Source organism: Ceratotherium simum, chromosome 6, assembly GCF_057802395.1.
Source record: "Ceratotherium simum simum isolate JZ-2026a chromosome 6, ASM5780239v1, whole genome shotgun sequence".
Taxonomy (NCBI): Eukaryota; Metazoa; Chordata; class Mammalia; order Perissodactyla; family Rhinocerotidae; genus Ceratotherium; species Ceratotherium simum.
The window spans coordinates 56,990,159-57,231,924 of record NC_141905.1 but is presented as its reverse complement, the minus strand read 5'-3'; the positions used below and the strand labels follow the sequence as shown (position 1 = coordinate 57,231,924).

At 37.3% G+C, this 241,766-nt stretch overlaps 3 protein-coding genes and 1 long non-coding RNA gene across 24 annotated transcripts; 1 reads left to right on the top strand and 3 right to left on the bottom strand.

Moving 5' to 3' along the window:
* Positions 1 to 18,218: 18,218 nt before the first annotated feature.
* On the bottom strand, positions 18,219 to 83,184 carry ZNF518A (zinc finger protein 518A). 11 transcript variants are annotated; one of them, XM_087432336.1, is made up of 4 exons: positions 44,093 to 44,190; positions 41,239 to 41,321; positions 28,242 to 28,394; positions 18,219 to 24,943 (listed from the first exon to the last, which is right to left on the bottom strand). In XM_087432336.1, exon 4 carries the CDS (start codon positions 24,815 to 24,817, stop codon positions 20,354 to 20,356), a length of 4,464 nt encoding a protein of 1,487 aa, XP_087288462.1. In that variant the 5' UTR covers positions 24,818 to 24,943; positions 28,242 to 28,394; positions 41,239 to 41,321; positions 44,093 to 44,190; the 3' UTR covers positions 18,219 to 20,353. The 11 variants fall into 11 exon arrangements, 9 of the variants coding, with proteins under 9 accessions (XP_087288462.1, XP_087288461.1, XP_087288460.1 ...); XM_087432335.1 differs by lacking the exon at positions 44,093 to 44,190 and adding an exon at positions 43,829 to 43,908; XM_087432334.1 differs by lacking the exon at positions 44,093 to 44,190 and adding an exon at positions 43,318 to 43,820.
* A 21-nt stretch (positions 83,185 to 83,205) lies between these two features.
* Positions 83,206 to 105,216, top strand: LOC106801502 (uncharacterized). 4 transcript variants are annotated; one of them, XR_015552502.1, is made up of 4 exons: positions 83,209 to 83,297; positions 84,139 to 84,180; positions 84,884 to 84,941; positions 102,349 to 105,216. It is a non-coding gene; the product is annotated as an uncharacterized LOC106801502 (long non-coding RNA). The 4 variants fall into 4 exon arrangements; XR_015552504.1 differs by lacking the exon at positions 102,349 to 105,216 and adding an exon at positions 102,189 to 102,342; XR_015552503.1 differs by lacking the exon at positions 102,349 to 105,216 and adding an exon at positions 85,235 to 89,302.
* Positions 105,217 to 112,786: 7,570 nt separating this feature from the next.
* Positions 112,787 to 130,114, bottom strand: CCNJ (cyclin J). Of its 6 annotated transcripts, none has more exons than XM_087432345.1 (6): positions 130,090 to 130,114; positions 128,938 to 129,047; positions 121,164 to 121,374; positions 114,533 to 114,832; positions 114,286 to 114,445; positions 112,787 to 113,666 (listed from the first exon to the last, which is right to left on the bottom strand). In XM_087432345.1, the coding sequence occupies exons 2-6, from the start codon at positions 129,004 to 129,006 to the stop codon at positions 113,255 to 113,257; spliced, it is 1,152 nt and encodes a 383-aa protein (XP_087288471.1). In that variant the 5' UTR covers positions 129,007 to 129,047; positions 130,090 to 130,114; the 3' UTR covers positions 112,787 to 113,254. The 6 variants fall into 6 exon arrangements, with proteins under 6 accessions (XP_087288471.1, XP_004427945.1, XP_004427944.1 ...); XM_004427888.2 differs by lacking the exon at positions 130,090 to 130,114 and adding an exon at positions 129,704 to 129,867 and having other exon boundaries at positions 114,286 to 114,409; XM_004427887.2 differs by lacking the exon at positions 130,090 to 130,114 and adding an exon at positions 129,704 to 129,864.
* Positions 130,115 to 140,477: 10,363 nt separating this feature from the next.
* Positions 140,478 to 239,646, bottom strand: CC2D2B (coiled-coil and C2 domain containing 2B). Of its 3 annotated transcripts, XM_087432342.1 has the most exons (35): positions 239,586 to 239,646; positions 237,845 to 237,905; positions 236,466 to 236,542; positions 236,055 to 236,117; positions 233,050 to 233,133; positions 228,915 to 228,941; positions 228,223 to 228,397; positions 227,778 to 227,914; positions 227,559 to 227,687; positions 223,767 to 223,976; positions 219,005 to 219,102; positions 212,912 to 213,052; positions 208,761 to 208,866; positions 208,440 to 208,558; positions 205,596 to 205,773; positions 195,922 to 196,072; positions 194,325 to 194,472; positions 189,317 to 189,455; positions 187,956 to 188,159; positions 182,283 to 182,375; positions 179,054 to 179,145; positions 177,795 to 177,965; positions 176,550 to 176,646; positions 175,648 to 175,757; positions 170,527 to 170,623; positions 162,534 to 162,632; positions 160,188 to 160,370; positions 159,826 to 160,023; positions 157,957 to 158,046; positions 155,219 to 155,332; positions 152,685 to 152,819; positions 152,180 to 152,302; positions 146,175 to 146,233; positions 144,342 to 144,519; positions 140,478 to 142,442 (listed from the first exon to the last, which is right to left on the bottom strand). In XM_087432342.1, exons 1-35 carry the CDS (start codon positions 239,625 to 239,627, stop codon positions 142,254 to 142,256), a joined length of 4,317 nt encoding a protein of 1,438 aa, XP_087288468.1. In that variant the 5' UTR covers positions 239,628 to 239,646; the 3' UTR covers positions 140,478 to 142,253. The 3 variants fall into 3 exon arrangements, with proteins under 3 accessions (XP_087288468.1, XP_087288469.1, XP_004427943.1); XM_087432343.1 differs by lacking the exons at positions 227,778 to 227,914; positions 228,223 to 228,397; positions 228,915 to 228,941; ... (3 more) ...; positions 237,845 to 237,905; positions 239,586 to 239,646 and having other exon boundaries at positions 146,175 to 146,248; positions 227,559 to 227,683; XM_004427886.2 differs by lacking the exons at positions 144,342 to 144,519; positions 146,175 to 146,233; positions 160,188 to 160,370; ... (22 more) ...; positions 237,845 to 237,905; positions 239,586 to 239,646 and having other exon boundaries at positions 170,527 to 170,547.
* Between the last annotated feature and the right edge of the window lie 2,120 nt (positions 239,647 to 241,766).

Below are 241,766 nucleotides of genomic sequence, written 5' to 3'. Positions count from 1 at the left end.
TGTAGTACTTTGTTATCGTAGCCCTAGGAAACTAATACAATCCATATACATTTTTCACAAATCAGCTATAAATGAGTTTTGGAAATTTTGTATGGAAAGTCATTTTTCCTTTTAGGAAAACAATGGAATCTTTTAGAATGTACTAGAATAGATAATTCACAAATCAAAGAAAACTGGCTTTATCTTTTGTAAAGCAAAGTATCCATTTGTAGCGTGAAGTATGAGTTTTCTAGTATGAGTTTTCCTCAGTGTTATATGGAATTGTTTTCTACTTAAGTAAATCCTCACTAATTCCTTCTGCTACCACAGAGATCCTGGCTCCATAACAACCTCTTATGCCCCATCTCCTCCCCCAAGTGGCCTAGGTGGAGGAGCATAGCCATGAGATTGTACTAATCCTTGGTTGGTTGACACTCAGCACTGCTGGGGTGGATTTCTTGGAGCAGAGGCTGGGACAACTTCTGGGAGATAAGCCAATTTCTGCTGAGGAATCCACTCCTTCCCAAAGGTGGGAGAAACATCCAATCCAAGACAGCAGTCTTTTCTCCCACCTCATACAAAAGTCCACTAGAGGGTGGCCCTACCTACTTCTCTAACACCCTCCTCTGCAAGTGGTATGGGATTCTCTATGAGACTGGAAAAGCTTTCAAGAGATCTCAAAGGCCTTGTCTGTGATTTTCAATGCTTGACAAACAAATGGTTTTGCGTAGGGAGATTTTCAGGCAAGCTAGGTGGTGAAATAGGAGTCAGTAGTCAAGGAGAAGTACGTTGTGTAACTGCTGAAGGAAAAAAACGACTCCAGTTCCTGTTTTCTGTTTCAAGGGCATTGCAAATTAGATTGCAGCTGCAGTAATAGGAAGGCTGCTCAAGTTTGCTCAAATGGACAGTGGAGATGGGAAGACTAAGCCTGTGGCCAGCAGAAGCCTGAATTGAGCTATAAGGAGTTAGCCAGGGCAACAGTTCAGAGACCCTGCACTTTGGGAGCTAGCTGTGACAGACTTGCCTAAAAGGGAGTCCCAGAGAACAGAATGCAGACCTGTGAAGACAAGATGTGAAGCAGCACATGAGACATGATCTTAAAGCAGGACTGAATGCCTGTTCTTCAAAATGGCCTTCAGATGCCATACAACTGGGCCTCTATTTCTAGGCAGCGTTGCCGTGGAAACCACTCAAGACCTGCCTCCCAGCATAGTTGCACTGAATGCCCTTGGCACTTAGCGGCTGTGTCTAACCACAAGGTGAGACAGTACTGGCTTCAGAGTTGTGTCTGGGTACCCTAGAGCTACCACTTATCAGTATGTTATCGGGCATGCTTCTGAACACTCTAAGCTTCGGTTTCTATATTTGTAAAATAATATCTTCCTGGTAATGATACAAGAGTTAAAATAAGCTAGTATATGTTAAGTGCCTGGCATTTAGTTGTGCCTAACAAACATTAATTCCTAGTCCCTTAACCAAAATCTCCTTTGCAGAGATAAAAAGTAGTCTGTGGACAATTCTTCAAACAAACCCACCTTTAAGTATTTTTGAACATTTAATAATTTTATTTTTTATTTTTTTATTTTATTTTTGTGAGGAAGATCAGCCCTGAGCTAACATCCATGCTAATCCTCCTCTTTTTGCTGAGGAAGATCGGCTCTGAGCCAACGTCTATTGCCAATCCTCCTCCTTTTTTTTCCCCAAAGCCCCAGTAGATAGTTGTACGTCATAGTTGCACATCGCTCTAGTTGCTGTACGTGGGACGCGGCCTCAGCATGGCCGGACAAGCCGTACGTCGGTGCACGCCCGGGATCCGAACCCGGGCCGCCAGTAGCAGAGCGCACGCACTCAACCACTAAGCCACGGGGCCGGCCCCTGAACGTTTAATAATTTTAATTGTGTCTCAAGAAAATCCCAAATTTCTCTCCATCCATGATTATTATCTTTAAGAAACTAATGAGAGTTGTGAGCCTTTGCCCCAAGAGAAAAATGCACTTATGCATACACACAAAATCTCATCAAATCTCATGAAGTACATGGGCTCCTAGGGCCCAGGTCCAAAGATCCAAGGCTAAGGACCCTTGACCTACATCTTAAATTTTGAAGCATCAAGATGGACATACTAGTCTACTAAATACCTGAATGATCCTAAAAGTAACTCCTCCATTAGCTGAGAAGCAGGATACTTCTGTGGTTTAGTGCAAGGGCTTGAAAGTGAGTTGTCTCAATCTCTGCTTCTAATCCGAGGTCCACCAAAAACAGATTGTATGAACTTGGGCAAGTTATTTGTTTTGGTTTCATTTGTAAAATGGAGATGATAATGGAACCTACCTTATGGGGTTGTTCAATGAGTGTATTAAATACTGTAAAAGTTCAAAGTGTTAGTTATTTTTCTTTCATTCAACCATCCAACATTTATTGAGCCTGCTGTATGTCTGTCAGTATGTATGTCAGGCACATGAAATGCATAAATAATGTCAAGTCCTTCAATGTATCTAAATAGCCACTCAAAAATCTTTTAAAATCAGAGTTATCATTTTATAAAAATATCAAACAGAACTTTTATCCAGGATGATTACTGTACTTAAAATAATGGCATACAATTAGAATAACCTTTGAAGAAACAAAATAAGTAGAATAAAAGTCCCTATCAAAAGCACTTACCTGTTATCTCAAGTGCAATGTCTCATCCTTTTTCTCCCCAGACAAATGTAGAACTTTTTATCTTATTTGTTATCTTTTTCTTACCTATAAATGGGCCATTTAGGCCTAGGATTTATTCCTGCTGACTCTGTCCCTTACTAGCTGTATAATCTTGGAGAACGTACTCAATGAACTCGTTCTCTCATTTACCTTGCAGAGTTTTTATGAGAATAATATATACAAATACCTAGAACATAGTAGGTCTCAACAAATGGTATTGCCATAGCTGAAGCCTCAAATACCCTACTTGTAAGTCTAGAGGTAAAGGATGCTATTTGAGTATTATTGCAGTAAATCTGTTGTGAGAAGATATGGGCCTAAATTGTGGTAGTGACCAGGGCCTTGTAAAGAAACATATATAAGGGAAATGTCTAAGGATTAACACAGCAAAGTTAACTGACTGTATATGGGGGATAGAGGAGAAATATGAGTCCACACTGACTCCATTGTTTCAAGCTTGGATAACTGGAAGAATGGAAGTGCCTCTTACCAAGGGACAAAAGTCTGAAGAGAGAGACTTTGTTACGTTCTTGACCATGTAGTTCTAAGAGTCTCAGGGCAATTCATTGAATTGGATATCAGAACAAGTCAGAAGACTTTTATGCACGTATAGACTCACTAATAGGAGGAAAAGTTACTGTATTGGTCTGGTAAGAAATTTTAGAAGGTATTCTCCTGGAGGCTGGGGCATTAGAAGAACTGGACTAACTGTTAACACAATACTGATTGTTTTACATTTTTGTTTGGTTTTCATGATGACATAAAGTAGTGTTTTATGAAGATTGTTCTGACAGTAAAGGAGTGCAGTTGAAAATGGAGAGGCTGGAGGCAGAGTGGCCATTGGGTTAACCTAGGCCTAAAGTGCTGAGGCTCCAGACTAGTATGATGGCATCAAGAAGGGAAAGAAAGGGAAATCTAGACAAGGACTCTCTGGGACTTGGAGGCCAGCATAGTGTTTTTGAGATTTATCCATATTGTTATGTGTATCACTAGTTCTTTTTCAAGGCTGAGTATTATTCCATTATATGGATACACATCAGTTTGTTTTTCCCTTCACTCATTGATAGGAATTTGATTGTTTCTAGTTTGGAGTTGTATGATTGAAGTTGCTATGAACATTTATGTGGAAGTTTTTGTGTGGACATGTTTTTATTCCTCTTGGGTAAACACCTAGAAGTGGTAATCCTAGGTCACGTGGAAAGTGCACATTTAACTTTGTAAGAAACTGCCAAAATGTTTCTGAAGTGGATGTACCTTTTTACAGTGACATCAGCAATGTATGAAAGTTCAGTTGGTTCACACTCTAATCAGCACTTAATATTGTCAGTGTTTTAATTTTAGTCCTTCTAGTAGGTTTGTAGTAGTATCCTGTTGTGGTTTTAATTTGCATTTTCTTGATGACTAATGATATTGAACATCTTTTCAAGTGCATATGTCTTCTTTTTTGAAGTGCTGTTCAAATCTTTTGCCCATTTTAAAAATTGGGTTGTCTTCTGTTTATTAAATTTTAAGAATATTCTATATATTCTGGATACAAGTCCCTTGACAAATGTATGTATCATGAATATTTTATTTTGCCTTCCTGGAGTAAATCCTACTTGATCATGATATATCATCCATTTTATATATTGCTGGATTTGATTTGCTAATATAGTATTAAGGATTTTTGCAAATACATTTATAAAGGACATTGGTTTGTGGTGTTCTTTTCTTAAAGTGTCTTTGTCAGGTTTTAGTATCAGGGTAATGCTAGACTCATAAAATGACATGAAAAATGTTCCCTTCTCTAGTTTCTGAAAGAACTTATATAGCATTGACACTATTTCTTCCTAATATGTTTGATAGAATTCACTAATGAGGCCATCTGGGCTGGCATTTTCTTTATGTGAAGGTTTTTAATTATGAATTCAATTTCTGTAACAGATATAGGCTATTGAGACTTTCTATTTTTTCTGTTTTTTTATTTTATTTTTTTAAATTTTATTTATTTTATTTTTTCCCCCAAAGCCCCAGTAGATAGTTGTATGTCATAGCTGCACATCCTTCTAGTTGCTATATGTGGCACACGGCCTCAACATGGCCGGAGAAGCGGTGCGTTGGTGCGCGCCCAGGATCCGAACCCGGGCCGCCAGCAGCGGAGCGCGCACACTTAACCACTAAGCCACTGGGCCGGCCCTGATGTTTTTTTAATTTGCATCTTTCAAGGAATTTGTGTAATTCAACTAGAATACCAAATTTACTGGCATACAGTTGATAATAATATTCTCATATAATCCTTTTAAGGTCTATGGGATTTGTACTAATATCCTTCTTTCACTCCTGATGTTGGTAATATATATATACCTTCTCTCTTTTATTCTTGATCAGTCTAGCTAAAGGTTTATCAATTTTATGATCTTTCCAAAGAACCAGGTTTGGGTTTCATTCATGTTCTCAGTTGTTTTTTTTTTAAAGATTTTATTTATTTATTTTTTTCCCCTTAAAGCCCCAGTGGATAGTTGTATGTCACAGCTGCACATCCTTCTAGTTGCTGTATGTGGGACGCGGCCTCAGCATGGCCGGAGAAGCGGTGCGTCGGTGCACGCCCGGGGATCCGAACCCGGGCTGCCAGCAGCGGAGCGCACACGCTTAACCGCTAAGCCACTGGGCCGGCCCGTGTTTTCTATTTATTGATTTCCATAGATATCTTTATTATTTCCTTTCTTCTACTTATTTTGGGTTTAATTTGCTCTTCTTTACATACTTTCTTAAGATGGGAGCTTACATAATTGAATTATAAACCTGTATTATTTTCTAATATAAGTATTTGAAGCTGAAAATTTCCCTCCAGCACAGCTTCAGAACATCCCACAAATTATAATATAGTTTTCTCATTTTCATTCAGTTCAAAATATTTTCAAATTCCCTGTGATTTTTTTCTCTAGCCCATTGGTCAGTCAGGAGAATGCTGTTTAATTTCTGAATATTTGGGGACTTTCCAAATCTTTTTCTGAGATGGATTTCCAATTGAATTCTGTTGCAGACAGAAAATATAGTCTGCATGAATTCAATCCTTTGCATTTATTGAAAATTGTAACGATCCAGTGGATGTCCCATATGTACTTGTAAAGAAGGTGCAGGCTGGAGTGTTCTGTAACATCATCTGGTTCATGGTGAATGATTGTGCTATTCGTGTTCTCTGTCCTTACCAATTTTTTTGGTCTTCTTGTTCTATCAATTACTGAGAGAGGGGTATTGAAATGCCTAATTATAATTGTGGATTTGTGGATTTCTCTTTTTAATTCTGTCAGTTTTGCTTCATATATTTTGAAGCTTTGGTGTTACGTGCACAGACCTTTAGGATTGTTATATTTTCTTAGTGAGTGAATCTCTTTATCATTAAGAATTGTTCCTCTTTATCCCTAGTATGATTTTTTTGTTCTGAAGCCTACATTATTTTATCCTCTCCAACAATTTGACTTATAATGCGAGTGTTTATACCATTTACATTTATGTAATTATTGATATGATTGGGTTTAAATCTACTATGCCTCTATTTGTTTTCTATATTATCCCACCTGTTTTTCCTGTTTTCTTTTCCCTTTTTCCTGCCTTCTGGTGGGTTGGGTTTTTTTAAAACTCTATTCTATCTTCACTGTTGACTTATTAGCTACATTCCTTTTTTTGTTCTTTTTAATGGTTGCTCTAGATTTTACAATATACATCTTTTACTTATCACAGTCTATCTTCAAGTACAAGCCTATACCTCCATTCCCCCTGCCCCGCCTTTGTGCTACTGCTATACATTTTTACTTATATATGTTATAAACCCTATAATGTTATTTTTTGCTTTAAATGTTTAACTGTCCATAAAAGAAATTAAACAAAGAGGAAAAAGTCTTTTATATTTAACTGTTTATTCACCATTTCCAGTGCTCTTAATTCTTTTGTATAGATCAAATATCCATCTAGTATCCTTTTCCTTCCACCTGAAGAATTTCTCTTAACGTTTCAGACAGTGCAATTTTGCTGGTGATGACTTATCTTAGATATCGCTTATGCAAAACTATCTTTGTTTTATCTTCATTTTGGAAGGAAAATTTCACTAGATAAAGAATTCTAGGATGACTTCTTTTTCCTTCAGTACCTTAAAAATATCATTCTGCTGTCTTCTGGCTTGTGTCGTTTCTGATGACAAGTCTGCAATAATTCTTATATTTGATTTTCAGTACACAGTGTGTGCTTTTTTCCTCTGCTACTGTTAACATTTTTTCTTTATCACTTGTGATTATGAGAATGTGATTATGATGTGTCTTGGTATGGTTTTCTTTGCACTTTTCCTGCTTGAGCTTCTTGTTGCTTCACGGATATTTGGATTTATAGTTTTCATCAAATTTAGAAAAAAATTTCAATCATTATTCCTTCAAATATTTTTTCTATCCTTCTTCTCCTCCCCTTTTGGAACTCTAGTTACAGGAATGGTGCACTACTAGATAGTGCCCCATGTTGTGGTAGCCATGGAGGTGCACTGCTTGGATCGCCCATCAATAACAATCTTGGCATTCAGCTGTGAGGAGTGCAATTAGCTGAAGCCTTAGCTGTTAGTGCCTTCAGTATCTGCCTTGGGTTTTAAGCTTTTCCCTAGGCTCTTCCCAGGCAGCCCTCAGTCTGTCCATTTCTTCCCAACATGGAACTCCTCTCAAGGACAGTTTTTGAGCTGAAGTACCTATTGGATTGGCTGACTTTACCAGTGATGCATGGCCATCTGAGGCTCTCTACACACAATCCTGCTTCCATTCACCAACCTTTTTCTTTCACCAGTGTCAGATCTATATTGCGGTCTGAAGGCTTTTCTTACTCATCTTGGTCCCTCCTTTTTAATCTTTCCCAGGCATTACTGCCCAATAAACCTCTTGCACTCTAAGCTCCATCTCAGCATCTTCTCTCCGGAAAACCCAACTGACAGAGTTAGTACAAGGAGTAGTCCAAGAAAGCAGGCAGTGAGATGGGGCCTTTGGACCAGATTACTTATCACGCAGCTGACAATGAGACCCTATTTTGAGGGTATTTGAGGCATGGACCATCCCTGGTACAAAGTGGTGACCCAGTTGCTAATCTCCGGCACTGGAAGAGAAGAAAAAGCTGAAGACCAAACTCAGGATTTCATAGAGTTGCTGAGCTGCAAAGATAATTTAATGCTAAACCAAGACAGGTCTGTTATGCCAAGGTCAGGGTCCTAGTTCAGGAAAACCTGAGATGGAATTCAGATGGGATGAGTGTATCTGGTGATGAATGGTGATGAATCCATCATTGGTGGTGAATGCCACCAATTATTTGGCTTCCCAGACTCCTCTGAACCCTCAGAGTCTACACAGGTGCCTGCTCTCATTAAGAACTAGCACTCTGCCTGTGTAAGAAGACACTGCAGAGGCCTCTCCCCAGCAAGGCAACAGAAATCTCTCCCAGAAAATGCCACCACTTCCTGTCCTGGCTGCTAGACCAATAACTAAAGATAAATTGCAGCATGAACCACCTATGGATGTGCTAGGTCTGCTAAGGGAGGAAAAGAATAAATCCTGAAGGAGATCGAAGAATTAGGCACCATGTACTGACAGGAGCTGAGGGAGTACCGTGGGACTAGATTTTGGGAATGCTTGAGCAAAAGAGCCAGAATATAAGACTAGATAAGGAAGAATTTATTAACTTAAGGGCACTTCACAGGATAAAAGATTTAACACTCTGGCAAGGACCCTAGAATATAGTGCAAACTCATTAGGTGGAAGACTAGAGAAAGTGATGACCTTCAGTGATGGAGGCTGAAATGCCTGAATTGCTATAGCTGATAGTGGAAGAAAGAATTAAAAGACTCAGGGAAGTGAGCATGCTGGAGTGGATATATTATGTGAGGGCAGAAGACTCACCAGAGAATTACATTCCAGAGGGCAAGAGTGTTCACCAAGGCCATCAGAAATTCACTAGTAAGAGGGGAACAAGCATCACTAAGAAGTTCACTGGTGGTCCTGCTCTGCTGGTCAGGGCTAATGGTAGCTAGGGCTAATGCTCATAAACCCTGGCACACCGATAGCAGTGCTTAAGTATCAGAAGCCAGGGGAGTCTTTATTATCATAACAATTGGCAAGATCAAGGTGCCAGTCAAGGGAGCTTGACTCACAGAGTTATGGATAAGGTTAACAGAACATGGCATCCAAGGAGGCAGAACATGGGCAGCCAATAAGGGTGCTGCTTATATCTATATATATCCCTTCCCGGTTCCAGTGTGGCTTTTTTCCTATCAGTGGATTGGGGAAGTCCAGTGACAATCACTTTCCAGTGAGTTTCTAGCCACCTAGTAAGTCACTTTTTGCAGACTAGTTGTGGCCTGTGGCATCCTCCACTGAGCTTTTCTGCCACACTCTAGGCCAGTTTCTGCTAACAGGCTCTAGCCCATCAGTGCTCATCAGTGAATTTTTCTCAACCGCCCAGTAGGCTTCAGCTTGGCCATACTCTCTAGAGAGTTTCTCTGCCATTCAATGAGGCAACTTCCTGTGGACCAGCTCAAGGCTGCTAGCACCTTCCAGTGAGTTTCTTTAACACTCAGCAGGCAGTTTACAGCAGAGCAGCTCTAGCAGACCAGCACCCTCCAATGATTTTCACAGCCATTGAATTGACTACTCCTACAGACTAGCTTGGGCCTGCACCCTCTGGCAAATTTCTTCACTATTAGCAGGCTGAATGTACTTGTGGCAGCTACAACCTCATCAATAAGGTCTGAATCTCAGACCAGGGGTTGGGGAGCCCTATTCCAAGTGCCTAGTTTCTTGTTTTCTGTCAGTCCTAGAAATAGTAGCTGATTCCTGCATTTGCCATTTCTTATTCCTTAGCATCCAATTTTCCCCTTCTAATAGTTAACCAACTTACTAGTTGATAATTTTAAAGGCATTATTGAGATATACTTCACATACTATAAAATACATCCACTTAAAACTATACAATTCAGTGAATTTTACTATATTCAGAGTTGTGCAAGCATCACCACAATCTGTTTAGAACATTCTCACCTCAAAAAGAAACTCCATACTGATAAGCAGACACTCTCTATTCTCCACCAATCCCCATCCTAGTCAACCACTAATATATTTTGTCTCTATAGACTTTCATACTCGACATTTCATATGAATGGAATCATACAATATGTAGTCCTTTGTGAGTGGCTTCTTTCACTTAGCGTAATGTTTTCAAGGTTCATCCATGGTATAGCCTTGTATCAGTACTCCATTTCCTTTTTTTTTTTTCTGGTGAGGAAGATTGGCCCTGAGTTAACATCTGTGCCCATCTTCCTCTATTTTGTATGTGGGACACTGCCACAGCATGGCTGGATGAGTGGTGTGTAGGTCCGCACCCAGGATCTGAATTCGTGAACCGCAGGCCGCCGAAGCAGAGCACGTGAACTTAACCACTATGCCACTGGGTTGGCCCCTCCATTTCTTTTTATTGCTGAACAATGTATTATACAGATGTACTATATTTTGTTTATCCATTCATCAGTTGATGGACATCTGAGTTGTTTCCACTTTTTGGCTATTATAGATAATACTGCTATAAACACTTGTGTACAAATTTTTGAGTGGATGTATGTTTTTCATTTCTTTTGGGTATATATCTAGAAGTGGGATTGTTGTGCCATATGGTAACAATGTTTAACAGTTTGAGGAATGCCCAACTGTGACTTTTTCCAAAGTGACTGCACCTTTTTAGATTCCAACCAAAAATGTATGAGAGTTTCAGTTTCTCCACATACCCACCAACACTTGCTATTGTCTGTCTTTTTGATTATACCCATCCTAAAGGGTGCAACGTATTATCTCCTTGTGGTTTTGATTTGCATTTCCCTAACAACTAAAGATGTTAAGCATCTTTTCATGTAGTTATTAGCTATTTGTTTATCTTCTTTGGAGAAATGTCTATTCAAATCCTTTGACCATTTTTTAATTGTCTTTTTACTATTGATTTATAACAAAAATTTATATCTAATCATTTTTATATATTTTAGGTACAATTCCCATATCAGATACATGACTTGAAAATATTTTCTCCCAATCTGTGGGTTGTCTTTTCACACTCTTGAGTTCTTTGAAACACAGAAGTTTTCGTATTAATGAATTTCATTTTACTTTTTCTTTGATTGCTTGTGCTCTCTGTCTTATTTAAAAAATTGTTCTCTAATCCAAGGTCACAAAAATATACACCTATTTTTCTAATATTTTTATAGTGTTATCCCTATCATTTAGGTCTTTGATCCATGTTGAGTTAACTTTTATGCATGGTGCAAGCTAGGTGTCCAAATGCATTCTTTCGTGTGTGGATATCCAGTTGTTACAGCAGCATTTGTTAAAAGACAATTCTTTCCACATTGAATTGTCTTGACATTTGGGTCAAAAATCAATTGACCATAAATGTGTGGGTATATTTCTGGACTCCAAATTCTTTTTTTTTTTTTGTGAGGAAGGTCGGCCCTCAGCTAACATCTGCCAATCCTCCTCTTTTTGCTGAGGAAGACCGGCTCTGGGCTAACATCCGTGTCCATCTTCCTCCACTTTATATGGGACGCCGCCACAGCATGGCCTGACAAGCGGTGCATAAGTGAGGGCCCGGGATATGAACCGGTGAACCCTGGGCCACCGCAGCGGAGCACGCGCACTTAACTGCTTGCACCACCAGGCCAGCCCCAGGACTCCCAATTCTATTCAATTGATCTAGATGTCTATTCCTATGTCAGAACTACCTGTCTTGATTACAGTGGCTTTGTAGTAAGTTTTAAAATGGGGAAATGTGAGTTTTACAGCTTTATTCTTCAAGATTGTTTTCACTATTTTGGATCCCTTGCATCTCCATATGAATTTTGGAATCAGCTTGTCAATTTCTGCAAAAAAGGCAGCTGGAATTTTGACAGGGATTACATTAAATCTGTGAATCAGTTTGGGGAGTATTGCCATCTTCACAACGTTAAGTCTTCTGATCCATGAACATGGGATGTCTCTACATTTATTTAGGTCTTTTTAAACTTCTTTCAACAATGATTTGTAGTTTCAGTGTAAAATTCTTCCATTTCTTTTGTTAAATTCATTCCTAAGTATTTTATTCCTTTAGATACACCATCATAATGGAATTTTTTTTCTTAATTTCATTTTAGGATTGTTTATCGCTAATGTATAAAAGTAGAATTGATTTTTCTATTGATCTTGTATTCTGTACCCTTGCTGATCTCATTTATTAGTTATAAGAGTTTTTTAGTGGGTTACTTAATATTTTCCATATACAAGATCAAGTCATGTAAAAATAGAGATATTTTTAATTCTTAATTTTCCATCTGGATACTTTTTGTTCCTTTTATTTGCTTAATTGCCCTGACTAGAACCACCAGTGCAATGTCTAATAAAAGCAGTAAGAGTGGACGTCCTTTCTTGTTCCTGATTTTCAGGGGAAAGTTTTCAGTCTTTCACCTTTAAGTTTGATGTTAGCAGTGGCCTTGAAAACAGAAGCCTCCATTCCTGGTAACAGAAGCAACAGAACAGACTTCATTCACAAAGAATTGTAATTATTTGTTTTGACCAGTCAGGTGACTTCCTGGAAGACTGGCTTTTACCTGACTTGAAGCTGGCCCAGAGTTAATGCTGCTACCTAGGGGCAATGTTGAGAACATTAGCAGGCAAATGTTTTAGTCACTGCTGCCTGAGGTGACAGACAACATCTGAGGCAAGCAACAGACTAACCAAAAAGCTGTGGAGGAAAGGCTGGGAAATGAGATGTCCATAAGGGCTTTGTAAAGCTCCAATATGTTCCTGGGAATCTAGAAGGGCACATGCACACCCAGGTCCATGTGTGTGATAAGGAAAGACCTGAGAAGGCCCTAAGCTGTCATCTGTGGCTGACCTGGAGGCTCTGCTGAAGTAGGAAGTGAAGGCTAAGGCAAAGTTGTCAACTGCCTGACTGAGTGTTGAAGGTGCATCACAAAAACATACAGTGTCCCTTGGCAAACACTGGGAGATTTTTTCATTCTGGGTGTTTAAGGAAATCTCTGTCCAATCATTAGCTGACCATTAAGCTAATATAACAGAGACTTTAGTTGTCACACATGACAAAGAATACTTTACAAAAGAAGACTTTACAAAATTAGTTCATAAAAGTTACTAGACAAACAAACAACAACTATAACAAGCAGCAACAAAAATAAACCCTGGGGTGGGGGGGTGGGGAGGTGGAGAATCTGATTTCTAGTTACCACATTATAATATTTTAAATGTCTTGTTTTCAATAAAAAATTACAAAGAATGCAAAGAAACAGGAAAGTATTTGCCATACACAGGGAAAAAAAGCAATCAATAAAAATCCTGAGAAAGCCAAGGCATCGGAATTTCTAAACAAAGACTTTAATTTAGCTATTTTAAATATGTTCAAAGAGCTAAAGGAAACCATGTTTAAAGAATGAAAGGAAAGCAAGAGAATGATGTCTCAACCAAATAGAGAATATAAATAAACAGATAAGACATTATGAAAAGAACTTTTATTTCTAGAACTTACAATTACAGAGTTGAAAAGTATGATAAGTGAAATGAAATACTCACTAGAGGGGCTCAGCAACAGATTTGAGCAGGCAGAAGAAAGAGTCCATGAGCTTAAAGATAGGTCAATTGACACAGTCCAGTTTGAAAAACAGAAAGAACAAAAAAAAAAAGAAGAGAAATGAACAGAGCCTCACAGACCTGTAGGACACCATCAAGCATAACAGCATATACATAATATGAGTCTCAGAAAGAAGAAAAATAAAGCATCAGAAAGAATATTTGAAGAAATAATAACCAAAAACTTCCCAAATTTGATGAAAAATATTAATCTATCAACCCACAAAGCTCCAGGAACTTCAAGTAAGATAAACTCAAAGATATCCACACCAGACATATCATAATCAAACTGTTGAAAGACAAAGAGAATCTTTAAAGCAGCAAGAGAGAAGTGACTCATCACATACAAGGGGTCCTCAACAAGATTAACAGCTGATTTCTCAGAAACCATGGAGGCCAGAAGGCAATGAGATGACATAGTCAAAGTACTGAATGCAAAAAACTGAATGGAAAAAAACTACACCAGCATAGGTAAATATAAAAGACAGAATAAATGTATTTTTTATTTGTAACTTTTTCTTCCCTTCTAATTTAAAAGACAAATGCATAAAGCAATGATTTTAAATCTATGTTGATGGGCACACAATTTATAAAGATATAATTTGTGACAATAACAGCATGAGGCTGTTATATAGAGCAAAGTTTTTATTATTGAGATTAAGTTTATATTAATCCAAACTAGATGAAATAGATCAGCTCTACAATCTCTTCTAATAAAAATTCAATATATCTTTAAAAAATTATTTCTTATTTTTTTCATGTGCGATTTTGGTGTCATATCTAAGGCTTTGCCCACACAAAGGTCACAAATATTTACTTCCAAATCTTCTTCTACAAATTTTATAGTTCTCGCTTACATTTCAGTTTATGATCCATTTTGAGTTAATTTTTGTGTATGTAGTGAGAAAGACTGTTTTTCTTCATTCTTTTTTTCTGTCCATGCTTCAGATTTCATAATCTCTATCAATCTATCTTCAGGTTTGCTGATTCTTCTGGTAGTTCAAATCTACTGTTGAGCCTTTCTAGTCAATTTTTCACTTTGGTCATTTTACTTTTCAACTTCAGAATTTTCATTTGATTCTTTTTTTATAATTGTTTTTATTTATATTTTCTATTTGATGAGACATGGTCAGCATACCTTCCTTTAATTCTTTAAATCTGGTTTTCTTTGAACATATTTATAATAGCTGCTTAATATTTATCCTACATCTCATACCCCTCAAAGGAAGTTTCCATTGCCTACATTTTCCCCTAAGTATGTGTCACTTCCCTGTTTCTTTGAAAGCCTCATAATTTTGTGTTAAAACTGGACATTTTAGGTAATATGTTGCAGGATCTCTGCATACTGGTCCTCCCCCACACACACTCTGGACTTTTTATTTAGTGACTCCGCTGGACTAATTCAACAAGTGTATTCCCTCACAGCATGCAGCCTCTGATGTTACTGCTCCACTTGCTTCCCCCTCATTTGTATCTTTACGCCTGATTTTCTAGGGGTTGCTTCTGAGTCAGCACCATTTAGTGATGAGCCACTGATTGATCAGAGATTGTTTAAGCCCCCTGAATCGGTGAGATTTACAACCTTTACCATTGGAGCTGTGTGGCTTGGAGACTGCTTTCACTATCTAGGGAATTTACAAGCTTTGCCCTACATTCAGCCAGGGACTCGTAGCTCAGAAGTTCCCTATGGTTGATCCTATGTGGCTGCAGCCTTGAGCACGCACATATTGTTTCTGATCACAAGGGATGTCTGTGGTTTTATCAATTGTCTCTCTCCCTGATCTTGTCCTTAAGCTTCCGGTAGGTATCTATTGGTATCGCCAGCAACTGTTTCTCTCCACTAATTGCTAGGTGATTGCTCTATTGTTTCCAACAATACTCTGGGGTATAAATTGCTCTCTGTTCCAGATAAAGTCAGGCACCTTGTAATGGGCAGTGTATTGTCAAGTCTTGAAGCTCACTCTAACTCTTCAGAGAACCTCTGTGCATCTGTGCTATGGAGCAGGTTGGGGCGGGGGGCCGGAGGGGACCGTTGATAAACTGGCTCTTCATTGAATGTAACCCCAGAGCAGCTGTATTGGTGGTTTCGGGAGGGCACAGGGGAGAATCTGCTGCCACCTCCCAGTATGGATCTTCCATAGGCCAGAACCAGGGAAGATGAGACCTGCCAATTTTCATCAGCTGCTGAATGTACATAGCTCTTCTGCCCCTAGAAAGCTGGGAGAGATATAAGCTGCCACTTGGCTGCCAAGCTCACCAGAACAGGTCTCTCGCAACACAGAGCTGTGTGAGAAAGCGTTGACTGCACTATTTAGTAGCTGCCCTGCCCTGATTCTCCTTTTATTGCAGGAGCTGGGAGTGGGGCAAGGGGCACCACTAACCAGCTGCCACTACCCACTTGATATAAGCCTTCTGTGGGACAGAGGTGTGAAAAATAGAATCTACAAAACAGGGGTTTATCTCCCAGTTAGGTTTTGTGGTTTATCTTTTGGCAGCTTCACACAACTTTTAAGGTTATTATTTTGTCGCTCTTATTATAAATGTGTCTTCTTTTATTGTAAGGATTACTGTTAAGTGTTCAGGAAAGCTAATTTTCAGTGTACTCCTTGGGACTTTCAAAATACTGAAATCAAGTCATTTGCACATAGTACTTTGGTTTTTCTCCAAATTTTTCATTTTACTTTTCTATCTTTTTACATTAGCAATAACTTATGAAACAACTGATGATAGCAGGCATCTCTTCCACTCAATTGAAAGAAGCAATCGGAAATGCAACCTGAACATAATCTTCACATTTGGTGAAGGACTCTAAAGTATTAAGGAAGAATTCTTCTTTTTAACATATTAAAAATGTCTTCACTAGGAATGAGTATTTTTTAGTAAGTACATTCTTGGCACTGACTAAAATCATGATTTTCAAAATTGATGTACATTATATTAACCTTCTTCCTACACTATTTACTCAAAAGTTTACACTGTCATAATAATGATATTCACTTTTTAAAGAAAGAAGATTCTTAAATTTGGGGCATTAATTAATAGAAACCCTTTTAGACAGAGAACTAGTCAAAAAATAAATCAAAGAAGTCTTCTTCCAAGATACTACTGAATTGTATAGTTATTAAGGAAAGCACGCCAAAATCAACCAAGCTGATCCAATTTCAACTATCCATTAAAGGGAAAATTTTTTGCTATTGCAACACTCCTATGTAGCAACAAATAATGCCCTGAAAATTTCCCCAGCCAGTTTTGCCAGATGAGATCCCCAATGGAGTCAAGGCACTTTGCTAAAAACAAGGATCCTAACGGATTGCTAAAGCAAGGAAGTGGCAAAACCCACCACAAATGGAACATATCCCAAGTTAAGCAAGCAGATGTCAATGGTGAAAAGGAATCACTTATTTACAAAATAAAAAATCAAGAGTTAGCCATATGGCATTAATACAATATTATGTTTTCAGCTCGCTTCCATTCCCTTATCTCAAGATTTTCTATTACTGTTTCTTAACGGTTATTTCAAATCACTAAAAGAACTGGTATTCATTTCTCATCTAACCTGGACATAAATTCTCACAGCAATTCTGTTTGATCTCATTTTTAATCCTCCCATAAGTTACATTACTCTTAGCACACAAATGACCTATCTACTTTACCCACTAATCGTTTTCATGATATTTACATTTTCTTCACTTTTAAACAAACACATCAAGATTGGTAACTTTATATACACACATTTTAGTTCAGTAACTTATATAGCTGGTGTATATCACAAAAATTATCAAACTTCTGTTTTTAATAAAAATCTCACTCAAAGAACAGATCTTTGAGAGATAGGAAGGGTTGGTAAACTTTTTGGTAAGCCATATCTGGCCCACTGCCTACTTTTTTAATGAAGTGTTATTAAAAACACAGGCATACTCCTTCATTTATGTATTGTCTATGGCTGCTTCTGCATTATGACTGAGTATGACTGAGTTAAGACAGACTAAATGGCCTACAAAGCCTAAGTTATTTACTATTTGACCCTTTACACAGAGATCTTGCTTACCCCTTAATGAAAACAAAATTTTTTATAACACAACTATTATATTTCAATCTGTGCTACTGAAATGCTTAGTAAGATAGAAACGTAAACTCTTTGGAAATTAAACTAATTTTTAAGTGAATGCCAAATAGCGAGGCCCATTTCAATGGAAATGTATAAATGGGAAAAAAATGAAACAAATTCCCGACCCAGAAGTTGCATTGCAAAAATAACACTAACTCTTCCAGGTGTAATAAGAACCTCAAACTACAGAATATCATATTTTGGAAAGCCATCTTTAGCTCAGTTTAACCTGGAATTGTAATAAGAACCTCAAACTACTGAATATCATATTTGGAACGCCATCTTTAGCTCAGTTTAACCTGGAGGAAAGAAAGGATAGAGGGTTTTGTTTTCCCATTTTCTGCTCTGGCAATAAACAAGGTCCAAGCAGGTTTGTCTCTTTCAGAACAATCTAAGTTAACAAAATCAGAAATGATACTAACTAGAGTATCCGGGGCATGAAGCTTTTTTAAATGGCTTTTAAAACTTTAAGGCAAAAAGTATACACATCGACATTAGATATTTTTTTCCTAGCATGGCTATTCTGAAATGTATTTTTACAGTGCTGCAAACATTGGCAAGATAGTTTGTTCTCTCTCTTCTCTATTCATATAAAGTGATGCATGATAGATCTATCCATAACAACAGAGCATTTCAATGTTATTGCTGTTAGGGTACTGAAGAGCATAAGCCTCTGTGTGGCTTTCCTTACCAAAATAAGCATAGTAAAATTATAGTAAATGTTATCCTTCTCAAACAAAATTTCAGAATGTCACCTAAGATTTTGGGAAAAAAAATCCCACACTTTATTTTGCATAGTTCACTAGCATAAAAAAAAAATCTTTGAAATCTAAATATTTCCCATTAGAATGAAATTCCCATTCGATTTTTGCACAGTAAAAAAACTATTGTGTGAACACAAACTTAAGACAAATTTAATTGAAGAAAACATTCATTACAGAAATTAACAATGCTTACCATTCTTTAAACACCATATACATCATTAATATATACTGTATATTTCCAATCAACTCCATTCTTAGGCTCAATTTAAGAAACACAATTGTAACAGGTTTTATACAAAAAATACTTCACTAAGAAAGTAGACAAACTACACAAAAACAGTACATGTATAATGTGCATAGCAAGATAGCTTGAAGCATCTATGTATGGCTTTCTTCAAAATAAACCTATTAGGGGAATGGGCCCATTTGGGACCTACTGTTACAGTTGACATATGTAAACTGTTTCACATCTTTTAGGCACTTGCTAACAATAGTGTTCAATCCCTGAAAAATGAATTTACCCAAAAGAAAAAATCTACATCTGAAACAAAAATCAAGAAAATAACATGGGTAAAGTCTTACATATTCCTTTTAAATTAAACAATCAGTTTTATTAGTGCATGCACAGAACTAAATTGAAAAAAAAATAAACTTTTTATGTCAAAAACTTTCTGTGCAAAATTTACATAACAAACTGAAAGGTACAAAAATATGTACAGGTTTAAATTCTTTGTTATATACAGAAAAGAAGCCCTGAAGTTTTCATTCAATTGATGAAAATGTCATAACACTTGTAGTAACAATGTAACAAAAAATTATATAGTATGCAATTTTGTAATACAAGAACTCCATTATCCAATGATCCAACAAAATTTGATCCAAACTTACAAGGTGAAAACTTTAAATCGATGATTTTGTTGTTGTCATGAAAATACCCATTTTAAAACTCTACCTGTTTGGACATGTCCCTTAGGAATCTGTCCTTAGGTTTCATGCACTGCCACTGAGTCCACTATTAATGTTTCTTCATTTTCAACTGCCAAAAATCAGTAAATAACCTGCTTTGGGTTGTCAGTCATACTGAAAAGTTGCTAACAAAAATGGTTTGTCCCAATGTGGACATCTTCAGACACTAGTAATAATTAAACACAGACAAAAATATGAGTTGCTTTGCTAATCTTGCTTCAAAATATTGTTTTTCTAAGGTAATTTATAGTTTTCGAGAAAAGTCATTCCCTTGGAAGTGCTTCTATGTTTCACTCTTTTTAAAGGGATGGCAACCAAGAAAAAAAATTGCCATTTGGTTTACGGGGGATAATCAATTTAAATCAAATAAGCATAGTCCTGGGCAAGGGGATCACTAAAGACTACAATCAAATTCAGAAAAATGTTCCAAGTTCTTTAACTGGACTTCAAACTAGATGGAGAGTTTAACTCTTCCCTCAAGGCTTCCCATCTTCTGCAATGCTTGACATAGCCATTTAGAAAAAGAAAATCACTTTGGAGGGTGTTCCAATCTCTATCATGGGACACAGCTTATGAGGAAAAAAGATATACTTGTCAAAAACTCTTTTCAAGCATCATATGAGGTGTAGTGAGTTAAATGTACTCTCAATAGAGCCTAATACCCTTCAAAAGAACTATATTTAGCAGACGTAGAGTAAGTTCTTTACCCAAGCTTTCTTAGTATATCTTCACAAATGATGAGCAACTCCTTCAGTTTCATGGTGAAAGAGCTCTCCATCTTCAGAGGAGCTGTATTTATCAGATTCATAAGGCTGGTGGAAGAGAGGGATTGGGGCCGTCAGCCATTACCCTCTAAGAGTCACAAAAGAACTAAATTGGGAAAACTGTTTTATCAAAAATTTTTTTAGCCCTAACTTCCCAAGAACACATTTTTAAACATTAAATCAAGGTCCATCTGTGCTGTGATTAGTTTCTTTCAAAGCTTACGTGTGCAGTGACAGCATTTTCAAACACCACACATAACACTTCTGCTCTTCCACAGAAATAGAGCCAACTTTTCACTGTTCAATTTCAGGTACTACACGGAAGTAGACAATGTCTGCATTAAGGTAACGCAACCCAGTGTTTTCTTCTAAGATAATTTTACTTTTCTTTCCCTGGGTACTTACATTAAATTATTCTAACATATTCCAATCACGAGTAGCTTCCATTAAATGTCTCTGCCCATGACCAGCCCAAGCATCCTGATTGTCAAACACACGACCACAAAACCAACAGTTAAATTTAGCCTTCAGAACATTTTCAGAGGTAGTTTTCACAATCTGATAATTGTTTTTGCTTGTCTTTTTGAGTGTTAATTTTAGCACAAATCTTTCTTTCACAGAACTAACAGGTTTAAATGTTTTGTGCCTCTTGGAAAAATCATCATAAGTTGTTTCAGAGGAATTACAACAAACTGGTTTCAGTAAAGCATTGATAGTTCTTTTTGACAATGCAACCTTAAGTACACGTCCATTAAATTTAGCAATAGTTTTCATTACATTTACTACTTCTGGTGCATCTGCATCAGGGTGATTCAAAACTACAACTGGTTGGTTTCTCCTAGGACATTTCACAAGCTGTTTGGAACTAAAGGGGAAAAGCCGCAAAGTTCTGACTGAATCTTTTGAAAGCCTAGGTCTGCTAAAATCAAATGATTCACGGACATCTTCAGGTTTAGTCTTTTCTTTACACTTTCTATGTAATGTTGCTTTTTTTCTTGGAGGTTCTTGGTAACTACATTTTCGTTTACAGTTTCTGTTTCTAGATACAAAGGCAGTATCAGAATCTTTACTGCTTACATGAGTTTTTATTCTAGAAAAATTTTTTTTGGAAGTCTTTTTTCTACTGAAGCTTCTCTCAATTGTACAATTTGTTTTACACCTTAATACCCTGGCATCTGAATGGTCAGTGATACATACTGGTTCCTCAGAAGATTCCGGGCATGTTGCAGTAGAAGTTATCACAATTTCATTTGCTGGCATCATATCATCTAGTAAGAAGGGTAAGGCCTCTCTAGAAGATTCTGGCTCTTTTTGCTCTCCTCCTGTAGTCTGATTAGATGGTACCTTGTCTTTCTGCAGTGAGGTTGCAGAGTTGCTTACTGACAGATTATTAGCAGCAGTCACATTTAAAACAGGGTTAAAAATTTTCAGCAATATTTTTTGTGGTGTTCCTTCAGGTTTCTTTGGCTGTATATGCTGATAATAAGTACTATTTTGGACTAATTTAGACCTAAGCAGTTCTGTCTTATTTGGCATCACACACTTTAAAAAAACAGGCTGTTTGCCATCAGGCAAGAGCGTATAAAGAGGTGGTTTTGGAAAAATCTCATTCTGCTGTTTTACTGAATCCAAGATATTCAACTTAGTGCCCTGCTGCTCAGATATATTAGGAGTAGGAACAGCTTTCACTGAAGAACTTGCTGATGTTTTAATAACATAAGGGCCTTTTAATGGTAAGGTATTTTCTGAGCTACTTTTCACGCTCAAACAACTGCCAATGCTGGAACAAAGTGCAGGTGTCAGACAGTTATTGTTTGGTTCCACCTTTAAAAAAGGTGTTCTGCAAGGCTCCTTCGCTGTAGTTCCACAAGCTTGAGCACTCTCAGCTTTGACAGTGGAAACACCTTCAAATTTCCCACTATTAAAGGTTAAAATCATCCCAGGTTTCTTATTTAAAAGAAGAGAAGCAGGTACGCCTTGTGTATTAACTAACGGAAGTGGTCTTCCTGAAACAACATGTATTCCAGGCTTGTTAGCAATGTGCAATGGTACAAAAAAGCCTTTCGGAGTCTGAACAAATATAGCTTTTTTTGGTTCTGAATTTAGAAGTGGCCTCTGCATATATAAAGAACCTAAATTTTGTGTAGTGGCTCGTAGTTTGTCTTTTACGAGCTGCTGTGTTATTATTGCATCTGACTGAGTCTTAAGTAATGTGCCAATACCTGAAATTCTAGGTGTCTTCTCTGAATCTCTCGCATCTTGTGGCACTGACAGCAGTGGTTTTTCTTTTCCACTACATTTTAAATTCAGATCATTTGTAGGCCCATTAATCCCCACACTACCAGATGGAATTGAGAAGGTGCCTTGTACTCTGAAGTCTTTTGAAGATTCAACTATTTTGTCTTCTCCCTCAGGTTTCTGAAATGACTGGTCACAATGAAGGGGCAGGCCTTTATTTGGAGTGTTATTAGAATCTTGTTTTACATCAGATTTTGTTTTTAATACATCTTGAAGTAACTGGTTTATTTCAGGAGGCAAAAATTCTGATGCCTGTTGGCTCTGGAGAGAGAAAACAGATGTGATTCTAGGCATCAGAGGTGACTCAACACTAGAAATGTCCTTCCATGTAGCTTTTTCAGTCATGCTCTCAAAATTTTGATTTTCATTAGTGTATAGGTTCTGCCCATCAATGTTTTGTCCTTTTTCTAAAACACACTGTTCTTCAATTTCAGCTTGTGTTTTTAAAGTTCCATCTTTAGTATTTAAAAGGCTAATAGATGCTAATAGGCTATCTGGGTTTGAGCTCTCCTTCCTTACTAGCGATAAAACTGATTCACTTATTGGTTGTTGAACAAGTGTCTTGTTTGATGAAGATTCTCTTTGAGGGTTTTCAAACACTGCTGTTCCTGAAAGCCTACGACGTTTATTAGAATTATTCACTTTTGAATAATTATGAAAAGGTAATGATCCTTGGTTGGAAGATTCAACAGGTAACTCAGAGTTGACATAATTAATGCAATAGTTATGCATATCTCCACTGCTGTATGCATTTGGTTTGGTAGTATAGTTGACTTTATCTGGACTTTTAATGGCAGTACCTGACACATCAGGGTGACTCTGAGTAAAATGACCTCCCCATAAGTCAACATTATCTGTTTCAATTTTTGTGGTCAAATTCACTGATGCTGTAACCAATTCTGATGTTGTTGGCAAAGAAGATACACTTTTTTCATCATCCATTGTTTGAAGCATATCACTCGTTTGAGAGAGTAAAGCCATCTCTTTTTCCGAAGTTATTTTCCCTGAAAGTCTAGGAGATGAACATGAAAATGGAGGAGTTGCTTTCATGTAAACTGTGTCACTTAACTCAGTTGTTATTCCTGTTAAAAATCCAGTGGTGTCCAAAGTCTGGGGCTGCAAGTTAGCAGTACTGTCCTTTGCAGCATCTGACTGTGAGCCTGGTGAATATAAATTCTGTTTATTGGTAGGCAACAATTTTATTACAATATGTTGTTTTCCATCCACCATCTTGAAGCCCATAAACTTAGCACTGTAGTTAGCAGGAATTGTTATTCTATTATTTTTCACCATTAACACTGTAGGTCCTTGTACAGCAGTCTTCAGAGCACCTGAAGTAGAATTTGATCCCTCTTCAGCTCTATTACATTGCCCAGTGGACAGAAGAACTGGCTTTTCTGACTCTGACTCAGCAGGTTTATCATTATTCTCACAGTGTAGTCGTTCATCCTTTTCTTCATTTAAATGTTCTTGAACAAGATGGCTCTGGTCTTCAGATTTAGCCTGTATTTTGTTCACTTTTTTAAGCACTTGAGTGTTTTTTTCTATACTTCTGTCAATTCCATTGTTGATTTTCTTACGTTTCCAGAACGTCTTCCTTGATGCACCTATTTTGTATCTTTTCAATATTAACTTAAGTCCTGCTGAAGTCTTTGCGATCCTTTTTTCATATTTGTCTTTTTCCAGTTTTTCTTTCGCATATAAATGTTCTTTGTGCAAAGTTATAACATGTCTTACAAGGTGCTCTCTTCTGGTGGCACCATAGCTACAATATTGACAAGTAAAGGGAAATGTACCAGAATGAACATGAAGGTGCTTCTGGAATTCTCCTTTGGTAAAACATACATGATGGCATTTACCACATTTATAATGGATTTCATTGTGTCTATGAATGTGCTGAACAAATGTGCCAACATCCTGGGTGGAGAATTTGCACTTTTCACATTGAAAATTACCATTTACACAATGTGTGGATGCAAAATGCTTTGTCAAGTCTAATAAAGTATATACACTCTCATTGTTACAAATGTCACATTTTACTAAAGTGCTTCTATGGGTTCGTCTGTGTTGTTTAAATACCTGGAAGTCATTTGCTGAAAAACTGCACATTTCACAAGGATATGAAGGTAATTCACCATGGTGCCACATTTGAAAGTGTTTCTGCAAATCATTCGGGCTATATCGAGTGCTATCTCGGCATTTTAAACAGTTGAAATTGAGTATTTTTGCAGACATTTTTATACTCTCTTCTTCAACTCTCTCAGACTTATGGAGCAACACACACTCCTCTACACAGCTTACAGCCTTTATACTGACAGATTTTCTTGCAGTCTGTGGTTTATGCTGAAATAATTTTCTGTATTTGTCAACTTCATGTTTCAATAGGACTTCATTTGGAATATTTATCTTCGGCAAAACAATTTTCACATTTTTTAGTTCATAATGAAAACTATTTTCTGAAATTTTTGGTTTAAGTACTGATCTGATAGTATCAACTCTCTCATTTTTCACACCATAATCTTTTTTTAAAGTAGTTTGTTTTTCATCCAAAAGTAACTGTTTCTGTTCAGATGGCATGATTTAACAAAAAAATCTCAATTTCTTTTTGTCTGAAAACTCTTGAAGTTACTTGCAATTTAAACAGGAAACAATACTGAGCCGAGACATCTTCAAAATACCAGGATTTTTCCCACATTAACTCACCTAAAACCAAAGAATTAAAATTTTCATCACAAACATATCAGAAAATTTCATATTTTTAAGTTCATTTTGACACAAAGTCGGAATATTGGTCAAATATATAAATAAAAGATATAAAAGACCTGTTAAGTATTTTAAGAACAGCTTACCAAGAAGTACTAACTTAAAGTAGAAATAATACTAATCTGGAAGTCAGGAAATACAAGCTCTACTTCCAGCTCTGCTCTGCGATACTGGGCAAGCTTCAACCTCTGCACCTCAGTTTCCTCATCTAAAGAAAACCACAATTGGATAGACACCCTTAAGCTCTAAAATTTTTATATTAAGTTGATACTACAGTTTTGAAACAAGATTTTAAAAATCTTAACAAGAGAGTCCTAAAAACTTAAGTTCTAATTACATACATGTGGTTCCAATTACATACAGGTACCACTCACTTTCTCACTTGCTTAGCTGACCCTATAGCTACTACCTTGTGAGAATTTCAACAGACTTCTCTCCAGATTTTCTACTTCCTTAGTGCCTCAGTGATAACATGTTTAACACAAAAATTTCATTTATGTAACAACAAAAACATTATCTGCTTTCTCAAATTATCATTACTAACTGGTTAAAAAAAAAAAAAAAAAGGAAGAAAAAGAAATTAAAAGGTACATTTCTCTGGGTACTCTTAAAGTCTACCTACTACCTTTCTGGTTCCCTACCATTTTGGCTATTTTGCTTTTTGTCCCTAGAACTCAGGCAGATGGCAGCAAGGAAAGCCCTTGGCAGATTAGAATGTACCCATTACTATCTGCCTCCATTAATTAAAACACTTACTGGTTTGTGTTACTCTAGACAAGTCTCTATCTCTGTGTCTTAGTCTCTTCATCTATAAAATGGAAAAAAAATTAGTAATTCCTCTACCTCTTTCATAGAGTTGTGAAGATTAGATGAGAAAACATACGGAACAGTATCCTGTAAAGTGCTATGGGAACTGTAGCTATCATGACTATTGCATGTGATTACTATGTATGTGACATTATGATTCAAATTGCAGAGGAATAGAAAATACTAAAGTAATCAGATATGACAATATATTGCTGAGGTTGGAATCCGAGTATTGAGGGTTCAGTAGTAAAGATATCAAACTGTATATCAGAAGAATTACATTTTCTTACTTTCATGGTCTTTAATATGTATATGAACAATAGATAAAATTACATAAGCAAAAGATAATAAAGTGTAAATCACATTAAGCTTCATCCATAATGTCTATTCATAAGTCTCAGCTTTAAATTTCAATTAACCTAAATAACTAATAACTAGAAATTTCACTGTTTTAGAAATCCTTTGTTGAGGGATAATAATAAACAGTTAATTACTTCACACATTAAGAGGTGCTTTTAATATTTCTCAAGCTTAACACTTTTGGTTACGTCTAAAAACCACATTTTTTCAATCTTCTTCAAATATACATATGCTAAACTGATAATGAATTCATTAGAAGAGTACTAGTCTACTGAATTTTTTAACATACTATGCCTAATACAGTAAAATATTAAGATTTTTACTTTAAATTTTTTACTATATTATTCAAAGCTAAATGTAAAAACTTTTTCTTCAAAAGCAAGAAAAATAATAAATAGCTAGAAAAAAGTTCAATGGTACCTTGTGGATACTCCACACCAACTGAGAAGATTCTCTACAGAGTGTCACACTCTCAACAGTGACAAGCATTATAATCTCCTATGGAGCTTTCACCATACCAAAATCTAAGGGTGGGGATCAAATATGTGAAACTTTCTAAGCACACCTAGTAATGGTTCTTGTCCACTTGCCAGAATACCATACTGTGATCATTCTGGATTATCCATACCCAAGCTTTTCTATCACTTCATATAGTTAAGAGGAGACTGTGTCATAGGTTTCATTACAAAAGGCAAATTGCTTCTTACAGTAATATTACACAAATCAAAAAAAAAATATGTAATGCTCAAAAATTAGATTCTCATATTTCTAAATACCATCATTTCCATTTCAAAATATCTACACAACTTTAAATTTTTCTTATAAGAAAACACATATCCCGAAGTCTGACAGCCAGGATAAAAATATAATTTTAAATAACTCAATCAACTAACACTTACTAATAAATACCTACTATGAATATGAGGCATTTTCATGGGTGCTATGGAGAGATTCAAAAACATGGTCCTTACCCTACTGCAGCTTACAATCTAGACGAGGAGGCACGACATGTACACTAACACATTGCTTATTCAGAGTTGACCACCCAGCAACCTCGCCCTCCCAGTACATAAAGAACAGAAAATAATTAAGTAGGATGCATGGCAGCCAAAAGAGATGCCACAAAGTTCATCCATTAAAGTACATGCCCTTTCTTCACAGGTAAAACAATGATAATAAAAGGGACCACCTTATTAAGAAATCCACTTAGCTTTTACTTAAGTTTGATAACTGCTAAATAACTAATGTTGAATGTCAATATTCTTTATATTTAATGTGTAGCATAAACAATACAGCATTAGGGGAGTTTGTGTATTTTAGGTAGTTTGGGGTTTGTCATTGGCCCACAAATTTTAAGTCTGAAGAATCTATTTTGTCTTCAACTATATTCAACCTGTAGTATGTGGAAGGAATCAAAGATGAAACCTGGTAGCAAATTATACTAGGGTTGCCACCTATGGGAAAAAAATCTATTGCATGTTGTGAGCATCTCAGATAACATAAAAAAAGGAAAGAGAAATTTGACTATAATTTTAATCTTCTAGCCTATTAGCTAATGCTCTTTTCCCTACAGTCCACTCTCTACCCCACCAACAATGATTATAGATTTTAAATCTCTTATTTAAACTACTGCCTTCTATATAGGTATTATTACCTCATAAGACTTGACCAACATCTCATCAAGCCTTGAAATAATACTATTTGTATAAAGTATGACTGGCCCTTTAAAGTAACCTAGAGAGCTTCCTGCATCAAGGTGGTAACTTAAGCCATTTGATTTCCTCTCTCTCCCAACTGCCCTCTGAAACAACAAACCAAAAACATAGTAAAGAAAATCCTACAAAATGGCTAGAAACTAGAAAAACATTCCACACACATACTGTAAGGTGTCTGGTAGGAAACGGTCCAGAGAGAGAAGAGTGAAAACAACTGCTGACCGACTGCCAAGCACCACTTTTGAAGAGGAGGCCCACCAGGGGACATTCATTCAACCAATATTTAAGGAATATCTATCCTTATGCCCTAAGTAAGGAAGTAACATAATTCCACCCACTCCATCCCCTAAACATACCTCGGGAGAGAAAGTGAGGATTTGAGAGGAAGATTGTGTGGCGCCCTTTGGGGTGACAGAAGGCTCCGGCTGAGGTATGGGGAGGAAGAGAATGAATCCAGAGCTTTGAGCCAGGTCCAGAGGCCAGACAGAGTTGGGGTTTGCTAGCACCAGCTGTCAGGAGAGATGTAAACAAATTATTTCTAAACAAAGATACATCTTCCTATATCCATGGCTATCTTCTTCTGCTTAAGAGTTCTGTCCTTTCTCTACATAAGTAAATTATCATCTCTAAGCTGTCAGAAAAAAATTACATTAACTTTCCCCTCCTCTGTCTAACTAAAAACACTGAGAAAATCTCAGTTTATTCTCTAAGAATTCATCTCAACTATCAATGCCATCAAAAAAGATAAGCAGGCAGAAACACCACTGGATGCAATAGCCCAAAAAAGGGAAAATAGTCGGAACACTCAGAGAAACCTCTCCCCTGTTCTCCCATCCAGCAGTGAAAAACAGTAACTACAATGAAAGTTACTAGAAAAAAGGAAAAAGCTTAAAAAAAAAAGTACTAATTGGAAACCTCAGTAAGACCTGAAATATTATACCGAAAAAAACAAGAACATACTGCCATGAAAGAGAGAACAAAGTAGACGGGAGAGAAATGATTTTGAAAATAAGAGAGAAAAATTACATTGAGGGTTTTTTTTTTAAGACTTGAATTTTCAAAATCAAAGGCTCCCCAAATGCTTGGCAAGATTACTAGTGGGAGAAGAATATAAAACTCAGTATCTACAACTTATCCTAGTAAAATATTTTAGTTTAAAAGATGAAAATGAGATGCTACCAAAAAAAAAGATGGAGAGGAAGAGTTACCTAAAAAGGTATTCAATTTTTCATCAGCAATGCCAACTTTAATCAGACATCAATATTAATCAGACATTTTACTCACAATTCTTAATACTAGAAGACAGTGGAATAACAGTTATCGAGTTCTGAGGGAAAAGAATTAACCCAAGAATTAATTCTATATCCAGGAAAACTCTCACATATGGGGGGAAAACACAATTTTAGATATGCAAAGATTCAGAGAATACACTACAGATGTACTTTCTGGAAAAAAGTTTTAAGTAAATACTTCAGTAAATTCAAATTTCAATCAGAAAAGAACTAAAAAAAGGAAATAATGTGATATAGAAGAAATATGTCAACAATAAAATCCACAAAATAGAAATAAATGTAAATATTTTGTTAATACAGCTAAGAAAGCAGAAAAGACTGGAGAAGAGGAACATCTGCAATATGACAAATATAAAAGAAGCCCTTAAAGAAAAATTAACAATGGGAAACAGGAGAGGTGACAACAGCAACAAAATTCTACAATGCTGGAAAGTAGATAAATTAGTAGTAAATGACCCTGCAGACTCAAGAAAACATCCCAGGCAGACAGTGGGGAAAGCTAAGGATTAACCCATTTTACACTCTGAATCTTCAAAAGGCTTAGGAACTGGCAGCACCAAGTAACTCTGAAATAGGAAGAAGAGAGGAAGAAGCTAAAAGAGAAATTTGGAGAAAGCTGCTTGAGTTTCCGTTAGATGCAAGATTCCCTTCCCCGCTCCATCATGCTAGGTAATTGCTGTTCCCCGACTACAGCAAAAGTCTGGAGGTTTATTCTCTGCAGAAAGTAAAACAGAATCTCTGAAATAGGGGCTACCAGACACAGCTCAGACAGTGGCTACCACAGCAAAAGCAAGAGGATTAGAAGACCATATTCATTTGAGACACAAATCCCACCCATGCCCCTATTTTCCCCTTCTAGCTTGGCCCCTGGGTTAAAAAAGTGTTACTAAAAATATGGTCTGCTGATGGTTCATGAACCATTTGTCACCAGGCCAGGATAAGATATGTACAGAAACTAGAGTAAGCATTTAGAAACTATTACAGCAATTTTACAGAGTTAAGTTTATGTCTGTTGAATCTAACAACAGAAATTTGGACTTGTGTTTTGTATGCCTTCGCTTTTAAAATTTCATTTTCTAATAACAGAGGCACTATGATATACGAATAATGGAAATATAAGCTGGCACAACCATTATAAAGAACAGTTTGCAAAATATATATATTTATTTATATTTATTATAAATATAATTTATAATATATATGGTAATTTATAACATAAATATAAACATATATATACTACACATACGCTTGGGGAGAAAATACATAACTTCTGATTCACTTCTAGAATTACATCCTAAAGGGAATAATCAGAGATGTTCACTGCAGCGCTGTTTACAAAATCACAAAATTAAAAATAACTAAATGTCCACCAATAAATAAATTATAATATTTTTCGTTGAATGGAATATTACTCAATTTTAAACACAATATTGTAAATGCACATTTATTAATAAGAAGATATCGAAGATGCATTAAGTGAAAAAACAGAAAAACAGCAGACATATTAGGATTTAATTTGTTCAACTATCAATCAACGGCTAGAGAATGGACGGATAAACAGACACATGGACCCATACAAACTCACAGTAAAAAGTCAAGAATACACACATAAAAATGTTCATTATTGGTTATCCTTAGGTCAGGGTTCTGTAAAATGTTGTCCTTGGATCACTATGGCCTCCACTCTGGCATACTTCCTTATCATAGCACAAGCAAATAGCTTACATTTGGATGTAACGAGAATGACAATCTCTTTGCCTTTATGAAACTTTATCAAAAAGTAGTATGAAGCCATGAAAACTGTGAAATTCTCAAACAAAGCAAGTGACTGCTGTGGTAAACCAACTGAGTTTTTCCTGAACAAAGTTAAAATAGTAAACTTGATGCCAGTACAAAATTGATGTATGTTGACACTAAAGGTGGGGAAGAAATAAAAACAAAATAAGTATCATTCAACCTTGCACTCCTCATATCAACACACAGGTACCCAATCACACTACTGCAGAAAAGACTGTAATAACAGTCACAAATGAATGACAAATATAACACTCAGAGAATGAAGAATTATGCTATTAAGATGTCATTCATGCTTTATAAATTCATGCTATAAGTAAGTTTTTGTTTATTTAACAATTAATTTGTGAGCCATGAGGTTATCCAAAAGGTAAGTAAAGGGAGTTGACACCACCAGAAAGCAGTTATGTATGCAATGTTGTTAAACAATAAAAAGTCGCATGTATTTTAGACAGAAAACAAATTGTATACAACTAATAATATGCTTCATGATCGTGGTACATTGTTAAAAGAAAAAGAAATAGTGAAAATTGTAACATCAATCTAAATTTGACCTTTTTTTTCTTGAGGAAGAGTAGCCCTGAGCTAACATCCGATGCCAATCCTCCTCTTTTTGCTGAGGAAGACTGGCCCTGGGCTAAAGTCCGTACCCATCTTCCTCTATTTTATATGGGACACCACCAAAGCACGGCTTGACAAGCAGTGCGTCGGTGCACACCCAGGAGTGGAACCTGTGAACCCTGGGCCACTAAAGCAGAGCGCACGCACTTAACCGCTACGCCACCAGGCTGGCCCCTAAATTTGACTATTTTTTTCTATATACTATACAAAGAAATGAACAGTAAGTATAACGTTGAACTATCTTTGCATTAGTTAAGTATATTATTCTTTTAAAAAGTGCTAATTTTAATCTGACTAAATTTTATTTAGAATTTTCTTTTTCAATGCTATCTTTAACAGCTTTGGTTACTGGTATCATGGAGACTTTATAAAATCAATCAGAGTACTTTCCACCATTTCATCTAATAGTTCACTAAACATGAGAACTGCCCGCTCCTTAAAATTACATAGACTGCACCAACAGCACCATACAGGCCCGGTACCTCTAGATTTTAGGCCTTACAACCTTTGCAAGTTCTTCTATGGTTCTGGGTTCTCAGGTTTTCTACCGCTTGAATCACTTTTGGCAATTTATATTTTCCTTGAAAATAATCAATTTCCTTCACATTTTCTAAGTATACTTCCATAAATCTCACTTTTAACACTCTATCCTACCTACGGAAATAAAGGTACAACATATAGATATATATCAGCATCACTTAAATGTCCATGAATAGGAAGATGATTAAGTAAATTACAGAACATCCATATGAAAACATTATAAAGAAAGAGATGTATGTATTGAATTGACTTAGAAAGATATTTATTGTGAATTGTTTTTTAGTTTTTAAAAAAGGAAGTTGCAGATTAAGGCATGTAATACCTCTTTAAATTAGGAGGAAAGATCCTCATTTTTATATCAGGAGGAAAGATCCTATGAGTATACATTTGTACGAGCATAGACAAATCTACAGAAAGATACTCTCCAAACTATTGACAGCAGGTTCATTTTTTAAAGGAATGACGGCATGGCACAGCAAAAAACAACAAACCAAAACAATAACAGGGAGAGAATCATCAGCTCTCCTAGGTAGCCTGAATGAAACCAAGAGGCAATGTCACTACCACAAGTCTTTACTGACGCCTGCCTAAATATTCCTGCCCTTGAATTCTAAGAAATCCTGTATCCTTAAAAAAATTCCCCGTTTTCACGTTACACTAGCTTAAACTAACTCAAGCTGGTTCTATTATTTGTAACAAAAGGCTCTTACTTAAGACATTAAGTTGACAGATCAATGTTGACTGTGTTTAATTCTCAGAAAGGTAGATGATCTTTTAAAGAGTAGGGGGACTTAAATGTGTAAGAGAGGAGTAAAAGCCTAGACCAGAAAAACAGAATAAATGTTGGAAGAAAAGCATTTTCAAATGTTGGAAGAAAAGCACCGCAGATCTAGACCAAAGAGAACATAATGGGGAGGTTAAGTGAGAACAGACTATGGAGACTGAAATGAAAGGTAACCAGGAAGCACTGTTAGTTCATGAGCAGAGAGAAGTTATAAAAGCAGTATTTTAGAAATACTATTAGAATGGTACTAGAAACAAGATATATTGGAGAAAGAGAGTAAAAATAGAAGTGAGAAGATTAGAGGACTAAGTGACAATCCAAATAAAAAGTGAGGAACCAGAGAAGAGGCAGTGTTAGCAAAGGTCAGGAATCACACAGTAGGTACACAAAAATTTTAAAAAGACGACTCCCAAAGTAAAATGGCAAAAATCAAGGAAGACTTCAACAGAGGGAATCAAAAAGTACCATTTCTAGAGTTTTGTTCGCTTTCTACAATAATTAAAAAGCAAAGACATTTTACAGTCTTTAGCTTTAGCGAAATGGTATAAAAAGGAAGAATCTACTCACTACATTCTAGCTGCTTAACCATTAAACAAAGAACTAAAAAACTCTGATTTTAGCTTAGGCCTATTTGTGATTTAGCATGTAACTCTGTAACTTAACTTATCACATTACACAAATAGGAAAACTAATATAATTAGTCATTACTATTTATACATATTGCATTTCTTGAGTCATCGAATTTTTTCTGCAGAGATAATTGAATGCAAAATAATCATATGAATATATAACTGGAGACAGCACAAAAGCAGCATGCAGCAGACAGAGATTACCGAAAAATATAAGGTTCTGCCTAAAAGGAATCTAGAACACAAAAAGACCTAAAACACTTATTTTCAAAGCAGAATCTATTTCAGTGCCCTCAAAATAACTACTGTATTATTTTTTTCATGACCTGCAACAAACATTTTGGGCTTACCTTTTTTGTAGCTGTTTTAAGTTTTTAAAAAGTTTACCTCAGAGGCCAATGCCTATCATAATTTAAACAAGTGAAAGAATAATTTTTGTAGAATTTATATATATAATACAAACCAGCCACCTTCAAATCATTGTGGCCTAATGAGCAACTTAAACACAGGAAAGAGAAATGAAGAGTTAATACGCAAATGTAATTAAGTACAGATCTAGAAATGCTCAAAATGCTAGTGTATATATGAGCCACATACCATTCAGGTAGGCTGGTGACACTGGTATACAACTATGAAGGAGTTTAAAATTAAAATATAGAAGCAGTTCCTGGTTCAGATGAATCTTATTTCTTATTATTCTCTGAAACTATGACTGCTCACTATATGCATATTTATAATGCCCCATATATAAGATGTCCTCCGCTCCCCTACACAGACACTTTTATTTACCTTTGTTCATAGTGTTTCCTTTCACCAGGCCTGTCAGCCCCTTCTCTCCATCTTAATTCAATACTGGTCAAACTTCCTTTCTAATTCTACCTACTATATGACATGAAACCTTCTGCAATACACATTCATCTCTCTCTTCTCTGAATATCCACTGAAAGAATAGCCATTGCTTACCACTTTATTACAAACTGTTTTAGAGTTATATCATTTCATTTTTTAAGTTTTACCTCCCAAGATAACTTATAAGCTTCTTAAAGACAAGTTCTATTTCACATTTCTAATTTATCCCTCACAAAAACCAAGAAGACTGGGTACACAGGGACCTAACACATTCTTAACCCGTTTATTCTTTTATTTTCAACTCAAATATCTGACCTCCTGTGATTTCAGATTAAATCACTTTATAGCAAACGCTACAGAACATGAAAACTTTTTTGCTACAATGGAATTTGATTTAAAACACACACACACAGACACACACACACAGGGCAGAGTCAGAAACCACATTTCTAATATGTAGGAATTGGGAGAAGAATCAGAAGTAATCTGTTCAAAATGAAGCGAAGACCACTGAATTTAGTATGGGAAGGAAAAAGATTATTTTCATCTCTCCTTCCTTTCTTCTTCTGTTTGTCGTTTTGCTGTCGCAGTGATTTAGGAGAACAGGCAGATTTTACTTAAGATTTTGGGACACACTGGGGACAGGGAAGAATGAAAAGGTTTATTGCTACGTGATTGGAAGAACATGCATCAACATGTAATCCATTTCCCCTCAGCTTCCCAAGATGATATAAATTGCTCAATTTTTCTCTGGCTCTATAAAGCACCTGTCTATGGATAGAAAACAAATTCCACTCCCCGGGCTTCCCCATCTTAGTATATGGCACCACAATCCACCCAGTTACTAAACCCAGAAATCAAGGAATCATTCTTGATTTCTCTTTCCCTTACTCCTCACATTAATCCATATGCAAGTCCCGTCAATTCTATCTCCAAAATACATCTTGAGTTCTTCTCTCCATCTCCACTGTCATCACCTTAGTCCACTGTCATCTCCAACCTGCATTAAAATGATAGTCTTCCTAAGTGGCATTCGCGCTTCCCTCTTGCCCACCATCCTCCTCTAAATCCATTCTCACACAGGAGCGAAAGTGATCTTCTTAATATAAAATAGATCACAGTGTTCCCTGCTTAAACTCCTTAGTGGTTTCTCAAGGCACTTAAAATAAAATTTAATCTCTTTGCCAAGGCCTGCAAGGAAGAGTGACATCTGGTCCTGGACCTCTCTCTTCAACTTCATCTCACACCACTCTCCCCATCTGTAAAAATACTCCTGCAAGCTACCATAGATAGTCTCTCGGTTCCTCAAATACTCCTTTCCTATCTTTTCTATCTCAGGCCTTTGCACCTGCTGTTCTCTGCTTGAAATGTTCTTCCTCCCATTCTTCAAATGGTTAGATCCTTCTCATCTTTTAGGTCTCAGCTCAAATGTCACCACCTCCAAAAGGCCTTCCTCAACCTATAAAAAATGTTCTCTATTTTAGCCCCTTGTATTGCTTTCTGGTAATACTTTTTTCTCTGGCAAATTTTATTTGCCAATTTATTTTCTATCTGTCTCTACCACTGGAATAAAAGCTGCATGAGTATAAAGACCACATCTGTCATGTTCTTTGCTGTATTACCAACATCTGGCAGTGCTGGGCTAGTAGCTAGCACCAAATCTGTGCCAGTCTTCGTTCTAAGCACTGGGAATATGCAGTGAACAAAGACAAAAATCCCTCCCCTTGTGGAGCTAGCACTCTACTGGTTATTTAGATAATAAAGTAAGTAAATTATATAATATATTCAAAGGTGATAAGTGCTGCGGAGAAAAATCAAGTAGGAAAGGAGAGACAGAAGCAGAGAGTTGCAATCTTAAATATGAAGTCAGGGAGACCTCACTTAAAAGGGTCTTATTTGAGCCAAGATCTTAAGCAGTTGAAGCAGACAGCATTCCAAGAAAAGATACAGTAAGTGCTAACACCCTGAGTGTGGAGTGTGCCTAACATGTTGGGGAACAGCAAGGTCAGTATGACTGGAACAGAAAGCACTAGAGGGAAAGCAATAAGACATGAGGTCAAAGAAGTAACGAGGGGACTGAAACAAGGCCTGATGGACACTGTAGGGACTTTGGTTTTACTATGAAGGAGATGGGAAGCTACTGGAGCATTTTGGGTAGACAAGTAACATAAGCTGAATTATTTTTAAAGAGATCACTTTGGCTGCTATGTTAAGAACAGAGTATTTGAGAGCAAGGTAAGAGTGGCAGCTATGAGAGCAGATTGGAGATCATACTACAACTATCCAGGTAAGAGATGATGGCCGCCTGGTGGAGACAATGAGGTACAGTCAAACTCTGGACATATTTTGAAGATAGAGCCTATAGGATTTGCTGACAGACTTAATTTGGTCTATGAGAGTAAGAGACAATGTTAAGGATAATTCTAAAAGTTCTGACCTCAGCAACTGGAAGAAACAAGTTGCTATCTACCATTAAGACAGAACAGACTGTATGGGAGTAGCAGGTTTGGAAAGTATATCATGAGTCTAGTTATAGCCTTGCAGAATTTGACATATCTACTTAACACCCAAGAGGAAATGTGGAATGTGTAGCTGAATATAGAATACAGAGGTCTAGGTGTAAGATAAAATTTTGGGAGTCATTGGTGTGTGCATAGATATGTGTGTACGTATACAGAACGGAATGAAATCACCAAGGAGTAAGTAAATAAAAAGAGAAGTCCAAGGCCTGAGCCTCAAGATACTACATTTAGAGGTAAAAGATGGGAAAGAATCAGCTAATGAGACTGAAAGGAATGACCAGTGAGACTGAAGGTAAATCAGGAGAGCAGTACCGTGAAAGCAAAGTGAAGAAAGTGTTTCCAGGATCAAGGATTGATCAACTCCGTCAAGTAAGGTGAGGACTAGGGCTGACCACTGGACTTAATGTCAAGACCACTAGTGACACTGATTAGAACAGTTTCAGTGGAGTAATAAAAGAGACAGGCTGACTAGCATGGATTTAAGAGAAAATGGGAAGAGAAGTAGAGATGCAGTATGGACAACTCCTTCAAGAAGTTTTACGATAAAGGACCAAGACATAGAGGAGTTGAAGTGGAGTTACTTTTTTGTTTTGTTTGTTTTTTAAAGGTAGGAGAAATTACAGTATGATTGCATGCTTATGAAAATGATCCAGTAAAAAAGGAAAAATGAGAGGAGAGAATGGAAAGAAAGGCAGTAGCAATGTCCTTCAGTAGGTGAGAAGAGATGGGATCTAGTGAACAAGCAGAAGAATTGAACTTAGAAAAGAACAAAGATAATTCATCTATAGTTACCAGAGTGGAGAATAAAGATCTTAGCAGGTGGGTAGATACGACTGCGAGAGGCTGTGGAATGAAATGCCTCATTAAGTCTACGACAGGCGTTGGCAAACTACAGCCAACAGCCTGTGGGCCAAATCTGGCCTGCTGCCTATTTTTGTAAATTAAGTTTCATCGGAACATAGCCATATTCATTCATTTACATATTCTCTATGGCTGCTTTCATGCTAAAATAACAGCTGATAGGTGCAATAGGTGCAACAGAAACCGTATGGCCCACAAAGCCTATATACATTATGTGGCCATTTACAGCAAAAGTTGGCCAACCCTAGTATATTGGAATACTCTGACTGTTATCTCTCTGAGTTGAGGATCAGATAACTGTCTACGAAGAAAGAAGGTAAGCAAAGACCTAGGACACAACAGTATTTTATGAAAGAAGAATACATTAACCTATACATCATTCCTAGTATCTGAAGCCCAAAATGAATATTCTATCAGTAATCAAACATTAATTGCACTCCTTATCTCTTTTAAAATGTATTTATAGATACTGCTACATTAGTTTTTAACTGGCTGTATCTCCAGGGAAGGGGTATGGTTTTGCCACTGTCACTAAGGAATCTCTCAAAAAGGGGGAGGTAAGAAGAAATAAACTAATTATGTATAAAACATAGAACAGCACTGCAGGTTAATTACTACTTTTTCTAAAATTTTCAAGGCAGATGGATATAACAAGAAGATCTTTTCCACAATAAATAAATTTACACCACTTAACTATACTTATTTTACATTTTAGCATCACAAAAATGGCATCACAATGAAATATAAACATTTTAGTCAAAGAAATCTCCATCTTAGTAGAAAGAAGCAAAATTTCTGCTTGGCTTTCCAAATGCCTCACACGTGGATTTACTTAAAATAGCCAACCTTATTTGCCACTACCTCTTATTCCCCAAAAATACAAATTGTTAGTCAAACCAATCTCCTCCCCATCTTGGATCAGCCCATAATCATTTTCAACTCTATCTTTTCTTTCTTTAATTATTCTCTCTGCCTATCAAAATCCAATTCACAAGTCAAAACCCATTTGCAGTTATATCTTCTTCAAGAAACCTTCCTAGATGGAAACAGCCCTCACTAACTTTCTTCCTATCAGAACCCAGACTTAAAATCTACACAATTGTGCATTCATTTATCTGTTTCAGCTGTTTGTGTTGTGTTTCATGTACATTAATCTGGACTCCCTAACTAAACTATAAGGACTTTGAAGGCAAAGAACTCCTCTTATTCTCACATACTACTAAAATGCTAAGCATAGCACTGATTATTCTCAACACGTGCTTGTTGATCCGTGTAACCTAACTACATAAAAAATGTGCTATATTAGAGAAAGTCTACCATCCACTCATCTAGTATGTATAATCCTTGACTCTCCAGGCTGTTGCACATACTTGTACACAGTAGACACTCAATAAATGTTTGTAGGTTGAATGAAGGAAGGACTGAATGCATGCATGAATGATGAATGAATAAAGGACATCTTTTATAAGGTGGAGGAAAAGGGCAAATTGTAGATGGAAGTGAATGATCAACTCTAAGTTAGAGATCTTAAATTCATGAGAGCCACATATTCATCAGAACATTTTCTGTTACAATCCAATTCAAACTAATTTATATACAGAATTTTGGCCCAACAGACTGGGAAAGACACCAGGATAGTTGACGGAATCAAAAGAAAACCACAGATACCTCATACCACAGTCTGTGGGAATGAAACTGGCACTCTGTCTTCCTCCATCTCCCATCTCTATGTGGCTTCACTTTCTCTTACTATAGATTGGATTCTCATATGTGTGGGAAAAAATGTCACCAGCACTCTCTCAGATTAACAACTTTAGAGAAAAGGCAGCATCTTTCTTCTAGCATTCATACATCAATTTCAAAGGATTTTGATTGGCTCTACTTGAGTAACAGGCAATCACTGTTGTAAAAGGGATGACTAGGCTTGAGTTATAAGACTATAAGACCGACTGACAGCTCACCAACCATTCATAATAGGGGAGGGATGGTTCCCCAAATGAAGAGATACTGAGTTGACAAAAACTATACACACACCACCCACCCTCTACCAGCCACAACCTCCAACAACCCAATTTTAATTAGGAATTGGTGATGATTTTACCACATTTTGAAATTACTTTCTATAAAGCCAATATTTGTTTTCAGCTATTAAGCACTTCTTGAAATGAGACCCATGTGAAACCCACTTAATTTTCCTAAGCTTCAAGTCATGCACCTTCATTCTAATATTCTGACACTTGTTTCATGCAGTCATACCAATCATGATTTTAAATTTTAGTCAGACTTTGCTCACAGTTTTTCAAGATTAAATAATCCACATCATTCTTGGTCAGTCATCACCTGGCAGCCTCTTGTTTACTTCATTATGTTTGAAGCTTTCATTCTTCATTGTATTACTTTAGTTGAGTAGTTTGGATCAAACACAGTAAAGAATACTCTTAGCATTCAGCATTTACTTTCTCTACTTGGGAACAACATGGTACCCATGTGATCTCACATGGTAAGAAGTCAAATAAATGTTATGTAGGAAGAAATTATGCAGATAAATGATAACCTGATATCTCAACTCAGCTTTGTAGCTCTCTACTCACTGTAGCTGTTAGACATTAACTCCTAATAAAATTAAAAATTCATCGCTTTGTGAAAATCGGCCCTGAAAAAACAGCCATCTGCTGGTCAAGTCCACAGAAGAACATGACTATGATTACCAAAGCAATAATTAAAGTTGGTGTTGTCTACTACAGCTATTTTAGTAGTTACATACATAATCATATTCCTAATTTAAAGTTTTACTTATGGATATACTTATTGCCTTTGTTAAGGAGAATTATATGATACTGTGGTATCCCAGGACCTATCCAACACAAACAGCAAGAGACACTTATGTTTCAAGACACTTGTGTTTCATGTTTCTGCACAAGTGCACAACATTTTCCACTGAGTTTGCAAAGTTTTCCTCACAATACCATGGATTTGTTGGCAGATTTTTCTCCTCCTTTTTTCCACACCAGGATATTCAGATGATCGTCTCCACAAAACCAGTCATAACTCTATAGAGATTCCCAAGTCCCTTTTCTGATTCATAATACAGATGCCATTAATCATAATATAAACACATATAAGACAATTCTTCTTTAGCTGCATTACTTTGAGCTTACTAGAGTAAAACACAACACTCTTCTGGCCATTTGTACAGCTTCAAAACATCTTCCTACCATATTTATTTCCATCATTCATTACCCAGAAGCCCTTAATGCCATCTTTATATTTAGAAGGATACAGTTAAAATCATCTTTAGATCTCTACTGAAATGTTAAATAATAAACTATGAAATCAAAAACTACTTTCTATAACTTATGAAAACTCACATATACGTAACTATTTTATTTTGTCCAATATTAAAACGTATTAACTTACTACTTAATAGACTATATACTGTAGTACTTCAATCTTTACCATACCTCTTTCTTCAAGGAACAAAAGGCACACAATTTAATGCTTGGACAAAGCCACAATCAGGAACAGTGATCAAAAGAGATGATATCTGGAAATGAAGACCAAAATTTTAAAACTTTGACTGCAAAAACTGTTAGTAAAATGTTTTTATACTCTCGATTCAACTAGGCTTCATATGCAACTTATGTGCATAAATTTAGAAGGAAAAATAAAACCTCTCTGCACTTAGGCAAATAACCTATCGTTGATACCCAGTGATACCACCATAAATTTACAAGAGTCACAAAACTTAAAGCTTAGAAGGGCAATCTAATTCAATATCTTCATTTATTACAAGATAGGAAAAACGAGTCTTGCTCAAAGCCACAAAACTAGAACTAGAATCTAGAACTGATTCCAAGCCAAATACCCTACCACCACAATGCTACCTCTTAATACTTACTTCCGATATCTAACATCCCATGAAAATTGCTCACCATATGAAGTCAATACCCCACACAGAACTGAAATACTCATAGCCTACACACCTGGGATCAAATAATTAATAAAAATTTCAACTTTACTAAAACTCTTCTTCTGCTTATAGTGCTTGGACCAAAAACTTTTAGTAGAGTACCTGAAGAAAACTGGAAAAGATTCAAGTCTTTAGTCATTAAAAAAAAAGTTGTATTACATGGTCTAAAGCACACAATGCTTCAACAAGAACAATTACAAACAATTACTAACAGAAAAGTAAACAATAAAAGTACATTAAAAGGGCATGTTTAAAGTATATTTTAAAGTCAAACTGGAAATTTATGCTAAACTATATCCCTTCTGGAATGTTTCAAGCTATAAAAACTTTTGGGATCACAGTATACTACTACCAAAGACAGGATAGAATTTGAAGTGTGATAATGATAAAAATCTCCAGAATTTAAAAGCTCATACATTATCAATGCGCACAGTAGGTATTCATTGTGGTTGCTGTCCTTTTATCCTTCCATAAAACCAGAGACAAAACGTTCTGAATTGCTATTTATACTTACTTTCACCACAACAATAAGGAAAAATTTGGATGTGCAAAATACGTTGTTAGATACAGGTATTTTCCCCCTCCCTCCTCTTTTGTTAACAATTTTCCAGATTTGGGGCTCACCTTATTTATGGAATTTTAACAAAAATCAATATGGTCTACTATGCTTACCATACCCATGAAATGCTAACACTATGAAAACGTTAAGACAATGCAATGTCTCTATGAATTTCAAAAAAAAAAAGTTTCACTTAAAGATAATGAATCCATTTCTATTGCTTTGCAGTTAAACTGAAAAATGTTAGGGTATTTCACTGAATCAATTTAAATGGTTTCTATCTGTTCCACCTGAGAATATTAACTTTAGAGTACACTCAAATCAGATCCCTTGCTACATAAAAAAAAAAAATTCAATAATATCTGTAAACTAGGCCTAACACACAGACGCTCAAGTTAATAAAATTCCTGTCCTGATGTATAGTTTGGTGTCTTCATGTTCATCATTGTGACAACCGTACAAAGTTCAACATTCTTATGAATTTCTTAAATAGTGACTTATTAATTCATTTTTCTAGGGTTTTTCAGACTTTTCATATCCAAACATACCCAACTAATGTTCTCGCTAAAATAGCTCACTAACGCTAAACGGCCCCAAATTTAAACCTAAAAAGAAAACTGAACCTTAACTTTTTTGCATTCTGAATCTTAAAACTACCATATTTGTTTCGTTGGTCTACCTAAGAGTTACAACACTTTACCTCACACACATTCACCCTACGTATTTCCAATAACCATAGCCATCTAGGAAGAGACTGTCTACTTGACAATGAGGACACCATGTTAACAACAGACTCAAAATGGACCCTACAAGTGAGAAAGCCAGTTACAAAAAAATCCATCTGCCACTGGGTGTGGTTGGGGTCTGCACGGAAGAGCGCCTTTGGCCAACTCTGGAGCAGGGAGCGCCCGCCAGAGAGCTGAGCAAATCTGCAAAAAAAGACCTCCAATGACCACAGACTGGACCCATAATGGGGACGCCGTCGAGTCGGGCTGCCGTGGGACTGCGAACCTACAGCTCGAGGGGTGCGGTCTGAGGCGTGCCCATGCTGTCTCCACCGGCCCAGGAACGCGCCGAGTGGGTGCTTCGAGCGCCGCGCGCCCCGCTCCGTCCCAAACACCGCGCCCGATCCGCCCCTTCCTCCGGGGTTCGGCTGCCCCGCGGGCGCGCGGAGGCACACTGTCACGGCGCTCCCGCTCCAGCTCCTAGACTGTGGAAGAGTGCGAGTTCAAAAAGCCCGGACGTAAAGCAAGCCCAGGCTAAGACGCGGAAGCTTAGCTCGAGCAGCCTGCAAGAGCAACGAGTAAAAGGACCGACTTCTCCAGAAAAACTTTGCGGCAAGTTAGGCGGAAGCGCTGAATGGCCGGGACTATTTAACAGGCGTTTCCTATCACAAGAGGCGGATCCCTCAGCTGGTTCGGGGGACCCTGACGCCCCACAAACTCGCCCTTTGCTCCCTGGCCGGCCTTCTAGAAGTCTCGGCATCCTAACAGATCTGGGCGGCCCCGCTCACAGGGAATACCTGGCGTGGTCCCCATTGCCTGCGAGTCCCTGATGGCGGCCATTACGCTTCCATCCGGGTATTGCCGAAAAGCCGATCGCAGCGCTACCGGGAGCGCTCGCTGCGGCGGAGGGATCCGGGCTGCACCTGAGGAAAGCGGAAGCGGACGGAGGCCGGTAGGGTCCGCGTCTCAGCCTGCGAGACTAGGCCATTGAGCTGGGCTCGCTGCTGACCTCTCAAATTAGCGCCCTTACCCTGTGCCCGCCACGCCCGTGACTCACTCACCCCGTTTGCTCAGCAGCAGCGGGGGAGATCCTACTGCCAATGGAATGGTAGACAAACCTCCACTCTGTGCTCTTCAGAGTAGACACCAGAAGCAGAAACTGTGCTCTTGGCAAGCCCTTGCTGACTGGGAATGGTCTCAACCCTGAGATTTTAATCATTTCCGGCTTTGCAAACGGCATCTCCCCACCCCTTGATTTCACCACGCAAGTTTTAGCAGCCATTGTCCCCCACGTCAATGAAGGAAGCTGCCACAAGCAGCTCTGGAAGACACTGAATTCCAAACGTGTACATAATTAATAATTGATCTGCAAACTATCGTTACAACAAAAGAGTCTCTCATCCTCATCAAAGGAATCCTTCCTCCACATCACACAAGCTGGACAAAGAGATCAATTAATATCGTATTATGATCGGGTTTCCCCCAAAGGGCCAGTATGGCTCCTCTTCTCTCCTTTAGAGCATTTGTGAAATCCGAACCTATTAATTGATACACTTTTTACGTAAATTACCTTCAAAAAAAAAGTTAGTGGAAACTTCAACCAACCAACCAACCACTGGGGTGGAGGGATACACCAAAATATCAAAAGTGGTACTATGATGGAAGTTTTGTCGTGTATTTTTTACGTTCCATATTTTCTTAGGAAGTATGTATGGCGTTTATGATTTAAAAAAAACTTTAAAAAACATTTTTCATTGCCTTAGAGTATGCTTTTGAAAATGTCAGCTTGTGGCCATACACTAGATTTTCTCCATCCTTTAATAAAAAGCATGGCTGAGGAATCCTCGCTTTGTCTTTAGGGAGCTTTCTTATCACTGTGTTTACTGATCTACAGGATTCCTCCTGAAAAAGGCAAATGAGGGATAATCCACATTAGATTTGCTCATATATCTTGTATTCGTATGCCTGTATAAAACTCACAAGGAGAAATCTAATGTAAATACCGAAAGGAACGCCATTATAGAAAGAGGAACGTATTTACAAAATGGATTTTTATTTTGCATTAAACATCATCCCCCTTTCTCCGGTCTTCACTTCCACACAAGTCATACACATGCACACGTATCGTAGAGGAAAGAGAGAGGATAGGATTTTTTTTTTTAATAGCAAAAAAATAACATGGACAGAGTTGCTTGTTTTGTTTTGATGTACTTTTTGCTTTTTGTTTTTCAGGTCAAGAAACTGCACCCCTCTGCTCTGGAGTATTTACATTGTAACTTCATTCTTACTTATACATTCGCCTACAAAATTTTGCAAACTTGCATATATGTTATAAAAGAATTGGAGTGTGTGTGTTTTTTAAGTAAAGTATTATTCAGCCCCAACCTTATCTCTTCCCCCTTTTCTTCCTCATCTATATCACGCAACCTCCACCCACTCTCTTGCCCTCTTTTTAGGTTTTGAACATTGAAGTTAGCACAGAAAAAGGGAGAGAAACAGAAAGGAAGGAAACAAGGAGTTTAAAAGCGAGAGGAAGAAAGAATACAAAGAGGAGAAAGTTGAATCACATCTTAAGAAAGGATTCTGAAATATTTTGTACTTGAGAAGAACAGTTAGTAGGGATAGAGCATCTAAACTAATGATTTAAATAGTAGATTCCTCCGAAGACGTGACTCTGCTATTTACTAGCTGAGGCATTTAACCTCTGAGCTTCACATAGATATGTAATGCATAACTAACAGTTGATAGATTGAAGAGTTACCAACTCCACTGCACCCTCAGTCTAAATTGTAGAAGTGATGATGGTGGTGACAGTCACAAAGTGCCATCTTGATTACAAACGTTCTTTCTGCTTTTCAGTATATAATTCATGGACCTTGTGTCATAAAGCGATCACTTCAAGTCAGTGAAATTTTCTCCTAAAAATAGTATATAAGTGGGAATTACATTTCACTCTAGGGATTCACACCTCTGAATCACAGACAACACCATACCATAATAAACTTACAAGCTTATATATGTATTTACAAAAATGTAAGCATGCTTTTAGCCATAGATAGTTTGGTATATTATAGCTGTATATAAATGATAACTGTTACAATCATAGTTAAAGAATTAAATGTTAATTTGGAGAGCAAGAGTGTCTTAAAAATAGCTCTCTCCTTTTTGCTGATCTCTCAAGTCCAGACTCCCTACCATCAAAAATATAATCAAGTGCTACCAGAATTAGAAAAACAGAGATACCAAGAGCCTAAGTGATCTAGCTTAAAGTGGTCACACTCCTTGGTCAAGAATATTATAGGTTGATTATTCTCTTCAATCTATCAAACAAGTGTTAGTTGAACATGAGCATCAAGTGTTATCCTTCCCAATGACCTCTGCAATGTGTATTATTTAATATTTATTCAGCAGACATTTTCTTGAACACTTATTATGTGCCAGACACTGTGCTAGTACTAAGAAAGACATGATCCCTCAAAGAGTCATCAGTTCAATGGGAGACTCTTGAATGTCTAAAAGATTTCCTGATTCAACAGAACAATTTCAAAGGTGGGATTTCAGACGCTATAACAGGTGATAAGAAAGATTTTTTTAGGGTAGGCATCCCTGCCATTTTCCTCTCAACTCACACTTCCTAGACAACCAAGACTTTGGATGCACTGCTATTTTTATTGAGTTTTTTTAACGATGTAGTCCCTCCTTCTTAGTTCTTTCAGTGGATACTATACTTTCAACTGTGAAGAACGTTAAACTATATAAACAATACTGGCCTTACCTAAATAGTTTAGGGTACCTCTCCTGTGACCAATCACATTAAATTCTTTCTAAGAATCTCTGTATCCTGAGGGCAGATGGCACAGAAAATTCGAGTCTTTAGAAAAATAAAAAGAGGAAATTGAATGCTTGTTAATTATATATCTTTTAAGAACAAACCTGGTACACATATCTGTTATATATACTCCTTTGTACTCTTTTATATGTATAGTACATTTCATTAAAGTTTTAAAAGAATAAAAAGTATAGGATTTTTCTTTCTTTTTTGTTTTTTTGACTAGTGGAGATTGAATACTACCTAAATTAATTTGATTTTTTTGTGGAAAATTTTTTTAAAAGGGTAAATCTAACTTCTGTGAGACCAGTGACATTGGACCATATTAATATCAAAAAATTACACTCAACTTGTAAGAGTAGACTATTTTGGTTCATTACTCTAAAATTTTCAAGTTATATCCACCTGCAAATTTTTCTAACTCCTTCCTCGAGAAAAAAAACAAACAAACCCAAACTCAGATTGTTTTCTTGTTTTAAATAAGAACATGCCTGAGATACTGATATATATAATGCCTCAGAAGTTTGAAGTTGTGTTGCTATTGATGTTTTGTTTTGTTACTGTTGTTAGTTGGGGAAGTGGGGGGTGGGGAGAGACAAGTCCTTGCAATATATACTGGAATGCCTGATGGAATAAATGAGAAACAATTATTAAATGAAAAGAACAAATAACTCATTTAGTTTTATGTCCCTTGTTCCTGTTGATATTAGGAAACTTTGAGGTGGTAAGACAAACCTGGAGAGCTAGGATAGAACAGGATTTAAGAGTAAAATACAGGAATAGGAAGAGCAAAATTTGTTCAAGAGGGAAGAATTAAATGCAAGGAAGGAGGAAAAGCTCTATTCTAAAACTTTATACATATATATAAAAAGGTATCAACTGGAGGCTGAAAACAGAGGAAAGCATGTGGGTGAATATAAAGGTACACAAAAGCACAGCTAGGATTGATATGAGAATGGATTCAGAATGCCTCAAACAGATGGAGGAGATAGATGATACTATCACAATATAAATTACAAGAGTGGCCCAGAATTCAATAAACATTTTGAAATGCCTGCTAAGTGTCAGGGGATGCAAAGACCTGCCCTTGCCCTCAGACCCGAGGTATATCAGTGTTGAATAGAGGGGCAGTACAACTCCGTTTGCCCGGGAAAGCTCTGGTTTATACCTACTTTCCCTAGCTCTCCCTCTCAGTCAAAAGTGTCCCAGTTTGGATGATAATTGTATGCTCACTGTAATGAGAAAGGAAAACTGCTGGAAATCTGTCTATTAAGAGCAAATAATCTCAGAAATGTTCAACCAGCTTTGCTCTTGCTCTTGTTTATTAAACTAAACAATTCTTTAATAGGAAGAAAGGAAGTCAGGAACAAGAATTATTATGGTGAACTTAAGGCTAATCAACAAAAAGGAAATAGTTACTCATGATGTGATGGGGTGAGTGGATTGGCAGCAGTGATCAGCAGTGGCTTTTTTTTTTCTTTTGAGGAAGATTGGCCCTGAGCTAACATCTGTTGCCAAACTTCCTCCATTTTTCCTTTTTTCTCCCAAAGCCCCAGTAGATAGTCATATGTCATAATTGTACATCCTTCTAGTTGCTCTATATGGGATGCCACCTCAGCACGGCTTGATGAGTGGTACGTAGGTCTGCACCCAGGATCCGAACCAGTGAACCCTGGGCCACCCAAGCAGAGCGCACGAGCTTAACTACTATACCACCGGGCCAGCCCCAGCAGTGGCTTTGTGTTACCTGATCTCTCTGCTCTGGGGTTCTTTCATTCCTCTGTCCCTAGACCCACACACCAAGGGACACACACTAATGGACACACACCAACTGGGGCCTGGTTTTCAAACTAACCCAAATACACATCACCTGAAAGAGGAGCACAAGTTCCAAAGACACCTGAGAAGAAAAATTAACAGAAAGATAGATGTCAAAGCAAACAACATGTACTATCTGAAGAAGCATTATTAGAACAGACTAAGAATTTAAAATAAACATGCTAAATATACTTAAAGAGATGAGGGAAGATAGTATATAAAGGAAGAACAAGACATTATTGAAAAAAATGTAGAAATATTAAAAGACAGAAGCAAAGAAATTTCTGTCTTCTGTTATCAGAAGAAAAATCTATTCCAATAGCCTTCTCCTTATATTTCATTGGCCAAGACTGAGTAACATACTCTCCTCTAGAACAAAAGAAATGGCAAAGGAAAATAGGATTGCTGTGACTGACTTAAACCAGTCATGATTTATACCCTGGCATTGGGCAAATTGCCACCTGACTAAAAAATAGCAAGGAGGAAGGATGAATACCTTTTGGTTGGCAATTAAAGATGTTTGGCATCTGCTAATGTCAGAAAAAAGAGAGAAAACCAGGCATCATGGAAGAACAAAAGAGTGCCTATGAAGTAGTCTTAGTGATTCACAGGAAATACAGAGGAATATATTAAACTACACCATGGGGACAAAATCAGCTATGAGCTTTGGGAAACTGCACAAGACTAATGACTTGGTTTCCCAACCAAACAAAAAATTGCAAGGAAAAAAAGAGACGGAAGGGAAACCTATAGATTAAAAGAGACCTAAAATACATATTAATCAATCACTTCATGTAAAAGTAAGTTACTTGGACCCTGACTCGAGCACACAGACAAAAACACACTTAAGACCTGTATGATGGGCCGGCCCTATGGCTTAGTGGTTGGGTGCACGCGCTCCACTGCTGGCGGCCCGGGTTCGGATCCTGGGTGCGCGCCAACGGGCCGCTACTCCGGCCATGCTGAAGCTGCATCCCACATACAGCAACTAGAAGGATGTGCAGCTATGACATAAAACTATCTACTGGAGCTTTGGGGGGAAAAAAAGGAGGTGTATTGGCAATAGATGTTAGCTCAGAGCCGGTCTTCCTCAGCAAAAAAAGAGGAGGATTAGCATGGATGTTAGCTCAGGACTGATCTTCCTCACACACACACACAAAAAAGACCTGTATGAGATCATTGGAAATTTGAAGACTGAGGATATTTGATGATATTAAGAATTTTGCTAATTTTTAGGTGGAATGTATATATTATGTTTTAGAAGTTTATCATTTAGAGATACATGCTGAAATATTTACAGATGAAATTGATAATGTGTCCAAAATTTACTTCAAAATGAAGAGGTAGAGGGTGTAGGTGAGGATAGGATGAAATAAGATTGGCTTTGAGTTCATATTTATTGACTCTGGAAGATGGATATAGAAGGAACCATTATAAAATTCTGTCTACTTTTTGTATATGCATTACATTTTTACATTTTCCATAGTAAAATATTTTTTAAAGTTGGCATAAAGGGAAGAAAGGGAAGCTGAAGGAGACCCCATAATCAAGCCATTTTTTATTTCATTGATTTCCCAACAGGGGAGAAACCTGGAGGGAAGACTAGACCATAGCAGAAAAGGGAGACATTATCCTGAGAGTCAATTTTGCATCTACTGAATAAATCAACTGAGAGTGAGAAGTATCTCCATAGACTATAGGTCCTCACTTTAACTGATCCTACCACCAAGATGCCAATGTTCCTCAAAACCAAGAAACTGAGGATATGCGAAAGGAACTGGCCCTTGGGACAAGGGGCAGAGATCCAACAGATTTAAATGAAAAATGCCCATATGTAGACTGAAATTACACCACTGCTTTTTTCCCCTCTAGTGAAATGAGAAGAATCCAAGAAAAATACTCATAGAAATTGACATTTAGGGGTCAGTCTTTCAATAAAACTCAAAGACCCCACAATAAAGCCCACCAGTAAATAAGCAATCCAATCAATGTTTAACTGCCTCACTTTTAAATACAGATTTAGGGAGCCAAGAATAGTCAGAGATTCAAGAAAAGCCTCTAAAAAATATAGATTGTTTTTTGTAAAAGCAAAGACAGAAAAAATAACCAAAGAAAGAGAGTCGCAGCAAGCAGAAGAAAGCAAAACAAAACAAAACCAACTATAATATCCCCAGATGGATAAGTAAAGGTATTGTATCTATGAAAGAAGAGCATAAATACTATGAAAAATGAATATCCTGAGGCCAAGAAAGCACTCTTGAAAATTAAAGCTATGCTCTAAAATATTCAATAAATTGTTTTGAAGATAAAATTGTAAAAAATGTTCCCCCCAAATAGAAAAAAATTCCTAATTAAAATAAAGAAAACATTAAAAATTAAAATGTAACATTCAATTAATGGGAGTTCTAGAAAATGAGAAAAGAGAAATGAGAAGTAATTATTAAATAAATAATGCAAGAAAATGTCCCAGAACTGAAGAGCATGAATTTCCATATTGTATTTACTCACTGAAGGGCCACCAAAAGGCCAAACGAAGATACATCCTTGTAAAATTCAGAACATCAGGATATAAAAAGCCTAAAATCTCTCAGAGAGAAAAAGCAGGTCACATGCAAAAGATTGTGAATAAAAATAGAATTAGATTTCTCAATGATAACACAAAAGGCTAGATGGAGAAATACCTTCAAATTCTAAATTCCTTCCCAATTTTTTTCCAACGTAGGGTTCTATAACCAAACTATCAGTTAAACGTGAGAGTAGAATCAAGACATTTTCAGAAAAGGAAATTCTCCAAAATTTACCTCTCTTGCACTCTTTCCCAAAAAGGTAATGCTTTACTAGAATAAGGGAGTAAACCAAGAAAGAGGAAGACATAGAAACCAGGAAATAGGAGAAATCAGGAAAAAGAACAAGAAAAGCTCAAGATACAGTGAAAGGAAGTCCCAGGAACAAAACAAATCATCCACTGGCTCTATAAGGAATTGTGATAGCCTCAGTTTACTCTGGAACAGAAGGCCTGCAATCTATAATATAAACTCTTGTTCTACCCCGTGGGGTTGGGATAGACTGAGAAAAACAGCTTCAAAATAACTAGTTAAGTAAACCTAGAGGGAAAGTATGAGATTTAACAAAAATGGTGAGTTCTGAAACTTAGAAAATATGTTCATAAATTAATGAACTCTTCAAAAAAAATTTTATCTTTGAAAGAAGTTGAAGCTGAAACTCTATGCAACAGTTATAAGATTTGGAGTTGGGCTTGGTGTTCATTGGATAAAAGTCACGTTGTGTTCAGAAGAAAGATAGAAATACTCAGTAATTACAGACATTGTTAGAAATAATTTTTATATTTGTATGTACATTAAAAATTAAGGGTTACTATTAAAAGAACAGGCATACATTCTATAGTTTCCAAATCAGGAGAGGAATCAAAAGGCAGCAAATTTTTTAAAATCCAACATAAGGAAGGAAAAAATAAAGATACAATGATAAAAAGTGGTAAATAGAAAATGCAAGTACTATGATAAAAATAAGTCCAAATATAGTAATAATCATTTCAACAGATTAAGCTTACATATTGAAAGACAGATTCTCAGAATATATCACAAAAATAAATTCCATCTCTGTGCTGCTTACAAGAGAAAATCTAAAACAAAAACTATACAGAAAGTTTGAAAGTAAAGGGTAGAAAGCTACACCAAGAAAACACTAAACTAAAGGAAAGATAGGTTTAAAGTATCATTATGAGTCCAAAATATATTTTAAGGACAGAAGCTGTAATAGGGATTTAAAAGAGTTACTACATAGGAATAATAAAAGGAACAATCAACCTAGACAGTATCACAATCCTGAACTTATACATAACAACATAAGATTGGAATTTATAAAGCAAAAACTAACAATGAAAAGAAAAAAATTTGAGAAATCCACAATCATAGAGGGAGATTTTAATACACCTCTATCACAAACTGATAGGACAAGCAGAAAAACAATTACTAAGGATATAGATTTGAACAATAAAATCAGTAAGTTTGATCTAATTCATATATTCCTGCACTTAAAAAACTAAGAATAGACAAGAGGAATATTTACAAAACTTGAACACAATTTAAGATATAAAGTCTTAACACATTTCCTAGAATCAATACCAAACAACCCAATGATTCCAAAACCAGGACAAAAGGACAATATAGATGGGGTTGCATTTCACTTCACATAGTATTGAAATATAAGTATTAGGATTGCTTTTTTCTTTAAAATTTTCAGGATTAGTGAAATTTTTAAAATAGGAAAACTAAATATTAAACACATTTCAAATACCATAACCTACAAGCATATGTTATAAAATAGCATATTTTATATGAGACTATATTTTTTATTATCAGTGAACTACTATAGTCTTGTTTCACGGAAAACATTTCCGGTAAGTTTTAATATTCTTTATTTCATCTCATGTAAATGAGATTCCACAGGAAGTCATCAATATCCATTTCAGTGCTGCCCTGTTCATATTCCAGTTGTTTGGAAAGTCTTTGACCTGGAGTAATAAATAATCTTAAAATAGAAACTTTGCTTTGTTGATTGCCATTTTCTTCCTCCTCTTGAGGAAAATGGAGATTTCACGAACATTTATTTGATTCAACATTTTAATGAAGCGTATATATATACCTGGAAAGAGATGATATTTGCAGAGCCAGTGTTTGCACTGTAAACTTCATAGTCACATTTGTATTAAGCTAGAGTTGTATTTTGATAGAATCGTGTTTCAATGGCCAACTTTTCTGGAAATGTTTTCATAAAAGTAATATTGAATCTGACTTCCGAGAAAATACATTTCTGAATTTAAAGCCATCTGAAATTGAAAAAATGCTGCCTACAGTTAGAAAACATGATCCAACAGGAATAAGCAAGTACCAGAGCCAGCAATTGTCATTGATGCATCTGCCATAACATGGCTGCCAAGAACTGCTGTTTTTATGTAGTTGCTGTCCTAGGGAGAGTGAGTAGTTCATTTAGAACGTTTTAATGAAAATTTTAAAAAATATATAAAGAAGTGGGCAAATGACAAATGCATAGTGCAATGAATTTTCTCAAAGCTAATATACCCATGTAATTACCCAGAGGTAAAAAAAATTACCAGCACCCCAGAAACCCCTTCATGCCTCCTCCCAATCACTATACACTCTCCCCTCCCCAGAGGTAATCACTTTCCTGACTTCTATTCACAATAAATCAGTTCAGTCTATTTTTTTAACCTTACATTAATGAAATCATACAGTATGATTGTGTGCTTGTGTGTATTTATTCATTCAACATTGTGTCATCCATTTTCTTGAGTAACAGTAGATAATTATTTTTATTTATTTACTTATTTATTTTTTGGTGAGGAAGATTGGCCCTGAGCTAGCATCTGTTGCCAATCTTCCTCTTTTTGCTCGAGGAAGACTATCGTTAAGCTAACACCTGTGTCAATCTTCTATTTTGTATGTGGGATGCCACCACAGCATGGCTTGATGAGCAGTGTGTAGGTCTGCGCCTGGGATCCGAACCGATGAACCCTGGGCCGCCAAAGTGGAGCACACGAAGTTAACCACTACGCCACCAGGCTGGCCCTAGATAATTATTTTTAAATTGCTGTGAACTGTTACATTGTGTGAATATAACATGTATATTCATGTATTTATCCTTCGTATTTTTGATGGGCAATTGGACACCTTCCAATCTGGGGTAATCACAAATAATGTTGCTATGAACATTCTTATATATATCTTTTGTTGCACATGTTGCACAAATTATTTTGTATATATACCTATAAATAGATCTGGTAGATCATACAATTGTGTATATTTATTTTTAGCATATATTGCCAAATCGTCTCTAAAGTGATTATACTAACATGCATTCTGACCACCATATGAGAGTACTAGTGGTTCCACATGCACACCAATTCTTAACATTTTGGTTGAGTTTGTATTCTATTATTTAGTAATGAGGTTGAGTATCTTTCTATACACTTATTGGCTAATTGGATTCTCTTTTGTGCAGTGTCTAAGTCTTTTGCTCATTTTTCTGTTTGGTTGTATATCTTACTGATTTACAGAAGTTCTTTTGATACAGTATTCTGAATATGAGTCTTTTGTAAATTAAATGTGTTGTAAATATAGTCTCCCTTTTTATGGCTTGCTTTTTCAATCTCTTTTTTTCCAGATTTATTCAGGTATAATTGGTATACAACAACACTGCACATAATTAATGTATACAGTTTGGTGAGTTTGGACATATGTATACATTCATGTTACCATCACCACAATCAAGGTAATAAACATGTCCCTCGCCTCCAAAGATTTCCTGGTGTCCCTTTGTGGTTTGTTTTGTTTTGTGATAAGAACACTTATCATGAGATCTATTCTTTTAACAAATTTGTAAGTGTACAATACCATACTGTTAACTATGGGCACTATGTTGTACAGCAAATTTACTCATCTTGTATAACTGTAACTTTATACCCATTGAACACAACTCCCATGTCTTTCTCTCCCCATCCCGATTACCAACATTCTACTGTCTGCTTCCCTATATGTTTGACTATTTTAGTTGCCTCATATAAGAGAATCATGTAGTATTTGTCACTTAGCATAATGTCTTCCAGGTCCATCCACGTTGTCACAAATGGTGGGATTTCCTTTAATGGTATCTTTTGATGAACAGAACTTTTAAATTTTGATGTAGTCCAATTTATTGATATTTTCCTTTAGAGTTAGTGCCTTTTTATATTGTTTAAGAATTATGTCCCCACACCAAGAAGGAAGATTTTTTCATATATTACCTTCTAGAAACGTTATCGCCTACTTTTCACATTTAGATGTAGGAGTTGCTTCATTTGTTTGCCGTAGAGATATCCAATTTTCCCAACATGATTTATTGAAAAGACAGTCCTTCCATTACTATTCTACAGAACCACCCTTCTCGTAAATCAGATGTCCACATGAATGTGGTCTATTTCCAGACTTTGTCTTCTGGCTAATTTTTCTGTTTTTCTATACTTGCATCAATAGAACACTGTCCTAATTACTGTAACTTTATGTCTTGATATATGATGAGAAACTCTTCCCACTTTTACCTTCTTATTCTGTCCAATTGTTGTAGATACTCTTGGCCATTTGTGAACTTAAATCTACCAACTTACTATTTGTTTTTTGTTTGTCCTACCTTTTCTGGGGTTCTTTTTCTCCCTTTCTTTTATTCTTTTGGATTGATTGGGTGTTTTATTATTCCTTTCTGTCTTTTATCAGCTTGGTAGTTATTTATTCTTTACTCCTCTGAAAGTGCTTTACCTATAGCCTATTTATTCACCCTTGACTTATTAATGTCTAATATATATTAGTACTTCATCTTTTTCTTGGACAATGAAAAGAGAACACTTTAACTCATTTTAATCCCATCTCTCCTGACTTATGTGCCACTATTCTTCACGTATTTTATTTCTCTGTGTATTCTAAACCACAAAAGATATTGTTATTACTGTTTTATACAAACATAATTAATTCATATTTACTTGCTTTCATAATGTCCTGCAACTCCAAGCTTCCATCTGGGATCCTTTCTCGTCTGCCTAAAAGAAATACCCTTTATTATGTCCTTTAGTGTGGGTTTGCTGGTGATAAAATTTTTTCAGTTTTTGTTTGACTGAAGATGTATTTATTTCACCTTCAATATGGAAGGATATTTTGTTTAGTAAGGAATTCTACATTGGCAGTTATTTTCTTACACCACGTTGAAGATATCTTTATGTTGTCTCTGGCTTCCATTGTTTCTTTTGAGAAGTCACAGCTATCTATCCAATTTTTGTTCCATTGAAGATAATATGTCTTTTAAAATCTTTGTAAGGAGATAATCTTGCTTTTAAAATTTTCCCTTTATTTTGGACTTCAGCAGTTTGGTTCTTATGGATTCATTATGATTTTCTTTTTTTTTTAAGATTTTATTTATTTATTTCCCCCCCCCCCAAGCCCCAGTAGATAGTTGTATGTCATAGTTGCACATCCTTCTAGTTGCTGTATGTGGGACACGGCCTCAGCATGGCTGGAGAAGCGGTGCGTCGGTGCGCGCCCGGGATCCGAACCCGAGCCGCCAGCAGCGGAGCGCGTGCACTTAACCACTAAGCCACGGGGCCGGCCCCATTATGATTTTCTTATATTTATTCTGCTAGTGTTTTTTAATGAAAAAAAAAGCCCTCAGTTTTGGAAAATTTTCATGTATTAGCTACTTATAGATGCCTTAAAAATTACCCAAAGCTTAGCAGATAAAGCTAATAAATATTTATTATCTCATACGATTTGTGTGGGTGAGGGATCCAGGAGCAGCTTAGCTAGAGTTTTCTGACATAGAGTCTCACATGAGATAGCAGTTACGATGCTTGCCAGTACTGCAGTCATTTGAAGGCTTCACTAGGGTTAAAGATCTATTTCCAAGGTATCTTTCTCACATGCCTGGTGAGTAAATAGGGCTGATTAGCAGGTGGTCTCAATGCTATGTCACATGGACCTATCCATAGGGCTGGTTGAGTGCCCTCCTGGCATGGCAACTAGCTTCCACCAAAACAAGTGATCCAAAAGAACACAAGATGGAACCCACATTCTCTCTTATGACATAGTCTCAGAAGTCACACTCCTTCATTTCCACAATATCTTATTGGTTACAGAGGCCAACTCTATTCAGTGTGGGATGGGACTACACAAATATGTTAACACCAAGGGACAAGAACCACTGGAGGCCATCTTGGTGGCTGGCTACCACATTCCACCCTCTATTCCTCTCATATGCAAAATATGCTCACTCTCAAAAGATTCATCTCATTACAGCATGAGTTCAAAGCCCAAAATTTTATATCTAGATCAGGTCCAGGTTGTGCATGTGTCTCCTTGAGTGTGAGTCCTTAATAAAATCTCCTTGAATATTGTTCCTCATAATCTGAAGGCCTGTAAACTAAAGAGACAAATTATCTGCCCCTTCCATGCCAAACATAGAATGGTTAGTACAGGCATAGGATAACTGTTACAGAGGTTTTTGTTCAAAAAGGGGAAAATGGGTACCACACATGTTCCACAGCAATTCTGAAATCTGACTGGGCAAAGTTTAGAAGTTCCTTGATTAGAACTCATTCCTATGCTTGTACAGGAAAGATTCTCCATATTTCTTGGCTCTACCATCTGAGCTCTTGGTTCTTCTCTTTGAGTTATCCTTCCTTTTCCATAAAAAACATAGCCATTGTTTTTGTTTGCATGATTTTCTCAAGTTGCTGCTAGTGCTGTTTCTGCCATTACAAACATCTTTAAAACTCTTTGGATAACCTGTGAATGTTATTGGAGTTTACTCCATTAGACAAAAGCCACACCACAAATCTGTTTGAGATAAGCTCTTCTCTACCTTGGGTTTCTGCTGATAACGGCTGAGGGGAAAGACACTTAAGCTTCATATAACGCCTCTTCTCTGACTGAATATCACTAAGACCTTGGATCTTTCTGAGATCTTTAAAAAGGATTTTACAGTCACGTTCTCAGCTTCATCTCTAGATCATATTTTTTGAAAGTGCCTTGAATTTGATCTTTTCCTGGAAGCAATTTCTTTTTTTTTTTTTAAAGATTTTATTTATTTATTTTTCCCCCAAAGCCCCAGTACATAGTTGTCTGTCATAGCTGCACATCCTTCTAGTTGCTGTATGTGGGATGCGGCCTCAGCATGGCTGGAGGAGTGGTGCCTCGGTGCGCACCCGGGATCCGAACCCGGGCCGCCGGCAGCGGAGAGCACGCACTCAACCGCTAAGCCACGGGGCCGGCCCAGCAATTTCTTAATTTTAGCATCATGTGTCATTTGGAGAGGCCAGGAATTTTCAAACCCAATGATTTCTAACTCCTCTTCCCTAACTTTTTAAAACAGTTCTACTTTAGCTTATGTCTCCTCTCTCACATTTTACTATAAGAAAAAAGAAGAAACAAGGCATTCCCAACATTTTGCCTGAAAATTCTCCATAGGTATATCACATAGCTCATCTGGTATGTTTTCTAATTTCCATGTTACTGTAGGCAGTTGTTTTGATAAACTTTGTTTCTATACAACTAGGATCCATTTTCCTTTAACATTCAGGAGACTTTCCCTCACTTTCATTTAAATCCTCACCTGCAGTCTCCTCAAAGGCTATCAGGCTTCTACTAACAAATACATAAAGACTCTTTAGGCTTTCCCTAACCCAGGTACCACTGACTGCGTAATTCCAAAGCCACTCCATATTTTAGGTTTTTGTTACAGCAGCACTCCCCTTCCAGGCCTCAAAAATCTATGTTTGTTGTTTGTCACTGCACAGAAAATTACCCCAAACTTAGTGGCAGAAGATAATCAACATTTATTATCTCATACAGTTCACGTGGGTAAGAAATCTGGAAGTAACCTAGCCTGGTGGTTCTGACTTGGGGTCTCTCCTGAGGATGAAAACAAGATTTTATCCAGGATGTAGTTACCTGAAAGTTTAACTAGGCCTGGAAGATCTGCTTCCAAGGTAGTTTACTCATGCCTGCCAAGTAACTACTGCTTGTTGGCAGTGGATCCCAGTTTCTTGCCAACTGGGTTTCTCCATAGGGCTGCTTGAGTGTCTTCATGACATGGCAGTTAGCTTCCCCAAGAAAGCGATCTGAGAGAGCAAAAGAGAAGGTACAATGTCTTTTATGGCCTTGTCTTGGAAGTTACACTCCATCATTTCCATAATCTTCTATTGTTTACACAGATCAACCCTATACAAACAAAGGGCTTTTTTTATTGGGGGGGGGCATCTTTGACTGTGATGATCCTAGGTGTGATATTTTTTGTAATTATTCTACCTAGGATTCTTAGAGCTTCTCAAATCTGTGATTTCATATCTTATGTCAGTTTTGAAATAATCTCAACCAGTATGTTCTCAAATACTGCTACTATTCTATTCTCTCCTCCCCTTCTAAGATTCATACACATTAGAATATTTCGCCATGTTCCATATATACGGACCCTTGTTATGTATTTTTCATCCTTTTATCTCTGTGCTTTAATCTTGATACTCTCTACTTACATGTCTTCTAGTTAACTTATCCTCTGTTTTGATGTGTTCAATCTCTTATTAAACCTATCAACTTATTTCTTAATTTTAGTTATAAATTTTTTCAGTTCTACTTCACCATTTGATTTTTTTATTAGGCTCCAAGTGTCAGCTGAAATTCTCCATATTTTCCTCCATTTTCTTGACTATATTAGTCATCTTTATTTTAAATTCTCTGTCTGATAACTCCACTGTATGAATCACCTGTGGGGATATTTCTACCATCTGGTTTTTGGTTATTTAGACCCTTTTATAGCATGCCTAATAATCTTTCGTGGATGCCAGACATTGTATATTAAAAACGTAAAGTTTTTGAATGACACTACCTCTTTCCTGAGCCACTTAATTTTTCTTCCAGCAGACAGGAATGGTACAAGTAGATCATCTTAATCCTGTCTAGGCTTGGTCTTAGGCTTTGTTAAAGATGATTTACATTTTTGTCTCTATTCCTAGGATATGGTTTTTCTATGGTCTCTTCTAAAAGTCCACAGTATTTAGATAGTTCCTCCACCTTTGCTAATCTTTAAATCCATCCCCTGTCTCCCAAGCACCCTGCAGCTGCTGAATCTCTGTTCAGCTCTTTAGTCTCAAAGATACTGCTTTATAGTGAGTTTATTGGAATTTCATCCAGTGCACATAAAGATTTGCAATTGGCAAATGTCTTGAGGGAATACAGCATGCAGGATTTTGGATGCACTTTCCTTTGATTCTCTCTGCGTGGAATTTTATCCTTCAAATTCCAGTTGTTTGTCTCCTCAGTCCAGTGAGACTGAGTCTTTCTGTTATAAATATGTTCATCTATGCTAAAACTTGGCAAATTCCCTTGGGGAGAAAAGCCAAGAGTCTATCAAAACTGACCAGAGAAATTTACAAAGTAGCAAGCAGAATTTCCAGAAAAAAATATAGTAATTTAACATTAAAACTCAAATATTGTATTAAACTACATATTGGAAACTTATAAAGAAGTGAGTGGTGAAATGAAAGACAGGTTTGAAGATATTTCCTGAATGAAGCATTGTTCTTATCAGAGAGATAAGAACAATGAAAAGAACTAAGATACAAGGAAGAGTGGGAATTCCAGCACGTGTCTAATCAGAGTTCCAGAGGAAAAGAATGAGGAAAATGCTGGAGAAGCAATATTTGAAGAAATAACCTGTAAAAATGGCTATAACTGATGAAAAGACACCAATCTTCAAAATCAGGAAGTCCAGCAAATCCAAAAATAAGATATATAGAAAGAAATCTATACCTGGAGATGGTATGGCAAAACTGAAGAACACACATACGTGAAAAAGAGGAAGAAGGAGGAGGAGGAGGAGGAGAAATAGAAAACCTAAATATAGCCAGAAAAAAAGATGCATTATATTAAAAAGAGCAATAATTAGGCTGAGTGTTGACTTCTCAAGGGCACATTACCCATAAAGGACTGAAAGTCTATACTGATAATCTATAATTGTATATCCTGCAAAAATATCTTTCAACATCAAGAGCAAAGTAAAGACATTTTAAGACAAAATCTGAAAAAGTTCACAACCAATCAACTTGATTTCAAGAAACTTTTAAAACATAGTTTAGAAAGAAAGACAAGGATTCCAAGACTAATGACATCCGAGAGTGGTCAGGAATGGCAAGTAAAAAAAAAAACGTAAACATGTAGGTAAATCTAAGGAAACATTGGCTGTATAAAACAATAACAACAATGTCTAACATTTAAGAGTCAAAATTAATATATTCCCAGACCCTGGATGACAATAGCATATATATCAGAGAGGACTGATTTGAATTAAAGGGTCCTATGGGCTTTTCATTCCTTACAAATAGCGTAAAGATACTGATAACATATAGATTCTGTTGACTTAAATATGCTTGATAAAATTTAAAGGGTAATTATTAAAAATAAAAGAAGAAAAGAAAGAATGTAAAATTTCCAAACTAGTAGGAGAAGGGGGGAAGCCCAAACACAACAGGAGAAACTAAAAATAAGCATGCCAGAGGAAAGTGAAGGCTCAGACATATGCAGCTACAGTAAACAGTAAACACAGCATAATTTCTGGCCAGATAAACATAACCATCATACTAAAGGCCTATTTACCAGACTTCCTATTACACAATACTCCTGTGCAACTTTCAACAAAAAATTATGAGGCATGCTAAAAGGCAAGAAAAAAAGACAATCTGAAGAGAAAAAGCAATCAAAAAACTAGACTCAAATGTAGATATAGCAGAGATTTGGGAATTTAAAATAATATTTAAAATAATCATGATTAATATGCTAAGGGATTTAATTGAAAAGGTTAATAACATTCAAGAACAGATGAGTAATATAAGGAGAGAGATTGAAACTCTAAGAAAGAATCAAGTGAAAATGTCAAAAATAAAAATCACTGTAATAGAATTGATGAAGGCTTTTGATAGGCTTACCAGTAGAAAGATTACGACTGAGGAAAGAGTCAGTGAGCTTGAAGATATGTCAATAGAAACTTCCCAAAGTAAAATGCAAAGAGAAAAAAATATGAAGTAGAATATCTAAGAACTGTGGGATAATGACAAATGGTGTAGCATATATATAATGGGAATACCAGAACAAGAAGAAACATAGAAAAGAGTAAAAGAAAGATTTAAAGTAATAACTGCTGAGAATTTTCCAAACTTCATGATAAACACCAAATTACAGATACAGGAAGCTCAAAGAACACCAAGCAGGATAAATACCAAAAAATTTACACCTATGCATATCATACTCAGACTGCAGAAAACAAAGACAAAGAGAAAATCTTAAAAGAAGCTAGAGGACAAAACACCTTACCTACAGAAGAATAAGAATTACATGGGACTGCTCTGCATAAATCATAAAGCAAGAAAAAGTGAAACAAAATACTTAGTATTGAAAGAAAAACAACCCACTAAACTAGAATTCTGTATCTTGGGAAATTATTCTCCAAAAGTGAAGGAAAAATAAAGGCTTTCTCAGGCAAACAAAAACTAAGAGAATTTATTGCCAGTAGATTTGCCTTACAAGAAGTGTTAAAAGCAATTCTTCAGAGATAAGGAAAATTATATAGGTCAGAGACTCAGATCTACATAAAGAAAGGAAGAATGTTAAAGAACTAATAAATGAAGTAAAATAAAACCTTCTATTTTTCTTATTTTTAATTGATCTAATAGAATAACAACAATGTATTGGGTAATTTATAGCTTATGGATAAGCGAAATGAACATCAGTAACATCATCAGGGATTGGAGGGAGGTATTAGGAATACTCTGTAATAAGGTACTTGCACTAATCATGAAGTGGTATAGACTTATTTGAAAGTGGATTTGGATTAGTTGTAAATGAGTACTGAAAACTCTGGGGCAATCACTAAACATGTTTTGGAAAGGTGTATAATTGATATGCTAAGAGTGGAAAAAAATGGAATCATAAGATGCTCAATTAAAATCATAGAAGGCAGAAAAAGAGGAAAGAGGGGAAGATTTAAAAAAGAAACAAACAAGTTCAAAAAATAGAAAAAAATGACAAATATGGTAGATATTAATCCATCTATATCAATAATCACTTTAAGTGTGAATGTTCCAAATACATCAATTAAAAGAGAGAGACTGACAGGGCCTGCCCCGTGGCTTAGTGGTTAAGTGTGCTTGCTCCGCTGCTGGCGGCCCGGGATTCGGAACCCCGGGCACGCACCGATGCACCGCTTCTCCGGCCATGCTGAGGCCATGTCCCGCATACAGCAACTAGAATGATGTGCAGCTACGACATACAACTATCTACTGGGGCTTTGGGGGTAAAGTAAATAAATAAATAAAATCTTTAAAAAAAAAAGAGAGAGAGAGACTGACAGAGTGGATAAAACAAAAAACAAGACCCAACTATATATTGTCTACAAGAAATCCACTTCAGGTATAAGGGCACAGATAGATCAGAAGTAAAAGGAAAGAAAAAGATACACCGTGCTAACACAAATCAAAAGAAAGCTGGAGTAGCTATATTAATATCAGACAAATCAGACTTCAAAACAAAGAAAATTATCACTGATAAAGTGGGGCATGGCACAAAGATAAAGGCATCAATTCTCCAAAAAGACATAACATTCTTTAATCTGTATGCACCTAACAATGGAACATCAAAATATATGAAGAAGAAATAGACAATCCATTATTAGACTTGGAGACTTCAACACACCTATATAAGTAATTGACAGATCCAGCAGGCAGAAAATCAGTAAAAATAGAGTTGAATTGAACAGCACCAACAATCAGCTGGATTTAATTGACATTTATAGAAAATGTAATCCAACAATCACAGAATATACACTCTTCTTTTCAAATTCACAGGAAACATTCACCAAGATAAACAATATTCTGGGCCATAAAACACATCTGAATCAATTTAAAATAATAGAAATCATACAAAGTGTGCTCTCAAACCACAACAGAATTAAACTAGAAATCAATAACAGAAAGATAGCTAGAAAATCTCAACATATTTGGAGATTAAACAATACACTTCTAAATAACACATGGATCAAAGAAAAAGTTAGAAGTGAAATTTAAAAACATTTTTGATTAAACTAAAATGAAAATATAACATTTAAATTTGTGGCATGTAGCAAAAGCAGTGCTTAGGAGGAAATTTTTAGCATTGCATGCACAGATTAGAAAAGAAGAAAGATCTAGAATCAATAATTCACCTTAAGAAACTAGAGAAAGAAGAACAATATAAACCTAAGTGGAAGAAAAGAAATGAGAAATATTAGAGCAGAAATCAGTGAAATTGAAAACAAGAAAACAATAGAGAAAATCAACAAAACCAGAAGTTAGTTCTTTGAAAAGATCAATAAAATTGATAAACCTCTAGCCAGGCTAACCAAGAAATAAAGAGAAAAGAAACAACCTGTTGATATCAGAAATCAAAAAGAAGCCATCACTACTGGTCCCATAGACATTAAAAAGATAATAAAGGAATATTATGAAGAACTCTATGCCCACAAATTTGATAACTTAGATGAATGGACCAATCCTTGAAACATACAATCTACAAAACCCACACTAGTAGAAATGGATAATCTAAATAGGTTCATATATATTAAAAAAATTAAATCAATAATGAATAAACAAAAGTCAAGATGGTTTCAATGTTGAACTCTACAAAACATTTAAGAAAGAAATGATACTAACTCTCTACAATTTCCTTCAGAAAATAGAAGCAGAAGGAACATTTCCCAACTCATCCTATAAGGCCAGAATTATCCTGGTACCAAAACCAGATAAAGACATTACAAGGCTGGAACACCACAGAACAATATCTCTCATGAACACGTATGTGAAAATCCTCAACAAAATATTAGCAAATTGAATCCAACAATGTATAAAAAGAATTATACACTATGACCAAGTGGGATTAATGCCATGTAGGCAAGGCTGGTTCAATATTCAAAAATTAATTAATGTTATCCATCACATCAACAAGCTAAAAAAGAAAAATCATATGATCATATCAATGGATGCATAAAAAGCATTTGACAAAATACAACATCCATTCATGATAAAGACTCTCAGCAAACTAGGAATAGAGGGGAACTTCCTAAACCTGATAAAGAACATCTACAAAATACCTGTAGCTAACATCATACTTAATGTTGAGAAACTAGATGCTTTCTGCTAAGATCGAGAATAAGGCAAGGATGTCCCTTCATCCCTGGAAGTCCTAGCTAATGCAATAAGACAAGAAAAGGAAATAAAAAGTATACAGATTGGGAAGAAAGTAATAAAATTTTCTTTGTTTGCAGATGACGTGATTATCTATGTAGAAAATCCCAAAGAATTAACCAAAAAACTCCTGGAACTAATAAGTGATTATAGCAAAGTTACATTGATATACAAAAGTAAATTGCTTTCCTATATTCTAGCAATGAACAATTGAAATTTGAAATTAAAAACACAATACTATTTACATTAGCACTAAAAAATGAAGTACTTAGGAATAAATCTAACAAAATATATACAATACCTACATGAGGAAAACTACAAAATCTGATGAAAGAAACCAAAGAAGATCTAAATAAATGGATAGATAGCCCACTCCATAGATAAGAAGAATCAATATTGTTAAGATGTTTGGTCTTCCCAACCAAATATCTTAACATCTTCACAGCCAAGCATTCCCAACCCGATCTATAGATTCAATGCAATTCCAGTCAAAATCCCAGTACGTTATTTTATGGACATCAACAAACTCCAGTTTACATGGAAAGTCAAAAGACTCAAAATATTCAACAAAATACTGAAGAGGAAAAATACAGTAGGAGAATTGACACAACCTGACTTCAAGACTTACTATAAAGGCACAGTAATTGAGACAGAGTAGTATTGGTAAAAGAACAGACGAATTGATCAATGGAACAGAATAGAGAGCCAGGAATAGATACACACAGATACATTCGACTGATTGCTAAAAAAGGAGCAAAGGCACTTCAATGGAGAAAGGCCAGTCTTTCAACAAATGATGCTGGAACAGCTGGACATCCACATGCAAAAAAAAGAGAAGAAGAAAGAATCTAGACATAGACCTTATACCTTTCACAACTTATAACTCAAAATATATCATAGATCAAAATGTAAAGTGCAAAACTATAAAAATTCTAGAAGATAATACAGGAGAAAATCTAGGTGACATTGGGTTTGGAAATGACTTTTTAGATAGGACACCAAAAGCATGATCCATGAAATAAAAAATTGGTACGTTGGACTTCATTAAAATTTAAAACAACTGCTCTGTGAAATACACTGTTAAGAGAATGAAAAAACAAGTCACTGTCTGGGAGAAAATATTTGCAAAAACATATACCTAATAAACGACTTTTATTCAAACATACAAATAAATCTTAAAACTCAACTGTAAGAAAACCAACTCGGGCCAGCCCCGTGGCTTAGCGGTTAAGTGCGCACGCTCCGCTGCTGGCGGCCCGGGTTCAGATCCCGGACGCGCACTGACGCACCGCTTCTCCGGCCATGCTGAGGCCACGTTCCACATACAGCAACTAGAAGGATGTGCAACTATGACATACAACTGTCTACTGGGGCTTTGGGGGGGAAAACAATAAATAAATAAAATCTTTAAAAAAAAAAAAAAAGAAAACCAACTCATTTAAAAAATGAGGTGGGCTGGCCCCGTGGCATAGCAGTTAAGTGCGCGCGCTCCACTGCGGGTTCAGATCTGCTTGTCAGGCCATGCTGTGGTGGCGTCCCATATAAAGTGGAGGAAGATTGGCACAGATGTTAGCCCAGGAACAGCAAAAAGAGGAGGATTGGCGTGGATGTTAGCTCAGGGCTGATCTTCCTCACAAAAAAAAACTAAAAAATGCTAAAAATCTGAACAGATATCTCACAGGAGAAGATATACAGATGGCAAACAGCATATGAGAAGATTCTCAACATCGTGTTTCATTAGGGAAATGCAAATTAAAATAACGAGATACCAATTAGAATGACTATTAGTATGGCTCAAATCCAAAAACTGACAATACCAAATACAGGGGAGGATGTGGAGCAACAGGAACTCGCATTTATTGCTGGTGGGAATGCAAATGTTACTGCCACTTTGGAAGACCATTTGGCAGTTTTTTACAACGCTAAATATAGTCTTACCATATGGTCCAAGAATTGCCCTCCTAAGTATTTACCTAAATGAACTGAAAAGTTATGTCCACACAAAATCTACACATGAAATGTTTATAGCAGCTTTATTCATAATTGTCAAAAACTAGAAGCAATCAAGATGTCCTTCAAAAGGTGAATAAACTGATGAACAAACTGTAGTACATTTACGCATAGAATATTATTCACCTATGAAAGGAAAAGAGCTACCAAGCCAGAAAGACCTGGAAGAATCTTAAATGCATGTGAAGCCAATCTGAACATGGCTAAGGTCTCCAGTAAAATCTTGAGTAGTAGTGGTGATAGAAAATATCCATACATCCATATCATGTCCTAACATTGATGAAAATGCTTCTAAATTTAACCATTAATATGTCTTTATGATTTTGCATTGATATCAGTTCTGACATTAAGGAGTTTCTTTCTTATCCTAGTTTACTAAAGGGTTGTTTTTTTTTTTTTTATCAGGAATAGATTTTGAATATCATCAAACAGTTTTTCCTTATTCGTTGACCATTGAAATGGTCATATTTGTAATTTGATTTGTTAATATGGTGATTTACATTGATAGAATTTTAGTCATTGAACTACTCTTGAATTTCTGATATAAACCTGGTCGTGATGTATTTCTTAATATGTTGCTTGATTCAATTTGTTGATATAGTGTGTTTACACCTATATTCAAAAGTGAAATTTGACTATAATTTTTTTCATTGATCTTGTATGACCTCATAAGAGTATTGGGTCATGTTTCCTCTTCTTTTTTCAATCTATTCAACAGTTTATATAAGATAGGGATTAGTTGTTCTTTGAAAATCTGTTAGAACTAACTATAAACCTATCTAGGGAGGGCATCTTTATTGAAAAGGTAGAAATTTTAATACTGATTATGATTTTTGAATGGTTATTTGTTTGCTCAGATTTTCTAAGCTTGTTTGATTTATATTTTCCTAGAAAATATTCTATTTCATCTAGGTTTTACAAATTTATTGAATATAGCCGTTCAAATTATTCTCCTAGGACTTTTAGCTCTATTATAACTATTTTTTCCTGTTTGACACTTTATGTTTGCCTTCTTTCTCTTTCTCTATCTTTTTATTGATCTATTTATTGTTCTTTTAAAATGAAATAAAAAATTTCTGGTGGTATTATTTTTTTCTTGTTGTTTTGTTCATTAAATAATTAAATTCCACATTCATGTTTATTATTTTCTTCCATATTCTCTGGGTTTACTCTATATTATTTTTAGCTTTGTGAATTAAGTGCTCAGCTTATTTGTTTTTCATATTTCTTATGTTCTAACATGTAAAGACTAAAAATTTCTAAGCCCCACTTTAGCTGCATCTCTTTAATTATTTATAAGTAGTAATTGCATTGTCTTTCATTTCTAAAAATTTCATAATTTCCATGTAGTTTCTTATTTGGACCTTGGGTTGTTTAGAAGTTAGGATTTTGTTTTCCAAACTAATTTTTAAACTACCTTGTTGCATTGATTTCTAATTTTATTTCATGTTGGTCAGAGAACATTGTTTCTACATGATGTTTTTAAAGTGTTGAAGATTCTTTTGTGTCTCAATATATAATCAATCTTTAAAAATATTTTGTGTATGCTTGAAAAGAATATATTTTCTATGTTGGATGCAAAGTATTATATATATTTAAATTTATAGATTTAGATATACAATTTTACACCTTTTCTTCTGCTTGAGCAATCAGTTTCTGAAAGAGAATATGTTAAATCTTCATCTGTGGTTTGAAATTGCCTATTTCTCCCCTTAATTACATGTTTTTCTACATGCATGTTGAGTCATGAAGTTAGACCGAGCAAAGTTCATGATTTTGACGATGGGTTTTTATTTTTATCATTATGAAATGGTCTCTTTTGTTGTTCTTCATAATTTCACATTAAACTCGATTTTGTCTGATATTATCTTTGCTAGACTAAATCTCCTGGTATATTTATTTCTCTTTGAACTTTTCATTCTGGTATTATTTATGTCTCTTATAAACAGAATAAAGTTTATTTTTAAAATTTAATCTGCACCATTTCACTTAATAATTATCCTTAAGTAATTATCATATGCTTTTTAAAACTTACTCTTTTTCTATCATGTCTAGAGTTAATCAATATTTATTTCATTCCTCAAACATGACAAAAATCTTGTGCTTTTATTTCCCTTCAATCTTCTCCTGTATATACTACCTACTGTACTGAAAACTGTTTTAGTTGCTATGACTGTGAAAAAAATTACCCCAGAACTTGATGTTACAAAACAACCAATTTTTATGCTTATGGATTCTGTGGGTCAGAAAATCAGACAGGTCACAGAGTGGATGGCTTATCTCTGCTCTACAATGTCTGGCACTTCAGTTGGAAGACTCTAAGGCTGGCACTGGAATCATCTGACAACTCACTCAGTCAGAAGTGTAGTGGTGGATGCTGGCTGGGAGGTGCATTTCCTCTCCACATGGGTCTCTCCATATGGCCTCTCTTTGTAAACTAGTTTGGGCTTCCTCACAGCGTGGTGGCTGACTTCCCCAGAGCAAACTTCCCAACAAGAGAGAGCCAGGCTGAAGCTGTATCCTTATGACTTATCCTCCGATGTCACATAGCATCACTTCTGTGCACTCTGTTGGTCAGAGCTGTCATAACCCAGACCAGCTTCAAAGGGAAGAGAAATAGATTACACCTTTTGATGCGGAGTGACAAGTTTCTGGAAAAGCATGTTCATTTTTGGAAAACACAATCTGACATCAGTATCATTTAGAATATATATTCCAGACTTAAGAAGTACTTTATAAACAACATTTACTGGGCTGGCCAGGTGGCTTAGCGGTTAAGTGCGCGAGCTCCACTGTTGGCGGCCTGGGTTCGGTCCCAGGCACGCACCGACGCACTGCTTCTCTGGCCATGCTGAGGCCGCATCCCACATACAGCAACTAGAAGGATGTGCAGCTATGACATACAACTATCTACTGGGGCTTTGGGGGAAAAAAAAGGAGGAGGATTGGCAATAGATGTTAGCTCAGAGCCGGTCTTCCTCAGCAAAAAAGAGGAGGATTAGCACGGATGTTAGCTCAGGGCTGATCTTCCTCACAAAAAATAAATAAATAAATAAAAAATAAATAAACAATATTTACTTAATAATAAATTTTACTGATTACATGTCCACTGTTTTTTCTTGTATTTCACTGCTTATTGTTTCCAGTACTCCTTTGACAGTTTGCTCAGAAATAAGCTGTGGATGATAAATTTTTGAGTCTTTGAGATGTCTTAAAATATTCTTTTTCACCATTTAATTTGAAAGATGCTTTGGCTAACTATAGAAGTCTGGATTCAAAATTTTTTTCTTAACATTTTGAAGACATTGCTGCATTTTTTTTTCTTGCATCCAGTATTGCTCATGAGAATCTGACTTCAATGATTCTTATTCCTCTTGTAGGTTGTCTCTGATAACTTTTTGGATTGCGTCTTTTTTTTCCAGCTTTATTGAAGTATAATTAACAAATAAAAATTGTATATATTTAAGGTGTACAATGTAATGTTTTGATATACGTACACATTGTGAAATGTTTACCACAATCAAGCTCATGAACAAATCCATCACCTCACATAGTTCCTTTTTTTTTCCCTCTGGCGAGATCAATTAAAATCTACTCTCTTAGGACTGTCTCTTCAGCTTCAGTTTTCTAAAACTGCACTACAATATGCCCAAACTTCACTATAATATGTTCAATATGTCTTATTTATCCTACTAGGAAGGGTACTTTCAATGTAAGAATTCATGTCTTTCATGTGTTCTGGGAAATTATCAGTTGTTCTCCCCCTCTCCCCCCCGCCACCCATTCTCTGTAGTCTCTCCTCCTGGAATTCACCATGGATCCTAATGCTTTTGGATCGATCCTTTATGTTTCTCAATATTTCATTTAAACATTGTATCATTTCAGTATAGCCTGGTGTTCAAAAATGGACTCTAGAACCAGATGCTGGATTCAAATCCTGGCTCTCCTATTTACTAGATGTCTGACCTTGGGTGAGTTATTAATCCTTTCTGTGCTTTATGTTTCTTATCAGTACAATAGGAGTAATAATAGCACATTCCTGACGAGCTATAACAAGCTTGATTCATATCATTCTCTGTGATGAGAATCAAATGAGTTCTAAATCTGTAAAGAGCTTAGAACAATGCCTTGAATATAGTAAGCACTATATAAGGTTAGCTATTCTTCTTATCTTTCTCATTGTTCCCTTTCTGCTGCTCAACGTAGCAATTTACCACACCAATCTTCAGTTATGTCTACTCTGTTGTTCAGCCCATGTACTGAGGTTTTATTTTCAATTACATTTTTCAGTTCTAAAATCTTTAATTATTTTTGAAAAATCATGTGTTCTTGCTTTATATATCAAATATTCTTATCAAGGTTATTAATTTTACTTATTAGTTATTAGTTGTCTCATTGAATGTGAGTTTTCCTATTTCAGAGTATACAATCCTTAAATGGCCAGTGCTAATTGACTGTGAACTCATCTTTGCAGTTGTAATTTCCTGCTAGTCCTCAGTGCAGCCTTCTTGGTAGGAGAGAAAAGCATATTACCCACGTTAAGGTCTGTGTTATAAAGAGGGTGGTGGGGTAGAGATAGGCTGCCAACCTGGGCGCCTGAGTTTCTTATCTTCTGAGCTGCTCATCACCCCTACCCAGTAACATCAGACATATTCCTCCATCTCAAGACCAGCTCCTGGAGAGTAATCACCTGCACTGTAGCACCTGGATTTTCATTGTGAGAATTTTATTACTGTATATTATTGTATCTGTTCCCCATTCTGTACCTGTGGTCAAGCACAGCAGTTGGCACATAGTAGATGCTCAAGGAGTGTTTATTGAATTCACAAAGAAAGGGGAAAAATTGAATTAAATTTTAAAATCTGCCGCGGCTTATTTTGAGACTTTAAGGCAAGTTACTTCAGCACACATTTATTACATACCTCTGCTAGGTACTTTACATACATTATCTCATTTAATATTCACCACAATTCAATGAAGCGGGTTATATTCATTAAGGTATAAGTTCAGTTACTGTTACAGAGACCCAAAAATACAGTGGCCTATAATTAATAGAAATTCACTTCTTTCTCATGTAACAATCTAGGTTTAAGCAATCTAGGATTAGTACAGTGACTTACAGTGTCAGGGAACCAAATTTCTTCCGTCTCATTGCTCAATCATTTCTAGTTTGCTTCCCTTCGTTTATGACCCAAGGTGACTCACCACTACATCTTGATTCCAATCAGCAAGGAAAGGAGAGGGATAAGGAAAGGGCATAACTTTTCCTCTCAGGACATGACTTGGGATTTGCACACATCTCTTCTACTCATATTTCATTGGCCAGAGCTGTCACATGACATAATTACAAGGGAGGCTGAATCTTTATTTTTGGCAGCCCTATGCCCCACTAAATTTCAGAGTTCTATTACTATAGAAGAAGGCAAGAATGAATATTTGAGACCATTACTGTTTATTTTTTAATTGAATCTAAGAATATTTAAAAAACACTTCCAATTAAATTGGGACAATGCTTTCCTATCACTTAGAATTTTAGTGTGTACTTATTGAAATAGAACTTTTTAATTGACTTAGGCATGGACACAATTATATATCACTTTCGTGCATATATGAAAAGGAATATGTAAGCAAAATAAAACATTTAGGGTATTTTAAAAATTTCTTCATCTTCAGGATCAGAATGTGAAGTGTTTTCAATCACTTTAACTCAGAGGCATAAATATCTGAATTTTCCTATTCAGTGTCATCCTCTGTACCATAAATAATGTTTGTGATGCAGCATTTCTTTAAAAAGTGCTTTACTGTTGCCTCCAGGATTTTCTTACAAATGACTGACACCCATTCTGCAGGTTTTCATGCTGGCTATGACCAAGAGAAACTGGTAAATTAGAATTGATTCTGGACAGCTATGCATCTAACTAAAAATTGGTGTTCTATGAGTATAGAAGAAGGGGAGAATGGTTATTAGGGGACAACTAGCAGTCTCAGAAACATGGTTATCATTTCTATATCGTAACTACAACGTAAATGAAACCCAGAGAATGGACTAATTTGCTCAATAACACACAATTACTAAATCACAGAGCCAAAATCAAGTCCAGATGTGTCCAGCTTTACAAAACTACTCTAAAACACAAATCTAGAATTAACAAGGCTTTGAAGAAATTGGCATACTCATATACTGTTTGTAGGGAGTGTAAATCACTACAACATTTTAGGAGATGACAATTCAGTAATACTTGTCAAAAATTTAGATGAGCTTCTCTTTAAACCTAAAAGTTCTTCTAGGAATTCAGTCTATAGAAATATTAGTACAAACGTGCTAAGATACAGATGTAGCATGTACAGGAGTAAATCACTTCTACAGCCTTTAAATTAGAAACTGGTGTTGCAAATAAGGGTGGGGGGATGGTGGTAGGTACACTGAAATTTCAGAGCCAGCAGTGGCAATATTGTCATTGGTGCAAGCCACAGTGTCTTTAACCAGCAGTCATAGCAGTGATGGCCCCGCTAGACCAGTTCTGTAGTGGGATTTTGGGAGCTTGCCTTGGCCAGCCAGTCTCCAAGATGGGTTCTCTGGCCATCCCAAAGATTCTGTGAGCTGCCAAGTATTTTTCAGTAAAGTCCTTTTCTCCTTGAACTGTTACATTGGTTTCTACTGATTGTAACTGAGAACTGTAACTGATACATTGGCCTCACTTTTTTCCCTCTAAACTGCCTAGTTGTTACTGCCTTAAGACCTTTGCTCTTAGTGTTCCCTCTGCCATGATCTCACAGGGATGCTTCCTTTGTATCATTTAGGATTTAGTCAAATGTCACCTTGTGGAAACGGCCCAGATACTCCAATCTAAAAAAGTTCTAAACCCATACTTTTCACTCTTTATCAAATCTCCATGATTTATTGTCTTCATAAAACTTATCACTAGGTGAAATTATTTAGTTCACAATTATTTGTTTTCTTGTTTACTTCTTCCCCTCCCCACAAATAGAAACTCCAGAAATTATCTTGCCTAGAAAAGTGCCTGGCACATAGCATGGGCACAATAATTTTTGCTGAATTAATAAATGAATGAAAGAATTTTATATATTTGTTTTGTAATACCATGAAATTAGAAACATCCTTTGAATACCCATCAATAGGAAATTAATTAAATAAATTGGGCATGACTATGTAATAGAATATGATGCACCTATTAAAAGATGAGGTACATTTTATATATCTCTCAATACAGAAAGTATTCCACAACATATTGCTGAGTAAAACAGTGAAAATAAGTTATAAAGTGGTATGATTTCATATGTGTAATATGCCTAGAAATAATATAGAAAGACATTAAGCAAATTGTTAAAAGTAGTTAACTCACTAGAATGGGAATACTAAGGTGGAAAGAGAAACCCCCTACTTCTGGCTTAATATTTTTTGTTTCTTTTTTGTAACAGTCACATATGCATTGAGTCTTTCTTTTGGTTTCAAATAAACAAACAAACAAACTACACTGAAAAGATAAATTTATTGGAAAAATACTAAGGTATGATATTCTTTCTAATGAAAAGAAGGGTTGAACACACAACTACTGAAAGGGCAGGAATGATACTGGGTCTCAGAAACTCCCAGAAACCGAGATAAAAAATGTTCAGATCTCTTTCCATCAGTCTCTCATCTTGGCTTCTCTTTGCATGTCTGCTTCACTGTTTCACTGCTATGCTTCTGCTACCCAAGTCTAGAGCTGGATATGGAGGCTAAACAGTAGTGAAAGCTGCCCCCTTCAGCTTCATCGAAGACTTCTTAGAACCATCCATAGAGCCTGTGCACCTACCTGGAGCTTGTCGTAGGTGAAGGAGGAAGTAGTAAGGCAGATGGTTTGTAAAGAACCACACACGTGGCATTCAGATTGGTACTCTGAGTTCTCTTGCCTCAACAGAATACATTTAGAATAATGTAAATGATGCAAGATTCCAGTGGTGGATATACATGGTGAAAACTTCTACATTGCTATCAGGGTAAATGACTCTTGTCTTCTAGATCATCCATGTCTTTACGTTCATACAATCTGTAGGTAACAGATCATCTTTAAGCATTGCTGAGAAGCCTCCCACAAACTGGATTTGGGAACTGGTACGTAACTCTGAATGGGGACTGCCAACAGCTGTAGTACGCTATTACTTCTCATAAGCCTTGGTTAACTCTTAATCACAGTTATTTAGATGGTTGATATTTTTACACAATCTTTTTGCCCAAATAAATCAGTCTCATCAAAATTCATGAGAGTGTTTTAAAGCTGTTGATGTATTAGTCAGAGTAGACTACCTGCTGGTTGGTATATTTTATTTCAGTGTCTTAAGAGAATAAAGGATTATTGCTTTTTCATGTCTAATATGAGTTAACAGACAGGGTGAGGGTGTTTTGTTCCATGCAGTCATTCAGGGATCTAGATTTCTTACATCTAGTGGCTCCACCTACCCCAAGGGGCTCAGAGTTCTCTGAATTCGCCACATCCGGCCTTCAGAAAAAGAAAAGTAGAAAGAATCAAGAAGCCAGCAGCTACTCTTAATCATCTCAACCTGTCAAATGACACACATCACTTCTTATATTCCACTGGTGACGTCTAGTCATATGACCCCATCTAGAAACGAGGGGAGCTGGGAAATGTAGTCTAGCTGCATGCCCAGGAAAAAGAGGAGAAAATGGATATTGGCAGTCACTATTCATTTCTATAACAGTTGATAATAAATAGCTTATTGTATTTTTCAGATGCTTATTTCTAACAGCTACCTTCTTTTAGCATGAATAATACCATGACGGCACATCTGTTTTAGCAGGTTCACATTCTGTATTAGGTGAAGCTCCTCTGGTTGCAAATATCAAAAATCCAGTGCAATATAGCTCAAATAAAAACGATTTCTTTGCTCACATAAGTAAACCTCAGATAGTGGAGCCAACCTTGGGGACAACTGGAATAACAACAGGGTTTTCTCTCTTTGTTGCTGATCTGGTTTTTGTATGGTTTTCTTCTTTAAAACTATATTTCCTTGTGTTAGGAGATGTACTCAGATCCAAACAGCTCTCTTATCAGCTCTAGTTCTAGAAAGGACAGGAATGGACTAAAATAAACCCGGGAGCCATTCCCAATATTCAATGTAATCCTCTTAACCTTGAGCTTGGACTTACCAAGTGTTGTCTTGTGTCCATATGAATAGAGGTAAGCAGAAATGATAATGTGCTACCCTGGTAGTAATTAACTTGTCAGTTCATCACCTTAAAGAGGGTCCCAGTTCTCTCCCTGCTGTTATCATGGTAAAGACAATGATTCTATCAATACTCAAGAAGATTAAAAGTTCTGGCAGAATAGTGAAGCTATATAAGATCTCCAGTTTCTGTAGTGTTTGGCACTCTTTTAACAGCTATGAGGCAAAAACAGGACTTTTTATTAGAAGGTGAAAAGACATACCTGAAACACATTTAGCACATTACTGTACCAGAATGCTTTAGAAGTCTTTACACAGTCAAAATATATTCCTGCTAGCAGTCTCCCAATATACCCATTCCCCTCTACTTCTGGAACAGGGGTTGGCAAATTTTTTCTTAAAGGACCAGATAGTAAATATTTTACGCTTGCCATATGGTCATATAACTCTACAAGTCTCTGTCATAACTACTCAACGCTGCTATTGTAGCACAAAAGCAGTCACAGACAATATCAAAAGCATAAGCAACAAAAGAAATAATAGACAAACTGGTCATCATCAAAATTTAAAAATTCTGTGATTCAAAAGGTACCAAAAAGAAAGTAAAAAAACAACCTATGGAATGGAAGAAAATATTCACAAATTATATTTGTGATAAGGGACTTATATCTATGATATATAAAGAACTATAACAATTCAATAATAAAAAGACAAATAACCCAATTTTAAAATGAGGAAAGGATCTGTATAGACATTTCTCCAAAGAAGATATACAAATGGCCAATAAGCTCATAAAAAGATGCTTAATATCTTTCGTTGTTAGGGAAATGCAAAAAAGCCACAGTGAGATATCACTTCACAACCACTAGAATGGCTACAGTAACAAAGATAGATAATGACAAGTATTGACAAGGATGTGCATAAATCAGAACATTCATATACTGCTGGTGGGAATGTAAAGTGGTAGAACCACTTTGGAATATAGTCTAGTAGGTCCTCAAATGGTTATACATAGTGTTTAACCATAAGACCCAGCAATTTTACTCCTAGGTATACAACCTAAGAGAAATAAAAACATACATCAACACAAAAACTTGTAGATAAATGTTTATAGAAGGATTATTCACAATAGTCAAAAGGTGGAACCAACCCAAATGTCGATCAACTGATGAATGGATAAACAATATGTGGTATATCCACACGATGGAATATTACTTGGATATAAAAAGAAATGAAGTACTAATACATGCCACAACTAGGAAGAATCTTGAAAACATGCTAAGTGAAAGAAGCCAGTCACAAGGGACTACATACTGTATGATTCCACTTATATGAAAAGTCTAGAATAGGCAAATTTATAGAGACAGAAAGTAGAATAGTGGTTGCCTAGGTTTTGGGGAGGCGGGAGATGAGGGACTTGGGGACAACAACTAAGGGGTGCGGGATTTCATTTCATGGCAATGAAAATGCCCTAAAGTGATTGTGGTGCTACATGTGTGATTCTGTGAATACACTAAAAGCCACTAAATTGTACACTTTAAATGAGTGATTTGTATGGCACGTGAATTATATGCCAATAAAGCTGTTTAAAAAAACATGTAGCCAAAGACAATAAGTAAAATGGACAGAGCTGTATTCCAATAAAATTTTATTTATAAAAACAGGTGGCTGGCCCACGGGCCATAGTTTGCTGACCTCAGTTCTAGAGTAATAGAATCTCAAATTTTACAGCTGGTCACTGGCTTACTATAAAAAAATATACTACCTTTTCCAGCCTTTCTTGCAGAAGCTTGTGTACAACTTTTGGGAATAGTCTTTAAACGGAAGAGGTGTGCTTTTCGTTGAATCCCTTCATCCTTCCTGTTCCCTGGAATGGTCAGATCTCCAGCAGCCATTGTGGACCATGAAGTGACTTTGGAAAATGGAAGCCACACATAGTAGGGCAACAACATAGCAGGAGCCTAGAATCCTCACTCCATGAATCACCATACTAACCCCAAACTGATTTCATCCAGATTTCCTGAAAAAAAAAATTAATTTATGTCACGGTTAAGTAACTTTTATTTTGGAGCTGTTACTCTCTGCTCAAAGCTGAACCTAGTTGAACCTAGGTCCAACTACTAAAGCCCTCAAGGAATTGAAAAACAGCTCTGCCTCCTGGAGGGGCTCAAGTGGATGTTAGAGACATCCAACATCCAATTCTATGGACACAGACATCCAGTTCTGTGTCTTTTTTATTTTTTTTAAAGCATTTCACTCTTACACTTGATCTTAGCCAAAAGGATGATAAGCGATTACAGTATTCCATTTTTAACATACTGGCCTTTTGATCTAGTGTCTTACAACTACTTGAGTTCATATATATAAGAAAGATATAGGAAGATATATAATGCCAAATTTCATAAATATAAGCAGCACCAGATAGAACAGTTCCATTGTGTACTAAATCCCTATTTAGTCCAAGTCCTGATCACTGGGTACACAGTTTGCTGTGGGTTTCTCTACGGGTACAACAGTAGGAGCATTAGCTTGTGAATTTCTCTGCTCTGCAGGATAGAAGAAAACAGTCCTCTGGGCGGGTCCAACTTTACCTTGATAAGATTAAAATAATGTCTGAAGAGCTCTAAAAGTGTCACAAATGATCTCTATATATAATTTTTACTTTTGTTCATAAAAAGATATGGGGCTGCAAAGTCGCTATAGCACATCTTCTCCATAAGGGTGAAAAGCATGAAACAGACCTAATATTCTCACGATCCTGCCTAAAAAAGATATTTCTGTGTTCCACAGTCACACTCTGTTATTAACTGAATGTTCGTGTCCCTCTAAAATGCATATGTTGAAGCCCTAATCCCCAGTGTGGCTGTATTTGGAGATGAGGCCTCTGAGAAGAAATTAAGGTTAAATAAGGTCAGAAGGATGGGACCCTGATCCAACAGGATTAGTGTTCTTATAAGAAGAGACACCAGAGACCTCTCTGCGTCCCCCCCAACCCCTGCCTTTTCCCCCTTTCCTCACACATGGATAGAGGAAAGGCCATGTGAGGACAAAGCAAGAAGGTGGCCATCTGCAAGCCAGGAACAGAGTTCTTACCGGAAACTGAATTGGCCAAAACCTTGATCTTGAACTTCTAGGCTCCAGAACTATGAGAAAACAAGTTTTTGAGGTTTAAGCCACCCAGTCTGTGGTATTTTGTTATGTCAGTCCAAGCCAACCAATATATACTCCAAAAGGAAAGTGTGGAGAAGATCCTGCTTCACTGTCATTTTCCAATTATCCTCTGATAAAATCCACTTTAACACTGACATCATCATAAGCTGGCTTCACATATTCTGGACCTGCTTGATACTCCAACTTGATTCTCACTCTCAAGTATGATTTTTTGGGTTCTTGAAGGCTCCCTGCTTGGGCGCCTTCTGACTGCAACTCCTGTGACACATAGAATGATCAACCATCCTGAACCGCCTGGGACTGAGGGGTTCCTGGGACTCAGGCCTTTTGATAGTAAAACAGGGAGAGTTCCAGGCAAACTTGGACAAGTTGGTCACCCTAGATGGGCAATGTATTCTATTCCCCCAGTTACCGCTCCAACTATAGCTCTAGATTTTCTAATAATCCACACCACACAGATTCTTTTTGTTGGAGTCTCACCTCCCTTCCAGGCAGTCCTCTTGGGCAAGAGTCAAAAAGACTTCATGCCAGCTTTCTCTTTCTCTCATGTGGCCCACATCTGGTGCCCGACAAACACTCAAACATCATTTGCCCTGACAAACTATGGAAGTGACAGCTGATCCCGATACAGCCACTCTCCTTTTCTCCTCTGCCAAAACTTCTCACTGGCTGTTTCTCCTACCCTTGGGAGTTCCAAGATGTGAGTCAAATGCTACTGTACTTCTCAAAACCCAGGGGACACATATCAAGCTCGCTGAGTAGTGCCACTGAAGCTCCACTCATTAGACTCAAACAGGAGAGGGGAAGCATAACAATGGCTCTCTCCAAAACTCCTCCTCATGAAATCATCTCTTTCAAAATCTTCTTAAGCCTTGAAACTGGTAAAAAGTTCCAATAATTGAAAAACACTTCTTGGATTGTGGTTACCAAACACCGGGAGCAAAACTGACCAAGGGCCCCAGAAGCTGCACTCTGAAATCCTTTGCCACATTTGCACCAAGGCTCAAGTATCCCATGGGCTCCTCCAGTCAATGACTGAGTGCAGCACAGATAATAAAACAGGCTCTTTCCTAGGAACACTCCTCTGAATTTTTGCTTGAGGGTTCCCAACAGCCTTGTTGAATCTTCCTTAGACTGTACAGTAGTTTAGGACAATCCCTCCCACCCCAGTCCCGATTTCCTTCACTCTGTTTCAGACTTGCATCACAGTCTGATAGCGCTTCCAGCATCCCCTGGCTCCCTCTCCATTCTCTCTCACAGGTGTTTCCTCTAATAAAATTCTTGCACATTTAATCTCATCTTAACAACTGCTTCTCAGAGGACCCAGACTAACATATAGATATTTCCTTTGAAAATATGCATCTTGTCAGGACCTCACTTGGTTGTTTCATAGTTGTTGCGCTGTAATGCTGATGGCAAACTTCCAGTTCAATATCCAGTTATGGGATTAATGAATGACATGGTAAGAGGGAAAACTATGGGATTTGACTTTATATTTCTTATTATTCAATCACTCCAAGTTTTGTTAAAATGTATGTCTGATTTGTAGGAGTATAAACGTGAATTTCGGTAAGAGTTGTAGTGGGTGCTGAGTATATGAGTGGAAATATTGTATATGTAAATCTACCTTTGAGTGGGCAACTGGTCTTGTGCCATGACTTGGATGAGAAGGTTGCTACATGCTAGCTTGGAATTCCAAAGTAACCTCAACCCCAATATCAGCATCTTCCTTTATTCCTCTACATTTTCTTCTTCCCCTGATCTCTTCTCATTTTTCTCTTCTACCTTTTCAGTGTATTTCTTGCTGTGCCACTGCTTGAGAGGTCACTGAAAAGCAATAATGTGAAATGGAATATAGGGGTAGAATAGAGAATGAAGCCTTTATTTTACAGAGTCTGAAATAAATTGCTTAAAGCTGTACCCCAAAGAAAGAATAAAAATAGCTTTCTATATTTGTTCTCCATAATTTCAAGTGCCCCAAATTTCCCTCCCATCTTTTTTAAGACGAAAAACCTTTGATTGTAGTATATTTTTAAACAAAAGTGTGTGAAAAACATCAATTTTTTACTCATATGCTTCATTTTTCCCATGACAATTGTTGACCCCAAATTGTAACACCCTTACAAAAACCCAACACTTTTCCAAGCAAACAGGATTCCTCTAAGTGATTCGTATCAAGGACTGTCATTTGTCAAAATGTGACAACATGCCATGTTGTACCATGGTCAATTTATTTTTCTGTAGCAGATATGGAAAATAGAAAGTAGAAGGAAAAGAAAATAAAAGAAATGAAAGCATTAAATGGCCACTCTTCAAATATTATCAGTTAATTTTGATGTATTTGTTAGTGTTTTTTCCTATGCATAATTTGTTTTTACAAAAATATGACCTTAGTGGTTATTCACACTTTGTTATGTGAGGGCTGGTTACCGTAGACATAAAATCAAAGGCTTGGTTCTCAGTTGTAATCTAAAGAAATGGAAACCAGAGGAAACATAATTGGTTTGGTAGAAAGTCCAAGATAATAATTGTCAGTCCTTTGTTAAGGCCAGAGACTGTATTGCTGACGGTGTCAGGCCTCGAGTTTTCTCAACAGTCCTGAATTTACAGGCGCCTGACAGTTTTAAACGTTTCCCAGAGCCCAACAAAGTAAGCGCCAATTTCAGTTTCCTCAGTTAACCTGCGCTGTGACAGAAAAAAGAACTCTGCCTGTGCAGAGTCAAGGAGTAGGAAACCAAGTGAAATTCCGGGTCATCGGGTTAGCGAAGGTGACCCGTGCACACAGTTCGGCCTTGTGTCCACCATAATAAGCACAGTGGCTGTGACTTGGCCTCACTCCCTGGGCAACAGGATGCTGAGCTGAAAGCAAACATAAGCACCAGGGGTTTGGACTTTTCTAAACGGAAGCACCACGGAGGAGGTTTAAAGCACAGGTTTTGCATCCAAACTAACGGGATCAGACGAGCTCCACTAAATACTGGCTCTATTATCTTTGATCAATCACTGGCCCTCTCTTAGCCTTAGTTCCCCCGTATATAAAATGGAACTGATATTTCTTTCTCCTGCGGCTGTTGTGAAGAAAGGATTAAATGGCATGGCAATGCTGGCGTTAAGCACAATTTCTGACCGGTTAAAAGTGTTACAAGGACTTGGTTCTTGTAAGGTCCCCAACCTCGCCCCGCCACCGCCATCGTGCCTACCGGACCCGCTTCCGGGAGCCCCTTCACCTCAGTCTCCCTCAGCCGAACGCGGATCCCTCCGCCCTCGCGTCACTTCCGGGAGATTCTGGCCGACGCTCCTCGAAATACCCGGATGTAAATATCATGGCTGCCACCAGTCAGGGACCGTAATGGAGATCGAGTCAAGAGTTGCCCGGAAAGCGCTCAGAGCTTGGGGCTTCGAGGAGGCCTGTCAAAGGACAAAGGTTGAGACTGCTGGGCGGCAGGGTACTGCAAACGATCCTAGGAACTGCGCCGCCTCTGCCCTTCCTGTTAACTTGCCTCCAAGTTTTTCTGGAGGAAGCGCTCCTCTTGGCAGGGTGGGGCTGGCTTCCTCCCCGGGCCTTTTTTGTATGCCGGGTTTTTGTTCCCGTCACTCCTCTCAGTCCTGGAGCTGGGCGGGCAGTGCGGTGGCTGGCCTGGGAGAAAGGGGCGGGCCAGAGGCTAGGACAGAGAAAGGTGGGGCGAGCTGGTGGCAACCGGGCGGCCGAGGATCGGGGGCGCCTCGTTAAGTGCAGCGTCGAGCTGCCGCCCCACTGGAACCTGGTCCCTGGTCATTTCCGCCGAGATGCTCCTCACACTGGGGCGCTCAGAGTTGGCCATAGAGCTCTTCCCTGCCGACCCAACCATACTCACTGGTAGACTTTGATCTTCGAAAATATCTAGGATGTGTATAGTGCAATATGTGATGGTTTATTTAAAATCCCAAACGAGCAAACTAATAGTGTTAGTTTTAAGTTTCAGAATTAATAGGGAAAGTTTGCATGTTGAGTCGTGTGGTGGTTTTCTTTTAAGGTTTAAATTTGGATAACATGTTGTGCTTGTGAGATTTTAACAAAACATTCTTTTAAAATAATTGGTATGAGAAAATAGGCTAATACTTAAAATATTCAGAAAATTGTACTTTGCTACTGCGCACTTGTCATGATGAAACATGAAGACATCAGAATTGTACCTCCTGATAAGGCTTTAATTGCCGGAAGCTAATAAAAATACAGTAATTCTAGGTATAGAATTATTAATTTGAATTAGTTCTCTTTTCTGCAGGGTGTCCTGTAGGTTTTGACATCGAGTGAAACCGGAACAAATGTGAGTTGATTCATTAACATTTCCTAGTAGTTAAAATTATAAGTGCTTGACTGTATATCTGTTGGATTCAGTATCACAGTTGAAACCATTTTTATTTGCCTGAAATATGTTACTATTTTTATAAAACAATATGGAAACTAATATTTAAAATAGGTTGACTCTACATAATATAGGCTTGTTATAATTTGAATTTTCACTTAAACTCTCAAAATTAGAAGAGCTGACTTAGAAAGGCTTAAAAAAGAAAAAAAGAAATGTAGATATTTGTCCATTCTCTGAACATTCTATTGTTTGAACAGAAAATAAAATGACATTAGAAAGCACCTGGGATTTGTTTATATAATTACGTATTATGTGTAAAGCACTGAATTGGTAATGGATGAGAAAGTGCTTTGCGATATATAAAGTAATATATAAATCATAAACAGTTATCACTCTTACTCTTCTGGCCAAATCATGTCTCCCTGTGGTACGTTTTAACCTCCAAAACTTGTGGTTCTTGTACTAGTATTAATATATACAGTTGTGATAGTATTTGAAAGAAAACAAAAATAAATGATCTGTCTATACATTTTAAATACTTTTCCTTGTTTATGTGTTATTTGAGATTGTGTTTATAAAGGCATTTGTACACATTAGGGTACTTAGTAACTTGATGGTTATAGATGGCCTCAATTCTTACTTTTTGTGTGGTTTCTTGCAGGTAGGTCTGTTGGGTTCTTGGCACAGTACCATTTGGTCCTGGACAAAGTATTGTTAAGGTGGAAATTTTTATTGTATTAATCATTTCAAACCTTTGGCCAGTCTATTTAGTTTTCTACTGTTTTAGTCAAATAACTAGATGTGGGCTTCATATAATGAGCAATATTTGTGGGATAATTGATGATCACTTTGAATAATTTCCTACCAAGTGTAAAGTTTGATATCAAATAGTTCACTTTTACAGAGCACTTACAATATGCCAATCTCTATGTTAAGTCCTATACATTCATTATCTCACATAATACTTAGAGTAACATCATGAGTTAGGTCTATAAAACTTGCTGTTTTACAGATGGAGAAACTGAGGCAAAGAGAGATTAAGTTCCTTGCCCATGGTCCCCAAACTAGAGCCACGTTCTAGAGCCTTTCCTTCCATATAACTGAAGACTTTGGTAGAAGAAGAATGAGAATGGAACTCAAATGTGGCCTGTAGTCCTACCTACCCTGCTTTGTGAATTAGGGCAAGTCATTTAACCTCTCTGAATTTCATTTTCCTCTCCTGTAAGAACACTTTGAACGATTATATTTTATTGAATCTTGAATTATCAAGAATCCTTAAAAGGGCACCTTTCACCATTGTCTCCCAGATTTTCTTCCAAGCCCCTGACACTCGTTCTGTAAGTTTTAATGCACAAGTGCAGCGGTAACAACTCCATCTCGATTGCTGCCTGGTATGACCACATTGTAAGATGTGGCTGACTTCGGAGATGTCAAAATGTAAAATAATGTGCAACTTGGAATTGATGACATACAGCAGATAATCTCTGAACTCCTTTTCAACCCCTATTCTATGACACCTATGATTTTATAACATTTTATTGCTGGGGTCTGTATTTTTTAATGTAAATGATTCAAGATGAAACATAAGTCTCTTGGTAGTGGAAAAATAGGAACCATGTCTGTCTTTTTCACCTCTGAATCTCAATACCCAAAACAATGCCTGGCATGCAGTAAATACTCAGTACATATTTGCTGAATGAATTAAGCAAATCTTTCATATTATATTACAAATACAACTTTTTAAAAAAATTGTTTGACTTGAATTTGACAGTGCAAAAATATCATGCTAACATTTTTTGCATTCAGAAGAGAACCGTTATAAAACTGGTCTTTCTTTCCAAACATCTTTTCTGCTCACTGTTGTTGATTGTCATCAAGTGTGGGGTACATTTTGTTCTTTGAAGAGGGCTGGTAAAATTGGAAATGCTGCGGATGCCAGCCCCATGGCCGAGTGATTAAAGTTCCGCGCGTTCTGCTTCAGTGACCTGGGTTCGCGGGTTCGGATGCTGGGCAGGGACCTGCATCACTCACCAATCATGCTGTGGCGGTGTCACACATACAAAGTAGAGGAAGATTGGCACAGATGTTAGCTCAGGGCTAATTTTCCTTAAGCAAAAAAAAAAAAAAAAAAAGTAGAAGATTGGCAATGGATGTTAACGCAGAGTGAATCTTCCTCAGGAAAAAAAGAATTGGAAATGCTGGCATATAGACTTTTTAACAAGGAATCGAACTGGTTGTAGTTTTTAAACCGGCTAAAGCGTAGGAACACAGTTTCATATGTAAAGATTTTCATTTTAACAAAAGTTGGGAAAATGTTATTTGCTGTCTTCATTGAATTTTTATTAGTATCTTAGAGGTGATTAAGCATACCATCCTTCCAAATGTACAAATAGTATTAAATGTGTCTGAGTTATGAATGATGAAAATAAACTATAATTGAAAGATATTTTAAAACTGTGTGAATGGGCAGAAAAGTGTTGAAGTTTTGGGGTGGGCAAGTGTAAGATAATGTAACTAAAGAAATTATCTCAACTATATTTATAGTATGTCTGATGAGGTCTATACTTTCAGTTAGCACAGGAAGGGGGCACAGGAATTGTTTTAGGGCTGAAGACTGTTCTGTGGCCATAATCAGCTAAGTGTTCTGCTGTGGCCAGAAAAGCCAACAATGTGTGAGGTTATCATCAGAAAAGGATTTTAGAAAATCAACAAAAGATATCTTAACGTCAAACAACACGATGGTCTATCTAAACTTGAGATACAGGCAATTATTTTATATTCATGATGGATAGATCCAGAATGTTCAAAATCCTTTTGATTTTTTTTAAATATGACTATAGCTAGAATTTTCCCTGCAGAATTCTGGAAAGCCTATGTGCCTGTATACCCAACTTTTAAAGACTAAGTACAGGAGTAAAGTAATTTGCATAGCTACTAAAATTTCTGCCACTAAAATAAAACTCTGTACCACATTACAGCACGTTTTTACTGAATGAACATAAACCACTAGCTTCTCTGAATTTCCACTATCAGTTTACTTTTCTCAGGGCCCTTTTTCACAGAAAACATAGTTTTTATTCCCATATAAGTTACTGCCTATGCAATAATGAGAAGGGAATAGTGTTCACTTCTCTGAGTACTTATTTTCCTGCACAGACTGTATAAATGTATACTTTCCTGAATCCTCAAACCCAAAGGAGAATAAGGGCCTACAGGAAATTATTTTATGAGTCCAAATAAAATAATTCATCTTATGAGGTTTTCACAGAAGTTTATGCTTATTGATTAAAGGCTTATTCCTTTAAAGGTGTGCAGAACTGAAGGAGAAGTGATATTTATTATTAAGTTTGGAGCAAAAAGGTTCTTTGAGTTCAATAACTAAAGAATTTTTTTGTTTCTAATGGTGGTGCTTTGCATTACCTCAAAATTGTTTTTCTTTAAAGTTTCTACTATTTCTATACCTTTTTCCTCCATCTTTCTCTTTCCCTATAAATAAACCACAGTAAACCTCTCCCCTGCACCCTGCCGACTGTGAATTCATCTAGGCTGAAATGCTAAGATATATTCACTTTTTTTTGTGTACTTTTTCCACGTATTTAAGAATTTATATCAGATACAGGTGTTGGAAAATTTGACATTTGGAGAGAATCTCAAAATAATAAAAGCAGAAAGGCATGGGACACTTGAAAGGAAGACCAGAAACAAAATTTTAAAACCCTTTCATATTATTATTTACCTACAGCAAAAGTGAATTTATAAGCATCTCATTTAAACTCTAGGGCAAGTAAATCTTTGAAAAGTTTTTGGAGAACAGGGAATACAAACGGAATGTTGCTAATCCATTGTTATTTTTAGTTCAGTATATAGAAGGTAAAGGATATTCCAAGTTCACTAACAACTTTATTCTTCAAATCTTGATTTTTTTCTTTTGAGATCTCAGCCTTGTCTTCCTTTAATATGAGGTATTCAGAAATGTTATCCTACAAGTTGGTGAAGAAATATTGCATTTTCTTTCTAATATTTATTAGAAAATCATTCTTTTTTTATAGTCAAAAGCTTAAAGGCTTGATGGCTCATTTTCATAGGTGGAATATTCTTTTTATGCTCTGCCTCCTAATTTGGTGGCTGTGAGAAGTCTCTTGTTTAACAAATAACGTTTCTTAAGTGCCTACATAGGGTTACATAGACATGAAAAGATGACTACACCTTGCCACAGCCCTGGAAGTACCTATGTGAGAGTGACATTTAAACGTATAAATGTGATGAAGAATGGACTGTACTGTGATGAAAGTATGTGCAGGGTGGAGAGAGACATAAGTGATCCTTCCCAAGGTCTGGAGAGCATGTTAAAATGGGAAGAGGGGCTTCATAGAACTGTTATACCTTGGATAGCCAGGCTCCTTTGAAGAAGCACTCTAAATAATTTGGTGGCTGCGTTTCTCAACAGGGACAGAATTAACATAGGATAGGACAGTTCATCACTGTACTAGACTTTCCTAAGCATTGCAAGGTATTTAGCAGCCTTGGCTCTGTGGTCTTTTCCCACCAAGTAGCTTCAGTTGGGATCAGGAGGAGCGGTCGGCTTCCACATTCCCCAGTTCTGATCTGTATACATGCTCATACAATCTGATTGTATCACTTTCTGGTCCTTCCTGTCCATATATGTCCTTCTCAATCATTTCCTTTCATTCACCGAAGACTTTGGTACCTGACTTAGATTTTCTCTCCCTTCCCTAAGTCCCACCTTTAAGCCTGGTGAGTTAAAATTCCATGTGGATAATCCAGCCAATATCCTGGCCTCTCAGCTGCTTGATCTTAATTCAGTGGCTTTTACCTTTCTGCAAAGCCACCCACTCGCTGGACCTTGTCATCGTTTATGTCAGCTTCACCTTTAAAAGCTGAAAATAGGGCCGGCCACGTGGCTTAGCGGTTAAGTGCGCGCGCTCCGCTGCTGGCGGCCTGGGCCCGGATCCCGGGCGCGCACCGACGCACCGCTTCTCCGGCCATGCTGAGGCCGCGTCCCACATACAGCAGCTAGAAGGATGTGCAGCTATGACATACAACTATCTACTGGGGCTTTGGGGGGGGGGGGGAATAAATAAATAAAATCTTTAAAAGCTGAAAATAAACTCTTCTACGTTCTGCCCATTTTTCCAGCTTCCTAACTGAATGACTTCCAGTGCATCTATGCTTCAGCTTTAAGCCAAGCCTTTGACTGTGCTACTCTTTCCCTATCAGTTTCTTCTACTTTTCACTTCCCATCACTTCATAACCACTACACTCCTGTACTCTTGTCCTTCTGTTGTACCTACCCAATAAAACCCAACCCTAGGTCAGAAATGATAATAATAGCTAACATATACTGTATGCTTACTGTATTCCAAACACTTTTCTAAGTTTACCTGGATTGTTTCCTTTAATCTTCGTAAAAGCCCTATGAGATAGGCATTATTATTATTTCCGTTTTGCTGATGAGGAAACTAAAGCCAGGTTTCTACTACTAAGTGGTGTCCCTAGAATATGAACCCAAGTAGTTTGCCCCTAGAAACCATGCTCTTAACTACTACTTTAGACTACCTTCCAAACCAGCTGTCTTCTCTGCTTCCATACTTGGACTGCTGAGCTCTTTTAGGGACAGAGTAGGTTTGGAGGTCTAGATGGAGAATGTTTAAAGTACTCTTCTTAGCCCTTGGTTCAGTAACTAACCCTCCTGATAGGTTTCCAGGCAAGCCAGGAAACATAGAGGGAAGTAACAATGATTAGGTATTTAATGCCACCAGCTGCTTCTGGGTGTCTCTAGCCAGAGGGAGAAGAAAAACTCAAGAGAGAATATGCATCAATTTGGGGGTTGAACATGACGTATCACCTCTGCCTGATGACCAGGTAACTACTGAAAAGAGACTGAATTTGGCTTTATCAGCAAGGGAGTAGACAAGAGAGAGTCTTTCATCTCTTGAGAACAGTCACTCTAATCAGTTTTTCCTCTGGATTTCTTTCTAAATGTCCCTCTTTTTGCCATGGATTTGTTGACCCTGACGTCATCACTTGAAGTGATAAAGCTTTTGAGAGCTCTTGAGAGCTGATTGCTCCAGTTCATGGGCCTACCTGTGGGGCTCTTCAAGTGGTTATTTTAGGGCATTGTTTTGATGATGTTTTTTGTTTCCCTGTACAAAAATCTTTCCCATTGCCATTCTTAGGTACTTAAAAAGGCAAACTTTTATTTTTTAGTATTTAAAATAACACTAATAACTTCTTACCTTTAATATCAGATCCACCATAGTTTCTGTATATAATACTCACCTAAATGATATTTCCACCGCAATTCTGAACCTGAATTTAAGTTACTCAATTTCAAGAGAGAAGGTAACCTCTGGTGAGTAGGGATTTTTCTTAGAAACCCCTTTCTGCTTAAAAGACTTCCTGGAGAAAAATCACACTTTGGAGAAAACTAGTAACACAACAGATTTATGTTTGTGACTTTGCCTGGCAATTCTTCCCTGTTTCTCATTCTCCACAGGAGCTATTTTAAACTCCTGCTTACATAAGACCTTTCCCGTTATGTCCACCAACCCCTACACTCCTTCATTCTCAGCAGATCATTTTACCTCCCATTTTCTCAGAGAAAATAGAAACCATAAGATAGAATCTTTCTTAAATTAGTGCCACCAAATCTTCAAACGTACTTCATTGGTATCCGTCCTTCCTTCCCTCCTTTCACAATGGAAAAGGTGACCCTCTTCTGGTCCAAGGCTCTGGATCCCTTCCCAATCCTGCTCCTTAGGACCTTGGCTTCTTTACTTATCTCTGGCTCCTTCGTGTTGGCATTTAGGTATTCTCAGGTCTTTTCTATATTAGAAGAAAAAAATAAAACCTTCCTGCAGCAACTTGTTCTTTTCCATTCTGTTTCTTGCTTCCCTTTCACAGACGTAGTTCATGAAAATTTGTCTCTACACACTGTTCCTTACTTTGTACTCCTATTTGTTCTTCAACAAACTGCAATATTTTTTACCCTAACTGAAACCACCAGTTTTAAAAGTCTCCAGCTATCACTTTATTTCTAAATCCACTGAGCACTTTTCAGGCCTTATCTGACTTGACCTTTCTTTAACACATGATAGTTTAACCATTCTCTTTTCTTGAAGTCTTTTCTTTCTTGGCTTCTCTGACACCATTGTTTCCTGGTGTCAGATAACTTACTACTCTGGGCATTCTCAGTGTTTCTAAGGGCGTCTCATTCATTCATTCTCTCATTCTCTTATTCATATATTTATTAAGCATCTATTACATGCCAGGCACTGTGCAGGTACTAGAGACTGAGGATCTGACATAATATCTGAAGTCTTTCTCCAGAAACATGCACTCCCAAACATACAGTCAAAATTTAGCATACATTTTCAAGGGTTTCACAACTGCTAATGCTTTTTTATCACTCTAGATTAAGAGGCCTTGCGTCAGAGCCTCCAATCTACCTCAGTAGAAGCTTTTACAAAAGCATTAAAAAAAACCCAAAAAACAAAAACCTGCCTCAAGAGGCTTAAAGGCCCACAGAAAGGAAAATGAAGACAGTTTTTTCTAGAAGGAAGATTTTTGCAACCATTGGCAACTTTCTCTAAGATGTTAAGATTAAACCAGTTCTTCCAACCTAACATTTGTGGACAAAATGCTGTTTCCCTCCCTCCCAACCTGCAATCCCATATGCCTTGGTTGGTGTCACAAGAATAAAATTCAGGAAAGAAACTTTACCCATCCTTAAAAAGGAAAAAATGAAGTGATAGAGCTGATACCATGACTTTGAGATTAGATTGAATAGGATTCTAGCTTTTACTAGTGTTCAAATGATGGACAGGATATCAAATTCAGAGAAGAGGAACAGACAGGAGGCTGAGTAATTCCTCACTTGATGAAGTTGCTTCTAGTGACAAGAGAAGGAAATGGTCCCGATGTTGATATCTTGTGGTCACAAGTAATAGAATATTTGGGCCGGCCCTGTGGCTTGGCGGTTAAGTGCGCGCGCTGCGATGCTGGCGGCCCGGATTCGGATCCCGGGTGCGCATCGAGGCACCACTTCTCCGTTCATCCTGAGGCCGAGTCCCACATACAGCAACTAGAAGGATGTGCAGCTACGACACACAACTATCCACTGGGGCTTTGGGGGGAAAAAATAAAACAAATAAAATCTTTAAAAAAAAAAAAAAAAAAAGTAATAGAATATTTGCATTCTGGATACTGTCTCTTTATGCTATCCATATTCTGCCACCAGCCTCCAAAATGGATGAGTGCTAAGAAGGTCCAGCTCTATCTTGTCATTACATATTTTTAAAGGAATAGTCTTTTAGCCAAAGATTCCATGTTTAGTTTCCTTTGATAACTGGAAACAACCAGGGAAAAGAAAATGGTAAGATTCACATTTCTTTTGGGGTTGTTGTGTATAAGATAAAATGTTTGCCAATTTTTTTTTCATCCAACAAATGTATATTGAGCATCCACTGTTGTGCTCAACTGTGGGCATGTAATGGTGAGTAAAACCAGATAAAACCTCTGCTCCTAAAGCTTATAGTTTAATGTAATAATCACCATTAGCCAGATAATCACAAACAAATATAAAAATGCAAATTTAATTGATAATAGGAAAAAGTACAAGGTTCTATGAGAATCTATAACAAGAGAATTTGACTATGTTAGGGAAGTCTTCTTAAAATGATGCTCAAGCAGTAATCTGAAGACTGACTAAATGTTATCTAGGTGAAGAGGGAAGGAAAGTGTTCCCCAGATAAAAGGACTAGAATGTGCAAAGGATCTGAGATAGGAGAGAACATTCAAGTAAGAGGTACTAGAAGAAAGGTTGGGTGGCTGCAGGTGAGAGACTGAGGAGGAGATGAGGCTTGAGGTGGGAGGGGGGTTTTGAGGTCTCCTTGGCTGGCATTGAAGAAAGGATTAGAGTGGGGCAGAGTGGAGATGAGAAGACCAGCCATCCAAGTGTGAGATAATGGTAGCTCAGTTCAAGGTAGTAGTGATGGGAATTTAAGAGAATTTGATTGTACTTGGTAATTGGTTTTGAATATGAAGATATAGAATTAGGATATAATTTTTGCTAATAGTTTATGAATTTTGATTGTTCCTTTTGTAGTGAAATAAGAATTACTGGTTAAAAAAATAAATATATGCTGTAAAAAAGTTATGGAAGACTATGCACTGGGGCACAGTCTTGAAGCCTATGAATATGAATATGAACAATTAAAGCCTCAAGTTTGAGATAATTGAGTCTTGAACTTTCAAGAATCAGCCTCCAAATTGAAAAATATCTCTATAGTTTTAAGAGTAAAACTAATTTTTATAACCAAACTTGAGATTATTTAGCTTGTTTGGGTGGGCTAATGGAACATTCTTTTGTTGTTATTCTAAGTCATTCCTTTACCCTCACCCCTTCTCTAACTGTACTCAGGTCTAATCCAAATGCAAATTTAGACATGATTCCTAAAAGACAAATAACTCTGGTACAACTGCAGGGAGAGGGTGTTTATCTTCCCCAGCACATTTCCGGTGATAGTGAAGGCTGTTGAGTTTCTCGCTTGAGTGCCACCACCAAGCTTTGAATAACAGGGGCACTTACTATACCTATATGTCTGACTGAGTTTGCGGGATGTACAGTTGCTTCATATTAATTGGTTTAGGACATTCGTAAATTACTGTACCACTTAGGTTGGTATAATTAGCTGAAATTTTATTTTTGTTTCAAAAATTATGGTTCAGTAACATTCATAAACTTAACAGCACTAGCAGCTATAGGAGTAGGAATTGTGTCTCTTCCAAAAGATATGGGAAGTATAAACCTCTTAACCTTTAGAAAAATGAATAGGGAGTGTGTGTGTATGTGTGTGCGTATTTATTAAGTGTGTAAAAAATATTTTACTGAGATTGTTCAGCAGTTTAAAAGATAGTTTATTGAGGAGGATGCAATGAAATGTATAAATATCTGGCCATATGAAAGAGGATACAGGAAATGGTATCAAGAAATCTGTATCGGTTACAATGTTTCTGACTGCAAGTGACAGAAATCCAGACTCAAAGGAGATTAAACAATAAAATTAACTCATATAACAGGAACTCCAACTCTAGGGCAGGCTTCAGGGTTAGTTGCCTCTGTTCATTGGTACAGTGATGTCATCAAGGACACAGGTTCTTTCCAACTCTTCTCTGCCATCTTTTGTGTTGTAATTTTGGGAGAAAAGTGTGTATTTATGACTTCAACATCAAACTGTAGCAAGATGGCTGCTGCAGTTCCAGGCATCACATCCAGAGCTGGCAACATTTGCTCCACCTTGTTAAAAAACTTCTCCTGGAAGTCTCCCAGCAGAGTTCCCTCTTATGTCTTATTGGCCAGATTCTAATCATATGCCCATTTCTGAACCAAGCACTGGCAAAGAGAATGCATTACTCTTAGACCTCTAGGTCCCATCTCTGGCCAGCTTCCAATGGTTTGTGGAGGGGTGGGGCACATGACAAATCAAGTTTCTGTTAGGAAGAAAGGGGAAATGCATGGTAGGATAGGCAAAAACAGAATTCACTACAGAGTCTCTAGCAATCCTTTGATCAGAGCAGTGGACACCAAAAGTAGGGGGAGATTATGGAGAAAACTTCTACATTTTCTACAAATGGACTACACATTTAAAAAGCTCCTGATGTAATATGTTCATTAAAAATTCATGCTTTTGTCAGCACTTTTGGAAATATTTGAGTGCCTTCAATTCAAACGAAGGTTAAAGGAACATAGATAAATTGGCTACTAATAGAATAAATTTCAGCTGTTGGGGAGTTGAAATAAATTAATCTTCTACTGGGTAACTGGAAAATGGGAGTAAGAATGGAAAGAATGAGTAGTGAAGTTCTAGAGAAATCAGATGTTTAAAAAAATATAGGGAGGAGGGGCCGGCCCGGTGGCGCAAGCGGTTAAGTGCGCGTGCTCCGCTGCGGCGGCCCGGGGTTCGCTGGTTCGGATCCCGGGCGCGCACCGACGCACTGCTTGTCAGGCCATGCTGTGACGGCATCCCATATCAAGTGAAGGAAGATGGGCACGGATGTTAGCCCAGGGCCAGTCTTCCTCAGCAAAAAGAGGAGGATTGGCATGAATGTTAGCTCAGGGCTGATCTTCCTCACACACACACAAAAAAAAAAAATGTAGGGAGAGACTATCACTGTAATTGAAATTATAGAATACCTCCAGCCTCAAAAGAGATTAGCAGAGTATTTAAAAACTAGTTGTCCATAGGAAGAAATTGAGATTTTTTCAGTAGTAAATAAAGTGTTTAGTCTCTATAGCAATGGTTCACAAGGTATGGACCTTCTACAACCTGAATCAAGTGTGCAGCTTACATTTAACCAGTGGCTGACACATTGCCTGATACATAAAAGGCACAAAAAAGATTTGTTGAATAAAGGAAAAATGGATGATCAAAAAGATGGGTAAGTGAATACAGGCACTAATGAACCCAAATACCATTTATCATTAATTCCTAATATGATGTTTCATGATTCTTCAAACAAGGAAATAGCATCCGTTATGGCAAGAATATTTCTTCGTGATAGTGGAATAGTATTGCCCCCTACCCAGCCTATGAGATGCTAGTTGTTACCAATACTAATAGATACTGTTTATTAAGCATTTAACATGTACCAGGCACAATGCTAAATGCTTTATCTGCGTCAATACATTTAGTCCTTATAACAACCTTGTAATGTAGGTATTATCTCCCCTTTATAGAAAAGGAAATCAAAGCTCAAGGGGTTAATTAACTTGCCCAAAGTTAGACAGCTGATAAATAATGGAGTTTGGGTTAGAACCCAGTTTTAAATCACTTTAAAACCTGTGCTCTCAATTGTTACAGCACTGCTACTTCCCTAATTTGCAGCATTCTGCAAATTTATTTGACTTCTTACGAGCATTGCACTTTGTCCTTTGAAAAGACCTCCAGGGCCGGCCCCGTGGCTTGGTGGTTAAGTGCGCGCGCTCCGCTGCTGGTGGCCCGGGTTCGGATCCCAGGCGCGCACCGACGCACCGCTTCTCCAGCCATGCTGAGGCCGCGTCCCACATACAGCAACTGGAAGGATGTGCAGCTGTGACATGCAACTATCTACTGGGGCTTTGGGGGGAAAATAAATAAATAAATAAAATCTTTAAAAGAAAAAAAAAAAGAAAGAAAAGACCTCCAACACAACTTTTGAGCTTCCTGGCAGTTGCTTATTGCCAGGGGTCTTCATAACCTCTTTTGTTTATGAACTCATTCTTCATTCTTTGTTGGCTTCTTTTGAGGACTTGTCCCAGGACCTGAAACCCTCACTCAGTTGAATTCTAGATTGAATATATTTAATTTATAGCTTTATAAATTCCATTCTCTTCTGCAGTTGCATGAGTCTCCTGAGGGGCCTTAACATTAAGCCCCTTTTCCTCTTTCCTACCGCCTGCCACGGATCACTGATCAGGGTCCCAACCTTGATCCTGGAATTGCACAATTGGCGCAAAGAACCCAGAGCTTACATAAATTTCTCTGTTGTTCCCATTATCCCAGTTACCTTTCTTTGAAGGTGTTTTCCTTGCCTGTCTTATTGTTTTAGGATTAGAGTCACCATATTCTGTTATAATTTCTTTCAGAGATTTATCTCGGTAGTATTTGGAACTGGTATTTTAAAAAAAACAATTTTTTTAATTCTGACCTAATCGAGAGGCAAAATAAAGTGGCCATCCCTCTCTCTGCTCCAGAAAGGCTTGCAAATACTTTGTTATCTAAATCCCTCCTTGGCTTGCTTGACAATCCTCATCTCCTTGGTGTTGCTCCAGGCTTCTGCTGGGAGGAGCCTCAGGGAAGCTTTTCTGTTATTTCTCAGGCACTATCTGCTCCATCTGGCCATCCCCAGGTAAGACCTTTCTTCCTCCATCTCTCCATACCTTCAGTGGCTGGGGCACAACCTTCCCCATCAGTCCAAATTTTACCCAAAAGGGGAGTTCAGATACAACTTGCTGATTGGTGCCTGCAGTGGAACTGAATTAGAGAATATTAGTAATTTTTATTCAGTTTAAAGAAAATCAAGGGTCCAAGTATTAAAGGCCTCACTTCCAGGAGCTTTGTAACCCTTGATATAGGACAAAAGTTGGGCCTTCCCTGGCTCAAATATATAGGCCCCATGGCAAGGAGCCTATAAAGACAACTTTGTCTGAGGCCACTTCCTTGTGGACTCAGAAAAATCTCTGTCTAGCAGGGAACAATTTCATCTCTGTTCTCCTGTCCTATGTGGATTTCTTATGCTGCATGGATTCACAGCCATACTCAGCATTTGTGCTCCTCCCCATTATTGGGTCCTGAAGAAGTAGGCCCCTTTTTTAATATCAAATTTATTAAAGTATAATTTACGTACAATAAAATGCACACATTCAATAAATTTAGACCAATATATACACCTGTGTAACCACTGCCATAATCCAGATATAGAACATTAATATTACCCTAGGTTTCCTTGTGCTCCTTCCCATTCAATCCTCCCCACATCCAAGTCCCTGGCCCAAGCAACCATTGGGAGTAACATCTGTGACGAGGATCTATCAATGTGGAATAAACTTGTCTTTCCTAGAGTTTCAAACAAATAGAATCATACAGTATGTTCTCTTTTGGGTCTGGCTTCTTTCATTTGGCATCATATTTTTGAGGTTCATCCATATTGTTTATGTATCTGTAGTTTGTTCATTTTTATTGCCAAGTATTATTCCATTATATGGATATACCACAATTTGTCTATCCGTTCACCTATTGATGGACCTTTGGGTTGTTTCCAGTTTTTGGCTAGCCTTTGTTTGGATATGTGTTTTCATTTCTCTTGGGTAGATACCTAGAAGTGGAATGGCTGAGTCATGTGGTAAGTGAATGCTTAATAAGAAACTGCCAAAATGTTTTCACAGCATGTTGTACCATTTTACATTTTCATCAGCAACGTCTGAGAGTTCTTATTGCTGCACCTTCTCATCAACAGCTAGTCATTTTAATTATGTCCATTCTAGTGGGTGTGTAGTAGTATCTCATTGTGGTTTTAATTTGCATTTGATGACTGCTGATGCTGAGGATCTTTTATGTGCTTATTCGCCTTACTTACATCTTCTTTTGTGAAGTGAGCAAATATTTTTGAGCACTGATATTTGCTAAGGAGTGTACACTTCATCCGCTGGCCCTCTTGGACTTCTGGAATGGCCACCAGAGTCGCACTATCCCTACCCGAAGCCGCACACCCTGCTTGCGTCATACCTCTTCTCTTTCTCTAGGTGAGGGATCTTTTTTTGTAAAGGTAACTTTTTTAATAAAGGGTCAGGTAATAAATATTTTAGGCTTTGCCAGCCATAGAAACTTTGTCACAGCTATCCAACTCTGTCATTGTCAAAGCAGCCATAGACAACCTGTGAACGAATGAGTGTGGCTGTGTTCCAATGAAACTGTGCTTAGGGACACTGAAATTGCTACAAAATAGTCTTCTTTAGATTTTTTTCCCAATCATTTAAAAAGGTGAAAGTTGTTTTTAGCTTTGTAGGCCTACGCTTGCCCGATTCTGCTCTAGATGGCTGACAAGATTTCACTAGACCCTTAGGGTGCAGTGGAGTCACGCAGTTAGGAGTTTGAATCCCAGCTCCACCACTTACTGGTTGTGTGGCCTTGGGCATATTTCTCCCCATCCCTTTTAAAGGATACTTTCTAGAAGTCTCCAACCATGCTTCCACTTATATTTCATTGGCTGAAACTTAGTCACATGGCTATACCTAACTGAAAGAGAGGCTGGGAAAGTCATTTTACCTAGGTGACCATGTGCACCCAGCCGAAAATTTGGGTTCTGTTGCTGAGACTGAATGAGAGCACAGGTAGGTAACACAGTCTGTGCCATACACTTCTTGTCCACAGCCCTGTCCAGATATTCTCTGAGCCCTAGAATAGGCTCTTGAATTAAACTAGACACTAAGCTTAGTCACCTGCCTGGGAGGTGCCTTAGGGAGCAATGATGTTTGTTAAGTTATGATGAGAGAAACTACTTTTTAAAGTCTAAGGACTATCAGTACAATCAGCGAAAACTCCTGTTAGTATTGACAGAAAGTGGCATCCCAAAAATCTTTAGAATGTTGCCATGTCAGATCTCTTTTGTGATGTTCTGTTTTCTGTACTCTTCCAAAGTTCTGGATCAAATTCTGAGGTTAATTCTATTTCTGATGATGACAATGCTTTAATGAAGAAAATGTCAGCATGGATTTCTTCTATCCTGCTACTCAGTAAAAACTCAAAATAAATGAGTATGATTATTTTAAATATTTTGCTTTAGGTTTTTTTTTTTTTTTCGTTTTTATTTTTTTTGTGAGGAAGATCAGCCCTGTGCTAACATCTGCCAATCCTCCTCTTTTTTTTTTTTTTTTTTTTTGCTGAGGAAGACTGGCCCTGGGCTAACATCCGTGCCCATCTTCCTCCACTTTATATGGGACGCCGCCACAGCATGGCCTGCCAAGCAGTGCATCAGTGCACACCCGGGATCTGAACCGGCGAACCCCGGGCCACCGCAGAGGAGCACAGGCACTTAACCACTTGCACCATGGGGCTGGCCCCAGGTTTTTTCTCCCCTAAATGTTTGTCTCCACAGCACCTGGGTTTTTAAAAAATTGATAGTGGTGACATTTGAGTAGATGGAGCCTTGGTTGACCATCTTCAAAGAATTTCATGATAGACCTAACTTTATCCCAAATCTTTGACTTAGTGTCTATTATCAGAGTACTTCTCCAGATACATGGGAAACTCTTCAAAAGTCATGGAAATAGTCATGCAGGAATGACTTCCACAGAGCACATTGTTCTTCAAATGCCCACAGAAAAGGGCATCCCAAAAGCTTAGGCATGCCACATAGAAAATATTAGGGTGGGAATGGAGGCCTTAAATTATTTGGGTTTAGAGAAGTAAGCCTTTCTATTTGGATGAAAATAACATGATTTTATACTGTTATGGAACAAATAGAACATGTTTTGTTTACACAACTTATATACTATGATTTTATCATGTTTCTGACAGCAAAAACTATTTTGCTTTTGTGGAAATAGTGAGAACACGTGTCTGACGGTTGGCCTCCCCTCCTCCAAGCTGTTTTATGCTGAAAATGTGTCCTCTCCAAAATGGAAAAACATCACCATCTTCTTGAGGGCTTTATTTGAAGATGTTATTGTGATGTTAGCCAGAGACCTCTGGGTTTTAATGTAGGTGTTTTGGGTCACCTAGAGTGTCTATAGCTATAGAATGAATTGATTTATTGTGAAGTTGATATATTACAGTTTTTGAAGCAATAATGACCTTTCTTGAAAGCCTACTGGTCATTTATTTGTTTGCTGCTAAGTAATACAACATCTTTGAGCATTGAGAATGAGATCCTATTAAAAAGAAACCTGCAGAAATACTTACTAAGGCTTTCATCTAGAACCTCCTGGAGGCGTAATGAAGAAGTCAGTCTACTTGATCTGAGAAGCTTTTTATTCTCTCTAAAAAGATAAATAAACAAAATGTATTTTTCCCAATTGGAAAAGTAATCCATATTTACTGTAGAAAAAGTTAGAACACAGACCAAGTTACAAAGGAAAAAATGAAAATCATCTACAGGCCTACTACCCAGCAATAACTATGTTAAACCCTTTAACAAACATCTTTTGAGATGATCAAATTAAATTAGTTGTCTTTGAACACTGGTATGTTTAACTACGTACCGGTGGGCTAACCTAAAGTGATTTGTGAATAAGGGAGGGCTTTGAGCCTCTCTATAGTTCAGAATGCTTTCACTTAGCACCTCACTGGGAGGAATATCTGTGAAACGTGACTCTTCCTAAATGTACGAATTGCTAATACTGCAGCACGTACCCAAACAGTCCTTTCAGTATGTATTTCTTAATACTTGTTAGAGACCACAGTTTCTAGGATGACATAAAATTTTGTGATGCCTTGGTATTGGACCAGTAGAGGCCATATTGCCTTAAAGACGTGAACAATATTTCCCTTGGGTGTATGGAAGAAGGAAGACAGGTATGAATTTGGAAGATATGATCCCATCATCTCAGATTATAACAAGCCACCTCCCTGGTATCTGAAGTCCATGAGGCACCTCTACCAAAAGCAAAGACACAAAATATTTGCTGAGCCACTTTATTGCCTTCAGTGTGTTGGGATGGAGAGTAGTGATGGTGTCTATGAAGACTTCTGGGGCAGTCATCTTTATATTCCCTCTAATGCCAAACACAGTGCCTAAAGGCTAGTAGTTTAGTAGTATTTAATAAAAAGGTGTTAACAATTGTGTTAAGAATAATCAAGATCAAAGAGCACTTGAGGATGTATATTGACACCAGCTCATTTCTGATGCCACTTGACTATGTAAAAGATCCAGACCTTAGCCATTGTTGTCACCCTTCTAGGACATGTTGCTAGCCCGGTAACCTAGTATCTAGGAGTGGAGGTAGATACAGGAATAATCTGCAGACTGGCACAAAGAGAAGGCTGCAGTCTGCAGGCACATGCCACCTAGCCCTGCACTTCTGTACTGAGATGGCTTTCTATGGCAAAAGGATGTCACCTGCTGTCTCGGGAACCTTCTGGAGAAGACATGCATGTAGAGTAAAAGTGCTTTGTTTCTGCATTATATAAGGCATAGTTTTTCAGAGTACAGCCTCAAGACTGTCTGCGTCAGAATCACCTGCATTTTAAAAATGTGGATTCTTGATTCCTGTTTGAGATTTACTGAATCAGAATCTTTTGGTCCTGAAGTCCAGATGATTCTTATGCACCCTCTTGTTTGAGAGCCTAGGATTAAATAGTGTTTTCAAGCTTTTTTTGACCATGACCTAGAGTTAGAAACAAGTTAATAAAACAATACTTATACCTCCTAGGGCAATGCACTCATATATTCTATTCTTTTCTATTCAGTTTGCTGGCTGTGACCCACTACGTTGGTTTCATGATCTACTAATGCTGAATTAGAAGATTGGATTAGATGACTTTTAATGTTTCAACATTAAGATTCTACAACTAGGAAAAATTGAACAACATAAAGAAAAGAATTTTATCCTTTTTTCTCTCCTTTCAGATTGTTGCCAGTATGAAGGTTGTGAAGTACAATGGATGACATATCTGGGTTTACTCTCATCTCTGCCGCTAACTAGCTAATGTGACTTTGAACAACCAAAATCTTTGACCTTTAGTTTTCATCATCTATAACCTGAAGCTAAGACTTCCCCTTTGTATTTCATAAAATTTCTCAAATGAGATTGAAACTATGAGAAAGCTCTGTGAACTCTAAATGCATACATTATTGTAAGATTATGTCCTTTTACACTAATTGTATTTGAAAATGTTTGGACATTAAGGCACCTCTCTTGCAACACTTGTTGCTTTCTGGTCATAACTTCCACTCTCCTTGATCCCTGGTGGATGGGCTTTAGAGAAAAAAGTACTACAGAAATCGTGTTAATGTTTATGCAAATATTTGGTTCTTACTCTTACATTATATCTTAGTTGCTTTCATTCAGGAGACAATGTCCTGAAAACACACTCTTGGAAGGACAATACAGATCTTTGGTTTTGAGATATGTTTTTGGGCCTTATAACCAAACCCCCCTTGCTCTGATAAAGAGATGCATAGGCGCTCCAGATGGGAACAAGTCTTCTGATACACCGCCCAAACACGGTCATTGCAGGCACCTACCAGATGACAGGGAGGCAAGCTCTATTTGGATCCTGAAAAGCAGGAGCTCTTGCCCAGCCTCACCATTGAACATTCCCTACCAAAACTCATGCGCAGATCCACCCCATCCACTTAGTGTTCTCTGAAGAGACCAAGTCATCAACAGGAAAAATGCTGGGTGCTGCCCAGTCCTGCAGGCTTCAGCAGGTTCATCTCTAGTCCTTCCCTTGTCCTCATGCTCAATGAGCAAATCTCTACTCTCCACTTGGATTTTCATTTTGCACGTAGCCTGCAAAGAGAAAATTCCCATTGTGAATTACTAAATATACCTCCTGATACTAATTATTTTTTTTTTTTTTTTTTTTTTAAAGATTTTATTTATTTTTTGCCCCCAAAGCCCCAGTAGATAGTTGTATGTCACAGCTGCACACCCTTCTAGTTGCTGTATGTGGGACTCGGCCTCAGGATGGACAGAGAAGTGGTGCCTCGATGCGCACCCGGGATCCGAACCCGGGCCGCCAGCATCGCAGCGCGCGCACTTAACCACCAAGCCACAGGGCCGGCCCTCCTCCTGATACTAATTAGATTCATCTTCCTAAAATGTGGTATCGCGTTATCTTTTCTTAGTCTCCAGTCAAAAAATCTTCAACACTGTTTGCCTACAAAATAAATCCAAAGTTAAGTACTAAAGGCATATGTCTGCATATGCATGCATCTATGTACTTATATTCAATGTATTACTTTTATAACTTTTAGTATGCCTGATATATATCATAATATATATTTTAAATACCTTCTGTAACATAACAAAACATAACATTTAAATACCTTCTGCTACTCCTGCACGAGATTAGTATGTCAACCAGGACACCATTTATGTTACTTAATTTTGGATGGAAGAGCCAATAAAATGAAATGATAAAATGAAATAAGAGCTATGCATTTTGGAAAGAAGGAGGCAAAATTATCATTATTTTGCTATTGATCTGATTGTATACCTGAAAAACCCAGAGAAATCAACTGAATTTTATTAAAAGTAAAAAGAATTCAATAAATTCTGGATGGTTATAAAATTAAAGTTTTTAAAAAAATAGCCCATTTTTTATTCTAAGTAATTTTTATTCATCTAAATTTGAGAAAACACAAGCATGTATTCATGTATTGTTAGTGTTATTAAAGACATCTTGAAAACAATATTGTTCTAAACCTAAATCACTCATATATACAAATACTAACCAGATTAAAAATATAGTGGAAAAACAAATTCCATTCACAATTGTGATATTAAAAAAGAAAGACGTAAACATAAAAAGAAATGTGTAGGATCTGTATGAAGGAAACTTTAAAATCGTGCTGAGGTCATCAAAGAAGATTTCAACATATGGAAGAGTGTATCTTACTCTTGGATAGGAAGATGTACCCCCAACTGTATAGCAAGGTTAAAAGAAAAATTTAACTTGTAAAAATATTTGTAACAGGTAAAATAGCTAGTGGGCTAATTTCTGACTGTATGAATTGCTTTTTAAAACAAGATTAGAAGAACAGAAGAGAAATTGGCAAAGGAATCAACAGCCATTTCACAGAAGAATTGTAAGTGGCCGCTAAACATCCAAAGATGCTCCACTATACTGAGAGTTTAAGAAATGCTAATAAAAACAAAAATGAGACATTTTCACCTTTATATTTACAAAAATGAAAACGTTTGATAGTAATACCCATTGTTGGGCAAGTTGGTAAAATACATGTTTATTAGAGCATTTTTTTAATCACTTCAAAACATTGAAAAATGGTTAAAATGTATGATTTCATACCATCTACTCTTCTAAAATATATTTGGGTGGGGTTTAATTTGGATATATTTTAATTTCATGAAAAAAATTGTTGCTGATGTACTGTGGAATATAAAATTACATATTCAATATGTAAACCATGTAAATACGTATGTGTGCCCAGGAAAGATACCATAAGGAAATTATTATGCCATTTTGCTTTATATTTTTCATTTTCCAAATTTTCTATGTTGACCAATCAGAAAAAAAGCAGTGAACATTAATAAACAAAAGACACCTCATGTAATCCTGTAAGCACTGGTATAATGGTAGCATTACTCCACACTCTGATATATCTTGGAGATTGCCCATATCAGTTTATATAGAGAAATACTCTGTTCTTTTAAATGCCATTGTAATAGTAAAGTGAACTATTGATGAACATTTAAGTTGTTTATAATCTTTTGCTCTTATCAACATGGCAAAATAAATAATTTGTACCTATCTCATTTCAATGTATATAACTCTACCTGTAGGAGAAATCCGTAGAAGTGGAATTTCTGGGTCAAAGTATTTTTGCATTCGTAATTTTTATACACACTGCCAAAATGCCCTTCATAGAATTTGATTCATCAAACACTCCCATAATTAAGGTAGGATAGTACCTCCCCCCTCACCAACACTATTATCAAACTTAAAAATGAAGTTTTCTTTAGAAACATTTGTATTTCTTTTTCTAGGAATTGCCTGTTCATATCTTTCTGTCTTTATAGATAGTTAAGAAAATTAACTATTGCCTGAACATGAGTTGCAAACACTTGACCCGTGTTGTTGTTGTCTTTTAACTTTGATCATGGTGATTTTTGCCATGCAGGAAAACATTTAAATTAATGTAGTTAGATTTTATTGCTTCTAGATTCCTTACATGTGTACTTAGGAAGGCCATCCCCTCCTTGAGGTTGTAAAATAGTTCTTCCGTGGCTTCTATTGGATCAAAATTTAAATGTTTGAGATGTGGATCCAATTTAATTTTTTTCGGTGGCCACCCAGTTAACCAAACTGAATTTATTGAATAATCCGTACTTTCCTCCGTTGACTTGAGATGCCACCTTTATCACATATTAAATTCCATATATGTTAAGGCTGATTTTTGGGATTTCTGTTCTGTATCACTGAATTGTCTGTCAACTCATTTGCCAGTACCATAGTGTTTTACTTATTGCAGGCTTTTTTTTTTTTTGCTGAGGGTGATTTGCCCTGAACTAACATCTGCTGCCAATCTCTTTTGAGCAGAAAGAGGAGAAAAATCTTCCTCTTTTTGTATGCGAGCTCCCACCACAGCATGGCCACTGACAGACGAGTGGTGTAGGTCCGTGCCTGGGAACTGAACCTAGGCCACCAAAGCAGAGCATGCCTAACTTAACCACTAGGCCACTGGGGCTGGCCCTATTGCAGGTTTATAATGTATTTTAATGTGTCAGAGGGCTTGTCCCCCTTCATTATCCTTTTTCAGAATTTTCCGGGTTATTCTTGCTTGTTTAGTTTATTTTTGAAAATCAACTTGTGAGATTGTTAAATTTATAGATTAACTTAAGGAGAATTAACATCTTTATGATGTTGGCGCTTCCTCTCCAAGAATATGGTATGCCTTGTTCAAGTATCCTTTTGTGTCACTCACAAGTATTTCAAAGTTTTCTTCATATTGATCTTTCACATTTTTTGTATTTATGCTAGGCATTTTATCTTATGTTGGTGGCCATTATAATTGAGTATATCTTTAATTAAATCTAACTGGTAGTTGTTTGTATATATGAAAGCTATTTTAATTATGTACCCAGCCAATTTACTCACTTCACTTATTGTCTGTAATAGCTTTTCAGTTGATTATCTTGGAGTTTCTAGGTGTACAATAATATCTGCAAATAGTGGTAATTTTACCTCCTCCTTTCCAATTTTTAAACTCGATTTTCTTTTGTCTAGCTGCATTGCATGCATGTATGTATTGTTTTGTTTTTCTCTTTTATAATTCATTAATTTCTGCTTTTATCTTGTTTCTTTCCTACTCTTTTTGTTTGGTTTACCTGTTCTTTCTTGAACTTTTCCAGTTGGATGTTAATTTTCTTCTGAGCACTGTTTTGGCTTTATCCCAGAGTTCCTGATGTGTAGAATTTTCATTATAGTGATTTTCTGATTAATCTGAAATTTTGGTTTGGATTTCTTATTTGATCCAAGGATTGTTTGGGATTTTGTTTTGGTCCTATTACGTATATTTTGTTCACTGCATTTTCATGAGAGTGTGTTTTCTATATTAATTCTACATTTTGGAATTGATTGCTGTTTTCTTTATGGATTAATACTATTCAAGTTTTGTGAAAGTTCACATTAGAGTTTAATATTATCAAAGAAAACTTAGATTTAGTTAATTATTAGTACACTATTTGTGCACAAGAGAAACCAGTAATGGATTAATTTTATCTAATGAAGGCAAAAATGGGAATTTTTTACAGTTGGAAACCATGGATTTTGTTTTCTTTGGGTGAGCTGCAGATTAGCTGGCAGTTGCAAAGAGGTCAGTCGAGGTATTTTGATCTTAGGCACCTAGATGGGTCAACAAAGAAAGAAATTCAGTTTTCTAATTTTCTAAGAAGACTGAGAGTTTTGCTGTTGGTGTGGGTGACAGGCTCTGTCTGTAAGTGTCCTTTGTTATCTTGTCCATCTTGCCAAGTCTGTATCATTTCCCTTCTCAGAACTTCTCAATATATGTCAATTAGATCTACCATAATATGTTATTAAGATTTTCTATATCTTTACTTATTTTTAAATTACTGATCTGTTATGGACCAAGAGAGATGAATTACAGTTTCCTACTACCTGTGTTTTTCTTTTATTTCTCTTTATACCTCTATAGTTTTTATTAAATATTGTTGTGAGATTATTTGATCCACAGATATTCATAACTGTTCATCTTTATTGTGAATTGTAACCTTTAGCATTGAAAAGTACTCTTTTTTTTTCTTTTCTGGTCTGTTTTAATACATTTTGGCCTGAATTCAGCCTTATCTGTTATTAAGATGTTGCTTTTTGTTTGAAGTTTTCTAGTGTCTCTTTACTCATCCTTCTATCTTCAACCCTTCTGAATCATTTTATTTTTGTTGTAGGTCTTTTATACAGCATAGATTTGAGTTTTGCTATGTGATTCAGTTTGAAATTTTTTCCCTTTATAGTTGAGTTTAGTTCCTTTACATTTATTGACTTGATATTCTTAATTCTGTCATATTATTTTGTTATACTTTCTATATTTATACCTTTTTAAAATATTTATTATATAGACTGCTTGCTTTGTTTTCTGAGCGTTTCATTTGATAATTAGGAAAGTTTGTATTTTTGTTCCCGTAATTACCTTTGTAGTACCCTCATTATATAATACCCTCAATTCCCTATTTATTTAGCTAGACTTTCAGTATCTGTAATTCCCTCCTATAAGTAATGATAGATTGATAAGCTGGACTTCACTAAAATTGAAAACTTGTGTTCTGCAAAAGACACGTCAAGAGTCTGAGAGGATAAGCCACAGACTGGGAGAAAATATTTGCAAAAGACACATCTAATAAAGGACTGTTATTGAAAATATACAAAGAACTCTTATAAATCAACAATAAGAAAACAAATAATCTGATTAAAAAATGGGCTAAAGACCATAACAGACACCTCACCAAAGAAGATATACAGATGGCAAATAAGCACATGAAAAGTTGCTCCACATCATTTGTCATCAGGGAAATGCAAATTAAAATGAGATACCACCACACACTTATTAGAATGGCCAAAATCCAGAACACTTAACACCAAATGCTGACAAGGATGTGGAGCATCCAGAACACTTAACACCAAATGCTGACAAGGATGTGGAGCAATAAGAACTCTCATTTGTTGCTGGTGGGAATGCAAAATGATACTGCCACTTTGGACGGTAGTTGGGCAGTTTCTTATAAAACTAAACATACTCTTACCCTATGATCTAGCAATCTCGGTTCCTTGGTATTTACCCAAAAGAACTGAAAACTTATGTCCACAGTACAACCTGCACACAATGTTTATAACAGCTTTATTCATAATTGTTGAAACTTGGAACCCACCAAGATGTCCTTCAGTAGGTGAGTTGATGAATGACCTGTGTCCCACCCAGACAATGGAATATTATTCAGCTCTAAAAAGAGCTATCAAGCCATGAAAAGTCATGAAGGGACCTTAAATACATATTACTAAGTGAAAGAAGCCAATCTGAAAAGGCTACATATTGTATACCCCAACTGTATGGCATTCTGGAAAAGGCAAAACTATGGAGATGATATAAAGATCAGTGGTTGCTAGGGGTTGGGTAGGGAGAAATGGCATGGGGAGGGATAAATAGGATTTTTAGCAATAAAAATACTTGGTATGATACCATAATGATGGATTCATGCCATTATAAATTTGTCTAAACGCATAGAATGTACAACACCAAGAGTGAACCATAATGTAGACTATGGTCTTTGGGCAATTATGATGTGTCAATGTAGGTTCATCAATTGTAACAAGTGTACCACTCTGGTGGGGGATTTTAGTGGGGGAGGCTCTGTATGTGCGGGGGCAGAGTACATGGGAAATCTCTGTACCTTCCTCTCAGTTTTGCTGTAAACCTAAAACTGCTCTAAAAAAAAAAATAAAGCTTAAAAAAACAGAGTGGCGGCTGGGTAGAGCTAGGGTAGCAGCAGGTATCCTTCCCACAGGAAGCCAGAGCCTGGTCGTGATGCTTTCAACTGACTGTACTTGTTTGTTTGTTTTAATCTAAGGGATTTTAAAATGGGTGTTGAGTGGTCCCTAAGCCAAGATAATAGTAAACTGAGTTCCAGACTATACCATTATAATAGCTTCAAGGTGTGCTAGCCATATGAAGCTAAATGTAAGCTGCTTGAGGCTAGGAGGTTGGTCTTTCACCATGTGCTTGAGCACAATTGTTGATGAATATATACTTGTCACATGGGGTTCAGAATCACCTCAATGTAAAGCGACCTGCCTTGGTTTGGAATGCTAGTTGCTCTTTTGCTTATATTCAGCCTTAAAGAACACTGTATACTACCTGACTCTCTTGAGGGCTGTTGCTAAACCCTGGCGCTGTGCCAGAGCATGTGACAACATATAGAATTAAGCTTAAAAATTTTTTTTTTTTTTTTTTAGCAAGGAAGATTTGCTCTGAGCTAACATCTGTGCCAGTCTTTCTCCATTTAGTATGTGGGTCACCGCCATAGCAGGCTGATGAGTGCTGTAGGCCCACGCCTGGGATCCGAACACATGAACCCAGGCCGCTGAAGTGGAGCATGCCGGACCCAACCACTACACCATGAGGCCGGCCCCTTAAAAATGCTTTTTAAGGATGTAAATTCCTAACCTACATGTACAAACCTGTTAAAATTTTACTCTTCAAAACAAATCCTGAGTTTTAAGTTGAATTAAGTAGCAAATGATCTTTATACTTAGGTGAACAGGCCATTGTCACTCACCATTGACCCTGTTCCCTCACACCCTTGACCATTTTGTGTCCCCACTTTTGAGAGCAGACTTCCGATTTTCTGAAGATTGCATGGTTGTTTAATAAATTAGAAGCTGCAGTTGCTAACGTACTAGCAACTGATTTTAAGCTCAAAAGGCCAAAAGCTGTCCAATATACTTTTGTGGGCTTTGATGCTTAAGTATGGAATACATAATGAATGGACAAACGTTTTCCACTACTACAGTTATATTCTACACCTGGATGGCTCTTAGTATAATTATGATTCCAAGTCTGATTTATATAATGACATGGTTCAATGCAGCTGCAAATATACATCAAATTTACATTTAAAACAAAACATCAAAACCATTTTACTGAAAACTAGTTTTATTTTAAAATTAAGTGCATAGCACTCATCTAATTCCATTGGTGTAGACTTGAGCACCATACTTGCTATTTGCAATTAATGTCATAACAGATACATTTTGGTTTGCAGTCTATACTTGAGTAGTGTTTATTTAGTGGACTTTGGTAAAGCCCTTTATACATATTAATTTCTTCACAGTACACATTTAATGATGGTCCGGTAATCTCAAAAAAAAAACAAAACAAAACCTACTTTAAAGGCTACTCAATAAATTAAACAAAACAAAACCCACACAACTCCTCCCACCCCCATCCCCCAAAGCTAGCAGTTGTGAGTTGTATTTATATTGAAAACTAATGTTTTAAAAATAGTTCTGGTTCTCCAACCACCCCATCCCACCCCACCCTGGGTATGCAGCAATAGTAACCAATTAATTATTTTATTTTACCCCCCCCAAAATTAATCCAGTGTTCTTTAGTTTTTAAATATAAACTGGGAAAGTGTTATAAGCTTTTTCTAAAAGGCATATTCTTCTATAACAAGAATGACATTTAAACCAATCAATAAAAGCAACTGACAAGACATTAAATTACCATAGGCACCGGTTGTTGTTTCAAGTTGGGATCTCTATCCCAGTATCTTACATTCATAGTATTCTTGAGGTAGTTAAAATACTGAAAATCGGACTCCAGGTTGCTGGGTTCTGAATGTGAATGTGAAAGATAAATTATCTTTTGAACCCACTCTCCCCCATATAATTCAAGTTTGCTCGAGGTAAGAACTACCAAAATCCAATTAGCAGCCTTCTTGAAAGAGGAAAAGTGATGATACTTTCGGAAAACAATTTTCATGCTTGAAAACTGCCATGAGTGAGTGTTCTCGCCTGAGTGGTTTTATCTACCAGACTAAATAAATCTACATCACGCCCTATGTACTCTAATTATAAAAGTTATCTTTCTTTTAAGGAAAGGACATTCTCTAAGAATTCTTGCTGGCAGAAGCACCCACCCACATTCATCCACTGGAGCCATCTGGATCGGTCCATTACCATGTTGAGCCCCTTCCCTTCCTAACAAAAGCCATTGGCTTGATTACTGAGACTCCTGCTGCATACCCACAACATCTTTATAATAATAAATTTGTCTTCAATGCATATTGTGGCAGTCACATACCTGCCATGCAATTTCCCTTCTATTCAAGTGCTATCTTTAAAAAAACACAAACAAAAAGACACACCTTACTAACTGTTAAATCAGAAAGCTTCCCTCCACCAAATCTCTCTTCTCCCACAGATAAGAGCACACTGTATACAGTTGCAGTTATTACAGTGATTTTCCCTCCAAACTCTTTATCTCCCAAATTGCCCTTGCTGTAACAACTTGGTATTGCTGTTTTCACTCATTACCAGTACAGTGAAATGTCCCAGGGCAGTTCTGGGGCCAATCGAATGAAAGTGGCTATTGAAATTTAGTAATCGGTACTTCTGCCTGCTTACACTGACTAGCTGGATTCCAAGGTTGCTTATAAAACCTTTCTTCCACATAACAAAGTGCTGCTCTAGCACAACCTGAGAACTACCCTGGCCACATTACACTTCAAAATAAACCTATGGGACTTTATTCTGGTACTAACATTTTACAGTTATGCCTTCCCTTGAAAAAATTTTTTAGACTAATATCAAATCTGAGTATAAATCATTGATTGCACTGAGAAATGCAAAACCTATATATGTATTATGAATGATAGGAACCACCGCTTCATTCATTCTAAACTACGATTATGTTCTGATTTGAAAACACATCCTAGCAGGAATATTTTAACCTATGTTATAAAGGTAGTTCATACTATAACATTCCCAAAGCATGTTGCATTACAGTTAAGTGTTTCCAAGTAGTACAAATTCCCTGAGTTAATTGTGTTTTAATTCTAAAGATTTGAGGTTGATCACTTAGGGGAAAAAAACAACAAAAATTTATGACCATGATTTTAAATAAGAGATCTACTCCACCCTTAATTTTAGTACATAAATCCAGATGCCTATACTATCTGTGATAGAAAGTTATATAGAATCATCTAAAAAAATTTTTTTTTACTGCAGATTGGTATAGCATAGCAATTCATGAGATTAAATTTAGTCAAAAATTCATTTGTAGATCAAAAATATAACTCAAAACTGCAGAATAAAAAAAAAAGACCTCTTCAAAAATTAATACTGTAATTTTCCTTCATAAAAAGACTGTTTGGCAAGTCCACAGATAAACATTAGTCTCTGACATATAAGCCAACATTAGGCAGAGCCCACCGCAGGTCAAATCTCAAAATAGCGAATTGGAGTCTGTCCAAATTTTCTGTAGTATTGAATAGTTTTGAAATATTTGGACCATCAGCTGGGGCTTGAATATTTTTGTCATAATAGAGATTTGTTTTAACAGGATTTGACATACACACTGTTAGAAAGTGTTTGCTTAGCCCTCCCAGGTATTCATGGTGCACTGAAAGGGACATTCCATCTTCCCGGTGCTGGTATCTGACGAGTGCTGATGTAACTTGAATCCCTTTCCTTTTGAAGAGAAGTTTACAAAAAGTTTCTCCCAGAGCTTCAAGTCACAAATAGTCTGGGTCAGGTATTAACTTCGCATAAAATCACCTTTCAAAGCATGGAGTAACACATGGGTAATGTTCATTTATCTGATAACTCCGGTTATAAGAAACATTCAGACAGGGCTTAACTTCTACTGGTATTGCCAGTGACATCCCAACACCAGTCTGCACGTGCCCAAGGCCCTGAACACTAGTTTGGAAGCCAGCAGGACATGTCTGTAGTGTGTAAGATGAGGTGTGTGTGGTAGATACAATCTGCTGACAGCTTGGTTGTTCCGATACAGGATGGCGATACTGCAGTGAGGTCTGATGCGTCTGATGGAGATACTGAGGTTGCTGAAAGTGAACTGGCCGTGAGGGCTGGGAGGCTGTCTGGAACACACTTAGTTGTGCTGGCTGAGGTCCTGCTTGTCCTCTCTGTTTGTTTGCTTCTTTCACATCATTATCATGAGCGCTGCAACATGGAGAGAAAGGAAACTGTTAATAACATTACTTAAGAAGAATTTGCAAGAAAGTCATGCACTACCCCCAACTCTTTAACAGCTGACTCCATGGACTGCCCCACTGCCTAGGTAGCAGTCACTGCAACCATAATTTCAACAACAGTGAGATTTCACTCTCATCCTTCTAAAAGCTCCTTCCCTTGGTACAAACCTTGGGAACTAGCTGCTGGTAGCTTGAGGGCCATTTCCAGCATGGGAGAAATGTCCACAATAAGGACTTAAAAACAGCTGCCACTTTGGTGACATCTTGGAGGCCCCACAGTTCAAAGTGGGAATGGGGCTAGACTTGCCCAGACTGATCTCAGAGGCATGGGCTGATGTAAGAGCAGCTCCTGTCCTTATCATGTACCCAAAATCATACCAGCAATGACAACCTCTAACTGGATGACAGCCAAATGGGGCTTCCCTTCTGCTGAGTACTGCTCATATAGCACCTTGCTCATGGCAGCTAGCAGCTGTCAGAACAAACAGCCTAAAAGCTCTATGCTTTTGAGAAGTTGTTTTTAGGAATGTTATACATGAAGAAAAATATTAATGAGAAATTACAAACGCAAGAACAAAGAGGCTTACATCAAGAGCCGTTCAATGCACTGCACTAAGAAATCCCAGGAGTAAGCAGTAAGACGATGCAGTCTTGTAGGCCACGTTGGAGAAAGACGAAGTATAATCCTTGAAGAAGCCACACATGCAGCAGCTACTAAAGAAGGTGCATAATTTAGAAAGGCATAATCTGTGGAGACATCAAAAATGAACTTAAGCAATAGAATACACAACTCATAAGCTCACAAATCACTTACTGGCATCCACAACAACTCACCTTGCAAAGATACTTCCAGGAAGTAATCTGCATACTTAGCCATGTAGAGTTTAGTTTTTTCCAAGCAAATCATCGGCCAGCCATCATGAAGATCTGTTTCGTGTACTGCTTCGGAGAGATAATACTCGATGAAATGGGCGGCTGTTGGAAGGCAGAGGTTCCACTGAAAGGTTTCTAATAATAATAGTTCCATATGTAGCAAATTTTGTTTTGTTAATACTAGATTCATATTAGTCATACAACCCAGGCTGTTGAGCTGCTCCAGCTTAGGCACACTATCTTCTTTTTCTTCAAATTTACCTTTAAGGGGGGAAAAAAACAGTGAGAAAGAAAATGTTAGGCAAGTGATCATTATAGGTTTAGTCACTTAAATGGGATTTGCTGTCTTAGTGCAAAGATTTAGATCCAAAGACATTCTTTCCCCTACCTTGGGCAGACACAATTGTGCCAGAAATCTTATGGTTCTCAGGCCTCCGCCCCTAACCCTTCAACCCTCCCCCTAAAAGAAAAAAAATGGAACACATAAACTATTTGATCTATGTCTTATTGTGTAATGAAAATTACGTGCCAATGAAAAAATAACTCAAATCTCACCAGCTGAATCTTTTCAGGATATTTCTTTCTGGGGGTGGGTGATCGTTGGTGGAAGAAATTATTTTATTTTAGAATAGAAGAAAGTTTAAAGAATTTACTGTCATCGAGTTATCTGAAATCAAAAATAGCTAAGTTTCAAGTGTTTCACCTTGGCATATTTTCAGCACAATCGCAATTCAGAGAGAGAGAGATTAGGAGGAAAAAACTGGGTAAGTATCTAACACAAGCATTCTCATTCCCCAAAGAACCTATCCCTCCTCTTCTGAATTCAAAACAAAAATCTAGCTAAGTCTGTTACAGAAAAGGAGAGAGGGGATACTTTATCTCCACTTTTATATCTGCTTACTCAAAGCAGGAGTAAGGACGATCTGATGGCTGAACTTCATTATTTGAAGATGCTCCATGTACTGGAGCCAGTGGAGTTTGTTCAAGTCAGCCTGCCTTAGGGCAGGGGAAAAAGCACTGCTGACTACCTTGGTCTTTGCTTAGGAAGGGGGAACTAGGGTAGAAGGTTTTGTCTCCTATGCCAGGAGGTTCTAAGCTCATGACCTTAAGAAGAGTTTAAGCCCAAAGGAGCTCAGAATTTCTCTCTTGCTCTAGAAATTTTGAACTTCTTCAGATCTAAACCAGTCTTAACTAAATACTGCTGCAGGTAGGAGTTGAGCCAAAAAAACTTACATAAGTTAGACTTTTCAAGAATCTAGATAGCCCTTCCCAATTCAAATCACATAAAGATGAATTTCACAAGTTTTGCCAGTAGCATATACAGCTGAAAGCACTCAAGTGTTCTTTATGACAGTCATCCAGCATCATCACTGCACAGATATAGGAGAGGAGCCCACTGTTCTCAGTATAACAGTGGAATTCTTCAGAAGGAGAATGACCTTGGAATTTAGTTTAATCCCTCTGAATGAATCATTAAGGCTTTCAAAGTGCCCTGCCATTTGTGTAGCAACAGCAATACTGGCAGTATACTTCAAAGGAATATTATAAAAATTAATGAGTTTATTTATATCATGCTTGAAGTTTCTTTGAGGAAATTAATAAACCACAATTCACTGTTTAATTCAAGGATCAAGAACATTTCATATTATCTCCTTGAAACTTTCAACATCGAAAACAAAATTATATGACCAATTTCACAGCTCAAGAAACCAAGGCAGCAAGGTTGGCCAACTAATTTAAGGTCAAATAAGTTGAGCCAAACCAAAAATGGAAGCCAAAAGGAAGGCTTATGTTTGAACTTCCAAATCTGTACTTCTAGACCAAAGAACTGCACCAGGTTATATGGGGACAACAACTACCAGAATAGACAGGACTTCTATATTATTAAGCATCTATGGGGTTTCTATGTTTATAAAGTATTTGGCTATTACGAGTGTGAAAGCCTTTGCATCTTGATTTGCAAAGTTACAAATAATCTGCATACTGCATAAATAACCATACTTGAGATTTCAATTCAGGTTTAAGGTTTTTGGAACTCTTTCATTATTTAGTGATATAAATACTCAGATACATGGATCATAAAGGATTTCAAAATGTGTGACAGTGTCAATGAGTACCTGCATTCATATCCATAGTTTTTGTTGTGCTGAATGCTATGTGCTTGGGTATTTTAAATCTACTTATCCACAATACCACATACAGATCACAAAAATCAGTTTCTTCAATTGAAAGGAAATACCAGAAGCCATGTGATTATATTGATAAAGGCCCCAAACAGGAAATAAGGGCACAGGAAATTCACATCTGCTTCCCAGAAAATAAAGAATTAGAAGCCATAGAAACGAAACATCAGGTTGTCTTTCCTTTATAGGAAATGTTCAGATCAGCCATGGAAACCAGCACATTTTCAAAGTCAGCAGTGAATGGCAGGTATGTGTAGTAGGGCAAGGATCAGATGTCACTTTGAGCTCTGCCAACCCACATTCTATTCTTTTATTACTAAGTAGGAAAAAAGTCATCCTTAAAATTCTCACAAATCTGTAAGACTATCACTGTAATAGAAAAATGGGTAAGGTACAGGAAGAGGCAATTCATAGGGAAAAAAAGGTTCTATGCTCATTAAAAATTGAGAAGTAAATCAAGTCAACTGTGACATACAATTTTTCACCTACGATAGAGTAAAGTAAAAAGCTCTGTCAACCCAGTATTGGTGAGTAAGGAGAAACAAGTACTTGTCACAAATTTTTATTGCTAAAAGCCTATAATCTCCCTTTTGGCTTCATCTTAACTCTAAAATCACCTCCTAGTTACATAAGACCTGAAGCAAATTACCAAAAGCTCTATTTCCAAGATTGCTTCCACACTCTAAGTTCAATGCTGATCACAGAAGCCAAGGGAGCCAGGGTATATTGTCAAAGACGTGGAACTAGAGAATTTCCCAGGATAAATCAGTCTTTTCTGGAACCAGCAGAACCTTTAGGACTAGGAAGCGAGAGTAAAGGTTACAGAATAGTGTATGTTTCAATTTCCCATGTGCTTTTAAACATACTACCCCACATCCTCAAAACAACCTTGTAAGATAAGCATCTATTTTCATTTTATAGAGAAGTAACCTAAGACTCAAGGGTTGTTGAAATTCATATTGCTGACAAGAGATTCAAACCTAGGAAATCCATCACTACAATCCCTGCTCTACAATACTACACACCACTCTCCAATTAGAGAGAATCTGTAGGTCCTTTCTTCCTACCTCTAATAGGCAGACACTCAGGCAGCTGGATATGCATTAGTACCTGGAACTTAAAGCTGTGCTCCATCTTTGGCCAAACTACCAACAAACCTCCCAACCTATTTAATAACTAATCCAATTGTTACCCAGTCCTATCAGCTGTAAGCTATTCTTCACTTTTATACAGCAGGCTGCCCATTCCAAAGCAGGGAGCAGCTGGGGGAGGGAACATACAGAGTTCAATCATTCTGTGAGGAGAGAAGCATTATTTGAATAAAGTTTATAACAACTAATTGGAGAGCTGCCGCTGGTGTCCGAACATAAGATAGAGTTTAAGAATGTAAGAAACACTATAATGAACTCCACAAATTTAAAACAGACATCAGATGCTGAAAACAGACTACCAGTTTAAGCACTTCTGTTGTAGTCAAGTTAAAGACCAGAGGGAGGAGAGATTGCAGCCGGCTACTAAGGGCCAGCCTCTTTGATTCCTGATCCAAGTGTAGAGCTGACAGCTTGAACTCTTGACCACTGCCTATTGGGTGGGGCTGAGACCCTGGGAGATACCTATCTCACACTTTCCCACTCTCCAGTGGTAAAAGCAATTCTTTTCTCACAGGGAAAGAAGGGTCAGGGGATGTAAACAGAACAGAGAGGAGGTATCTGACTCTTTCAGTAACAGAAGATAAATAATTCATATCTGTACCATAGCAAATACAAATGCTAAAGCCTAGTTCCTGGAAAATGAGCCAAAAGTAATTACATATTACCCCATAGATGAAATCAAATAATCTTAAATAAATTGATCAAGACCTTAAAAGTAATAGACAATTTAAAAACAAGAACAATTGAAAACTCCATTCCAACCAACCTAAGATGGTACACAAATAAAGTAACTTTTCCCAAAATTGTGGAAATTGCAGGAACTTGGCACCAATGCCAAGCACTGCATAGTGGCCAGAATTCTTATCAGATTATTCAACTAGAGTCCTCAGTGAACTTTGGTAGTAACATGTAGTTTATGAGTATCTAGTTTAGTAACCCCTAATTCATTTAGTAAGTTACTAGTAAGTAAAATTTAGTCACCAATGTAAGTCAGTCTATGAACTGACTATGCATCATTCATAACTTCAGTCTACCAGGAGTCGTCTCCCACTTGCCCCACATCACACTTTAAGAATTGCAGGCATAGAACAGCTAGGGTTTGGTAGTATAGAAAGACAGTGATAGCCACAGAAGGCAAAAAATTATTTTTAATCAATGATCCCAAGTTTTTAAAATAACCTAACTTGCATATCTGATTTCCAGTGTCTCTCTACTATAAACTGATCCTATAATAAACTAACATTCTGTAGGATAACAAGAAGCCATTCCATGTAGATTCATTTTTTTTTTTTTTTTAAAGATTTTATTTATTCAGTTTTTCCCCCCAAAGCCCAAGTAGATAGTTGTACGTCATAGGTTCACATCCTTCTAGTTGCTGTACGTGGGACTTGGCCTCGCGTTGGACGGAGAAGTGGTGCCTCGGGGCGCTCCCGGGATCCGAACCCGGGCCGCCAGCATCAGAGCGCGCGCACTTAACCGCTAAGCCACGGGGCCGGCCCTCCATGTAGATTCTTATACATCTGATGCGTCAAGTATGGGTTTTTCCAATCCTATGCAAACTATTAAACCACAAAGGGCTTCATAGCCAGTGATGAAACATACAGAATTGTACACGTGATTGCTTATGAGGATGAAACCTTAATTAAAGGTTAAATTAAAGGTTAATTATAAATGTACAAATATTACCTCTCTGGGGGAGAGGAGCAGGTGATGTGTCTGGATCTTAGAGGACAATAGATTAAAGGAGAAATGTAGATTTTCAGGAAAGAGATAGTATTCCGATAAGAATTTGGCTCAATATGGCATGGAGATAGGGTTGGAAGATGAAACTGGAAAGGTGGCTGGGTCCAGATGAAACGTTCTACATGTTACATGAATGAGTTTCTACCTTAACCCACAGGCAGTGAGAAATCATCACTGGGGCTGTGTTTATTTATATTCAGCCTGGTCCACAAAGGATTTGAAATAACTTACAAAAAGACCTCAAAGAGACAAAATACGTAGTTGAAGTCATCAGATCAAAGGAAGGATATGGGTAGGAAAAGAAAATCTGAGAAGAGATTAGTACCAGAAATGGTATCACACAAGCCTGCATTTGGTTTTAGGTTTACCTGCAGTCAAAGCACAAGGGGGTTTTAGAAAGAACCCTGGTGGCAGGATGTAGGAGGAATGTTCCTTAGACAGCAGCCACACTGGATCCCATATCCTCAAGTGGGGGTTAGAGGTAAAGGCAGTAGATATTTCTACATACTACTTTGAAGTGGGGCTTAAATTTCTATTGTAATGACACGAATAATATAAAAACTACATAATGGATTCAACTTCAATATCAAATACCATCTTTTCACATTATTAAAAGAAGAAAAACTCAATTTCAATTCCTTTACTCACCCTCTTTCTCTTCAGTCAGGGTACTAACAAATAATGCAATGAGTTACAGGAAGATGTTAAGAGAAAGAGGCCCCAAAAGGCCCAACAGTACATTCTGCATTGGGTAACAAATACAGTTATATCAGATTCTACCTTGCAGCCTACTTTGTAGTTGTGCCTACTGCATAAGCAAAGGTTTTCACATTTGCAGCAGTTGTACATGAACCTTCAGTTCATTAAGCCAACTCATTATGTAGTCAGTAGAAGGTATTCTAACAATACAAGAGTATGATACCTTTTAGACCGAGTTTCTCAACCTCAGCTCCATTGACATTTTGGGCCAGAAAATTCTTTGTTGTGAGGGGGGCCGTCCTATGCACTGTAGATATTTAGCAGCATCCCAGGCCTCTACTTACTAGATGCTAGTAGCATCCTCCCAGGTTGTGAGAACCAAAACTGTCTCCACACATTGACAAGTATCCCCTGTGTGGCACAACTGCTCCTGTTGAGAACTACTGCTTTCAGGCAATGCTTTTCAATTGGAAAGGTACACAATAAACATCTTTGGAACTTTTAAAACATTAAAAAATACCCAGGCTCCATGATGTAGATTCTGAGTCAGTAGATCTGCAGATCTGCAGTGGCCTAGACGGTTGTATCAGAATCTTCAGGATATACTGCTTAGGCACGCATGTTTTTAAAGGACTCCAGAGCCACTTTTTAATGTCTGGTTAAGAATTATTGTGCCAAGAAGGACTTTCAACATAAACTTTCTGATACTAGTAAATTGGAATGAATGGAATTTGGTGATATTTCACTGAGTTCTACATAAATTTATTTTATTATAAACAATGGAAATTCCCAGTCACGTAGATCATTCTTACTTACTTGCTAGAAGCAGACAGGAAAGTGCAACTAAATGCAGCTGCTGGATAGAGATGTCATACCGATCCATAAACAGGTCCAGCAAATAGACAGCAAGATGTCGGGCAGAAGGGCAAAGGGTGAAGCGATTGCTCACAATGGCAATCAAGTCAGCAAAATACCTTCTGAGACTTAGTTGAGGGGACTGGCCTTTGTAGGAGGGCAACTTCAGCTCCTAAAGCAAGAGGAACAACATTTAGTCTAAATAGCCTGTAAGAGAAGTAGTCTCACAACCCAAGGATGACCTTTTTTTCTAATATATTAGTGTTAAAAATGCCTAAAACATACTTTTCTTGAGTGAAACGCAAAAATGAAAAAGTTGAGTGGAAGGATAATAAATGGTATCTAAAATTTAAAAAACCAAACTTTTCTCCGTATTCTTAACCATCTCTGATGTGACCAATTATAGGTGTTTCTTGCATTATGGAATGGATATATTCTAGTAAGGTTTTTTTTTTTGTGAGATCAGCCCTGTGCTAACATCTGCCAATCCTCCTCTCTTTTTTTTTTTTTTTTTGCTGAGGAAGACTGGCCCTGGACTAACATCCATGCCCATCTTCCTCCACGTTATATGGGATGCCACCACAGCATGGCTTGCCAAGCAGTGCGTTGGTGCGCGCCTGGGATCCGAACCGGTGAACCCTGGGGCCGCCGCAGTGGAGCACGTGCACTTAACCACTTGCACCACCAGGCTGGCCCCCTAGTAAGATTTTTAATAAGGGAATCCTGTTTCCCCTACCTGGTATTTTCAGAAAAACATCCTAACCAAAGGTTTTGGTTAGAAGGTAACAGATAAGTAGATATGCTCCTCGTTATGTCACATACTATATCATACTTGCAGGGATGTGGAAGATAGAGACTAGTCTGCATCCACTAGTATCTTCTAATCATATTTCCCTTTCAGCAGTTTTATGATCTCTCCTTTGCCACCATCCTTTCATACACCTAAAATTTTCCCATCATCACTGTTCAGTCTCAGAATTACATGAACTAATTTTTTTAAAAAATTGAAAATTTCTATACTATTAAATATTCCCAGAGCATAGAGAAAGACGGAAAGGTTCTAAATTCATTTTATGAGATCTGCATAATACTAACATTAAACCTAATAGGTATCACAATAGAGGGAAGTAATATGGATATGACCCCAAAAGCATAGACCAAAAAAAAAAAAAAAGAAATAAAAATAGATAAATTAGGCCTCATCAAAATCAAAAACTTTTGTGCATCAAAGGATAATATCAACAGAATGAAAAGGCAACCCACAGAGAATGGGACAAAATATTTGTTAAGTCATGTATCTGGTAAGGAGTTAATATCCAGATTATATAAATAACTCTTTTATATATACAACTCAACAACAAAAAAACAAACTCGATTAAAAAAATGGGCAAAGGACTTATATAGACATTTCTCCAAAGAAGATATGCAAATGCCAATAAGCACATATAAAGATGCTCAACATCACTAATCATTAGGGAAATGCAAATCAAAACCATTATGAGATACCACTTCACACCCATTAGGATTGCTGTTATCAAAACAGAAAACAGAAAATAACAAGTGTTGACAAGGATGTAGAGAAATTGGAACCCTTGTGTATTGGCGGGAATATAAAATTATGGAGCCACTATGAATAACAGTACTGCAATTCCTAAAAGAAAAAATTAAACATAGAATTACCATATGATCCAGCAATTCCACTTTTTGGTATCTACCCAAAAGAACTGAAAGTAGGGACTCAAAAAGATACTTGTACATCCATGTTCATAGCAGCATTATTCACAATAGCCAAAAGGTAGGAACAAACAACACAAATGTCCATCAACAAATGAATGGATAAACAAAATGTGGTATACACATACAATGGAATATTATTTAACTTTAAAAAAGAATGAACTGATATATGCTACAACATGGATGAACCTTAAAAACTATGTGAAATGCTATGTGAAATGAGCCAGACACAAAAAAACAAATATTGTATGATTCCACTTATATGTGGTACCTAGAATGGTCAGTCATAGAGACAGATAGAACTGTGGTTACTAGGGCTGGAGGACAGGGAGAATGAGGAGTTACTATTTAATGGGTATGGAGTTTCAGTTTGGGAAGATGAAAAAGTTCTGAAGATAGACAGTGGTGATGGTAGCACAATGTGACTGTATCTAATGTCACTGAACTGTGCACTTAAAATGGTTTAAGTGGTAAATTTTATGTTGTGCACATTTTACAACAACAAAAAAAGTGAATTTACATATCAATCTAACTTAATAAGATATGACATTTTTGATCAAATATATACCAAAATAATTTAGTGGTATATCCAAAGAATATATCATCATCAATTGTGTACAACCCAGGAATGCAAGGATGGTTTAAGACCAGGAAATCTATTAATATAAGTCACAATAAAAAATCACACGTAAATATGCACAATCATCTTGATAGATGTCAAAACAACATCTGGACAAAGCTGACCCTGGGAAAAATAATAATAGGCGTATATTTCTTTGATGAAAGAAGGGAGGGAAGGTGAGAGGGAAGTAAAAGGAATCTCAAATATAAGAGCCAGCATCTAACTTGGAGGTGAAACAACAGAAGGATTAGCATTCTAGTGCCTACTATTTCAATATTATTTAACACTGTTCTGTGAATACTAACCAATCCAAATAGAAAAAGGAAGGAAAGGGTTTAATTATTGTAAAGTAAGAATCAAAAGTCATTTTCAGGAACAAAATTATTATTTTTCAGATGATAGAATTTATATCCAGAAAAACCAAAAAAAAATCAACAGAAAAAATAAAAAGAAACAGTAAGAATTCAGTAAGATGGCTGTTTACAAAATTAATAAAAAAAAAAAATCAATAGCTTTCCTGTATACTAGTGACTGGTTAAAAAACAGAAGATTCCATATACAGTAACTATAAAAATTAAAACACCTAGAAATAAATTTATATATGCCAGCACTATATGAAGATAACATTAAAATTCTGAAGGAGTATGGAAGGATTGCATATATGGAAAGACAGTCCTTTTTCTTAGATAGGAGAACCTATTTGATAACAATGGCATTTCAAATCAGGAAAGAATAGGTGAATTTAATAAATATTTGTGATACATAGGACAAAGCGCTATTTCTCAATTATTTAGAGAACTCTTACAAATCAATAAGAAAAAGGCAACAAATACGAACAGACAGTTCACAGGGAAAATAAAATAGGGCCAAAAACATAAAAAGCTGCCTCATCTCATTCAAAATTCAAGAATTATACAGTTTTTAACTTAGTTTACATTTTATTAATTTTTGTTTATGCTATCAAGAGTGGAAATAGAACTCCCATATAATATTGGTCAGGTCTACAACTGATATAACCTTTGGGAGGCAATTGGGTAACATAAATAGTTTAAAATGCAGATTGCGGATACCCTTTAACATAGATAGCAACACTAGGCCTAGGAATTGACCCTACATATAAGGAGGTCCTTTGCAGCACTGTTTTTAATAGCAAAATAGTGGAATAAAAAAGCTTGATGTCCAACAACCTGGGTGGATCTCCAGAGTTATGCTGAGTGAATAGAGCCAATCCCAAAAGGTCATATATGTATAATTCCACTTATATAACATTCTTGAAACAACAAAATTATAGAAATGAAGAACAGATTAGTGGTTGCCAGGGGTTAAGGGGGAGGATGGAGGAGAGGGAAGTAGGTATGGCTATAAAAAGATAACTTCTATAATAAAGTTTTTAATAAAAGTGTGGCTATCAAAGAGAGATCCTTGTGGTGATAGAAAATGTTCTGTGTCTTGACTATATCAATGTCAACATCCTGGTTGTAATAATTGTACTATAGTTTTGCAAGATGTCACCACTCAGGGAAACTGGGTAAAGGGTATATAGGGGATCTCTCTGTATCATTTCTTACAACTGCAGGTGAATCTACAGTTATTTCAAAATAAAAAGTATAATAAAAAAAGCTTGACGTCCATCAACAGGGAACTGATTAAATAAACTATGGGACATCAATTCAATGTGGACCTTAAACTAAAGAGCACTAGACCTTTATGTGCTGATATGGAAAAATTCAATAAAGTGAATGAAGTTGGAGTGGGAAGACGGTACAGAACAGTGACTATAGATTATGACCTCTTGTATCAACAACAAAAAATTATATTTGCAGATATACCAATTTATTGAGTATACTTTCAGGAAAAAAAATGGTGATGGTAACCTTAGGGGATCAGGGAATACTACTGAGGAAAGCTCATTTTAACCTTCTTATACTATCTGAAAAAATTTTTTAACCATATGCACGTATCACTTAAAATTTTTAAAAAATATTAATAGAAGGTACTTGGAGATAGGCTAATGGGCCATTTATGTTTTAAATTTTTGTATAAGTGAGAAAAGCATAAACAAATGCTACTGCGGAAAAAAACATGGGCTTAGGCTTGCTTGGCTCTTTGAAGATAAGGGGAAAAAAATATTAATTTCTCCAAATAAAAGGAACATGCCAATTTATCATGCAGCCCCCTGGATTTTTCTTTTCTTCTTTACCATTTCTGGAGATCTTTACACTGGTGTAAATGAGCTACAATTTCGAACTTCACCTTTCTTGCTGTCATCACATGACATTTACTGAGCATCTCCCATGCAGCAGACACTGTGCTAACGCCAGGGATAAAAGCTGGAAAATACTCTCAAGCTTCTCTCTAGCAGATGAACCAAAATACAGAGATTATTAGAATATAATATAATAACCACAGGGTATGATAGGAACACTGAGGAGGGAGATCTAACCCAGCTCAGGGGGTGGGGTGTTGGGAAAAAAACAAAGCCAGGGTTGACTTTCTGTAAAAGAGGCTTGAACAAGGTCTTAAAGACTCACTGAGAAACACAGCTGGAAAACATTGGTGGACTTTATTTTTAACTGTTAACTTTACTAAATGAAGACAAAACAAAGGCAAGATCCCCAAAGGCCATCACTAGGAGATTTTTAACAAAGTGTCCAATACAGTCTCTTTATATCATTTTAAATGATAAAGTACCTGTGCTTACCACATGGCTGTCAGATTTATTCTCTTTGTACAGGTACTGCAGTTACACAAGCATGAGAAAATGATCTATGCTTCTCTCAGCTTACAAGTTTTTCTAATGTTTATTCTTGTCCCCTAGAATTGAACATTCTTGTCCGATCTGCTTCTCAGGGTCCCATAGGACCAAAGCACAGAGAGGCGGAACATGTCATCTCCATCTCCAGTCTCAAGTCCTCGTCAGATCACCACCCTAAATGTCATCCCCTTCCCAGAATGAGTTAACTGTTCAGCCAGATGGAAATAAAGGCAGAGAGGGAATACTCACAAGTGTTAAGTACCACTAGGTGGGATATTTTCTTAATGTTTCTCACAAAGCTAGCATTGTTCCCATCTGTCATCAAGACTCCTGAAAATACTTCCCCAAGCATCCTAAGACGGAGTATACATAGCAAAACAATGAGAAAAAAAGACGACGACACAAGGGTATAAGTGGACAGCTGCTGCCTTGTAGGGGTTTTTGTTTTGGAGGGGGTGGTTATTATATTTTATGAAAACAGTATAGTTGGCATTTGGGGTTGAAGAGGATTTCCATTTGTTGTAATTTTTACTCTTCCCTAGTAGATAAAATGCTAGTCATACCAATTATTCCTCCATAAACCTTAAGTCTAAACATGGAACATCTTCCATAGTGTCCAAATGGCAACTGCCCAAAGGAAGACCTAAATTCAGATGCTCTGAATCATATGAAATTAGACTGCATAAAGGCAAAGATCATGTCTGTCTCATTCACTGTTACCACTCTAACAGCTGGCATAGCACCTTGTACACTGTAGGCACTCAAATATGTTAAATAGATAAATAAGCATATCATTATCCAACTAAATCACAACTAAATTAATAGCCTGGAATTAACATATTTTCTATGAGAAAAGCCCATTTTAATTTTCCCTGACTTCAGTGTACTACAAACAGAAGTCTCTCCAGTTCCACATGTTCAAGTTTGCTAATTAACATAAATTCTTTATAAAGTGTGGCCATTGTGCCAAATCACAAGAAATGTGGCTTACAAATGCTTAAAGATAAAATAAAGATAACCTCAGGGTAGCATACCACAGGTGGCCCAAGATAACCTTCAGTGGCATTCCTTTAGACCTTGTGCTATCTCTTCCTCTGATAGTTCGTAAGCAACTTTTTTAGTACAGAGTTGTGTCTTATTCCTTGGATCCTCCTCAGAGCCTAATACACAAAAGCATTCAACAAATCTGCTGGGGGGAAAATCCACTTCCAACCTCAACTGACAAAATTAATTCAGGTAATTACTCAGGATTAAAATTACACATAAAATATCAGAATCAAAAACCACAGGAATCACCAAGAAAGATCTTTTAAGTTGCATGTCATTAAAAAAAAATGTATCATTAACATCAAATAATTTCACCATGTACTAGAGGGATAAAGAGCTGACACTCAGAAAAGGAGAACATTTAAAACTGAAAGATGACATCCGGAAAGAAGAAAAAAAAAAATCAAAAGTATCTGGATGATTTTCAAAGGGGAAAACATGCAACTCTCTTCTTAACATTCCAGCGAACCATTCCATAGTTGTGACTTTTCTGTGGTACAAACAGCCTCTTAGGGGGCTGATGTGTATTTAGCGTTTCTAAGAGACTGAATGTCAGAATTATAAGTAGCATTTAGAAATCTCAAACCTTAGAAAAGGATACAATTGTAACAATTAAAGTAAGAATTAGGTTTTCTAATCAACTTAACCTGGTTAAAAAAAATCAAGATACAAGTTCATTATCATCCCAGGATCTCTCATTTCCAACAGTCAGTATCCTTTTTATTAAAGAGTCAGCTGTTTGCTTCTTTTTCATTGTCTATACATAACCAACGGCTCTCATTATCCATGGTGAAACTGAGTCAAGTTAGAGACAATTTTGGATCTGGTCTCTCTTCTGGTTATCAAAGAGGCAGAGCTGACCCATTAAGCTGAGAGTGACATACAGAGTAAAACTGTTACTTAAAAGCAGCAATACAGACTTTGCCTTGTGCCAGAAAAGTGTATTTTTCCCCCAATATCTTTTATACTGGGTCTACTTTCTGCCTTTGATAGTAGCTAACTCCTTCTACATCAAGGCTCTGTGAATGGCCCTAAATTTTGGGGTCTCGGGGGTAGAGAATAACAACAGTTATCACTTTCTTAGTGCTTACTATCTGCCAAGCACTGTTCTAAGCACACGTACAGTATTAAGTAACTTGTCCAAAGTCTCATAGCAACACAGTGGAAAGGCTGGGGAATTTATGTACGTACAAACCTGACATAACAGACAGCTGCATGCAACAACTATAGAACAAGGAGGGCTGCTCTGCCCAATAAAAAACCAGCGCACGTATCTTTTAAAATACAATACCAAATCCATGTTCCACCTGGAAACAGGAACATCAATCAGAATGTCCCTTCATACCTTCCCTCTCCCAACTACCACGCCCCACCCGCACTCCTCTGAAGTTGCAGGTTCTTCTGATACACCCTAGGGAAGAAGCCAAGAAGTTAATTAACCTCTAGCAAATAAGCAAATTCGCCTTTTCTGGTTTGGAAAATAGTGGCTAAAGAATCTGACAGCACTTTCCAGGGGGCCGAAATTCATACTAACTGGCACAAGACACGGGATGAAAAGGTGAGGACATCAGCGTTACCTTGTACCGAAGCGCCTGATGAATATCTGCAGCCAGCTGTCCCCGCCACCACTGCCCCTCCAGCTCCATGGGACCGGGCGGCGCGCCTCGCCAGACGCGGCAACTTCAGTCTGCAAGACACACCCCAGACGCGGTCACTGCCACCTCCCTCCACGCGGCCCTCCGCGCCCCCTCCCCGAGGGGTGTGACCTCAGGCCACCCCGGGTGGCTGTGCATCTTCACCTGACTCTCCTAAAACCAGCACCGGTCCAAACCAATTCCCTGACGCCGCACGGAAGGCCCGAGCTACCCAGTCAGGAGGAGCTGGCTTATTTTAGGAACTGCCGGACTGGGTACCGGGCAAAAGGGGGCCAAGTCGAGCCGGAGTTCCCAAGGCGGCCCCGGGTGCGTGCTCGGGACAGGAGGCCGGGGCGGGCCGGCTTCGGGCTCCCGGCGTCCCGGGTCCGAATTCTCCTGCCGGCCCTGAGAAGCGGAGACCTGACACCAGTCACAGCCCCCCTGAGGTGAAAACCTCCCGCGGAGAAGCTCGGAAAAGAATGCCCGCCCGGCTCCGGGTCCCCGCGGCAAGACGGTCGGGCGCTCCTCCTCCCCGGGAGCCTCTCCGCGGCCCCGCCGGGCCCGACGCGCACCCAGGCCGCCGCCTTCTCTTCCTGAGGAGCGCACGGGATCGCGCGGCCCCAAAAAGGCGAACAAAAGGCCGGGCCGGGCGGGTCCGGTGCCCCGCGCCCAACCCAGGCCTGCCGGTCCCCACGGCGGCCTGTCTTACCCGGAACCGCGGCCCTCACAGCCCCAGCCCCGCTGTTGTGCGGGGGACGCCGGCCCCGCTCATGATGCGGACAGTCGGCCGCGAAGCGCCGGCCTCAGCTCGGGCCCAGCGCTGGGGCGCTCGCGCCGCCCATTGTTAAAGAACCGGCAGGCGGCTCGGCGTACAAAGCCAGCGCGGGGGCACATGCGGCCCCGCCGCTGCCAATCTCGTCTCGCGATACAGCCGGGTAACCCGCCCCCCCACCCCAGCCGTCCAATCGGCGGTGGGGCCGGGCCCAGGTGCAGCGCCCGGCGCCGGCTCGCCAGCCCCAGCCGGCCCGGGCAGCATCCCCGGCGGGCCCGGCGCGACCGCGCTTCGCGGTGCCCGAGAGTCGCAACACCACCTACCGCGAAGCCGGCCTGAGGGGCGGGCAGAGGTCGGAAGAGAGCGCCGGGGAGATTATAACGTTGATCATCACTCCGGTGGCCAATCCGGTCATGCCACTCACCTGCTGAGAACTTTGGATGGCTCCCCGATGCCCGCGGAGGAAAGTGATGCCTCAGCTTGGCGTTTAAAACCCCTCACAGCATGGATTCAATCTGCCTCATCTCACATTACAACAGCCCCATACATTCTACGGGCTGCTCAATGGGTTTATCGGTCCATCCGTATGTGCTTTAGCTGTTTCCGCAGCCCCTAAAGCCCCTTTCTCTGTGAATTCTGCTGTCTCTTAAATTCCACCTCAAAACCTACTCCTTCTTCTAGAAACCTAATCTCTTTTCCCTCCTTATTTCCTTTGCTTTAGACATTCCTAAGAGCTTTGAATGAACCTTTAGTAACCTAGTTTGTCATATCCATAGTGGATGTAATTAACTATGTGGTCGTAAATCAGGAAACTGCAAAACTGGGGAAACACTCCAACATCAATTAAGGTGATGTGGGACCTGAAATGTGATTAGCAGAAATCTAATCAATTGTATTTTAACCTGTTTGGTGGAATATCACAACAGAAGTGGATGCTCAGACCAGGACAGTGATCCTCACTTTTCTGAGAATGTAGATCAACCTCTCTTAATATTAAAAAATAAATCATGGAACTCTATCCCTTTTACTTAGAATCCCTTGTCCCAAAAGACTCATGATAAAGAGCTGCTAGAAAGTGAGGAATGTATGTTACATGAATCTGAGTTTTATTTATCACAATGACATCTTCATAGACTTGAAGAACAGCTGCAGATATGTATGTGAGCCATGCAAGACAATCCTTATGCCCAGGAGAACAGATAAGGAAAACTCAGAAGCACAGGCAGAGCCCTGCCTAGCCCAGCATTGTCCAGGGAGAGGCTGCCCAGGCCTATCTCAGTTAGGGATTCCCTAGAGAGGAGATGGGACACTTCAGGCTAAAAGCCATTTACAATGGCATTTAAATAGTACCTGCCTCCTCAAGTTCCAACTCATGTGCACTAAGCAACTTTATGACAATAATTTGGCTTCCCAATAACTTAAATGTCCAGGGCCTATATAAGAACTCTTTCAGAAAAATGGGTCACAGACTATAATCATCAATATAATAAGTAGGTTGTCTCTCATGGTTTCTACTTCGAAGATGTTATTCACTGGGAGATATTTGTTCAGAAATCATTCTCACTATTTTCTGGATTTGCCTCATATGATGAAAGGACTTTAATTTCATTCATTTTATAGATCAATGTGTGTGCGTGTGTGAATATATATAATTTGCCCAAGTGTCTCTTAGATTATAAATCTCTAAATTGCAAAATTCAGGTTTAGTATAATTTCTTCATTAATTCCTTTAGGACACAATTAGGTATGACCTTAATTCCTAAATAAAATAAAGTCTGCTCTCATAGAGTTTATATTCTAGTGGGGAGAGAGAAATACAATAAATGAACAACAACAAAGTCACATGGTGACAAGTACTGTGAAGAAAGATAAACAGAAAAAGAATAGAAAGTGACAGTGGGTGAGCATTGTTTTATGATAAGATAGGGGTGCAAAGGTCTGAGGGAGGTGAGGAAGCATGCAGATATCTGGTGGCTAAGTGTCCTGGGCAGAGGGAACAGCAAATGCAAAGGCCCTAAGGAGAAGGCATGTTTGGAATGAACATGAGACCAGCGTATGCCTGGAGTGAAGAGGAGATAGGAAGGGCATTCCAAGTCTTGGAAGTAGTGATCAGCAAAGATATGAACAGATGGAAGTAAAAAAGGCAGAACTTCTACATAACGAGCAGAGTAAGGAAACTGCAAAGAGTCCTGTGTGCCTGTAGCATAAGGCACAAGGTTTGGCAAGAGATGAGAGTGGGACCAGATTCTCTGGAGAGCTTCTGTAATTCACTGAACTTTAGGCAGTGAAAGCCACTGATTTAAAATTGTTTAGTTTTTTAAAATGAATGCATGCAAAAGGTAAAACATTCAAACAGTAGAAGAATGTATACAGTGACTAGCAAGTCTCCCTCCCTCCCCTGATTCCACTTCTTCCTAGAGGCAAAATTACTACTATTTTCTTTTGTACCCTTCCAGGCATATCTAGGTATTTATAACCATGCATGTACATAACCCCTTTGCGCCATTTTGTGCACAAATGGTAGTACGTTCCACTCTGTTGTGTACCTAGCTTTTGTCACATAATATATTTTGGTGAACATTCAGTAACAGATGTTCTGGATTCCTTTCAGTGGTTACATTATATTCCACTGGGTGCAAAGGACTGAAAGCCAGAAGCCCTGGGCTCTGGTTCTTGGTTCTTGATTTGTTGCTTCCCAGTGGAGTGGCTTATGCAGGTCATTTCCCTCCTCTGAGACTCAGGTCCATCACCTATAAAGTGAACTGAGTGATGACTAAGATTGCTTCTGACTTTAACATTTTAGGTTCTTGGCTCTTGCCTCACACATGTTGCAGTCTTCTGTATGGAAAGAGGCCCGACACTCCCCGTAAAGCTCTGATTATTATCCAGTTTTAAAGGTTTTAAATTTAAAGTGCATCAAGGTAATTCAAGTAAACCCACTAAGAAGTCAAATATTTCCAAAAGGCATATAATGAAGAGCAATGGTTCCTTGTTTCACCCCTCCCCATTCCCAAGTCCCATTCCAAAGAGGTAACCACTTTGAACTCTTTTAGCTATTTCTCAGTGTTTGCTATCATCTTTCAAAATAACATGTTTATATTATGATTTCGAGTTGTCATTTTTAGATATATTAACATATTGTTCTGGAAAATTAAGATTTAGATGCTTTACATTGCCTTTCACACATACATTTCCCCCTTCCTCTGTCTCCCTAATATTACTTTAACACATTTTTGTGTACATCAATTTTCAGTTGTTTTCACTGTTAGGACGACATAAACATTGTTCACTGTTGAGCCACAGGGTATCCTATAATTACTACTTTCCTTTTTGTTTTCCTGGAATTTTTTCTTTTTTTTTTTTTTTGTTTGGCTTTCTTCAAGTCTATATCTAAATTTTCTGTATCCTCCAATAGCTCTGAAAAATGCCTCAATTCAACTTCAGTCAAGCCTATCAGAAAATCCATTGGTTCTACCTTTCCCCTCTTGATTTATCCTCCTGGGCCCATCTACCCTGACCCTTCGACTCCAAATATTGATGGGTTCTCTCTAGAGGTGAAGACAGCTGCCTATCCTGGGTTAGATCCCTGTTTCCAGGATCCCATGTCTTTCTCTTCCTTGGTTTATATACTCCAGTAGCTTTCTGAGAAAGGGTGCCTGGGAGGCAAATCTTTTGAGAGCTTGTATACCTGAAAATATGTGTAATCTACCCTCACACTTGGTTGTTTGGCGAAGTACGAAATTCTAAACTGGAAACCATTTCCCTTTGTAATTTTGAAGGCTTGCTCTAATGTCTTCTAACTTCCAGTATTGTTATTGGGAAATCTGATGCTGTCCTGATTCTTGTTATTTTGTAAGAAACTTGAAACCTATTCTATCTGGATTTCTCTGTGACCTCAGTGATCCGGTTTTACAATGATATATTTTGGTATGGGTCATTTTTCATGCATTGTTCTGGGCACTCAGTGGGGCCTTTTATTCTAAGACTTAGAAACTTCAGTTCTGGAGATCTTCTGGAATTAATTCGTTAGTAATTTGCTCTCTTCCATTTTCTCATTTCCTGCTTTCTGAAACTCATATTATTCAGACCTTGGATCTCCTAAGCTGATCTAAATTTCTTATTTTGCTTGCCTATCATCTCTTTCTTTGTCCTTTTGTTCTCTTTTGGGGAGATTTCCACAACTTTCACAATACAAACCTTTATTTTGGATTTTTTAATTGGATTTTAAATTTTCTACTATTTTCCAACAGCTTTTTCATGTTCTCAGATTATTTTTTTATATAGCATCCTATTCTTGTGTTACAGATACAAGATTTTCTCTTATTACTCTAAGGATATTAAAGTTTTCTTTTAAATAAATTTTTCTTCTCTCTACATTCATTGTCTCTGTTTCATCATGGTTTCTTTTGTTTTAATATTTGATTCACATATTAGAGGGTTTCCTCAGATGTGTGCTGATCTTTGGCTGTCAGTTCAAATTTACAAGTGAGGCTTTAAAAAAATATTAGAATCTCTGAGTGCATTAGTGGGGCTTACTGAATGGCAGGCTTCGCAGTAACAATCTAGGAATTCTTGATTAAGAATCTATGGGTCCTAGATTAAGAGACCCCCCCACCCCAAATCTTTTCTCCTTGATAGGTCATTTCCTCCAAGCAGTACCCTCTAATTTTCTGCCAAGGGAATAGGGAGGTGATATAAGACTGGCTAATGACGTTTGGAGGCTACATGGAGAAGCAGCCTAGAAGGCTGTCCTCACCATAGAGTAACCAGACTTTCACATAATCTCTCTGTTCTCAGTAGACTACCCCCTTCCCCACAGTTCGACCTCTTTAGAACATAAACTTCCAGTCTTCTAGTGTTGGAAGGTAGAGTTGCCTGGCTACAAAGCGTGAAAAGGCTATCTTATGGTTTAGTCATTCCTTTTACAGACTTTTAACCAATGCTCCTATTTTCAGCTCACCTCACATCTCTACTCCTACCTCCATTTTGAAAGTGTCCTAGGTCCTGAGTCTTTCTGAGGTTCTTGTTGATTTCCAACACTCCCAGCATCCCTGAGTCTACAGGCACTTTATTTTCAGCTTTCTCTGGTCTGGTAAATTGGTTATCATATGTGTATCTACTTTCCCGTTTCCAAGCTTTTATTCACCCTTGTGGTCCACTTGAGAGGGAGCAGAGATAAATTCTGTGCTCAATCTGCTATATTTAACTCAAGTGAAGTTGAATTATTTCCAAGAAAATCTGGCATTTCTTTTTTATTTTATTTTATTTTTTTTTGGTGAGGGAGATTGGCCATGAGCTAACATCCGCTGGCAATCTTCCTTTTTGCTGAGGAAGATTGGCCCTGAGCTAACATCTGTGCCCATCTTCCTCTATTTTGTATAAGGGATGCCGCCTCAGCATGGCTTGATGAGTGGTGCATAGGTCCACACCCGGTATCCAAACCTGCAAACCCCAGGCCACCAAAGCAGAGCACGCGAACTTAACCACTACACCACTGGGCTGGCCCTTTTATTTATTTATTTATTTTAATATTTCAGAAGTATGTTTAATATCTGTAGCTCTGTTGGTTCTACCTCCAAAATATATCTTGAGTTGGTCTATACTGTATTACTTTCCTACAAACTGTGTGGCTCAAAACAACAGAAATTCATTCTCTCACCGTTCTGGAGGCTAGAAGTCCAAAATCAGGTGTCAACAGGCTCCTCTGAAGGCTCTAGAGAAGAATCCCTCCTTGCCTCTTCCTAGCTTGTGGTGGCATCCAGCAATTCTTGGTGTTCCTTGGCTTGTAGCTGCATCATTCCAATCTCTGCCTCCCTCCTCACATGGCTTCCTCTCTGTATCTGTGCCCTCTCCTCTTCTTGTAAGGACACCACTCATTGGATTTAGGGCCCATCCTAATCCAGTATGACCTCATCTTAACTAACTGCATCTGCACAGACTCTATTTCTAAATAAGGTCACATTCTAAGGTTCTAGATAGACACAAATTTTGTAGGGGGCACTATTCAACTCACTACAACTACTACTGGTGTCCACTCTTGACATCCTGGTTCAAGGCACTATCACCTCTCATTTGGACTTGTACAATAGTTTGTTAACTAGTCTTATTACCACTACTCCTGCCCCTCTCCAAAATATTCACCACCTAGCAGTTACAGCAGTCATAAAAAGGTAAATCATACTTGTTACGAGCTTAATATGGAAGAGTTCCTAGATCACATTTCCAAACTGCTTTAGAATAATGCAGAATGTTAAGGATAGTTTTTAAGGCTATTTTTAAAAATGGGGGCCAGAATATGTAGAAATTTATAATCTGAAATCTACAAGGAGGTATTCCAAATTTAAAATACTATATGACAATGTTCCACTTCTGGGTAAGATGGTTGTGATGGTTAATTTTCAATTTTATGTGTCAACTTGACTGGGGCATCAGGCGCCCAGATATTTGGTCAAACATTATTCTGGGTGCGTCTGTGAGAGTGTTTTTGGATGAGATTAACATTTGAATCAGTAGACTGAGTAAAGCATATTGCCCTCCTACTATGATCTGGGTTTTTTTTGTTTTGTTTTTTTTTGGTGAGGAAGATTTGTCCTGAGCTAACATCTCTTGCCAATCTTCCTCTTTTTGCTTGAGGAAGGTTGTCCCTGAGCTAACATCTGTGCCAATCTTCCACTATTTTGTATGTGGGACGGTGCCACAGCATGGCTTGATGAGTGGTGTGTATGTCCACGTCCAGGATCCGAATCAGCCAACCCGGGGCCGCCGAAGTGCAGCATGGGAACTTAACCTCTATGCCACCAGGCCGGCCCCTATGATCTGTTTTTATTCACAACACTTCTGATACTAAAATATCTGGGTTTTTTGCTTGTACTAACCAATTCATCAACTCTCTAGAGACTAACAGTCCCATAATTCAATTCAGTTCTGACACTATCTACCTGGAGTTAGTGTCAGATCCCACAAATTAAGGGTTCAGTCCCATAAGACTGCCCCTACTGTACACATGAATTGCATGTCCTGGGCCTCCCATACTTCTGACTGACTAGCTCTAAATCAAGGGTTCCTATCACCCCCTACTTGGGTTCAGTAATTTGTTAGAACAGCTCACAGGACTCAGGAAAACACTTTACTTACTATTACTGGTTTATTATAAAGGATACAACTCAGGAACAGCCAGATGGAAGAGATGCATAGGGCAAGGTATGGGGAAGGGGTGTGGAGCTTCCATGCCCTCTCTGGGCAGGTCGCCTTCCCAGCACCTCAATGTGTGCACCAACCCAGAAACTCTCTGAACCCTGTTGTTTTGGAGTTTTATGGAAGTTCCATTATGTAGGCATGGTTGATTAAATTACTGACCATTGGTAATTAACAATCGCCAGCTCCTGTCCTCTCCCCAGAGGTCAGGGGATAGGGCTGAGAGTTCCAACCCTCTAAACACATGGTTGGTTCCAGCCCCCATTCTGAAGCTATCTAGGGGCCCATCAAGAGTCACCTTATTAGTATAAACTCAGGTATACTTGAAAGAAGCTTATTATGAATATCAAAAGATACTCCTCTCATCCCTGTCACTCAGGAAATTCCAAGGGCTTTAGAACCTTTGTGTCAGGAACTGGGGACAAAGACCAAATATATATTTATTACATCACAATATTATACCTCCATAATGTAGGTAGCCCTCATTCAATTAGTTGAAGGCCTGAATAAAACAAAAAGGCTGACCCTCCTGTGAGTAAGAAGGAACTCCTCCTGCCTGACCGCTTTGAGCTGGGACATAAGTCCCTTTCTGCCTTCAGACTCAAACTGAAACATTGGTGCTTCATGGGCCTGCTGGCTTTCAGACTGGAAATTACACCATCAGCTCTCCTGGGTCTCAGACCTTCAGACTCAGAGTGGAACCATGCATCAATTCTCCTGGGTCTCTAGCTTGCCAACTGCAGACTTGAGACTTCCCAGCCTCCATAATTGTGTGAGCCAATTCTTTATAATAAATCTCTTTATATATAGATAGATAGCATAAAGGCAGAAGGGTAAAGAAGTCTATATGGTGGTAATACAATATAGAAGTTCTACAATCCACTAAAGTGGTAAAACGTAGGTTCTAAGTAGACTGTGAAAAGTTATGTATAGTATAATCCCTAGAGAAAACTCTAAAAATATATACAAAAAGATACTGTAAAAAATATAATAGATATATTAAAATGAAACACTGAGAAATGTTCAAATAACCTAATAAAGTAGGAAAGAGAAAACAGTGGAACAAAAACAGAGAGAACAAATGGAATACAAATAATAAAATGGTAGACCTAAGTTAAAACATAAATAATTACATGAAGTGTAAACAGTCTATATATACCAGGTAAAAAAGAGATTGTCAGAAGGTATAAAAAGAAAAAATAACCCAACTATATGCTATGTACAAGAAACTCACTTCAAATATAATAAGTACATTAAAAATAAAAAGACATATGTGTATATCTATGTGTGTACACATATACATACACACACACATAGATATACACACACACACATATCAGGTAAACACTAATCCAAAGAAAGCTGGAGTGGCTACATAAACATCAGACACAATAGACTTCAGAGCAAAGAAAATTACTAAGAATCAAGAGGCACACTGCACAATGACAAAAGGAATAATTCATCAAGAATACATAAATCCTAAATATGTGTGCATCTAACAACAGAGCTGCAAAATACATAAAGCAAAAACTGACAGAACTGAAAGAAAAAATAGACAAACTCATAATTACAGTTGGCAACTTCAGTACTCTTCTTTCAGTAACTCATTGAACTAGTAGACAGAAAAGTAGCAAGGATACAGAAAAACTAAACAACACTTTCACCAACTGGATCAAAAGATATCTCATCAGTAGGATAATGGTTGAATAAACTATAATAAATAATATTTATAACCAGGGCTACCACATACTACACAGTTCCAGAGGTCCTTGCACATAAATTAGAGTTGTGTGGTGCATAAACTACTTAAGTGTATGTAGTGGTCCTGCTCACGCTTTAGAATACTATGGATCCTTAAAAGAATTAGTTCACACATAGTATTTGCACTATATTCAAAGCAGAAAAGCAACATCCAGAAAAGCATAATTAATGTGGTCCCATTTTTATAAAACAAACAGAAACATCTGCATATATGTGTATACACGTATGTACATATATATACATATATTTGAGAATGTTGGTAAATGGAAGGATACATACTTGGTTGGCAAGGGGGTGGGTGTGGTAAATAATGTGGGTGAAGAAGGGGAGGACAGTAGGACAGGGACCCAAGTGAAAAAGGAAAAGAAAAATAAAACCTGCACTTAAAAAATATAATCACATTTATGCACTTATATAAAATAATGAGTATCTGTAAAAATAATTTTTAATGTAGTCTCAAATAAAAAAAGGAAAAATATTATTTTATTAAGTGACTTAAAACCTTTCAATGATTTGCACTATTGTACTTTAAATAATCTGAACTTCTTACCGTGACCTATGTGATCTGGCCCTTGTCTATCTCTCCAACCTTATAGGCTACTCCTCTCCCCTCCCCAGGTAAGTTTCTTTCTGGACTCAAGGGCTTTGCAATTGCAGTGTCCTCTGCCTGAAGGAAAGGACTATTGCCACGGGTCTTTGCATGACTGGCTTCCTCTCATCTGTGGAAGCCACAGATGCCTACCCAATAGCCATCCTCTCCTTCTTCCTCACCAATAGAACGCTGATTTCATTGGGAGAGCAATATGTCCATTTAAAATAATTGATCTCCCAGCCTCTCTTGTGACTAGGAGTGATACAATTCTGGCCAATGGAATATAAGTAGAAGTTACCACACACAGCCTCCTGGGAAGCTTTTTAAAAGGGTCAAACCAGTTGTATCCTCCCCTTTCCCTTTCTGCATTTTCTTGCCATGAAAATGGTTGTGAGGCTAGAGCCAAGGATCTCAGTGTGGTTCCCAGATCAGCAGTCTCAGTATCACCTGGGAACCTGTTACAAATGCAAATTATCAGGCCCCACCCCAGATCCACTGAATCAGAAACTCTGAGGGTGGGACCAGCAATCTGTTTCAACAGGCTCTTCAGGTGATTCTTATGCATGCTGAAGGTTGAAAGCCACTGAGCTACAGGGTAGAAGCCTCCTTAGAGCTAGCTAAAAAGATGGATGAAGACTAGTGCATCTCTGCCATCACAGAACAGTTGTACCAGGCTTGGACTGCCTCCTCTGGACTTGGCAGTTGTGTAAAAAAGTAATCCCTATTTGGTTAAGCTACTGTGATTAGGTTTGTTACGTGCAACTGAATGCAATTCTAATTGATAAATCATCTTTTAAATTTCAGTGGAAACATTATCTCTTTAGAGAGGGCTTCCCTGACTACTCTGCTTATACCCTCCATCTCCACCAAAGCCCTTCTCCATCATGCTGTCCTATTTGTTTCCTTTATGGCACTCATCACACCCTGAAATGATCTCACTTACTTGCTGTTTATTTGCTTATGGCCTGTTCCCCCTGTAAGAATGGAAGCTTCACAGGGGTAGGACCTTTGTCTTTTTACTGCAGTACTCCAGCACATATTGAAGTGTCTGGAACATAGTGGATGCTCTGGAATTATTTGTGGAATGATTTAAAGAACTTTAAAATTACATGTTACATTTAAAATCATGTATTTTTAAAACAGTCAAATGAAAACATGGTTCATTACAGACAATACACAATTTTCAAGAAAAAATTTTAGTTGAGAAACACATACACATGCAAAAAAAATGCATATAGTACAGAAAGGTCCTCCATGCTTGCCTATGAACACTTTCTACCTTATTCTTAAGTGACCTATCAATTCTGAAACCATAAACAACTAACAAAATAGCTATGTAAACATTCAAAGTGCCACAGAAATGAACTACATGAATTCAGCATTTCTTTGGCAACCTCTGTCTTTCCATTGATATCATTTTGTGCTACCTCAATCAATGTGGGAGACTTGTTAACAACAAAACTTCATATAGCCTTTAGATACAGACATTCAAATAAAAGCAAAAATTCTAATCTGTTTTCTTATGCACGCCAGAAGACACACACAATTAGGTTTTAACCTTGGAGAAAAAACATTCTCTTCACCTACATCTCTACTTTTTTTACTCTTCTAGTAATCTTAAGTTTGGTCCAAGACTAACATCACTGCAAATAAATGAGGTCTTCTCTGGCACCAGCCTATGCAGGTGTATTGGGGGACAGGATACAGACTGAGGGTTCCCTGAAGGTGAATTTGGGGCCTCTGCCCTCTGCTTGTGAGAGTGACCCAAGAAGCCCCAGTGCTCCTGCACTGGGAGAGGTGAGTTTTCTTTCTCTTACTTCTACCTCATATAAAACTGCTCTCATCAACTTTTGGAAATCTGTATCCTTTGATTAAAAAAAAAGTTGTTATGTAACATTTAAGTAAACTCTATAAATACTTTTCTCAATGAAGCACAAACAATCGAATACAAGAAAGTACAGTGCTTCCTTCTTAGATCCCTGTCCATTCTTTCTTGAGGTGCTCATAGGATCTAGATGGGCCTCCTTGGGGCCACCTTTGGGAAAGGAAAGCAGCAGAAAAGTGCCAGAGGCAGAATGCGGGGCTGCTCACTAAGGAAAAAAGGAGCCCTGAGATTTAGTAAGACCATTTTCTCCTTTTCTCACAGAATCAGGAAAGCATATTAGATAGTTTTCTGAGAGTCTCTTCCAAATACTTGGAGCTGAAAGGACTTCAGGTCAGTAGCATCCCAAGTGAAACCTTTTGAGAAGCCCCCAGAAGCTGACCTCAGCCCTCAACCCAACATGGCAGATTTTCCTCTTATTCTTAACCAGTGAAATAATCTTTTATCTTATGAGAGGCCTTTAAAGACCTTAGGTTTCTACTTGAATAACTTCTACCTGGAATTGCATCAGAACCAGCATCAAAGGCACCAGCCTCACTTGAGTAACGACAACATTCTATAAGGCAGGGTACTCACTCTTAACATATCATTAGAATTACCTGGGGAGCTCACTTAAAAGAATGTAGGTTCTGGAGCTCCACTTCCAGAAGTTCTGATTCAGTAGGTCTTGGGTGGGATGTGGGAATCTGCATTTTCAACAAGGTGATTTTGATGGAGGTGGTGTGAGGCCCACAACTGAGTACCACTGTCTTTAAAGGGAAAGGCCAGAATTGCTTCTTTCCCAGAATAAGATCTACTGTAGACAGTAACCCAAGGCTGCCAGACTGCCCAAAAGGTCCTCCATGTAGAGGTCTCCAGTGAGGAGGTCATCTAGACTCGTCCTCAAAGACTCAGGAAATGAGTCTCCATGCTGCCCAACTCTATAAGTGAACCAAAAACTGAGCTCACACTTGGCTAGACTTGAGGATAAGTGGCAAAATTCCAAAGTTCCAGAAAAGTTTTGTTTGCTTCTGGTCTGAGGGCCCATAGTATTAGCTTTTCCTTTCCCTTCTTCCTTTTCACTGATGTCGAGCTAAGGAAGCCAAATACACCCACACAGATAATATGTTGTTTGGGTATGGGTGAATGTATACAGCTAGAGCAAATTCTGTCTGGGGAAATTCAGAGGAGTGAATTCCAGTTTGATACACGGCATCAATAACTGACTGTACATCAGTGTATGGCATCTGGATAGGAAATCCTGCGACCTGGACCAGAGACAGAATAACACGTAAACCCATGTTACAATTACGTACGTAATCGGGAATTACCGTATGCAAAAAGATTACAGAAGCCTCAATAAATGGCAGTCATAAAATAATAATAATATTTCATTACTATGAAATGGTGCTTACTATGCTCTAGGTACAGTGCTAAATGCTTCATATACATATTTAATCCTCAAACAACCTTATGAGGTAGGTTCTATTATAATCCCCACTTTACAGAAAGAGAGGAGCAAAGCCAGGTCTGTCTGATGCCAGAGCCTGCACAGTTAGCATTCCACATACTTGTATCCCTTCTAGAATTGCAAACTGCCAAGAAATTACTTGATCCTACAAATGAGGGATTTAAGTGAGCATTTTGGAAGAATTTATTTAACATTGATTCAGTTTATATTTATTAAGTGACTATGTGATAGGATTAAGGGTTACGGAACATGGTCCTATGTAAAATTATCTATTTAAGAATACACAGACAAGAATCATAAATCTCTTTCAAGCTTTAGATTGCTTACTTTAAGAGGCTTTTCCTGGTCCTTAGATCTGTTCACATGCTCTTCCCATATGGTTGCATAGTACACTGTCCTTCTCTAGCTTACTTAATAAAATATATTGCAATTACATGTTTTCTGGTCTGTCTCTCTAGCCCATAGTCTCTGTGAATGCACAAGACTGTATCCGTCTTGTTTACTGTCATAACCCTGGTGCCTAGCACAATGCCTGGTACATAGAATACAAATAAATAATTAACATTTACTAAACACTTGCTAAGTGCTAGATGCTATGGCATTAGCTCACTCACTCCTCACCACAACCACAAAACAGATGACTACTTTTATCCCTGTTTATCTTGCCCCATGGGGTAGAAAATATAGAGAAGTTAGGTAACTTGGTTAAAGCTAGTGAGTGGCTGAGCCAGGATTTGAACCCAAGCTGCAGGATTCAGTCCAAGCTTATGATTGTGTTATTAAATAGTCAGATAATTCTACAAAGGAACTCCAAATTTTAAACCTTGGCTTATATTTATGCTTTGTTTATTTGTTTACTCCCTAGTTCTATTAAAAATAAACCAAAACAAAACAACTTCCTCCCTATTTATGAATGGTGTCTGCAGATCCCTCCCTGGCAGCCTAAGTCCTCAACTCGCAACAGATTCCCTCCTTTCTTCTCTCAGAGGGTTTCCCTAGGAGACTTTGTCTAGTTTATTGGATGGTAGGGCGAAGGAATCTCACTCTTGGGAAGCTGAAGCTTTCAAAGACCCACTGGGCCAGTTCACAGGGAAGAGGAGGTGAGAGGATTCCTAGAACTGGGGGCGGGGAGGAGGAGAAGAGGAGGACCCTAACAATACACCAAATGCCCATGATGTTTGGTTAGAGACTTGTTGAGTTTGAGATGCTTTCTTACCATCCAGGAGATGTCGAATGTGTTGGTGAATATGTAAGAGAGGAGGTCAGGAGAGAAGTCCAGGCTGGATGTATAAACTTGAGAATAATTTGCATAGAGAAGACATTAAAGCTTGCCTGGAGTCTTCTTGCCCAGAACTAAGGACTGGGAATCCATTCTATTACTACCATCTAGAGATTATTTTTTAGTTTCTTAATTACAGATGGTTTCCTTTTGGGCATCTCTTTCCCAAGTTTGTGGTTTATATATCATAAAACATATGACTGATTCCAAGAAAACGTCATGCAATGTGGTCAGGGTAATAGTTGTTCACCACATTTGAAATTTCTCCGTCTATAAGTAAATGCATTTCAACACCATAGCATCCATTGTCTAGGATCAAGATAAAAGGCATTTTGGGGATACTTAAGATTTCTATTATCCAGCAATTAACAACATAGATAAAACAAATGTCATTAACACATTAAATCATATACAAACCCAATAAAATTGTAGTAGTCTTTCAAATTCACTCTCTTCTTCGGATAAAACAAAGCTTCCGGTGCCAAGTTCTAACTTAGGAAGGATTTGTTGCAAAATAAAAGTACACTGTCGATTCCAACGTGTTGGCTGTTTAGGTCGCCATTCCATCATTTTACATTTCAGAGTCCTTTCAATCCTGAGGTAAGAATGTAAAGATTATTTTACGACAAATTGCAACTCATTTAATAAATGTGAAAAGAGTTTTGTTACTTTTACTCAAGTATGAGAATGATATTTTTTTGACTTAGGAGGAAACCAGACCACTATGGCTAGGGATATCTGCCATCATTCTCATTAATCAAGTCTGGGAGAAGCAGGCTCTTGCTTGGCTTGGGAAAGCAAGAAGCTTCCTGAGGTAGCTAGCAATTAGATCTCAAAGGCATTTCTCTTCTCCAGTTACCTGTGTGTAGGCAGCTGCCCACTGGGTGTGATTTGACAACACCTACCGTCTGATTACTGAGCTGACATTTCTATTCTCCAAGACCCTCCTTTGACATAAAACATTGTGTTTCCAAGAAAGTGCCTTTACCAAAATGCAGATATCTGGTCTAGGATAATGTTATCTGGGATAGGTTTCTTAGATTAGTTAATTCAGCAAGCAGAGTTGGGAGGAAATGAGGCACTGGACTGATAAGTACGATGATCAGTTTCCCCTATTAGAATGTACGCTCCATAAGGGCAGGGATTCTTGCCTGTATATGCAGCCCCTAAAACAGTCCCTGATAATGAACTGTTATGGGGAGGGGAGAGAAGTGGAGCACAGGGTGAGTTGGTTGATGGGGCCCTCCTGGGAAGCCTCTCCTCTGTGCAGAATCAGTGTGTGCTATAGAAGAAGCCTCGGGGAGTCTCCTCTTGGCTGAGTCTATAGTGTAACTGAGTAGTTGGGAGTTTGCAGAGAGTCTCAGTATCAGCTGTGCATCAGAATCTTCTGTAGGACTTTATGGAAATGTTTCACCTCCAGATATTGATTCAACAGGTCTGGTCTGGGACCCTGTCACCTGTATTTTTAAATAGTTCTAGAAGCGATTCTAATGAGAACCAGAGGTAGGAACCATTTCCCTACTGCATTTCTTCCTTTTTTGTTAAGAATTGGGGAAGAAGAAGGAGTCTAAGAGGTGGGGGCTGCATGTTAGTGAGAGAAGGGAGTGGCAAAATGATTTCTGTCTTGCTCTGTTTTGGTTAGTTGGTAGTGGCTTACATGCCAGCCTGCTGTGTCAGCATGAGTCACTGGAGGCAGTTGGATCTAGAAGCTTCTGACACATCTGGAGTAGGAGTGAGGCCTGCTGCAAAGGTAAGTCTCTGGGCTTGACTGAACAACTCCTTAGGGCACGTGTGTGTGCACGCGCGCGTGCATTTGGGGAAGGGGGGAGTGCCTATGAGGGACAGTATTGATGCCTCTACCTCCCAACTTGGATGTTTTTACCATATCCCAAGTTGTAGGCCATTTATCTTCATGTCCTTTCAAAAAGTATTAGCTACTGCATTATTATTGCTATAGGCCCAAAAGGTGTCTGTGTTGAGAACTTCCCAACAGTAGCCCACAACGTTTTCCAGAAGCAACCATTTTTAACTTGGCCTGTCTTTTCAAGGAGTGTCCTGGATGGCAGAGGGACTGTTTTTTGATTCATGTACCAAGAGACAGTTGACTCAATGGAAGTAACTATTATAATCTCCATTTCATTGCCGAATCTAATAGGTCTTTCAAGAGACTGGATTAGAGAACTGAAAGATGGCTGAACGAGAGATTAGGGAGAAAACACAGTAATCATAATATATAAGTAAAGATCATACCTGTTCTTCAGATCTTCTACCATGATTTTATTAGTATCAGAATAAATTATTTCTTCAGGCTGAAATACAGACAACTGAAAGTCAGAAAAGATTCTAGGGAGACCATATTTACATCACAGTCACCCCAGGAGTGCTAATTATAATGAGGGGGAACTCAAATCAGTCTCATGTGGCAAAAACACTCAATCGCAGAGGCACAAACATAGATCCCAGTGTTTCCTTTGATTTTAATACTACTTTGCCAGAGCATGGGACGGGGAATGGATTTATAAAAGATATTTTTCATGGGTAAGACAGATCTGCTGCCCCCATTCATTTATTCAAACAAGCATTTGACAGGCTTATTGATTCTACCAGATAATCTCTGGCAGCTGCATTGGCCTCTTCTACTTATTAACTGTCACCTTGGTGAAGTTACTTAACTTCTCTGAGTCTCAGTTACCACATCTTTAAAAGAGGGACAATAATAGCACCTACTTCTCTGGGGTCTTGTGAAGATTTTAAAATAAAGTTATACATGTAAAGCCTGGCACATATTCCTCAATAAACATCAGATATTATTGTTATTATTACTCTTCTAACATAATTTATCGTCTTCCTTCTTTGATTGAGTATTCATTTCTTGCAGCTGGCAGCCGCCAGGTCTTTATGTTTGCATGTGTGCGTGCATGCGCGCGCGCGCACACACACACACACACACACACACACACAGAGTCCATTTCAATCTCCGCTGTCTGCCCCTTTGCTCCAGGCACCCCACCAACAGCAGACAGCAATGCTCTACCATGTTCTCCCCCTGAGCAGGATTTGCTGGGAGGAGGGGAGGACTTTTCAAGTCCACCCCAGTCCCAGCCCAGCCCTCCCTGCAGGGCTCACATAGACAAGAGTGAGGGGCTAGGTTTAGACAGTTTCTACTTTGAGTATTTCTCAGCTGAGAAATAGAGGCAGCTGTAGAGACAGAGACAGATGTTTCTCCCTCATGAGTGGAATGAGGGTTGTGCAAAAAGAGGGCAACACTTGTTAGGCCTCTAGGTCCTGGAAAATTTCAGGAGTGATTTGAAAAGTCTCAGTCTGTCAGGTGATGATCTAAACCAGTGGTTCCCAAATGGTGGCTCCCAGACCAGCAACCTCAGACCTGGAAACTTGTTAGAGGTACCAATTCTCCACCCCCACCTCAGACCCACTGATTCATAAACTCTGGGGGTAAGTCCGAGCAATCTGTGTTTCAACAAGCCCTCCAGGTGGTTTTGACACCTGCCATGGTTGGAGAACCACTAGATTAGAGAACAGGCTCAGGCACAGGGAGTTTCCCCACAAGAGAACATGGCAGGAGATGGGAGATACTGAAGAAAGGGAAGTGTGAACTGTAGTGTCATCTTGCAGGAGCCACCAACTATCCCAGACAGGACAGGTAGACTGAATTCCCTGATTGCTGTCACTATCCACTGTCTGCCCCTCCAAAATATCTCCCTTCCCCTAGGTGCCCCCACCCTCCCCTGGCAACTCTTGTGGATTAGTTAGGCCACCTTCAGGCCTGAAAAAGAGGCCTGGGTTATATTGACTTGATAAGTTTATGGGGTATTATTTCACTTTCCTTTTCTGACAAAGGCCCCTTTCTTTCATGGAATTCATATCCTTTTAAACTTCAAGAAGATTTCCCTGTTAACTCCATCTCTGAATACATGTTCTCACCATTCAAATTTGTGTTCTCAAGTGTGATAAAAAAGTGTTCACTATAGATAGTGGTTTATTCTGGTATGTGTGTGGCAAGGCAGAAGATTGAAGGCCATTAACCCACAGGAAAGAAATCAGTAGAGATACAAGTCAAATGCAACTATGACTTTTATATATAAAGATTCTACTTGACAAAAGGTTTAGTTTCCACCCTTAGCCAGAGTGCTTTTAAAAACACAACTTTGATAAAACAGCATGGTACTGGTACAAAAACAGACACACAGATCAATGGAACAGAATTGAAAGTCCAGAAATAAAACCTCATATCTATGGGCAGCTAATCTTTGACAAAGGAGCTAAGGACATACAGTGGAGAAAGGAAAGTCTCTTCAATAAGTGGTCCTGGGAAAACTGGACAGCCACTTGCAAAAGAATGAAAGTAGACCACCTGCTTTCACCATACACAAAAATTAACTCAAAATGGATCAAAGATCTGAAGGTGAGACCTGAAACTATAAAACTCCTGGAGGAAAATATAGGTAGTACACTATTCGTCATCAGCCATAAAGGGATCTTTTTGAATTTCATGTCTACTCAGACAAGGGAAACAAAAGAAAAAAATTAACAAGTGGGACTTCATCAGATTAAAGAGCTTCTACAAGGCAAATGAAACCAGGATAAAAATGAATAGGGAACCCACCAGCTGGGAAAAAATATTTGCAAACCATATATCTGACAAGGGATTAATCTCCATAATATATACAGAACTCACACAACTGAATAACAAAAAAACAAACAACCCAGTCAAAAAATGGGCAGAGGAAATGAACAGACACTTCTCCAAAGAAGATATACAGATGGCCAATAGGCACATGAAAAGATGCTCAACATCACTAATCATCAGGGAAATGCAAATCAAGACCACACTAAGATATCATCTTACACCCGTTAGAATGGCTATAATCACCAAGACAAAAAGCAACAAATGTTGGAGGGGCTGTGGAGAAAGGAGAACCCTAATCCACTGCTGGTGGGAATGCAAACTGGTGCAGCCTCTATGGAAAACAGTATGGAGATTCCTCAAAAAATTAAAAATAGAAATATCTTATGATCCAGCTATCCCACTACTGGGTATCTACCCAACAAACCTGAAATCAACAATTCAAAGAGGCTTATGCACCCCTATGTTCATCGCATTATTCACTATAGCCAAGACATGGAAGCAACCCAAGTGTCCCTTGACTGATGACTGGATAAAGACGATGTGGTATATATATACCATGGAATACTACTCAGCCATAAAAAAAGACAAAATCGTTCCATTTGCAACAACATGGATGGACCTGGAGGGTATTATGTTAAGTGAAATAAGCCAGAAAGAGAAAGACAAACACTGTATGATCTCACTCCTATGTGGAAGATAAACCAACACACAGACAGATAGAACTGTTTGGTTGTTACTAGGGGCTAGAGGGGTGAGGGGTGGGCACAAGGGGTGGAGGGATGCACATACGTGGTGACTGATAAACAATAATGTACAACAAAAATTTCACAATAAAAAACAAACAAACAAAAACAATACAACTTTGATCGTGCCAGTCCTTGCCGTGGTGGTGTTGGCTTCCAACTGCCCTGAGGATAAGGGTCCAAGTTCTTAACAGGACTCTGCTCACCCTGAGCTCATCTCTGCTCACTCTGGGCAGTGCTGGCCTTTCTGCTCCTTAACAGACAACTCCACGCCACTGCAGGTCTTCACACCTGCTGTTCTCGCTCTCTGCTGGGACCATTCTCTTCCCGATTTTCATCTAGGCCAGCTCCTGCTCACGCTTCCTCATTCTGCTGGCCATCACCTTTTTTCCAGGACTCCCCTGCAACTCCCCTTCCCCTCAGGTCCTCCTGCTGTGTGCTCCCCAAAGCACAATTCATTTCTTCTGCACTGCCAGTGCTCGCTTCCTTCTGTTTCCTCCTCTACAACACAAGCCCCGAGAATACTGAGACACATCTTTTTCCTTGTGGTACCTATACCTAACATAGCACTGGCTCAGAGCAGGCACTCAACAAACATTACCTGAATGAATAACAGAATGATTAATAGTAAACAAAAAACCTCATCTCTAAATATATCATTCTCCCCCTAGGGGGCAGCAATGCTTCAGTCACAACTTTGGGATGGGAAAAGCAAAGCATGGTCTGTGGATGCTGTAAATATGGTTTGCTCAAGAGAGATAAGCACATTTCCCCTTCTTTAAAATGACTTTACAGACAAGAAATATATAAAAATGTATTTATATGTATGAATATATATATATTATATATATATATATGCTTGCATCTGCATGGAGAATGTTTAGAAGCATGCACAAGAACTGACAGTGGTTATTTCTTAGAGAATGGGGAAAAAGATGTTGAAGAAGAGAGAAACTCTTCACATTATACACTCTGCTACTGTTTGATTGTTTTTTCCCCTACAACCAGCATGCATTCTTTTTGATATTGTGAACTACCAAAAAAATCCAGACAAGCATAGAGAATAATGTACTGAATATCCACCCAACATAACTACCACCTAGCTATATCTAATCTTTGCATTCTTTTGTATTTGTTTTAGATTTTTAAAAAAGAAGAAAACATTACAGATAGACTTGAAGTACTCTGTATACTGCTCCCTGATCTCGTTCCTTTTTTTCTCTCCCCAAAGGTAACCTTTAACCTAAATTTGGTGTTTATCATTACTATCAATGCTTTTATACTATCACTATGTATCTATATATACATGAACAAGATATAGTTTTCAAACTCCATATAATTGGTTTTGCATTATATGTGTCTTTTCACATCTTCTTTATTTTGCCTAACATTACATCTGTTATATTCATTCATACTGATATACCTGGCTCCAGGTCAATGGTTCTCAACCTTAGCTGCCAATTGGAATCACCTGGGAAGCTTTAAATAATACCAATGTGTGGGTCCTACCCTCAGAGATTCTGATGTAATGGATGTACAGTCAAGTTGAGAACTACTGTAAATTATCCAGACACTTTTTTTACTGCTATAGAAGATTTCATAGCATGAGTACTTCACAACTCATGTATCCATTTTCCGGTTGATGAATTGTTTCCAATTTGTTTTTGCTATTTCAAACAATTCTGTAATGAACATTGTTGTACTTGCCTCTCTAAGCACGTTCCTCTAGGGCATATAATTAGAAGTTGAATTGGCAGATCAAAAGTTGAGCATCTTCAGCTTTACCAGATATCATCATATTGCTTTCCACAGTGTTTATAGCAATTTATGCTCCCATTATTTCTCTGCCTCTTTGCCAACATTTGGTATGATCACACTTGAAAAAATTTTTTTGCCAATCTACTGCATGTGAGATAGTGTTCTATTGTTTTAAATTGTATTTCCCTGATTATGAGTGAGATTGAGCATTGGAGTTTCTGCTTCTATGAATTGTCTTCTGCCTATTTTTCTATGGTTCTCTTTCTCTTCTTCCCATCCCCTCTCTCTCTCTTCCTCTGGGGTCACAGCTCCTAGTTTTTGGATTTTGCAATTGCCTGCACCCTCCATACCATGGCCTTCAATCCAGAAACAGCTGTTGAAATGGAATTTGGGGTGCCTTCCCACAGTGATACTGAGTACATCATGGATCCACTGGCTGAGCCATCTGGTGATTAGGTTGGTTCCTGATCTCAGGTCTGGGCTTTGGTCTCCTGTTTCCTGAGCCCCAGGCAGGGAGTCTGCAGCTTTTCTTCCCCATCTTCTTTCAAGAGTAGCAAAGTAAGGGAGCCCCATCACAGGCCCTGGCTTCAAAAAGTGAGACAGGCTCTGGTTCCCTGGATTGCATGAAGCATTTTCAGACCTTGCTGCCATCCCTCTTTCTGCCCCACTCACTGTTAGTGTTTCTGTCCTGTTTCTGTTCCTATAACTATCATGGTTTGCATCCCAGATAAGCCTTTTGTTTTTCAATTTTTATACTTTATCATTGCCATGGATGTGGAGCAGAAGGGCTAGGTCAGAGTAAGAACTGACTACACCATCTTGACATTATATTTTATGTTTTATGATGAACATTTTAAACATTTTATTTTAAAACCTAAATTCACATTTAAGATGAAACCTTCTTCTCAGTTCCTCTTTTCTGCAAGTAGAGGACGGGGATCAGAATAGCCCAAACTTGGGCTGGATGGCAGAGAAAACTGGATTTTATTAATATTGCCAAATAATTCAATAACTAATCAGCTATATAAACACAACAAGAGCTGTCACTAGTAAAGATAAGAACCATTGGTAACTTTCATGCAGACACCTGGAAAAATATGATTTACCTGTATGCTTTGTGCTTTTGTCCCTTGAAAATTTTTTGGAAGCAACTGTTTCCAGAAACTTTCCTTTGAGTAGTCAAAATGTACAGCCATTGGTGTATTATTTTGTTGAATATTAAACCAGACCTATTAAAATATTAACATAAAATCAGTATAGGCCCATGGGAGCACAAAGCCCATAGCTGGTTAGGATGGAGCAAAATTTTACAGTCCTGCTACCCACCGAAGTGGCAGAAGCCAAGGGAGGTTCTGAGGTAGGACGTAAAGAGATTCCACAGGTATGTGAACATTAGACTGCTCACTGGTTCTCAACTTTGGAGGCACTATAGAATCACCTGGGGGAACTTTAGGGATAAAAGATTTCCCTGGCCCCACAACCCAGGCATTCTAACTGAACATCTGTATTTTCTTCAGAGTTCCCCACATGATTCTAATATATAGCCATGATTCTAATGTATTGACTCTTGAAGAGATAATTCAAAATAAGATGTTTTTCTCATATACTTACATTTCCATCATCAAACAAACAGTCTACACTTTGTAAGGGACAAAATGAGTCAAACTGCTTATGACATTGCCCAGTCAATGGATTCCAAAGCAAATATTCATCAGTTTCTTCAGTTAATACATAAGCCACATGCCCCTGTATGAGGAAAAAGAGTTAAAGTCATTTTTGGTGGGTGACTGATTTAACTCATTTCTGTCTGTGGAAATTACAATGTAAGCATGTGATACCTTTGATTTCTAAAAGCCTTTTTTAGGACCTTTAAAATTTTTTTGAAAAGGAAAAAAGCCAAAGGTTCAGAAATCCTCAGGCCCAGGCTAGCATGAGGATTCAAGTAAGAGAACATTTTTTTTATTGTAATTCTTTTTTTTTTTTTTTTTGGTGAGGAAGATTGGCCCTGAGCTAACATCTGTGCCAATCCTCCTCTATTTTGTATGCGAGACGCTGCCACAGCATGGGTGATGAGTAGTGTAGGTCCACGCCTGGGATCCAAACCCGCGAACCCCAGGCCACCAAAGCAGAGCATGAAAACTTAACCACTATACCACCAGGCTGGCCCCTAAGAGACTTTTGAGCCAGTGCTGCCATGTATGGTCATGCAGGGTGTACCCTTCATGGCAATAAAATACGTTGTTCTAACAAAATCAGAATATTATAACAATTTCCCAAGAGCTAGTACTAAAGTGTTCTGAGGTAGGGGAACTTTTGTCTAATTCACACAAAGATGCTTACGGACTAGCCCTGAGTAAAATATACTTGGAGACTGAGGGTGAACACCACGCAGAGTTAGGGAATGGAAACTTGCCTAAGGCTCTGAAAGAGCCAAGTGAAGTTAAAAAGCCATTAAATTAGTTTTGAGAACAAGATCTGGAATTAGAGGCTAGAGAGAAAGTATATAGAAAATCATTCGAGGGATGAAAGTCGTCATTATTTTGTTATCATTTTGCTCTACACACACCTTTTGAAGTGTAAATCTTTCTTAGCAAAGGATAAAAATTTCAGGAAACAATAATAATGACTATTTAACATTTATTGAGTATTTATGTACACCAGGTACTGTACGCAGCATTCGCACTAATTTTCTCTTTAATTCACTCCAAATTCTGTGAGCTAGCGATGATTATGTCCCTCTTTCAGATGAAGATCAGAGGTTACGGGGCTTGTCTAGGGTAATAGTAAAGGGTATATTCCTGTTTTTGGAGGCGATAACTGAGGCTCAGAGAAGTAAACAAGGCTGCCATCATACATTTAGTAAATGGCATTGCTGGGTTTTAAAACCCTCTCTGACTCCCAAACCCATATTCTTCACTGCACTATGCAGCCTGGTCTCCCTAACTCCAAAGCTCTTGCTCTCTGTCGCTGTGTTCATCTTTTCTACAGTGAAGAGGAGGCTTCACCTCAACCACATAGCTGAGGTGAAACACACAGCTGAGGGCTGCCAACCACCGTGTGAATTACAGGTACAAATGCAAATGTTGGTTGAAATATTGTTGGTTGTTTACTGCCATCTAGTGGCACTTAAAACTACAGCAGGGGGAATCATACAGGGAAATTAACTATAGGCTTTTAGCTAACAAACATGACACAGAAATCATTAAAGTATGCCAAGGGAATATAGAGAAATAAGTGATCATTACAAAAACCATAAAACAAGGCTGGAAATTTTGATATTTATCAAGATATTTATGATAGAAATAGAAACAGTCCAAAAGACAGCTTTCTGGGGGTATAAATGCAGGAGTATACTGTTAAGTTGTAAAAATTTCAGGTAGCTAAAATTTAATTTCTGGCCCACTTCTTGTACAATTAAAAACTAGATTGGGGTTAGCTCCGTGTCGTAGCAGTTAATTGCGCGCGTTCCGCTTCGGTGGCCCCAGGTTCGCCAATTCGGATCCTGGGCACGGACCTACTCACCACTCCTCAAGCCATACTGAGGTGGCGTCCCACGTAGAAGAGCTACAACTCTACAACTATGATACACAACTCTGTACTGGGGCTTTGGGGATGAAAAACAAAAGAAAAAAGGAGGAAGATTGGCAACAGATTTAGCGCAGGGCCAATCTTCCTCAGAAAAAAAAACCTAGGCAATGGAGAATAGGGAGAAGTATTTCTTAAGGATCTTCAAATATAGTATTAGAAGCATATAAAGATGATGGTGGTGATGATGTTAACAACCACTACAACTACTACTACAACTATTGCTACATCACCATCACCATCACCACCACCACCATTTATTATTTGCCATGAACCAGATGCTGCTCTCAGTGCTATATATTTACTATGTAATTTAATAGTTCTAGTAACCCCCTGAGGAGCACTAGTAGTAGTACTATTTTACAAAGAAGAAAAGCAAAAGGAATTCATTCTTTACGTTGCAGAAATTTTGATGAACCAACATTATGCTCTTAATTAAATAATTTTTTGCCTAATTAGCTTGTGAAAAGATGGAAACATGGGGTTGAAGTCTTTTAATCATGCAGCTGAAAGTTAATTAGTTTTCTTTATGGTATTTAAATATTAACTCCGGCACTTACTTCCAACATTGAGGTTCCCAGAAGGACCAAAGCTTTCTTTCCGAAATACAGAAAGAAATTACAGAGAAGTATGGCATGCTCCTCCTTATTTCCAATAGCCAAGCTGATGCAGCGCTAAGTCGAAACAAAGCAACAAGGACAGGAAAAAAAAGGAAAAGAAAGTTGAGTAATGCAAGCATCGAACAGATTTAGAGCCCCTCTACTCCCTCCAGTTTCAAGCACACATATTTTTGCCAGGTCGCTAACATGACTACAAAGCTGAAAGTTCCGGCACCTTTTGCCCGATAAAACACTAAGGCATTAGAAGGAGAGAACATTAACTTGGAACAGAGGGGGTCACCTTTTTCAAAGGACAATTAATGTGGATACTATGTAAATGACCAAATGATTTATCATCCAAAATGGGACATTTTTGTTTAGGACAAATATTAAACTGCCCTGGGCAAACAGGGACATATGGACTGGTATTTTAAGAAACCTCATCTGATAGGACATTGCAGTATTTTTGGAGAAAGGGATCCTTTGGTCAATGGAGCTATACTCTGTCCTATTCCAATATAGCGCTCTCAACCCAAAGAGAGGAAGAGATCTGAGTTGGAGCACAATTAGGAAGAGTGACTAAAACTTCTTCAACTGAAAGAGCTGAACAGGTGGGCTGGGTGCAATCAAATATAGGGTGCCTAGTAAAGCAGTTGTAACAAGAGGAGAAAAGCACAGCAGAGGTGGCAGGCTGCTGGTCTATGGCCTAGTTCTACTCTATAGGTGTGTCTTGTTTGGCCCCTGGGATGTTTTTAAAAATTGGGAGATCTCATATAAAATTCTGGATTTCTGGCTTCTTTTGAAAAATCAAAAGATTTAACAACATATATGGGCCCAGATATTCATATGGCAATAATCTATTGTTGCTGAGCAGCAGCTGCACCATTTAGGACATGTGCTTTCGAGTTGATTATAGTCTCAGAGAAAGAGCAGTGGTGGCCAGGGAGATTGGGGAGGGGGAGCTCAGTCATGGCAGTGACTATTTGCCAATCAGTATGGAAGCATTTCAATATTTTAACAACTGATATGGCCACATCAGTACACACTGGCTGAACATGATGGTGAGGGATGGAGGTTAGGGAGGCTGGTAACATGGCTCTTCTGAAAGAGAAATGTCAACAGAATAGTGAAGGGAAGAATATGAGTAGTCTTCAGTGTCAGGCCAAGGAGGTTCCCCTGACTGGATTTCATAAGAGGAAGAGGGAATGAATGAGAGTAGGTAACTAACGTACCGAGTTCCAGATACTTTGCATATGTTATCCTTTCAAAACTCCTGTATGACACAGATGAGGAAACTGAGGTCCAAAGAAGCTAAATAACTAACTTATCTTACATCACCCAGGTATTAAGTGGTTGAAGTACGATTTGAACTGAGGTTTGTTTGACTCCAAAGACTATGTTAGGTAGGAGAAAATAACTCTTGTCTTGTGACAATCTAATTAGTCATACACTCATAGGCATCCCATGGCCAAAGAGTTCATGTCCACGGGAAGACATTAGCCAAGAGGAATCCCATGCCTATAGTAACCTCTTGGTTATGGGTATTATTTGGATTGGGGGGTGGGGCTTGAGATTACTAGTATTTGCCTGAATGGTTATTTTTATGGTTATTTTTAGCTATTTTAGAGGCTGTCTTTTAATGTTCTTCAGGATCATAATACCCCTGAACACATTCCGATTAATTCACAGTCTCAGAAGAGTCTAGAGTTAATGACACCTTTTGGAGTTCCACCAGATTTGAATCACTGAATCACTGGAACCACATGCTTGTATCTTCCTTGTTTTCACTTAGCAGAAGGTAGGGTAGCTGACCTATTAAGTTAGTCCTGTGCCCCCTAAATTCATTTCAGCTCAAATCGAGCCTCTAAAACATTCTAGATAAGCATCAGGACTATCAGTTCCAGATGTAAAATGTCCCTCTCTCAAGTTCCCATCATACTAGCATTTTCCAATTAAAAATATTTATTGAATGCTTGCTAAATTTAAAGCAGTGTACAAGTGATGCATATAAAAATAAATAAGAATCAAGTCTGCCCCTTCATTCAAAGTAATTAAAGTTGGAATGTACATGTACAGAGTATGGGTGTGGGGTCAATATACAAGCAACTAAACATAATTTACAGTGGAATGGAAGAAGTACGCTAATTAGGGTTGCCAGATTTGGGGGAAAAAATAGGATGCCCAGTTAAATTTGAATTTCAGATAAACAGTTTTTTAGTATATGTCCCAAATATTGCATGGGGCCTGTATTTTTATTTGGCAACCACTCTAAAGAGAATTTTAATCCAAGTGCTAAGGAAGAACACTGCTATACAAGCTCTTCAGTCAGATGTGGGGAGACTGGGGAAAGCTTCTGGGAAGTGGTGGTATTTGCTCCAGACTTCAGGGCCTGACCAGCTCCTTAGTGACAAGTCATATTTTTCTCTGAAGAATGTCATAATATTGTACTCCTAGAATTCCTGTTGAATCAAAATATTCATGAACTACCACTTATAATGTTGAATAAGATTTTTGGTCTTTAAGAACTATTTCTATGAATTGTTATAGAACTGAAAATGATCTATTGAATTATCAAATGCTTTCAAATTTCACAAGGCAAAGTACTACATGAGTGCATAATATTTTTTAAAAATTTGTTTCTTTAAAAAAAAGCAAGTAAGAAATACTATACATTTTAATTATAAAATATAATTTGTTACCTCTGATGTCATCCATATATAAAAACCATCATTTTCATCCAGTGCATCAGGCATAATAGGAATCAAAGACACAAAGCGAGCAACGAGGTCCTAGAATAATATTAACTAACATTTGTTGAGTGCATACTATATGCCATCACTAAGTACAGTATTCACATGCATTATTATCACATTTAGTGTATCCTACACGCCTATGAAGTACATATTATTATTTTTGTTTTACAGAAGAGGAAACAAGCTTAGAGTGATAAGATAACTTGCCCAGGATCACACAGCTAACACAATATATGGGGTCTCTGGGAATAAGCCCAAGTTACCCTGACTCCAGAGCACGCCTGTTAACCATTACATTTCATTGTAATAAATTATTAAAATTTTAAATATGATATATTACATATATATTTTTAAATATAATGTTAAAAAATTGAAAAAAAGTCATTGAAGAATAGCCAAAGTTTGATTTGCTTTTAGGTTCAAAATATATCAGGATTATTTTTATTAATAGAAGCAGCAAGTAGATACTGGTGTAGCCTGCTTTCTCAAACAACAGAAGTTACACTGTGGATTGTTCCCCCTACAGGTCTGGAGACAAGGACTCAGACTAAAGGAGGAAAGGAGAAAGGGATACACATAAACAAACAATGAGTTAACACAGAAGGTTCATGAACATTTTCATTGATGTGCAATAGCCACCATTTATACACTATTACGACCTCCTACACTGGTCATGTTTCTGACTCATGCAATTAATTAAACACAGCCCGCAATCCTTGATAAGCAAAGGAGCTAGGATTTATATTTTTTAAAAAATACAAAGACTGTCTTGGAAAGAAATCTGAGAGCATTATTATGTCCTTGGACTTTGGATGTTAGGAAGCAAAGGCAGGAAGAAACCCATAACGGAAAAGCAGAGGAAAAGCAAAAGGTGACCTAAATTAGGACTTTTGATTTTAGCTTAAAGAGTTCAGCTAAGGGAGCTTTTATTATAAAGCTAAGGGAGCTTTATAATGGACAAATAATATAAATATTCTGAGGAGAGCCAACTGACTCGAATAAACAAAAGGTATAAGTGATTTTTCATAGATGCCCTTTAATCAAAGCTTACATTTTCTTCAAGGGGAGAATTATATTTCTGATTTCATATTTTCCTTTCTCAAAGTAGAAGGAGCTATGTCCTCTTTTGAGTCTATAATGAATATATTTTCATTTTATATGAAATGAAATTTTCAGTATATGTCTCTTTTGTCAGCTGGTAAGTAGGTATGCATAAAGCCACATACGGATGGGGTGGGAAGTATTACGCTGGCAGTTTACAGAGCAAAATATAATATAGTTTCTTCATTCCCACATACAATGAGAAGCAATCTGTGAGAAGTAATCTTTAGAAGGACACAACTCCTTTAAGAACATAACTTTTTATTTTGCCTGGAAATCAAAGGAATTTTTCTGTGTCATTTTTCAAAGTTTGATAGAAAAGCTGGGAAGTTAGTATGGCCACGTGAACTGGTGTAGCAACAGTGACTCTCTAGCCCAAGTGGGCAGAAATGAAGAGGATCAGGAAGAAACGTTTTCTTTCATCTGTGGCTCAGGAGGACACAGTGCAACATAGATGGTTTCTCTCTCAGGAAAGTGTCTTTGAAGGTCAAATAATTTTAGTAAGAAAGTTATACTCAAAGTTAATATAAAAAAGTAAACAAGTTAAAATAAATATAAATTTGGACTGATGAAAATGTTCTAAAATTTATTGTAGTAATGGTTGCACAACTCTGTGAATATACTAAAAACCACTGAATTGTACACTTTAGATGGGTGAATTATATGGTATATAAATTATATTTCAACAAAGCTACTAAAATAAATATAACTTACAAGGGTTGCATTAGAATCATGAAGAAATATATCCAGGAGTTGTTGAGGTGGATTTAATGCCTTGATATATCTTGTCACTAAGATCTGTATCCCTTCATCATTAAAAACAGTAGTTACGATTCTTCGGTTGGGAAACATTGCCTTACAATTTTTTCTAAAAATCTGTGCTCTCTCCAAAACATCTATTTGATCTGAAAACTAGAATCAAGTTTAAAATATTTCAACATTGTATCATATTGTTCCCACAGGAAAATATCAAGAACCAATGTTCATTTTTGCCAGCTTTGAAATTATTACTAATTTTTAAAATAGTTCTCACTTCTTTGATAGAGTATATAAAAATAATTCAATGTAAAACCTACCTTATCTAGTTCTGGATTACAGGTGATATATGATATTTGAGGTTCAATGGTAGCAAAAATATTTAAGAAAGTACATTCTTTTAAATTCTGCCCATTATAATCTTCTTTAGGAGACACATAAGTCTTACTCCAAGTATACCCAAGCAAAACTGGTGGAATATTTACTTGAAATGTTCCACTAACCTGAAAGAATATATCAATATAATAGATTCTGCATGATGAAAATAAACATCAGTCCAATCTAGTACAGCCCAACTCAGTCTTCTCCATAGGAGGAAACAGGCTTGCAAAGGTACATGCTGGTTCTACTAATATGTACTTGCACAAGGATGATCCGGTTCTCCACGTGATCTGTTCACAGGCACCCTTGACACCCTGGGCCCCTATCTAATACGTACTATGTGGAGAGGACAGGAGTAAGAAAGGGATGAAATGAGGAAGCAAGTTACTGTACGAGAGTAACTTAGTATGATAAAAGCTCTTAGAAAATCCACCTCAAGCTCAGAGAAGAGGCTAAAAGACCATGTTACATTTTGCATTGGGTCTAGTAAGAGAAAAAAATGTAACAACCCAGAGGTCCACAGGACGACCTGTGTGTGTGTGTGTGAGTGTGTGTGTGTGTGAGTGTGTGTGTGAGTGTGTGTGTGTGTGTTTGGAGGGAGGAGATAATTTACAATAATAATTAATAATAAAAGCTAATAGTTACTGAGCACTTATTACGTGCAAGGCACTGCGCCAAGTGCTTGATATAGATCATATCATTCAATGAGGCAGATACTGCTCTCATCTCCATTTCATAGATAAGGAAATTAGGGCTCAGAGAATTCAAGGAATTTGCACAAGATCACACAACTAATGAGTAGTGAAGCCAGGATTACAACCCAGGTTTGCCCACCTTTGAAGCTCACATCTCTAACTACCTCTCTATCCTAGAGTCTGGCCTGAGACTGAGAAACATCCGCAGGGATGTAGACATGTAGGAACATTTAAATCCTCCAACAACTTAAATCTCTATTGGTCTTTATTTGCAGCATGTCTGCAACATGCTCCCTCGTGACTTGCTGCGAATGCATATTATTCAGACATTTCTACTCTCCTCCCTCATATCCATTCTTTCTTCCTTTCTTACCAATGGTTTTAGGTGGCAACATGACAGCCATGTGCTAGCCAAGTCACATAAATAAAATGTAAGAAATCTGCCCGGGTTTTCTGGAGGAAGTCTCTTTTCCTGCCTCCTGTCTGCAACATGAATATGAGGTTGAAAGTGCAGTGTACAATTTGCAATTGTGAGGATGAAAGCCGCATAATAAGGACAGTGGAACAGAAAGACGAAAGTAGCTTGGATCCTCGGTGATATTCTTGAGCTGCTGCACTGGCATCTAGACTTCTTTTTAGGTGAGCTAACTAGACCTCTTACACCAGTCACTGTTAGTCAGGTTTCCCGTTGCATACGCCTGAATGCAGTACTAAGCGATACACACATAATTTCTTCTGAGTCAAATGCCCTCATTTGCTTGACAAACTCATCTTTAGGGACTTGATTCAAAAGTTATTGCCTCTGTAAATAGTTCCCTGACCTTTCATTCTCCTCTTCATTCCCCTCTTACCCACCCCCAACTCCTCTGAAGACTCCCCCTCACATGCCCCTCCAAACCAGGAAGAGTAAGTTACTCCCTACTGTTATGTCCGCATAGTACCTATCTCATGCCCCTATCAAAGCACTACAGCATTATCACGTTGCACTGAAATGTTAATTTTCTTCTATAGACAGTGAACTCCTTGAGGCAAAAAATTCATTTCTGAATCTTCTGTATCTAGCATAGCTCTGTAAGTAACAAAGCCCAAAATGGAGTCTAGGCTGGGGTTTTATATTTTGCTGGTTATGTAGGCATATTCTTGCTATATAACCCAACAGCAGAGCTCTCCGGGGGTATCACAGAGACAGGTGCAATCATCCGTGTCAACATTATCAATGAACAACGCTGAGGAGCTGAAACTCCTGGAACCCATGGTTACAAAGCAACATCATTAATCATGGCATTTGTGAATCTGGTCCTATAAAACTATTACATGCAAATATGAATGATGCTTTAAGACCTAAGGCAAGCTGTCCTATTCTTGATCAATGAACACTCGGAAGACATAAGAAATAAATTTGTAGGTGTCTCCTGTTCTAGAGATAGCTAAAACCTTCAAAACTCCAACACCCCAGGGACATCCAAATACAGGATCATTGTAACTGACCTACCAACCTGCCAATCACAGAATCTCATTCAAAGACAACAGTGTTTCTACTAGCCAGAGGTAAAAACTTAGAATAATTAGCAAAGAATCATTTTCTATTACCTCAGATTGTTGCAGAAGGGCAGAGAAAGGGAAGACAATGGATCCAAGCCAATTCTTTCTTATATATGAATGACCACTGCAGCTCTTGAAACAGTGATTCTATTTAAATAAATAATTTTTCTTTTACTTACTTTATATCATGTGATGAATAATTTCACAAATTTGAATGTAAGTATAAAAAATATTCTCTTTCTTTTTAAAAGAAACCAAAGGGTAAACAGAAAAGATATTTTTTATCCCTTTTTAATTTCTTTAAAAGATAATTGACTATTTAAAGCAAAAATAATGACCTGTTGTGGAGTTTATGACATACGTATAACTAAAATGCATAATAATACTAATACAAAGCACAGAAGGGGGAAATGGAAGAGTTAACATCTTGTTCTTACACTATATGTGAAGTGGTATAATATATAAAGGTAGACTGATAAATTAAAGAATATATTGTAAAATCTAGAGCAACAATTAAGAAATAAAAGAAATACAGTTAATAAGCCACTTGTAAATGGTCGAGGTTAGAAACGTAAAGACCTTGCAAAAGTAAATGCAATATATTTTGGCTCCCATATCTTATCTGATCTTCCTCCTTCTGTTCTCCTTGCTGTTTACCTGCATCTGAGGAAGGGGTAAAGTTTGAATAAAAGCTGCCAACACCCCTGATTCCCACCTTCAGTTCATAACTGCTGCCTTTGGACATCTGGAGTTCCTTAAAACTCTGTATTTGAGAAGTTATCCCTTCCACTTATCAGGGAATACTAGAAGGGTCTTTTAAATCCAGAGGCTGACCAGCAACACCAGAGTTAAGAAAGTGGACTGTGTTGCTCTAATCTAAAAGGTAACAGGTGCACTTGGTTAGCTTTTGTAGCAATTAAGGTCTTGGACTTCTGACTGATGTGATCTCAACTACATTAATCTTTCCATCCCAGGTCCCAAGGATGCTGCAGGCTTCCTAGATCTACCTTGTCTCAGGCTACAGATTACACCTCTATTGGGGTTCACTTTAAAATTAGTTCTCTATGCATTCTCTCTGAGAAGCAGTGAAAGAATTTTAAGACCAACAATATGAATTATATATGAAGCAATCGCTAAGGAATCTATTAATATAGGAATTGTTTATAGCAAATGATAAAAACAAGACTTAATATTCTTGAGCTATGATGTGTGCTAAGTCTGCAACATAGTGGCATGTTGAAGCAGGGCCAGTTACTCGGATGGTTAAATGGTTGAAGTGGGGCTCCTGCTGTGATTGATTTAGCTCCTAAAGATTAGGGCTTTTAAATAAATCTGAGATATTTGTGAGATGTTGTGTATCTCCAACATCTTGCAAATCAAAATAATCCCTTCAACACCCAAAGACAGTGTGGATTGAGACCGCTAAGAATGGTGCTTCCACCAACACTGCAGTAGTGGCCATGGGGCAAGGTAGAGTCTGGGTATGACAGGGAGGGTGGGGTTTGCTCCAAACTCACAATGAAATATGGATGAACCAATCTTCATGAATTCATTACTTTTATGTACTGAAATGTACAAATACATTTCTACGTCATCCCTGTCCAAAGAGCATTTGTGCACTTTTTGCTTTTTAAAGACAGAAATAATAAATATCTGAATTACTGAAAAAAAAATCCTTAATCTTAGTCCTGGAAAGTGATTTCTTTGTGTGCAACCCACCTTGCCCAATAGGCTCCCTTTTTTGTTATTAAGAGTAACACGTTTGTAATGTTAATTGTCAACCATAGAGTTGGGACTAATGGCTTGATGAAATGAACTGTGTACTAGGGGCCCAAACGTATAAAGAAATCCCATCCACGGCTCCAAAAAGGCTGCCTTGTCAAGGAAGGCTTCTTTTTAGGTAAATTAAGATCTCTTCCTATATGTCAGTAAACAATGTAAAACATTTTTAAAGTATACACTTTTATTATAGCAGATTTACTCAGTGCAGCAAACTTTGAAAATACACGAAAGGATATAGAGAAAAGAATGAAAATTACCTTAACCCCCAAAGACATCACCACCATTAACAACATTTTAAGATGTTAAATGGTAGTGAAAATACGTTGAAATGATGATGATACATTCAAAGAGGAGATTATCATCATGGATGCTGGGTCAATTAGAAAAGGAGATGAAGTTTTATGGTTGATATAACATAGTCAAAAAGAAGCAGGTTTGCTGACATGGCTAAGTAATTTAATTGCATGGCATGTCTATTGGAAAAAGGTGACCCACAGGCTACCTCAACTTAAGCCCTTAAAGCTATGTAATTCAGGTTTATCTGATTTACCAAGCAGTCTTCTGAGCCCAGATTGGTTTCTAAGAAAGGTTTCTCTATGGAGAAACGATTGCACTGATAGACCAATTCTGATTGCTTGGTAGTTATCTTTCTTATGCGAGTTTACAGATTGTTTATTTTTCCCAAGGTCCTGGTCACCTTTATCACGGGAATTTCAGATTTGCAAGATTTCTGTTCTTTCCCATCCCTGCTTTAGCCTTGGCTGAAACACGCCTTGTAATTCTATGACCTTGTAATTAAAGAAGTAAACAAGAGGCCATCCACCTATGTGGAAAGAGAAATTTACTATTTTGGTCTGTTTAGAATATTATGATTGATTATAGGCTATGCTTAAGCCCCACCATGGTGCAAACTGGGAAAAGATTGTGTTGGTTAATTTTATGTGTCGACTTGACTGAGCTAAGGGATGCCCAGATAGCTAGCAAAACATTATTTCTGGGTGTGTCTGTGAGGGTGTTACCAAAGAAATTAGCACTTGAATCAGTAGACTGAGTAAAGAAGATCAGCCCTCACCAAGGTGGGCAGAAATCATCCAAATCCTCTGAGGGCTTAAATGAAACAAAAAGGTGGAGGAAAGACAAATTCTCTCTCTTTCTTCTTGAGCTAGGACATCCATCTTCTCCTACCCTTGGACATTGGAGCTCCTGGTTCTTGAGGGCTTCAGACTCTGGGACTTACACTAGCAATCTCCTCGTTCTCAGGCCTTCGAACTTGGACTGAATTATATCACCTGATTTCCTGGCTCTCCAGTTTGCAGATGGCATATTGTGATATATCTCAGCCTCCAAAATCCCATAAGCCAATTCCCATAATAAACCTCCTTTTATATATCTCTATATATCCTATTGGTTCTGCTTCTCTGGAGAACCCTGACTACTACAGAGATAATTAAAGGGGGAGAGGGGACATATACCACGTATGTGGATTGGAAAGATCAATATTGTATAAAAATGTCAATTCTAATCAAATTGATCTATATAGTCAATCCATCCTAATAAAAATCCTGGCAGGTTTTGTCTTGTTTTCAAAATCAACAAGCTGATTCTAATATTTATACGGAAATGCAAAGGGCTAAGAATAGCCAAAGCAATCCTGAGGAAGAAAAACAAAGCTGAAAGATTTTGATTTCTAGATATCAAGATTTATAACAAAGCTTTAGTAATTAAGACAGTGTGGTATCAATGCAATGCAAGGATAGATCAACAGACCAAGAGAACACAATAGAGAGTCCAGAAATAAACCTACATTTATACAGTCACCAGATTTATAACAAAGGGTAACTTTGTAGGGAATTGAGGGAAGGGGTGATCCTTTCCATAAATGGTGCTGGATCAACTGAATATCCTTACGAGAGAAAAATAAATCTTGACCCTCTACCTCACAGACAGACAGAAATCAATTCCAGTTGGATTTTAGATCTAAATGTGAAAGGTAAAATGATACACCTTTTAGAAGCAACCATAGGATATTATCTTCATGATTTTAAGTGGGCAAATATTTCTCCTAGAGGACCAAAAAAGCACCACCATGGCATTGTATTGTACTATATTAAATCAAGATTTTCTTTTCATCAAAAGACACATTAAGAAAGTAAAAAAAGACAAGCCAGAGGGGGAAAAATAATATATATATCTGACAAAATACTCATATCCAGAATATACAAAGAACTGTTACAAATCAATGAAAAAAATGGGCAAAATACTTCAATAGATCTTTCACAAAAGAAGATATCCAAATGGCTAATAAACATAGAAAAAGGTGCTCAATTTCATTAGTTATCATGAAAATGCAAATTAAAACCACAAGGTGATATGACTACACTTTCATCAATATGGCTGAAATGAAAAAAATCAGACAATGCCAGGTAACAGCAAGGATGTGGAGCAACTAGAACTCTCAAAAACCGCTGGTGGAAGTATAAATTGACACAACCGTTTTGGAAACTGTTTGGCGTTAAACTGTTAAAGCTGAACATATGCACAACCCAAGAGCTAGCAATTTCACTCCTAAGTATATATCCAATGGAATTGCATAGATATATTTCCTGAAGACGTGTACAGTATATTTATATCAGTATTATTTGTAAGAGCCAATAACTAGAAAGAAGCAAATTATCTATCAACAATAGAATGCATTAAAAAGCTGTTGTATATTTCTATAATATATTATGCAGCAATGAGAATCAACGAGCTATTGCTAAATGCAACATTATGGATGACTCCCAGTAACACAATGTAGAGAGAAACAAGCCATTCACAAATGGATGCATACTGGGCCGGCCCGGTGGCATAGTGGTTAAGTTCGCATGCTCTGCTTCAGCGGCCCGGGGTGCACAGGTTCCGATCCCAGGTGGAGACCTATGCACTGCTTATCAAGCCATGCTGTGGCAGGCGCCCCACATATAAAATAGAGGAAGATGGGCACAGATGTTAGCTCAGGGCCAACCTCCCTCACCAAAAAGAGAAGGATTGGCAATGGATGTTTGCTCAGGGCTAATCTTCCTCATCAAAAAAACAAAAACAAAAACAAAAAAACAAATGGATGCATACTGCATGAGATTTCAATCATATAAAGTTCAAAAATAAGCAATACCTAATCTATGCTGTTAGAAAATAAGATAGCAGTTACTCCTGGGGAGGAAGTGACTTCGAGAGAGCACAAAAGAGGTTTCTGGGGTGATGCTAAAAATATTTAGTTTCTTGATCTGAAGCACTGGCATTTTTTCCTTTTTAGCCTGTTGTCTTTACCATTTATTTTCCCTTGGATAGAAAGCAAAATGTTTACCAGAATAAGTTTCTCAATACAAATTTAATTAAGCAATCTCGTGTTGAGTTTCTTGCATCTGAATAACCTAAACTTATCTGAAGGGGTTTATAAACTCTAGAAAAAGCATATAATTAAAATTAAACCTCAGAAATAAAACATTTTAAAGGGTTATTTTTTTCAAAAATCATAGTACCAATTATTAAAAACTACAAAAGCCACTTTGGCTACAATGTAATAAAACTAGAATTTAAAATTAAAGTTTACACTCAAGTCACTCAAACATTTGAAAAAGTAAAAGAATAATATTAATTAACCATTAGATCAAGGAAGATATAAACATAATAAAATATATGGAAAATAACAAAAAATAATAAGTAATCTAATATTATAAAAGACACAGTCTAAGATGTTTTTAGAGATAAATTTATAGTCTTAAAATGTTTTCATTATTTATAAGAGAGAGAGACTGAACAAACTAGACATTCAACACATTTGGCCAAAATAAGTATAAAAATCACAGTCCTAAGGAAATCAGGAGGGAAAAAACCAATAAAAATACAAGCAGAAATAAATGAATTAGAAAACACAGGAAGCGTAAAATTTAAGAACAACTTCTATAGTTGGTTCTTTAAAAAATAGGAAAATCTCTTCCAAATTAAATCAGGAAAAAATAGAAAAAAAACACTTGGATAAAGTTAGAAATGAGAAGAGGGTAGATAACAGCAGGTCAAAAATTATAAGAAACTGCTAAACAATTATATGCTAATGAATTTTAAAATCTTGAAAATAACTAATTTTTCCTTTTTTAAAAAAACCATTTAAACCAACAACCAAGTACTGGATTAGTTTAAATTCTTTTTGTGACCATCAGGATTTCCGTTACAGTTTCAGTAAACAGAGGCTCCAAATCTGGAGCTTTGCCCTGGGCTTGCTGTGTGAGCTCCAGATGCAGCTCAGTCCAGCTCTTCCCTCCCCAGCGCTAAAAACAGTCCACACGTCCGTGAGGCGTCCAAGTCCTCAGCTTCCCGCTAGCAAGTAACTAACGAAAGGGAGACCCACAGCAAGTAAGAAATAGTTGACAGCAGGAAAAAAAAACACAGAGAAAAGAGAGGAAAATTGAGGCACGGGAAGAAAATCTTTTCTAAAGAATATCATAGATCAGTGATAGACCAAAACCTTCTTTCTGCTGGGTGGTCACCTCGGGGCTCAGCCTAGCTCTGGTCCTTTACGAGAAAACGGAACGTTTTGGGCCACAGTCACCTTGCAACCCAGTCCATGAGAGGAGGGCAAGCCAGGCCCTCTCCCTTTCTAAATAGAAAGCCCAAGTTTTTACATAGACAAGTCTGATACCTAACGCATATGGATTTCATTCAACACCACCACCAAGCACTTGTAAGAATTTAACTGTTAATCAACTGCTATTCAATTCTGGTCAAACGGATCACCCAAATAATTCACTTCTGAGAAAGAAAGTCTATTAGGCATGCTTTTGGGTTTTCTAAGCTCTACTCATTATCAGTTTAGATAATCACAAAACAACTCAGTTTAACTCCTTGGAGAATAGCCATCACCAAATTACTGTTTAATATTTTACCCTCAGCCTTTATTAAGAGTTGACGGAAATGTTTTAATAAGAATATGTGTCTGTATCTCCTGGAAAACTGGGTTGGAAGACATTGCCATTATGTTTCTCAGTAGTTCTTTTTTTTTTTTTTCTGCTGAGGAAGCTTGGCCATGAGCTAACATCCATTGCCAATCTTCTTTTTGCTGAGGAAGACTGGCCCTGAGCTAACATCTGTGCCCATCTTCCTCTATTTTGTATTTGGGATGCCTCCACAGCATGGCTTGATGAGTGGTGTGTCGGTCCGTGCCCGGGATCCGAACCTGTGAACCCCGGGCCACCAAAGCAGAACGTGTGAACATAACCACTACACTACCGGGCCAGCCCCCTCTCAGTAGTTCTTACAGAAGGCTCTTTCCTGAACCATACTTCAAGGTCTAGCTCAGCTTCTCTGATTCTGATCCCCAATCCCTACAGGTAGAATTAATTGCTCCTTCAATAGTATTGCCATAGAATTTGATAGACCTTTATATTAAAGCATTCAATCAGAGCCCCAAGAGAGGAGATATAATGGATATGCACCTTTATACTTTTTTGTGTGTGTGAGGAAGATCAGCCCTGAGCTAACATCTGCCAATCCTTCTCTTTTTTGTGGAGGAAGACTGGCCTTGGGCTAACATCCATGCCCATCTTCCTTCACTTTATATGGGACGCCGCCACAGCATGGCTTGACAAGCGGTGCGTTGGTGCAATCCGAGGATCTGAACCAGCAAACCCTGGGCCACTGCAGCGAAGCGCACGCACTTAACTGCTTGCGCCACCGGGCCGGCCACTGCACCCTTATACTTTTAGTGCCAAGTTCAGTAGGAAGGAAACTAACATTTATTTTAGGGCTTGCTATGGCACTAGGCATTGTGTTAGGAACTTTCATGTATCTACGAGGAAGAGATCCAGTAATTTTTAAAATTTCATCGAATAGAACTGGGTTTTAGTCCTAGGAATAATTTGGTCTCTTTTGTAGAAGTGGTATAGTTTTTTTGATCAGACAATGAGAAATATATAATCCATTTTTGTTTATCTTTCTATCTTGGCTACCAGGAAGCTCACATTTAAATGTAATGTTCAATTGGCAGAAACCTACTTCTCCCAAATTCTTGGTATATTTACCCCTCCTCTTCCTATATGTGGTTTATGATCTCTGTTATTTTTGAACTGACTTGTCATATGTCTGATTTAATTTCAAGTTGCCCCAAATCCATTTTAGAAAATGTTGGACATATTGCATCTAAAAGCAAATTTACGAATATGTTACTAGACTTCAGTCTGACCTCAGAATTATTTCAACATTGATAATTACCATTATTCTACTTTACCTCATGTTTTTCAACAATCATTTCATCAAAAATGTTGATATATATATTATCTTTTATTTTAGATAAGCTTGACAAGCTATAATCATGTCCTGGCGAGCTGTAAATAAGAAAAACATATTTAAATGCTTAATTTATTTTATAAGAGCATTACTCATCAAGGACTGTAAAATTACTTGTGTTCTTTTCTTTTATAAAGTGTAAGCTAAGACAAAGCTATGTACTTTGAAGATGACTGCTATCTTTCATTAAAGCCAGTATGTGCTTTCTAATTTATTTTATATCTCTCTTAAAGTAATTTGCATGAAAAATAAAAATGTATAAATGTGAAGCAGAAAGGCTTTCACTACAGCCATCCACTGCGAACAAACTTTCTGTAGTGCGGTGCTTCAGGATTTTCCAATTGTCTTAAATTCTGCTAGTTTCTGCTGGTTCACACATACAGTTAAACTGCTCTTTTGCTCTCAGCTAAAAGATATGACTGTTTAACCATGGAGCTTATTCTCTATCCCACATTTATTTTCACCAACCAGAAATTGGGATAGTGGAATGCATTTAATTTTGCAAGCTGTCTGCTGATGGCTTAGTTGATTGGATACATTTTTGGAGGTAGCTGAAAGGATAGTGTGGTTTATTACAAGCAATGAACTTCCACTCTCAGCTCCAGCTTGGGCATCGAATCTTGATCAAACTTCTAACAGCTCAGAGAAGTTAAATAACTTGCTCAAAGTAATGCTACCAGCAAGTAACAGAGCCCTAATCTGAACCCAATTCTGACTGACTCTAAAGGCCAGGCTCTTTTCACTATACCAACTGCCACTGACATTATTTGTTGAAGCTTAATGCTTAAGGAAGCAACTATACTATTTCAAAGGATCACCAACAGTTTGTATAACTTTCTGAGACCTACAGACAATGACAACTGAAAAACGTTAGTTGAGTTTAGAGACCAATTTTAAACTGAGGGTTCCTTATATTTCTAAGTGATATGCTGACTTCCCTACCCTGCTCCTTCAAGAGTTCCCTTTCCTGTTGCAATGGCCTAAGACCAGACAGAGGAGGCAATGTATATTTACAACACTAAGCTAGCAGGAGAAATGATAACCGTCATCCTCAAGACATTTTGAATGTCAACTTAGTACATCCCTTAAATCACTCAAGTCCTTCATTATCTTGCATTTTGTATTCTACTCAAATTTCACCATAATTTCTCCTCCAAAGTACAGCTCACAAGGCTAATTACTATTTACTGTTACTATCTATCCCATTTACATGTGGCTTTTATTCACTAAAATGTCATGTGAACAGGGGAATAGAGCTCTTGTATCTGAGGCAACAAAACGTGGTGGCTGAGCGGTTGTGTCTTAGCTGAACCCTCTGATCTACTCGGTTGTACTCTAAATGTGTTCCTGGCTTATCTCACTGCTATAATCACAAGAATGCAAATACTCTATAGTCTCCTTCTCTTTAGTTCAGTTACAAGTTTATCTTATTGACTATTTTATGTTCTCCTAAATCCACTTATTTAATACAGTTTATTTCTTCTAACTCTAATGTCTAAATTAATATACCAGATACTTCCACACACATAACCACATTTTATATCTTTATAAACCTTTTAACTAAATACATTTTATATACTAATTACTTAATATTATACAATATAATATAATATATTTTCCTTTCGATCAATACTCCCCTTCAGACACAAAGAGTAAAAAGTTCAGGTAAGCAAAAATCAGAGAACAAGGCAAAGCAAGAAGTACAAGGTCCAGACAGACAGCCAAATAAGAATATCTGTTTAAGAACTCTGAAAATACAATTGAGCCTGTGTTGAATCTGGAAGAATAGAATTGATTTCTGCTAATAGCAGAAGTATCCATAGCATTAAGTTAACAAAATTCCAAGGTATACTGGTCTATTTGGGTTTTTCCTCCCAAGTTAAAATAATGGCATAAACAGGGTCTCTCCTTGCAAATCCTGGTTAGGGACTGGAGGCTTTCATTTTGAAGAGTGGTGGCTGGGATGTAAATGTTCATGTAGCACAGATAATCTCCTTCAGCAGGATAGGTATGAGAGTGGCAGCATTCTGTCAAAGCTCTTTAGCAAGGAAGGACTGGGGACAGTGCTGGGGGTTGGTGGTTCTGTGCTCCCACAGCTTGCATCTGGGCCCTCAAGGCTGGTAGCTTGTTTGGAAAGTGACTGAATAACGATGGGAGCTTCCTGGTTAGAGCCCATAGCCAGGACTTCTTTCATACACTCTTGTAGGAAAGAAGTAGCTGGAGGTTGAAGGGAATAGACAGATTGTTTAATCCTGGGAATCAGGACCCACTCACAAAGAGCCAAGGTCAAGATCACAGATGCCAGAAGGAAAAGCCACACAAGAAGCCCAAGGTCCAGGAGACCAAGAGTTTGGCATTCGAGAACTAGGAGAAATTCAGGAGTTAAAAAGTCAGGGTGATGTATCAAAGAACCATGCAGGAACCACATGATCTGCAGAAATGGAAGGAGCTGAACAAAATTGATGGGAGAAGGGGGAAAGGGTATCAGGAAATAGAAAAGATTTTGATAATGATGTGATTGACAATTCCTTATATTCCTTTCACCCCAGTGAGAGCTAAAGATGTATAGGAAGTGACAAGTGAAAATTGCTAATTGAACTTAGAGAACAATTTTAAGTTCTATATTTCAAATTTGTCTTGATTAGTACACTTTATTTCCAATAACAAAAACCTATTTATATTGCTTTAGTATCAAATATGAATCTTGAGAAAGAACAAAGCTAGAAGTATCACACTTCCCGATTTCAAAATATATTACAAAGCTACAGTAACCAAAACAGCATGGTACTGGCATAAAGGCAGACACATAAACCAGTGGAACAGAATAGACGCCCAGACATAAATCCCTGCATCTACATCAGGTCAACTGATCTTTGACAGGGTACCAAGAATATACAATGTGAAAAGGATAGTCTTCAACAAATGGTGTCAGTAAAATATCTACACACAAAAGAATCAAATTGAACCCTTATCTTACACTACAGACAAAAATCAACTCAAAATAGATTAAAGAGTAATGAGGTGTACAATACATCATCGTTGTGGACTATATATATTATTGTTGACTATAGTCACAATGTTGCACAGCAGGTCTCTAGGGCTTACATTATATTATGTGAGAGAGATTTATTTTAAGGAATCAGTGCCATATATATAGCAGGAGAAACGATAACTGTCATCCTCAAGACATTTTTGAGTACGTCAACTTAGCATATCCTTTAAATCACTCAAGTCCTGCTTTGTCTTGCATTTTGTATTCTACTCAAACTTTACTGAAATTTCATCACAATTTCTCCTCCAAAGTAGAACTCACAAGGCTAATTACTATTTACTATTTATTTATTATTTATCATTACTGTATATATGATAGAGAAAGGGGGAGAGGGAGAGAGAGACAGACAGACAGATACACATCCTAATTGGTTCTCTTTCTCTGGAGAACCCTGACTAATGCCATGACATTCTGAAAAGGCAAAACTATGGAGGCAGTAAAAAGATCAGTGGTTGTTGCCAGAGGTTCCAGCGGAAGGATGAAGGGACAAATAGGTGAAGCAGAGGGCATTTTTAGGAGAGTGAAACTGCTGTGTGATACTATAGTGCTGTATACGTGTCCTTATACATTTGTCAAAACCCATAGAATGTACAACAGAAAGAGTGAACTCTAATATAAATTGTGGACTTTGGTTGATCGTTTGTTGATCAACTTTGGTTGATAATTTGTCAGTGTTAGTCCATCAACTGTAACACTGTATGCCAAGGGAGGCTGTGTGTGTATGTCGTGAGGAAGGGGTATATGAGAACTCTCTGTCCTTTCCATTCAATTTTACTGAGGACCTAAAAGTGCTCTAAAAATAAAGTCTATCACTTTTTAAAAAATAGAAAAAAAAGAAACTCAATTTCATTAGAAATCAGAGAATGTAAATTAAACCATAAGGAGAGCATCATTTTAGATCCACTATATTAGAAAAAATAATTTTAAAACTACAAAATATTATTGAAGATACAGCACAATAGGAACTTTTATATACTGCTATTGGGAATGTATATTGGTACAATCACTTTAGAAAACAGTTTGGTGTTTACTAGTAAAGTTGAAGCTGAATTCAATTACAACCTAGCAATTCCACTCCTGCACATATGTCTTAGAGCAGAGGTTCTCAAAGTGTCCCCTGACTAGTAACATCAGTAACACCTAGGAACTTGTTAGAAATGGAATTATCAGGCCCTACCCCAGACCTACTCAATTAGAAACTATGGAGGTGGGCCCAGAAATCTGTGCTAAGAAGACTTACAGGTGATTCTAATGCACAAAAAAGTTTAGAAGGTACAGTCTTAAAAAGAAACTCTTGCATGTGTGCTCCAGAAGATAAGTACAAGAATGTTCAGAACAACATTATCTGCAATAGCAAAACATTAAAACAACCCAAATGTGCATCAACAGGAGAAAGTATAAATAAATTATGGCATTTTAATACGATGGAATACTATATAGAAGTGAAAATAAAGCAAGGGACGGAGGGAGGAAGTAAGGAAGGGAGGGAGGGAGGATGGGATGGAGGAAGAATAGCTACGAGTATAGACATGGATGAATTTCTCAAAATAATTACGAGTAAAGAAACAAGGTTGCAAAAGAGAATTCAATTCATATAAGGTTGGAAAACATCCACAAGTAAATAATACATAGTTAAAGATAAATACCTATTATATAAAATCATAAAGGAAGAGAGGGAGTGGTAAACACAAATTCATGGTTGTTACTTCTAGGGGGAAGGAAAGGGAATACAATTAGGTTTTGGCCAGAAGGGCCCCCAAAGGTATTGGGAATATTCTACTTTTTAAGCTGGATGATAGATACACAGGTATTCATTTTATTATTTTTCCTCAGAACTTATATGTACGTATACATTATATATATTAATATCTATGTTAGAAATATCTCATAATTAAAAAACTCAGGAAAAAATAAAAGCTATCTCAATAATTATTTTCAATAAATGGCTCAAGAAAATAATTTTGTTATTGCTCTTTTTTAGGAGCTGAGGAAAAATGGACTCCAACTTACATAAAATCTACTTTAATTTCTTCGTTCCAGCATGGATGAGATCCACTTGCAGTACTGGTTTGGTATACAGTGTGTTGAAAGGAAACTTCCACAAAAGGGTTTACAGTATCCTGAAACACATAATAAACACTGACGAAATTTTTGTAATATTTTATATAGTTGATAACAGGTATAAGACTAGGAAATTACTTGTTACTGGCTGACAACTGGATGGCTTACTTTTTCTAGTTTTTCAAACAGCCATTATTCATTCGTTCATTTAATAAACACTTATTGGTCCTATCCAATATCAGGTACTTTTCTAGGATCCAAAGATAAATGGAACTTTCCTTTAAGGATTTTATAGCCTATCAGGGGCAAATAAACAGGTAAATAATTGCAATGAAATGTGAGAAATAAAATAAATATATTCAGCGTATAATAGTTACTCAGGAGAGGAAATGATGAACCTTCCGGGGTGAGGACAAGGACAGCGCTACAGACAAACCATTGCTTGAGCTTTGAATCATTAAGCAGTGGTTCACACGGCCAATAACATAGAGCTGTGTAGAGGCCATTCCACGCAAATGAAAGGGCATGGACAGAGGCCTTCTAGAACAAGTAGTAGTATGATATGAGTCTGCTGTGGGGTGGAGAGAGATGTGACTGATTGGCAGGTAAGGGTCAGATCATTATGGACTTTTGTAGGCATTCCAAGGACTTGTACCTTATTCTACAGACCCTGAGAGCAGGGGAGCAGGGAATGAGATGGTTATAATTACACTTTATAAAGAGCACCTTCAACTGTATTATGGAAAGTAAACTGAAAGCCCAAGAGATTAGAGATGGAGAGACCAATCAGAAGCCATTTGCAATTCAGGGCCAAAATAATCAAAATCCAACTTTATAGAAATGTTAAATACCTCATTTAAGATCTCATCTGAGGCTACTGATTTGATTGTTTCTTTATGTCTGAGGCGAGACATGGATGACATCAAATAAGTAGGCATATCCAAGGCTCTTCAGGAAAAACAATATTGAGACACACACTTTAATTAATTTTAATATTGGTGGAAGTGGGCAGGTTTTTGTGCTTATGGAGATATGCAACTCAGTTACCCTGGATCTTACAGAGTTTGCTTTGGATCTTCATATCGTAGGTGGTTGGAGCTAAACATTTGATAACTACTGCTCTGGAAGAGTGGCTCCTAAATGCTGAACTATAAACTGGATCCAGTTTATGACAAAGTTTTCACTGGTCCTCAGCAAAAGGAGAAAAACAAGGCAAGCGATACTTGGAGATTATATCCTTCCTATTTTTGGTGTTAACACTATTCTTTCTTTTACAAATTGATGATTATGGAAACTGATAGTGATTTTATGATGTTCTTATTTCACAAAACAGCCTTTGAAATGTGCATCTGTTTTGAGGAAATCAATTCTATTAGATGAACAAAGTTGTAGTTTGTAAAACATAAGCAAAACCTTTAAGAGGTTTTAACTAGAGATAAGTAGTTAGTAAGCAAAACATTTGTTTTTCATATGTGGAATTCATGGGATGTAGTAAGCATAAGATGAGCAAGTAGAGCACATATGTGTTAAGCATAGACAGAGAGGGATACTTAATATTCCTGATGCACCTGGGTACTAAATATGCTTAATATATGAATCATATACAAGACTAAATATATATGAGACACTACATATACATGAACATTTAATATTCATGATGCCTTAATCTGGCCACTCAGCAGTGAGATCCATTCTGGCCCCACATATTCTTTGCCCTAGAAACACAAATAAAACCCACCGAGTGCCTGCAGTAGAGATAAGTAAGATCTGATTTTTGCAGAAATCACCTAAAATGACAAGTCCAAAACAGAGCCTACTCTCTCCAGTTTTCTACTTCCAGTACTGAGATGGGCCAGTGGCAGAGAACAGTGCAGTTGGCGGCAGCAGCTTCACAAGTTTTCATAATAGGGAATAGGGAGAAAAGACATTTATTTGATATAGCATCCAAAAATATATGTGTTCAAGTTACTTTGGGCATCTCAAACTTCCGAAAAGCTTAATACATGGCAATGAGGATTTTACGAATAGGACGGTATGGAAATTTACATTTAAGATAGATCTTTTGCAACTCTAAAAATTGGTGCATGTTGCCTTACCTACTAACTATTGTTTTCCTGGTAGGAATATTATAAGCCCTCAGTATTCTGACAAGAATCTTAATATCTCCATCACAGACAGTCTGTGCTGCCACTTTTTTCCTCTCTTTCCTCCAAGGCTTTAACTTTCTTCGTCGTTCAACAAGCTTACAAACTACATGTGTTAACTGGCTAAAGAGAAAAAAAGTGATCAGCCGCATATACACAAGATAACTTAGTTCTAAAAGATATCAACCTTTAAATTAATTATTGTAAATAAGGCCATTACTCTGAATCATAATCTCTCCATTGTGGAAAGGAGACAGAGTTGTCTTAAACCCAAGGAAGGAATCTTTTTCTGAGCATAGAAGCGATGCTATGTTCACTCTCACGTTAAGAGAGAATGTGATTGCTCCATGTAATTTGGGTACATGGTCCAAGAACGGACAAGAGCACGGAGAGGTAATTCCATGAAACACGAAGCTGTTTCAGAAGATTACTCATTTTTCAGGAATCACTCTCTTGAAAGCAGTTAGAAACTAAACTTTTCGCATGGCTCTGAAATAGGAGTTATTAGTTACACATGCTGCCACCCTGGCAACACAAATCCACGGAATTATAGCTTTATGGTCACATCCATTTTCCCCCAAAGACTGAAAATAAAACACAATAGATTTCAGCATCCTAAACCAATTAAAAGTTTATTGGTAATACTAGGAATCTACAAGTGGCCCCAGGGAGGTTTCCCAGAAACATGCATCCCTACTCCTGTTCCTATCCCTAAATTCCACAGACAGGACAGTAAGAGAACTGAGTTACTTCAGCCAAAGGCTCCCCCAACCGCTGCCTGTGGACCACAGCGCCCTTTTATGGCTGAGGATTCGGTTTTGAAAGGGGGGATTACAGGCTTAGTGTGTGGAGGTACTAGCAATGACGTTTCCAGTAGCAGTTTCAGGACAAGAAAATCTTAGGGCAAAACTAATTTGGGACAAAGGTATTTCTTTTATTTGGCTTTCTTAACCTAAAAACTATCAATAAGGAGAGAGTTAAAAACTAAAATACTATACAATTGAAAACATATGTCGTATAGATATGTCCAAAATGCAATTTAAAAATGTCCAAATACATTTTAAATCACTATATTTCACTTTATGTTCTGTAACTGCATCTTTTGACATGCAACTTAATTAATACAAAAATAGAGAATGTATTAGGGGACTTTGAAGGTATTAGCTTAAAGCTTTATATTTCATATTTAAATAATAATTTTTAGCATGTACCTTGCAGATACAATTTCTTCATAATCAGCCACAATATCTGATAAGTTAAATTTGCTAACTTTGACAATTCTTTTCATTATCAACCTTCTCATCTACAAAAAAAATTTAGAATTTAAAGAAATGCATAGTTTATATTTTAAGATTAAGTATTTACAATGCTACTGGTGCCACTATTTTCAACTACTAATTTTTGCAAGCAATGAACAGAAAGGGGGATTAGAGAAGTGAAAATATGGTTCTGTTTGCTACCATTATTAAAATCATTCCTAACTCTCACATTAATGTCACACCAAAGCAAGTTTCTTTCTTTCCACTTTTTTGTCCTTCCATCTCCACTTCATGTCATCTTAAACTCTGCTCTCATCTCTTTTTCTACCTAACTCACAGTATACGTGGACAGAACTAGTCTTTACCAAAGGAGATGATTACCCTGTGAATACGTTTCTACAACAGCCACTTATGATGGACTATGAATCTTGACCCACAAACTCAAAGAAATGTGGTCACATTTCTGTATTTCCTTTGAGTCAATTCTATTCTGACTTTAAGTCTTATTCTGTCAGTTTGGTAAGATATTCAGTGCTTGTACAGAGCCATTCCCATAAGTCCTTGCAATTTGCAGAACCACAGACCTTGGTTCCTCAAAGGACTCTGAAATTCTTCCCTTTAGTCTGAGGAACCCCTCCCTTTCTCCTCTAACCCTATCCCCTTCACTACAGGTTTAGGTTTTCAAACACAAAACGGGAAGCAGCATGTCTGGAGGCAATTTCCGCTTTCTGTCCTGCCACAAATCATCCCACAGACAATGTAACCTAGGGCCTAATGATCTGCTTGGAGTAGGAAAATGGGGCGGGTAGGAGAAGAATGGGAAAAATATAGCTCCTAAAAATTACCCTCATATGGGCAATAAACTGTTTCCCTTGAAGGTGAACCACATCTCTCTGACTCCATCACTTCTCTCTTTCTCTGTCTCTCTCTCTCCCTTGCTCCCTTGGCATCACACAGACTAGGCTCCTTGCTGTTCATTCTAAAGGCCAGGCATGCTCTTTCCTCACAGTTTTCACAAGTGGTTCCCTCAGCCTGGAATGTTCTTTTCCCACAAAACTCCATGGCTAGCTCCCTCCTTCAGGTCTTTTGCTGAAGTGTCATCTCATGGGCTTTCCTTGATCACCTTACTTAAAATTGCATCCTATCCCCCTACACACACACATGGAACTCCTGTCCTCTCTCTCTACTTTATTTTTCATAGCACATATCACTCTCTAACATACTAATGTTTTGTTCATTATTTGACTTCCCCCACTAGAATGACCTCCCCCAGGCAGTCAGGGATTTCAGTCTATTTTGTTTACTGCTGTAATTCCAATGTCTAGTATAATGCTGATTCATAGCTGATGCTTAATAAATATTTATTGAATAAGTTAATGAAAGGGACAGAACGAGGAGATGCACTGGTCTCTTAGATGCAAACATTTCAGCAAAACTTTATCTAGTAACCCTTGAGACTGCTGGGACCCCATTCTTTACTGTTGCAATCCCGGCCTTAGCCACCACTGACCCCAGTAACACAGCACGAAGTTTCATGCACATAACTCACAATTCCATGAGTTCCTCCCACAGCGGGATTTAAATATCTATGGCCCTAATAGGCCTCCACTGTCAAACTTTTCCAGTATCTGTAATTAAAGTAATTATCCCTTGAACTTGTAGTTTTAAAACTATCCTCTGACAGCAAAGAAGTCTTCACAAGGAGCTGAAATCTAATCACAAAATTTTCTTAAAGCTTCTTCCCAGCATTCCTATATGCAGTTCAAGCATCCTCAGACATTTGCTCTCTTACCCTCCTCCTGATACTCTGCTGCCCTCCCTCTAGGGCTTCCTCATACATAAAAAACAAGAGAAAGGATAAGAAGGATATGTGTTCTCTTTTCTTATGAGTAAGAACACCTCTTTATTTCCTAAGACAGAAAAACTCATTATAAAAGCACATCCCAATTTTTTTTTTTTTTAATATGGAGCTAGTAAGGAAGGGGTGGGAGGGATAGAGGTGAGTCGGAATAACTCCTGCCAGTGACAAAAGGGAGGAGCTCTTTCAAGCCCAGGATAGTTATAGTGGTCTGCTTTTCCACCACCCTCTCATAGTAAAATGAGTAAAAACTAGTAGAGCACGTGAGGTTTAATCTCATTTGCCTGTTACACGGATGTAAAGCAAGGCAGCCATTATCTGCTGTCTATTTTTATAGACAAAAACTGTCTATTTTTATACAAGAAGAAAGGGGGACTCAGTGAATAGGTTACTTGCCCAAAGACACACAGGGTAGTCAGAACAGGTTTTCATACATCTTCCTGGGGCTCTTCTAGTTATACAAGGTTGCTTCCCATCCGTCTCCATGAGGGATCTGGTATGTATCTCTTAGATCTTTCCATGGCTCTTTTCTTCCTTCCAAATTACCCTAGAATGCTGCTCTGATGCTCTAGAGCAAAGGCTACGTACTTAGGTGAGATTCTACTCTTGCTGAAGTCTTAGAAACCTTCTCAGCCCTTGTAGTTTTATCCTTTACTTCATTAATTTCTCAACATTTATCATCATTTTCTGAGTGAAGGGCACTGTGCTGGGTATTGCAGATCTACAGATAGAATCCCTGCATTCCAGAAGCTTAGAGCGGGGTGATAAGGGGTTAGTGGAAAGAAATCAGGAACAAAATTCAGTGAGGGATTCCACCTCAAACCTGGTTTAGGCTTTGCTAGGGGGTTTTGTAAATATCTGACTTTGTATTGAAGCATATGTCTTTCTCTAATACTTTCTGTCTCCTGGTAGCTCCATCCTCTTAATTGCTATGGTCAACCGCATTATTGAGTTAACTAGTAAAAGTAGAGATTCTGGCAAAATGCTGGCATACTTCTCAAAGTGAACTTTTAGAATCAAAAAGAGATGGGAAGTCTTCAATGTTCATGTTTAAACAGAAAAAGTTGGGATGTGCTTTAATGAGTTTGCTGTCAACAGAAGTAACCTCTGCATCAACAATGTACACCGACAGTGCACATTTACAGACGGTAAGTAATTAACTCTGAAAAGGAAGTCTGAACAGAACAGAAAAACCTCTCAGTGATCAGAAAGAGGTGACGAGTATGTAGACTTGTCCATCTGACTCTCTGGTACCAGGCATCCAACAGACCAATTTTCACAAAAGTAACTGCAAACATATTGATAATACTATTTTGTTATTACCTTTTTCAGAAAATTGGCAGAATTAATCCTTTGTGCGGTAATAGAATTCACATCTGAAATGGACATATCCTTCTCTATCTGACTTTCATATTCCTAAACAGAGAATTAAGTTAGTTTCACTTCTTGAATGCAACAGAGCTCAGATATGACATGCTGCAACAAAATATTAACTGTTCACTTCAGTTCATGTGTAGGAGACATTGGCATTGAGACATTGACTCAGGCATTGAGAGAAGAAAACATTTCTTTCAGATTCTCCCACTGAGAATTAGCTAAGAACAGTTTATGACTGTATTTTGTTTGCTTCTAGGATGAGGTCCATTCACCTTTTAAAATAGGGCAATAATTGAGAAAAAACTTGTGATTGAGAAAATTATGAGAAAATGTGAAGATGACTGAGAAATATTCTTCATGCATGCATTTATCTGGCCATCACTAAAAACAAAACAAATGAAAAGTAGTATAGTGTAATGGTCAAGAAAGTGGGCTTTGGAGGCACGCAGTCCTGGGTTCAAGTTGACCCTGCCATTTATTTATTAACTGTTTGGTTTTGGAGAAGGTTGATTAACTACAGCAGACCTCAGTTTCCTCTTTTGTAATAATAATGATAGTACCTATGTCACAGGATTCTTGTGAGACTTCACTGAAACAATATCTGTAAAGTGCACGGCACATAGTAAGTAGTCAACGTGTGTTAACTATAATCAGTAACTTGAATTTTACATCCAGCAGTTGGTATAAGATTACTTGTCAGGATGTTTCATCTTTATGATTTAGAATAAATCTGCATCTGTTACATCTGCATTTGTGGGATACACCCCTAATGCACATGGAAATTGTTTTACACTATAGATATCATTAAAGACCACACAAAAATAATGAAGTAGATACTTTAGAATTTTCAGCCATGTTACAATGAACACTATGATCTGAAAGTAATTTATTTATTCTTCTAATTATCCACAAGAAATCTTAAAATTAATTCTGTTGGCAAGTAACAACTTTTACTTAAGGATATATCATATTAATATTTTATATTACTTTACTTTTTAAAGTATTAATTTATAAGAGTCACTTAAATGCTCTGGATATTATTTTGTTACGTGTGTTGCAAATATCTTTTCCTAATCTGTGAGGTTTTAATTTTAATATTATCAAATTTATTAATCTTTTTCTTTATAATTTATACTTTTTGTGTATTGTTAAAGAAATATTTTCATACTCCAAGATTAAGATAGTCATTTAAAGTTTTGCTTTTCATATGTAATCTTCATTACACATGGTTTTCTTTCTTTCGTGTGGTCTGAATCTGTTCTGTTTCACTGGTTTGGAATTGCATTACTACAATTACAGATTAATTAGGGGAGAACTGCCATCTTACAATGTTGAGTCTTTCTATCAGTGAACATTTATTCAGATTCTTTGTTACATCATTCAAAAATGTTTTATAGGGCCAGCCCCAGTGGCCTAATGGTTCAGTGCGGCATGCTCTGCTTGGGTGTCCCGGGTTCAGTTCCTGAGCACGGACCTACGCCACCTAGCGGCCATGCTGTGGCGGCAGCTCACGTACAAAAAGAGCAAAAGGATGTTAGCTCAAGGCCAATCTTCCTCAGCAAAAAAATAAAAATAAAAATAAAAAATGATGTTTTTTTAAAAAGATCAAAGCAGTTGTACTTGCTAGCCAGTTGTCCCACATTCCAAATTTGTCTGATTGTTTCCTTGTTGTGTCATTTAACTTGTTTCTCTATTTCTCACAATTCTTGTAAACAAATTAATCTAAAGTTTTAATTTGATTCAGATTACACATTTTTGGCAAGGATACTTCATACATAATGCTATGTATTTCATATTGTATCATATTATAAGGCAATAATGTCTGGCTGTCCTTTGTTAATGTACATGTTAGTTTTCTACCGCTGCCGTAACAAATTATCACAAATTTGGTGGCTTCAAACAACACAAATTTATTATCTCACAGTTCTGTAGGTGAGAAGTCTGGACTGTCTCAGCTGGTTTCTCTGCTCCAGGTTTCACAAGGCTAATATCAAGGTGTCAGCCAGCTGGGTTCTTATCTGGAGGCTCTGGGAAAAATCTGTTTCCTCATTTAGGTTGTTGGCAGAATCTATAAGACTGAGGTCTCGTTTCCTCGTTTTTAAAGGTTCATTTAATTAGATTAGGTCCACCCAGAAAATCCAGGATAATCTTTCTATTTTAAGCAACATAACATAACATATTCACAGGTTCTGGGGATTAGAGAGTGGACATTGTTAGGGGCTATTATTCCACTTACCACAACTAATATTAAGTTGGATCACTGAGTCAAGATGGTGACAACTAGGTTTCTCCATTGTAGGGGTACAATTTTCCTTTTGCAATAAAAAAGGAGCTATTCATTTTTATTTATTTATTATTATTATTATTTTTAATTTTATTTATTTATTTATTTTTCCCCCAAAGCCCCAGTAGATAGTTGTATGTCATAGTTGCACATCCTTCTAGTTGCTGTATGTGGGATGTGTCCTCAGCATGGCTGGAGAAGCGGTGCGTCAGTGCGCGCCCGGGATCCGTACCTGGGCCGCCAGCAGCAGAGTGCGCACACTTAACCGCCAAGCCACGGGGCCAGCCCAGAGCTATTCATTTTTAAATATGGATAGTATATTCAACAAATTTATTAGCTGTGACAGTTTGCTGTAGATTCTCTTATATTTTCTATGTAGACAAATGTATTTTCTGCAAACAAAGACAGTTTGTCTCCTCTTTTCCAATTCTAATGTCCCTTTCTTTCTTCCTTCTTTCTGGCTTACTGCATTGGCTCTTACTGGTAGAGATGATAGTGGGCATCCTTAAGTTGTTGAGATTAATGGGAAAACTGATGTTTCGCCACTAAGTATAATGTTTGTGTAAGAGCCTATGAAGAAAGGGATTTCTGATCATGGTCCTTACTCCAAACTCAGTTTGAGCTACACAGATAATAAGGTATTGAATCACAGTCAAAGGGTAGATTATGAAGAACAGGTTTTCCAGAACGTTGGAAAGTTGGAGACAGAGAATTTGCTCAGGGACACCTGGGCACTGGTTCTATTTCTTCTCTTGAAGGATGATATGGCCTTAGTGACCTTGACTTGGGTTCAAGAACAAGAGTCCAATGTTTGTAAACATTCCCTTAAATGGAAGTGCATTTACAATGTAAAAACTAATTCTTCTGGGGTGGTGATGTAAACCTTGCCTATTTTTGTACAGGTTTTTTTGTTTAGTTTGGTTTTTGTTTTGTTTTGTTTTTTTAGCTCTGGCAAAACCTACTCTGTGTGGACATGTCACAAGAAGCTTACTCCCCATCAGGGTACCAGAGCCGAGGAAAAACCAACATCAAAATTTGTTGCAGCTGTCCTGCCATGTTCTGCCCTGCCTCTGTATGTTTCTGCATCCTTGGCTAACTCAATCTGAAACTTAATCTAATCAACCAGTGGATATGTAGGTGGTCCTTTCTTATCTCTCCTCATACCCCCTCAATTCTACAATTTACCTGAAACACTTCTTTACAATGCAGTTTGCATCAGCAGAAAAACCCAAAATGTTGAAACATTCTTAACCAGTCTAAAGAAGGTTTAAAGAAGTTCTCTTCTGATTCTAGGACGCTATGAGCTTTCCTCATGAATGAGCACTGAATTTATTAAATGCCTCTTTGGTGTTATTAAGAGGAGAATATTTTTTCCTTCCTTAATTCTGTTAATGTGGTAAATTATAGCAATAGATCCCTAATTAAATTGGTTTTGTAATCTGGAAGTAAACCCTACTAGATTATGGTGTGTAATTATATACTTATATACAATACATTGCTTTCAATTTGTTAAAATTTTATTAGTAATTTTATATTTATGGTCATAAGTGAAATTTATCTAAACATGATCATTTCTTGCTCTCTTTGCCCAATTTTGGTATAAAGCTCATATCAGCCTCAGAAAATGAGGTGGGTTACTTTCCCTCCTTTTCTGTTCTCTGAATAGTTTGTATAAGACAAGGAAAGTTAGCAAAGCCCCTAGTTTCAAAAGCAGAAACTGTTCCTTTTTCATGATGTTATAGCCCCCGATTATGCTGAGCATTGTGCTTTGCCTGTCGCACTTTATGGCGCTGTGGAATCGAATTCAATCATTGAGAGAAGCAGCATGAGGAAACTGAAGAACTTTCTAGCTATTCTAAGCCAAGGCCTTCCCACTGCAGTTTACTAACTAAAATTCCTGAAGTCTCAAAACAGGAGATGAACCATAATTAAAAGTTGAGAAATGCTTTCTGAAGCCAAATACCAATTGGTCTGTGACTATATGTATTTCTATGTACTCCTGTTTGTGAAAATAAGGAATTCTCTGCAAATCCTATCTTTATGTGCTAACTGGTGGTGCCATGATATTGTCATTGAAAAATAATTAATTTGCATTTTCCCTTTCACATCTGAGCCACAGCAAAAAGAGTTTCTCAGATAATCCATTTAGTTCAGACCAAGAATGTCCTCCCACTACCACTTGAGTTTTAAATGTAATGAGTCCTGTGTAGTTTTGTTTGTGTCTCCTCTAAATTAGAGTATAAAAGCTAAAGGATGGCTGAGTGGCAACAATAAGAACACACATACACTATTTTTAAAAATAACTTTTACTATTTTTAATATTAAGTGTCTTATTGCAATTTCCCTTCAGTCTAGAATAAAGTGAAAACAAATATCAGAGTTTATCAGTTTTTTTCTTATCAATTGATAATAATTCACCAAAGTTAAATTAATAAACCTATTATAACCTATTTTAGGATAAGGCATTCACTCTTTCTGACTCATAAGATGTGTAAACCTCAATATCCTTCACTAGAATCTGGTATCCTTATCTAAGTTGGCTAACATCACCCCACAGTGATAATTCTACCGCAGAGGCATTTTCTTCAGAGATGGAATGCTAATTCCTTTCTTCTCGAACAATCTCTTAACAAGCTCAAGTGCTAGGATTACTACAATTGGTTATTTCTATAGAAATTAGCTCTTATAATTCCACTATTTTGAGACTAGTGGTACGCTGGTAAGTGTTTAACAACCAGTTATCCAGGAGTTGGAGGGGAAGCCCCAATTTTTAGCATTTGCTGATTTATGGTGTATATATTCCCCTAGCAACAAATTTAAAGCAACCAACATGAAATCACTGAGGCTGGAGTTGGAAAGAGATGCACGCAATAGGCTCTCACCAGCTGGTGCCAGCAGGCTCCCGTACACCACCACTACGCAGTGTAAGACTAATTTTTCTTTCTTTCTTTTTTGTTCACATTTTAAAGTTTCTGCAATTGAGATGTGCTTTATAATCAATGTATAAGTTTAATTTGGTAGTGTTTCTCTCCCTTAACCCCAAAAGTTGCTTTTAAATTGGTGATGCATTTTACAATAACAAAAATATAGTATTTACATAAATTTAGAATATACCTAAAGGACTTTAGCTGTGAAATAGGTTGTTTGGACAACAACTAAGTTACAAAGTCAAGGACTTTCTGGAATTTGGGAGATCTGTACATTTTCAACGCCTAAAGAGGAGAAAACAAAATCTACAGATTATCAGTTTTAAAAAAAAGAAATTAAGATAGATATAAATAAGTAAAATATTAACTTATCATACAATAAGCCATATTCAAATAGAAACCAAATACCTGGAAGACTAAATCTGGAATCTCTCTATCATAGAGGGGCATTTGCTGCAGAAGGAAAACATCTAATTGACCTGCATTTCTAAGTTGCAATAGCTGGAAACGTTTACTTTTTTTCATCTCCTCTTCAGAAACAAAGTTAAATTCATCTTGCAACTGTTCAAGACGAAAATACTTTGGAATATCCTGCCCTTTATGTTTCATGTACTGTAAAACACAAATAATATAAAGTCTTTACTTAAAATATTAATTCTTTAAAATTCAAGAATTATTTCAAAACACTGTTCTTTCTTCTCAACTGTGAGATGTGAGAGTTGCCATATAAGTGGGAAATGGAGCAACTGCATCTGTACAGAGATAGAATCTGAAAACAACAACAACAACAACAACAGAATCCAGCCTACATGGCTTCCCAACCTTTTCTTATAAAGACAATGAAAATATTTGCTGGCACACTAGGTTAAAAGATGAGACTGTTCATATTTCATATCTGGTTTCCCTAGTAGTTGATAGAAGATCAATATTTGTGTACACCTGTAACCAGTTCAGCACATCAGTTTGGAAGCTCTGATCCAGGGAAACTTAATTGCAATAATCTGTTCACACATTGCTTTATTCAATAAACGCAAATATGAGTACAAGGTACATGCAAGGAAGAATGCTAGTTGCCCTAAGAGAGACAAAGATTTATTAGTTGTAGTTCCACAAGGAAAGATAAAATATAGGAATGAATAACTACAGTAAAGGGTAGAATGATATCAGAGCCATAAGAGTTTAAAAAAAGACAAAAAAAGTTAACAGGAGGGCAAGGAAAGAAGAGCCCATATCTAATTGAGGCTACCAGGGAAGCATTTATCAGACTTGCAGCATGGGTGAGACAGTCACTATGGGTGCCCTTCTAGGAAGAGGGAATGGCACAAATGAAGGTATGGAGAAAGCATGTTTGGGGCACACAGAGCAGTTCAGATGGCTTTAAGGAGGAGTAGAAGTGAACAGATAAGGAGTCTTTGAGGGAAGGGGTGTGTCTATAAATCATCTCTATATCCGTAGCATCTAATAATATGATTGGTACTCAGTAGACGTACAATAGACGTTAGCCTGAAGGTTAGGCTGCAGGATGTGCTGCAGGCTGCTAAGTAGTGGCAGAGTACCAACCGTCAGGCCTAAAGTAGTAACTATTTCATTTGCTGAATTTCTAATTGCCTTTACAATACTGTAAACTGGTTGAAAACTGTACCTGTCAGATTTACCTTTACATGCCTCCTAGTGCCTAGAAAAATACACAGCAAACTCTAGAGGAGTATAAGGGGGTAGAGCTTAGGAAATAGAATATACATAGAGTATTGATATTTGCTATAACTTACCATAATAAATTCCATTAAATCAGAATACTCTGGATTATTTGGGTCAATTCTGACTTCATTTGCCCATTCAAAAAGCTTCTGTGTATTAACGAGCCATGGAATTCCAGGAACACCTCTTGCATCTACATTCCTTAACACACTAACATAGAGAAAAACATTTTGTGAATTTGTATACAGTACGTAGGTTATACATCAGTTATACAGGGTAAAACCTACCCATTCCAGGTATTTAAAGATAAAACCTATCCATCCCCTGCATTTAAGGATAAAACAGAAGGTTTAGATGTGATATCTCTCCTGGTTGTGGTTCTTCTCACATTCTTTTTTTTTCTTTTTTTTTGCTGAGGAAGATTGGCCCTGAGCTAACATCTGTTGCCAATCTTTCTCCTTTTGTATGTGAGCTGCCACTACAACATGGCCACTGATAGATGAGTGGTGTAGGTCTGCCCCCTGGGAACTGAACCTGGGCCACCGAGCACGCCGAACTTAACCACTAGGCCACCGGGGCTGGCCCTCTTCTCACATTCTAACTTGTATCATAGATCTTTGATAAATGTCTACTCGCATCCCTTAAGAGACAGTAAGGGTAAAGTTTGTAAATATTCATCTTTGCCATCTTCACTCTGTGCAGCAGCTAAAACATAGTAGATGCTGAAGTGAATAGTACTTATTGGATGTATTCTGTAAACCCTGAGTATAGTAACTTATTAAATATCTTCTTGCCATAGGATGCACAATATTGAAATTTAACCAAGATGTTTGTTTAAGCAAAATTAATAAAGTCCACAATATAAAAAGAATCTTTAGGCTATATCTTTACAGTTGAAACATAATACAGAGTAATACAATTAACTGGAAAGTACGTGCCAGAAGGGTATCTTTGGTCATTTGAGGCCATCTTCAGAAGTTGGAGAGCTATAAAAGATAGGCTAGACTCATAATGCTTCCTTAGTGACCTCAGCTACAGGCTCAGTGGAGAAGGAATTCAATGCTAAACAGTAAGGGTTTCCTTAGAGCCACCAATTATCCCAGTTATTTAATCTTTCTACTCATAGATAATTTGTCTCATCACATCTAATTAGAGGGATTTGGACTAGAAGATTTCTAAGACCCTTTCTATAAAGTACTCAAGAAAAATTCCAGTCCATAAACTGGGATTCCAGAAATAGAGTTCTGACTCAGATTTGATTATGTCTTAGCCCAAACATGGACACATATTTTATACTGTCTGCTTTCCAATAGCATCCATTCATATTTCTATGATGAATCTTTGGAAGCTATTGCTAACAAAGCCAATGCCTAGTATAATAGGATGTAAGCAAAATTACAAATAGGTAAAGTTTGAGTATTCTTCCTTTCTTTAATTTCTATTTCTGCCCTCATATTTGAACTGTCTTGATGCCTTTGTCATAAGAGATCTCTAGGGCCTGACACCCTTGACATCATCATATAACAAATTTTCCTTCTCATGGGAACAGTCTTAGCCCAGGACCCTTAGAAAACAAAGCCTGAGGCAAAGCTTAAATGTTAATGAATAGATTAGGGAGAGAAACTTATCTCATTATAGCCTAAAAAAAAAAAAGTTGTAATTGGATTTCAATTTAATCCCATGATTTCTGCCTCAGGGAAAGCAATAAAAACCTCAGAACACATAGCCCCTTGCTATAATAATTCCTGTAGCTGCCCCATAGGTGTTCAGCTGTGGGCTATAGCAAAATCCATGTGTCATCTGTACCCCCTGCTCCACAACCACATGCCAAGCACGTAACATAACTCAGTGGCATTAAGTATACTCATGGTGTTGTACAACCACCATCACTACCTATTTCCAGAATTTTTTCATCATTCCAAACAGAAATCTTGCACCCATTAAACAATAACTCCCCATTCTTTCCTCCCCCCAGCCCCTGGCTTTCTGTCTCTGTGAACTAAGCAAAAAATTTTAAAGTTACCTAGGAGAAAAGACAGACTGTCTCCAAAACACCAACATTTAGACTGCTAGCAGACTTTTGAATAGCAATGATAAATCCCAGAAGATAATGCAATTATAGCTTCCAAGTGTTAAGGGAAAATAAATATCAGTCTTAAATTTTATACCCACCTAAACTATTATTCAAGAATGAGGACAAAATAAAGATATTTTCAGATATACAAAGACTAAAAACTTTGCTAGCTACAGAAATTGATTGAAAGAATCACTAAAGGAGCAGGCTTTTAGCAAGAAAAGGAAATCCAGAATGAAAGTGTGGGAGATAAGAAATAGGGGCAAACATAAAAGTCAATTAACCACATCACAAAATTAACTAGTAAGAAAAGCTGTTTTATGTTTTAAAAATGTGTTAAATGAAAGCTCTAGAAAACGATAACAATAGTTGAGATTGGAGAGGTGTGCTTAATGTGGTATTAACATTCTAAGATCTTCTTTTGGTTCACGGCTTTATTTGCCTCTCTGTCAGTATTTGGTGAATGAATGAATAAGTAAATCAGTGAATAAACAAATACTTTCTTTTGGATCTCCTTTGGCTCCATGCTTTGACTCTCACAAGTCAGTCTTGCTGTTTGGAGCACCCATCTCAGGTTCCTAGAACCACCGCTCAGGACCAGCCCTTAAGCTCCCACAGCTGTAGAGGAGAGTTCTGTTAACGTCCCTCTCTGATCTCAGAGGCCCCAAACGTAAAGCTTTACTTCAAGTTAACTTTCTCAGAGAGGGCTCTGGACTTTGAAACCTCTCTTGAAATTCACTCCCTGTTGAAATCTGTCATCTGTCCCAATCTTTCACAGGACTGCTCTCAATCTTTGGTAAACTTGAGCTCCCAAGTAACTGGAACTGCTAAGTGCAGCATCACAGAAGCCATGAGAGAAGAGACGTCAAGAAGCAAAATGATGAGGACAGGCCATGAAACGGCCAGAAGGTCACTGGTAGCCTTCAGGAATAAGCAGGTTCGATTAGGGAAGGAATGTGTGAATAAAAAGTGGAGGCAATGGACGCAGACCAGTAGACCACATGATTCAGGACCTGGGCAGGAAAAAGAGCCAAAAAGGGTTTTCAGGATTTAATCAAATGCTTGGATTTTTCTTTGTTTTAAAACAAAGAAGGTTTCTTGGATACAAAAGACTAACAGCATAAGGATGGATATCCATCAAAATTACAATTCTGTCTTCATAGTGATTTCTGTCTCATTGTCTGATTTGAATAAAAGATATTTCCTCTTCTCTAGAACCATAGCTATTCATTTGTATTTTGGTTCAATATCTTCCTGACTTTGAAGGACCTCATACTCTTTCTAATATATTCTGATACTTTTTCCATGGATTCCATCACTTCTTTTAAGAAGATAAAGATTGCCCCAATTTTTAAGAAATCCAAGGGCCGGCCCAGTGGCATGGTGGTTGGGCTCGCACACTCTGCTTCAGTGGCCCGGGGTTCATGGGTTCGAATCCTGGGCATGAACCAGTGCACCACTCATCAAGGCATGCTGTGGCGGCATCCCACATACAAAGTGGAGGAAGATGGGCACAGAAGTTAGCTCAGGGCCAATCTTCCTCACCAAAAAAAAAAAAAAAGAAAGAAAGAAAGAAATCCATACCTTGATTCTGTTGTCTCTCTTATTTTCAGCCTCTTTTTACTGTCAAACTTCTTGATAAGTAATATACATCCACCACCTCAGGTACCTCAACATCAATTGTTGAGTGCTACTGACATTTAGTTTAGCTTTTTTTCTCTAAAACTCTTTCTTATTTACCAAGAAAAGTATTTATGAACTCTTACCATGACTTTGGTCATACGCCACTGGTTTTATATATAGTGTTCTCATTGTTATTTTTAAAATAGTCTCTAATTTCTATTTTGATTTTCTGTTTAATCTAAGTTATTTATAGCAATTTTTAAATTTTTTATTTTTAAAATTGACTTTATTTTTTTAGAGCAGTTTTAGGTTCACAGCAAAACTGATCAGAAAGTTCAGAGTTTCCATATGCTCCCTACCCCCACACATGCACAGCCTTCCCCACTATCAGCATCCTGCACTAGAGTTAAAATTTATTACATTCACTGTGATAAAAGAGTCTCATTTGTTAAGATCCATGAACCTACATTGACACATCATTACCATTGAAAGTTCATAGTTTACATTAGGGTTTATGCTTGGTGTTATACATTCCACGAGTCTTGAAGAATATGTAATGACATATATCCATAATTATAGTATCATACAGGGTAGTTTCACTGCCCTAAAAATCCTGTGTGCTCTGCCTATTCATCCCTCTGTCCTCCTAATCCCTGTCAACCACTGATATTTTTACTCTCTCCGTAGTTCTGCCTTTTCCATAATGTCATATAATTGGATATAGCAATGTTTTTTTAAAAATATTGTTTAGATGGGGAGAGGAAAGGCCATCTTTTTGTTATCACTATTCATTAATTTTTAAATGATGGAATCTACTTGGCCCTTTATATTTACCATTGTACTCAAACACAGAACAATATATAAGCCAGCATTATCATCATTTTTATAGAATTTTACCTTACTTATTTCTAGTAATCCTATTTGTGGATGTGACCTAGAAATTAATCCTAATTCCTCTACGAAGTCCTAGAATAAAATAGAACAAAATTTCTAGGATTCCAGCAAATTGATAATGCATAAAACGATTCCTTCATAATCCAGAATGATTGGGAGATGTAAAGGCCCCAGACATAAAATCTTTGGGAGTCTCAGCCTTTGCTTACAAGTTAAGGGCAATGGAACCGCCTCTCTCATCATCTATGTGGCTATAATCCTAAGCACGGAAGAAATACATTCTCTTACATATAAAGACACTTATTTCCTTAGCAAAATGATTATAAATAAAATATGTAAACATTTTATATATTTACAAATATAAATAAAAATCAAATAAACATCCAAATAAACTAAACCGCTCCTAGAGTTTTCCCTTTTATAGTTCAGGTTTTGTGTGATGCTTTGCTGAGGAGTGGCATTATTTTTCAAGCATGAAAGTTTATTACCTGCAGTAAGCAGATCTTAGTGACTGTGACATAGGTGTCAGAGGAATACCATTTTCATCTAATGCCCATGATAGAGAATAGCTTAGTTTTCCAGATGTCAAAAGACAAAGTTCTTCAGTTCCATTTCCCTCAAGAACAAAAGGCACATCTGTTTATAAAGGCATTAAAAATACATGAATTTTTTAAAAAGAAGTCTGAGCACACTGTAGATTTTTTCCTGATTTTTACTTGTGGAAACCCAGGAACACAAAGGAAGTTAGTTCTGGGCTGACCCCAGACTCTAATATTAGAGCTCTCCTCATCTCCCATCTAAGATACCTCAAGGCAGAGTACTTCAAACAGACTAAAAAAGAGAGAGGAAAATATTGATCTGAACATCTCTATTTTCCTCTTCTTATGACTAGAAGTTTTTTAACCATTCTTTCTAGGAGTGGCTTCCAGCAAGAAAGGACCAGTGGCAGCAGAAAAAGAGTAGTTTTGTCCCCTTTCCCTACATTCCTGAGTCCTCTTCCTCTCCCCATTTTCTTTCTCAATATCCAGAGACCTTAACAACACTCCTTGAAACTTTTGCCAAGTTCTTAGTGTTCCCTAAATTTTTCGCCCTGAGTCTTTTCTTCTGTGTCTCTACAACCCCATTTTCCTGCTTCATCTGGACTCTAAGCAGACTACTTTCCTCCCTCATTCTCTGTCCTTTCCAAGCTCTTTTGCCTACTTATTTTCTTCTCTCTCCTCCTTGCTCACTTGTTCACACCTCCTTCCTTTTCACCAGATGGAAACAAACAGTGGCAAAACTCCTAGGAAGGTGAAAGAGATGAAATCTAGGGGAGAAGGAGAGGAATGACACAGTTCTCACAGATGTGCTAACAAATTTAATTGCATTAGGAGTAAAATCAATTGAAAAACAAGGGGGCAGGCACATCCTTTCTTCTTTCCTCTCTCCTTTTCTCTCTCTCTCCTTCTCTTTCTCCCTTCCCTATTCAGTTAAAGGTGAGTCGACACGTCCTGGAGCATCTATAGGCTTCACTAAAGGAGAGGCAGAGGTAGAGCAGTCTATCCACTCAGGAGCAGAACTCATGTTCCAGAGAGCATAGTGCTCCTGTCTCAGATAACCCAGGAAAAGCACAGGTGCTAATTCCAAATTTTAGATTTCCCAAAGATCTGATTCAAAATAAAGTTTTTAAAAATGTAGTTTAACATCTGAAAAAAGAATTTAATTCATTTTTAACCTAATACTGTAAATATAGGATTCTTTTTTTTTGTGAGGAAGATTAGCCCTGAGCTAACATCTGATGCCAATCCTCCTCTTTTTTGCTGAGGAAGATTGGCCCTGGGCTAACATCCGTGCCCATCTTCCTCTACTTTATATGGGACACTGCCCCAGCATGGCTTGACAAGCGGTGCGTCGGTGCACACCTGGGATCCAAACCTGCGAACCCTGGGCCACCGCAGCAGAGCTTGCGCACTTAATTGCTACGCCACTGGGCCAGCCCCAATATAGGATTCTTTACTCATGTAAATGGTCATTTAGGACAGGGTCATTTAGGACATGGAATTCATGAAGAAAGTAGTGGGGAAGAAACATTTTTAATAAACTTACTGCTTCCAACTTCTCCATATGCAGGTATGACCAGCTCATCAGAGCTAAACTCTACGTATTCCAAAACAGTTTTGCTTTTCAGCTCTGTGTTGTTAGGTAAAGGTAAATATAGTTTTGCCAGTAAGCTTGTCCTTTTACTTATTTCATAAACCTAAATACAAAAGAAATGATTGATAACTCACTGCAAGTACAAAATAGAAAGAAAAACGAAAATGAGGGAATAACAGATTTTTATCTTTTTTTAAATATTAGAATATAAAATAGATATTGCTCTATGGCATTTCATCCACATGATTATGAGAAAAGTAGATAATCACATGTCCTTAAAAATATAATGCCTTGTACTGGTCTCAAAGAATTAATGAATAAAAGGATTACAAACACAGTTCTGCAAATATAGGTACATATAATGTAATACCTGAATAACTTAGTTTTGTGTAGCACTTTTAAAGTTCTTTATCTCATTTAAACCTGATAAAAAATTATAGGAAATAGATACTATTCTTCCCACTTTATAAGTAAAGAAATGGAGTTTCTATATGAAACTACCGTATATTAGTTTTTATTAAAAGTGATAGAAACCCAGGTTGAATGTTTAGGAAAAAGGGAGACCCGTTGGCTCATGGAATCAAAGGACAGGTTAAACAAGCTGTGGGGTTGCAAGAAGGGGAGGAAAAGTCCTAGAAGGAGTAAGGGAGGTGCTGAGTAGACAGTTCCATAGATGTCCACTGGATATTAAACCCAGGTCTTCTGATTCTGTATGTTGTGCTTTCTACTACAATTCCATAACTGCTATAACTACAAACCTATATTTTTTTCAATAGAAAAATCTTATTTTGACCTATACTGTGTTATCAGTGTTTGGTGAAATAGTGATATGTACTTTAAGAGAAGGAAATTGGGACAGGGGTGGGGAATGCCACTTGAAAGATAAGAAAGAATGCCAATCAAAAAGATGACTGATTAACCAAGAAAGCAGAGAAAAAGGAAAGTCAGAGAGGCAAATACTTTTTCTGGTCATCTAACTACTATCTCTGTAAGAGTGAATTTAAGCCAACACACTGGTCCGTTTGATAAAGGCATCCCTAATAAGTAGGGGTTATAGCCAATGGCCTTAAAGTATTCAGTCCTGTAAAAGAAATTTCTTATTGTAAATCAGTAAATTGCCTACTAAAAAGAGACAATGAACTGATAAACATATTCAAATATTGAGTTGACATTCTGATTTTACACATCAGCCTTATGAATTTGTTTAGGGTATGTAGATGCATTCTCAGGGGACTGTCAAATCCAGTTTCTGAGATTGCAGGGCTGGAGGCCAGATCCTGGATAGTAGTAAATGTAAAGGTAGAGAATTCCACCTGACAGTCTCTCAAGAGACAGACTTATCCCCTGATGGCAGCTGTCTATACCACTGCATGGCTGAGACGGAGTATCAAGAATGAAAATGGGCATTGTAAGTGGAGGAACTAGAATGTTCAAAAGCTCAGAAGTAGGAAATTGCAAGGCTGTATGGGAAAAAACAAGGTGTTCAGTTTGGCTGAAGTGAAGAATGAGTAAAGAGGAATGGTAAGAAGTAAAGAGAGATAGAGTTTGGAAGATGGTGGCACAGGAGGATCCGGAGCTTACCTCGTCCCATGGACACAACAAACCTACAACTACCTGTGGAATAATTTCCTCTGAGAGAGACCTGGAAACTGGATGAAAAGAAGCTCCACAACAAGGGAAAACACAGAGAGGGATAGAAGAGGCAGAGATACAGTCCTGCCAAGGAAAAAACCACACTTCAGCTGTGGCACTTCATGGCTGGGAGCTATCTCAAAGGTACAGAGCTTTTCCCAGGAGTGGGGGATTTGAGCCCCACATGAGGCAACCTAGCCCTTAGATCCAGCACAAGAGAGATGAGAGCCCAAAACACTGGCTTTGAAAATCAATGGAGAAAACTCCCAGGAAAACTATTGAACTTCAGGGAAAGGAAAATCCACTCTTAAATGGCCCATGCACAGACTCACTAGACCCAGAAACAAGCACCCAAAAATACCAGATGGAAAAGTGCGTACTCCAATAGTAAAAGAGACTCGCTTACTAAGCTCAGAGCACATCTTGGAGGGGGTGGCAAGCGACCTCCTGCCCCCCACCCCACCACTACCAGAGACTGAGATACTGGTGGCAGCCATTTTTGTGACCTAGTTAAGCCTTACTGACACAGATGCTGGCAGGTACCACTTGGAATCCTCCCTCTAGCCTCTTAGCACAGGGGCCAACCCAACCCACTAGAGCACCAGAGGCAATAGAGTGCAGCCAGGCAATGCAGGCAGCCCACCCCAGGGACCTGTCCCACCCACCATCGAGCCCACAGTAGACTTGCACCACCAGGCCTCACAACCAGCCACAGAAGGGATCTGCCCCACCCACAAATACATCTGAAACAGTCCTACACAGCCACACTGGAGGGCTGCCCCACTCACCAGCATGCCTGAAGCAGCTGTGGACCACCTGGCTGCATAGCCAGCCCATGCCTGATGCCTGTCCCACCCAAAAGTGAGCTAGCAACAGCTGCATGCTGCACAGCCAGACTTACTAGAGGCCTGCCCTACTAACCAGCACACTCAGGGCAGCCGACCCCTGCCAGCCACGCAGCCAGCCACACCAGGGGACTGCAGTAGTTGTGTGCCCCCAAGCCTAGCAACAAGCCACACCAGGGGCCTGCCATGCCCACAAGTGAGCTCTTAGCAGTTGTGCACCACTGCACTCTGCAACCAACCACACCAGGGACCTGAGTCACTCACAGCAAACTCACAGTAATTGTGCACTACTAGGCCCCACAGCCAGCCGTGCTGGAGGCTTGCCCCACCCAATAATGTGCCTGTGGCAGCTGCATGTGGCTGGGCCTTGCAACCACTGGCCCAGAGGCCAGCCCAGCACACCCACATGCCCACAGCAATAGCAGCCCTGCCGCAACGTAAAGGCGCACACAGCCTACACAAGGGACAGCCCTGGAGCATTTGGCATGAGTGATGAGAGGGGAGCACACTGATGGGCCCCATAAGACATCTTCTACATAAGAACATGTTTCCAAGATTGGGAGATGTAGCTGATCTCCCTAATACATAGAATAATGGCTTCATTGGCAAAATGAGGAGAGAATTTGGCAAAATGAGGAGATAAAAGCATATGTTCCAAATAAAAGAACAGGACAAATCCTCAGAAAATGAACTAAATGAAATAGAGATAAACAATCTACCTGATAAAGAATACAAACTAATGGTCATAAGGATACTCACTGAACTCAGGAGAAGAATAGATGAACACAGTGAGAACTTCAACAAAGAATTAAAAAATGTAAAAAAGAACCAATCAGAGCTGAAGAATACAATAACTGAAATGAAGAATTCACTAGAGGGAATCAAGAGCAGAGCAGATGACACAGAAGAACAGATCAGTGATCTGGATGACATAGTAGAGGAAATCACCCAAGCTGAAAAGAAAAAAAGAAAAGAGTTAAAAAAACAGTTTAAGGGACCTCTGGGATAATATCAAGTGTACTAACATTCACATTATAGGTGTCCCAGAAGGAGAAGAGAGAGACAAAGGGGCAGAAAACTTATTTGAAGAAATAATAGCTGAAAACTTCCCTAAGCTGGGGAAGGAAGCAGACATCCAGGTACAGGAAACACAGGGAGCACCAAACAAGATGAACCCAAAGAGATCTACACCAAGACACATTATAATTCAAATGTCAAGAATTAAAGATAAAGAGAGAAAAAGCAAGAGAAAAGAAACAAGTTACATACAAGGGAAACCCCAATAAGGCTATTAGCTGACTTTTCAGCAGAAACCTCACAAGATAGAAGGGAGTGGCATGATACATTTAAAGTGCTGAAAGGAAAAAACCTAGAACCAAGAATACTCTACCTGGCAAGGTTATCATTCAGAATGGAAGGAGAGATAAAGAGTTTTCCAGACAAGCAAAAACTAAAGGAGTTCATCCCCACTAAACTGGCCTTACAAGAAATGCTAAAGGGACTTCTTTAAGTGGAAAAGAAAAGGCCACAAATAGAAATAAAAAAATTATCAAATATCAAAAAATATCATTGGTAAAGGCAAATATACAGTAAAGGTAGTGGATCAACCACCTATAAAGCTAGTATGAAGGTCAAAAGACACAAATACTAAAATCACCTATATATCTACAATAAGAGGGTAAGGGATACACAAAATTAAAAGAGGTAAAATATGATGTCAAAAAAATAAAATGGAGGGGGAGTAAAACTGTAGAACTTTTAGTATGAGGTCAAACTTAAGAGACCGTCAACTTAATATAGATTGCTATATACATAGGTTATTGTATATGAACCTCATGGCAACCACAATACAAAAACCTATAATAAATATACAAAAAATAAAGAGAAAGGAACACAAATATAACACTAAAGAAAGTCATCAAATCACAAGGGAAGAGAGTAAGAGAAGAAAGGAACTACAAAACAACTATAAAAAAGTAACAAAATGGCAATAAGTACATATCTATCAATAATTACTTTAAATGTAAATGGACTAAATGCTCTAATCAAAATACAAAGAGTGGCTGAATGGGTAAAAAGACAAGACCCATACATATGCTGCATACAAGAGACACACTTCAGATCTAAAGACACACACAGACTGAAAGTGAAAGAATGGAAAAAGATATTCCATGCAAATGGAAACAAAAAAAAAGCTGGAGTAGCAATACTTATATCAGACAAAATAGACTTTAAAACAAAAACTGTAACAAGAGACAAAGATGGGCATTACGTAATGATAAAGGGAACAATTCAACAAGAGCATATACCACTTGTGAATATCTATAGGGAGCACCTAAATACATAAAGCAAATATTAACAGACATAAAAGGAGAAACTGACAGTAACACAATAATAGTAGGGGACTTGAACACCACACTCACATTAATGGATAGATGATCCAGACAGAATATCAATAAGGAAACATCGGCCTTAAATGACACATTAGACCAGACAGACTTACTAGATATATACAGAACGTTCCATCCAAAAACTGCAGAATACACATTCTTTTCGAATGCACATGGAACATTCTCCAGGATAGATCACATATTAGGTCACAAAACAAGTCTCAATAAATTTAAGAAGACTGAAATAACACGAAGCATCTTTTCTCACCACAAAGGTATAAAAATAGAAATCAACTACAAAAAGAAGACTGGAAAAGTCATAAAACATGTGGAGATTAAACAAAATGCTACTGAACAACTACTGGGTCAGTGAAGATATCAAAGGAACAATAAAAAAATACCTGGAGACAAATGAAAATGAAAATACAACATATGAAAATCTATGGGATACAGCAAGAGTGGTACTAAGAGGGAAGTTTATAGCAATACAGACTTACCTCAAGAAACAAGGGAAAAAATCTCAATCTTACATTACATCTAAAGGAACTAGAAAAAGAAGAACAAACAAAGTCCAAAACCAGTAGAAGGAAGAAAAAAATAAAAATCAGAATGGAAATAAATGAAATAGAGACTAAAAAGACAATAGAAAAGATGAACGAAACTAAGAGCTGATTCTTTGAAAACATAAACAAAATTGACAAATCTTTAGCTTGACTCACTAAGAAAAAGAGAAGGCTCAAATAAGTAAAATTAGAAACAAAAGAAGAGAAATTACAATGGATACCACATAAATACAAAGAATTACAAGAGAATACTATGAAAAGCTCTACACCAACAAATTGGATAACCTAGAAGAAATGGATAAATTCTTAGAATTATACAACCTTCTAAAACTGACTCAATAAGAAATAGAGAATCTGAATAGACTGATCCCTAGTAAGGAGATCAAAACAGTAATCAAAAATCCCCCAAAAAACAAAAGTCTGGGACCAGGCAGCTTCCCAGTAAATTCTACCAGTCAAAGAAGATTTAATACCTATCCTTCTCAAATTCTTTGAAAAAACTGAAGAGGAGGGGATGCTTCCTAACTCATTTTAAGAAGCCAACATTAACCTGATACCAAAACCAGACAAGAACGACACAAAAAAAGAAAATTACAGGCCTCTTATCACTGATGAACATAGATGCAAAAATCCTCAACAAAATACTAGCAAATCAAATACATTAAAAGGATCATACATCACGATAAAGTGGGATTTATCCCAGGGATGCCAGGATGGTTCAACATCTGCAAATCAATCCACATGACACACCACCTTAACAAAATGAAGAATAAAAATCATATGATCATCTCAAGAGATCAGAGAAAGCATGTGACAAGATTCAGCAACCATTTATGATAAAAGCTCTGAATAAAATGGGTATAGAAGGAAAGTACCTTAGCATAATAAAGGCCATTTATGACAAACCCACAGCTAACATCATACTCAATGGTGAAAAACTGAAAGCTATCCCTTTAAGAACAGGAACAAGACAAGGATACTCACATTTACCACTCTTATTCAATATAGTATTGGAAGTCCTAGCCAGAGCAATTAGGCAAGAAAAAGGAATAAAAGGGATACAAATTAGAAAGGATGAAGTAAAACTGTCACTATTTGCAGATGACATGATTTTTTACATAGAATACCCTAAAGAATTCACTAAAAAAACTATTAGAAATAATAAATTAATTCAGTAAAATTGCAGGGTACAAAATCAACATACAAAAATCAGTTGTGTTTCTATACACTAACAATGAAATAGCAGAAAGAGAAATAAAGAATACAATCTCATTTACCATCCCAGCAATCACAACAAAAGGAATAAAATACCTAGGAATAAATTTAACCAAGGAGGTGAAAGACCTATACACTGAAAACTATGAAACATTCTTGAAAGAGGTTGAAGAAGACATAAAGAAATGGAAAGATATTCCAAGCTCATGAATTGGAAGAATTAACATAGTTAAAATGCCCGTACTACATAAAGCCGTCTACCGATTGAATGCAATCCCTATCAAAGGCCCAACAACGTTTTTCATGGAAATAGAACAAAGAATCCTAAAAATTATACAGAACAACAAAAGACCCCAAATAGCCAAGGCAATCCTCAGAAAAAAGAACAAAGCTGGAGGCATCACCCTCCCTGATTTCAAAGCATACTACAAAGCTATAGTAACAAAAATAGCGTGGTACTGGCAGAAAAACAGACAGACAGATCAATGAAACAGAACTGAGAGCCCAGAAATAAACACACACATTTATGGACAGCTAATTTTTAACAAAGGAGCCAAGAACACACAATGGAGAAAGGAAAGTGTCTTCAATAAATGGTGTTGGGAAAACTGGACAGCTACCTGCAAAAGGATGAACGTAGAGCACTATCTTACATCATACACAAAAATTAACTCAAAATGGATTAAAGACTGGAACACAAGACCTGAAAGCATAAAACTCCCAGAAGAACACATAGGCAGTATGCTCTTTGACATTGGTCTTAGCAGTATGTTTTTAAATATGTCTCTTCAGGCAAGGGAAACAAAAGAAAAAATAAACAAATGGGACTACATCAAACTAAAAAGCTTTCGCATGGCAAAAGAAACCATCAACAAAACAAAAAGACAACCCACCAATTGGGAGAAGATATTTGAAAATCATATATCCAATAAGGGGTTAATATCCAAAATATATAAAGAACTCATACAACTCAACAACAAAAAACAAACAACCCAATCAAAAAATGGGCAGAGGATCTGAACAGACATGTTTCCAAAGAAGATATACAGATGGCCAACAGGCACGTGAAAAGATGTTAAACATCACTAATTATTATGGAAATGCAAATCAAAACCACAATGAGATATCACCTTACACCTGTCAGAATGGCTATTATTAAAAAAGGCAAGAAATAACAAGTGTTGGAGAGGATATGGAGAAAAGGAAACCCCTGTATACTGCTGGTAGGAATGTAATCTGGTGCAGCCACTATGGAAAACAGTATGGAGATTCCTCAAAAAATTAAGAAAAAGAACTACTATATGATCCAGCTATTCCACTTCTAGGTATTTATCCAAAAAACACAAAAGCAATAATTCAAAAAGATATATGCACTCCTATATTCATTGCAGAATTACTGCAGCATTATTCACAATACTCAAGACTTGGAAGCAACCTAAGTGCCCATCAATGGATGAATGGATAAAGAAGATATGGCATATAAATATATGTGTGTATATACAATGGAATACTACTCAGTCACAAAAAAAGATGAAATCTTGCCATTTGTGACAACATGGATGGACCTTGAGGGTATTGCGCTAAGTGAAATAAGTCAGACAGAGAAAGCCAAATACCATATGATTTCACTCACGTGTAGAAGATAAAACAACAATAACAACAAACAAACACATAGATACAGAGAATAGATTGGGTGGCAGGAAGGTGAAAGGGGTGAAGGGGCACATGTGTACAGTGATGGATGGCAACTAGACTTTTGGTGGTGAACACCACATAGTCTATACAGACGTCAAGATACAATGATGCACCCCCAAAATTTATATAATGTTATAAACCAATGTTACCTCAATAATTAATAAATAAATAAAAGAAAATTAGAAATGGAGGTTAGAATCTGTTAGGCTAGGGCATATAGATTTATTTTGCAGTTTTTGCAGTTGCTACTGGTGCAATTTATCCCTAGATAGATTCCTTTCTTTCTCTGACTCTTAGTTTGTTAGGATCAAGTGCTAAGTGATGGAATGAAGAAGGATTCAAAAATACACATTTATCTATTTTGAGGGGGGCAGATTTTAAACTTAAAGTGGTTGGATTATTATATCACAATTTATTTTAGGTACAATAGTAGGAAAGTATAGTCAGTATATTTTTTAAATAGGAATTTCAACAGAGGTACATTTTAAGATGACAAGAACTTGATAGCACAGATGAACCAAATGAATATAGCCTCTGGTCAGGGATAGAACAAAATTATTTTGGGCACTGTAAAAAAAACTTTGCTTTAGATTTGTAATTATAATCCTCTCCCTACTCCTCAAACTCCACCCCATGCTCCCATACACAAATATTTATTCCCTCATAACTCTTCTTTCAGGTCTAGACGCAAGTTTAACCCCTATATTAGCCATCAAGACTTCTTGTCTAAACTTCTTTACTGTCTCTAATTTTTCTCAATCATCCTATTTTCTTCTTCCTTTAGTACAGGAGTTCTTATGGTGTGGGTCTTTGGACAGGGATCAGGGGTCTGTTGTGTGTATGTTCTTTCATCACATTCTTCAAGGGATCCAAAATCCAAAAAAAGATGAAGAACAAATACAGCAAGAGACTGAAATCACCAAGTCAAGCCAGGGGTACTTTGGAGAAATCATTCAACACTTATAATAGCTACACTACTCATAAACAACCTTGTTCCACCTCATTACTAAACGAACAGCAATGCTGCACACGCAGGGTTGGCAGGAATTTTAGCAGGAAAGAATAGAAGTATTTAGAACAACCACAAATCAAGTAATTTTGTGCTTATAGCATAAAAAACTATTGATGAATTATAAATATATTATTTATAAATATCTTGTCTAGCCATATAGATTAGTCATCTCAATATAAAAGAAGTTACTTATTACATATAACAGTAGATAACAAGAAATTTAAAATTATATATGGCATAAAATAAGATACAAAAGTAAATGACAATGGCATACCTCCAGGCAAATTGTTTCAGGCCAGTATATTAACTGAATATTGAAAATCTGCTGAAACATGACTTTAAAATCAAACTGTAGGGGAGATACTGAAGTACGAGAAACCTGTTTATCGTTGTACAATATTTTAATAAAATATTTAAGCTTCTGAATTTTGGCTCTCCTCTTTTGTTCATGCCTAAAAATAAATAGACCTTTAAAGGGCACTTGAAAAGCAAAACGGATATAAAATATTGTTCTTTTCAGAATGTACCTTAGCATGTTAAAATATGCTCATTTTAGAAGACAAATGGTATCTTTAAGCCCACTAACACTTGCCTATATGTGGATAAAAGCCTCTCCTACCCAGCCAAATGCTTTTAAAGATATTTACTCAAAAATAGAAAAAGAACTAAAATCAAAGTACTATAAATCATTCAGCTATTTATTTTACTAAACTGTAACTTAAAGAGATTACAGCACTTACCCATCACAAGATGTCTTATAAGAGGAGAAAACTGAAGGACTTAGGAATGGGAGTGGGGGAGCTTGAATTAAGAATTCAAAAACATTTACTAAGTTTTAAAAGAAAGAACACACACACACACACACACCCCCCACGTTTTCAATAACCTCAAGGAGGTGGCTCTAAGTCAACAGGATTACTGTGTCCTCTTAAAGGTTTCTGTAAATCCCTTCAGGCCTTAGGTTGTACACCTTTTTTCTCCAGGACATTCTTTCTCTGAACCCAAAAATCAGAGAGGCAAGCCAGAGGTTACTTCCCTGGGCTTCTATGAAAACACTTGTTGGGGAATAAATTGATCCCTTTGAATGATATGAAACCCCTAAATAGAGTCTTCCATCCATTCATTCATTCATTCACTCAACCAACATTTATTGAATATCTTCTCAGCTGCAAGGCAACTGACTTAATCATGTTTAAGACTTGATCCTCTTTTACAGAAAGGAGAAGACTGCTTGGAAGATAAGCTCTAGCTTGAAACATAAAATCCCCCTCTGGTCTCCACCCTAATCGTCCTATGTGCGCAGTATCTCCCTGCCCCATATCTGCCCATCTTCTCTGTAAACTTCTCAGAGGGTTATGGAACAAAAGATTACTTATTTTTCCTGTCTCCCTGTTGGCCTCTTCTGACCATTCGCTCAATTACCTTTAGAGAAATAGTTTAGTAAAACTTGCCCTTTATGTTGCCTTCTGAAAGTAGTTTTAATAATGAGTTCATAAACTGATTATGAAAATTTGTTAATTCAGGATTATATTTATCTTCAGGAAATCTTGCCTTTTTCTTCACCTGTAAACTCTTTAATCCTTCTTTAATCCCTATATTCCTTTCATTTCTATCCATTCCTATCCTATATTTTTTTTTCAGAGAATCAATTCTTACTCAATTGGACATTTTAAATGGATAATGACAGCAATGCCACACAATAGCAATAGCTTTGAAAAGATATAAAGCATCATATTTCCTTTTGCCTTGACTTCCACCAAGTTTTAGCATAGGCTTTCCAACACAAATACCTTCCCCCTTCTCCTTCCCCTCTTTACTTCCCACTTCCATTTTACAGCTCCTGTTCTCTTATCCTCATTTAGATGGTTCTTTTGTATGTGTGTCTTACATAATAAATTATCTCGGGCCCTTTATGGAACTAAGTGTAGAACAAATAAAGCACAGCCTCATTGCTGCACTTGTCTAGTCAGAAAGAGGGTAGTGATAATTGTGCCTTTGTGTCTGCTACTCTTTTTTTTTTTATTTTGTGAGGAAGATCAGCCCTGAGCTAACATCCATGCCAATCTTCCTCTTTTTGCTGAGGAAGACCGGCCCTGAGCTAACATCTATTGCCCATCCTCCTCCTTTTTTTCCCCTTTTTCTCCCCAAAGCCCCAGTAGATAGTTGTATGTCATAGTTGCACATCCTTCTAGTTGCTATATGTGGGACGCCGCCTCAGCATGGCCGGACAAGCCGTGTGTTGGTGCGCGCCCAGGATCCGAACCCAGGCTGCCAGTAGCGGAGCGCGCGCACCCAACCGCTAAACCACAGCGCTGGCCCCTGTGTCTGCTACTCTTTATGTTCATTTAAAAATCTAACCATCCATTCATTCATTTAATGAATATGAATATTTATTGAGTACCCACTTCTAACATTGTGCTAAATGATGCACTTTCACAATACTCAAAGATGAATTGGTATGAAGTGTCTCATGGGACAGAGATGTTGAAAAGTTGGACTTAGATCAGTGCTCTAAGTTGCCATGTCCTCTTTAAGGGAGATGAGATCCATAGGCTCGGAGATGGGAGAAATGGGGATCTGTATGATATTTGTCTTTGCATGAATGTCCTGGGAGTAGGGAGAAAACATTGTAGCTCAAGGAAGAAGTCACAACCGGGAAGGAAAGAAATTTGTGTCAAAGAAGAAAACTGCCCAGAGTACCCTCTAGATACAGAATACTTTTTACGAAAGCAAGGGGGTCCCTTAACAAGCAAGGGTGAGCATATTATCTTACTTTTTACAGTGGCTTTATATCCCACCTATCTACACCGGAACAAAAATTACTACCACAGCAAAAGAAAAAACAATCATCAAACCAAACTGGTTTATGTCCCACCTTAGTCATGAATTAAAGTGTGACCCTGGGCAACTTAACCTTCCATAAGTATAAAACCCCCATCTCTAAGTCTGAAGATAATACCATAGAGTTATGGTGGCAACTAAATGTGCAAACGCATAAAAAAAACTTCACAAAGTGCCTGGCATATGGTACTCACTCAAGAAATCTAACATTATTATTAAAAACAATACAATTAATAGGCAACATATAACGAAGAAATAATCCTTTAAAAATGCTTACAGTGAACACTTTGATAAGTTTGTTAATTCTACAGTGAAAGAAAGTTGCGGCATCAAGGTAATTGGCTTTATTCTTTCAATATCTGTTTCTTCAACTTCTGAAGCTAAACATGAGAGGCTCTAGAAACCAAAAAAATAAGTATATAATTTACAATTTAAGTTCATTTCTTAAGACAATTATCCTCAAAATTAAACTCTTATGTCTTATATTTGTCATTTTGTTGGGCAACTGTTATGAATACCAAGATTTCCTATTCTACCAAACAATTAAATATAATAACTAGTTAAGGTAAGTTGAATGTTATTTTGCAATATAAAATACCTTCTGTTTTTCCCCATTCTTAAATGCTTTTCTTTCCGTTTTCATTTCAGTCTCAGACATTTCTGACAGTTCTTGTTTTTCTTCATCACATTTATTCATTTTTACCCTAATTAATAATAAACAGAATTATTTGAAGCAGAAATAATGGAAGTATTTGAGAATTAATAGAGGTCTTGCCAACACATACACACACACACAGGCACAAATTTCTTACAACAAATAATTTTACATCTCAAGGAAACTATCAATATGATAAAATTACATATATATAAAAAAAACTTCCTAAGTTTGTTTTCAGTTTTCACAGATTTCTCCCTACCCAGTAAATTTACCATTAGTGTTTACAGCCCTTTTGAAGGGCATCAAGAAACCTTTTCTCTGGTGAGAATAAGTAACCCAGGGGGATGAGAGAGATAAAATTAAGGACACACACCATGTTTCCTCTAATTTTTCTTCCTCTCATGTTTTTTATGCTGTGAGAACATAAGCATGTATAAGGGCAGGTGACCATAGTGATATTAAGTGGTAAATCCCCATTATACTCCTTGGTGTTCATGCATAAACAGTAAGCAGTTCAGGATATTACTACTACTACTACTAGCTACTAGCTGACTCTTATATAGTACTTACTAAGTACATGCCAGGCAATGTTCTAAGTACATATATCAACTCATTTAATACTCGCAACAACCCTATGAAATAGGTATTACTATTACTCCTCTTTTGTTAGTAGTCCAGCAAAATCCAGTTACTTAGAACACTTTCAGAAAATAATTGGCCTAGGAGTTGACTTTCCCTGATAGCTCAGGGCTTTATTCTTTTCAGTACAAGTTTTGTTTTTTAATTTTAATCTTTTAAAAAGGAGATTCTTTGATACAATATTATATGCTTTGCTGGGAATATAAAATGGTGCGGCTGCTTTGGAAAATAGTCTGGCAGTTCCTCTAAAATGTTAAGCATAGAATTACCATTTGACCCAGCAATTCCATTCCTAGGTATATACCCAAGAGAAATAAAAACATATGTCCACACATGTGAGAAGTGACTGCTAAAAGGAAGATAGTTTCTATTGAGGGGTGATGACTAAAATGTTATAAAATGTTAAATTGTGGTGATGGTTGCACAACTCTGTGAATATACTAAAAATCATTGAACTGTACACTTTAAATGGGTGAACTGTATGGTATGTGTTAAAACTGTTTAAAAAATATCATATGTTTTTTGCCTTCTGAAATAAAATACAGGTAACCTAGTGTAGACATTACATACCTTATGCGCTTGAGACCAGACTACCTGTGTTGAAAACTCAGACCCATTACTGGCACTATGGAATTTGGGCAAGTTACATAAGTACTCTATGCCTTACTTTTCTTACCTGAAAATTGAGTTGTTAGGAGGATTAAATGCACTAATTCATGTAAGGTGCTCAGGCCAGTGCCTGGAGTATAACAAACACTCAATAAACATTATTATTGTCTTCCTCTGATTCAGGGTAATCAATATGAACATCAGTTAACTTGTTGTTCTTTAATACAATGGCTCTCAAACTCTGTCACATATTAAAATCATCTGGGGAGATTTTTAAAGCTCTTGTTGCCCATACCTGATACCAATTAAATAAGAATAATGGTTTTAAGGGTGATTCCAGGTCATTCCAGGTCATTCCAGATGATTCCAATGTACAGTAACTTAGAGAATAGGCGCCTCAATACCCAGAACCCCCTTTGGGGGAGATTATTGAGACAGTGATCTTAGGTCCATAGCTTCCTCCTTTCTATACAGTAGCTCTGGGAAATGACGAAGGCCCTGATGTTATTATACTAAATGTTGTGGATTTTCCTGCTTGTATAACTTGCACTTAACTTTATGTTTTTAAAAACCCATTTGATGGTTATCTGGATCCCCTCCAGGTAGGTAGGCACCTAACAAGAGAACATAGGTAAAGAAAATATATAGGAATCTGGGTTCTCTGCTATTTACCAGTGCTGGGGTACGGATTCAGTAGCCAAAAAAGAACAAGGTCTGTACCTATTTGCCCAGCCAGTTTCTCTAAGTTTAATGCAGTGTTGCTAACATTTGACAAGGAGAGTTGATTGCCTGAATAAGAAGACAGGGCTATATTCTCAACTTCCTGCTATCTCATTCTGCCATGATCACTTCATAAAACTTGCTCTAGCTGAGATCAATAACCTCCATGTGAGGAAATCCAATAAATATTTTTAGTCCTGGACGTAACTGGTATTTCAGAAGCATTAAACACTGTTAACCACTCCCTCCTACTTAAAATACTCCCTTTGCTTTGCCTCTGTGGCAAAACACTCTAACTGATGCTTCTCAGTCCCTCCTCTGGTTTCTCCTCCTCTACGCTAAGACATTCAAAGCAGTTTCTCAAGACTTAGTCCTTGGCCCTCTTCTCATCTCATTCTCTACCCTCAGCAGTTTCATACACATGTGTGGCTTTAATTACTATTACTATGTCATAGACGGCCACATTTTTCTTTCCAGCACAAATCATACATCCAGCTGCCCATTCAATTGCTTTATTTAGGGATATCTCAAAGGCTTATCAAATTCAATATGCCCAAAACAAAATATATGAAGAAAAGATAACCTGAGCTCAGTGTTTAGGTCCCAGGCTTTCTTGTCATAAGTACTGTCGTTCGTGTAGTACAGGCCTGTGCTGAAGTCACTAGTGGTTAACTTGGCCAGGAAACCGAGTTCCCAGAAGCATCTTCAACATACAGCTTTTCTAGTTGATCAAAATGATGCTCAAACTAAATGCCCCAGTTTAAGGTAGCTGGGGCTAGCCCTGCTGGGGCCAACCTCATCACTGGCGCTGTGGGATTTAGTTCAGAAGTCTCCTACCAGAAGCAATCTGGAGACACAAACCCAAGCCAAGGTCCACTGGGAAAGCTGAATGTTAAATGTAAGGAAGAACAAATGCAAAGGGCTTCATGTGGGATCAGAGTTTAGAGCAGTGAGAATAAGAGTAGGTGGTGAGCAGGTAATATTGGCCCAGAGCTACTGTTCTGAACAAGCTTACCATCTGTGGCTCTCCTTTTCTGAGGAGGGGTTCTTAATGCATGGGTGTATCGATTGGTTTAAAGGATTAAAGGCAAGATAGCAAGTTTACATGAAGTCAGGAGTCTAAGATAAAGTTCTGCCCTGGGTTAGGTTTAGAAACTATCAGAAGCGCTTTCTAAACCACTGCAGCACGAAAAAAAAAAAATCAACAAAGTTAACTATCTTTCTTAATTGCCTGAAATTGCACTAACCTTTTATAGTTTTGAAAAACAAAGACCCAGGACAATGGGTTGTGGGGAGGGAACCAGTTATTTCACTGTGAGTTCACAAACAGCTTAAGTGATTAACAAGTATAGTTTTTAATTCTAACTATCTCCTCCACTAGACATGTTTTTATGACTTACATGTTTTACCTAGGAGTATCATTGCTGGGTCTATGTTTAACTTAATAAGAAAGTGCCTAACTGTTTCTAAAGTGGCTGTACCATTTTGCATTCCCACCAGTAATCAATGAGATTTCTTGTTGCTCAGAATCCTTGCCAGCATTTGTTATTGTCTTTTTCTTTTCTTGTTTTGGATTTTAGTCATTCTAACAGGTGTGCAGTATATCCCATCGTGGTTTTAATTTACATTTCTCCATTGACATGACATGATGTTGAGCATCTTTTCATGTATTCATCTGCCATTCTTCTTTTTTTTTAATTTTATTTATTTATTTTTCCTCCCCCAAAGCCCCAGTAGATAGCTGTACATCATAGGTGCACATCCTTCTAGTTGCTGCATGTGGGACGCGGCCCCAGCACGGCCAGAGAAGCAGTGTGTCGGTGCGCGCCAGGGATCCGAACCCGGGCTGCCAGCACCGGAGCGTGCGCACTTAACCGCTAAGCCACGGGGCCGGCCCTGCCATTCTTTTTTAGTGAAGTGTCTGTTCAAATCTTTTGCCCATTTTTTAATTGAGTTGTCTTATTAAGTTGTAAGAATTGCTTATATATTCAAGATACAAGTCCTTTCTTGACTACATCAAATAATTGTCTAGCTTCTGGATTTTCTCCCAGTTACTGTGAGTTCTCAGTTATTCATGGGCAGTTCCTTAGGAAACCTATAAGAACAAACAAAGAGCCACTCACCTCTGAAACTGTAACTTTATTGGGGTGCTTGTAAACCCTTGCCGCTGTCGAAGGGATTTTATCTGTTTCCAAGTCCGTAATATACTGTGTAGTAGGGAGAAGTCCTTTTCCCTTTCTAAGTCATAGAGCTGTTTTGTATTACTACAACAATAATGGTAGATCAAAAATATGTTAATGGATTAGAACTACAAGTCATTAAAAATGGCCTGGAAGAATGTATTGCACTAAATCTTCTGGACTCCCCATCTTATGATATTTTTTTCATTTTACCCACATCTTGATATAGAGACTGAAATTCCATTTAGAGATTCATTCCTTTATGACTTAAAGATTTTTCACTATTCAAAAGTGCTCTGCTAAAATCTACGTTTTTCTAGATTTTCTGGACATTCCGTAGTGCACTTATTATACTTTTTTCAGGTTAACAATTAGAACCATTGCTTCAAATTTAGAAATACTTTACCCAATGGGGTAGTGAGCATATTATTTGGATCTTGAAGTAACAGACTGTTTAAAAAGATGCTTATTGTGTTTCATGACTTTGCAAACACATTATTAGTGTGACAAATTACACTGATTGATTTTCTAATGTTAAATCATCCTAGTATTCCCGCAATGATCTCAATTTAGCTATATTATTTGATAAAATTCTGTTTAGCATATTTTTTTTTTAAGAAAACCCATGTCTTTTTGTGTGTGTGTGAAGATTGGCCCTGAGCTAACATCTGTTGCCAATCTTCCTCTTTTTTTTTCTTTTTTCTCCCCAAAGCCCCAGTACATAGTTGTGTATCATAGTTGTAGAGTTGTAGCTCTTCTGTGTGGGATGCTGCCTCAGCACAGCTTGATGAGCGGTGATTGGGTCTGCACCCAGGATCTGAACCTGCGAACCTCAGGCCGCCGAAGCGGAACATGCAAATTTAACTACTACGCCACCGGGCCAGCCCCTGTTCAGCATATTTTTATCTGTGTTCATGAATGAAATTGGGTTGCAATATTTTTTGTATAGTTGTCAGGTCTTAATTTTAAGGATAAGATAACCTTATAAACTGAGTTGAGAATGTGGCCTCTTTTTCTATTCTTTGAAAGAGTTTGTGAAAAACAGAAGTTATCTTTAAGTCAGAGGTTCTCAAACTTGATCACGCATCAGAATCACCTGGAGGGCTTGTTAAACACAGACTGCCAGGCCCCACCCCCAGAGTTTCTGATTCAGTAGGTCTGAGGTGGACCTGATAATCTGCATTTCTAACAGGTTTCCAGGTGAAGCTGACGCCACTGCTCTGGGGACCACGCTTTGAGAATCACTGCTTTAAATGTTAGTATTCTAATTTAGTCATCTGAGCCTGGAGTTTTCTTTGTGGAAAGGTTTCAAATTACTGGTTTGGTTTCTTTAACAATTATTGACTATTTAGGGTTTTTTTTCTTCTTCTTGCCACTTCTTGGATATATTCTGGTTAGTTGTATTTTTGTAGAGAATTTTTTGGCAAGGAAGTTGGCCTCGAGCTAACACCTGTTGCCAATCTTCCTCTTTTTGCTTGAGGAAGATTGGCCCTGAGCTAACATCTGTGCCCATCTTCCTCTATTTTGTATGTGGTTCACTGCCACAGAATGACTTGATGAGTGGTGTAGGTCTGGGCCCTGCATCTGAACCTGCAAACCCAGGCTGCCAAAGTGGAGAGTGCCAAACTTAACCACTACACCACTGGCTGGCCCCGAGAATTGTCCTTTACATGTAAATGTTTACATTGTTTGGCATAAAGTTGTTTAAAGTATACAGCATCTGTAGTAATGTTCCCTTTTCTTTCTTGATATTGTATATGGTATATTTGTGCTCTTTCTTTTTTTTCTGGATCAGCCTTGTCAGAGTTTATCAAATTTTATCAAATGTTTGGGTTTATTGATTCTATCATAGCTTTCTTATTAATTTCTGTTCTCTTTATTTCATTCCTTCTATCCTTTTTCCTAACTTCTTAAAAAAGATGCTTAGCTCATTAATTTTCAACCTCTCTTTTTCTCTACTATATGAATTTAAATGAACAAATTTTCCTCTAAGAACTATGTTAGCTGTATCTCACAAATATTGATACACATTAATTTTTTATCAGTAAATTCAAAATATTTTCTAATTATCAATATGTTTTCTCTGACATATAGATTATTAAACACGTATTTCCTAATTTCCAAACATACGGAGATTTCCTAGCTATATTTTTTGTATTGGGTTTCTGCACTGAATGATTTAAATCCTTTGACTGTATTGAGACTTTGAGATTTACTGAGATAACATAAGGTCAACTCTTGTAAATGTTCCATGTGTTCTTGAAGACAGTGGTATTTTGCAGTTGTTGGGTGCAATGTTCTATAAATATATCTCTAAAGTCAAGTTTATTAATCAGGTTGTTCAAATCTTCTATGTCTTTACTGAGATTTGTTTGGTTTACTTGTTCCATCAATTACTGAGAAAAATGTGTTAAAATCGCCCAATATATTTGTGAATTTGATATTTCTTCTGGTATTTCTGTCAAATTTTGCTTCATATATTTTGAAGCCACATTATATGCATATATGTGTGTGTGTGTGTATAGATGAATATATGTGAATTAAACCACATCATTTTGATGTGGCCCTCTTTATCTCTAGTAAAGCTTTTTACCTTAAAGATTTACTTTATCTTATATTAACATAGCTATGCCAGCTTTGTTATTTTTTGTGTGGTATATTTTTTCCAATATTTTTGTTCTTTAATTTTCGATACCCTTAGGTTCTAGAGAAGTCTCTTGTAAATAACATATAATTGGATTTTGTTTTATTAATTTTAATCCAGTCTATCAATCTAGATAAAAATGGAACACTTAACCCATTTAGATATATTTAGGTTTAACTCCACCATTTTCTTTCATGCTTTCTACTTGTCTCATTTGTTTCTATGTTTCTTTTTCTCTCTTTTCTTGCCTTCTTTTGGATTGGTTGAGTATTTTTTTATTATCCCATTTTCCTCTTCTTTTGATTTGGAAACTATATCATTTTATTCTCTGCCTTTAGAGGTTCTAAGTTAAAATCTAAGTCCTTGATTTATCCAAGTCTAATATTAAGCTTTACCTTTACTCTCCTCTTAGTCAGTGCAGGTATCTTTAACTACATTTACCCTCCTCCATTCTTTACTCCACTCTAGAAGCTTTATATTTTAAGTCTCTCTATATTTTTATACCCCAGAAGACATCATTACATCATTGTTCATTAAGAATTACCCACATATTTACCACTTTCTTTGCTCCTCAATCTTTCCTGACTCATTTTTGTCTGTAAGCTCATGTTCTTTAGAATTTCACATCTGTGGAAAATCTCTGAGCTAGGGTTAAAGTTGCGCTGTTCCAGAAAGAATATTTACCGGCTTTGCCAATTCTCTGGTGTCACTACCAATCTGGGGCTATTTTAAGTAAATTCTAAACCTGAGATTTTAGAATACATAAGTAGCATAAATTCAGGTCATAAATTTGCATGAATGCTGGCTTGTGATTATGACTTTTCAAAGGAGTATTTTTCCCCTCCTGCCTAGTGTCAAGGGCAAAGACAAGCTTCTTTGTCATCCCCTTTACATTCTCCCTTTCACGAGGCTTAACACCCATTATACAGTGATCTCCTATTACACTTTCCAATTAAGTTGAACTTGGCTTTATCTTCTGTCTCTGGCACTCCATGAAGCCATCTGAATGTTAGCTCCATGTTACTAGTGCTTAACAAATATCCTCAATGTAAAAGCTCTAATTTTTAGGATTTCTCCTTTCCCTTTGTTTTGGGCTTTTGCAGATTCCTTACCTTCTTGCCATTTCAGCAATATGTCTCTAAAGATAATATTTCTGTTTTATCAGACATTTTTAGTTGTTTTCACTAGAAGGGTCATTCAGGGAATCTAGTCCACCATACTGCTAGAAATAGAAGCCTATAGCCATTTATTTATTTAGTAAGTATTCAGTGGGTGCTTATTACATGCCAGGCACTGCGCTGGTTAAGAGAGGACAAAAAGTTAAAAAACATATGCTCTCTAGAATCAAGAAGCTTACACACATGTAAATTAATCAATGTAACAAAATGTTATAGGTGTTATGATAGAAGTCCATGTAAGCTAGAGTGTGGGCATAAATAAGAGAACAGTAGACAATAGTAGGGAAAGACTTCATAGAGTATGTGATGCTTGACTCAAATCAATAAATACATAACAGATATCTATTATGTTGGAGGAAGTATTTTAGGTGCTGGTAACTAATAATTACAAATGTGATGAGTATTATCAAAGGGGAAATAGGTAAGTGCTATGTGAGTATACAAAGAAAGAGAATTTAATCTAATGGGCAAGTAAGAGCCTCCCTGAGAAAGTAACATGAAATTAAATAAAATGTATATGTTTACTAAGTGTTAGGCAGAAAACAATAAAATAACCTGTAGAAACAAGAGGCATTAAAACAAAGATATACAGATATTAGAGAGCACAGCCCCTTTAGGCCTCTGGACTATAAAGTTCCAAGGCAGAGAGCCCCTAACATGAGGCTGGAGAGGTAAGCAGAAGTCAGGTTATGCAGGGCCTTATAGATCATACTAAAGCTATTGAATTTTATCTGAAGGTAATAGGAAGCCATTAATGTGGTTTTATTTATTTAGAAAAATCACTCTGGTTTCAATATGGAGCTTGGTTTAAAGAGAGGTATTTTAGGAGACTATTTACACCTGAAATAAAACAGAATCAGTGGGAATGGTTATGGCTGGATGTGAGGGATGAAAGGAGAGGTAAAGAGAGGGGCCATCAATGACTTTCAGATTTCTTTCCTGGGTGCCAGGTGATTGTGGGAACTAGATACGTAGTAGACAGTCATTAAAAGTTAATGACTACGTGCCATTCTTAGTTAATTGTATTTCAGGTGCACATCTTTTCTAATAGAAATATTGTTTTCCAAATGTCCACAAACTACCCTTTGCAGCATTTCAACACCACTCCCCAAATTTTCCGGAATGGAAATCTACTACATTGCTTTTTTCTGCTTTAATAAAAGCAATGACCTCTTCAGTGACCTTCCCACACACACACTCACATAGTAGTAGACCCTATTCACCACCATTGGACCCCATCTAAAGCCTACTTTTCTTTTTCTCGCATTAAAGTTTACTTGCTCCATGTTCATTACGCCAATGACTGTTCTTTGGCTTAAATTTTAGTTAATTTTATAAATAGTACTAATTTACTGTTTTGTAAATACTGATGGCTTCTATTTATTCTTCATTCAACTAATATTTATTGAGTACTCAATTATGTGCCAGGCCTTGTGCAAGGCATATGTCAACTTTCTCAAGTAATATTGTTTGCACTTAACTAGGTTATTCTAGGAGACCAATTATTTAAATCAACTGTTGCCTCTAGTGGTTAAGAGTTTGTGGAACTACGTCACGTCAATGGGTAGGGAGTCAGGGAAATTCTTCAACTATCAAATCACTCTCATATACAGACAATTGTTATATCTTTGTGCATAGTTGAACTTTCTATCCAATAAGCACCTCTCAGTGAGCTTTCCTACTTTTGGAGATTCCTTGACACATAATTATGTTTTATCTTGGAATTATTTTTCCAGTTATTTCATACTTTCCTAACTTCTCTTCCTGACTAGTCTATAAGGCAATGGTTCCCAACTTGTAGACTACGTTTTTTCACAGAGGTCCTTAAATCTATATGCTCTTTGAGTACTGTCTTTAGACTAAATTAATAACAAATCTTGCACATATGTACTTGTAGACTAATTCTCAAATATATACAGTTGAGATTAATAAATCCAAGTCTTGAAAACTATTAGTAAACTCATATTTTTTAATCAACACTTTTTAAAAAAATCAATGGATATTAAAACTACAACTACTTTCATGTGACACTTCTATGAAATATTTTCACACAAAAATGGGTATTAACAAAGGTTGGAACTATTTCTGTAATTGCATAAAGAGTAGGGATCTTGTCATTTTCTTATTTTATATCTTCCATAGCAAGTGCAGAACTCTGTCTATAGAAGTTACTTAATAAACGCTTGATAAATACATGAATGGCCCAAAACGTACCTTATCTGCCAATAATAATCTTGTAAAGACTTTCTGGTCAGCTGGTTTATTTCCAAATTTTCGTTTGCTAATTTGGTAGCATCTGTCAGTGCTTTAAGCTACAACAAAGAAAATAGCTTTTTTGGTACATTTCATCCACCTGTTACCATCACTCCAATGCATCTGCAGGTCTAGGTGTGTGCAGCAGAAGCACAAGTGTACAACTTTTTGTGTATTACTGTCTTGCCTTCCAAAATACATTTCATAAAGCACCTTGGGGCAAAACTGAGAAGAGCCTCAATATCTATCTAAGAAATAAACATTATACCTTGAAACTTCTAGGTAATCAATTCATCAATTAATATAAACAAATGCCAATCAATCAAGATGGCAGATTGAGCACAGAAGTTTACCTTATTTTCCACCTAAAATCTCACGGTTACAGAAAAGATAACTGTCTGTCTTTATCTATGTCCATTGCCACAATGTGTCCATTGTGGGACACATCCATATCTATATATACATATTTATATCTGCATCTATTTCTCTCTATAAAAGAATAAATGCATAACAACACAGGAAAACAAGAAAAAATAAAATAAAGAGAACAGGACGTACCTAGGAAAGTATAAAACAGAGAGAAATATCCACAGAGAATATCCATAGAGAAATAAAACTGGAGGAAACTACACCCTAAAACATGTGCAGGAGAATCTGTCACAGTTAGCGTCAGTTTGTGGAAACTCCAAGACCAGAGTCAACTGATATAAACTTTTACTGGAAGACATAAGAGAAGACCTCAACAAATGGAAATACATACTATATTCCTGGATGAGGAAACACAATTTTTATAAAGATAAAATTTCTTTCAAAATTAGTATAATGTAATCACAACAAAAATGGTAATACAATTTTAAAAATAGAAATTGACAAACTAATTATAAGGTTCTTATAGAAGATTAAATCTATAAGAGTATCCAAAAATAGTCTAGAAAAAAACAATGAGGAGGCACTTGTCCTACTACATCATAATTTAATAATTAAATATAGTAATTAAAACAGGGCAGGACTAGATCAATATGACAGTGGACTAGATAGTCCTTAAACACATCTATGTAAATAGGTGAAGCTGGTTTAGGATAAAGGCAGAATTTTTAATTGGTAGAAAAATTATGATGTTTGGATATTAAACTAACTTTTTGAGGGAAAGAAACTGAGTTGGAGCCTCACCTCACAAGACACAGATATAAACTCTAGACAGAATAAAAGGCTAGAAATTATACATATACACACACACACACATATACTATTAGAAGAATATTTAGAAAGATATCTTTATAATTTTGGTCTGTCAGACACTACTGGTTGCCCTCAAATGATCATTTCTCTTGGTTGGCAGAATCCTAATCGTGTTCAGTTACTCAATCTTCCATGTGTTTCAGAGGTAAACCCTGAGTAGTCTAGCCATTCATAGCAATTTCATTCTTGCTAGTGACTGGTTTAGGCATGATCATGTGATATAATTGTAGTCAATGAGACATGAGGGGAAATCTGCTGAGGTGTGGAGGAAAGGTTGGAGAGGGCTCTCAAAGTGAGACACTATGCTGCATATTGTGTATCTGGCCAGCATGCCCTGAACTGGAGCAGCCACTCTGTTAGTTCCCATGAGAGGAGCTAACCAAGTCAACTTGCTGAAGATGAAGATTAGAAAGAGACAAAATAGCTAGTGTTGTTAATGATATTAACCACCAAGTTAACCAACTCCAGAGTTGGCCTAACTCAGAACTTTTGATATAGGAAGTAATACCTTTTCCTTATTGTTTAAAGCAATTGAGACAGAGTTTTCTGTGAACTGCAACCAAAGGCATGCTGATTGATACGCCTGGGGTAGAGAAGGTCTTAGGAAGCTTAGGAAGCAAACAACAAAATCTAAAATCCACAAGGAAAAAGATTAACAGATTTGACCTCATAAAATCTTAAATGTCTGCCAAGAGATATGAAAAATGAAGTAAAAAAGCAAGTAACAGAGTAGAACAAAAATATATAAGACATATTCAAAAGATATACAGTCATACGCCACATAATAATGTTTCTGTCAATGATGGATCACATATACGACAGTGGTCCCATAGATTAGTACCATATAGCCTAGGTATATAATAGGCTATACCATCTAGGTTTGTGTAAGTATACTCTATGATGTTCACACAACAATGAAATCACATAATGACGCATTTCTCAGAATGTATCCCTGTCATTAAGCGACTCATGACCGTATAACTTTTAGAGACTTACATCCAGAATATATATTTATACATACTTTAAACTCTTATAATTAGTTAAAGATATACAAAGCAACAGAAAAATGGGCAAATAATATCAACTATTGGTAAGGACTCTGGGAAGTGGGCTGTCCTATACTGCCAGTGGAAATTTAAATTGGAAAAACTTTTTTGGAAAGGCAATTCATCACTATCTAATTAAATTTAAACTTCATGCATCCTTACCCTTGACCAAGAAATTTCACTTCTAGGAATCTAGCCTACAAAAATTTTCACATGTATGCTCAAATATATAGATACAAGGATGTTCACTGCTTTATTATTTGTAATCATAAAAAAATGGAAATGACCTAAGTGTCACGAATGGGGAGTGATTAAACATATTAAACATATTAAAATACAGGTGTATTATGGGTCTATGTATAGTGATATGAAAAAAGCTCCAAGATACAGAATTTTAAAAAACCAAGTTGCCAAATAATACATATGGGAAGATCCAATTTATGTTAAAAACTATCATGGCATATGTATATACAGAGATACATAGAAAAGAGAACTTTAAGGTTGTACCCCAAACCATGAGGTGAAGAATGAAGTGGGGCTTTCACACTTTTGAAACTTCTATGCTGAATCTTTTCCAATGAGAATGTATTCTCATGTATTACACATGTAATTAAAAAGAAAAGCTAGTGGGAAAAATAGCAGAAGTCTGCATAGCTGAGAATCCTTTCTACTCTCTCACATTGTCTGCAACATTTCTCCTTGTTCTTTAAGTGGGATTCATACTGATATAAAGGAACATATTCCAGTTTAAGAATTCCTTGGATGGGGCCGGCCCCGTGGCTTGGTGGTTAAGTGAGCGTGCTCCACTGCTGGCGACCCGGGTTCGGATCCCGGGCTCGCACCGACGCGCTGCTTCTCCGGCCATGCTGAGGCCGCGTCCCACATACAGCAACTAGAAGGATGTGCAGCTATGACATACAACTATCTACTGGGGCTTTGGGGGGAAAAAATAAATAAATAAAATCTTTAAAAAAAAAAAAAAAAAAAAAAAAAGAATTCCTTGGATACCAGTGAGTCTTTTACTACTCTGAACTTGGTTTGAACACACTGGGAACAAGCAGAGCCATACATTTCACACCAAGGGACTAAAACTGTACATAAACTATAAATCAGTATTTCGGTAGGAAACCAACGGATACATCCTGCAACTCTTGGCCTTTCCTCCTCCTCCCCACTGCTCTTCTCCTCTTTCAGAAGAGAAGGGCGTGCACATGACCTACCAAATTTCTCTTTTTACAATTTACCAGAGGACTGCAGAAAATGTTTATATGCACATCAGAGAATAAACTGAAGAAAAGTAAAAATCAACTAAGAAATTACTTTTGGCTTCTAAGAATCAATAATAATAATAATAAAAATGTTGCAAATAATGATCCCAAAATGCTATTTTATATAGAGAGTCATGCTACATGAAAAATAAATGTAGAGTCTTTCTGTGCAGTGATAGTACTCTCATGAAACAAAATTGACATTGCTAGATCAGACTTTAAAGATTATACAATACTGATGGAAAATTATAAAGTAGATATCTATAAATGAAATCACCTTTTCAATGACCTACATCTTAATTTCAGAGTTGGTTCCTCCATTCATACAAACAATGGCCATATTATACTAAAAGTTCAAATATTCTATATTTGTTTTAGGAAATATTCTGACATTATTAATGCATGATCTTCATCTATTAAGTTCTCCCACACAGTTGCTACATGAAAATTCAATCAAATGGATTAAGTCCTGTGGTTTTTGCACTTGTATTTTAAAAAGCAGGTATATTAAGGTACAGTTCATTTCCAACTTATTGGAAATAAACACCTCACTAAGTATTTATTTTTCAAATATATTCATTAACTGAACAAGACCTATCAAAATACCTTTTCAGAGAAAACACTAGTTAACAAAATGCTCATGTATCAGAAACTCAGACAGTTTAAATGAGAGGTGCAAATTCATAAAAATAATCAGTGGGTACCTCTTTTATTTCTCTTCGGACTCTAAATACTCTTTATGATGTCATTAGATGACTATTTGGATTAATCATTTTCAGAACAAAACTCTTCAAATTTGATATGAGATTCAAGATCTCTAATATCTTTATCAAAAATACTTTATTACAAAACTTAAAACAGCCATACAGCTCTTTTAAATGTTAATTATCTCAAATCTTCTTCTTGAGTCATAGGACCAAGAATACCACTGATTAGTAAACCATTTATAAGTGCTAAATATTCTGCAGGATGTTTGAGGTTGCCTCCCTGGCCAGTCAACTCCTACAGTTTCTCTTCAGAAAAACTGAAATCAACCATTGTTCTAATTGGTTAAATATTTAAAGTGCTAAGAGAAAATGTTCCATGATAATTTGCCCTGTATTAAGAACTTTGTTTTCTCTTTCAACGCTAAAGGTTCAGCTCCATAAAAATACTGAAAGCCATTCTCACCTTCTCATAAAGCAGCTGAGGTAAATTCTGTTGCTGCCTGTCCTGAAAACACTCATAAAGCTGAAGCAGCCTAGCACATAATACTTGTTCTTGATTGAAGAGAGCATGATGGCTGAATTGCAAACCCACGATGTTGAGATCTAATTGATACATTTCCCTTTGACCTTCCATTTTATTCCCAATAGAGCTTTCTAGATCAGATTTCACTGCCTTTTAAAGAAAAATATGTATACAATGTTAATTTGATTCTATTTATTTTGAAATTACAAGTAACTCCTTATAAAAGTAACATGTTAATTATAAGAAAATTAAGAGATACAAAAAAAACAAAAAACAATAATTTGATCCTTCTTCCTTGAAACTGATTATGGCCCTTGATTTCATAAACTATATTTATATTACAGCATTTTAATCATCTTGCTATAAATTATTGTCATCTATCTTACTATTGTGTGTTGGTAGAGGTTAGACTTTCAAGTTATAAACCCCAAAATAATTTCCTATAAAAATACTATGGTAATTGGTATTTAGAATTGTTGGGTAAATGGATTGACTACACGATGATCTAATAGTCATTTGTGGGCCAGAGTTAAATGGCATACTCTTACGAAAACATTGTTCCTAAGTGAATATGTTGGTAATCCCCTGGAAAATTCCATAGAGGGGTTTGGACCCTCTAAGCAAAGGCTAACTTATAAGGATATCATCTTTCTTTATATATGAGACTGTCTCCATTTGGATGCCAGATTAGTTGACATCTGTAGACCTTAAATTATATACAAAGTGATTCAACTATGTTTTAGTACACTACTTTGAATTTAAGCACATATGTTTGAATATGCAGGTGACTGGTTTTTAGTGATGTAACTTGAGAGGGTTAGTGGATTATTTAGCACGTACAGCCTAATTCATGAATGCCTAGCCACTCTCCTAGAGCTATGACTGCATCCACCTAAAAAGGACAGCGTGAGCCCTCTCTCTGGATCAGCCTAGTGTAACAGAACATGGCCTCCAGTCTGTGCCATTGCTATTACACCTGCTATTACACTGAAAAAGTTGCTATCCCACCCCTGACCTGGTGTGGCAGATCCAGTGCTTCTCAAGGACTGTAGGTCACCAGCATGATGCCTACATCTCTCCCTCTCTACCCTTTCCTGAGCTAGGAATCCTCCTCTTTTCCCTATTGGGTTGAGGGAAAGCCAGAGAACAGCCATAAAGCTTGTTTTTGTTTTATCCCTATCTTGTAAGTCTCTATTCTCTACGTAATAACCAACTCAAGGGGGGGAACCTGCTCTTGATTCTACCTATAAGATTTAGTTAATTGGTAATAAGTTGGTCATTAACCAGAAAAAAACACCAAGGAAATAGACAGTTTCAGTTTTAAACAACCAAATTATAAATGAACTTTTGGAAAATAAAGTTGCTAAGCTAAAGATGCCTGTCTTATTAAGCAGATTTTCAGCACTGGTCAAATAACTGTGTTCTTACTTGCTTTGGGTTTCTGTTGGAGTGACACGAGCCTCTGCCCTTGGTCCTGTCCTATTCAGTACCTACCGATTGTGGTGCTCAGGAGCTAGAGGAGGGTAACTGAGATGGTGGAATATCCAACAACAGTCAAACGAAGTGAGTTTAGACTGGAGAGTAAAAGCTAAAGGTGGAAGTGACAGTAGGCTTCAAATATTTGAAGAGCTGTCACATAAGTGAAGTACTTTATGAGTTCTTTTATGGTCAAATGAATAGTAGTGATCCAGGAGGTAGATTTTAATTCAACACAGAAAACAATAAACAATTAGAACTGGTTAATACTGGAATGAATTCTCTCAGGAGGTGGTAAGCTCCCTGACACAGGTTATAAGCAGCAGTTGACTGGAGGCATTAAGTGAACTTTTAGAACTAGCTAAGTGTGTTAGACCAAAAACACAAAGATCTAGGCAACAATGAATCAAAGTCCAGACAAAAGCACAAAAACATCCAAGCTGATGACATGTGTTAAATCGAGGTAAATATATAAGAGAGGAGTGCCAGAAGAGGGAGTAGAGTAAAGGGCATAGTCAAATGGACAGGCAAAACTAGTCAGCAAATAACACCCGGGTAGTAGAAGTACAATAGGGTATTAAAGTACCTGGCAGAGACAACAGCAAAGAGAGGACCTTGTTACTCAGCAGCTATTGTCTCTGTTCAGTTTCCCCTCTATTTCTTTTATTCTGTGAGAAACCCCAGATGAGCCTTGCCTCCAAGGCTGGGAGGGCAGAGTAAAAAATGTGGAGAAGATCAGAAGGGAAAGGCAGGCAGAGGCATTTGTCTGACACAAATTCTTAAATACCTGCTAAGAATTCTACAGGATGAATTCTAATACTCAGTTTAGATGCTTGGTAAAGTGACATTTACATTTATTCCCAACTCTAAGAGTCCATGAAATACTAAAATTGTGCTTGTATGAAGCTAGAACAGATGCACTGAAGGAAAAAGTTACTTGTTTAGCCCAGTGGTTCCTGATTTGGGATTCTGGATGGTTACAAAGGTTAATCTGGATGGCGGTTAATATTTCTCCAAGACTTGTATATTTGGCATTTACTTGTTATCAACCACTCATTCATTCAACAAACTGCCATTGTTTCAAAGACCTCTCTCCCTAAGAGCAACGGTCTCAGATAATTGTGTTCAAATATCTGTGCTATATCTTAAGAAAAATTTACAATAAGCAAACAAAGAAAAAAAAAAAGAAAACGTCACCGTAAAGTGTAAAAGTTATGCTATGTAACAGCAAAGAACAAGATAAGATAAATACCAAGGATTTCCCTCCTTCCTCTTTTGTTCTTTTATTTTTATTTTTTTATTTTGTCCATTTATTTCCACTTTGTATCTACTTACAGCCATATTTCCTTTATATAGAATGGTTAAGGCAAGTGAATGGGCAATTAAGTTTTCGTACATAGTTCTGATTTAAAGTTTTTCAAGCCAATTTTATAATATAACTATTTCTGTCTAAATATTTCTTCTCATTAGGTTAATGGACTGCTAATTTTCATAATGTCTTTTGGAATACATACAAAATTTGTTTCTTTGATTATAAGTATAATATATATTCATTTTTGAAGTTTAGATAGACAAGAGTATAAAGAAGAAAATAAAATCAATCCTATGTCCTACTATCCAGAGATAATTATTAACTTTGATATATTTTTCAGATAGATATATTTATCTATATACACGTATATGTATGTACTTATCCATTCATTGATAAATTCATTCATTCACTATCTATTTTTATAACTATCTATTTTTATAAAATCAAGATCATATATAATTTTACATTCTGCTTTTTTCACCTCACATTTTATTTTGAGCATTTCCCCATACCATTAAATCTTCCTTAAAAGCATAATTTAATGGCTATTTAACATTTCATCATAGTTTTGCCATTACTAGACACACTAATTTTGTGTGTGTGTGTGTGAGGAAGATTGGCCCTGAGCTAACATTTGTTGCCAATCTTCCTCTTTTTGCTTGAGGAAGGTTGTCACTGAGCTATTATCTGTGCCAATCTTCCTCTATTTTGTATGTGGGATGCTGTGTGGCTTGATGAGTGGTGTGTAGGTCTGTGCTCAGGATCTGAACCCGCAAACCCCGGGCTGCTGAATTGCAGCGTGCGAACATAACCACTACTCCACCAGGCTGGCCCTGTAGACGTACTAATATTTTTAAAGAGCAAATTAACATCACAAAAACATAAGTTATAATTGATATCACAAGAATTCTAAGCATAATTACAAATAAACTGTTGTTGGTTACCTTCCTATAAATGGTCTTTAGTGCTGGATTTAAAGATTCCTCGCTTACGTTGACTCTAAAATTCCATGACTGTCTAATAGGCGAAGGTAATGACATTATTTCTCCACTTTCTTCAAACCAACACTTTCCCTATCAAAAATATTTAAGAAACATATTAAATATTTTACTAAAAACAAATGTCATATACTATCAGTGAGTGGTTTAGCTTGGTGCACTTGCCTCTTCTAGTTTAAGCAGACGATTTTCCATTTTGTTGCAGGTCTTTTTATATATTTCTGGCTTTCTCTGAATATAGAATCCTTCATCTTCTAAAATGCGTGGCATCATATCTTTCGGCAGTTTACGCTGGTTGACCACTTAATAACAAAATTATATATTACTTTAAAGTCCAAAATTTGAAACGCTATTGACCAAACAAGAAGCAAAAGGGAATTATCATAAACCCTACCACTAAAGTCTAGCAGAAAGTCTATATATACATATGCAATGAATGAGTTCTTTTAACCAATTCCCTTAAACTCAGAGGAGGCATGAAGAAAAAATACAGAAATGTTTCTATAATTTTAGGTCAGTACTCTTTATCTATCCTGCTTACAAAGAAGCTATTACTCTATAATATGATTCATTAATGACTTGAATGTTTTATTTAAAAAAAAAACTTTACCTGGAGAACTACTTGGCACAAAAATATTTGCCTGTTGTTTTTTGATTTGTTCTTGATCATCTTCATATTCAGCAGCTTTTACTTCAAGTAAATCTGGAAAAATGACTTCTTCCATAAAATCTTCATCTTGGCCCTCAGAAAAGTTCTGTAAATTATCACCAAGTGAAAAATGTTTCTTTTTTTTTTTTTGTGAGGAAGATCAGCCCTGAGCTAACATCTGCCAATCCTCCTCTTTTTGCTGAGGAAGACTGGCCCTGGGCTAACATCCGTGCCCATCTTCCTCCACTTTATATGGGACGCTGCCACAGCATGGCTTGACAAGTGGTGCATCGGTGCACACCCGGGATCCGAACCCCGGGCCACCGCAGCAGAGCACGTGCACTTTACCGCTACGCCACCTAGCCAGCCCTGAAAAATGTTTCTTGTAACTATCACTTACTGATCTTTGTTGAGTACCAAAAAGAAAAATAAGTATACATGCCTGTCCCCAATGATTAATATACAGATAAATGAAACGTACTGGGATCTTGCTGTGAATTATCTTTCTGATCCATGCCACCCAGTTCAAGTTCAAGCTGAAACCGTGTTATAATGAAATTTCATTGAACCTACAGAGGAACTCATTTAAGGCTTAATATTACATAATACAATTTTTTTATAGCTCTTCTTTGCAATTCTCAATGAAAGACTACTGAAAAAGAACTATAATTCAAGCCCTCCTCTCCTCTGGAAAATATTCTGAGATATTGGACTATGATATTTCAACTACTGAGAATTCACAGTGTAGGACAAAGCCCACAGACATCAAGCCATGCAGTCTTAAGCTCTATTTTTTTTCACCATTCAGAAAACAGTACTACTTAAAGTGATGTGGAGTAGTCATGCTGTTTTCTGGATGGTATTTAAGAAAAAAAAGAAAGAAAAGATTCAACTTAGAAACCTATGGCAGAGTGATTATAGTGAAATTCTGAAATATGGTATATATAAAAGTTACAAACAATATAAATATAGATATTGAAACAGATACATTAATAAACACAAAAATACATATTTTTATATCATATCAGAAATTTTATATGAATCTCTTAACAAAAAAAATTACCAATTTATTTTGGATGACTTTACTTGTCTAACTTAAAATCCACATATATTGAATGAGAGAAGGAGACAGAGTGTGAGTCATGCAGATAAAAATCCCTCCATTTTCAAAAACATACATTTAGGGGTAATTAATTAAATAAAAAGAATTAATCACAGAATTCCTTTGACTAGAGAACATTTCATGGCCTTGATCAACTCTGTCAAAATTAAGTAACATAGTTAAGCATCACCTAGGTTCATATCAAGTCATCATATTATCATACTCCCCCTCCTATCCCTGTCATGAAGTCAAGAAAGTATTTTATATCCAGAAATCTCTGTGGTATCTTTTTCAGAATTCAAACAAGGTATGACACTGACATCTAGGAGCAAGATTTTGGGGATTCTCACATAGGGGATCTGTTTGAAGATTCCAATCACAGACACAAAGAAGCTCTTTGTTCCAGCTGGAGCGCCCATCACCAATCCTTTATAGTGGTGTGGGCCAGGGCTTTCAACCTGCCTTCAGAGCTAAGATCTGCCCTGATGGCTGAGTATGTCAGGCTCTCATCTTGGATCCCAGCTCTTTATTTATGACCATATAGGTTTCTTTTATAAACTCTACCCTACTCAATCTGCCTACATTTTTAGCCTGAGACAAGCTATGATCTCAGCCAATATAAGTCCTATCTGACCAACTATTCCTCCCTTAATCTAGGGCCAGCTGCTATCCCAGATCACATTCTTGGTCTTCACTATGCAGCTCACAGCAGAGCAGTGTCTGTGCTGTTAGCTGTTGTGTGACAGGGAATATGAGGTGAGAAGGCATCCACCTAACCTTCCATGCACAAGTACAGATGGATACATCTGAGAATAGTGTGGTAAAAAAAGAGATATCCCCCACCTCACAGGAACTGCCTTGTTAACTGTGGTGTGCTAAGCAGAACTGTCTGAAAGTAACCTCAGACCTCACTCTGGATTGCCCAGACAACGTATTTGGAACCAGGACCCCCCTTTCCCCCAGCAGGAAGGGGCTGCAGTCAAACTCAGCCTCCCACAAAACAGTAGCTCTCTCCTCCCGGTGATGAGGACAGTAGTTTCCTATGGGCCCCAAAGTCACCAGGTACAGGGCGGATGACTTTTCCAGACAACTCCTCTAAACAACCCGCATCTACTCCCAGACTTCGTCACGCTCAAGTAGCCTACTTGCCCCACTAACCTGATTACCCTCATGCCTTCCCTATGAGAAGGAAAAGCTGCCATAACCACAGCACCTGGCCCTGGTGTACTCTGCTGTGTGGACCTTCTCCTGTTTTCCCAGAAAAGCTCATTGCTTAACCCATATCATGGGACCCTAAGAGGTTGGGTGACTTCACAGAGCATGCGCATGTTTGATACTTATTTATTCAATATTCATTCAAATATTCATTGAGTGCCTAATATGTTCCAGGAAGAAAATAAACAAACACACATAGGGGCCGGCCCCGTGGCTTAGCGGTTAAGCGCGCGCGCTCTGCTACTGGCGGCCCGGGTTCGGATCCTGGGCGCGCACCGACGCACTGCTTCTCCGGCCATGCTGAGGCCGCGTCCCACATACAGCAACTAGAAGGATGTGCAGCTATGACATACAACTATCTGCTGGGGCTTTGGGGGAAAAATAAATAAATTAAAAACAAACAAACAAAAAAAACACACATAGAAATATGTGCTATGGGGCCGGCCCAGTGGCGCAAGCGGTTAAGTGCGCGCGCTCCGCTGCGGCGGCCCGGGGTTCGCTGGTTCGGATCCCGGGCGCGCACCGACGCACTGCTTGGTAAGCCATGCTGTGGCGGCGTCCCATATAAAGTGGAGGAAGATAGGCACAGATGTTAGCCCAGGGCCGTCTTCCTCAGCAAAAAAAAAAAGAGGAGGATTGGCGGATGTTAGCTCAGGGCTGATCTCCTCACAAAAAAAAAAAAAAAAAAAAAGAAATATGTGCTATGTGGTGATAAGTGTTATGAAGTAAAATAAAGTAAGATAAGGGATAGAGAACACTAGGCTGGGTGGGTTAGGGGTACTATTTTAGATAGAGTTATCAGGGACAGTATCTTTAATTATGTGTCATTTGAACAGCAGCCCAAAGACAGTGAGGGAGAGAGCACAGAGAGCTTTCTAGACAGTTAAAAGGTGCAAAGTCCGTGAGGCAGGAGCATGCTGTGAGGAATAGAAAGAGGCCAACCAGGCTGGACTTGGGTGGAAGGAGAAAGTAGTAAGAAATGAAGTCAGAGAGGTAACAAGGGGGCCAGGTCATGCAGGCCTTGGTGGCCCCTGTAAGAACTTTAGCTTTTATTTTGAGTGAGACAGGAAACCATTAGAAGGTGTAAGCAAAAGAATGGTCTGTCTTAGATTTTAACAGAATCATTCTGACTATTATAAGATATAGAAAACAGACTGTTGGGGCAAGAGCGAAAACAGAGGGAGACTGTGGCAATGATCCAGATGAGAGGTTATAGTGGCTTAGACTAGGGCTGTACCAGTGGAGGTGGTGAAAAGTGGGTCAGATTCTGGAATACTTTGAAGATAGAACCAACAGGATTTGTGATGAACTGGATATGAGGCATGTGATTAAAACAGGACCCAAGATGACACCAATGTTTGGCTGAGCAATGAAAAATGGAATTGCCATTTACTACTGTGATTTGATTTATATAAAAGTCTGTGTGTTTGTGTATGGGCATAAGCATAGAGAAAGCCATAAAAATGATAATAGTGGTTTATCTCAGAGCAGTGGGATTTCACGTGATTTTTATTTTCTTCCTCGTGGTTTTCTGCATTAAGTTTTTATAATGTATACACTTTGTTTAAAAATTTTAAAGATAAAGCTCTTTTTATTGTGGAAAAAACAACAATAACAAAAAAAGGAACAAAAGGACTGGAGCAGGATACAAAGAAAGGGGGATGGAAGGGACTGGGAAGTAAGTAGGAGGGCAAATGGGGGTCCAAGAGGGACTCGAAAGCAGGACCTGAGGGATCTGGAAATGTCTGAGGAGTCAGAAGATATTAGGTAGAACTCTGGGGAATAGGAGGTAGTGGGGGGGGCCTCAAGGAAACTGGGGGGAGATGTGAATGTAGAGAGGAACTGGAGAAAGTATGGAGGAACAGGAGCAGATGGGGAGAGCAACGAGGCTGACACATCAGGAGCAGACGGGGAAAGACTAGTGAGACTGACTAGCTCTGGAGAAAAGGACAACCAGGGAACGACGGGGGTCTGAGGAGTTTGAGAGGAACTGGGAAGAACTGATGGAAATTAGAAGGGTCTGGGACCAGACTAGGAGGGATGAAGAATGGGAACAGAGTAATAGAGATTATGGAGAACAATGTGGGGCATTTAGAGAGGACAAGAACAACAAAAGGAAAACAAAACACAGACTTTGGAGCTGAGAGCTTATACTTCCCAGCTCTATCAATGCTTACCCTGTGTGCCTCAGTTTCCTCACGTACAAAACAGAGACGGTAATAATGCTTGTCTCACAGGGTTAGTATAAGGATTGAACAATACAATCCACATTAAAAATTTAGTATGTCATTGGGCATCCAGTAAGCACTCAATAAATGTTAGGAATTATTATGAACAGCTTCTCAATCCAAAGAGAAGGCGGCTCAATAATAAAAATTTCACCTCCCATCCAAGTATTTTATTCTATGCCTTTAATAGAGAGTTATTTATCTTGGGAATGAGGATGTGGGAGGAAGGGGAACAAACCCAACCTGCTCTGAAGACTGGCCCAAAGCTGAGCCTTCTTCACCACTCAGAATGAAAAACGAAACATCTTCATCCAATGAGACTGCAGTCTGCAGGTTAAACAACAGTAAACCAGTATTCAGTGTTGAAATGAGTCCTTTTTCCGCTTATAAGGAAAGAAATAATTTTCTGAAATATGGTAAATAGTAACAGTTATCTTATTCATGAACAGGAGCTGCAGGAGAGACAATGTCAAGTTATATTTAACTTTGGGTCTGTTTGGTTCATGAATTTTTTGTGTGTTTTGTTTTGGTTTGAAGGTTCTAGTAACCCCAATAAAAAACAGAATAAAGGAGTCCAAATTTTTTCCATCTTCCCGAACTAACTCTTCACTCTAATCAGAGTATTAAGAGCATTACCTTACAGTTGGATCTAAATGTGGGCTCAGGGAGAATTCTCTTTTTCTCTCCCTGTTTTTGGGTGCTCTCATGCAGCTGTGCACTCCCACACAAGTACCACCTCACCCCACCCACAATCTTTTGTGGAGTTAGAAGTAGTTAAAAGTATTAAAAGTGGCATATTCTTATCGATAAACTTGCTGATAAATAAGCTCTCATTTTTCAATACTGTAAAGTCTAAATCTTTTAAATGTAAATCACTTATCACTTCTTTCTCACACACATATTAAAATGAACTATTTTTAGGGAGGTTCTGGAGAGGAATTAATTCTATAATAAAAAGTAAAACTCATAGTCACTGGAGCCAAAAAATTTAAAAATATGTAAAATACAAAAGCTTATCTTACATATTGCTTATATCTACAACTTAGCTGACATTAACTTGAAAAGTTATTCACCTTGTAACAATGCTGCATATATAAATTGTCAGTACAGTCACGTGTCACTTAATGATGGGGACACATTCTGAGAAATGCACTGTTGGGCAATTTCATCAGCATGCCAACATCACAGAATGTGCTGAAGGGGAACAAAATTTGCCAGTCCAAAATGTGTCTCTTTAACATGAGAATTATTTTAGACTGATTATTTTTAAGAAACAAGACTCAGAAAGTTTTTCTTGTTACCTTCTCCTTAACTGCCTAAAAGAATTTAGATAAAAAAACAAAGTGAAATAAGTCAGAGGGAGAAGGTCAAATACTGTACGATTTCCCTCATTAAGTAGTAGATAATAACAATAACAAACACATAGAGACAGAGATTGGATTGGTGGTTACCAGAGGGGAAGGGGGGAGGGAAGAGGGCAAAAGGGATAATTCGGCACAAGTGTGTGGTGATGGGTTGTAGTTAGTATTTGGGTGGTGAACATGATGTAATCTATGCAGAAATCGAATGTACACCTGAAACTTATACGATGTTATAAACCAATGTTACTGCAATAAACAAAAAAATAAAAAACAAACAAACAAAACCTATGCTCCCCTCTGTGTTCTGTTTCTGTGTGGCCAAACACTTGTTTTCCAAATATTTGCTCCTTTTCATCTACCTGTGAATTGCCTTCCTTCCCTTTGAAGTCCCTGACTCTCCTCACCCCCAACATCTTCAGTCTTTAGCTGACGATGGTATTTAAGGTGAGAGTTTGGCCATTTTGGCTAGTTACTTGGTATTCCTAGGTTTCTCCCATGTATATATGTTATTAACCTTTGTTTTTCTTTTGTTAATCTGCCTCATGTTAATTTAATTCTTAGAGCAGACAGAAGAACCTAGAAGCGCAGAGGAAAGTTTCTTCCTCCCTTACAGTACTTACACAAACCTAGATGGTACAGCCTATTACACACCTAGGCTATACGGTACTAATCTTATGAGACCACCGTCATGTGTGTGGTCTGTTGTTGACCCAAACATCGTTATTCAGCACATTACTGTTAATACTTTTACTTTCCTTCACCACTGCTCATCACAAAAACCACTTGCTAAAATCCTCAACTTTCCGAGCAGATATCCCTGTCTAGAAGTTGGTATGGAGATTCTTAAAAGCCAATTTTGCTTCCTTTTCACCTCTTTTCTTGACAATCAATGGACTGATCTTGACAAACTTCCAAGTTTTTACCATTCATGGTTAAATTAAATCCAATTTAGGCACACGTTTATTCATTTGTTGAATGAATAACATGTATACAAACATCTTTTATTTTAGTCTGCTTTTACTTCTAAATTTAATTAAAATAATTTTTATTAAGTACCCAAGAGGGGCACTGTGGAGGGGACAAAGATGAGTTAAAAACAAAACAGAAACCAATCCTTGCATTTTAAAATTTGTAGAGTTAAATACTCTCATTGCTTATGGCAGAAATGACTAGTTGTTCATTATTGTCTTTTCTCCCATCTCTAATAATAGAATCGACTTTTAGCTGGATACCTAGACATTTTTCCCATGTTCCTTTAGTGGAAATAATGTGTGCAACTTGCAGGTCTTGTCCTATAAGAGATCAATCTGCAATCCTTTGGTTCTTTCCTTCTCCCTTCCCTTAGGCCAGCAAATGAAGACACTGGAGCTTTGCCATTGGACTCAGAGACGGAAACCATGTGTTGAAGATGGCAGAACTCTCTCAGCAACCTAGACTACTTATCTGTTACACAGGAGAGAAATAAAACTTCTATCTTATTTAAGACATTTTACTTCGAATCTTTTTGTTAAAACTGCTTAGCCTTTATTCTAAATAATACAGTTTCCCCAAAATATGAGTTGTTTTCTCACTTCGAGTTTCAAATATGTGATTACACATTGAATTGTAGAACAAAATCTGTAAGTCAGGGATCACCTATAATATTTTATTATAATATTTTAGGATAAAAAGTAATGTCAAGTAGGAACAGGGAGTGACTGTAAATTGGCATAAAGGATTGTTTAGGAGTGACAAAAATGGTCTAAAATTGGATTATAGTGTTGATTGCATAATTCTGTAAGTTTTCTAAAAATCATTGAATCATATACTTAAAATGGGTGAATTTTTGCTATGTAAAGTATACTTCAATAAAGCTATTTAAAAAAGTAAAAAAAAAAAGTTATTCACCTTAGACAGTTGATATATCTTATCAATGAATAGCTGAGTTGAAGATTTTTCACCTTGATTAATCTGAAACACAACACAAATAAATGGTATGGAAAACATAATCTTCACAGATGTAGACATAATCGTGTTCTTAAGTCTTTTGTCCAAATATCAAGACTTCTCAATGTTTTCCCTTTAAAAAGTATATACATGTTTTCCCCTGAGATGTCATATATAGTTACCATGACCAAATCACTTCTTGGCTTTAGGTTTGAAAAAAAAAAAGCACAGAAAAGACCTTGAAGCTTTTTGGATTTAAGGAGTGATATTAAGACTGAATTTTGGCTCTTTTTTGACAAAGAAAAGTTTATTATGATACATGTTGCATTTAAACAGTAAATTTGAAAACAGGAAAGAATAAATAAGCATTACCTTAGCATTTTTTAGCTTTTCTCTTACTTTGCCTCTCAACGTTTCTATCATGTTTTGATTTTCTTCTGCATCTAAACCTGTCAAGAGGCCAACATAATATAGAGTTCACGAGACTTTCTTATAACACAATTAAACAGCAATAGGAGCAAAAATACTTATGAAATAGCTACACTGCATGCATTTCTAAGAATCATGACAATTATGAAGATTGGGTCATTCCCCACGAAAGCTTAGAACCTAAGACCAATGGATGTCCCTTCCCCCCTTTCCCATCTGGAATAAATACTTTCACACATGGTCAGGACTGAATTGTGTTTCTTTTTGAGACTTTTTCCCCACCCTCTGCATCCTCAGCTATTAGCTAGAGTCCTTCTTCAAAGCCAGGCCAAAAAAAAGCTCAGATAAGCAAACCTTTATCTTTTTCCTTTTAGAAAAAAAAATCCATGAGAACAGTCATATTCTATATAGACTGCTCTACAGAATATACAAATATCAAAGCTAGGTTACTTCAATTTGATTAAACTGGAGAGAAAGGAATCAGAAAGGAAGAGAGGTAAGTCTCTAGGTACCCATTTTAACTACTTATGTAAAATCAGTATAATACTGCTGACCCCTACTTCTGCCAGTTCTTGGAGGAAATCAAACAGTCTTGTAGGATATAGAGGACTCCAGCTGTTTTGTGCTCTCCAAGTCATGTGGAATTTTCTGCTCATCCATCAGATGATCCACCAGATGGACTGAGAAAGATAGGGGTTATGCAGGCCCAGGTATGGTAGAAAATGGAGGACCTATTGGCCATTTTGCCTTGCATTTTTCTTTTTCTTCTCCCTGCCTTTGAGTACTTAATGGTTGCATAGAGGATGGTGGAAATAAAGGGTAAGCATAAAGCTAAATCACTACAGGTCATGAGAATCTTTATTCTTAACTGCAGTATGCCGTGGTATAATTTAAAAATTACTCGTTGGTTGTTTATACTCTATTCCCAGAACTTAGAATGGCAGATGGCACATAGTAGGTGCTCAATAAATATTTGCTGGCTGAATGAACCAGGGTTCAACCATTATTTATGTATTTTTCTCCCCAAGATCTAGAGCTTCCTGAAGCAGGTTCTGTATCTTATGGTCTGACACAGTCTAACATAGTCTCAAGCACTAGTGGATTCTCCATGTTTACACAAAACTTAGTTTTATTACATGCACTGACTTTGCTACCTATTTCCTTAAGCCCACCTTGTATTATCCAGGAAGTTTAGTTTCTATTTGAACTCATCCCTTAAGAAACTTGTGTTCCCAGCTGAAACCCTAGGATAGGATTAGTCATTTACATCTTTTAAAAATAAAAACCAACAGTATCAGAGTTGTAGTATACTTATTGAGAACCTTTTTGGAGAGGCTTGTCTATATTTTCTTCTACTGCAACATTACCTTTCTCTTCTGATATCTGCAAAAAAAGAGGGGGTTACCTTGCATCTTTTTGTTTTAGTATTGAACATCTTTTCATATGTTCCTCAGCCCTTTGAAAGTCATCTCCTTTAAAATGTCAATTCATATCCTTTGCCTGTTTTCTTAAATTTCATCTTCTTATCAACTGGTATGAGCTCTTTATATATGGTTTTATATATATATGATTTATACATATTTATATATATATATATGATTTTTAAATTAAGAAACTGCTCTCTCTAATATCAAAAAGGACATTTAATGATAAAATCCAATGGTTATTCTTAGCTTTCATATATTGCCTACTTTATCTATCTTTTAGGAGGGTCAAATGAGATTAAACATATGAAAATATTTTGCAACTCAACACTACATCAGTGTTAGCTATTACTTGATTACTCCACAGCATCTGATAATGTTGGGCACCTTAATTTCTGAAAACTTTCTATATCCTTGTCCTCCACCCCTCTACCTCTCTGGCCACTTATTTCCTGTATCCTTCAGTGGTCACACTTAAAGTTTAAATGTAGGCATATTTCAAGGCTTTGGAAAGTACGTGTATTCTCATGGCTTCCCAAATCTGTCTCCAACCTTGACTGTTCTCCTGAATACCATATTTCTAGCTGCCCCCTGGTATTTCTAATTGAATGTCCTAACTCAATATGTTAAAATGAGTTATTCATTTATTTCTTTTACATTTTTTTTAAACCTCAATATTCTAAAATTAAACCATACCAACAATGTTAAATCCTTTTTCAGAATGATATGGATCATGAGTTTGTTTTCCATTTTAAGTTTAAGAAATAGAACAACAAAAGACTCCTTACATAACAACTGTATATAATAACCAAACTAATGTGCAGCTGTAGTGGAAAGAGCAAGCAGAAACACATCAGCTTTCCAATACAGCAAAAACACGGATTCATGTTAAAAGCCAAAGCAGAGTATTGACATAATCACAGTGAAGACATTATCACAATAAGAGCCTAAGTCTACAGACTTTCTAAAAGAACTTCAAAATCCACCAGTGGTTCCTGTACCACACTTATGAACTACTGAATAAGGTCAACAAGAACTAAGATGTTCTGTTATTACAAAACCTTCAGTACTTTCCTCAACACATTAAAAATATCTAATTCTTACTCTTTACCAAGGGACAGCAACCCTTGAAAGTGTGATGGAACATCAATCCTGGCAAGGGATTCATGAGTTCTCCCTTTAATTCCCAATAATCTCACCCAGAATCCCCAGGAGTCTGGATACTTTTTCATAATTTCCCATGCTCATCTAGAAGGATAAAATATGAATCTTAATTGGAGTTACTCTAAGATACTGGTCCTATATATATTTCACTCACTGACTAAAAAAAGAAAAAAATTTTTCTGAGTAAAGCAGGGAATGAATTGCTGGCTGGCTGAGAGAACAGATAAATAAATTAACATTTAACTAAAGGAATAAATAAATAAGTAAATACATAAATAACTCACTATAATGCTCTTTATTACATAACTGACAGACCAAAGTACCCTAAGTTCTCTTATTGTTAATTTTTTTTAACATATGAACTGTATGATTTGTATATAGAAGCAAATATATCACATTTTTCAGGATTATCCTACATTTAGAATTAGACTATTTAGTATAATCAAAATCCTTATAAACTCCATTAGTACTTTACTTTTTTTTTAATATCTTCTTTTGTCTTTGAGATCTTTTTCATGATGATTCTTTCATTTCCACTTTCTAAATAAATAAAAAATATTCTTAAGAATGATATATTACTGAAAGAAAACAACTATTGTGATACTTGAGATAAAAGTATGCTATTTAAATTTTTTAATTTAACTAAAAACTAAACAAAGAAATACACTATCACCTTTAGTATTGAGTAGTTGATCACTTTTAGTATTTAACAGAAATTCCGGTTAATGCAATAAGACATGGAAAAGAAGTAAGAAGTATAGCTAAAGGAGAAGACAACATTATCATTGTTTGTAGAGGATAGGTTTTTATATGTAGAAAACTCAAGATAATCAAAAACGTTTAGACATAATTAGAAAGTTGTTAGTGGCAGAACACAAGTGAATATATGTCAAAGTTAATAGCTTCCCTCTATGCTAACATAATAGAAAAAGATCACTTTCACAATAGCAATAAAAAAAAATTTTCAAAATACCTAGGAATAACCTCATTTAAAATGTGTGGGAATCCCCCACCCCAGCAAAATTATAAAACTTTAGTGAGGAAAAGAAAATCTGATTAAACATAGAGATATTCCCCAGAGGCAGGGAGATGGTTAAGAGGCCGTTATAATAGTCGTGATGAAAGATGCTAGAGATCTGAATCAAAAAACGGAAGTGGGAATGGAGGGTGGAGAAAGATTCATTTAAGAGGTAGAATTCACAGGATTTGGTGAGCAATTAGATGTGTAGGACAAAGTGAGGGAAGAACGAAAGACTCCCAGGGCTTTTGGCTTTAGTAACTGAGAAGCAGCATCATTTTGAGTATTGTCAAAGTAGGAAGGTAGTTGAGGTAGGGATTAATGACTTCAGTTTTCAGATGTTGCTTAGGGATGCTTACAGGACATTCAGCTGAGAGGTCCAGAAGGTGATTAAAAATATTCAATAGACTTGGAACAGAAGAGAATCAGGTCTAAGTTAGCTAAATTCTTTGTTTAATCAGTAAACAACGTATTTAAGAGATTGATTTAAGGATTCTTTAAAAGAACAAGCAAGCACCTTTAAGATTCTTCCTACCAACATACCAAGATTAGACACAACAGGAATAGGATGCTGGGAAAAGAGAATTTTGAATTTACTTTCCATTCTGCAAGAACTTCTAAAACAAACTTCAAATTAATACCTGATGCCTACACCTGCACATTTTGTCTGCTAAGCTAGGGACATTAGCAGTGGCACACTCTATAGAGAGTTAAATTATAATAAATTATCAAATAAAAACCTTATTGTAGAAGAAATTATTAATCAGGTGTTTGCAGACCTGGAGATATTTCTAGCCTAGTTCATTTTTCATCCTATAAATGATAGAAGATAAATAAATGATTATAGACAAAATATTAGATAAAATTGAAGATCTGTATGAAAATTGCATTTGCTCTATTGAAAATCTCACATGGAAGTAAAAAAAAATTATGATTCAGACTTTTACCTTCTTACAGCAATTCAACTTTCTGTATTAGAAAACTGGCTCCAACAGTTAAATCCAATCTTTTCTTTGAGGATATTGCTAATTTACAATTCTTGCAGTTAAAGCTTTTTCTAAAAGATAAGGAAATCGAGAATTAGCTGTTTTTGTATCAGATGACCTAGAGGTCCATAGTCAAAGTCTGAGAATTAAAGTCAAGTAGTTCATTCAGCCTTTTCTGATCCATAGCAAACAGAAGGCAATTTTATATGTATAAATATTTGCCTCTTGCTTAGCATTTAGAAATCTCTGAGTTCTGCAAATTTATCCAGCAGTGCTTTTATCACTGTGGTGATTCCTGAAATGAAATTTCCTAAAGCCTATTTTATGTTGTGTGTAAATTTAACATTCACTCACCTTGATTACTTCCATCACATGTCATTTGGTTTCAGTAGTGTAAGCAGAATAAAATTACAGAAAAATCTCTAGTGTATAAAATGGTCATAAAATGCATATTATGGTATCTAGTAATATTTCTTTGGTTAATTACGAGCTAACTAGAAATCTGTTTTTCCTTTAGTTTTCCCCCAGCTTTTGCTGGAAATCTTTCCAAACGTATTAATCCACTTTCCTTCCTTAGCAGAACTGAGTTCAGTCCAAAATCCACTTTTATCTTTATCTTACTTCATCTATTGTCACATAGTATGATGAACAC

Excerpts from the sequence above, each read along its gene's own strand:
- ZNF518A (XM_087432336.1), bottom strand. The coding sequence starts at position 24,817 with ATGCCATCTGAACAGAAACAGTTACTTTTGGATGAAAAACAAACTACT.
- CCNJ (XM_087432345.1), bottom strand. The coding sequence starts at position 129,006 with ATGGAGCTGGAGGGGCAGTGGTGGCGGGGACAGCTGGCTGCAGATATT. Across the intron at positions 114,446-114,532 it reads CCTGGAAGTATCTTTGCAAG|ATTATGCCTTTCTAAATTAT; the intron begins GTGAGTTGTTGT and ends ATGTCTCCACAG. Across the intron at positions 113,667-114,285 it reads TGCATTGAACGGCTCTTGAT|CGCTCATGATAATGATGTGA; the intron begins GTAAGCCTCTTT and ends TCCATGTTGCAG.
- CC2D2B (XM_087432342.1), bottom strand. The coding sequence starts at position 239,627 with ATGAAAAAGATCTCAAAGACAAAAGAAGATATTAAAAAAAAA. Across the intron at positions 233,134-236,054 it reads AGATATATCAACTGTCTAAG|ACTGCAGTCTCATTGGATGA; the intron begins GTGAATAACTTT and ends TTTAACCTGCAG. Across the intron at positions 160,024-160,187 it reads GTAATCCAGAACTAGATAAG|TTTTCAGATCAAATAGATGT; the intron begins GTAGGTTTTACA and ends ACTTGATTCTAG.